This window comes from Lynx rufus, unplaced genomic scaffold (genome assembly GCF_022079265.1).
Source record: "Lynx rufus isolate CCGP_SWC_20201006 ecotype Redwood Valley unplaced genomic scaffold, mLynRuf1.p SCAF_3, whole genome shotgun sequence".
Lineage (NCBI taxonomy): Eukaryota > Metazoa > Chordata > Mammalia > Carnivora > Felidae > Lynx > Lynx rufus.
The window spans coordinates 201,372,327-201,659,901 of NW_025814845.1; the positions used below are offsets into that span (position 1 = coordinate 201,372,327).

General features: G+C 53.1%; 2 protein-coding genes across 6 annotated transcripts in view; both read right to left on the reverse strand.

Moving 5' to 3' along the window:
• CLN8 (CLN8 transmembrane ER and ERGIC protein) overlaps positions 1–8,581 on the reverse strand; it is a 16,215-nt gene extending 7,634 nt beyond the window's left edge. Inside the window, exons 1-2 of one of the 5 annotated variants that reach the window (XM_047091271.1) lie at positions 8,499–8,581; positions 813–1,483 (exon numbers count right to left, since the gene is read on the reverse strand). In XM_047091271.1, the coding sequence (XP_046947227.1) occupies positions 813–1,355 (543 nt within the window). In that variant the 5' untranslated portion in view covers positions 1,356–1,483; positions 8,499–8,581. The other 4 variants (XM_047091273.1, XM_047091275.1, XM_047091274.1 and 1 more) reach the window with 4 other exon arrangements.
• Positions 8,582–35,287: 26,706 nt separating this feature from the next.
• Positions 35,288–213,125, reverse strand: DLGAP2 (DLG associated protein 2). The gene is made up of 12 exons (XM_047091590.1): positions 213,068–213,125; positions 161,796–162,865; positions 151,762–151,973; positions 111,853–112,000; positions 96,144–96,363; positions 68,465–68,814; positions 67,438–67,479; positions 61,387–61,472; positions 58,065–58,480; positions 48,385–48,476; positions 38,843–38,995; positions 35,288–35,506 (listed from the first exon to the last, which is right to left on the reverse strand). The coding sequence occupies exons 2-12, from the start codon at positions 162,795–162,797 to the stop codon at positions 35,288–35,290; spliced, it is 2,940 nt and encodes a 979-aa protein (XP_046947546.1). The 5' UTR covers positions 162,798–162,865; positions 213,068–213,125.
• Between the last annotated feature and the right edge of the window lie 74,450 nt (positions 213,126–287,575).

Below are 287,575 nucleotides of genomic sequence, written 5' to 3' on the forward strand. Positions count from 1 at the left end.
TGGTTAAAAGGGTAGATCTCAAGTGTTAACATAAGATGAGATAAACATTTCAGAAAGATGTGTGTATTCATATATACGCTTTCGGACCTTGTTTCAAAAACATTTGAAAGAAAGAAAAACAAAATCACCTTCTCTGGGGCTTACAGAATACGATCAGCTCAGATCCACTGTTTTGTTACGGAGCCAGAAGCTTAGAACGTTTGTTTAAAATTAGCAGGGGCACCTGGTGACTCAGTCGGTTAAGCATCCGACTTCGGCTTAGATCATGTCAGAGTTCGTGGGTTCAAGCCCCATGTCGGGCTCTGTGCTGACAGCTCGGAGCCCGGAGCCTGCTTGGGATTCTGGATTCTGAGTCTCCCTCTCTCTCTGCCCCTCTCCCACTTGTGCTGTCTCTCTCTCCCTCTCTCAAAAATAAATGGCATTAAAAACATTTTTTTAATAAAATAAAATAAAATTAGTAACACGGAGGGGCGCCCGGTGGCTCGGTCGGTTAAGCGTCTGACTCTTGGTTTCTGCTCAGGTTGTGATCTCACGGTTCGTCGGGCTCTGCTCTGACAGCGCGGAGCCTGCTTGGGATTCTCTCTCCCTCTCTCTCAAAATAAATAAAGGTTAAAAAAATTAGTAACACGGAATTCGACAAAATGAGAGGTTACTGTGGACGCCATGACCCGGTCTGGCGGGGACCCCGAGCGCGGCGCACAGGGAAGCCGTGGCGCGGACGCGAGACGGGAAGGGGGCCCTGCCCGGCTCCCCGGGCCGTGCTGACGAGGGCAGAGAGGGCAGGTGAGCCCCACGCCCGCGGAAGCACTCACCTTCAGGAGCATCCAGGAGACGCAGGTGAAGGGCGTGCTGACCTCCAGGAGCAGCGTGATCATGGCCAGGTAGTGGCCGGCTCTGAGGTTGACCACCGAGCCGAGAAAGCCCAGGAAGGCAAAGAGGTGGTGGACGACCAGAAACCAGTCAAACGTCCGGAAGAGCACGTTGGACACGTGAACCGCGACGTTTTCAAAGAGAAAGAACCCCGTTGCCGTCGCCACGTGAAACCAGCACCAGTTCTGCTGGCCGCGCGCCTTATCGGCCTGAAGCACGGGGTCCGCCAGCAAGGCCCACAGGCCCGCGGCCGTGCTCTGAACGCCAAAGACCGCGCGGGTGGCCGCCAGGTTCCAGAAGACCTTCTCTCTGGCCACCAGGGAGCGGTAGGTGGCATTCAGGGAGGATGACAGCTGGTGGCAGACGACGAAGACGCCCACGTAGAAGACGAAGCCGGCGACCACGAGCGTTGAGCGGATCTTCCAGGACGTGTAGTCCAGGTCGAAAATGCTCCCTGCTGTGCCGCCATCGCTCACATGAGTCATCGTCCTAGGTGCGGAGGATTAAAGGCGTCCCAGGACCAATGCAGGGCTCGGGCGCCCACGCCGCGTCTCGTCCCACGAGGCACCGTCCGTGCAGGTGCGTCTGGGCTCGTCATGTATTCGTCTCCGACCTGAAGAAGGAAGGCAGGCTCACACGTGTGGACGGGATGGGGGCCCCCCCACTTCTCTGCTCCTGCAGGACGCACACAGTGCTGGGAGAGGGAGTGTCACAAGCCCTCTGTCCTCAGGTGCTGGCAGACAGGCAGGCAGGCATGCGCGCGCGCACACACACACACACACACACACACACACACACACACACACACAGCAGGGAAGCGCCACCGGCAGCACCTGAGGAGGAAAGGAGAGGGCATGGGAGCCGGGAGGTGGGACGGCAGCAGTGGTGAGGCTGATGGCACACACCATCCGGGACTCTGCCGCGGGGACGCCCCGCTCACAGGCTGGGTCACACTCCACAGGGTGAGACACTTAGGCAACCACACCGGGATATGCTTTGTGAAAGCTTCTCACACCCCTGAGGGAGAGCCCTGCCCTGCCCTCTACAGGCTGCACACAGTACTGTGCAGGGTACACGCCCCGGCCGGGCTGCGTGCAGACTTCACACTGTCTGCGCTCGCTCCCCACACGCAGAAATCACTGTCGGGAGCACAGGAGCAGGGGCGGCTGTGTAGACGGGCTGCAGTAATGTCTGGCACACAGGAGGTGTTTGCAGGACTCAGCACAAGGATTATTATCACCCGTCACATCAGGGTCCTTATAAACCGGAGGAAAACCCAAGTCCCCAGTTCTAGTCTGTTAACCTGCCTACGGCGTGAAGCCCGTCCACGCTCCCATCTGAAGCCAGTGCAGGGCCTGGATGGGAAAGGGACGAGGCCGCCCGTGTGTGCCTATCCCCGCCCTGGACACCGGGAAGGACAGCGTGTCCCGCCCAGGCAGGGGGCTATGCCGAATCCTTGCCGGAGGAAACCCACCTCCCACCCTGGACCACATCAGCTCTCAAATGCAAGGTGGGAATTCTGATTCCAACCATGAAAAACATCCCCTACGCTCAGTACATAAAGACAAATTAAGTGCTTAACCGGAGGGTGTGGGTATCGCTTACCACTGCCCCGTTTCCAAATCCTTTTCTCCTACACCAGCGGCTGCTACACGCAGAGAAGATATTACAAACATACTTACCCACTCAAACAGTAAGTGCAATTGAAATAACCCAATAGGGGCGCCTGGGTGGCGCAGTCGGTTAAGCGTCCGACTTCAGCCAGGTCACGATCTCGCGGTCCGGGAGTTCGAGCCCCGCGTCAGGCTCTGGGCTGATGGCTCAGAGCCTGGAGCCTGTTTCTGATTCTGTGTCTCCCTCTCTCTCTCTGCCCCTCCCCTGTTCATGCTCTGTCTCTCTCTGTCCCAAAAATAAATAAACGTTGAAAAAAAAAAAAATTTAAAAAAAAAAAGAAATAACCCAATAATTTCTCTGTAACAATGTAAAAACAAAACTTCATTCTTTGCCCAGAAATAAAAAACAAAAAAATAATTTCTTCTTTTCACAACCGGCCCATTTGCTGTTGCTGACCTCAAGTCCGGCAGAGTTTGGAGACTAAGAGGAACTTCTGGCTGGATTTCCAATACATTTAAGGACCTTCCGGCCTCCACGTTAGAAGGCGGCTGTCGTACGTTTTATACTAGTTAGCACAACAGACTGCACTGTGGTGACCGCTAGAGGAAGGTCACCAAAACCCATGCTCCTGCCCTTCACACGCGTCCCTGCAGAGTCTAAGCACCGTGCTCCCAGGACGGGGTCGGGTGGTGGCTCTTGACCTGCCCCCCGCCCCACCCGACGGCCCTCCTGCACAGGCAGCTGTTTGAAAGCCCAGCCCATGTCCCTCACCTCTGGGCTCCTGCTGGCGCTGGGTCCTCTAAGAGTCCTTTCCCCACCCGGCCCCACCTGTCAGCCCTTATCCTTCCGATCTCGGCATCAATGCCTTTTCCTCCAGAAGCCCCCCCCCCCCCCCCGGAAACCCGGCCTCCACGAGACAAGCAGCTCTCTGTGGGCGGGGCCGGGCCACCTGCCCGCCGCTGTGCCCCCACCGCCTGATACGGCGCCTGGCACAGAGGACGTGCCCAGGAAACACTTGTTGAATATACGCTCCCATGGTCACATTTACGTAAGTTTGGACGCGTTGTCTGTGAAGCTGCCAAGGCCAGATTCTCGAGTCCTCAGAACAGGAGGAAGGGACCTCTGAAGCGTTCTGTGTCAGCCTCGCAGCGCGGGACCCCAATGTGCAGGAGGGAACCCCAGGATCAGGTGCTAGCGAAGCGGCCAGAGTGCCCCCTGGGTCCCCTCCTGCCCACACCTTCCACATCCCACAGCCCTACCTCCTCAGGAGCGGAGGGCTCTCCCACCCACATCTGGGCAACAAGGAGCAGGACTGGGCAGGGGCCACGGTGCGTTCCAGCTGTCCATCCTTGCGGAGGTCACCATGTCTAGCTGAACTGCGGGCTGTGAGCCCAGAGCCACAGCTGTCCATTTGTGACTATTCGGCGAAAAGAGCTACTCTGCCCAAACAGTCACGGTGACCCCTGTCGGGACGTAGGAAGTACTAGCTCCTTTAACCCAAACCACAGAGGCACCTTTTCTAACTACTGAACTCGTGGATTTGATAATGGTCCTGTAATCAAAGGCAAAGATCATAGAAGCATTTGTCTTCCTACTTCTGAGTGAACCAAGCTCTATGGCAGGCTGGATCTTTGTGGGTATGAATCGATTCAGGGAGGAAAGACAAAAGCACACACGTACACACACGTCCCCCCGGGAGTCCCGAGTCTGCGCCATCGCCCGTGCCCGTGCCCAGGAGTGCTCTGTATCGGACAGGACTGAGGGCGCCGAGGGGGCTGCGCTGGCCGCTTCACAGACTCGTTCTCTGCTCCTGTGATTCACACGCTCCCAAACACACGTACAAGTGCACGTGCACACAGGTCAGTCTAATAGATGACAGGCTGGCGAGAGCGCCTGGGCGTCTGTGCGCTGGTGTGTCGCGTTTGTTCCCCCGCACACCCCGACATCGTAAAAACCTTCCTGGCTGGGCAGCCCGCCCCTCCCAGGCCAGCCCATCCTTGAGAGAGCAAAGCAGGGACCTAACCCATCAGAGCCCTGCCTCCCCATCCAGCCCCTGCACCTGGAGGCGCTACTGCTCTGCCTTGACCGTCCCAGGGTCCACCAAAGCCCACTGAAATCGTTCAAGCGAGCCAGTCCTCGCGTTCACGCTGACCTGCTTGCCTTTCCCATGGAAACCCCAACAAAGGCTGCAGCCTAAACCTTGCCCTGTCTCCCGACCGGTACTTCCCCATGGGGCCCAGCATGGGGCAGGCAGGGCCTGTCTCCAGGGCCCACGAGTGTGATAACCCTGGTTCTCCTGAGTCTCTGCTCTGTGTCCGCTGGTGCCCACACCTGTCTCATAAAAGCACACAGAACAATCTGGTTCTGGAGAGTCACCTCCTGACCCCACAAGGGTGGGGGAGGCTGAAGTTTACAGGTGCAGGTCAACCTCCTGCAGAGATTTCCAGGGTTGGGTAGAAAGGAAGCCTCACCTCCAAGCACGTGATGGTAACCATTACAAGAGTCACCCTGCACAAAACTGTAAACTCTGCTAAACTATGGACTCCCCCGAAGACTTCTGGTACTCTTCCACGAGCCAGTCACGAGGTCCGGGTGACAGTTCCCATTTTGCCACGATTGCGTGAATATGCTCTTAGCCAAGGCTCCCAGCTTCTGTGGCTCCTCTGCCTGGGCCTCTAAGCCTCAGGCTCGGCCCACTGGTGAGCCAGGACAAGTGCTGTATCAGGAAGTTTGGGCTCAGGATGGAGGGACCCCAGGGTGCCACGGCCAAAGGAATAAGAACGGTGGAATCCGACCGTGGTTCCACTATTTAGGGCCATGCTGGGCCCGTTTCTGACCGTGAGAATAAAAAATCTACATAAATGCGGGCGAGTGGGCATTGGGTACTAACAGGAGGCACCTACCACGTGCCAGGCATGTTCGACTAGGCCGTCTGCAGGAGAGCCCAGGCGTGGTCACCGATTCAGACTGCACTGGCATGTGACCAGACGGCCCTCAGAGCCCCGGCCCGTGGTGCACAATCGATCGCCTGCGGCGTCTCTTCCACGCGTGTGGAAGATGCCTGTGACTGGGCCCACCTCCAGATTCTGCCTTTACGGCCCCGGAGGGACGGCCACGCTTGGGCATCGCCTAAGCACGCCGGTGCCCCGAGGCAGGTGCGGAGCCACTGAACTGGCATGACCTCCGCTCCCCATCTGGTCGTGAAAACCCAGGAAATCTCAGGTGGGGTGGCCCAGTCTCTTCCTTCTTCCAAACAAGGTCAGCGGAACTCAAAGGCAGCACACAGCGGCAGTGGCTTTAAATGTGAGCCACACACAATCAAAGAAAAGCTGATTATCCTGCTGGAAAGAAACGCTCAAAGCAAGCCACTGTGAGTCTCTCTTTTCTACTGCCCCTCCCTTGGCGCTCCTGCCCCCCACCAAGCAGCATAGGGACCAGGGGGTCCTGAGGGCCTGGGAGGGGACGGCCTCGGTGTGCCTCCAGGGTGGAGACGTGCACGGTCCCGGGTAAAGGGAACGGAAAAGCGGAGGTTCTGAGGCAGGGATCCGCTCACCAAACTCACAGTCCTCTGGAGGATGCTAGAACACAGGCCCGTTCCTGGGTCCACATGTTTCAGAAGCACATGCTTGAGTCGCTGACAGTAAGACCACGTGAGGCAAGGAAGGAGGCACAGGGCTCCTGAGGAGGCCCAAGTAAGGCGGCCGGGGGCGGGCCAGCTCTTCACGTGGGTGATGGGAAACTGGCTGCAAGGGCTCAGAAATCCGAGAAAAAACACTGTCCTTTAAGGTACACCACAGAGGGGTGCCTGGGGGGCTCAGTCGGCTAAGCGTCGGACACTTGATTTCGGCTCAGGTCACGATCTCACGGTTCACAGGATCGAGCCCCGCGTCTGGCTCTGTGCTGACAGTGCAGAGCCTGCTTGGGATTCTCTCTCTTTGCCCCTCCTCCCCTCACTCTTTCTCTCAAAATAAATAAACTTAAAAATTATTTTAAAGTATACCATGGAAAACGTAAGGAGCCTTCTAGACCTTTTTGAGGACAGTATCATATATATACATGTAAATGTATATTAAAAAATAAAAACAGCTGAAGACAGTAGTTAAGAGTCAGACATTGAAACAAAACAGGAGAGCGGAGCTGAGTGAGACGGGTGCCAGCAAGGCAGTGCAGACAGGGTGGGGCCGACCTCCAGTTCTCCTGTCTTTTCCTGGCCTGTCACCCTGATCACATCCCTCTGAGATGGCATAGAGGACACTAGGGTCACCACTGTCCCACTGCCACGTGCCCGCCTCCCAGACTGGAGGGCTCCTTTCTGGGGCCTGAAGTCTAGCGGGTGGTCACAGCTGGAAGTCCCTGTTCCCTCTCGGGGACAGCGGAGGCCCAACAGCTCACCTCAGGCTTTGTTTCCATCTGGAAGGCGTCCAAGTCCAGGTGGCTGAGGAGCTGTGGGGGTCGGGGGGGAGGCACTGGTTCCTAGAGAGGGGCCCAGGGTCCCCCACCCAACTCTCTGCAGCTGTTTTCCTTTGGAAAAAAAATCTATCTACAAACCTCATCTTTCTAAGATTTGCTGGTTTCATTGGATGCATTGCGCTGGACCAGCCATTTTTTAAAAATTTAACAAGCATTAGTTTCAGGGCCACAGTGTGACATGTCAGCCCTGTCTCCAGGGATGGGACTCCGTGGCCACCAGGACGCTGAGAACTCCATCTGACGCCCACTGAAGAGTTCACTGGGGGCTAAATTGCTAAACTGCCAAATACTAGCAGTTCTGTATTTGGCTACGATAATTGATCCAAAACTTGGAAATGAGGAAGGGTGTATGCTTTCTACATCATGCTGGATGACTGCTTAACAAACCTCGTGAGGATCACTTGACTTGGGAGGTAACTGTCACCCTTTCCTGGGGACCGGCCATTTCAGTCAGAGAAGTTAGAGGTTAAACCATGACACTGATAAGGGGCTATCCTCCCCTTTAGGCCCCAGGAAGAGATAGTGCGCGGTTGTGGTTTCAGTGGGCCCAGACACTCACCACTGCCCTGCCTCACCCGGCATGCCTCTCCGACCCTTTCATTCACTCGTTTTTGAACCGGCTTTTCATCCTGCTGGGTCCATAGTCAAGGAGACCAAAGTCACCTGACACGTGTTCACTGTCTGTGTGAGACCCGTGTGTGTATCACTTTGAGAATGATGGTTTGGTCGTGTGTAAAAATATTTCTTCCAAAATCAAAAGAAATTCAGACTCCAGGAACAGAACAAAATTCAGAAAATCTGACCAAGCACGTAAATACAAAAATAAAACCCTGTAATCCTCCAAGCCGGCTCCAGGCCGCATTACTATTTTCGATTCAATCGATTCACTAAATATAAGCTCTTACTAATTTTTCCCCTAAAAAAGGACCGGGGATACATACCGCCTGGCGCCTGCTCTTTTCCCGTCCACAATCCTGCCTGCAAAGTTACGTCTCCCCGGCACGGAGACCACCCCGCAGGGTGCACCGGCCCATCCAGCGCCCCATCAGGCTCCCCGTTTCTCACAGCTCCCCACTGCCAGGCAGTGCACGTGGTCCAGGCCACCCGGAGACCCCAGCACAGGCGCAGCTCCAGTGTTTAGGGACAGGAAGCGCTCGGCGAGAACGCACAGCGAGCGGGCCCTGGGAGCTGCCTGAGGAAGGCTCACAGCCGCGCCCTGCTGCTTCCCGAGCTCCGCGGCTCCCCGGCACAGGGCTCCCCTGCACAAGCACAGGGCTGCCCCGCACAGGGCTCCCCCGCACAAACACCGGGCTCCCCTGCACAGGGCTCCCCCGCACAAGCACAGGGCTCACCTGCAAGCGGGGCGGCCGGAGCCCTGTGCAGCGCATCCCCGCCCCCGTCCAAGCCGGGACCTCGCTCCCGGCCACGCCGTAGGGGAAGCGCAGGCCCCGCCCCGACGGAGAGGACGCCCACCCCGTCCACGCGGCCCCCGCCCCTGCCCGTGCGCCCACCCGCCCACCGTCCTCCCTCATCCCGGCACTCACCGCACGGCCGCCGTCACGACCTCGCCGCAAGCACGGCTGCGCATGCGCACGTCCGGTGGGCGGGGCCTATCGCGGGGCCGAACGGAACCACGGGCGCGGGGGCGGGGCCTAGCGCGGACCGGACGGAACCGCGGGGCGGGGGCGGGGCCTAGAGCGGGGCTGAACAGAACCAGGGGCGCGGGGGCGGGGCCTAGCGCGGGACCGAACGGAACCAGGGGCGCGGGACGGGGCCTACCGCGGACCTAACGGAACCTCGGAGGCGGGGCCACGGGGGCGCGGACCTGGCCCCGACTTGCGGCCCCTGCCCTGCCTGCCCTGTACTCTCGGTTGTGCGCAGACCCTCGCCGCCCTCGTCACGCCCCAGGCTGACCCCGGGAGAGCAGCGGCTGTCCGAGGAAAGGGGCCGTCTGACAGACCCCACCGTCACGGGGGTGCTGGGTCCCCGCAACGTCTTTGTGCCCACCGCCCACGGTAGGGCCCCGGGGATCGCGCACTGCAGAGACAAGCCCGCGGAGCGCCCCCCCCCCCCACCGGGACCTCACGGAGACCCCACGGAGCCCCCCCCTGAGAATTCACGGAGACCCCATGGAGCTCCCCCCCACCCCGGGGACCCACCGAGTCCCCTCGGACCCCCCACTGAGTCCCCGCAGAGCCACACCCCCCCCCCCGGGGACTCCACCGCGACCCCAAGGAGCCCCCCCTTGGGATTTCACGGAGACCCCACACAACCCCCACTGGGACTCCTCCCCCGGAGGCCCCCTCCCCTCACCCGGAAGCCCAGGGATGGAGCTCAGAGCTGGGCCGCAGCTGGAGGCCCCAGCTCCACGCCAGCCACACCGGGGTGACTCAGCAATCAGAGGCTTGGAAATGGGGAACATTCAGATAGTTTCACTTCCCAACCGTGGCCTTTGGCGAACAGGGACTTCTCTCGACCCTAGTTTCTGGTCTGCAAAGTCCGTAAGACTGCCCCACTGAGTGGCCTGTCCCGACTGTCACTCCTCTGTGTGAGGTTTGCTGAACCCCTGGAGGCAAAGCTTGGGCACACGGTGTTAATGTCATCCCCTGGGAACTCCTTATCTTCCGGAGAAAGCAGTTGTTTTAGTCTCCCCAGGACCCTGGTTGCTTATGGTGGCTTGTGGTTTCCAGAGCCCCTCTGGGCATGTGATGGATATCCAGCAGTCCCCCTCTCCTGGCGGTGTGCCCCCCACATCACCTCATCACCTGGGCTCCTGGCCCTCAGAATCTGCTTCTGTGAAACGGAAACTAGGACAGCATCCACTCGGAATACTGCCCAGGGAATTAGATGTTATGATGGGAACAGTGGCTGGCATTATATTGGCATTCAGTGCCTGCTACTTAGTCATACAAAGTCATTAACTGTAGGAACTGCCAACTGGGTGTCAAACTCCCTTGTCCTTATCTTCACCATCCAGGTGAGGCAGCCTCCAGAACGAAGACTTCCATGGGAAAGGCAAAGCTTGCCGGCCTTGCCTGTGCCCCTAGTTTCTCCCATAGTTCAAGAACCAGCCCACAGAAGCCCAGGGGCTTAGAATTGGGGGTTTGGTGTTTGAGTGAAGATGGCCAGGCAGCCTGGCCTTGCGTAAACCCCCTGGCTTTGGACCCAGACAGCCCTGGCCTCCGGGACCACCAGCTTCGAGAAGTTGGCGTGCACCCTCTCAACCCCTGAGCTCTGTTGGGAAATGTGGGAACAGCACCTGGTAGGGGGCTCTGAGGTCTCCAGGGGCGCTGACTCATCCGGGCACAGCTCCAGGTCAGCACGCAGTAGGGCCCTTGCCCCTGAATATTCCCCTGAAGCCTTTTCTTCCTTAACCACATCTACCACCGCCGGACACTTTGTTTTTATGTGTTTGTTTCAATAATTTTTTGTTTTCTGTGTCTTTCAACTAAAATGTGCCCTGCATGAAGAGGGACTTGGCCCTGCTCCCTCTTTTTCTTTTTTTTTTTAAACCATTTATTTTGAGAGAGTGAGAGTGGGGGAGGGACAGAGAGAGGGAGAGAGAATCCCAAGCAAGCTTTGTGCTGTCAGCAGGAAGCCAGACGTGGGGCTCAGTCTCATGAACCCTGAGATCATGACCTGAGCCCAAATCAAGAGTCAGACGCTTAACCCACTGAGCCAGGCGCCAGGCGCCACCCCACCCCCCACTCCCTAGAACATCCTCAGTGACCAGTGACTGTCTGCTGACTTGTGAAAAGCCATTTAACCCGCACCCACATGCCTGCACCCATCCAGCCTCCTACATGAGAGGCCCTCAAAAACTTTATTGAACTAAGAATATGACAGATCCTGAGTCACACGCTTTTGTTTTGTTTATTTTCCCTTCCCTGAGATGTGTTGAAGGTAACCACTGCCCATGTACATCTGGGGCCAATGTGGGGATAAAGTAAGGCGTTTTAACTGTGAATGTTCTTTGAAAGTAAGGTATCAGAAAATCAGTCTATACCTTCAGCACATCAGGAAGAAGGTTTCCATTCCCATTCAGGTTTTCAAGTTCAGCGCTTTTTTTCTGGTGTGTGCCACCTTGCTTTAGGTGAAATCCTGGTCCTGAGTGTCACATAAAAATGTAGCTATAGGGGCACCTGGTGGCTCAGTGGGTTGAGCATCTGACTTCGGCTCAGGTCATGATCTCATGGTTCGTGTGGTCCAGCCCCGCATCGGGCCCTGTGCTGACAGCTCGGAGCCTGGAGCTGCTTCGCATTCTGTGTCTCCCTTGCTCTCTGCTCCTCCCCTGCCTGTGCTTTGTCTCTCTCTCCCTCAAAAATAAGTAAAGATTAAAAAACTTGTTTTAAATGTAGTTGTAGTGGTGGCTGTGCGTTGGTGCGGTGTGCGGCCTCTCGGGGCGCCTCCCTTTCCTCGCCCTCAGTGCCACCTTATGAATACAGAGCTGAGGCTCATAGAAACCAAGCGACAACTTGCTCAGTCAGTCTCATAGGCAGAAACCGCCTCAGCTAGAATTTAAATGTTCAAGGACTGTGCCTTTCCACTCTGCCCTCTTTGATGCATCGTGGTAAGATCAGTCATTTGGAAAACAATCCAGGGACAACCAGTAATAACCTGGTGCGACTCAGAAGACAGACGGCACTGCAGCCTTATTTCTGCTCACAGGGGACCCGCGGGACTGTCCTCCCGGTGAGGCCACAGGGATCCACGGACTGTCTTCCTACTGAGGCCCCTGTGGGTTCAAGCGGGTCACCGGCCCCTCCCTCCAGCAGATGCCACAACATATCTGCTGTGTGTGACACAGCCTGGCAGGTGCTTTCCGGAAATGGTTCATTCACAACCATTTGGCTGGCCTGGCACGTCCTGGGACGCACGTAGGCATATTCTCGCACTTCCTAGGTGAGAAAGCCAGGGCTCCGGTGTGGTAAGGTCAAGGAACCTGTCCCCTCCCCTCAGCTGCTGAAAGATGAGGCTGACTTTTGAAATTCAAGGCCATGAGGTGTTTGGAGGCAATTGAAACTGATTTTTTAGAGGCGGTGGGTAGGACAGTTTTAATATTACCTTTCCTTTCTGATCGTGTAAGCAATAAGGCTCATTGCTTGCTTAAGAACAAGACAAATTTTTTAAAGACATTAATTAGCGGGGGTGGGGTGGGTGCAGTGAGATATCTCCTCTTCTTTTTTCTTTCCTTTTTTTTTTTTTTATGCTCACTTCTTTTTGCAACAGAGTGCAAGTGGGGGAGGGGCAGAGAGAGAGGGAGACCCAGAAGCTGAAGATGGCTCCAGGCTCTGAGCTGTCAGCACAGAGCCCGACGAGGGGCTCGAACCCACGAACCGTGAGATCATGGCCTGAACAGAAGTCGGACGCTTAACCTACTGAGCCACCCAGGTGCCCCTCTGGTTATTTCTCGGTAAGAACCAAGAAATAAGTGGACGGGCTGTCATGGGGGGAGGGGGAGCTTTCCCCTTTTAAATCCCTGTATTTGTTACCAGAGAACACAGTTAGCTGAGGAGGAGAGATATTCCAAACATTTTAGGGGTGCCTGGGTGGCTCAGATGGTTGAGTGTCCCACTTCGGCTCAGGTCATGATCTCACGGTTTGTGGGTTCGAGCCCCTCGTCAGGCAGCTCGGAGCCTGCTTCAGATTCTGGGTCTCTGTCTTTCTCTGCCCCTCCCCTGCTCATGGTGTGTCTCTCTCTCTCTCTCTCTCTCTCTCAAAACTAAATAAATATTAAAAAAATTTTTTAATACATTGGACCCCAGTTCACGATCTGCAGACCACAGATCAGAAACGAACACGGGATTCTCTGGACACCTGCATTGCCAGTGAGGAGGTTCTTGGCCCCGCTGTGATGGAGACGCTCCCTGACCTGCTCTCCTGGGGCTCCTCTTACCCTCAAGGCCCCGACCTTGGGGCTCTGCCCTTGCACGCTCCGTCCAGTTGTGGCAAAATCCCTACCCCTGACACATCTCCTCAGCCTGCTTTGGCAAGAATGCTGTTGGGCTGGTCCGGCGGGAATGCCCCAGCATGAGGCCTCCCACCCACCGGCACCCCAACACGCACCGCCTCGGCTATAACCCACTTTTCCTTGTGGTGGACTTGCCCACTACCCCGTCCCCTACTGCAAAGCCCACCGCGGGGACACTGCATCAATGGCGGTAGTTTCCTGAATAATGCCTGTGTCAGCACTCTTCAAGTGTCACGGGGAACATTTCTTCAACAATTATGGCAAAATGAAAGCTTCTTAGAAAGAAAAAAAAAATGCCAGAGAAGAATGCATTCTCTTGGAATCATTCCTGCCTGTATGAGTATTCACTGCATCTGACTCTTTTCTGAAAAGTATGTGTTTGAACCACAAACCATGGTTTTGATGGCTCACGTCCAAGATTTTCAGAGGGCCCTGAACTGGGGTCCCTTTGCTTGGGCTGGTGTTGCGACCTGGGAAGGTGTGAGTGACCTCTCTGAACCACAAACCTACAAGGCTGGAATTCATCTCAAGTGTCTGGGAACATCAAGGCTTCTGCTCCGTGAGTGTCAGCTGAGCCAGGGCGGGGCTCTCTCTGCAGGACAGGATGATCTGGAAGCCGAGGGCTGTGATTATCTTGGCCCAGAAAGAACCATGAGTCTCAGTTGGCCAAACACACAACCAAAACAACCAGCGTTTAAAAAAGTGCCTCGATTAGAGTGTGTTTGTTCAAGGACCAGGAAGCCAGGCTGTTCCAGAGCGGCCCTGCCCAAGCCGAGCCCGGGCTAGCCGACCCCTCCTGGGGGGCACAGGGGGCGCGTGGGACACTTCGGTCTTCGCAGCAGGTGGGGGTGGGGCTGAGGCCCTTCCGGGGCGGAGGCTGCTGCACCCACAGACACAGAACAGCGCCCACAACGAAGGCAGGCAGTAATGCAGAGGCTCAGAAACCCTCACCAACTTCGAACTCACAGGAGCCCAGGCTGCGGTGTGCTAAGCGAGCCTTCCCCCCCCCCCCCGCAGGTCTGCCCGGTTCCATCCCCTGGAAAGGGGGGCAGAAGGGGCTCATCCACTGAAGGAAGTGGTGCGGCCTCGAGGAATGTTTAAGTCAGAGCCGCAGAGACAGGATCCCTGCGATCCCTTGGGATTTTTTTGTTTTACCTCAGGCACTAGTTTGGGAACAGACTTACAGGCTCAAAAGTCACCCTCTCCCCCGCCCTCCCCACCCCAGCACAAAGTATAATGCGACGCACAAATCAAATATCTAGGCACAGAAAAGGAAATGAGAGGCAGTGTGTTTCGACGGTCAGGTCGAACGTGACACGGCAGGCAGATCCCCACAGCAGGTGGGCCCTTCTCGAACCCGCCGCACAGTGAGAACTTACCTGAGTGTTCTTTCTGCTCTACCTCCCAGCAGGTGCACATTTACAGGGAGAGGCAGGTGCCGCCAGAAGCCACCGGCAGGAATCAGGAAACACTCCCCCGGTTCTCGTCTCCCTGTGATAAGTCACAGCCCTCGTGAAGGAGCCGGTCCCTGGCCTCAGGCTCGCCCCTTCCCGTCTGTTTGCAGGCCCCCAGGAACCAGACGACCTTCCGTCTTCTCTGGTGCTGGCTGCTCAGTGGCCCGGCGCACGGCCTCCTCTGACGGTGACAATTACAGGTCTGAGTCACTGAGGGCGGAACACGATGTCTATAGGGCTCCCACCGGCTGGGGCTGTCCACCCTCACCCCTGAGGGAAGCTGGTGTGGGGACCTCGTGCTCACACCCGAGCCTTCGGGCAAACCTGGCCGTCAGGAGCCTACCGGCCAGACCGGCCGCACCAGGGTCTGACCTGAGCCAAAGCGGTGCTCGGCCATGACTCTGGAGTTGGGGGTCACATGTCTCCACCAGGAGTACGGCCGGACCTTCATTTCGGCACACCGGCCAAGAGGGCCATCTGCTCTTTTCTGCCAATAAACATTACCCGTGGAAGTCACTTAGCTCTGACTCCCAGGCGTCCGGGAGCCAAATTCTTGCTATTACACAACCTACTGACAGGAGATAACAAAGCGGTACGTGCTGGAGTTTACAGATAGCAGGAAAACAGAGATTACTCTTGGGGCAGTTACTACCTGTAGAAAGCAATACTACCCACATATATAACGCTTTTGTTCATAATGCGTGCTTTATAAACATTATTTTACTGGAGTATGTGCTCAAAGAAGATTAAAGTAAATAAACAAACATGACTGTTTCTCTCCGCCTTGACACATTTCAAAAGGGGCAGAGGCATTGCTCTAAAATAGAATGTGTTCCCGGGGTGCCCGGGGGGTTCAGTCGGTTAAGCATCTGACTGTTGATTTCCACTCAGGTCACGATGTCACAGTTTATGAGTTTGAGCCCCGTGTCGAGCTCTGTGCTGACAGTGTGGAGCCTGTTTGGGATTCTCTCTCTCTCTTGCTCAAAATAAACAAAAAAAAAAAAACGTGTTCTCAACTGAGAAACTAAATCTCGGTTTAAATCGTTATGTCTGTGTGGTTTGTGTATCAATCCTGTGTTTTGCTTTCTATGTTTTAGGATGCTTTGATACGTGGGGGCCTCCCTGACGTCACGGGGACTGTGTCCCCTAGGGTGGTGATGACACCCCACCCACCCGCCTGCTTGCTTTCTCCGGCTCTCAGCCGTGGGGCTCTGACCCCCGGGGCAGCCCCTGTACCCAGAGGAACTGAAATTACTCAGACCTGCCAGTCCCCGGTATGGTCAGCTGTCCCCTTGCCGGCTCAGTCCTTCCTATGAAAACCACAGTAAGGCTTCCCCCCTCACTTCTTCTGCCCCTGACCGACCCCGGGGCCTCCAGGGGGGTGGCCCCGTGGGACCTGCCCTGCCTCCTGTGTCCAGGAATCTGCGACCTTCAGCTGCTTCCTTCACGACGATCACTTCGTGCCTGCGTGTCTCACGAGGCCTGCGTCCAGCAGATCCCAGGCATACACCCTCCGCTCAGTTGCGTACCTCCATTTTCAGAAGAACCAACAGTTCTTTCAGCCCGGTTGAAAAGTAACAAATAAAAAACCAAAGACCAAAAGTCGCCTAAAAACAGAACGCAGCTGACAGCAGCAGGAACAAAACAGTGAGTTTACAAGGTGTCTGTGTTTAAAATCCTCGTGGGTAAGAAGATGTTGGGAGACCGATGCTGCTTTCTCTACGTGGCGTCCGAGGCTCAGAGCTGAGGGCCGGATGGTTTACGGGGCCCACAGTCTGAGGTGGATAAGAACATCTGACGTCAGCTCTCCAAGGACTTTGCTAAGAGACAGCAGCCCCCCGACAGGAAGGCATGCGGGCCCGTCCCTCGCCTGCCCTGCGCCCTCTTGGTGTTCCCCGACGTGAAGCCATTCGCTGGCCAACCGAGTCTCCGTCGGTGTAGACGGCACCGGAGGCATCTTTGAATTGCGGGGCCCCGCCCGCCTGCCAGAGAGTCGTCGATGTGGCCGGCTTCGGAGGTGGCCGGTGCCCCAGAGTCGGAAGGGACCCGGCGCGGGTCAGCCGGAATGACGGCCGCAAGGCTGCCGGGCTCCCTTTCTCTGGCGCTCAGAAGCTGCGACAGACACCTGACCGCACAGGCCGCCCTGTGACACTGCCCAGTCCTTCCCGCCAGCAATGCCAGACCTGAGGGCGGGCTCTTCCAGGCGGAAACGGGCAAGCTTTGTGTCCGGAACGAGCACTCTCGGGGCATGTAGGTTTGTCTTCTGTGCCGCCGGCACTGTCCACAGGGACCTGGTCCACACGGGACCTCACTGTCAGCAGGGCCACTAACACTGGACTTTCTCGGCTGAGTGTCTTCCGCTCCACGTTTTCGACCGGCATTAAGGCGCGTGGGGTGCAGGCTGGCGGCTCTCTCCTGTGTCATGCGGTCGGTCACACTGTCACCTGTGAGGTGTCCCGGGCACCGAGGCCCTAGATCAACACCCTGTGTTACAAGAGACGCAGGCCCCAGAGGGACAGTCCCCGGGACACGTTGACCGGAGCCACAGAGAAGCGGCTGGGGCCAGTCGGGAACGTGGGACACTGGGCGGGACAAGCCAGCGAGCCGGGAGTGAGGAAAAGGGGTCCGGCGTCCGTGGAGGTCACAACGGCCCAGCGTGCTGCGTGAACCCCGGCCTGCCGTGACCAAGGCAGAGCGCCCGTCTTCCCGGGACTTCCGCTGATCTTCCTGGGCGGTAGGGGGCGTGGTGAGGTACAGGAACGGTCGCTCACGGGAGAAATGGGCGGAGTCGAGTCGAGAGTCCATAGCGCCTGCGCAAAGGCTCAGCGGCCTGGGCGGGGCGCGAGCGTGGGCACGAGCGTGGGCGCGAGGGCTGCTGGGTGACTCGCCGAGGTGACGACGGCCGGTCGTCTGGAACGTGGGTATTCATCTTCTCATTTCAAATCCTGTTCTGTGCACTTAGCCGCCCTCAGTCGGCGGGAAAACGTACTTGACCGCGAAACCGTTCTCGCAACGGCCGCTCGCAGGGTGCCCCTCGCGCTCCCGAGGACGAGCCAGAGCGGAGGTGACGGAGACTGCGCGGCTCCTCTGTGCGCAGGCTCCGGGCCGGCGCGGGACTTGTCTGCCTCGGTTCCTTTTCCTGGACACGGGGCCGGCGACCGTCCTGCCACTACGCTGCAACCAGGCGGCCCACGGTGCGGCCACTTTGGGTTGCTAAATATCTAGATACTTCCGGCCCGCATTGCCAGGTCCACTAGGCGTCCCCACCGTCCGGTAATTACCGTCGCGCTGCCTGGCGGCCGAGTCTTCTGCGTGTGGCCCCCCTCACCTCCCGGCCCCGCCGTGGGATCCGTCAAGCTAGTACTTTCCACGAGCCAAGCCCTTGGGACGGCGCCTGCCTCCGGATGAACACTCGGTAAGCGTTTGCGACTAGTCGTAAGTCTCTCATTTTTCCAGAAGATTCGACGCGCAGTCTCTGTTTTATGTTAAAAGAGTAGGCAGAAGGTCAATGTTGAAGTAATTAAGTTCTTAACTGAAGTGCGTAATTAAATATTAATTGAAAAGAAGAGTAGACAAGGTCTGTGAGACGTTCAGGTCTCTGTGCCTCGCGCTGACACGTTACTTGCAAATTCAGGGGGAGAAAGAAAGTTCTTGGAAAGGGCAGCCTGCGTGCAAATGAGTGTGCAGGTTAATCAGGTGGGCCCGTTGCGGGCCACCTGGGGCTGTCACCGTCTGTTTCAAATCCAGGCACGTAGCTTCTTAATGAGGACTTTGGTGAGAGGCGTTAAATTCTCAAGGGCATTTGCAGGGACCCAGCAGGAGATTTGTGGAGCCCAGGAGGCCGCCCTGGAGGTGGGGTGCAGCGGGAGAGGCGGCTGGGGGGCCTGGGTGGGGGGGTCAGGGAGGGCAGGAGGGGCGCCGCGGGGCCCCAGGACAAGGGTCCTTCCTAGTTGAGGCTCATCACTGTGAACTCAACCCTGTGAGGTAAGCACTGGGGAATTTAAACACTGGATTGTAAACTCTGTGTGAAGACGTCTTGAGGCCTGAGAACTGACATGGTGGCAGTGGGGGGGGGGGTCCCTAAGGCCCCACGTCCCACTGGTGCCTGGGCCCACCTGTATCCATCTAACAGGTACCTAGTTAGGCCGACCCTGGGGTGGAAGTGTGGAATGACCTGGCGTCTTCTTAGCCGCCCGCCCCGCGACAGCTCCCAGTCCAGGAGCAAAAAAGAGGGGTCCCCTCCACCCGTGTTGTCCCAGGGAGGTTTCCAGGGACTGAATGTCTGCATCCTCCCCCAAGGTGACGGGACGGTGCCAGGAGGTGGGGCCCTGGCAGGTGGTCAGGCCTGGAGGCGGGGGCCTCATGAGGGGATGAGCGTCCTTAGCTCTCTCCCCGCGTCTGCCGTGCCACGGCCCCGTGGGCACCGGGAGGAGACTTCTCCCCACACACGGGCTCTGGTGGCACCCGGATGTCCACCTTCCGCCTCCAGAACTGTGAGGAATGCCTGCGGTCTAAGCCTCCGGCTGTGGTTTTCTTTGCTATGGACGCCCGGTCGGACTAAGACACAGGCGTCCTGGTCATATATGTGCATCTGTTTCTGTAACGACACGGGCGCTGTGTGCGTGACGCATATTTATGGGAGCTCCGAGGAATGACGTGTACAGGCCGCTAGCAAGTGTCGGGGCTGGGCTCAGGCTGGCGGTGCTCGGGGCTGGGCTCTGATGCACAACCTGTGCCTTCCCCCCCCCCCCCCCAGGTCTGGAGGACCTGGCCCCTCATAACTGGGATGCTTGGGACAACAGAAATGTGTTTTCTCGAATCCTGGAGGCTGGACGTCCGAGGTGGGGGTGAGGGCAGGGCCGGTTCCCTCTGGAGGTGCTGGAAGGGTCTGCTCCGGTCACTCTCCCCGCTTCTGGTGGTTCCCTTCACGTGCCGGCTCCCCACGTGCGTGCCTGCCCGCTGTGCTGACTCCAGATTCCCCTTCGTACAAGGAGAGCTGGCATCCTCCACTCGGAGCCACACTGATGGCCTTGTGTTACCTTGACTACCTCTGTGAAGACCCTATTTCCATAGAAGGTCATATTCTGAGGTCCTGGGGGTCACGACTCCCAACGTACCTGGCTTGGGGGTTGGGCACCTGAAGGGATCCCCCCCTGAATCCACAAGCCATCTCTTAATGGCTAATTCCACTAACTCGTCACTAGATGATGCTCGAGGGTAGGTTTCTTATCCAGGAGACTAGCTTTACCACTGAATTTTCATAGTTGTAGACATTTGGCAAGTTTTGGAAGCATCATTACTGGGTTTCAGTTGTATGAGTTCACCTCCGAGACATTTAACTAACACCGTGTCCTTGGGATATACAGAATTTATACAAATTTAGGGAAGTTTCTATTCTTGGGATTTGTATTTGATATAAAATACACTTTACAAATGCATTTTGACGCACATTGATACCGGTTGTTGGTACGTATCTGGGCAGTACGTGGTACGTGTCCACAGGGCCCCCCCTGTGCGTGCTTACTCGGGAATATAGCAACAGCCCCAGGAGGGAGCCAGGCGGGAGGGCAGGGAGGGCCAGTGACTCACAGGTCACAAGCCGGGGGGTGGAGCAGAGGAGGAGGGGGGCTGAGCACGCTGTCCTCACAGTCACTGTGCCTGTATTTACTGTGGGGGGAGAGGAGGGACTGGCTGGTAATTCCTACAGATTCAGTCAGAAAGCTTTGTAATAAGTCAGAGAAAACGAGATGCATACCAACTTCAGGGAACACAATGAGGGGCTTGTCCTGTCCCCTGCCCCGCCCCCCCAGTTCGCCTTGGCAACCTGATTCTCTTCTTACTTCTCTTTGTTTGGGGGGGTGGGGAGCAAAAACAAGCAAGTGTAGAAACAGAACCTTCCTGAGAACTCAGGGCGCAGGAGGCAGGGGTCCTGGGGGTCCTTCCCCTCAGGACAGGGGAGGGAACCTCCAGATCCCACATGCTAGGGAGGCCCTGGGGAAACTCAGTGTGGCAAGGGCGCAGCTCAGCATCGTCCAGGCCCAGATTCCGGGGGGCAGGACCCTCCGTCCTGCATAGGCATGCCTCATCCAGCCATCCGGCTCTGGTTGCTGTGACAAATCCCACAGACAGACAGGAAGTCCTTGTGGGGCTCTGCTTAGGACAGCAAGGCACCTGGCGTGGAGAGCAGGGGGTCGTGTACGGGCAGAGAGGACACCCCGGAGTTTGGATGATGACAGGTAGGGTGGCCATGGTCACCCTTGCGAAACGTTGGGACCTGGGGAAATCGGGTGTGGCTGGCTTTGTCTCCGTGCTGCAAAAGCATTCGGTCGGACGGAGTTGTTTGTGACATTCTTGCACTGCAAAATGTGAACGATCTGAACCTTAAGATTTAAACATCCTTAGGCATTCAAAATAAGGACCAGAAGCCACAGACGACACGTGGACTGTCACCTCAGCATTCTGTCGCCCAGCAAACCACCAGAAGTGAACAGACACCAGTTTGAGAACTCAGGGTCTCAGGGTAGAAACTTGCAGCTGTGAGATAAATCAGCCCTCGGGAGGTGGGGGGGGGGGGCCTGAAATCGGGATTCCTCAAGATCCACATGGGAGTGAAAACACGGTATCTGTCTTTCTCTGCCTGACTTATATCACCCTCCAGTTCCATCCACGTTGTGGCAAAGGGCAGGATTTCATCTTTCCCGTTGCCAAATAGTAGTCCCTGTTTATATAAACCACTCATCGGTGATGGACGTTTGAGAAACTCAACAGAAGACCATGGGGGAAGGGGAAAAAGTAGTTCAAACAGAGGGGGGGCGGCTCACCATTTAAGAGAATATTGAATACTGAGAACAGATTGAGGGTCGATGGGGGGTGGGGGTGGGTGGGTGATGGGCACTGAGTAGGCACCTGTGGGGACGAGCACTGGGTGTTGTATGGAAGCGATGAGTCCCGGGAATCTACTCCTGAAGCCAAGAGCACACTGTCTACACTCTATGTTAGCTAACTTGATGATAAATTCTATGTATAAAAATAAAATAAAATGTAAAAATAAATAAATAAAGTGAAACCGGAGGACATGAAAATGCATGTGCCCTCAAAAACACAGAACTTACAGATTGAGACACTGTTTTCCCATAAATGCCTGCTTGACAGGAAACCGAGGTAATAGTAGAATTTTCTCGAGTGACCCTAGTGGGGCTGGTGTCACCAGATAAGCTGAATTGAGCTTTTGTTTGTGTGACTGCGGTGGTTTTGTCGGCTGGGGGAGGTTTCTGGGCTGGTCTTCATTTGTTTAGATTTTAACACTCTGGGTGGACTCTCCCCTCTGGACACTCGCTGCCGCTCACGGCCCCAAGTCCCTGTGGCCTCGCCTGTGGCTGGTGTGCTCATCCAGGTGGCAAGTCCCTGCTGTTCCCAAAGACACTCCTCCTTTTGACAGTTCCGCTCGGTTTGCATCACTTTCAAGGTCAATTGAGTATAGTTAGCAATAGTCTATGGTAGTCTTAACATTCGCTAAGAGGGAAGACAGAATTTCTCGTCACATGTGACACTTTTGTAGTACCGAACTTACGGTGGCCATCCCGTCACAACTGGGCACGTAGCCAGTCCTTCCGCCTGAAATACCCAACCTGCAACGTCACATGTCCACCTCAACTCGATTAAGAAGAGGAATTCGGGAGACGGAAACTCATCCCTCCCATTACTGTCTTCATGATGGCTCACCTCTGTGCTTGGATCTCTACCTGGGCAGCCTCAGATTTAAGTATCAGCATCGATGGTTCAACTTGTCTCCATCACTGCTGCCCATCTCAGGACCTGGGTCTTTACGGGGAAGAGAGTTTTCCATCCTGGAAAGAACCTGCGTGTTTCATTTTGTAGGTCACAGAGCCCTCCTGCAGTGTTTACCAAGCACCTTCTGTGTGCCAGGCTGGTGCCCAGTGACCCTGAGGGGCTCTTCCTGAGGATTTTCCTTCCTGGCCCATTAGGGGGACGTGTTCATGCTTGGGGCTCACTTCCCTGGGCAGGGGAAGAGCTGGGCCCCTGGGGGGGGGAACCTGAGGCCCTGGGTGGGGGTGGGGAGCTGGGCCTCTGGGGGAGGAGATCTGAGTCCATGGGGAGGAGACCTGAGTCCCTGAGTGGGGAGCTGGGCCCCTGGGGAGGAGACCTGAGTCTCTGGTGGGGGGGAGCTGGGCCCCTGGGGGGAGAGACCTGAGTCCCAGGGTGGGAGGAGCTGGGCCCCTGGGGAGGAGACTTGAGTCTCTGGGGGGGTAAGCTGGGCCCCTGGGGGGAGAGACTTGAGTCCCAGGGTGGGGGAGAGCGACCTGAGTCCCAGGGTGGGGGGAGCTGGGCCCCTGGAGAGGAGACCTGAGTCTCAGGGCAGGGGTGGGGGAAGCTGGGCCCCTGGGGAGGAGACCTGAGTCTCCTGGGAGGGGGACACCTGAGTTCCTGGGCCCCTGGGGAGGAGACCTGAGTCACTTGGGGGGGGGGGTGCTGGGCCCCTGGAGAGGAGACCTGAGTCCCTGTGGGGGGTGCTGGGCTCCTGGGGGGAGACCTGAGTCCCTGGGGGGCCAGCTTGGCCCCTGGGGTGAGACCTGAGTCTCTCAGGTGGGGGGAGCTGGGCCCCTGGGAAGGAGACCTGAGTCCCTGAGGGGGGCAGCTGGGCTCCTGGGAAGGGGGGTGGGGGGTAGACCTGAGTTCCTGGGGGGGGTGAGCTGGCCCCCTGGGGAGGAGACCTGAGTCCCTTGTGGGGGGAGCTTGGCCCCTGAGGGGGGGAAGTCCCTGAGTCCCTGAGTGGGGGAAGCCTGGCCCCTTGGGGGGATACCTGAGTCCCTGGGGCGGGGGGAGCTGGGCCCCTGGGGGGGGGAGACCTGAGTCCCTGAAGGGGAGGAGCTGGGCCGTTGGGAGGGAGACCTGAGTCCCTGGCGGGGGACAGCTGGGCTTGCCCTCACTCAGCTTTGGCCAGTTTACTTCGAGGTGCAACACAATTCCCTACGAGGTGTATTGTTCCCCTGTCACAAGAACAAAGCAACCGAATGAAATCTAGGATGCTCCATTGACCTCCTGCTTGAGTCCAACCCCAAGGTGGGGGCCATTGTGAACCAGATGACGTTTACCGTTTCCATCGTGTGCATGCAGGTAACCAGGTAACTGGCTTCTGCCTCCCTCCCGCGCTTCTCTCCCCCTTCCCTTTCTTTCTCTTGTGTGTAGCACGTTTAAAAGGTGTGAAACAGGAAAGTGGACTGGGAATAATGAAATTGTGCGTTGAAACAAGAATTAAATCCGTAATTATATAACCCACGAGAGCTACTATGGAAAACTCCCCACGCTCCCCATTGGTGCCTGATTGATTGATCCTCATGGTCTACACCTCCCGACACAGAGCTTCCTGCCAGGGACGCTCGTCACGTCTTGTTGGGCTCATGGCCGTGGAGGAGCGTCCGTGCAGAGGACCCACGTACAGTGACACGCGTCTGTCCACCCGCCAGCGGCAGTTGGCAAGTATTTTGCAAACACAAAAATACCTGGCCAGAGACAGCAATTATTGGTTGATTTTAACTAGGGATTAAAATAAAGAGTCATCACTTCCCGGTCCATCTGTGATGCCAGTTTTCTTCCTGAGTCGTACCCTGTGGGTGAGTTCAAAGGAGGATTGCTAGTTACAGAACAGAATAATTGCTCTGTGTTCCCAGGGCCACTGTCATTTTGTGACGGCTTGTGTCAAACTGCTCACGGTTTCAAGTACAGTGTTGTCTGGCCGATTCCTTGAACAAAAATCGATGTGCCCAAACAGCATTGACTCTGTGTGTTTGTTAACTTAAAAATCGGTGTTTAGCGATGGTACTTGTAGTTGTCACCGTCGTCGGCCAGAGCCGAGTCTGCGAGGAACCAGCTCCCAAACGCCACCCTCTGTGCCAGGAGCTCAGGGCCCCAGCGGTCTCCACCGCGTGGATTCTGATGAGTCCAGTTTCTTTTGCCTGAAGCCAAAATGTCCCCGGGCAACTACAACAAAAGATGTTTTACTTTGGAAACAAAGTTGTCGCTCAAGTCTGGCGGCCACTTGCGGCTCCTTGTTAATGCCTGAATCTGCACAACACATTTGCCGCGTGTCCATTACTTACTTCAAATGAAGGCTCCCTGTTCAATTTCTTTTATTCTCTTTTCTTTTTTTATACTTTTTTTTTTTTCCAACGTTTTTTATTTATTTTTGGGACAGAGAGAGACAGAGCATGAACGGGGGAGGGGCAGAGAGAGAGGGAGACACAGAATCGGAAACAGGCTCCAGGCTCCGAGCCATCAGCCCAGAGCCCGACGCGGGGCTCGAACTCACGGACCGCGAGATCGTGACCTGGCTGAAGTCGGACGCTTAACCGACTGCGCCACCCAGGCGCCCCTCTTTTTTTATACTTTTTAAAAAATGTTTATTTTTGAGAGAGAGAGAGAGAGAGCATGAGCAGGGGAGGGGCACAGAGAGGGGGAGACACAGAATCTGAAGCAGGCTCCAGGCTCCGAGCTGTCAGCCCAGAGCCCGACACGGGGCTCGAACCCACAGACTGTGAGATCATGACCTGAGCCGAAGTCGATGCTCAACGGATTGAGCCACCCAGGCGCCCCAATTTCTTCCTGGTTATCGTGGTGAGAGCAGGCTGGCACTCTACAACCGGATGTGTCCAGGGAATTGTTGGCCTCAAAAGCCCAATCTGTATCTCACGTCTGGAAGCTTCCAACAGTCATGTTTCAAATGCAGAAGGAGAGTCTTTCTCAGGGACATTGCTCACTGAAGATCAAGGCAAAAGCCTCTAGTATTTCGGTTTGTTTGCACTATGTCATGAAACCAACGTTTTCTTTGAATACAATTGAATACAATTGGCCATTTCGGGATATTTCATAAGTTTTTACCAAATTACAGCCAAATCTCATTAGTGAGTATAAGATCACTGGGAAAGGGCAGGGGAGGATTTAGCAGATGCCTGGGAAGATTCATTAGGATTAGATTCCAATGTTAATGAAGGAAAGTCACCTTGGAGCCTGTCCCCATGGGGGCTCACCAGCTCTGGGCAGGCTGACCTGGGGTGCACCCAGCACCTGGGGTGCCTCCCTCCATGTGGCTGGGGTCACAGCGGCAGGGACGGACCCCGCGCTGGCAGCGAGTGCAGTGAGGAACCACGCAGAGCGCGGGGCTTCGAGGCAGAGACGGGCAGTGTGGAGAGAGGGTGATCTCTCACTGGGTGTGGGCACCTACGGTCTCTGCAGTTTCAGAACAAAATCTCGCAGCTGGCAGGGAAAGACGTCCTCTGGGGACTCTTCCCCCTCTGCCCCTGTCTTTGCCAGGTGTGAGAGCCGTTTCTCAGGCTGACGCTGGCTGTCGGCAACCCTGAGGAGCAGGTCAGGTCTCCCCCTGGACCAAGAGCAGGCGTCCTTCCTGCTGTCTGTACCGGGGGGCCCCCAAGTGCAGGGATCCCCAGCCGTGCTGCAAACACAGAGCGGGCACGGCCTCGGCCCCCACGGCAGCTCACGGGCCCCTGGGAAGTCGACGGTATGAAGGTTTTCTGATCCCAGGTTCCTACCTTTGACCAGCACGAATGCAGCAGTAACAGGCCGGCTCGTCAGCTTATACGTAAAGTAAGAACATCTATGGCCCTTCACAGACCAACGACACTACTGTAGTTGAACATGAGTGTGAAATCACAACTCTCTCAACCGCGGTATCTCCAGCACTGTGCTCCTCCACCACACTCCAGGACCTAAGTGGTGTTCAACAAATACGTAGTGAGTCAGTGAACGGCGGATAGGGACACAGAAGGCTTCGGTCCCTTCGTTCACCCAGATGCTCACCGATAAGTGTGTGTAAGAATACTGTGAGCATGTGGCCACTGTCACATGCTTTTTTGGGAGCGGGAGACAGAGACAGAGGATGTCAGTTTATTTCTTGTGCTCAGAAAGCTCACAGTCTGATCTCGGGCCGGCGAACAGGTGCATTCTGCTTGTGTGGCATATGATGATGGATTAGATGCAAGGGTGAGCGCCGTTTTGGGAAAAGAGAGAAGAAAGTGATCAGCTCGCTTGGGAAGCATGAGGGTGGCCGTCCAAGGAGATGGCTGGAGTCACGTGAAAGCGCGGCAGGAGTCTGTGAAGTCCATGGAGGCGAGGTCCCAGGGCAGAGCTGTGACACTGAATGCTGCAAGAATTTGAAACTGCTGGTGGTTGTCCCAGCGGGAGCCCCGGAGATGGGAAGGCATTCGATGATGGAGAGTCCCACCAACGTGAAGAGGAGTCTTCGGATGTTTCAACCAGGATCCGCCCTTGGGGGATCTGGATCATAGAGACAGCATTTCGGCAGGTGACAGGGAACAGCCCAGTGGGACACAACGGGAGCATGCGGAGAGGGGGTCCTGGGGGACTGTGTGACCGGTCTGACGAGAGCCAGAGGGAGGGACGCCGGCCACCAGCGCTGCAGAGTGGTGTCCCCGGTGCTTCCAGACAGGGGTCTGTGTTGGGAGAGACAGGGGAAGGCTGGTCGGGGAGGCTGGAGGAAGGGGCTGGGGGGCCGCAGGGTCCCGAGAGATCACTGGCGTTTTGCATCCCAGTGGGGTGTCTGTCACAGGGGCTGGGACAGGAAGACCTGCCCATGGAAACACACACGGAGGTGCGTGTTTCGAGCGTGGCCTGCATGGTCACTGAATCTCGGCTTTGCAAAGTGTGTTGTTTGTGGAAAATTGAATTTTTCACACTCTACGTTGTCAGAGCCCATAGCGGTGTAATGAGATCACGTGCAAATGGACTTTCATGGGCACTGGACTCTGATTGTTCAGAGAAAATCCATCTAGTCTGTTTGAAACCACAGCAGTCCCATGGTGCGCTCCCAGGAACTCGAGGTGGCGTCATTTGGCGGGATGCCAAAGTTTGAAGTCGTGTCTTCCGAAATCGTCACTTCTTTCCTGGTACAACATCTGTGCGATGCTCTTTGCCATAATTGGGAGTCAAGTAACAATTCTCTGAACATACTAAGTGATGCTAACTTAAGAGCTCACGAAACAAAAATAAACAAAAATAAAGAGCAGAAATCTTTCCAATGTCCTGATTTTCAAAAGGCAACTTGTTTAAAATCTCACATAACAGAAAGCAAGTCGAAAACATCCAAATGGTTGCCTCTGACTTTTCCAATCGCCGCTTCTTGTTTTGGGGGTGTTGTTGTTTCTAGTCAATGGGCCGTTTGGGGGGCGCGTTGCGACTTCTAGGGAGGCCGAGGGGACCAGCCGAGTTCTCACCATCACCCCACCCGCTTCCCTTCCTTTGTATTGGGCTGACTTCTGGGAAAACAGCGTTAAACCACTGTTTAACTGTTAAACTGTTAAACGATTCGTGTGGATCGAAGTGCAGTTTTCAGTCTAATGCCAAGTAAGTGAAAACTTTCACCGAAGCATTTTGGGACTAAAACGCATGTATATACAGGAAGCCTCCTTTTTGCTCTTGACAAGTGTTATAGAAACAGGGCAAGTGGAGAACTGAAATATTAGGTGTGTGCCTTTCTTTTAGAAATGGCTTCTCTGAACAGAAAACTGCTGTAAATGGTGGCGGTTGCCCAGTGAGTTCCGCGGGAAGGGCCCTGTGTGGAGTCAGCCCCATCTCACCCAGCTCCACGTGCTGCCACAGGGTTCCTCCACTGATTGTCACACGCACGGGGTTGCGGGGTGGGGCGGGGGAGGTTTGACTCAGCGCCATCACCTCACCTACCAACCTCAGCAACCAGAGCAGGGAGAGGGAAGGAAACGGTGCTGAGCATGGTCCCCAGTGACCCCAGGGGCAGGGGTGCCAAGCTGTCCTTCCCCGGGACCTCCGCTGGTGCTTCCTTGGGGCTCGGAGGGGCAGACTCGAGAAGGAAGCCCAGGCACGTCTGACCACGCAGGTAGAGGGGAACTGGTGCCTGACCAGCGTGGGGGACGGCCCGCTCCACCCCAAGAGACAGAGCACACTGCATCTCTGGCACTGGCTGCTTGGTGGCGGCCAAGGTCTCCTCCTCCAGGCAGGCCTCCGCCATTCCAGGCGGGGCCCCCACTCTTCCGGGGTGGGGGGCTGAGTCACTGCAGACACAGCACCCGGCCTCTCTCATGGAAGCCTGGGTCTGAGACTTAGCATCATGACCTAACAACGTGTCTCCTCTCGTTGCAACTCAAGAGAGTCTAAAACAACCATTAACTAAATACCGTAGTATTTATTAATTTTAAACTCATTTCAATCTGTGCCATTTTTGCATACATATGAAATCTGTAGCCTTAATAAGTGTCCATTTCTTCTTAGTAGATAGAGAAATCGAGGCTAGTTCAACAATGAAATATATAATGGGGGAAGGGTGCCCTTGTCTGTGATAAAACTCTTTGGTCTGTATCATTTTTTTCTGAGTTTAAAGTAACACGAGAATTCAATAAAAAGTAAACATTGCTTTTCTCAAAAAATTTAATTGCAGAACTATTTACAAGAGGTGGACATCAGCAATACAGAGATCAAATGAGAGAGGCCTCATCAGAGGGGAGTCGATGGAGAAAACGGTGGGCACGTTTTCCTTATAATCGGCTGAGCGTGGGGAAAAAAAAGTCACGAACAAAGAGAACTCAAATAATGCAACCTGGTGGCGTCTGAAAGAAATGACCAACATTCTGATACGTTATTAACAAGAAGCAAGACGAGGCGGTGACGGACCGCGGGCCGTACGTTCCCGTCGGGTATTCTGCATGCTACTGAACAGAATTTGTCAAAAGAACCATAAAAGCATGAGAGAGAGAAGTACGTAAAAGAGCTGGGTCCCAGTGAGGTGTAACTTTGCACAGAGCTGAATATTTGGCACTCTGCTCATCCTCGTTGATATGGTTTCATATGTATATATATTTATATATATATATGTGTATATATATATATATATATATTTATATACTTCTTTTTAAAACTTGAACTAAACAGTAGTTTCCTGGTTCTAACGTTCCTTGAACTTCTGTAGGAGGCGTTGAATTTAGTCCTTAGGCCACCCCTGGGTATTTTGGCACGTAACATGGAGGTGGGTGTGTGAACTGGTCTCTAGACAGGAAGGACCTGTACAAGAGGAAAGTGGCTTAGCGATCAGAAATCTGAGTTCAAAAGTAGCCTAGGATTGTTTACTACTTGTGGGGGAAACCTTTGAATTCAGCAAACCAGTTATAAGGTGGAGGGAGGGAGACACATGCTGAGCCCTTTTACCGTGATGTGGTCCTAACGCTGGGATGGCAGGGGCGGGGCGTGGGTGTGAGTTGGGGGAAAACCAAAGAATGGTGAGTGGCGTCCATAAAGGACCACAGACAGCCTCTGAGCTCCCTTCACGTGTGTTGGCCGAAGCACAGAGCACACCGTCTACTGGCAAGAGAGAGATTTGTACTTAAATTGGCACAAGAAACCGGGCCGACGTCGTTCGTCATGACCCCTCCCCCACTGAGTACGTGAAAGCTTGGACTCCCAAGCCTTTCAGGTTCGGAATAAGCACCCATGATGAAGAGTCACATAAAATCTAAGAAAGTAGGGCGGTAAGCCTCTGTTACCTTAGTTGGTGTATGTACAAAATCTCTTTAAAAAGTACTGGTGGAGTAGGTAACTAACGTTTCCTCTGCAAAGAAGTCATCTGTCACGTGTTTACACTGAAACTTGAAATAATTTCTTCTCACGCTGGATAGAAATGCGAGGGTTAGGGTTAGCGATTCATAAAGTTACGGACACGTCGCAATGTTGCAGGGATGAAAAGATGGGTGTTTCTTGGAGCGTTCCCGTGGACCACTTCCGCCTTCTCTGAAGCCTGAGCTAGAACAATCACAAAGAGTTGGAATCAGAGGGGCAGACGTCGCAAACCTTCAGCAATTTCGGTCAGTCTGTCTGATTCCATTCTTGATGTGCTCCCAAATTGTGTTCCTTCACCCCTTGAACACTGGGCTTGATAGCCATCCACGCATCTAAGATGCCGCTGACCTTAAGTAACGGCGAAGACATTGCCTAATTCTGGGCGGCATCTGGTTCTCTGAGATATTTATGAACGGACCTGACTTTTGCCAGCGTCCCACACCTGGTGGGGACGACTATTGGCCAGAGGGCCCTGGGCCTCATCTTGAGCGGTAATTCAGGCTTTTGCCACCAGTCCGCAAGGCGCTTGGAGGACTTTGGAGCCCACATGACATTGATTTTCATAATCTGCGAGTGAGACAAGAGACAGGAGGAAACAGACGTGAAATGAAGTCTGGCTGATGTATGACTGGGAGCCAGGTTGTTTGATGGGTCAGCTAGTGATTTTCCAAAACATTGTGCGGCCACTCTGTGCTGACGGGCGTGTTGTCGGGCGCATGGAAGGGCACCTCTCCTCCAACACTCGGTCACCTTCCCTGCCTTACTGCGACCGTCAGCACAGCACAGGGGCCCTGATATAACAGACACGGGAGGGGTTCGGAGTGAAGCAATACGCCCGATGCTCCAGCCAAGCGGTTGAACGTGTTCCCACTCAGCAGCGGACCACATCCCCGATCTCTTCTGCTTGTGGTTTTCTGATCTGTTTTCAAGTTTTGGCATCCTGTATTCAACCCAAACTTTCAAAGGGTAAACAGATACGCAAATGAAAACAAAAGAGAACCCCCGGGAAGTTCCAAGGGCGTGTGGCTTGGAGACCACAGTCTGCAACTACCTGATTAGTGTGTTAAATTTGCAGTAGAAAAAAAAATCAGTGGTCTTGAGAAGAAAGGAGGCGTCTGGGAAAGCAGCAAGGAGTACACAGAAACGTGTCGAATTTGGCTTGAGGCGGGTTTCTGGGGGGACCAGACTCAACACTTGTTGACTTGTTGGCAGGACCGTTCTGGTTTTCAGCAGTGGGGGGTCAGATGCCGCACGCAGGTGCCCTCCCACATGGGCACACTCAAGTGGGACATGCCACGTTCGTACGCTTCCTGCTGACACCACCGAGATGTCGGGGGGCCTCTCTCATGAACAGCAGCCCAGCCACTCTGTGCAGCCTGGGGACGCGCCAGCTCCCAGGCTGACTCCAAACAGCAGCACCCGACCTCCTGCCCAGTGAAGGTTCTGGTAACACGCTGGCTGCCCTTCCCAGCAAAAACCCAACTCGGTGTGGGCTGGTGGTCCTCTAAGAGGCTCCACGGGCCACACGAGGTCCGGTCTGGCTATACCGGCCTTCTGGCAAAGACCATGACCCCTCTCACCCCTTCCTACTCGCCAGCAAGAGGTCTGGCCCAGAGCAGGCAGCGGTTCCGACGGGCGAACACACAGTCACCACGGGAACCTTGGCCAACGGCTGCCGGGTGACGACTTTCCGGAAAGTCCGTCCTGGGTGGGGCTGGGGCGGGGTGTCTGGCAGGGCTGAAAGTACGCAGCCTGGGGTCTTTTGACTGGCGTGCGGGGACCGTGTTGAGAAAGGCAAACATCTAGAAGACACAACCCCAGAGCAACGATCGCGGCCCGTACGTCTGAGTACCCCCTTCGTTGCCTTCCCGCTCTAAGTCTGGCTTCTCCACGGGAGCCGGTGGGGGGGGAGTCCCCCCACTGGGGAGGTCACTGACTTCGTGGCTATGTCTTTGTGTTTGCTTTTTTAAACAGGGAGCCTTAGATGTGATAATTTTCTCTAACGGTACACTTTTCTATTTAATGCTAGAAGTCTTTAGTATTGATCTTGAGGTGAACACATCAACGTTTCCTTTTAAACAAAAGTGTAAATTTTTGGTATCCTACAACAGTTCCATTCTTTATCCACTGTTCTAGGGCAGTCCTACACGTTTGCGGAGAGGAAGTGGTAACAACCGTTACCGGTGACAACGCAGACGGTGCACGCAACGACGACAAACGAGGATGGGGGAGAGGAGTTATGTGCAAAGTGCTCTTGTTCCCAAGCGACATTCACCTGCTCGCGCTTCGTGGAACTTACGGGTCCTGTTTATCATACTTGTGTTTTGATTTTGAAAGTTAAACTATAGCCTTCAGCGTGGCGATGCTGCCGTGAGCGAAATGCTGTGTCAGCTCGTGTCTCAACAGTTACACGGTGCTTCGGGGAAGAACGCTGTCGGATCTGAGCGTCTCCAGCATACGCAAAATCTCTTCCTGAAACTAGCTCCATAAGGTGGTGAGACGGCCACGCTACAGGTCTGTGGTGCGTATCTGCCAGAAATAAGTTGGTTTGATTGACTAACACGAGTATTAGAAACAGTTTTATTTTTCGTTACATGTACAATATGTAAACATGGCTTATCTGCGTTTCACGGTGGGATGTCGCCTGTGTGAGGAGTGAAAATATTGCACTGAGTCATGGTGGCAGGTGACACTGCCTGGGGGCCGGCGGCAGGCCCTGGCTGCGTGTCACACGACCTTCTTTGGGACTCGGTGGACCGGACAGGGGTTCGTACGCACCCCCCACTGCGAATCGGTGGCCACTGTCACGTTTAGCTACAGGTTAATCTGCTCACCTAGGGGTGGTTCAGGCCAAAACTTTTGGGGGATTTTAAGATAAAAATGAGTATACAAAACATAAAAAAAAAAGTCCAAATTCAGTGAACACTTTCATTCAAGTCAGGGTCAGAGAAGCTGGGATCTAGAATAGTTGTTGTCTAATCTTAGAATTTGTCGTTAGACGTTCTGTACAAGCTGCAGGAAATGAGGTAAAATGCATCAGCGGCCAGTAGATTTACATGTGTCAGCAGGTCTGGGCGCATATGTGCATTTTACATTTCCTCTCCCTAAGGGGTCTACACTGACTTTGCTTTTCTGTGGCTATTTCTAAAGAGCAGTTCATCTTAAATAATACATCATTTTTAAAGTCTAAAATGCCAATGCTTGCAAATACATTTGTTTGTAACATAGTATAGTGAGTATAGGAAGAAGTGTCGTTACTGTATACTACTCAGGATTTAAATATTTATTTAGGTAGAAAAAATGCTTTGAATATTCTGGGGAAATAGGATTCATTTATAGAAGAATATTTCAGGGAATTTTTTTTTTTTGCATTTTTCAAGGATATACATTCGTACTGATTTTTGCTTCCAAATATATTTTAAGGCTGTTTGGTAAAATATACCAGATATGAGGCTCAATTTACAGGGTTTTGTTCTTACAGGGAATTCTTAACTACTCAGCTTTAAAAAAGTAAGACTTGGAAGGCCAACATGCTTTAGTATCAACTGTGCTCCAGTGAACCCCATGCTTGGTTGGATGGAGAGTATGAGGAAAAGAAAACACTGCAGGCCGAAGCAGCACCCCCGGGGGATGACCTCACTGGATGTCCTGCTGGTGTCACCAGGCTGCACGGGGACCTGGGGGCATGACAGTGCCCGTCAAGCTGAGGAAACAAAGTGCCAGAGGAGGTAAGCCAGGGCCGCTCCGCCAGCCGAGTACACGGTACCTCTCCGGGCAGCGGGAAGGCCCGTGTTTGGGGAGGAAACACCTGTCCCCAGGTGCCATCCTGTTTTCACCTTGCGTTACAGTGGGGACTCTGAGTTTGGGATCCGAGGGAGAGATTTGACGGGCTCTTCCTCTGCAGACGCGTCTGGACAGGGACACAGGAAAGCGATGCTGGGATGACGGTCACTGCGTCTAAGCGTGATTGTACAAGTGGAAAGCCTTTTCATTCGAATCCTTCCTGTTTTGCTCTGGTGCCAGTCAGAATCCTGAAACCTAATTACTTTTCTCAGAGTCCGCAGCTGGAAATCACCACATGTGACCTTTTTTTTTTTTTTTTTTTGTCAGGTCTAAAACAGGCAAGAAATATATTCTTGACTTTAGCGATACTGCATAGGACAAAAGAATTCTGGAAAAATACAAATGTAAGCTACATTTCTTCTTTACCATTTAAGCTGAGAGATACCACTCACATTCATATTTCTTAAACTTTTTACATCACAACTGTCATTTTAAACAAGCAAACTTTTTTTTTTTTAAGGATACCCTGGAAAGTCAACTGATAGAGCAGTTTGAGAATATATATACATCCATAAAAAAAAATCACAGGTACATAAATGGGGACACTTACAGACAAGACTGTGTGTGGTAGAAGTTATGAAGGAATAAAACATACGATGACTCTTTCATCGGAATAAGGGCGATTATTTTTCTCTTTACACGCCTGCTACAGGCCAGCCAGCCTTCTGTAAGACTCCAACCCTTTTCATGTGTCACTCCCTTGGGTGAATGAACACTCAGCTTATTTTGGGACTGTTAGATGCTGTGCCGGAGATTTCTATCGGGTTCAGACTTGTGAGCCACCCCTCCCTCCCCCCGCCGGGGGTTTCTGGAGAACCGCATGGCAAGGAGTCGGGTGGCTGGAGAGATGGCTTCTCATAAACTCTGCACAAGGACCTGGCGACAGGGGCCGGCTAGACTTGGGGGCAGGGGGAGGCGCCCCCAGGTGACAGGGGGTGGGGGGGGTCTTTCTTGCCTGCACTTCGAGCTGAAGCAGTTTCCACTGGGGTGTCTGGTGAGTGGCAAGATGCACCCGTATCTAGTTATTTGTTAGTCTTGCCTCGAATTGTCACACGCTTTATAAAAATATAAATAACAAAAATGTGAGCTGGGCTCCATCTCAGGAGGTGTTTCCTGTGATCCTCTGAGAACAGAGTGGATCAGGGAGGTGTCCCCACGCCTAGCTGGCACAGCTGACCACGGGTCAGACCATTGGAGGGGAGGAGGAGGGGGAGGAGGAAGAGGAGGGGGATGGGGAAGGAGGAAGGGGGGGAGGAGGGAGGAGGAGCTCTGGCCGGGGCTCGGCGCACAGCAGAAATGAACGCATTCCGGTGTGTCTATGGCACAGAGAACACAACAGGGTGTATTCGGTGGAGAAATGAGACTAAAATTAGCGGGTGGGTGAGAAACTGTACACGCATCTTGTTAAAAAGAAAAGAGGGCAAAGGTGCCCCTAGAGCCGCGTCTGGGCCTCCGGGATGTAGATCTCTATGCTGTCTGCGCGCTCCGAGGCCGAATTCTGGCGGAAGGAGGCGGCCCGCTTGGCAGCCATGAGCCGCCTCCGGGCTTCTTGACGCTGTCTGTCCGGCAGGTCCAGGGACTTTTCTCTCGTGACAGGAAATTTCCCTCTGGGGGGCTTCTTTGGTATTGGAGGGGGGACCTTTCTTTCTTCCTGAAAAGGATCACAGGTCAAAATTGGGGACATCAGAGGGGAACGGCGCCAGTCCATGGGCCTGGTCTGTGCGCAGGGTGACTGAAAACTGCCCGGGACACCACCCCAGTGCTTGACCGGCCTGGCCCCACGCCCCCAACAGTGGCCTTGCCGCCTGCCTGCTGGACACCGTGACTTCCCCCACACCCTCCAGGGCAGGGAGAGGGGCTAGGTGACAGCCTCACACGTAAGGAACCAAGTCCCGCACGGTAACATGGAATGTGTCCTTGGTCTCAGCCTTATTTTCGTGCTGTTGCTAGATTTTTGCCATCTCTGAGCATTGGCAAATATTCACAATTTCAGTTCTTGAGTATCCCAGGTATTTTGGAAGGTGTCACTTGATATCCCTGTCATATGCTACAGACTTTTCAGCAGACTCCGGATTCTAAGGACCTTCATGGAAACCATCTTACATGGGGGAGCTGTTAGCCAAATTTGCTGTTATGGGCCTAAAACCCCTTGACATTGACTAGATAGATGATAGATTAGATAGATAGATAAATAGATACATACATACATACATACATACATACATACATAGATATGCTGGCTGGCTGGATGGATAGATGGGTGGATGGATAGATAGACGGATAGGCAGATAGATATGATGGATGGATGGACAGACTAACAGATTTGGTGGATGGATGCATAGGTAGATGATAGATAATAGATTAGATAGATGATAGATAATATAGATAGATATGATGGATAGATACATAGATATGATGGATGGATGGATACACAGACATGGATGGATGGATGGATAAACAGATATGGATGGACAGATTTGGTGGATGGATGGGTAGATGATAGATAATAGATTAGACAGATAATAGATACATAGATATGGATGGATGGATAGATATGGATGGATGGATAGATGGACAGATATGGATGGATGGATAGATAAACAGATATGATGGATGGACAGATAAATAGATCTGATGGATGGACAGACAGATATGGATGGATGGACGGACAGATTTGGTGGATGGATGGATAGGTAGATGATAATAGATTAGATAGATGATAATAGATATATAGATATGGAGGGACAGTAGGTAATAGATATGATGGATGGATGGGTGGACAGACTGACAGATTTGGTGGATGGATGGATAGGTAGATGATAGATAATAGATGATAGATACATAGATATGATGGATGGACAGTAGATAGATAATAGATATGATGGATGGATGGACGGACAGACAGATTTTTCACCTGCTTGGTAAAAACATGCAAGTAATTACTTCTGACCTTTAGCTCATATTTTTAAATAAGTCACAAAAGTAGTTGTAGGCCTTTTCCAGAAGGCTAAATCACACAGTTCTGCAGCAAATATATAATGTTATGTCGCGTCTTTACTGTTTTGGTGAAAGGTCTGTGTCCCCAACCCTGCCGTGTTATTTAACGTGCATCCTAACCAACAAAGCCGGACCCAACATGGACTGCCCTTCCCAGCGGGTGATGACAGGGCCCTGCATAGCCGACCACCTCCTTCCCAGGGAAGGATGCCTGGCAGAAGGCGCTGGAACCTTTCCTTTCCTGGGCAGGGATCCAGTTGTTGGGGGAAAACCGCACCCCTGTGTCTCCCTTCAGCCTCTGCAAACATGCAAATGGGCCAGACGTGCTAGGACATTGTGGGGAAGGCACAGCTTGGGCAGACACGTGTGGCAGAACCCCACCCACTGGTTTTGGCAGGAAGGTTGTTTTGGTGTCTGACACTTTATTCCCATGGCTTATTTTTAAATGACTTGGCCAGAAGCAACGACTTCTTACTCTTTGGCAGGCATCCACAACAGTAGGGTAATGGGTTTGTTAAAGATTTCATTCAGCTCTTTCAAAAGTTAGTTCCTAAGTTAAGCACATGACTGTATCTACCTCCCTATTCTTTTCTCTTTAATTGGTAGCCCCTGAAGTGTGGGGCTGTGAGAAATACACAGGGGCAATTCTTGTGGGAGTCTCCTGTTTAAAGGGACTCCTGGCCTCCAGGTGTCCTGTGGTAGGAGAGGGTTGACCAGGTGGCCTTGACGATCGACAGGGTAGAGTGGCTCCTAAGCACACGGCCTGGGGCCTCAGTGGTGTGAAAGAGCAGTTCATGTCTGCAGTGGGGTGTATACCCTCGGCAAGTGGATGGATAGATGGATGGATAGATAGTGTATACCCTCAGCAAAAGGCTGTCTTAATTCTGAGGACCATTCTCTCTGCATACCTTAGGTAGAAGGGGTTGTCAATTACTGAAGAATGAAAAATAGGAGGGATCATCGCAGGTCTCTGGGATGGTTAAATGGGTTCTATTTTTAGTATTTTATTAGAATGGCATTTTCATTGGCGATCTTAGGATCTCCTTCACTACAAAACCAGACCATAGATAGAACTTTTTAATGTACCATTTATGGCTTACAGACAGCCTACACCTTCCCACTCCCCTCTGCCCCGTTGTCTAGTAAAGAGGGGGTGTGACAGTCATCTGCAGTGGCATCTATGACATCGAGCCCAGAACTCCACCGACACAGTCAGTGGCACCTTTGGAGGAAGATTGAGGATGGCAGTGATGGCTTTTGTCCTAAATATCTATGTAGACATCCTCCGCTATATAGTAACACCACTGCCCTAAAGTGTGTTGGATTAATTTCATCATTTTATTTGAATCGATAATGTCTACCTAGAAATTCAGATTATGATTACTTAGAGCGTCTTTCAAATGTGTTAGGAAATCAATGTATTTGTTGCTGATTCGGACCTACCTGTTAGCCCTACTATGGATGGTATCTGAAGGGGAGAAAGATCACAGGCTCAAATTTAATGGAACCTTTCAGCCTATTTAAGGGCGAAGGCTGAGCGATCTACAGGAAGTCTAAGTAGAGCCCACAGTGTCTTCATCTTCCACTGGAGATAAACCACCAGAAAGTTAATCTGAATCGGTAGTTACTGTAACCAGACCTCACGCCTTCCTTGTGGAGAATCATTTCTGTATAACCCAGACACAGGTTTGATGAAGGCACAGGGTAGGTCCCTGTAAGGAATGAGACTCTCGTCTCCATGTGATTTTCCGTTCGAGTCCCAGAGATACGGCAGAAGGACCTGTTACCTGTACCCCCGCTGGCGGCGTCCGTCCCACGTCAGCTTATCGCCGGCTCCGCGTGCAAGCATCTGCACACCTGATCGTGCGTTGCCGACTGGAGACCATGAGGCGCGACACAAAGGAGCACCTGCCGCGTTAGGGTTAGGCCCCGGGGGCCTGCAGGGAGCAGCACGGGGGGCGGGGGGGGCGCGCGGCCCGGGCAGGGTTACCTTTCTCTCCGGAGACTCTATTATCTTCCAGTCTTTGAGCTTCAGCTGGTGCAGCTCGTCGAACTTCATGCTGACGTCCTCGACGGAGAGCTGCAGCATGTCCCAGTAGCCCGCCAGGTCCTGGGACGTGGGTCTCGGCATGGCGCTGGGGTCCTGAGAACACACGGGCAGAACTCAGAGCCATGAACACCCCCAGCTGGCCCAGGGCTCGGGGGGGGGGGGTGGGGGCCCCGCTCCTTCCTGCAGATGCTTTTCAAGGAACCAGATTGGGGGAAAGCCTGAAAAATTCATGCTCTGACAAAACATTCCAGAAAGCCCACGAAGGGCCGCCGACAGTTAACGCAAGCATTTGCCGACGGTTAGAGAATGTGCAAAGGCCGCATGATGAGTGACTCCAACTCTGTGACAGTCTGGAAAAGACACTGTGGGGACAGTAAAAAGATCAGTGTGCCAGAGGTCCAGGCGGGGGGATGGATGGACAGAGCATAGGACTCTTAGGGCAGTGAAACCACTCTGCAGAATTCCATGATAGTGGCTACGTGTCACTATACGTGCGCCCAAACCCAGACCACGCACGACAGAGGTGCCCTGATGTGGACCCTGGATGCTGGGTGATGACGTGTGTCGACGCGGGGTCACGGATCGTGTGAAATGCACCTGCTGTTGGGATGTTGATGGTGCGTGTGGTGCCACAGGGTGGGTGGGAACTCTGTACCTTCCCCTCAATTTTGCCACAAGCCTAAAACTCCGAAAACATACAGTCTGTTAAAGAAATACACTTGGTGCATTCACTCACTGTTTTGTTTTGAAGAGGCTTTCTTAGACCTTGAAAACGGTGGCAAATATTACAGTTTTCAAATGCTTGGCCATTCCTAAAAGCAATAGGGCTGCTCTGGTTTCCGTCTCCCTGTGGGCTGTTCTGCAGCCGGGTGCCTGGGACAGGGACAGGGAGGTGGCCATGAGGTTGGGCTTGGAGCCAGGTCTGTTTCTGTTCATTCCAATGCCGTGTATTTTTATTTTTATTTTTTTATTTTTTTATGTTTGTTTATTTCTGAGAGAGAGAGTGAGCAGGGGAGGGGCAGAGAGAGAGGGAGACACAGAATCTGAAACAGGCTCCAGGCTCTGAGCTGTCAGCACAGAGCCCGACCTGGGGATCCAACCCACGAACTGTGAGATCACGACCTGAGCCCAAGTCCGACGCTCAACTGACAGAGCCCCCCAGGCCCCCCCCCCCCCCGTTGTGCATTTATTTTGCTCCCATGTAGAGGGAGGACGACTTTTATGAAGTCAATTTTACGAAGGTACAGAAAGCTCGCCGACTGGTCCCTGAGCTTAGAAGAGCAGACAATGCCACGGAGCCACAAACTGGCAGTCCGTGAGCTGTGTGTGGCCCAGAGACCTGCTCTGCTCCACACACACGGTGCCCCGCACGCACACGGTTTCAGCGTGTTGCCTACGGTTAAAATCAGGTGACTTCCCAAGGTCCGAGGGCACCTGCCCAGCCCCTTCCCGCACCGCCTGTGGCTGGCGAGGGACCGCAGCCCTGGGTCAGACTCTACCTGCCTGGGTCTGCATCCCTGGGGGTGAGCGAATGGGCTTTTCTACGTGTGGTTCCTTTGATGCAGTGTGAGGCCATCTCAGATTAAACAGAGACATTTCTGTGAATTCGCTTAAAACATGCAGCTTTCAGCCCACTCCGTTGCTCACGTTAAGCACAACGTGGACTTGTGTTTGGTTTGTTTCAACTCGCTTTAAACCGCGGCTTAGTCTGCCGGGGCTGCTAGATGAGCCCCAGGGACTGGGCGTTTGCTGCTGGCAGCTCTGGAGGCTGGCCTCACGGCCACGTGCCGGTGGGGGCGCGTTCTGGGCGGCCGCTCCTCCAGCTGGGGGACTCTGGCTGTGTCCTCATGGGGAGGAAGCGGCTGGGGGCTCCCCTGGGTCTCTCTTACAGGGACCCTGACCCCATTTGCCAGGACTCGGCCAGAGGCACCACCTCCTAATGCCATCACGTTGGGGGGTGGGGGGCCGATGTGGTTTTCGGGGGGGGGGACACACACATGCAGTGGTTTGACATCCACCTCAAAACGATCACTTTGGGGCCCAATCCCACCTGCCGCGTGCGACCAGCCGGTGGCCTGTGCTGAGCGAAGGCCGGAGGGAAGAGAGTCGCTGCCCCCAGAGGATCCGTGTCCTCTATTCTGTTTCGGGGAGTGGCTCCATCTGGTCCACTAGGCCGTCGGATCCCGGGATATGTTCGTGAAATTGTTTCTAAACGTCAGCGGTGAGCGCCGCCCCTCCCCCAGCAAAGTGACACAGTGACATCCCTGGTGAATCACTGCCACTGAGAGTTCGCGAGACTTGCTGGCCTGGCCATCGGAGGTCCCCGTGACATGGGCGCTGCTCGTCCCAGGCTCTGGGGCAGTGTCCTGGGAGGGCTCCAAGGGCTGGGGAGCCCTGGGGGGGCACGGGGGTGGTGGGACTGGCTCCGAGTAGGTGTGAGTGGCACTCAGACCTGGCGATGCGGTGCGGTGGGCCCAGGTGGCCCGTGTGCACCCTCAGGTTCACGGGCAGACCCTCCCATTGCTCTTTGCATCCTTGTTACCCCGTGCGGACCCATAGGTCCTTGCCTTGAGTTCGGTCCACCCGAAACATCTGGATAGGACCCAGCAGGTTCTCTAGGGTCTTCCCTTTGACTTTGAACTGGTTGGGCTGCACCTGAACCTCCCAGCAGCTGCCAAAGCTTCTCTGAGCTGCCAGCACACATACCTGCTTCATCCCAGCACCTCCCTCTGGTCTCAGACACCCGGGCCCCCACTCGCTCCAGCACCTCCCTCTGGTCTCAGACACCCGGGCCCCCACTCGCTCCAGCACCTCCCTCTGGTCTCAGACACCCGGGCCCCCACTCGCTCCAGCACCTCCCTCTGGTCTCAGACACCCGGGCCCCCACTTGCTCCAGCACCTCCCTCAAGTCTCAGACACCCCCCCCCCCCAATTCTCTCCAGCACCTCTCTCTGGTCTCAGACACACCCCCCACTCTTCATTCCAGGACCTCCCTCCAGTCTCAGACACTCCCCCTCTTCAGTCCAGCACCTCCCTCTGGGCTCATACACCCCACCCCCCTCATTCCAGCACCTCCCTCCGGTCTCAGACACCCCCCCCAATACTCTCCAGCACCTCTCTCTGGTCTCAGACACCCCCCCCAATACTCTCCAGCACCTCTCTCTGGTCTCAGACACCCCCCCCCAATACTCTCCAGCACCTCTCTCTGGTCTCAGACACCCCCCCCAATACTCTCCAGCACCTCTCTCTGGTCTCAGACACACCCCCCCCCCCCACTCTTCACTCTAGCACCTCCCTCCGGTCTCAGACACTCCCCACCCACTTCACTCCAGCACCTCCCTCTGGTCTCAGACACCCCACCCCTTCCTCCAGTACCTCCCTCCGGACTCAGACACCCCCACACCCCACTGCATTCCAGCACCTCCCTCCAGTCTCAGACACCCTGCCCCCCCACTTCTCTCCAGCACCTCCCTCTGGTCTCAGACATCCCCCTACTCTTCACTCCAGTACCTCCCTCCAGTCTCAGACACCCCCCCTCTTCAGTCCAGCACCTCCCTCTGGGTTCTACACCCCACCGCCATCACTCCAGCACCTCCCTCGGGTCTCAGACACCCCCCCCTCTTCACTCTAGCACCTCCCTCCAGTCTCAGACACTCCCCCCCCCCCCCACTTCACTCCAGCACCTCCCTCTGGTCTCAGACACCCCACCCCTTCCTCCAGTACCTCCCTCGGGTCTCAGACAATGCCCCTCTTCATTCCAGCACCTCCCTGTGGTCTCAACACTCCCCACCACTCTTTACTCCAGCACCTCCCTCCAGTCTCAGACACCCCCCAATTCTCTCCAGCACCTCCCTCTGGTCTCAGACACACCCCCCCACCCTTCACTCCAGCACCTCCCTCCAGTCTCAGACAACCCCCCTCTTCATTCCAGCACCTCCCTCTGGTCTCAGCACTCCTCCCCACTCTTCACTCCAGTACCTCCTTCTGGTTTCAGACACCCCCCCCAACACTTCACTCCAGCACCTCCCTCCGGTCTCAGACACCCCCCCCCATCACTCCAGCACCTCCCTCAGGTCTCAGACACACCCCCCTCCTCACTCCAGCACCTCCCTCCAGTCTCAGACACCCCCCCAATTCTCTCCAGCACCTCCCTCTGGTCTCAGACACCCCCAACCTACTTCTCTCCAGCACCTGCCTCCGGTCTCAGATACCCCCCTCCACTCGCTCTAGCACCTCTCTCTGGTCTCAGACACTCCCCCACCTCTTCACTCTAGCACCTCCCTCCAGTCTCAGACACCCCCCCCATTCTCTCCAGCACCTCCCTCCAGTCTCAGACACCCCCCCCCATTCTCTCCAGCACCTCCCTCCAGTCTCAGACACTCCCCCCCCCCACTTCACCCAGCACCTCCCTCTGGTCTCAGACACTCCCCCCCCCACTTCCCTCCAGCACCTCCTCTGGCCTCAGACACTCCCCTCCCCTTAACTCCAGCACCTCCCTCTGGTCACAGACCCCCCCCCCCCACTTCTCTCCAGCACCTCCCTCCGGTCTCAGACACCCCCCCACTCACTCCAACACCTCCCTATGGTCTCAGACACCCCCCCCCCCAGTTCACTCCAGCACCTCCCTCTGGTCTCAGACACTCCCCCCTTCTTCACTCCAGCACCTCCCTCCGCTTGGTCTCAGACACTCTACCCACTTCTCTCCAGCACCTCCCTCTGGTCTCAGACACTCTCCCCCCCTCTTCACTCCAGCACCTCCCTCCGGTCTCAGACACCCCCGCCTTCACCCAGCACCTCCCTCTGGTCTCAGACACTCCCCCCCCCCCACTTCGCTCCAGCACCTCCCTCCAGTCTCAGACACTCCCCCCCTCACTTCACTCTAGCACCTCCTCTGGTCTCAGACACCCCCAACCTACTTCTCTCTAGCACCTCCCTCTGGTCTCAGACACCCCACCCCCCCAATTCTCTCCAGCACCTCCCTCCAGTCTCAGACACCCCCCCCCATCACTCCAGCACCTCCCTCGGGTCTCAGACACACCCCCCTCCTCACTCCAGCACCTCCCTCCAGTCTCAGACACCCCCCCCCCCAATTCTCTCCAGCACCTCCCTCTGGTCTCAGACACTCCCCCCCTCACTTAACTCCAGCACCTCCCTCTGGTCTCAGACACTCCCCCCCTCACTTCACTCCAGCACCTCCCTCTGGTTTCAGACACGCCCCCCCCCCACTTCGCTCCAGCACCTCGCTCTGGTCTCAGACACCCCCACCACCACTTCACTCCAGCACCTCCCTCTAGTTTCAGACATTCCCCCCACCACTTTGCTCCAGCACCTCCCTCTGGTCTCAGACACCCCACCCCCTTCACTCCAGCACCTCCCTCTGGTCTCAGACACCCCCCCCAATTCTCTCCAGCACCTCCCTCTGGTCTCAGATACCCTGCCCCCTTCACTCCAGCACCTCCCTCTGGTCTCAGACACCCCTCCCCCCCAATTCTCTCCAGCACCTCCCTCCAGTCTCAGACACCCCCCCTTCACTCCAGCACGTCCCTCTGGTCTCAGACACCCCCCCCACTTCTCTGCAGCACCTCCCTTCGGTCTCAGATACCCCCCCACACTCACTCTAGCACCTCCCTCTGGTCTCAGACACCCCGCACCCCCAATTCTCTCCAGCACCTCCTTGTCATCTCAGACACCTCCCCCCCATTCTCTCCAGCACCTCCCTCCGGTCTCAGACACCCCCCCACTCACTCCAACACCTCCCTATGGTCTCAGACACCCCCCCCCCAGTTCACTCCAGCACCTCCCTCTGGTCTCAGACACTCCCCCCTTCTTCACTCCAGCACCTCCCTCCGCTTGGTCTCAGACACTCTACCCACTTCTCTCCAGCACCTCCCTCTGGTCTCAGACACTCTCCCCCCCCCTCTTCACTCCAGCACCTCCCTCCGGTCTCAGACACCCCCGCCTTCACCCAGCACCTTCCTCTGGTCTCAGACACTCCCCCCCCCCCACTTCGCTCCAGCACCTCCCTCCAGTCTCAGACACTCCCCCCCTCACTTCACTCTAGCACCTCCTCTGGTCTCAGACACCCCCAACCTACTTCTCTCTAGCACCTCCCTCTGGTCTCAGACACCCCACCCCCCCAATTCTCTCCAGCACCTCCCTCCAGTCTCAGACACCCCCCCCATCACTCCAGCACCTCCCTCGGGTCTCAGACACACCCCCCTCCTCACTCCAGCACCTCCCTCCAGTCTCAGACACCCCCCCCCAATTCTCTCCAGCACCTCCCTCTGGTCTCAGACACTCCCCCCCTCACTTAACTCCAGCACCTCCCTCTGGTCTCAGACACTCCCCCCCCTCACTTCACTCCAGCACCTCCCTCTGGTTTCAGACACGCCCCCCCCCCCACTTCGCTCCAGCACCTCGCTCTGGTCTCAGACACCCCCACCACCACTTCACTCCAGCACCTCCCTCTAGTTTCAGACATTCCCCCCACCACTTTGCTCCAGCACCTCCCTCTGGTCTCAGACACCCCACCCCCCTTCACTCCAGCACCTCCCTCTGGTCTCAGACACCCCCCCCCAATTCTCTCCAGCACCTCCCTCTGGTCTCAGATACCCTGCCCCCTTCACTCCAGCACCTCCCTCTGGTCTCAGACACCCCTCCCCCCCAATTCTCTCCAGCACCTCCCTCCAGTCTCAGACACCCCCCCTTCACTCCAGCACCTCCCTCTGGTCTCAGACACCCCCCCCCACTTCTCTGCAGCACCTCCCTTCGGTCTCAGATACCCCCCCACACTCACTCTAGCACCTCCCTCTGGTCTCAGACACCCCGCACCCCCAATTCTCTCCAGCACCTCCTTGTCATCTCAGACACCTCCCCCCCATTCACTCCAGCACCTCCCTCTGGTCTCAGACACCCCCAACCTACTTCTCTCCAGCACCTCCCTCCGGTCTCAGATACCCCCCTCCACTCGCTCTAGCACTTCCCTCTGGTCTCAGACACTCCCCCACCTCTTCAGCACCTCCCTCTGGTCTCAGACAACCCCCCACCCCACTTCGCTCCAGTACCTCCCTCTGGTCTCAGACCTGCCCCCCCCCAATTCTCTCCAGCACCTCCTTGTGGTCTCAGACACCCCCCCCACTTCACTCCATCACCTCCCTCTGGTCTCAGACACTCCCCCACCTCTTCAGCACCTCCCTCTGGTCTCAGACACCCCCAACCTACTTCTCTCCAGCACCTCCCTCCGGTCTCAGATACCCCCCTCCACTCGCTCTAGCACTTCCCTCTGGTCTCAGACACTCCCCCACCTCTTCAGCACCTCCCTCTGGTCTCAGACAACCCCCCACCCCACTTTGCTCCAGTACCTCCCTCTGGTCTCAGACCTGCCCCCCCCCAATTCTCTCCAGCACCTCCTTGTGGTCTCAGACACCCCCCCCCCCCACTTCACTCCATCACCTCCCTCTGGTCTCAGACACTCCCCGCCAACTTCACTCTAGCACCTCCCTCTGGTCTCAGACACCCCGTTCCCCCCCCCCCCCACTTTGCCTCAACACCTTCCTCTGGCTGGTCTCAGACTCCCCCGCCCCCCGTTCCCCCCCCCCCCCCGCTGAAACAAAGCCTGCAGATGTTTGTTGTGCTTTTGTCCAGTTCTAGATAGATGCCAAAGAAAAGAAAGCAGCAACACCACATATTTCGAAAGGATTATTCTTACAGTTGGGATAAAGTGCAATCTGACATGTGTAAGAAGCATCAAAAATATTAGGATGGGTCGTTTAAAAATCCAACGTCAGCTGCTTCTGGGAGCGAGGACACGGGCATTGTATAAGCTTGAACAAAATCTGTACGTTTTTACTGCATGTGGCAGGTGCTTTAGATAAGGGGTTCCTAAAGATCGTGACCACAGTGCTTAACCCGACTCAGTGTGACAGAGGGTAGGGAGCCCTGCAGCGGCCTACATCCACTCCTTCAGGGACAGCAGTCAAAGAGATATGACACAGGAGGCAGGAGCACGCTTGCTCAACGTGGTAACTGAGCGTCTCACGGCTCTATGTTCCTTCCAAGCAGCCCTAAACCATTCTGTTCCATTTTTTAAATTAAAAAGTGTTTATTTTTGAGAGACAGAGCACGAGCTGGGGAGGGGCAGAGAGAGAGAGAATGACGCGGGTGCCTCCTTCTGCCAGCACAGAGCCCGACTCAGGACTCAGATTCACAAACCTGGAGATCATGACCCGAGCCGAAATCAAGAGCCCCCAGGCGCCCCTGTGTCCCCCTTTTTAAGTGATGGTTATAATTTCATGTCACAGGTGACATGGTGGTCACTTTACACATTTCGTGCTGAACTTCAATGGGGTTAACTGGAAAATATTAGAGAAAACGTACTTTTTAACGACCCTACTTAAAAGGGATGATTTGGCAGCTCTAGTGCTATGCTTCCTCTGATGTGTAAGAACATTCTGTAAATTCACGTCTTGTTGCAATTAAAAAACAAAACAAAACAAAGTCAAATCACCAAGCACCATGGTTACCACGGGCCTAGGACAGACTTGCATTTTTTTAAGGTTTACTTATTTATTGTGTGTGTGTGTGTATGAGAGGGAGAGAGAGAGAGGGGGGGAGAGAGAGAGAGAGAGAGAGAGAGAGAGAGAGAGAGAGAGAGAGACTGACTGACTGTAAGGGGGAAGGACAGATTGAGAATTGCCAGCAGGCTCCACACCGTTAGGGCAGAGCCCGACAGGGGACTCGAACTCATGAACCGTGAGATCACGACCTGAGCCGAAATCAAGAGTCAGACACTTAACCGCCTGAGCCACCCAGGTGCCCCCAGACCTACTTGTATTTTAAGGAACTGTTTGCTCTGAAAATGAATGCATGCATTTATAAAAGAGCCTATACAGTAATGTGAATACTCTTTAGTTATTTCTAGAAGTGATATTAAGCAGATGCTTCTTCGTTCAGTCACAAAGGAAAGTGTGTGTGTTCTGTTTACACAGAGATGCGGCAAATTTGCACACCTAAGTATTTACAAACATATGCACAGGCTTTCTTTCTCTTTGATTCCCAGGAAGATCAGAGCCAAGTTTTAATGCCAACTGTGTTACCCAGTGCATTCATTTCGCTGCTGCGGAACATGCAGCCCAATTACCCTACACTCCCTGCTGAATCTCTTTAACTGCAGCCGTTTGTGCCTGAGTCAAGCCGCCTCCCACCACGGCCTGCATCGGTGACACCTGGGTGACACCTGCCGTCACACCTGCTCACCTCCCACCTGCCTCGTAAGCCTGGAGGGGGATGGCCCGGAGCTGCGCCAGTGTCCTACAGGTCGGGGGCTATCTTTCCGCAACCCCCTCCCTGGCCCCCGCGCTGTGGCCCCCTCTCTGGGCTGCACCACAGTGACTCCCATTCACTCACTGGGCTGCAAACTCACAGAACGTGAGACGGCCACTGAGCATGCCCTGAGGAACCGGGTTACCTGGGGGTCTGCTCACCATGTTCTGTTGGCACAGCCAATAGAACTGCTGGAATTTCTGGGACATCAGAAGCTGTGCACTCCCCACGGCACTCCGGATCTTCCCGAGAACTGTGAACCAGAAGAAAACCAGCTTGAGACCCGGTCAGTTGAAAAACAGAAGCAGAAGCATTACACGAAGGGAGTAAACTCCAAAAGGTGGGGGCCGCTCCTCCTTTTCCGGAAGATTAAAACCTTGAATTTATTGTGCAGAATATGTCCACTGATGGAAGTTCTTTTCCAATCTGTTCCGTTTCTTTTTTTTCCTTTTTAAAAAATGCTTATTTATTGGGGCACCTGGGTGGCTCAGTTGGTTAAGCACCTGACTCTTGCTTTCGGCTCAGGTCATGATCTCACAGTTCAGGAATTTGAGCCCCGTGTCAGGCTCTGTGCTGGTGTGGAGCCTGCCTAGGATTCTCTCTCCCTCTCTCTCTCTCTGTCCCTCCCCTGCTTGCTCTCTCACTTTGCACAATAAATAAATAGAGTGAGAGAGCAAGCAGGGGAGGGACAGATGGAGAGAGAGAATCCCAAGCAGGCTCTGTGCTGTCAGCACAGAGCCTGACACGGGGCTCGATCCCACAACCCTGGGATCATGACCTGGGGTGAAATCAAGAGTCTGACGCTCACCCGACTGAGCCACCCAGGCGCCCTGGCCTGTTCCTTTTCTGATTTTTGAGGGAAACTCAAGGAATACTACATAGTATCAACGATTAGGAGATGACTCTTCAGTGTTAGGAAGAACTAACTTTGGAAAGGCGGTCTATACTGGAGGAGGTTTTCCTGTTTGTGGCATCAGGACACTTTCATCATGATGCTCACATGAGCTAGAAGATGACGCAGAAGGATGAATACAAAGACATTAAGTACTTATTTTTTACGGATGCCTGAAGATGAAGGTGTTAATTCCCAATTTCTAGAAAATCACAGTGATATCAGTTATCGCATTCAAGTCCTACGAACAGTGTTTCAGGACTGCTGGTGGCCCTGGGGCGGTGCTCTGAGAGCATCTCCCACAGGAACGCAGGGGACGTGACGGTCTCCCTGCCTCGTGCTCGGTCCACGGCTCCCGCCACCGGCCGCCACCTGTCACCACAACAGGCTCACATCACGGACGTCCGTGGTGATGTCCCTCCCACTCCTGCGCTCCCACTGTGATGTGGCCTGAAGTTGACAAATGATTTATAAGTTGTGGGACTTGAATTAATCAAATGGCACTTTGTAAAAAGGTAAGTGATAATGGTTTTGTCAACGGAAAGGACTCCTATTAGCAAAGGGCAGGAGCGACCACTTGGGACGGACAGTCGGCAAACAAAAGACTTGGTGTGTGAAACGTGGGGGCCCTGCCGCAGTCCTGTAACCTCCAGGCGCCTCGCCAGCCCGCCCCCCGCTCTCACACCCAGTCCGTGTAGGTGGCAGCACCATCAAGATTTTGGAGATAATAGCTTGCTAGATCCCGACTCGCAGGCCTCTCAACAGCACTTAGGAGCCCGCTGGAGCACGTTTCCCGCTGCTGGGCCTGGGCCCGGGGACCTCTACGTTTCGTTTGCCTGGGAGACGAAAGAGAAGTTATTCCCTCGGTTTACACGGATCCACCCGTCTGGGCCGGAGCAGATCGTTCCCTCCCTCTGGCTTTTGTCGTCTCTCTGGCTCTCTTGCAGACTCACAGGACACGGGCAGCGAGGGGCCGACCAAGGCATCTCCTCGGGCTTTGAAGGGGAAGACAGTGGTGGGAGCTTATATTCGCTGACAGCAGGTGGCAGGTGGCTAGGGAAGGGGGTGTTTCGCCTTAGCCGGAGATTTGCCCATCAGGGAAGAGGAGGAAAGAACCCCCCCCTCACATGTGTTTATGCGGATTTATCTACATCAGGACATTTCTGTGCTGGAGGTTTGTCTAAAGAGGGGACCAGCGCTCCAGCCCATGGTGGTGTCCCGACTCAGCTCCTCAGGGGCACCCGGGGTCCCTGGGGCACGCTCCACCATCGGGGCCTCGCAAGTGTCCACAGAGGCGGAAACTGAGGTCCGCGTTCCCACACAGTTTCCCAAACGGTAGTGATTGTAACAGGCGCTTCCAAACCAGCGGCTGTGAGACTCACTCAGTGCGTGCTAGAGACAGGCATCAAAGATTCTGACACCCCGACAGCCAGGCCGCACAGGTGCCGTGTCCCCTTCCCTCGGGCTTGCTCTGGAGGAGACAGTCACAGACCAGAGTTGGGAAGGGCCTCAGTGCCCATGTGACGAAATGCCGTGAGGCTATGGACACAGATGTCTCACAAGTAAACCCACGGACGTGCCCGGGACACGTTGCAGTGTGTGGGTCAGTCAGCTTCGGGGCAGTCGGCGAAGCACAGGGTCCATTTGCTGAAGCACGAGGACCTGGGGTCCTGCACAGCGTGTTCCGACAGTGACTTTCTCCGGGGTAACACGATGAGCCGAAACACTAATTAGATTTGTCTGACTTTCTCATCTGTGTACAAGGAACTCAGATTGCCGACTGCTGCTCCCCAGGGTTTTGTTGTTAACGATCTCACACATACAGAAGATCTAAAGAAAAGCATCCGCATCACTTAGAGTCAGCGAGTAACAGTTTGTCACGTGCCTATGTTTGCTTTTCTGAGCCGTCTGACAAGCCATAGCCCGCCTGTCACCTGCCATCGCCCTGGGCAACCACACTCTCCTTATCCTTCCTAAAGAGTAATTCCCTCACACAACTAATTCTGCACTGTTTCCAGAATTTTTTTCTTAAGCAGGCTCCACGTCCAGCATGGAGCCCAACAGGGGGCCTGAACTCACGACCCCGAGATCAAGACCTGAGCTGAGATAAAGAGTCGGACGCCTAACTGGCTGAGCCACCCAGGTGCCCTTGCCTCTAGGATATTAAAGAGGAGTTTAACACATGTGACTTCCCTTAGAAGCGAATACATTGGATAACACTTTGGCCTCCCTTCGGACTTAAAAGTATCGTCATGCATTGTGCTACCTGGGCCCACCCGTCTTCTGCAAATCCATTTCCAAGAGGGGCTTGCCCCCTCCCACACCCACCTCCTTGACCTGATCTGCCGGGCAGCACGGGAGGAGGAAGCTGGCACCAGGGAGGGGAGGGTGCCCGGGTTCAGGACTGAGTGCCCTGGGGACGGGGTGGGGGGGTGGGCAGGTGTGGGACAAGGCAGGACACAGTGTCTCCCGGGAGGGGTGAGAGCATCCATTCGCAGTTGGATCCCCCAGACTGAACACGTCTCTCTGGCTCTGGTCTCACCACCACCGAGTGGAGGAATGATCTTGAAATGTTGAAGTTCCACCTGTGAACCCCTATCACCTGCAGGACCGATGAGAACATTTAAAGAGACTTGTTTTGAGCGAGCTGTGGCTGCAGGAATAGAAAAAAGCGGTGGGTCCGTGTGGTTTCCTACACTCACTGCTCCCTCGGCGGCTAATTACAAGTCAATCCGTTTCACACAATTTCAAGTTTTAATTCCCAGCTTTCACGGTCTTCTTAAAACGTGATTCAACAGAAGTATTAACATAAAGCACTTCACTGTAGAATCTTTAGCACATCGTGGAGAGATGGGGTCATACCTCGGTGCTGGTTTAGTGTAGTGAAGAGATATTATAAAGGGCGTACGTGGATTCTTGCTCGGGAGAGTTGGCGGACGTCAAAGAGCAGCTCGCGACGTGACTGCTAATGTGCTCATGGCAGGAGCGCCGGGCGCTTCAGTGGGCCGATGCTCTATCCAGTGCCTTTAATGCAAATAGCTTCCCATACGGCAATGAAATTGAAGTGAAAAATTCAATTTATTCTCTTCCTCTGTCCTTCCCTGATGTTGTCCTAGTTTGGACACTTTCTTTCAAGAGCTACCGATAAGGGCTAATGCTCATCAGAATGCAAATTTACAAAGAACCTTGTATGACGATTGCCTCTGACGTGCATGGAAATGTGATGAACTCACTTGCTCCCGTTAAGTTACTTTTCACGTGTCTACTACAATTTCCAATTCTTGCAAATTTTGGTATGACATGCCAGCAGAACATTCACATGATCCTTTTCTTTCAAAATTTGAGGTGGGTTTTTGTAGAATTTGCAGGTAGTTTGAAATGATCATTTGAATATTTATTCATCCCTGATCTCTGGGATCTTCCGTGACTGAGGTTGTGGAGTGGGTGTCGGAAAATCACTGCCCCCACAGGTGTGTCCCCCTGTAAGGTCTCAGCGTTATTGTTTTCATATTTATTGAGCACACATTTCTGGTTTTTTTTTTTTTTGAAATCATATACTTAGTATTTAAAAGTTATCTAAAGAACAAATTGATGAATGGAAAAGTATAATCTCCAGATTAACGGTAGATCACAGTCAACTATGAAATCTAGCATCATTCTCTGTGGATTTGAAAACAAGATTTTTCTTTTTCTTTTTTTTAAAATATAATTTATTGTCGGGATGCCTGGGTGGCTCTGTTGGTTCAGTGTCTGACTTCGGCTCAGGTCATGATCTCACAGTTGGTGGGTTCGAGCCCCAGGTCGGGCTCTGTGCTGACAGCTCGGAGCCCAGAGTCTGCTTCAGGTTCTGTCTTTCCCTCTCTCTCTGCCCCTCCCCTGCTTGCAGTCTGCCCCTCTCTCTCTCTCTCTCTCTCTGTCTCTCAAAAATAAGAATTAAAATATATATATACCTTATTGTCAAGTTAGCTAACATGCAGTGTATACAGTGTGTTCTTGGCTTCAGAGGTACATTCCCATGATTCATTGCTTTGGAGCGCACGTTTCGTGTCCATCCAGTTTCACGTGGCTGTGTGGCACCTGGGATGTGTGGGACCTCCCTGTAGGCACCTGCCCTTGGCAGCAAGGACCTGGACACCGGTCAGAAGGCCGGGAGCAGCGGCTGTCCACCGAGCTGTATGGTGGGTAGGTCCCCAAGGTGCGCGTGGCATCTGCCCCCCTCAGGGCCATCTCCCTTATAGCTGATACTTGTCTGTTCTCTGTGGCTGTGCGGTATCCAGGCAAACTGCGGACTGCGGGGCCCATGTCCTCCTCAGCCCCGTGTCATGCTCTCGTAGGGTAGCTCTGAGCAATCTCTCTTCTTCCCTGTGCCCGCCACACAGTCTACGAGCCAGGCGTTGTCCCATCCAGGGATCACGGCCGGAGTCCTGGGGGTTACACCCCCGTCTTCTGGGGTGGAAAGCAGGTCCTCGAGTGAGGAAATCGCTGAAGCCCCACCCGCAGCCCCGGGAGTCTGTGCCTCCACACATCTGACCCAGCGGTGTTTAGATTATCAGCTAATTGGGCAGAGTTGTTTTGGGCAAGAGAACCTGTCAACACCTGTCCGAAGACCCTACCGTTGAGTCCCTCGTGTGGCCCATGTCTCTGTGGACCTACTGAATGAAACTTGGTAGCTTTGGAACAATTGCTTTTATTCATGAAAAACACCTTATTTGCTTTGTTTCACTTTATGCCATTTACCCGTTGGGCTTAATGTAACGGATACAAAAGTCCAAAAACGCTAGCACAGGAATGGTTTACATTCCCTCTGGAACGTATCTTTGAATGATTTAACAACAGGAAGCCTGCCTGAACACGACGTAACTAAACCAGTATTTATTTGGGCTCATGATACTTTTTATTAATCATAGAGGGCTGAACGGATCTAACTTCGCTCAATCGGTTCAGTGAGCTGTGATTATAAAATTACAGTTTTGGGAAGAAATTATTTCGTGTGATGGAAATTTCAATATTTGGAGCTCAGAGTTCTGGCTTAATGAACCACTTAACCTAATCTTTACTTTTTAAAGGGCGCCATCAGCAATAACCCTACACTTGTTCTTAAAATCAGGGCAAGAACCACAGGTTATCTTTCCTGTTTCAAATTATTAGGGAAATATCTAATCGTGATTAACAGGGTGCTAGTTTTAGGTGTACAGAGGAGACACATAATAAATGTGTCCTCTTTGTCCACAAGAAGATCAAGGCGTCTGGGCAACTTCAGTAAAGAAATTAAGAAAACCACAAGAAGCAGATCCAGTGGATCTGTTCTCTGTTCTCTGCATCCAAGTCCCGCAGCAGAGCAGTCCTCTTAAGTCATTACAGAGTCCTGGGAAAACCGCACACAGCCCACATTGGTAGACGGTATCTATAGAACGGGGAGCGCCCAGGGCACTCCCAGCCCCTAAGTGCCACCGAGGACCTGGAACGCTAGAGGATCCAGAACTCAGAGCATTCTAGATGCCATGGTCTTACGAGGTGCGAGGGGGAGCGGGACTGTCCCTGTTTATGAAGACTGCTCCTCTCTTCCCCCGCTCCATCCCCTCTTTCTTTGTCTCCCCTGCAGGGCACATAGGGCTGGGCGCTGCTGGGGGATAATAAACGTATCAGACATGATCACTGCAGCAGGGCGCCGAAGGCCTCCCATGACAGCAGACGGACAGAGCTTTGGGAAAACACAGGGACTGTCCTGTCCTCCAAGAAGAAGCGCTCGTCCCAGGGTGTGGAGGTGACGGAGCAAAGGGGCTCCTTCCCGCAGGCAGGTGCATGGTCCGCGTCGAAGCAAAGGTCTTCTTACAGAGTCTGGGGACAGGGGCTCCTGGGCCACCGCCCTCCCTCTGCCCCCTCTGCTGCTCAGCCAAATCCAACTCCCCCTCGAGGCCCTGCACCATGCCACCTTCTCCACGAAGCATCTTGGAATCTCCCCCCTCAACAGCATCTTCTACCTCTGAGTTTCTAACACACCTGCCTGCCTGTCTCCTACTACACGTGATGTTTCCCACTCGCGATAGTCTTGTCCTGGTCTCACTTCTCCATCCGAGGTAACTGCAGTCTGGGTCTACACTGTACCCTGGTCACTCTCCACTAGCCTACATTCTGTGCGGTGGTGCCTGGCTCACAGCACGTATCCGGTAAATATCCGTAGGATGTTTACGTTAACGACACAGTCCAAGAAGAAGGCCCCAGAGGTTCAAAGCAGGCTTTAAAAAAGGTGTTTAGGAAACGCAATTGAAGGGCAGCAGAAAGTCACCTTCTGCCATAGTTTGCTGGAGAATGTGCTCTCCAACCGAAATTTAAATATTGTGTATCCTGAGATGATGTAATCTTACAGTTGATTCGGGTCATTGCAGGCCATCAAACTGACTTTCGTATATGGTGCCCTTATGGCACTCTTCCCAGAATTTTCTGGAATGTCTCCTATGACAAGACAGTCATGACTTATTGCAATGCTGTTTCGGCGCTGAAGCCTTTAACTGTCGGATCTTTCGTGTTTAGTTTGAGAAAGAACTTGTGCCCTTTTTTCTTTGCTCTCTTAATCTCCAGTGGCTTATTAAGGATACCCCAGGTCTGTATTTTATCAGCTCAGGAGTTCTCTCTGAGGATAAATGGGTGTCCCGGCCAAAATGGACCAGAATGAAGCAAATGGCCAAGGATGGGACTCAGCACTTTATAAGACACAGAAGAAGGTGATCCCCGAGAACACAGATGGGAAGGACGCAATGTAGGGAGGAGGTTTCCAGTAAAAGAATCTCGTGATCTAAGAAATTCAGACAGCACAGCCAGCCCTGAAACGCAGCTCTTGACAGGGGATGCCCTGACTCTGACACTTCATTCCACCTCTTTACTCTGTGGGGCCTGGGGAAAGAGAGTGACCCCGAGCCTTGGTTTACTTTGATAACGGAGACGATGCTCTCTACCCACCACCCACGGTGAGCCCTTGACGAGGTACGTGAAGAACTTAGCGTAAGATTTGGCACAGGATACGTGCTCGTATGTGCTCATACGCCTTCGTATGTGCTGGCTTAGAGATTTCTTCCTTTAAAAAATACCCGTTTTAAAGCTGATTCTTGGAAAATAATGACTGGGTTAAAAGGACACATGAAATATGGGAAATTCGGATAAGGGAGCTCTTGTGCTGGACCACCTTACAAACATCAGTGGCTGGCGACCCTGGTTGCTCTGCACACAGAGGGAAGCCAGAACTTCTAGGATGTGTCCTGAGGGTGCAGATTCGGAAGATGACAGGATAAAATTGGCAGACACTCGGTGGAGCTAAGACTGACAACTGTTACCGCTGCGTCTTCCTCCTGTCTCCTCCTCCGCCGTGCTCCGCTGCGGAGCCACGGGACGGGACGGGGGACGTGCGTCCTGACTGACCACCCGGCAGGTCTGCGCGCCCCAGGCCCTGCAAGAACTCACGCCGAGCACACACACACAGTGGGGACGGCAGCCCGGCCCCGATTTCCCACCAACGCGCACAATTTAGTTTTCCTGTGTCTTTGGGAGATCGATTGTAAGTCCCTGTGACGGGAAAAACAATTTTGCCAAGCCGACGCACATACCGACGAGTGAGAACAACGTGTGGGAAGTAAGTGAGTTTTCAGCACCACAATTGTGAGCAAGCCCTCCACTGAATGTGCCCCAAGCAGACAACAGATTGGGACAACCGCATGGGGATGGTGCGAGACACCAGCGGCCAGAGCCGGCCAGGGAGCAGGTTCAAATGGCTCACCCTGGCAACGCTTCCTCCAAAATACTCAGGGTCTGATGGCGGCCCAGGTAAACAACATGTGGACTTGGATGACTCAGAGAGAAACGTGGGGGAAGGAATTAGTGATTTAAGGGCAATCTCTCTCTTTCCTCATAGGTTAGCACCATAAGTTCTAACAACTAGAGATCCATACACCAATTATTTTCTTGGCTTCTAGGATCCCAGGGCCATTTTACTCTGTACGTTATGTGAAGTCCATATAATTTCATCACTGCATTTCCATTTCTAGATTACTGACGCATTCTATTACGGCAGCCATCTAGACATGTAACGCCAGGGCACAATTCCCAAGGACGTCAGCAATCTTTTTGAACTTGAGAATTTGTAGCGACCTAGCAAATGTACCAAGGAATTCATGGAAAGTGAACAACCACTTTAAAGACAGCATGATTTGTCGAGTCAAGACACTCAGAAATGCCTTTGAGAAACTGTACTGTGCTAAAGACCAGGGGTTAGTTCTAAGTAAGTTGCAATTATTCTCATGGTAATCTTGTTCTAAAAACAAAGATGGCGGGTACTTGCTTGGAAGTCACATGCAGTGATTTGTGAAGGAGGCCGCTCTGACAATCCTCAAGATAGGGTTCTTCAGGGAAATGGGGAGGAGGTGGGCAAAAAGGGACGCTGTCCCTTCCTGCACAGAGAGGCAGAGACCCATCTGAGCCATTAAGGGTTGGAGCAGATCTGCTCTGCGGACCCTCATTCAGGAAGGTCAGATCTGCGCGCGGCACTGCGATGGGAACGCACCGTCATGGGGCCGGTTCAATCTCCTATTCGTCTCCAACTTCTCTTTGGCATAAAGCCAACTCCACTCCATGTAAACACGGGGCAGGAAGGACTCTAGAAAACACTCAGAGTGCTCCACGTGGAGAGAGCTAGCACGTGGAACACGAGATTAAGGATGCTAACGACACCACAATCAGCACCACCGGGCTCACGATCTAACAAAACCCAGGAGGAGCCCCTGGAACATCTTAACGGTTGCTTTTCTGTTCGTTCTCTTGTCTGTTCTCTTGGAATTGAGTGGGATGCAGTTTCAATTTGCCCAAGTATCAAAGGACATTCCCGCATTAATACTGGCACCTGCCCGTTCATGCTACTGCCCAGGGATGGGGTTAAGAAGCCACTGGAGGCTGTGCTCTTACTTTCCTCCGAGAGGTCATTCTCCTCTGCCTCTCTCTCCATGTCCTTACACCAGCCTTCCATCCTCTTGGTCTCCGTGTGTAGCAGCTTCACAAACCACGAGCCGTCCCTGCGGCACGGAGACATCCTCCCGGTGTCTGCCGTCTCGACGCACGGCTCCAGCCAGGGCTCGGGAGGGGGCAGGGTGGCAGTGTCCACGGGCGCCCTGTAGTCCTCTCTGTAACTAAAGACCCCCTGGGTCCGGACAGTCCTGACCGCCCCGTACTGGGTGGGCGTGCTGGGCTCCGAGTGCCGCTGGAAGGCGGGACCAAACTGCAGGCCCTTGTCCTCCATGGTGACGCGTCCCGGGAAGCCCTCCAGCTCCAAGTCTGCTTGGACGGCGGCTGTCACGCTGTTCGAGCGCTTAAAACGTCCATGTCTGCGGAGGCGGGAAGGAAGAAAAACGAAAGGCTTTCTGAGATGACTTTCTGCGGCACGCCTACGGCAAGCTCGCACACAGCACTCCTGCGAGGCAGCGAGCCAGCGGCTCAAGGGAAGGTGAGCGTTTTCACCTCTACTGCCGCTGCTCTGGGGTCCCAGCTATGAAAGCACATTGGGTTTCGCTCATAAGCAACCTCTGACATGCACCTACGTCTCAGTGCCTACATAATGCCCACTTAAGACGTAAGTGTACTGGAGGGCACCGTGAGGAGAGCGGCCCGTGAGACCCCCCTGCCTTGGAACAGTGACCTCCCTTTGCAAATCCGCCACAAGTTTACGAACTCCCGTGTGTGGCATGCAGGTAAAAGTAAGGCCGCGTTGCTTCTTTGATATAAATAACTTCTGTACCCTCTGCTTTCTGGGGACACATTTCAGGACGTGAGTTTCTCCTCCTTTCTGAATATCTTAATATCGTCTCCATTAAGTCTTTTATGCAAAATAATGAATCTGAGCTCTGACTTTAGCAGGTGTTTGAAAAACATTTTCATCGTATGTATTTCGAGGCCACCCATGCCTGCACAGCCAATTACTGAAATGATGGGTAGGAAAGGGCTTGTAATTGGAGTCCAGACATTTCTGGGTGAGAACTCTGTGTGTGTGTGTGTGGGGGGGTACATCCACACTGTACCCTAACTAAACATTCTGGCTTCTCCCCATTTGAACCTGCAGATGGCAATAGCTGTGAGAGCAGCTGGTTAATGAATGTGCCACTTACTTTCTTTGCTGGAGGCAAACAAGAGAGCAAGCCAGGGATGGGACGGAAGGCAGCAAGCCCAGATTCCCCAGTGCAGAAGCCGTCCAGCCTCTGAGAGGTCTATTGGGAGCCTGGAAGCCATTAGTTTGTGGTCTGAATATCTCCGCAATCAAAACCTTTATGGGTTGGGTCCTAAAACCCTCCAATGAGAATGTCACCCAGGACCTTACCAGCTAGATGTGAACAGAAGTTGCAGATGTAATGATGCTCTCATTAAAATTCATTTTTATGAAATTTATACGTTATTTTAAATACAAAAGAATAGGGGCGCCTGGGTGGCGCAGTCGGTTAAGCGTCCGACTTCAGCCAGGTCACGATCTCGCGGTCCGTGAGTTCGAGCCCCGCGTCAGGCTCTGGGCTGATGGCTCAGAGCCTGGAGCCTGTTTCCGATTCTGTGTCTCCCTCTCTCTCTGCCCCTCCCCCGTTCATGCTCTGTCTCTGTCCCAAAAATAAATAAACGTTGAAAAAAAAAAAATAAATAAATACAAAAGAATCATCCTGTTCTTGTTGCAAAATAACACTATCCTAATAGACATCTCTTACTCTGTAGTTGAAGTCATGGTGGCTAAGGTCTTAAACATCTTTCCTTATTTCTCTTTCTTTTCCTTTTGACATTATTAGGTGAGAAGGCATGCATCTGGTCGACCCTCAGGCTGATGTGCTCTTCCTTTGGGTGAAGAACTTGGCTTTCAGAGCCATCAGATTTCATAGGCAGTAAATTACTTTAGAAATAATTATTCCCTTGCCTCTTGCAAATACAAGACACAGGCGGATGCTAATTCATACTTGAACGACATATTGAAAAGTACAAATATATGACCCTATTTCCACGAGAGGCATGAATTATTGATGGTCAGCATGATCTAGGTGTTTGCAGTCAGGTTTCTAACAGATGGTTCCTGCTGGGGAACCTCATACCCCTAACAGATCCTTCCTGCTGGGAACCTCGTATCCCTAAAAGACCGTTCCTGCTGGGGACACCGTATCCCTAACAGATCGTTCCTGCTGGAGACCTCATATCCCTAACAGGTTGTTCCTGCTGGGGACCTCGTATGCCTAATACATCGTTCCTGCTGGGGACCTCGCATCGCTAACAGAGCACTCCTTCCTGCTGGGGAACCTCGTATCCCTAACAGGTTGTTCCTGCTGGGGACCGTGCATCCCTAACAGATGGTCCCTGCTGGGGACCTTGCAACCCTAACAGATGGTCCCTGCTGGGGACCTCGCATCCCTAACAGATGGTTCCTGCTGGGGACCTCGCATCCCTAACAGATCACTCCTTCCTGCTGGGGAACCTCGTATCCCTAACAGGTCGTTCCTGCTGGGGACCTTGCATCCATAACAGATGGTTCCTGCTGGGAACCTTGCGTCCCTAACAGATGGTTCCTGCTGGGGACCTCACATCCCTGACAGATCGTTCCTGCTGGGGACCTCACATCCCTGACAGATCGTTCCTGCTGGGGACCTCGTATTCCTAACAGATCACTGCTTCCTGCTGGGGAACCTCGTATCCCTAACAGATGGTTCCTGCTGGGAACCTCGCATCCCTAACAGATCATTCCTGCTGGGGACCTTGCAACCCTAACAGATGGTTCCTGCTGGGGACCTCACATCCCTGACAGATCGTTCCTGCTGGGGACCTCGTATTCCTAACAGATCACTGCTTCCTGCTGGGGAACCTCGTATCCCTAACAGATGGTTCCTGCTGGGAACCTCGCATCCCCAACAGATCGTTCCTGCTGGGGACCTTGCAACCCTAACAGATGGTTCCTGCTGGGGACCTCGTATCCCTAACAGATTGTTCCTGCTGGGGACCTCGTATTCCTAACAGATCACTCCTTCCTGCTGGGGAACCTCGTATCCCTAACAGGTCGTTCCTGCTGGGGACCTTGCATCTGTAACAGATGGTTCCTGCTGGGAACCTCGCTTCCCTAACAGATGGTTCCTGCTGGGGACCTCACATCCCTGACAGATTGTTCCTGCTGGGGACCTCGTATTCCTAACAGATCACTCCTTCCTGCTGGGGAACCTCGTATCCCTAACAGGTCGTTCCTGCTGAGGACCTTGTATATTTCAAAGGGGCTGATTACCTCTTCTCATCTTCCACCTGGACACCGACAGAGTGGTATTCCCGCAGGCCTCGGCTCTCTGTGTCCGAATCTGTGGCTGTTTCCACCTAGTATAACACAGAACATCTTATTTTAGAACCATGACAGGGGACCTGGGTGAGGGACTGTTTTTTTGTGTGTGTTCATTTGCTGTAATTAATTGCACATGTAATTAATACAGAGTTGCACTTGACCCAGTAAAAATCACAGAGAGAGGGAAATGCATTGTAGTGGTGTAATTACATTGCTACTGCGTTTCATCAAAGTTTACATAACTCCTTGAACTCAGCGTTGTGCTCTGATCTCTTAAACCTATGCAAATACAACTGCTTAGCTCAGCTAAGGCAAGAAAGAGGCTTTGTTGGGTTGCATTATTATAGGGCTGAAAAGCTCCTATCACACCCTACAGTGGAGAAAGTAAGTACAGCACGAACCAGAGAGAGCTTGCAACAACATAAGCAATTTAATGGAAGTATACTGGTGGCGGTATCCACATACAAAAACACACGGCAAGGACTTTCAGTGTGTACCGGGGACACTGAGGCAACGTCTCCGACTGTTCCCACCTGCAGGTGTCTCCTGTTTGCTACCAGGACTGTGTGCAGCAAGGCCATGTCAGAACACAGCAGAGACTGCATTTCCCATGGAGTCCTGATCGTGGTTCTCCTTGCCAAAATCTCTCCCAAACCCAGAAAGCATTTCAGGACCACGAGCAGGGACACACGAGGGAACTCTGAGACACTCCATTTTGTGGAAAACAACAACAACAACAACAACAACAACCTCTCGGTGCGAAAAGTCTGTGAAACCAAAGGTTAGTTTAATCGTAAATATTATCCTGGCTACTCAAACATCCCTTTCCTTTTTCCCAGAAAAGATTACTTACTATATCAGTAGGATTTTGACCCCAATCTAAAATGCCACAGCTAAGTTGTAAAACACATTTTTTTTCTTAAAAGTATTAATGATTGCCACAAGGGTAAGATATAACCCATTAAACAAACAGTTGTGACATTCTCTTCTGTGATGATGAGAGACTGTCGTTGTAATTTGTGGCTGTCCTATGGCTGAGCTCATACCATCGAGGGCCAACTAAATTTGTGGCAAAGAGAAATGATCTTGATAGCTGATATTTGTTTTAGGCTTACCCCGCACCAGGCACTGTGCTAAGAGCATAGGAAGCATTATTGCATGGAGTGCCCACGATACTCCTGCTGTTACTTCCTGCCACACTGGACAGCTGAGAATCAGAGAAGGTGAGAAACTTGCCCAGGGGTGCACAGCTCACTAGGGCAGAAGGAGGGTTTACACCTGAGTCTCTCTGACTGTAGCACCAGGCTCTTCCTAATTGTTTGCAGCCGGAATAAATCCGGCCGCGTGAAGACTCTGGCACCCCCAAGAATCACTGAGAACACCCCCTCTTACTGCTGGAGTCCCGAACATGTGCACACAGGTCGCACCTCCTTTGTGTCGCGTGGTTTGACATGGGGTGACCCCTGGGGGAGGGACACTGTTGAATCAAAATCCTATCCCCGCTGCCGTCTCTCCTTCCCTCTCCAGTTTTAAGGGGGTCATGTCTTTGATGAAGTTCACCTTCCTGGTCGTGGAGACTGTTACCACTATTATCTTACACAAAGGATCACAATAAAAATTAAAGTATTTGGAACGTCGTCCCCGTCAGAGCAAACAGAGCTGCCTTGTGTCTTATCTGCTTGCTATTCCGTTTTATGAACACGACCTAATTTATCTGTAATCAGTCTTCGCTGGAGGGGTAATGTGCTTATTTCTAGTTTTCTGCCATTATTTATGCTGCTGCTATAGATATGGGTGTGCACGTGTGTGTGTGCTTTTGTGACTGTTTTCACAGCACAGGTGATTTCTGGGTCAAAGGTATTACTGTGCTTGACGATTTTGGTCGATGTCGTCGAATGTGATAGACTCATAATATGGGGGAGATCACTGCGTACATATGCTTTTAGAAAGACTTTTGTAATGGAAAGAGCACAGGGTTTTATCACCAAGATGTTCAGAATATTTGCTTCACTTCTACTTTAGGATTTTGGTCTACCAAATTACCTTACTCTGGCAAACGTGTGAGGCGTTCATCGTAGTGGTATGTAGAAGGTGAAACACAGCGGGTAGTCATGGAGGAGAACGGTGACATGGGGTCGGGTATGATTTGCTCAAGACACGGAACGCTATGCAGTTGCGACACAGAAGATGCTTATGGTCCAAGGCACACTAGCAAGTGGCGTGGACGGTACAGTCGGGAGCTGTGTGCGTACACACGAAACACGCACATATTCACGGGCATGTGAACACGTTGCATAAGTGACTGACGCATACAAGCAGACAATAAGACATTTTCTCCCCTTGTCCCATCTGCACATCCCCTCCGCTGGACCCCTCTTACGTTCCTAGCAAATGAGGAGAGTACAGCTTCTGGAGTCAGGTTCTGCTACTGCCTGGCCCTGTGACCCTCCGGTGAGTCTCTTAGATTTGGTTGAATCTCTTCTTCCTCGTCTCAAAAATGAGGGGACATCGGACACTTCATTTAATTGTAAAACGCCACAGGAAGCCAGAGTCACGTGTGTCTGTCCACAGCAAGTGTTAACGCTCTGTCTTTGCACCCCAACTGTTAACAGTCAGGTGTGTATGATATGGACATTAAATTTGAGGAATTTCACAGATTTACAGTGGTTGTCACGTGTAACTTTCTTGAGGGAAAAACGTAGTTATCCCTATTTTCAGAAGGTAAGGGCTGAGGGGGATGGTAAAATCATGTATCGCCTGGATGAGCTAAATATTTATCCATTTTGGAAATCCTGGGACCAGAGACCCTTGTATAGATGGAAAAAAAAGCAAATTTAGGACACAGGAAAGGAATTACTACTTTACACAGTGGGAAGGAAATGAAAGGAATGTCTTCCCAAGAGGAGACTCTGGCTAGAAGGGTCGAGTGATCTTAAAAGGTTTGAGAACTATAGACCGATGTTCATTTTCACAAGACGGGCCACAGACTAGGCTTCGAGAGGAAAGCTGTATTTTAAGCGAACTCTTTCTGAAGGGCTCCCTGATGCACGGGGACAGACGCCTCCCCAGTCACCGCAGTAGGTGGCGAGTGCCGTCACGGAAGACCGTCCTGGCTCTGCGCACCCCGCAGTGGCTCTCCCAGCATAAGGCCGGAGCACTGGAAGCGGAGCCGTGTGCCGTGGGGAGAGGCAGGGAGGGGGGCTTCTAAATACGGTCCATGCTGTTGCGTGCGTGTGTGCGTGACTGTGTCCGTGTGTGTGTGACTGCGCGAGTGTAGTGTGTACGTGCAAGCGTGCGCGTGCATGTGTCTGCGTGTGCATCCACATGCCTGGCTGCACATGGGAGCACACGTGTGTGTACGTGTGACCATGTGTGCTCCAGCAGGTGCACAGTGAGTCTATGCACACAGCACATGCACGAGCATGCTTGCACATGTGTGTGGGTATGAACACGTGAGTGTGCGTGTGTGAGGTGTGAGCCCACGGGTGCGTGCGTGTGTTGCGTGTGCATGTAGGTGTGTGCAGACACGTAAGCACAAGTGTACACAGGGGTGTGTGTGTGTGTGTGTGAGCGTCCAGGCACACATGTGTGAGCATGTGTATGTCAGGGAGTGTGAGCTGGACGGGAGGCGGCCCCCGTGCGCCCTGGCCCCCGTCTCCTGCACGTAGGGGTTTGTGGGAAGTCAGCTGACGAGCTGCTGTCTGAGCCTCGCTTCCCCGGGACCCAAGAGAAGGGTCCAGGCAGGCAGCCGGAACCGCCGTGGGCCGCGGCTCCAAAGGCGCGTCTTTGGCGGCTAAACGCAGATCGCTTCCGCTCTGCCTTCAAGACCTGGCGTGCGGCTGGGCAGGCGCTCGGTGGCTGTGTCTCCCTCGGGGACCTGTTCCACGTCCAAGAGAGAAACGTGATCTGCCGGTCTGCCTGCTGGGAGAGGCTCAGCGCAGCTCTGAGAGCAGGTGGCGGTGGCGGGGGGGGGGGGGCTTGCGGGGACGTGCGGCGGCTCAGGCTGGCGAGGGAGAAGTCCACGCCGGCGGGCAGACCCACGCTCGCTCAGCCGGACGTTTGAGTGGAGTAACGAGGGGCCTGCATCGATGCCTCCGTCCAGTCCCACAACCCAGGGCTGCAACAGACCGTCACCGCTCGCGCGTCCGGCCGGGACAGCTGAGGCGGGGGGCCTGCGCGTAGAGCCCAGCCGTGGCGTCCGGGGACAGGAGACACCTTGCGAGGACTCACAGACACAGACGCAGACGCACAAGCAAAGAAACCCCGTGGTGACGGACCGATCACAGACACGAACAGAAGGGGAACACGAAGGAGAGAGGCACGCGTCACCGTCGAGTGAGGGAAAGGGGGGTGGGGCGTCACGGTACTGCCTCTCACGCGGCTAACGCTGAGGAAGGCCTGGGGTCCTTTCCCCAAACCCGCAGAAACGGCGGGAAGATGTCGTGCGGTGTGCGTCATCTGGTGTCCTCGTGCAGACGAGAGCCCGCCGTGGTTGTGGGAGCGTGGTCGGCGGTCAGGCGGGCCTCCCCCCGGGAGCCGGGCCGAGCGTGGGCGACGCTAGCCACCTTCCTCTACAGGCGACGGGACAGACCGGGGCGGACTGTGCTCGTCCACGCGAGTCGCAGGAACCGAGCCCGGTCAGGCTCGCAGAGGGCACCGTGCGGCCCTTCCCTCGTTTCTCCCGCAACGCCCCCCTCCGTCCTTTGACGCTCACGGCCGTGTACCCGGAGGCAGGTCCCGGACCCCCGAGCCTCAGTCTCCCCGTCGGTAACTTGGATGTGGTAACGACAGCTCCTGGGGGTGTGAGGTGACAACGGGCACGTACTGGGGAGCCAGGGGCACGGCGGTGTCCCGAGCTGCGCCTTCACAGCGCGGCCGGCCGGCCGCTCCTCCGTGCCCTCGGGGGTCTGTGGGGTCTTGCCCTCCGCTGAAGTGGCCCCTCACCCCGTTTCCTCGTGCTTTCCTCTTTGAGTGAGCTGCCTGCACTCCCACCTGTCACTTCTTTGACTTATTTACGCTAAGACGGGTTTCTGTGACGACGTGTCCTCTTGGCTCCTCCGTTCTTTGGTCTGACAACTGCCAGGTTACAGGCTCACAGGATATTGTGCGTTTTTTCTGCCACAAAACAGAGCTGAGTCCAGCACACGCGCGCACTCACACTGGTTCTCACGGACCACTCGGCCACCGTCACCCGCGCGCCACTTATCCGACATTTACCGAGCACTTGCTATGTGCCAGGCGCTGTGCTAGGCGCTGGGGTGTGAAGAGGGGGAGGGGCAGCCCTCCCAGACACGCGCTCCGGGGGCAGCTCCAGGAAGGGCTTCTGGGGAGGGGTTTACGCGGGAACCGCGGGAAGCAGTGAGTGGTGGCAGCGGGAGGAAGGACGTTCCCGCAGAGGAAAGGCGTGCTTGCGAGAAGCACAAAGGGCCACGGGGCAAGTAAAAGTGTGGGGGCTTCTGGGGGGGGGGGGTGAGGCGGAGGCAGGAGGGGGCACTGCCGAGCGGCCGGGTAACGAACGCGACACGTGTTCCTGCTCTTAGCAGACAGTGTCAGAGGCCGACATGCCCCTCCTTGTCCACGGCTGGCGTGGGCAGCCAGTTGGAAGCCGGTGGCAGGGGAGAAGGCCAGAGGGTGCAGGGGCGCCCGGGGGTGTGGAGCCAGCCTCCTTAACTCAGGGACCGCACACGTCTTCCCTGGAGACGTGACTTCAGAGCCAGGACGGCCAGGGACCCTGGAGCCCCACGTCCCACTGCTGTGGCCCCGGCAAGCCCGTCGACTGCGGCGTTACCGGCCTGGTTTGAGCCTCGTCTTTGCCCTCATCAAAGTGGCGTTAATTGCACATCACTGGGGAGGCGGTCAGTGGGGAGCACCTAGCATAGCGCCTGGCATATAGAATCAGGACAGAGAGAGGTGACAGAGCGTTTGTATGAATAATCCAAAACAGGGAGAGAAAATAAAAATTCATGCGTACTTGGCTTCGGAGTATAACTTGGTACTTACATCTGACCTTGGGTATGGCTGATGTTCTGGGAATTCAGAATCCTAAACAAAACAATGAAGCCACAGTGTGGAGACCTGGTTCAGACGACCTAGTCGAGCGGGCGGTCTCCCCAGCCTGCTCTCCCGTGTCCCCGGGATGCCCGACACGTCGTGCCCCCTCATGTCAGTGCCTGGCACGCGCGGCCCCCGGTCGGGGCTCCGTTCACCCTCTCCCTGGCGGCCAGGAAGTCCTGATTTTACAACTTCCGGCTGCACACAGGCTGAATGGAGGCGAACCGTGCTTGGAGAGCCTCGCCGTGCGGCAGAATCTTGTGGGGAGAGTCGCCGAGGCAAGACAGGGTCGGCGTGAGGGTGACCTGTGCCCCTGACTGAAAGGGGGCTCCTGGGTCCTCACCACGTGCCTCCCGCCCCCTGCCCGGAGACCGCGGCACCCTGTGCAGGCAGCGCGTCGGGATCTCGGGTGGGAATTGGGGCCTCGGGGTGCCGTGATCCCTCGGTGGTCTGAAACTACGGGCCTGGCTTTGCCTCCCCCACTACAGGCCCAGAGCGCCCCACGGCCGGCGCACGAGCGCCTTCTGGGGGCCGTGACCTGAGCAGCTGTGGGCTCGCCTCAGTCTTTCTTCCTTTTACCGTTTTATTCCCAATGCTCTTTCCCCCCACTTAAGTGTTTGGCCAAAAGACTGAAAGGCTTTCAAAATACCAGGGTCCACCAAAAATACCATCCTTCCGCAGCATCAAAATGAGCTGTCTGCACACTCTCTAAGCGGCCGGTGGCCCCTAGAAATTGCCCTGGGGGGTGGGGGGCCCAGGGTGGCAGGGGCGGGTGTGAGGCGGGGGCCCCAGCTGCCCCCCGGGGGGGGGGGGCGCCTGGCTGCAGACTTGCAGGCTGCGGACAAGCTGGGCCCGGCTCTCGCGTCGGCGGCCCTCAGAGGCCGCGCTCCCCGCCAGGGCCCCAGGGCGGCCGGGCGCCATGTGTTAGCCTACGCTATTCGCAGAGCCCGCTGAGCAGGCGGCAGAGAGAGTCTACCTGGATCCCGATGGAGGAGCGCCGGCTCTTGAGGAAGTCCTCCGCCTTGGACACCAGGACGGCCTTGTCGCTGGTCCGCGTGGAGCCGCTCTGGCCCTCGGCAGCGAGGCGCTGGGCCGCGGCCGTCTCCAGGGCGAGGCTCATGGCCTTGTTGCTGTCCAGACTGTCCGTGGAGTTGTAGAGGCCGCGGCCATCCTGGGGCCACGGGGACGCCCTCTGGGCGCGGCTGTCCTGGTAGGCGTCCTGGGTGGACTCCGTGCTACTCTGCGCCGTCACCGAGATCAGGGGCTTGGACGTGGTGCGCGGGGGCACAGGCGGCGGGGTCTTCTTGTAATTCGCGTACGACACGGCTGCGAGGGAAATCAGAGTCCCATCAGCAGAAGCACCTTCCCCTCCCCCGCCCGGAAACCGGGTCCCCCGTCCGCCCCCCTACGACCCGCCGGGCCTTTCGGAACCCGGGGCCTAAGAAGTAGCGCAGACCGTGGCGGGAACCGCGTGCTCACCGAGTCCGCACAGATACACTCGTAACAGAGGAAAAGGGTGAAGCCCCCCAAAATGCAACAATGGCGACCGGACTAAGGGAGTTCTGACTCAGCAGGACAGACGGCGAGCATCGTGGGCAATGCTCGTGTCTTCGCGCCCTGCTAAGAAGCACGACACGCTAAATTATGTCCAGATGAAGGAGGAATGTACTTCAAAGAAAACCTGTGTACGGAAAAAAGGTTAGAAGCACAGAAAACCTTCGCCAGGTCATCACCGAGGGAAAGCGTGGCTGACTGTTCTCTCCTCCGCTTCTGTGTTTGAGGAATGTTTGTGATGAGCAAGTTCTATTCTTCCAACGGACACGAATGTGATCTGAGAAGCTTGCTCCCTGTAAGGACATGCTCACTGGGAGTAAGCATAGGCGTCGGTGGAGAAGGGACACCGGGATCCCAGATCAACCCCCGGCCCAAGCCTCGCTCGCATGTGTGCCCCTCACCAGCCGCCCGTCTCCCCCTGTCCTTCACATCGGGCTTCTCCACCCCCAGCCACAGTCAATCCACTGAAGAATACAGACGCATCTGGACGTGGAGTTAAATTAAATGTCTCTGAACTCATTAGACACCTTTGCCAGTCTCAGCATGTTACTTATTTTTCAAGTGACGACGAACTAGTCCTTTTTCACATGAATGTGTTTTCCATTACAGCTGATGATTTTCCTTTTTTAATTAAAAAAGAAGTTTAATTTTTGAGAGACAGAGACAGAGTATGAGCAGGGGAGGGGCAGGGAGAGCTGGAGGCACAGAATCTGAAGCAGGATCCAGGCTCTGAGCTGTCAGCACGGAGCCTGACGTGGGGCTCGAACTCACGAACCGTGAGACCATGACCTGAGCCGAAGTCAGACGCTCAACCGACTGAGCCACCCAGGCGCCCTGATGATTCTTCTTTATGTGGAAAGAGAGCCCACAGAAGTGCTTCTGAAACAGACTCCTTCACCACGGTGCAGTGCAAAAACGCACGCACGCGGTCCATAGGCAGGTGAGGGCTGCTGTGTGCCCGGCCGCATGTGCATGGGAGCATCTCCTGGGGAGCACTTGGCATCCCCCCCAGCGGGGAGAAGACTGGGCAAGTTTCACCTACGATCTTCAGAAGCTGTCCCGAGTCACCGTCCTGCTGCGGCACTTGGGAGCACAGGATTTGCCCCGTTCTGTTCCTGAGGATTTCAATGCCCTTCCCTGTTCCCCATCCTCTCCCCCAATTACTGCTTAATCTGTGTTAATGGGTTTTCCTAATAAATAAAACCTCAGATGTCATTCCAAATAAAAGTCGGCAAATGACAAAATAAAGCGAGTTTGTCACGTCAGGATGATTTGAGTTTACAGGCATCAAAACTGCACGTGAAAATTTATGAAACGGACACAGTTTTAAACGAATGCATCAAAAGAGACTCTGGAAGGTGGGGAACAGATGGAGGGAGACAGTTTTTGGAAACACAGGCTTTGAACTCTGTCTACACAGAGGAGCATCTAAAATCACCTTTCTTATTTTAAAGATTTCCCCCCTAATGTGGATCAAGCTCTAAAGGAAGATTATTGAACACGGACCATACTCGAGCCGTTATTCTAGGAGATTCAGACACGCACGCGGTATGGTTCCTGAGCTCAACCACAAACTGCTTGACGTGTTGAATGTAAGGGTGCGGGCCTCGGGGGTGGAGGCTGTTGGTGCCTTCTCCGTGCCGCTGGGCACCGTGCCCTGTCCCGGGACATCCCTCTCATCTCGTGTCCTGGGGTCACCTCTGCCGAACCCCTGCCTTCCCCGGAGGGCTTGGACATCCTCCTCCGGGAGCGTCCCGCCCTTGCTGTCAAAGTGGCTAGGTTGGCGGCAGAGGGCTCGGTCTCCGTCGGATCTCAGGGAATCACAAGGGCACTCGCCCCTGCACCTACCCACTGAAGTGTGGTGGGTCTGCTTGGGCCTCTGCCTGTGAGACGCTCACTGCAGCCGCCTGCCCTCTCCCGCCCTCCCCGTTCCTTCTCTTCCTCTCCGGCTCCCACAGCTTCCCTGTCACTAAACTTCAGAGGCCACCAAGCCCTTGCTCTGCTGGACTCTACCTCCTTCCCCGCTCGCCAGCCGCCTCCCAGCCCCACGCTCCTGAACCCTGTGCGGCTCCCTCTCGGGCCTGTAGGGATCCACAGGAGGGTCTCTGTGGGACTCACCGCAGGTCAGCGGGCAGGTATCTGCCGAGGGCACCGTGGGCCACGGTGGGGCTGCTGCCGGGGAAATCCACAGAAGTGGGCCCGCTGGCCCCACGGGCTGCGGTGTTCAACCTCAGAGCTGCTAGGAAGCCCCTTCCCCCCCCCCACCCCCGCCCCCAGCTCTGGCCCCGCCCTGCAGTCTCAGCGGAACCCTCTGTGTGCGGGTACCCCCGCCTTGGCTGGCCCTCCCCCCGCTTCCTGGCCACCCTCTTTAGAGGCTTCTGCAACAGGTGGTCGGCGACAGATGCCTGGGTTCGGACCCCAGTGCAGCCTGCTAGCGGCCGGTGGGACATTCGGCAACAGCAATTTCAACAAAATCTGCGCATCTGCCAAGTGGGGATAAAGCAGCCCCCGCGCTATGATTTGTTTCGAGGGTAAAATGTGTGAGCACACTGATGGCACCTGGACCGGCCTGCGCCCATGTGCGCGGTCCTTTGCTGTGTCCCGTCCCTCCTCTGTCGCACAGTGTCTGCCTCCTCCCAGAGCCAGCCCGTGCCCCGCCCTTCTCCGTCCTGACCTTCCGCGACCTAAACTTTTGTTCTTGATCCTTAAACAGCCCACTTGAAAGGGTCCATCTCCCCTTGGGAGATCACATCCAGCCTTTGTCTTTACCGTGTCCTCCTGTGTCGCTGCACCTCCCCGCCCCCTCACCTGCACCTTCCCCACCCACCGCCCCCCTCACCTGTACCTTCCCCGCGCCCTCACCTGTACCTTCCCCACCCCCCTCACTGCTTCAAGGGCCTCCAAGGACAGCATGCAAAGGCCCACTTTCAAGTCCCCAAGCCTGTGACTGTGTTGAGCCCCATTTCCCCTCTCACATTTACTGTTGGATCACTTCATCCTATTTCTCCAGCACGGCGACACATTCCCTTCCGGGCTTCAACTGTTGCCCCCGAGTGGCCCCAAAGTCACACCCTCCTGAGCTGCAGCTCCCATTATGGACGGGGACAGCTTCTGGTCTGCGGCCCAGTTCTCTCAGACTCAGCACTCAACTCTCTCTGTGGCTCATCTTGCGCAAGGGCACCCCTTGGGTTTGTCCTCCAGACGGGACAGTGATCCTCCCTGGCCCCAAGCCAGTCTTGTGCAAGCTTCCTCACTGACGTCTGTGAATGGACTCTGGTCTGCTCCCCTGGCTTCGCTCCCATGCTCCTGAGTCCTGAGCGCCCCACCCTTCCTCCTCGTGGCTGTTGTTGGCCTCAGTGATCACCGCCCTCTCCAGCCCATCAGTCCTCTGGACCACACACGTTCATGCTCCACAGACATCACTGCGGGTGCCCCTCGTGGCGCCTGTCTCTCTTGGGCTCTCGCCTCCTTCCTTTTATTTCCATCTTGTGTCTCATACGGGAGGCCTTCCCTGGGCCTCTCCTGACTCTCAGGCCCAGGAAATCTCCGTCTCGGCCATCCTGGCCCCAGGCCTACATCCATGGCAGCATTTCTTTGGGCGAATGGTAGATACCAGACTCTGAACTTGTTCGCTCCGGGGAGACGTGTGGTACCTGTGATGCCTGGGGCCATGCCTGGCACATAACTGGGCCTGGATGAGCTTATGGAAGAATCCCGTAGCTTTAGGACATGGCCATGGTCGCTGGGGAGAAGACATGGCTGAGGTCCCGGGAACTGTGGGGTCCCTCCCCCATCACCAGGGGCTACGTGGTTTCAGAACAGGTGAACTGCAACAAGTGAAACGAAAACTGCAGAAGACCCACCTTCTTCACGAAGCTTATTTTTGGCGATGGAAAAACAAGCTACGGACATGTTTGTGCTTCTCAAACATCAACACAGAGGAAAAGAACTTCTGCCGTCGATAAACTTAATTTACACGTACCGTACAGGTGCACGGAGGGGAAACACCAGTGGGTTCTGAGAGGAGCAAGGCCCCAGGGCACAGAGAGGCTTGGCCGGAAATCACTTTGAACATCTGGAGGGAGTTAAGCTGTGAGATGCAGAATCCCCAAAGCTGTGTCGGGTCGGAAATCCCCGCTGACCCCGCTGACCCAGGAGGAGGCATGAGGGGGCCTGAGAGTCAGGGGCGTGAGGGAGGGAGGAGCAGGCAGGACTCCTCCCGCCCAAGGAGCACGGGGTATGAGGACTGCCCGCGCTCACAGGGCAATCAGCGGGCAGCATTTGGGAGAAGGGCTCCAGGAAGCGGTCCTGGGGCAGGTTCTTAGCACAAGGGCAAAAGGGCGGAGGTCTGAGTGGGCAGGAAAGGAAGACACTAGTGAATACACTGGCATTCGGGGCGGGACCCCAGGCCCGGGGGGAAACGGAGAGTCAGAGCAGCTGGACAGCACCCTCAGCAGACGTCTCCGTGGGGCTGAGTCCATTTTCTACCCGATGCTGTTGGTGGACGCAGGGCTCAGATGGGACCCGGTCAGATCTGCTAACGGCCAAGGCCCCTGCAGGGAGACCCTGGGGGAGCCCGGCCACCAGGCCTCGGCAGCTGACGCTTGCTCCGGTCTCTGACGGATCACAGCTCGCTCTGGAGGCCGGCGGCACCCACTCTCCTCGGGAGAGCGTGCCGTCCTATGTCAGCGAGCCGCTCCACTCTGGCAGCCACAGGGCCCTGGACCAGGGGTACGGATGCATCGGCCCAGGGGAGGCTGGAGAGGGGCCAGGCTGTGCCTGTCTATCCGTCTGAGCGGAACCGAGGTGCAGCGGAAATGTGCAGAGGCGGGCGCCCCGCCCTGTTCTCGGTTCCGTCCATCACCGCGTGTTCAGCCGCAGCCGCCTGGCAGTGCTCCGCACGGACCACAGGTGCATGGTGAGCAAGGGCCGTGCCCTGAGGATTCAGATTTGGGGACTCTCGGGTCCCCATGTTAGACACTTCCGTGTGTTAGCCAGGGCGCTCCGCTGGGGCGGCCTGGCCTCCGCTCTCTGCCAGGGACGTGCTTGATGGTGTCACAACTGGGTGGGCATGGGAGGCCTGCTGGCATGTAGCAGGCAGAGGCCAGAAGAGCCCCCCCCGCCCCCCAGCTGGGAATGCCATGGTGCTGGGGCTGCAAGTCATCTCCTGCTTCCCAGCGGGTCTCGTGTGCTCGTCCGTGAGATGGAGGGACGCGCGGGTGGGTGGCTCATCAGGCAAGAGCTCGTCATTTCCTTCTACTTGGTTACCCGTGGTGGCAATCCCGCTTCTTCCCAACCCGGATGAGGATTCAGAGTGCACTCCTTGTCCTTGAGGAATTGAGGCGGCCCAGTTAAACATCGGTTTCTCACGAAGCTTCTCTTACTACTACTTCATAATGTTGATGTTTCAGGGTACTAAGTGCGGCATATACACACGAGTAAGAGAACTGAGCGGGTGAGAGCGTGAGGAAGGCTCGCTGACGGACCATTTCGTGTGACAACACAGACACTGGGTCCTTGCTTCCACGCTGACCCGCCCGGCATCGTCCACCTTCTGCAAGGACAGTCTGTCTGTAATGCCCTGTCCCCAGACTGCACTGGGCCGGCAGAAGGTAAGCACGGCCCCCGGGGCTCTGCGTGACACTCAAAGCACACAGGTGGCTGTGCTGTGGCTCCCGGGTGCAAATGCTGACTGAAGAATTGTCCTGACCTGGCGGTAGTGGGGGTGACGATGAAGGACAACAGAGAAACACAGGACTGCGGTTAACAGGCGACGTCGGCTGTGACACGGGCACACCTGTCCTCGCCACGCTGGCAGGAGCTGGAAGGTGCTCAAGAAATCCCCAAACTGGCCACGTTCTGCTGCCGTGTCCATCTCGTGGCACTCAAGGACCGTGACACCCCAGGGCCACGTTCTGCTGCCGTGTCCATCTCGTGGAGCTCAAGGACCGTGACACCCTGGGGTCAGGCACAGCGGAAAGATCCACCCAGGACGTGGGAGCACAGCCACTCCTGGAACCCACTTCCAGCCTGGCCGCTAAATGGTCACAGTCATCCTCAGACATGTCCCTAACCCTACCCCCAGGCACTCCCAAACGTATTGAGTGCCATTTGGCAAACCAACTGGACCTCCCGTGTGGGTGGCCTGTAAATAAAAACGAAGTTCCGGAGTGTTTTAACGTATGTCCACGACCACAGGAAAACCTCACGTCGCACCTTCCCACCTCATGATGCTACAGGGGGTGATACGAATTCTCGAACGGGTTTCTGTGTAAAGGTGCGCAGGGGAGCAACACGCTCCGTTGAGACGCTGGCTAAGGCTGGGCAGTTCTTCCCAGCCTGCATAAGGACCGTGGGCTGCACGCAAGAGCGACTTTCTCTGGGTGGCCAGAGAGAGTTTACGCCGTCTTCGCGCTGTGTCGTGTGCCCGCACGCGGTCTGAACGGCCGCTGCGGCGGAGGCGTGGTTCGGCGCCATCAGCGCGGTGTGTGTGCAGCAGCGGACCGCGGAGCCAGCTCGCTGGCCGCCGGAGAGGCTCTGGATCAGCTTCGGCGAGTCACATTCTGAGCGCGTCTGGGAGACTCACGTTCCTCCGCTCGTCAGCACAGCTGACTACCGGGGTGTTCGTTAGGGCTGCTCTCGTCTCCTAGTAAACACTGCAGGAAGTATGTCCAATCTGACGCTTTTCCTGTTGCTTAAAAAAAATCAACTGCTTCCAAGATAATCACGCATTTTCCCTGTCAGACCACCGAGTTAATTGTGTAACAACAGAGTCAGCTTGGGGTGTTCTATGGATGCTGGGCCCAAGGACACCCCGAAAGCTGGGCCGGGGCAGGGGGTGCAGAGACCTTGCAGCTCCTTCTGTGTGGGCACCGAGGTCACATGCATTCCAGGCATCGTTTGAGCGGCCGTACCGTCAGATTCAAGGTTCCCGTGAACACTGAGCTTGAGCCTAAGACTCTGGCGCCTCCGTGCTCACCATCAAATTGAAGGGAAGGGCAAAAAGACACAGTCGGCACCAGAGCCTCGCGGAAGCCTGAGGACAGACTGGCCCCGGGGGGACAGGGAGGGCTTTCCGGAGGAGATGGGCTTGGGTGGGGTCTTGGCGGAAGGACAGAGCGGGCCACGTGGGAAAGGCACAGCAGGTGCGCCCCGAGGGTGCGCGTTCCCCCGCGTGGACTCTCAGTGCTCGATACTGGAAGCCGTGTGGAGTGGAATCAGAATCAGTGGGTCAGGAATTACCGATAACACTGCTCTCATTTAAAAGGTACTCTACGGGGGTGGGGTGGGGAAAATGGGTGATGGGCACTGAGGAGGGCACTTGTTGGGACGAGCACTGGGTGTCGTATGTAAGCGACGAGTCCCGGGAATCTACACTGTCTACGCTGTATGTTAGCCAACTTGACAATAAATTATACTAAAAAATAAATAAATAAAAGGTACTCCACGGTTTACTGTGGCTCTCCCCAGTGGTCTGGAGGCTCTCACTCAGGGGACAAATTGACTAATTACATTAGTTTTCTAGGGATACTATCTTGTTCCTTTTTAAGTGTCAGAGTTTTCTTCGAATTATTTATTTCCAGGGGAAAATAGCAAATGGCCTTTCTACTGTTCTTTCTTCCCCCAAATGGAAAAAAAAATGTGCTTTAACGTTCATACACTTGCCTTGATACACTTTAGTATTTTAGTATCTTGACGTAGTAATGCGGTCCTGGCCGGTGATGCTCATAGCTGGGTACCCTAAACTCGCGGTGGCCGAGCAGTTACAGAATCTTGGGACTCATAGACGAGGACACACCGGCATCTCTCCCACCAAGATTTCTGCAAAGGGAAATTCCGTTTCTAGCTTCCGTTCCGGTCCACTAGAGCTGAACTAACTCTTCCTTGCTTCCGACATACAGTTGGGTAACTGTGTGATCTTGGACAAGTTAAATTCTCTCGGCCTCAGCCTGCTCATCTGTGAAAGGGACTACTCAGGATGTCTCCTTTTGTGCTGTTGTGGGGATGGAAACACACAGAAGGCACGTGCAGACGAAAGCGGCCAGCAAGGGCAGCCGTTGTTGCGTCCGTGCTCAGAGGACAGAAACAAGTGCTGACAGCCACCGTGAACTGGGTGCCATCCCTGCTTTCTCTGCAGATTGTTACCAAGTGTCCATACGGATATTCAGGAGATCTGACCGGGGGTGTGCGCCCGCGACCAGCCACAGCTGGGGGAGGGGGCTGCAGCAACACCACGCTGAGCACTTCACTTCTCATGCAGGCTTCCGGAAACCTCGCCAGGTAGGCAGCATTTGTATTCCCATCTCCCAGATGAGAACACAGAGGTAGGTTCCAATGGGTTGAATCACTTCCCCGAGGTGAGCCAGGAAGCCGGTGGCAGAACTGGGAGAGAAGTCCCCCTCCCGTTACTGGCGGTAATGAGCCTTTTTTCTTTCTCGGACCACGTACAGAGCTGTCTGATTTCTCACGGCTTGATCTGATTTTATTCCTCCACAGTGCATGGAAGCCCACTGGTGTCCTTGCCCGTCGCAAAGGGGACTGGGAGAATCATTCGTTGTTTCAGCGAGAATTTCCTCTTAATTTAGTCAGTTCCAAATTTTCAAAAAAAAAAATACATTTGGCATCGGAAGACATTGTAGATTGTCTTCCCACTCTCTGATGCAGATTGTTTGGAGGGACTGTTAACTAATGGGATTAAGACCCAGACAGAGGAAATTAATTGTAATTATCTCTCAATTCTTCAAGTGATGGGAACCAGTGAAAACTATTTTGGGGAAGAAGGCCTCTTGTATTTCCTTCATCGCCTAATGAGAGATTTCCGTGGTTCACGGGAAGTTCGGAGGGGACGCCGAGAACGTTAGAGCGTCCACATCACGGTAGCGTGGGAGCACAGCCACGCGCAGTTGTTTCTGCCCTCCGGCCAGTCACCCTTCTGGCAGAGCACGAAGGTGTGGCCTCCTACTCAGAACTGAGCACGGGGAAGTTTCGCTCCCTGGTCTAGCTGAGTAACAGTGGTGTTCAATGACTGTCCCGTCTCAGCACCGACCGGCCATCTGGATAGAGGGAGACGATGCCGTCACTCTGCTGGCACGTGACTTGCGGTCACAGGGCTGGGACAGCAGGTGCCACTGCCGGCCCAGAGACCCAAGCCCAGCCAGCTCAGACCACAGCGTTCTTTGCTGCTTGCATGTGAATAGGAAAAAAAAAAATCCTTGAACGCATATGAAAAGATTTCTGTTTGTACAAAGGTTTTGTGGAAATAGCTCACATTTGATAAACTTTTACTAAGCCTACACAGTATTATTATTTTTGATGTGGATCACTGTGTTTAATCTCCCTGAAGTCCTAGAAGTGGGAACGGGTTGGCAGCTCTCAGCCCCACAGATAGTCAGTGGGTCCCCGCGGCCTCGCTGCTGGAGTTTGTGAGCAGCCATAGTGAGGGGGGCGTCTGCCATCCTCTGGGACCTGCTCCGCGAAAGCGCCCATGGTGACCGCCCACCAGAACATCACTTCCCTCAGGACATCTAGGATGGTTACCGGAGGGCCCGGGGAAGGTTCTGGGGGAATAATTCAGGATCTGAGGAACCCACACCCCCACGCAGAAGAGACACGTGCGCTGGTGGGACATTGTTAAGCCCCTGAAAATACTTATACTTGTCCACGTGACTCCTTTCTAAGGGCGCCATGAGAAACCCAACACAGACTTAATAGAAGTAAATGGTACTTAATGTTTTGAGAATAACAAATACCGTATAAATTAATATCATATGAGGAAACAGATTTAGAAATACACATAAAAACTTGCAGGCACCCAGATATCAGACTTATTACCACGTTAGTACGGAAGTCAATGAGATTTGCATTTTAAGGCATAAGATAGGCCTTTCGTGTGCATTTTCAAAGTCCCTACAGCCTCTCCCAGTGGTTCTATACCCATATGCGTGTTCCCCCAGAGGGTCCTGAATGGGAAGTTTAGTATTCAGAACAATAAGTTGCTTTTATATTCCTGGTTAATTGAATGCTTTTTAATTTTAAAAGTTAAAAATTACCTATGAGTCGTGAGCTTTTGGTAAATAAAACTGCAGTACATACAATATGTTAGGTAAAGTAATATTGAGACAGAATTTTTTAAAAACGGAAGTAAATCAGTGTTTTCATTGCTACATCGATCTGCTGTAATGACAAAGATTTGTTGGTACCTACGATCTTGTGGGCTAGAACCGTGTGTCCTAAATGGTGTGTCGCAGTGAGAATTAGAAGCTTGGAAATATCGTCGAAGATTTAAAATGATCATCGGATCATGTTACTTTACCGTCAAGAATTACAATAAATAATTAAAGAAACAATCTTAGCCACTCAAGAAAAACATTCAATTATTCAGCTGGATAGTCTGGGGATAATAATTGACTCTGTTCCGTGTGCGGGAATACACAATTAGAATATATTCACCGGAGCTAATAATTATTAATTATGGGCATTGTTACCTACCATTTTCTATATGTATGTCAGGCAAACCTTAAATACAACTGAAAACTGAAAATTTAATTTAGCAATACAATTCTGCTGAATTCTCTGCCAACAGAGAAAGGTTTCCAAACAACCGCAGAAGATTTATTTAAATATAAGTGACCAAGTAAGAATTTTGAAATAAAAATGAAATGATTACTTAACTTAGTATCTTAAGGTATCTGAAGACCTGACTACTCTATTCTTTTAAAAAATTGAGTTCAGGCATGATGTCCTTTTGTGTTTAAAAGCCTGTCATGGATTTCTTTCACCATGTGCACAACACTCTGAAAATCTGTGGTTGTTGTTCAAGTGGCTTCCTAAGTATAGGGAGAGAGGTCACTATATATGTTTTCTAATCCAATCACCCGGTTAGTTGGGTTTTGCTCATGTCCCAGAGATCAGGTGAGTTGGTGAGAGTCACCCCCAGACGCAGGGGGCCGGGGAAGGAGGCTGCCCTGAAGTGCCTCCCCTCCCGAGTGCACCGTGCCAACACAGGCCTCTGTGCCACGCAGAAGAGGCTAACCACCTGATTTAATATGGAAGGAGCCATGCACATAATTTCGGTAAAATTCCATTAAATGCAAGTAGTGAGGCCTGATGGAGATTGCCTCGGGTGGACGTGTTCTTCCTGCTTAGAGGTGAATAAACGAGGCGTGTAAAAATGTACTTTCCCAGATACATTTGGGGTTGAGTTCACCTCATTTGGAAACCCTTTCAAAAGGGACTGCCCAGAGCCCTGGGTGTAAACGGCGGTTAGCAGGGAGGAGAGGGCAGCGGCTGCGGTGCTGACCCTGGCAGGTGGGGGGGGGGCGTGCCCACCACACCTGTGTCCGCAGACTCCTGGCTTCCCTCTCGGGCGGCCACATGAGAAAGGCTGCGTGCCAGCCTGCTGTGTCCAACAGCACAGCCACTAGCCACTTTTAAGTGACCTAACTTCTTAGGGCGCCTGAGTGCCTCAGTCGGTTAAGCATCTGACTTCGGCTCAGGTCATGATCTCAAGGTGCCTGAGTTCAAGCCCCTTGTTGGGCTCTGTGCTGTCGGCTCGATTACCGGACCCTACCCCAGACAGCACAGCTTTGGGACATGTACACTGGGCTAGAAGATTTTTGCCCCGCAAAGTCACGTGAGTACATGTGCAGCCATCTGTTCAACAGATGACTTGAAGCAAACGAAATCAGTCATCAAGATGTGCCCTCAGGTCTTCAAAGTGTTGACCTAGCAAATCTCTGGAAGGAGAATCTGGGGAAAACACCTTCCCGTTGAGGTCCGCTCACGAAGGAGATGCCCTACGCTGTGGTGTGGCTGCTGAGTCATCTCAAATGTGGATACATCGTGACTCCAAACACATGCCTACTGACCCACCCACACCTGGCGTCCCCCACACCGTTTCCGAATGCAAGCCAGGCAGGCCATTTGCAAGCCAAAAAGGAAACTTAGAAATTAGCTTTCTATCGTGTAAAGCACAAATACGTAATCAAGATGAAGTATATCCCACACGGCAAGCAGCACCGGTCTATCCGAACGTAATAGCCACACTTAAACTCACCGCCCTCCGTTAATTAGAGCTTCAAAGATAACAGCATAAAAAGAATCACAGCAATCAAGTCCATGAATGTCTAAATGAGAGTCTGGATGTTGGAGAAACTAAACTTTGAAGGCGAAAGATTCAACATAAAAGATGAAAGCTATTTTGACACTTTAATTAACGTCAGTCTCCAAACATAAGTGTAAATCCAACAGGACGCAGAAGCCATATCCACACCCACAGGCAGCGGTTTCCCTGAAGTTACCAAAATGATGTGGGCCGCCCAAGTTCTGGGGCAACGTTGATGGGCTGGCAGCGAAGACATCTATTTCAAAAGTGTTAATTGGCAAGAAATTATAGTCTAACCAGCACTTAACGTCTCGTAGACAGGAACATAGTGATGACAGCCGTGTCACTGTCCAAGGCAATTCCTGTGTTCGTTTTAAATATTTAAAATTCACATTACATAATGAGAACTTGGATTTTCCGCAGAAAATGTGTGTGTATTCATTTCCACTTGGGACGTTTAATTGTGAAAGCCGTCTACATTAAAGTCGCACCGGCATGACATTTTTACTGTCAAAATTTGGAGAGCGGGGAGAGATTCTCAGACGGCGTTTTGTTTGACGGTGAAATTGTGGGTTTTCTCACCTGCACGTGGAAACAACGGTGTGTGGCTGACGGCCTATCTCAGTTAATATACCCAGAGGCGCTGCTGTTTCTGTTCAAGGAAAAGAAAACGACCTTCCATGAAAAAGTTACTAAACCGATAAGGCAAATGCCATCTGCAAGAGTAAAAATAATACCTGACTTGTGACTTGCTCACACTTGTGGGTGCTCAGTGAACACGTGCTAAACACTGCCCGCTTCCCCCCAGAACGGTTCGGTAAGAAAGTCGGAAGGCCCCCACTGCACAGGTAGGGGTGACATACTCACAACCTCAAGGTGACTGTAAGGAAATACGGTCATCCATCCTGAAACACGGGCCAGGCATCGACAAGTGCCTTCTGTGCGCGTCTCGTTGACAGTGAACGGTCAGATGGCCCATGTCGGCCGTGCCAATAAACCAGAGCTCCCCGGCCAGGGAGCTTCTTCGTGAGCTTCCCAGCTGCTGAAATCCATCGGCAGCATTGGTGTGAGCTAGCCGAGCACGCACGGCGCGTGCGGCCAGAGAGCTGGCGGGGCACAGGGCACTGAGGGGGATTGTGAGCTCTGTCGCCTGAGCCGGACCTCTGTCTGGCGGCTCTGTCCGGGGGCACAGAGTCCGGCGGCTCTGTTGTGGCACCACCGTCAGGAGCCCAGGGGCTTCAGGGCGTCCCAGTCGCCCGACAGACTCACAGACCCGGTGCAAGGAACACGGACGGTGCAAACACGAGGTTGTGTGCAAGCCGGTCAATGAAATGCCTGCTCCAAATCGGCCCTGGTAATGGTGCCCTGGGGAGCACAACGGAGGGGCGCCTGGCACAGCCATCTGGCGTCTGCAGGACAGCGCGTCCTCCACGGCCCCGCAGCGAAGGCACATGGAGAGAAAGGCCAGCATGGAAACTGCCGGAGGAGTCGTCAGGGAGCACGGCCTCCAGACGAGGGCACGGAAGGGAAGGTGTGCAAGGGGCCCGAGTGGCGAGGTGCTGAGCTTTCCGGAAACTGCTCCTAACACTTCCTCTGTTTGCCGGCTGACTCCCGTCCCTGTGTCCCCCTCGTGTGTTATCCTTCACTAAGGAGAATAACCTGACCTTGCCTTCTGGAACTGGAGAAGCAGTGATGCGATTCTGGGGTGAACCCCAGAGACGTCCTCCAGGGGAACCCAGGCAGGGGGCTTCCGTCACGACTGTCCCTGACGTGGACGCGTCACCTGCAACACGCCAGCTGTCAGGACACTACAGAACAGACTGTGTCCCCCCGTCCCTGCTCTCCTGGTGGCTGCGCTCTCCCAGGGGCGGGGGTGATACGCCGAACCAAAGCAACATTACAAATATACATTAGATTCTAAGGTCACAGACATGACGTCTCCAGACGGGCTCCAAGTGCAACTTCATTAAAATGTTGGAAAACACCACACTGTGTATAAAACCTGGCCTAGTTTTCTGCCTAAACTTAGCGTGCAGTTTAATAGTCCATTACCACCAGGTGAGTGCAATCATTAAAAAAAAAAAGAGAAGCACAAACGTCTCTAAATTCCACACCTGCCTGTTAATGAACGCAAGGCTAGAAACAAGACCACCTTAATTCTCGAAGGAGGAGGGGAGATGAGCGGGCTAATGGGGCCGGACAAAACACAGCCACCCGGCCCCGGAGGAGGCCTTTTCGGGGAGGCCAGGCTCCCCAAGCGGCCTGTCAACGCTGTCTTGCACCAGGTGAGGGGCTGATTGAGCGTGAAGCCCAAGCTCTCCCGCAGCCTGACAGCCCCCCAGAGAAGCAGACACCCCCCATACTCTCCCCCTGGGGGCCGTGCACCTGTTCGCAGTGAAGAGGGACAGCAGGGCCACCTGTGGAGCCCCCGGAGGCCGGGGCCCCGGGCTGGAGAGGGACAGCTGTGCAGACCACGTTCACGAGGAACTGTGTCCCGCCTGCTACGTGCTGTGGTTCCTGCTGCTTCCACCTTCTGGGCGAGCGTCCCAGCTGGGGCTTCCTGGTCTACACCGTCCCCAGGGCTCTGCCTCTCGGGGAGGCACTGGAGTCCTGACTGGTGGCCCGGGGGAGCTGGGTTCCCTGACCCAGGGCTTGAGCCGGGCTGAAACTGCCGTTCACACGACACCGAGGGTTCTGGCTCCACTGATGTGGCCACAGTCCTCTCTTTTGGGCCAGGGGATGCCCACGAAGACGTGCCACACGAGGCTGACGGGCTCCAAGAGTCTCAGCCGCACGCTGGTGCCCTAGGCTCCGGGCCCTTCCGAGAGGGCAGAGGTTGGGGATTCGAGTGTGTGCAGAGTCTGATGACCTTCGTAACCCAGAACGTGGACCTCGGGCTGTACACTGGAGATCGTGAATGCCCTTCCACGTTAGCACCGTTCCCCCAAACACCGGCCACGTGATCCCGAAGTCATGCTGAGTGCGGATTTTCCTGCTGGGCATGCGCGTCTGAAGCAGCAGTATCAGTCCCCACATCTGTATGTCCGCCTGCACCTCTGCAGACGGAGACTCCCTGAGGATCTCTCGAAAGCACACAGTGTCTGCCCCTTGCGCAGCCCCAAATGCCAAAGTACCTCATCTTTTTTTAGTGCCATTTGCCAGAAGGTAGGTCTTTTAGGAGTACCCTTCCAGAGACAACCAAATCTGAGGGTGCAAGAAGGAGCAGGAGGTAGCAGGTTCCTGCGTCCTCACAGTTAGGGTCTAAGATCCAGGCTCGTGCTGCAAATCTTCAGAGAAGCATTCGACTCTTCCATGAATCATAGAGCCTTTTGAGATCACTTAATATTTATCACGAGCAAGGACTGAATGCTGTGCAGCCAGTGTTGGTGGCAAAGTTCCGAACACGATCATTATCCTTCCGTCTGCCCACGAGTCTGGACTGTCTCGCTCTGCTTCACCTTCTGTCTCCTTGCACCGCACGAAGCGCCTCTCCGGTATGTTGCACAAGTTAGACACGAGGTAAATCCTTGTGGGTTTGATTCGGCTGCTGGTGTGACTGATCTGACGGAAGCCAGCGAATGGCCTCGTGGAACCGGTACACTGGCCAAGAAAGCACCAGGTCTCCAGTATAGACGGAGACAGTTTCCAGACGACCTGAACACCAGAAATGGAACCCTCTGGGTCTTCTCCGCGTGCGGTTGCTGCTGGGGCCGTCCGCGGCCCTGTAGGTGCCCACGCCAGCACGGGGCTTCCCCTTGATCCGCTGATGAGTCTTTTCCTTCTAGGTGTCTTCCTTACACTCCTGAGAGCACCTGATCCGATCGATCACTTCAAACCTCCTATCTCTTTCCTCCGCAGCATCCAAAACACCACAATGGAGCAACAGAGGCATAAATATTCCCCGGGATCAATCCTGGGCCTTTCCAGCCCTTCTGTTCATCACTGATGTTTAAGAAGTGCAGCCTGGTCCTAGGTCCTCATGGCTGTGTCAGGAGGAAATACGGCAATGTGATGAAACATTGTAAAGGGGAATGCTTTACGCACGGGGGCATGTTTCCTGTCTTCCGTTCGATGACTTCCTCACCACGTGTATCCACAGAGGCACAAATCTCACGATCCAAGTCCTTACGCCTGAACCCAGTTCCCCGTGTGTGTGTGTCTGTGTGTGTGCAGCACTCTACATTTTCAGCGTCTGAACAACAGGTCACAGAGTAAGCTCAAAAATAATCCACCTCATTCAACCTTTTCCTCCAAACTGGGGACCATTAAGAAGAGCAAACATACCCTGTGTGGCCTGATCCCACTGCTAGAAATAGGTGATAGGCAGCCAACACTCGCAGAGTTTTCAATGGCTCTGGAATCTTCCTGAAGGCAAAAGGAAGTTAGTGATGGAATTTTTTCTTCACTTAGAAAAATTTTTTGACATATGTGTGTTTCCCTTTTGGCCATCTGGAACTTTAGAGAAAGGTGGTTCCCTCAAATTCGGTTTACATGCCTGAGTAATTCTTACTGTGCAGGGTCACAGGCAGCGTTCTGTAGTTAGGGGGCCATGGAGGGCCCGTTCTCAGAGGCGTCAGATGTCGTCTGAGGAAGGAGTCACCAGCACGGCTGCCCATCCTGGGGAGGCCTCTGCTTAGGCCTGCTCTGCACAGTAATCTTTAGGGTACAACTTGCTTGTCTCTCTCCTACAGTCCTTCCCACCACAAACCAGCTCCGGGGTTCCACTTCTTGGGGGTTTTGCTGGGGGAAGCCAGCTCCAGGGTAACCTTGGCCTGATTTCTGTGACAGCCTCGATTCAACAGGGAGAGTGCCTGGGGGTCTGGGTGGCGAGGCGCGAGAGCAGAGGCTCGGAGGAGGGCAGTGGAAGCCGGGGAGAGGCCCCCGTGCGCCTCTGGGCAGCCGCAGTCCTGACGAGGCCCTGTGAAATCCACGAGACTCGAGGGGCTCCCTCTGCAGGGACACGGGGATCTTGGTCAGCTGTCACCAGGCTCCCGAGGGCCTTGCTGCCTTGTGGGAGCCGTGCCACTCTTTCGGCCCCGGGCTCACCCCAAAATGACGGAGGCTGTGTTTCTTGGTGTGTCAGGCACGAGGGTGAGGTGGTCAGAACTGGGGTTGGATTCATTTAAGAAAATAAATGACCGTATTACTCCTTGCACGTCTGTGTCGTAGATGGTCGAATCATATGTCACACAGACCATCTAGAGGATGTGTGGGTGCCTCTCAACTGGGGCTGCCCACAGAAGCAGATCTAAAAGAAAAAGACCCATCTAGATGTTGGAGATAATAGCCAAGTACATGGGGGGAGGGCTTAAATATTGAATTTAAAATATTAAGTCAGTGCAAACTGTTCATCTAAATGGATTTAAATATTTTATAAGCTGTAGATTCTTAAGTCCATTATTTATGCATTCAGCAAATATCCATGGAGTCCTGTGCCGCATGGGGGTAGGTGAGGAGATTGGGGGGCCCTAAATTCACCCGGACAGTCTCCCCAAGGGCCTCCAGCACAGGCGTGGCCTTCTGTCAGTCCTGGGAAGTACATTAACTAAAGATAAATGATGGCCTGTAACGGAGTTTGTGACTGCTTCGGGCAGGATGTCCCAGCTCGTCAGTACCAGTGCTGTTGGAAATAATAATGGGATTTGTGGTTGCCAGCTGGTGTCATTGGAGCTGCTGGGTTGAGCCGGAGATGCCTCCGTGACCAGCTCACCGTGACACAGCCCCGCCACAAGCAAAGCGTGGGCTTCCCATGCCACGGTGCTTTGCTGCCACACTGGGGGTGATATGACACCTGGGACGAGGCATGTCCTGTGGGACCAGCAGTGTCGGGGGGAAGAAACCCACCCCTGGGACTCCTTCGGGTCCATGTTGTTACCCTGGTGTTGGGTGTGACACAGCCGAGGGAGGAGCTATCCCGCGAGGATAATCTGTGTGAGTCCGACAAATCCCTCCAGCCATGGAAGATGCGGGATGATTCTCATGTGACGCATGCAAGCCCTTCTACGTGTGGACCCTGTTCTGGATGTTTCTGACAGCATGTCTGACCACTCCTAACAGGTGCCTGCTCTCATAGCCCCTACGTTTTAGTAGCGGAAGACAACACACAAACAAAAAGCTCTGATAGCAATTATCTACAAGAAAACCAACGACTACAAATATGGAAAACTGAGCATGTCTGGCCTCACTGCTGTGGGGAGAGACACCCCACCGTGACGCGTGGTGGCCAGAGCAGGGCGCCCGACCTTCCCGCGAGCTCTGAGCCCTCGGCAGCGCAGTGCCCACGGACTCCTTCTCAAGATAATGTTTTAACCCCAGAACATAAAATGCAGAGGATTAAAAAGCTTACGCGGAAATACAGTCGTCAGAGTTACCGAACCTTTGAGGTAACGTGCGCACCGGTGCAGTAACGAGACTGGTGTCAGGACTGACAACTGCTGGGATTTCAAAGCCTGATGAACGCAAACGATGTGTTGAGACAGCGCCAAGAACTGAGGGTTGTCGCCGTCTGAGTCCTGTGCTGACCAAGTCACGGGGAGGTGGGTATGTTGGTGCGTAACTGAGGGGACTCCTCCAGTCAGAGGTTAGTAAAGATAGAGACCCGCTATTTAACCCACCTACGTTCACGCAGCCTCGAGTCTTGAATGTATTAGGGACGCTTTGGGCCCTGGCCTCCACGTGGGACATCAGCTCCGGAGCAAGTGGCCGCCGACAGAGCGACAGGGTGCGGCCGCCTTCCTCCTCCCAGTGTGGACGCATCCGGGAGAGCACAACGGATGCTGTGTCCCTGGGACCACACACCTTTAACCCCGCAGACCTCTGCAGCCCCGACCGTCCGCACCGGGCGAGCCCCACAAACCGAGGCTGTGTGCCCTCTGAGCTTCGGGCCACTTCTGAAGCTTGACCTCTCTCTCCCTTCCCTGTGGGCTCATCCAGCACTCACCCCTACTTCTCCTTTTTAAACTGGAGTTTCGTGTGCCTTCTGGCTCCCTCTGCTCCTGACAGGCGTGGCTGACTAGCCCCCTGGCGTGGCACACAGTCCTGGTGGCTGGCGGAACCCGATCTCAGGCCCCAGTGTGCACAGCCAGGCGGGATTTCCTTGGCTGGTTGGTGCCCACGGCCGCGGGGAGAGTGTGGGCTCTGGAAGGTAGCAAACATTCACGCCCCGTCCGAGCCTCGGCCAGACTTTCCCACGGGGAGCCCGTCGTCCTGGAGGCCAGCTCCCTGCAGCCGCGTAACACCTGTCACCTGGATATTTCTGAAATTAATGGGGTTTTTAACACTTTTGGATACCTGTTTATGTCACAAATGTAGCTTCTGGACATCCGTGACACCTTTCACTTTATTATTTTATTTTTTACAGTCTATTTATTTATTTTGAGAGAGAGTGAGAGGGAGAGAGACAATCCCTGTGCTGTCAGCACAGAGCCCCACTTGGGGCTCGATCCCATGAACCAAGATCACGACCTGAGCCAATATCAAGGGTCGGACACTTAACTGACTAGCTACCCGGGCTCCCTGACACCTTTCATTTTAACGAACCCTCCCCTGTCCCCAGCCATGAGGACAACAGTTTCTGATTTAGCTTTTTAACATCTAAGTCGTGTGCCAGGGTGAAGGGCTGTTGGTAAAAACCCTCTGAGCTACTAGTCTGACCATTTTAACTAGGGAGCCACAGAAGTACGCTGGGAGCACACTGTATGGGCTGGGGCTGTGTGAGAAAAAGAACCGCAAAGGGAGGTCCATGTACGTTCGCCCAGAGATTTGGCATAAGGAGCCGGCTCACGCAGTATGGGGGCTGACCAGACCCAGGGTGTGCAGGGAGAGTCAGCACGCTGGCGCCCCGGGAGAGTGGGTGCTACAGTGGCCCGAAGCTGGAGGGCCAGAGACTCAGCAACAGTCCACGTATCAGTTCAAGTTTCCAGGGAGCAAAAAGCTGATTCCCCAATTTGAAGACAGTCAGGCAGGAGGAATTCTCTCCTACTCATGGGTGGGTCAGCTTTTCGTTCTAGACAGGCCTTCAACTGATTGGATGTGGCCCACCCGGAGGGCCCTCTGCTTTCTCTGTCTACCGATTCAAATGTTCACTCAGCAGAAAACAAAAAACAAAAAACAAAAAACACACCCTCACAGAAGCACCTAGAATAGCGTTTGACTAAATGTCTGGCTCAGTCAAGGTGACACAGAAGGTTAACCGTCAGGTGTCACACTCGTAATTTTCCGACATTCCTCAGAACAACCACGCTTTCGTCCTCAACCAGCAGCGCAGAGCAAAACTCCCCCGGGTGTGCACGACACAGCGGGAGGGCCGGAGTGGCCCGGACGGGCTGGAAGCCAGAAGCCCGATTCCCTTCATACACGGATGATGCTTCAAAGGGTGATTTTTTGAACTACGTTTTATTTTCAACCTAATAGTTAATACAAAGTGCATGTCAAATTCGTAATAATTAGGGGTAAGAAACTTCCATTTAAATTCATTTTTACAAATGGGGCACCTGGGTGGCTCAGTCAGTTAAAAGCGTCTGACTTCGGCTCAGGTCACGATCTCGCGGTCCGTGAGTTCGAGCCCCGCGTCGGGCTCTGTGCTGACAGCTCAGAGCCTGGAGCCTGCTTCGGATTCTGTGTCTCCCTCTCTCTCTGCCCCTCCCCCGTTCTCTCTCTATCTCAAAAATAATTAAAAAAAAATAAAGTGAGCAGTTCTAACTAACGTTGACATCAGTATTGTGATTCAGTTCATCCTTTGCTTGGGTATTTTTTTTTTCAAATTTTAATTTAAATTGCAGTTAGTTAACATATAGTTAACTAACCAAAGGATAATTTTTTTTAAAAAAGGCTCATTCTCCAGAATCTAGGAACTCCTAATCAGAAACCATACCATTTTTGAGTAAGTCCAAAATTGTCACATTAAGTTGTCTTAAGTGTCTCTTGGAACCCATAAGCAATGAAAGGAATCTGAAGTTACAAAAGTAACAAATGAATCATAATTTTTAAAGTGCGTTTTAAAGATAGCATATGTGACATTATTAGGTCTGGATAATCATAAACTCAAAGGTATACATAGGACTTTCTGATCAGATTCTTCTCATTTCTAACATTAATTTATATCCTACATCATCGCACAGAAAGAAAACTAAATACTGACTTTTGGAGATGTGATTTAAAAGCATTGCATTGCTACAGTATTTTCTTTCCTGAGAGAGGAAAAGTATTTTCTTTTCAACCTTCTCAGGATGTTTTATGAATTTTATGAATTTTTATAACTTGTCTCAATATAATGCTTTTAAAACTAACATAAGGAATAAAAGCCATAATATCAATGTTTTTCAAATATATTTATGAGATGTTGTAAGTATATGAAATAGTGAATATAACCATAGCCTCAAGTTTTGGGCATCTAATATCTCTACATCTTTAAAAGGAAGTTCATTTTAAAAATAAATGAACGCTGGGATTTCTTGGTTTTAATAAATACTTTTTTGTTGGAACTTGTCTGATCAGGGAGTGGGGAGGAAGGAGTTTATGTGGCACCTAAACTGATCAGGAGAATGAATCACGGAAGGCCTCCTGGAAGCAAGGATTTCACAGTTGCATCTTAAGGCATAGCTAGGAATTACATACAGAAAGCCAGGGGAGCGAGTTCTGGGCTGGGCAGAGCGTGTGCAAAGCTCGGCAGTGAGAGGGTCTCAGGTGAGTGGGTACCAGCCGAGGTGACGGGGAGCTGTGGGGCGAGCCTGGGTCAGGTCACCCAGGGTCAGACGGCCCCACAGGGAATGGCCCTTCACTCGCTGCTAACAGGAAGCCGAGAGAGAGGGTGCCAGGCGGGTATGTTTGCGTCGGGCTATGGTTTATATTGTATTTAACTCTGTTCTATTAATTTTGGGGGGCCGTATTTTTAGAAAGAAGATCGTAGGAGTGTGGAGCGTGGGGTGGGCAGCGATGAGAAGTCCAAGAGGGGGGCCAGTTAGAAGGCCATGCAGAGGCCCAGGGAGCACGCCACGGGTGTGCAGCACAGAGGGGTCACGCGGTGGAGCATGTGGCTATTTGCAGGGCACGCGAGGCAGCTTCCGTGGCCCCCACCGTGTGGTTGAATGACTCCCTGGCCCAGCTGTCGGCTTACGCACGCAGGCACTTGCTTCCTTGTTCACCCCCGGGTACTCATTTTACGGGGTGTGAAGGGACCAGTTTGGCTGGCTTCCTTCCAAGAAGTTAAACAACTCTTAGAGTAACTAAGGTCGTCGTTGCTGTCGTGATGGCGGCACAGAATTTCCCGCGTGGATCTCTGACTGAACCGCCACGCACCTGTACCCTCCAACCTCCCCCCTCCCCGTTTTAGGCAAGGGATGAAGTGAATTGCAGACAGTCGTAAAGAAGAATCCCGGACCGTGAGTCTGGGGTCTGTGGGTCTAGTGTCAGTCCCACCACGACTCATCCCCTTGACAAGTTTGGACCGCATGACGGGGTCGCTCACACCGCTCTCCTTTGTGGGTGAGTGGATGGGTGCATGTGTCTAAGAGGCGAAAAACACTCGAATCGCGGTGCTTTTGGAGGGAAGAGCACATTGCGTTCTTGGGACTTGCCCGCCACCAGCCAGGTAAACTGAGGGCCCCCTCCTCTGTGTCCAGGTAACTGTCTGCACAGTTTCGCTCACTGGTCCTGAGGGTGGAGGCTGTCTTTCGCTCGTTGACCCGGAGGTTATGTAGTCCAAGGAATCACAGGCAATTAGAATCGCACAGACCATGTCCCAACGTATCCTGACTTCTTCTGACGTGCAAGTCCACAGGCCAGGGGGAGCCGCCACGTAAGAGCTCTGCAGACACAACTGCTAACCTCCACGGATCTCAGCACCACGGCCAGACCCACAAAGGATGCGGACGTCCCAGTCTTCATCCCTCGTCCCCGAACCTCAGACGCCACACGTGGCAATGAGGTCAGAGACGTGGCTGTGGCAGGACGTCCGCTTCCAGGAGAGCATGGAGGAGAGCCCTCCACGTCACCTTTCCACAGGTCAGGGGATTCGCGACACTCCTGGCCGGGAGCAGGAGGAGCTTGGATTTAGTACACGCCCAGCAGAGCAGTGGGCACCCCATGCTTCTGTGTGACCGGGAGGAAGATCTCCTGGCGTGGTTCCAGAGAAGACCCCCTCCGTCCATCCGTCCATCCGTCCACGCGTGCGCCCAGCCAATATTTACTATAATGATGTGGTAGTCCTGTTACGGTGGTCTGGATGCCCACGCCCCCAGATGTCCACATCTGATCTCTGGGACTGTAACTACGTCACCTTACACGCCGCCCTTGGGTCGCGTGGGGCCCGATGGCATCACAGGCCCTTACGTGAGGGAGGCGAGGGTGCCAGAGTCCGAGAAGGAGACGCGGTGGGTGACGGAAATGGGCCATGTGGCTGGGGGCGTATTGGGAAGGCGGTCAGACCCTAGAAGCCAGGACATCTTGGAAGCAGATTCTTACATGCCCCCCTGAGGGACAGGTTATTATTGGAACATAAACAACAGGATAAAAATAAATTTATGGCTGTTTCCTCTGTTCATGCTTTGTATGGATTTTCCCTTTGTTTTAATGACTTCTAGAATCAGCTGTGACACTTGTTGAAAGAACTTTTGACCCAGAGAAAAATCATTATAATCTAATGTCATAGCATTTTCCTCCATAATATCAATGACACGCTCTCCCTAGAAAAGTTGGGTGAAATGCATATTTAGACAAGTAGATCTTTCTGATAAATCATTTCACCGACGAGAAAGAAACCAAGTGTGAAATGAAAGTTAGATGTTTTGAAAACCGCTCCGTTTAAGGACAGGACACTAATCGATAGGTGTATTCCTTATAATGAAAGACAGTGCAGGAGAAACGTGGTCCACGCCTCTCGGGGGTCCCTGGACAGCACAGGAACAGACTCTGTTTCGGCTGAATCTCCACGTGCCTTTAAGGGCCGAGGGAGAAAACAGGTGACATCCAGTCACTCCTAGCCAGCACCCATTCCTGGTGGCACCCACCTGTCAGTGTTTAAAATAGAATGTCTGACACATATTTTCACATTCTTAATAAACCTTTCATGCACATATTTGATACTTAATGGCTACTAGATGCATATTAAAATCACACGTTCATCCTCGTTCAAGGGGACATAGCCTCATGACAGCAGCTTCCGCTTTTCAAGCCGCAAAAAGAAACATATTTAAATACATATTTAAATACATCTGAGACTTCCAAATAATCACTGTGAATGATTTTGAAAATAGCTTGTTTTGGAATTATTTTCAAGAGAGTTTTAGAACCATAAAAGAAAATCAATTTGCCAAAATAATCTCTCTCTCTCCACACACACACACACACACACACCTACCCATGTAACTATGAAATGTCAACGTTGCTCTACGATCTTCTATTTTAATATAAAACGACTGAGATCACATTTTGCCTCGAAGATTCAGACACGAAGCTCTGAATCAGATCGGAAGCTTAGCGGGCATTTACATCCTGTGTCGTTGGATGGTTTTCCCCCAAACTTTTGTATTTCTATGAAGTTGCAGGTAGTGGTTTTTCATTCATCTTATTAACCAGACAACTGCTGCACCCTCCCAATTCTATCTGGGAAGTGAGATTATCAATATACACAGTGTGGGGCACCTGGGTGGTTCAGTTGGTTGAGTGACCGACTTTGGCTCAGGTCATGATCTCACGGTCTGTGAGTTCGAGCCCCGCGTCAGGCTCTGTGCTGACAGCCCAGAGCCTGGAGCCGGCTTCGGATTCTGTGTCTCCTTCTAGCTCTCTGCCCCTCCCCCACTCATGCTCTGTCTCTCTCTGTCTCAGAAATAAATAAACATAAAAAAAAATGAAAAAAATATATGCAGTGCTTAGGGTAAAACCGGAAATGGGTGGAATAATGACCCCTTTTCCGTGTCTGCAGAATGAGATTCCCAGCAGGTCACCTGTTTCTCAGACCCTTCCCCAAGTCTGCACCCTGTCCCCTCTGGCCTGGAGGAGATCTTGGCTCAGTAACTAGGCCAAGGTCTGGTAGAAACTCTGGAGGGGGGCGCCTGGGTGGCGCAGTCGGTTAAGCGTCCGACTTCAGCCAGGTCACGATCTCACGGTCCGTGAGTTCGAGCCCCGCGTCAGGCTCTGGGCTGATGGCTCAGAGCCTGGAGCCTGTTTCTGATTCTGTGTCTCCCTCTCTCTCTGCCCCTCCCCCGTTCATGCTCTGTCTCTCTCTGTCCCAAAAATAAATAAACGTTGAAAAAAAAAATTTAAAAAAAAAAAAAAAAGAAAAAAAAAAGAAACTCTGGAGGGAAGTATGTTTTGGGACTTATTTGGTGCGTACATTTTGGGAACTCAACAACATATTCGGGAAAATGACACAAATCAGAATTTTAGTGTGAGTTCTGCACGGGTTCTTGCGTGATCTCTATGAAAACTGTCTTATTTTTATTCTCCCATAACGACAAACACGATAAAGTCATTTTCTGCCAGGTAATTATCGTTTCAAAGCATTTCTGAAGACCGTGAAAGAGACTGTCACTTGCTTATACGAGACACTCAACAAATATTGGCGAGTAGATCAGTAAAGATTTCCAAAAGTGTACTTTTTAAAAGGCAGTGCTTGTGAAGTTCATTACCTCCCTAAGTTCCTAATGTGGCCATTTCCCACAAAGGCCACAGTGTGGGGGGTGGTCCATGACCTCGCTGCAGGGTGTCACGGACTTCCTAAGATACAGGGCACCTAGGAGGAGGCCCGGAGGCTCAGCCCCACCACCCACAGGCCCCATCACAGTGGCACATCTGTGACAGATGTCACACGGGGCATGCCCCCGGCACTGCCCTATCATCTCCACAGAGTTGTGCTTTGGGGACGCAGCACCCCACGGTCCTGTGCGCCTCTTCCGAACACCCCAAGGCTTCACGGTCAAGAAGTGTCACCAACCCTCCACTTGGGTGCCCCCGGCCACACAAGAAGATCACTGAGGACCCACACACACATGCCCTTTGATGAATTATTCACAGCTACTTCTGAAATCTGAGAGTCAGCAAGTCGACAAGCCTGAGGTGCTCGAGGGCCAGCATCCTGAAACAAGGCTGGCGTCCAGGGTGTCCTTTCCCGTCTGCTGCTAGCCAACCACGTGCCGTCCTCTCCCGAAGTGGCAGGACGGTGGGGATGCCCCTCCCTGAGCTGCCGCAGCCCTCCCTCCTCCTCACCCTGCTCCTCGTCACCACCACGCCCCCATAGCTCTCTTCTCAGACTGTCCCCTCCCTGCTCCGACAGTGTTCAGATGACCTCGCTCCCCAACTCTGCCCGTTTCTGACTTTCTCCGCTTGGCCTTTATGTGGGGCTCAGCGAACGTTTATGGCTTGCTGTGTTTTATGGTTTCTCCAGGCCATGTATATTCATTATGTTACAGAAACAGTAACAGCGCAGGGAAATACTGGGCGCTGATATTTCGTGTAGGTGGTAAATTTTCAAAGGGGTGGATATGGTTTTCCATAAGAATGGAAGCAAACTGTGACACTGAAGGGGATGATTAGTGAATTTACATGAAGGAAGGATCTGCTCCAAGTGGTGAATCATGTTTATGGATCTGCCCACCAGGCGGCACTCAGACGGGAGGAGAAGGTGAGGGAGCCCCGGAGTCACTGCACGTCTGCTCGAGTTTTACTGCAATCTATTAAACCTTGGTATTTAAAGCACAGTCACTTTCTAAATGTCAGCCCTTAAACTTTTTTTCCTGCAGAAAACTTTACAGAAGTTATACCTGATTATTTGCAAGAACTTTGATACCTAAGAGATTGCATTCTGAGAAAAAGAAAGGTTATCGACAAAAGAAGTGTTTCAAAAGACCGTTGCAAATAGGAAAATGGGACAAATGCAATTTGGGAAAGTTACCAAACGTTCGGAGAGTGTATCGCGTGTGCGGCGAAGGTGCGCCTGCTCCTCTCGGATGGAGACCGCACCCCTGCATGGTTCTCACCAGGAAGGCGGAAAGGGCGGCTTTACCTGCTGTGGACCTGACAGTTGGGGTGGTGTTGGAGGGCGTCATCACGGGAATACATTCGTCGTCCTGGGAGTAACCAGCTTGGATGGCTCGGAGGTAACTGTGGCTGCGCGTCCGGAAGCATCCGGGAAGGTCCAGGGCGTCCATGGCCTGGGACTCGACTTCACTGAAGACAGATTCACACACCGACTCGAACTGCCCGTTCATCTCTGCCTCGCTCATCTGGAACAAGAATGCACAGGTGATGGCGAGATGTGGCCAGGTCACGGGAGAAAAAGAAAGAACAAAACTCACCCTGACCTTGAGGTACTGTCTCTTCAGCAGAGTTAATTGGAAATTGGCCTTGGGGCTCCATTAAGCTGAGGGAAGGGCTTTTACTGGGTTATTTCTCACAAACACTAAGAAAAATGTCACTTCTGAGATGTTACTGAAATTCTGAGGGCCCCTGAGGGTGGCTGAAAGGGTGGCCTGCTGGAACCGCCCAGGACAGAAGACAGGACGCGGGTGGAGCTTGGCATCTGGGCGGTCAGTGAGCACACACCGCTGGTCCCCACTCCGTCCCGACCCCGGCGCCTCTGTCACCATTCCAGGCTGTCCATGGCCCAGCAACTCTAGGAGCTGAGCCTGCCTCTATGCATCGTCGTGGAAACCAAGCACACATCTGGCAGGAAGCTCATCTCCTTCTCCCCAGGGGAGCAGCAGGACCGCGGGTCCAGGAGAGAAAGACACGGCCAGCGGGGTGTCCATCGCTTCGTCACCAGCCTGTGCCATGTGCGTCCTGCCCGTGCTGCTACTCGGCCTGGGATGTTAGGAGACTCGCTTCCTTTGACAATTTAGCAGGTGAAGTAATAGTTTTCACGCCTGCAATTTAATTTCCAGGTATAGAGTCACCCTGGGAACCTAAAAGGTCCAAATGTGTTAAGAAAACATCGAGGCTTTGGACAGGCGCGGGATTGCAGGTGCCGGGCACACAGGGGCACGCCCATCGGGTTGGCTAGAGGGACTTTGCATGGGGTCAGTGAGCACTAGCAGGGGACACACTTTTCCTGCCATTCCTGTATAGTGATCCTTGTGCGTTTCCCAAGAGCCAAACCTACAGGCTTCATCTGGGTGCCCAGTGAAGGGAGGTGTGCAGGAGAGCCAGGATGAAGAGAACGGGGTGCAGAGCAGGTGAGATGTTAGGGAAGAAAAGCTTAACGGCTTAGCCACTCGTCGGTGAGGACGGGAGGCTCACGGGTCCGCGGGCAGGGCTCTCGGGGTGGGTCACGTGTTAGGCTGAAAGGGACGTTGATAAATGAGCCCTCCCCGGCTACTCCTGTGTTGGGTACACCCCTCGGGGGAATCACGCGTGGGTTAGCACGTGTGCACGGGCGGGATGCTTGCTGGTGAAGTCCCCGTGCACCGGCCGGGGCTGGGAGGGGAGGCTCAGTGCACAGGGAGGCGGCAAGGGCTGAGGGGGCACCCCGTGGCCTCTGCTGTCCCTCCAGATCGGTCCCCGGCCCGTCCCTCCTGCCCTGGGTGTTGGGAGGGGCCCAGCCGCCCGGGACATCTGCCCTGCTTCTCAGGTGGCTTCTCCATGCCCAGCACCCCCTGCTGTCATCGTCCTGCCTCCGTCCTGCGCCTGCTGTGTCCGCCTCTCACACCCCGATGTCCCAATGTGCTATCCCACTGCCGGGAAGGCCACCCACGACTTCCAGAACACCCTGTGTGATGCTCACAGATAAAGACACCAGCTCAGTACCTGTGCTCTGCCTGTTTGCAGGGTGAAAGCGGGCGAGAGAAGCTGATCTCCCCTCCAACAGGAAGGAAAACCTGCTTTCTTCCAGAATCTCTAACTGCAGACCTGGACGTGGCCCTGCCTGGCACCACGTGGGGCTCCTGACATGCTGGGAAATGGCCCCCTTCACAGAGCGAGCACAACCCTCTCTCGTTCTGGAGATGGCGGAGGAAAGTGTGTGTGTGTGTGTGTGTGTGTGTGTGTGTATGTGTGTGTCGGGGGGGAGGAAGGCAGGCCGGCTGCCTGGCCCCCAGTGTGAGGAGGAGAATCTCTGGGTCGCATCGACAGAAAAGACCAGAGGAAGGTTTCTGAAGTTGGAGAGGGGCAGACAAATCAGGGTCAGGACAAAGCACGACACTCCCATCGTGACAGCCTCACGTTCCCAGTGACGAAGCTTGTGGGACACACACCTGCTGGGTTGAAACATGACATTTCCTGACTACACATTTCTTACACTCTGTTTTCCCTTATGGGGAATTATATCAAGAAGCCTCAGATCGTTTCATGCCATATATGTCAAAGACCCACATCAGACAGCCTGAAAAGGCCAAACTCTGAGTGATGGCGCCAGCGTCCCCAGCACCCTGGCCGCGGGGTTTCACGGACCCCCTCCTGCAAACCCACCGCGGGCCAGGAGCTCTGTCCTTGAGGCAGGACACCATCACACCTGCTCATGCATCTTAAAGGCTAAAATCTCAGCGAGGACCACTTGGCTAGTACTCACAGCTACAGAAACACATCCGTGAGGTTCTAGAAATGAAGGTGACTCATTTCTCCCAGACAAATAGAAGTAGTTGAGAAGGATCTCAAGACTTGGTCCAGAGAGGACCTGAAATGCTCTGTCCTCTGAGAGCTGATGCGCTCACCCAGCCTGAGGGGGACTGGGAAAAGTGGGTGTCGTTTTACGTTGGGACTCAAACCACGGCTTGGTCCCCGGGAATCCCAGGAGGGTGCCAAGCCAGTGGGGTAAAAGCTATGGAAAACAATCAGTGTGGCCTGAGGCTTCCTCTGTCTCCCTTCGTGAACCATGAACTCAGAACACAACCGGGCCTGCTTCTGGAAAATGTGGGCACGGAACAGCCAAAGCGGGGCAAGCTGGGGAAGTGGGGGTGACAGGGTGACTGTCCAGTCTGTGGCAGAGCCGGGGGTGGGCTCTGCAGAGGTCGTGACAGATGGCGAGCAGACACGGCCCCGCACGTGGCCACCGTGGAAAACAGGGTGGCGGTTCTTCCAGAGATTAAACGTAGAACCGCTGTGGTCCGGTGAGGCCACTTTGGGATATTTACCCACAGGAACTGAAAGCAGGGACTGGGGAGGACATATACTTGTAAACCCACACGTGCATGGTGGACTGTCACTGCGATGTGGACGGACCGTGAGGGCACTTGCCGGGGGAAAGAAGCCAGTCGTACAAGGAAAGACGCCGGGTGAGTCCACTGGCTGGAGGCCCAGGGGACTCACGTCCACAGAGACACGGAGGTGGTGGCACCGGGGACACCGGCCAGTGTTTGGTAGGGACAGAGTCTGCATTCTGCCAGACGGAAGAGGTCTGGAGATGGACGGTGAGGGGCACTGAACGAGCATGTGACACCGCTGACCTGCACACTGAAACACGGTCAAGATGGAAAGTTCTGTTACAGATATTTTACCACAATTTTTAAGAATTTCCTTTAAGAAGGAAGCCATCATAGTGCCAGAGGTTTTTAAAGAGGAAGAGAGAAAAGGGGGCCACAAGACAGGGGCGTGGCTGGAAGATGTGGGGAAGGCAAGTGTGCCTCCTCAGCCGGGATGCAGAGGTCCCAGCGATCCCACCACACCGGACCCCAGCACCACCTGCCAGCTCTAGGACACGCCGGACCCCAGCACCACCTGCCAGCTCTAGGACACGCCGGACCCCAGCACCACCTGCAAGTTCTAGGACAGGCCGGACCCCAGCACCACCTGCAAGTTCTAGGACAGGCCGGACCCCCAGCACCACCTGCAAGTTCTAGGACAGGCCGGACCCCAGCACCACCTGCCAGCTCTAGGACACGCCGGACCCCCAGCACCACCTGCAAGTTCTAGGACAGGCCGGACCCCAGCACCACCTGCAAGTTCTAGGACACGCCGGACCCCAGCACCACCTGCAAGTTCTAGGACAGGCCGGACCCCAGCACCACCTGCCAGCTCTAGGACAGGCCGGACCCCCAGCACCACCTGCAAGTTCTAGGACAGGCCGGACCCCAGCACCACCTGCCAGCTCTAGGACACGCCGGACCCCCAGCACCACCTGCCAGCTCTAGGACAGGCCGGACCCCCAGCACCACCTGCAAGTTCTAGGACACGCCGGACCCCCACCACCACCTGCAAGTTCTAGGGCAGGCCGGACCCCAGCACCACCTGCAAGTTCTAGGGCAGGCCGGACCCCAGCACCACCTGCAAGTTCTAGGACACGCCGGACCCCCACCACCACCTGCAAGTTCTAGGACACGCCGGACCCCAGCACCACCTGCCAGCTCTAGGACACGCCGGACCCCCACCACCACCTGCCAGCTCTAGGACACGCCGGACCCCCAGCACCACCTGCAAGTTCTAGGACAGGCCGGACCCCAGCACCACCTGCCAGCTCTAGGACACGCCGGACCCCAGCACCACCTGCAAGCTCTAGGACACGCCGGACCCCCAGCACCACCTGCCAGCTCTAGGACAGGCCGGACCCCAGCACCACCTGCCAGCTCTAGGACACGCCGGACCCCCAGCACCACCTGCCAGCTCTAGGACACGCCGGACCCCCACCACCACCTGCCAGCTCTAGGACACGCCGGACCCCCAGCACCACCTGCAAGTTCTAGGACAGGCCGGACCCCAGCACCACCTGCCAGCTCTAGGACAGGCCGGACCCCAGCACCACCTGCAAGTTCTAGGACAGGCCGGACCCCAGCACCACCTGCCAGCTCTAGGACACGCCGGACCCCAGCACCACCTGCAAGCTCTAGGACACGCCGGACCCCCAGCACCACCTGCCAGCTCTAGGACAGGCCGGACCCCAGCACCACCTGCAAGTTCTAGGACAGGCCGGACCCCAGCACCACCTGCCAGCTCTAGGACACGCCGGACCCCAGCACCACCTGCAAGTTCTAGGACACGCCGGACCCCAGCACCACCTGCCAGCTCTAGGACACGCCGGACCCCAGCACCACCTGCAAGTTCTAGGACACGCCGGACCCCAGCACCACCTGCAAGTTCTAGGACAGGCCGGACTCCAGCACCACCTGCAAGTTCTAGGGCAGGCCGGACCCCAGCACCACCTGCCAGCTCTAGGACACGCCGGACCCCCAGCACCACCTGCAAGTTCTAGGACACGCCGGACCCCAGCACCACCTGCAAGTTCTAGGACAGGCCGGACCCCAACACCACCTGCCAGCTCTAGGACACGCCGGACCCCCAGCACCACCTGCAAGTTCTAGGACACGCCGGACCCCCAGCACCACCTGCAAGTTCTAGGACAGGCCGGACCCCAGCACCACCTGCCAGCTCTAGGACAGGCCGGACCCCAGCACCACCTGCCAGCTCTAGGACACGCCGGACCCCCAGCACCACCTGCAAGTTCTAGGACAGGCCGGACCCCAGCACCACCTGCCAGCTCTAGGACACGCCGGACCCCCAGCACCACCTGCAAGTTCTAGGACAGGCCGGACCCCAGCACCACCTGCCAGCTCTAGGACACGCCGGACCCCAGCACCACCTGCAAGTTCTAGGACAGGCCGGACCCCAGCACCACCTGCAAGTTCTAGGACAGGCCGGACCCCCAGCACCACCTGCAAGTTCTAGGACAGGCCGGACCCCAGCACCACCTGCCAGCTCTAGGACACGCCGGACCCCCAGCACCACCTGCAAGTTCTAGGACACGCCGGACCCCAGCACCACCTGCAAGTTCTAGGACAGGCCGGACCCCCAGCACCACCTGCAAGTTCTAGGACACGCCGGACCCCAGCACCACCTGCCAGCTCTAGGACACGCCGGACCCCCAGCACCACCTGCAAGTTCTAGGACAGGCCGGACCCCAGCACCACCTGCAAGTTCTAGGACACGCCGGACCCCAGCACCACCTGCAAGTTCTAGGACACGCCGGACCCCAGCACCACCTGCAAGTTCTAGGACACGCCGGACCCCAGCACCACCTGCCAGCTCTAGGACACGCCGGACCCCCACCACCACCTGCAAGTTCTAGGGCAGGCCGGACCCCAGCACCACCTGCAAGTTCTAGGACAGGCCGGACCCCAGCACCACCTGCCAGCTCTAGGACAGGCCGGACCCCAGCACCACCTGCCAGCTCTAGGACACGCCGGACCCCCAGCACCACCTGCCAGCTCTAGGACACGCCGGACCCCAGCACCACCTGCCAGCTCTCAGATATGCCGGACCTCCAGCACCACCTGCAAGTTCTAGGACAGGCCAGACTCCAGCACCACCTGCCAGCTCTAGGACAGGCCGGACCCCAGCACCACCTGCCAGCTCTAGGACACGCCGGACCCCCAGCACCACCTGCAAGTTCTAGGACAGGCCGGACCCCACCACCAGCTGCCAGCTCTAGGACACGCCGGACCTCCAGCACCACCTGCAAGTTCTAGGACAGGCCGGACCCCAGCACCACCTGCCAGCTCTAGGACACGCCGGACCCCCAGCACCACCTGCAAGTTCTAGGGCAGGCCGGACCCCAGCACCACCTGCCAGCTCTAGGACACGCCGGACCCCAGCACCACCTGCCAGCTCTAGGACAGGCCGGACCCCCAGCACCACCTGCCAGCTCTAGGACACGCCGGACCTCCAGCACCACCTGCCAGCTCTCGGATACACCGGACCCCAGCACCACCTGCAAGTTCTAGGACAGGCCGGACCCCAGCACCACCTGCAAGTTCTAGGACAGGCCGGACCCCAGCACCACCTGCAAGTTCTAGGACAGGCCGGACCCCAGCACCACCTGCAAGTTCTAGGACACGCCGGACCCCAGCACCACCTGCAAGTTCTAGGACAGGCCGGACTCCAGCACCACCTGCAAGTTCTAGGACACGCCGGACCCCCAGCACCACCTGCAAGTTCTAGGACAGGCCGGACCCCAGCACCACCTGCAAGTTCTAGGACACGCCGGACCCCAGCACCACCTGCAAGTTCTAGGACACGCCGGACCCCAGCACCACCTGCAAGTTCTAGGACAGGCCGGACTCCAGCACCACCTGCAAGTTCTAGGACACGCCGGACCCCCAGCACCACCTGCAAGTTCTAGGACACGCCGGACCCCAGCACCACCTGCAAGTTCTAGGACAGGCCGGACCCCCAGCACCACCTGCAAGTTCTAGGACAGGCCGGACCCCAGCACCACCTGCCAGCTCTAGGACACGCCGGACCCCAGCACCACCTGCAAGTTCTAGGACACGCCGGACCCCAGCACCACCTGCCAGCTCTAGGACAGGCCGGACTCCAGCACCACCTGCCAGCTCTAGGACACGCCGGACCCCAGCACCACCTGCAAGTTCTAGGACACGCCGGACCCCAGCACCACCTGCCAGCTCTAGGACACGCCGGACCCCAGCACCACCTGCAAGTTCTAGGACACGCCGGACCCCAGCACCACCTGCAAGTTCTAGGACAGGCCGGACTCCAGCACCACCTGCAAGTTCTAGGACACGCCGGACCCCCAGCACCACCTGCAAGTTCTAGGACAGGCCGGACCCCAGCACCACCTGCAAGTTCTAGGACACGCCGGACCCCAGCACCACCTGCAAGTTCTAGGACACGCCGGACCCCAGCACCACCTGCAAGTTCTAGGACAGGCCGGACTCCAGCACCACCTGCAAGTTCTAGGACACGCCGGACCCCCAGCACCACCTGCAAGTTCTAGGACACGCCGGACCCCAGCACCACCTGCAAGTTCTAGGACAGGCCGGACCCCCAGCACCACCTGCAAGTTCTAGGACAGGCCGGACCCCAGCACCACCTGCCAGCTCTAGGACACGCCGGACCCCCAGCACCACCTGCAAGTTCTAGGACAGGCCGGACCCCAGCACCACCTGCCAGCTCTAGGACAGGCCGGACTCCAGCACCACCTGCCAGCTCTAGGACACGCCGGACCCCCAGCACCACCTGCAAGTTCTAGGGCAGGCCGGACCCCAGCACCACCTGCAAGTTCTAGGACACGCCGGACCCCCAGCACCACCTGCAAGTTCTAGGACAGGCCAGACCCCCAGCACCACCTGCAAGTTCTAGGACAGGCCGGACCCCAGCACCACCTGCCAGCTCTCGGATACACCGGACCCCAGCACCACCTGCAAGTTCTAGGACACGCCGGACCCCAACACCACCTGCCAGCTCTAGGACAGGCCGGACTCCAGCACCACCTGCCAGCTCTAGGACACGCCGGACCCCAGCACCACCTGCAAGTTCTAGGACAGGCCGGACTCCAGCACCACCTGCAAGTTCTAGGACACGCCGGACCCCCAGCACCACCTGCAAGTTCTAGGACAGGCCGGACCCCAGCACCACCTGCAAGTTCTAGGACACGCCGGACCCCAGCACCACCTGCAAGTTCTAGGACACGCCGGACCCCAGCACCACCTGCAAGTTCTAGGACAGGCCGGACTCCAGCACCACCTGCAAGTTCTAGGACACGCCGGACCCCCAGCACCACCTGCAAGTTCTAGGACACGCCGGACCCCAGCACCACCTGCAAGTTCTAGGACAGGCCGGACCCCCAGCACCACCTGCAAGTTCTAGGACAGGCAGGACCCCAGCACCACCTGCCAGCTCTAGGACACGCCGGACCCCAGCACCACCTGCAAGTTCTAGGACACGCCGGACCCCAGCACCACCTGCCAGCTCTAGGACAGGCCGGACTCCAGCACCACCTGCCAGCTCTAGGACACGCCGGACCCCCAGCACCACCTGCAAGTTCTAGGACACGCCGGACCCCAGCACCACCTGCAAGTTCTAGGACACGCCGGACCCCAGCACCACCTGCAAGTTCTAGGACAGGCCGGACTCCAGCACCACCTGCAAGTTCTAGGACACGCCGGACCCCCAGCACCACCTGCAAGTTCTAGGACAGGCCGGACCCCAGCACCACCTGCAAGTTCTAGGACACGCCGGACCCCAGCACCACCTGCAAGTTCTAGGACACGCCGGACCCCAGCACCACCTGCAAGTTCTAGGACAGGCCGGACTCCAGCACCACCTGCAAGTTCTAGGACACGCCGGACCCCCAGCACCACCTGCAAGTTCTAGGACACGCCGGACCCCAGCACCACCTGCAAGTTCTAGGACAGGCCGGACCCCCAGCACCACCTGCAAGTTCTAGGACAGGCCGGACCCCAGCACCACCTGCAAGTTCTAGGACAGGCCGGACCCCAGCACCACCTGCAAGTTCTAGGACACGCCGGACCCCCAGCACCACCTGCAAGTTCTAGGACAGGCCGGACCCCAGCACCACCTGCCAGCTCTAGGACAGGCCGGACCCCCAGCACCACCTGCAAGTTCTAGGGCAGGCCGGACCCCAGCACCACCTGCAAGTTCTAGGACAGGCCGGACCCCCAGCACCACCTGCAAGTTCTAGGGCAGGCCGGACCCCAGCACCACCTGCCAGCTCTGGGACCCTTCTTCGGCCAGGATGCAGAGGTCCCAGCGTCCCCGCCACGCCGGACCCCCAGCACCACCTGCAAGTTCTAGGACAGGCTGGACCCCCAGCACCACCTGCCAGCTCCGGGACCCTTCTTCGGCCAGGATGCAGAGGTCCCAGCGTCCCCGCCACGCCAGACCCCCAGCACCACCTGCAAGTTCTAGGACACACCAGACCCCCAGCACCACCTGCCAGTTCCGAGAAACAGAATTACCCTGATGGTGGACGCACTGAAACAAAGCAAATGTGCAGCCTGAGCAGTGATGAGCTCAGGAGGCTGGGAGGGCATCAGAGCCGCCCCGAAGGTGAGAACAGCCGGGGGTGGGGGGAGAGTGTGGCAGGTCCCCGCTGGCTGGAGGCTGTGATTTCACTCCCGCTGAGGTGCCCTTCCTGCACCACAGCTCGGCTGTGCCTCCCCACGTGTGCCTTCCGTCTGCAGTGAGGGGCCAGGGGGAGGTCTGGGGACCCACTTCACAGCCTGAGGATGAGTAGGGATGTGCCCTTGCAGCTTGCTTGGAGGGGGCTGGGACTCATAAGGAGCGCCCGACCCCAGGAGTGCCAGCATGTGTGGGCAGTGGGCATCTGCATGGCTTTGTGACCCCTCCAGGTGGGACACAGGCCTTCCACATGGGGTGTGGGAAGATGACAAGGTGACACAGGAAAGGAGGCTGCTCGGTGTGGTGGGGATGGAGGGGATGGGAGGGTGGCACAGAGCACGGGGCTGGGGTGCCGTCTGCTCGTCTCCATGGGTGGCCGTGGGACATGCCAGGTGTAGACACGAACCCCTGGTCTGCCCTGGCTGTCAGACAGGTGACTGCTGCGAGACCCAGGGCCTCCCTCACTGCTGTGTGTCCCCAAGTCTCTGTGCAGCCGGGAAGCAGCTCAGTTCATGTGGCTGGGGACTGCGTCTGCCAGGAAACCACAAGGTCGTGCCCTGCTGGGTGGCCCTGGGTGACAGTCACTGGCAGAGCTCATCACACTGATGGGGACCACACCGCCAGCACACTATCATTTACCAGATGGTGGAGGACTAGATGGTCTTCAAGCCTATCGCTCCCCGTGCATTTCTGGGAAATGGAGAACGTGGTCATTCTTCCGGGTAAGGTCTAGACCCAGCCGGACAGACATTATATGTGGTGGGGTACAACCAACAAGCCCACTGTGTTCTCTGAAACCACAGGGATGTCGTGCTGAGAATAAGAACAGTGCTGGGGTCCCCTGTCCGATGGGCTGACAAACTGGTGAACCCCAGGGAGATAAGGAAAGGCCAGGGAAGGGTCGGCGCCGAAGCGACGGCCCAGACGGCTCAGGCACACAGCGCGTCTGCACCCAGGCGGCCTGTGTCATGCCAACGCCTCCCGAAACGCAACATGTCAATGTGCGTTTCTAGCGTTTTCAGTGAGATTCCTCCAGGAAAGAACTCTCATGGTTAAAAACAAATTCCATCCCTCAAGCTGGTCACTGGGCAGGTGTAACCGCACGTGTACTATTACCGTCCTGGACGCTCTCCGCCGGCAACCCCAGGGCATCATCCCAGACCCTCCAAACGCCTACGCGGACTCTTCCCCGGTTCGTGAGCTCAGAGAAGCCGGACCTGAGCTCAAAGACTCAAGCTCAACTCACAGCATGGCTCAGAGATAAGCAAGTCTCACAGGGGCTCAGTTAGACTTTTAATTTCATGTTTGCTGCTCGAGAGACGTTGAGTATTAAAGACGATGGGTGAACTTCTGCAGCTTGGCAACCAAGCCAAGTGTCTCAGGGACACGAGGGGTCCACCAGAGGCAGCACCCCAAAGGCATCGTCCTCGGTTACTGGGAACTGCCTCTTCCTCCCTGACTTGGAGTGCACTGCCAGGGTCGGACACACAATGACTATAGATCGGTTCCCACGTGTGAAACGGCCCCACCCACCACCAGGGTGCCGGGAATATCTTAGGGAACTATATGCTTTTTTCAGAATTAAAACTGGAGCGCAATTTAAAGTCCTATCCTAGAACTCAGCAATCGGAATCAAAGTCCTCAGAGTCTGTAAAACAACCAACTGGTCTACTGTTGCTATTATTTACAACGACGAATCTTTTCAGATACAGAAAGGTGTGAGAGTGTGTTTTTTTTTTACCGACGTATTTTTGGAAATCCCAGCTTGGGTTCCCCAAAAACACACATACTTGAGGGTAGCACATGGCTTATGTGTCTGGAAAATAATGATGAGGAGCCCCAGGGAAACTGTTTCATAGGAATGTCTGAAGAGGTATGGTGTGCGTTCAACTGGAATCTGTTTGTTGAGAGCAAGTGAAAACAGAGAGAAAGCGGAATCAGACCCATAAACAGGGAGAACAAACATGGTTGCTGGGGATGGGGGATGGGGAGGGGGGCTGGGCCAAATGGGTGAAGGGGGCGGCAGGTGCAGGCTTCTGATGGAGCATATGAGTCACAGGAATAACAGGCATGGTGGGGGGGAGGTCATTACATTGTGCCAGCAACGTAACAGGACAGATGGTGAGCTCCGCACAGTGTGTGAGAGTCAAATCACTATGTGTAGCCTGAATCTAAGGTAACATCCTGTTGACTGCACTCCAGAAAGAAAGAAAGAAAGAAAGGAAGGAAGGAAGGAAGGAAGGAAAGAAGGAAGGAAGGAAGGAAGGAAGGAAGGAAGGAAGGAAGGAAGGGGAAGGAAGGAAGGAAGGAAGGAAGGAAGGAAGGAAGGAAGGAAGGAAAAGGAAGGAAGGAAGGAAGAGAAAGGAAGGAAGGAAGGAAGGAAGGAAGGAAGGAGGAAGGAGGGAAGGAAGGAAGGAAGGAAGGAAGGAAGGAAGGAAGGAAGGAAGGAGGAAGGAGGGAAGGAGGAAGGAAGGAGGAAGGAAGAGAAGGAAGGAAGGAAGGAAGGAAGGAAGGAAGGAAGGAAAAGGAAGGAAGGAAGGAAGGAAGGAAGGAAGGAGGGAAGGAGGAAGGAAGGAAGGAGGGAGGAAGGAAGAAGGAAGGAAGGAAGAAAGGAAGGAGGAAGGAAGGAGGAAGGAAGGAGGAAGGAAGGAAGGAAGGAAGGAAGAAAAAGGAAGGAAGGAAGGAAGGAAGGAAGGAAGGAAGGAAGGAAGGAAGGAGGAAGGAAGGAAGGAGGAGAGGGAAGGAGGAAGGAAGGAAGGAGGGAGGAAGGAAGAAGGAAGGAAGGAAGGAAGGAAGGAAGGAAGGAAGGAAGGAGGAAGGAAGGAAGGAAGAAAAAGGAAGGAAGGAAGGAAGGAGGAAGGAAGGAAGGAAGGAAGGAAGAAGGAAGAAGGAAGGAAGGAAAGGAAGGAAGGAAGGAAGGAAGGAAGGAAGGAAGGAAGGGGGAAGGAAGGAAGGAAGGAAGGAAGGAAGGAAGGAAGGAAGGGAAAGGAAGGAAGGAAGGAAGGAAGGAAGGAAGGAAGGGAGAGAAAGGAAGGAAGGAAGGAAAAGAAAGGAAGGAAGGAAGGAAAAGAAAGGAAGGAAGAAGGAAGGAAGGAAGAAGGAAGGAATAAAGGGAGAGAAAGGAAGGAAGGAAAGGAAGGAAGGAAGGAAGGAAGGAGGAAGGAAGGAAGGAAGGAAGAAAGGAAGGAGGAAGGAAGGAGGAAGGAAGGAAGAAAAAGGAAGGAAGGAAGGGAGGAGGAAGGAAGGAAGGAAGGAAGGAAGAAGGAAGGAAGGAAGGAAGGAGGAAGAAGGAAGGAAGGAAGGAAGGAAGGAAGGAAGGAAGGGAAAGGAAGGAAGGAAGGAAGGAAGGAAGGAAGGAAGGAAGGAAGTGAAAAGGAAGGAAGGAAGGAAAAGAAAGGAAGGAAGGAAGGAATAAAGGGAGAGAAAGGAAGGAAGGAGGAAGGAAGGAAGGAAGGAAGGAAAAGGAAGGAAGGAAGGAAGGAAGGAAGGAAGGAAGGAAGGAAGGAAGGAGAAGGAAGGAAAAGAAAGGAAGGAAGGAAGGAAGGAAGGAAGGAAGGAAGGAAGGAAGGGGACGGACGGATGGGAGGGAGGGAGGGAGGGAGGAAGGAAGGAAGGAAGGAAAAGGAAGGAAGGAAGGAAGGAAGGAAGGAAGGAAGGAGAAGGAAGGAAGGAAGGAAAAGGAAGGAAGGAAGGAAGGAAGGAAGGAAGGAAGGAAGGAAGGAAGAAGAAGGAAGGAAAAGGAAGGAAGGAAGGAAGGAAGGAAGGAAGGAAGGAAGGAAGGAAGGAAGAGGACGGACGGGAGGGAGGGAGGGAGGGAGGAAGGAAGGAAGGAAGGAAGGAAGGAAGGAAGGAAGGGGACGGACGGATGGGAGGGAGGGAGGGAGGGAGGAAGGAAGGAAGGAAGGAAAAGGAAGGAAGGAAGGAAGGAAGGAGAAGGAAGGAAGGAAGGAAAAGGAAGGAAGGAAGGAAGGAAGGAAGGAAGGAAGGAAGGAAGAAGAAGGAAGGAAAAGGAAGGAAGGAAGGAAGGAAGGAAGGAAGGAAGGAAGGAAGGAAGAGGACGAAGGGAGGAAGGAAGGAAGGAAGGAAGGAAGGAAGGAAGGAAGAGGACGGACGGGAGGGAGGGAGGAAGGAAGGAAGGAAGGAAGGAAGGAAGGAAGGAAGGAAGAGGACGGACGGGAGGGAGGGAGGAAGGAAGGAAGGAAGGAAGGAAGGAAGGAGGGAGGGAGGAGGAAAGAGAAAGACAAAGCGTCTGCAGTGCAAACCTGGCCCTGCTGCAAAGCTCGTGGGTCGCGTGTGACTCTGAGGCCCTACTTTGGCGACGCGGCTGCTGGAGGCGGAAAGGCTGCTGGCCTCTGAGGACAGGTGTGCGGGCGTGGGGAAGGGTGCCTCAGGGCACAGCCGCTCTCTTTAGCTGCCACCTCCTGCCGTCACCTTGGGCTTTACTCTGAAACGGGGTGTGTCCCCGATCAGGTCGATAATTACAGTAGTCTAGTTGCTGTCCGTCTGCTGTCGTTACTGCTGTTCTCATTATTATTAGCAGGGGCATTTGAGTTGGGACCATGGCGTGACCCTCTGTCCCGGTTCGCCCAGGGTCGGGGTCCGGGGCTAAGGCCGGCACGGCCCCGGTGTGCAGACTCAGGAACGGTCCTTTCCTTGTCATGGGGGGACAGAGGGTCACTGGAATTCTCTCTGCGGCGGATGGAGACCTCATCCTGTGTTTGAGGAGGAATCGCGTCTGAGCTGATTAACGAGTAAGGTCTTTCTTCCTTCGGTTGCGGGACAGGAAAAACCCGGACAGGGTAGGAGAAGAGGTCCGGAGCACGGCTTTCTGACGAGACAACAAACGGCAAGATGAGCAGGCTCTTGCTTTGCGAGGCAGCGACAGCCTGGGCAAGGGAGTCTTCGGCTCGCTCGAGCCCCCGGCGAGCTGCCGGAAGCCCGCGGCACGATCCGTGAGCAGGAGGGACCGCGTGCTCACTGCCACCGCTACCATGATCCTGCGGTGGCGCTGAGGGCGCCACTTACCGAGGACTCAGCACGCGCCCCCGTCTGCGCAGCGATGCCCAGCACCCTGCAGCCACCGCCCCGCGCGCCGTGCGAGCCGGACTGCCTCTCCCTACCACCCTGGGTGGCCGCCTTACTCTCCCCACCGACGGGAAGGAAGTTGGCGACGGTGAAGGGACTGCGCGGGCTACGGGGGTCCGAGGCAGCGGCGCCCACCCTGCAGTGGGCGGAAGGAGGCACGCGGTGGAGCCCTCAAAAACTCCGGCACCGCTTCTAACGGCAGCTGAAACCGCAAGCAACCTGTTTAGTCAAAACTTAGAGATGCAGTTCCTGGCGATTCTCCAGCACACGGCTCGGCTTGGCTCCGGCGCGTTCTTCGCACAGCTCAAAGCAGGGCGGGAACGCCTGTGGGGTCCCTGACTCGCCGGCGGCCACACCCGCCGTTCACCCGGGGCCACGGATCCCACCGGGGCCGCGTGTGAAGCCGGGCACGGTCCTCTGAGCCCGACAGACACGACTCTGGGGGCACCAAGCACCCCCCACCACTCTCACCTCTTCTTACCGGACCCCCAGCGTCCGCGGTGGAGGCCAGCACGGACAGCCTGACTGTCACGGCCCTGCCCCACCCGTGTCAGCGGGGAAGCCGCCTGGGGAGAGGACAGTCTGAGCTGAGGCGGCCGAGGCGCCACCCCTTACCCAGAGGAGGCCGGCGTAGGGGGCGTGGAGAACCGAGTCTCACAGGGTCCCTGCGTCTGCAGCCAGACGATGCCAGGCAGGAACGTCACCTGCGCTCGCTGCCTTCCTCTGACACGGGCGGGGCCGCCGTCCCCCGAGCAGGCGACTGCCGTGAGGACGTGGCCTCAGAGACCGGACCCGAGGGAGAGGGGACGGAGAGGGTTCCCAACCTGGCTCACACAGCTGGCCTGACTCAGGGTGCTGACGGCTCTCATGTAGCTCTGGTTCCGGGAGCGGAATTTCGGGGAGTTGTACTTGGCAGAGGGGTCCAGGCTGTGGGCAGCAGACACGTCCCTTGCGGCTTGCAGGTAGCTCTGGCTAAAAGAGAAAAAGAAATGAAGAGAAAGGCGTTCCGTGAGCATGCACCGAAGGGGGGAGAGCAGGTGAGGGGCGTTCCAGCCACCGCCGAGCGGCTGTTAGAAAATTTCCAGCCACGTGTTTGTCTTTTCACGGACAGCTTGGTCTTAGGCGAATACCCGCAGGTTCAGCTACAGAAGTAATGGCGGGGAGGGGGTGGTGCTATTTACAAAGCTTCTTGGAAAGCTGGCTTTTTATGGCCAGGTAGGGAAGTCCGGATCGTTCCACACAAACGAAACAGGGCGCTGGAAAGCACTGGAACCGTTCACACAGCGCAACGGCGGACCTGGCTCCCGAATTTAAGCCCAAACCCTGAGAGTCTCATAAAAATCATGTTAGCTTCTGGCAACTTTACGCATTCGGAAAAATAAAGTTAAAAAAGAGGCCAGCCTTCCGTTTTCGCTTGTGCAACGTCGTCCAGACTCTGGGATGGGAGGACAGAAAGGGCAGACTAAGAAGTCAACTGCGTCGCATTATCCTAACGGTCATCTTCCTCCAAATGCTCCTAAAAATCAGTGTTCTCTGATCCCCTTTCTTGCTATTTTCTAAAATGTTAAAAGTATGGGAAGACCGTCAGGGCGTCTGGCAGGTGGAAAGGTCGGCTTAGCTTAAACTCCTGGCCGACTGAATTCCCTTTCTTTCAAGTTCTGTCGACAATCTTTCCATAATAAAAACTCAATTTATCTGAGCAAACACTGGAGTAGTAAGAAGGGAATTAGCCGTTCTTCTTTGCTGTGCTGGGTCACACCGGGACACTCGACAGGGCCAGCACACCTGTCTGCGTGTAAACATGTACCCAAATACTGGATTGCCAGAGTCTCGCTCCGTGGCCGGTGAAAGTAAGCGCCTTGACATTCAGAGCAAATTCCAGACGCAATTTGTTTTCTCTCTGATTTACTTCTTTCTTTGAAAATGGGACAGCAGACAAGGGCTTGGGCTCTGTGACACGTGCAGATTAAACAAAGCCCATTTATTATAGATTTGAAGTCGTTATTTCTGCTAAAATCAATAACGCTCATTTATATATAAATAGAATACAATTTATATTACGAATTATTATTATGGTGATTTTTGCTTCAAAACCAGGCGTGTAACATTCCAGCTCCCTTCGCTCAAAACAAAACAAAGACAGAGAAGGAAACTGGCATAAGGCAGGTCTGGTGTGGGCACACGACGGGGACAGCGGCTCCGCCTGGACGCCTCGTGTGACCCCCCCTGCTTCAGCCTGGGGATCCACACCCACACCAGGGCGGGCGCCGGGCCCGACCACCAGGAAGACGGGTGAGCAAACCCCCACGTGTGGCCACCCGCTGTGGATGTGGCAGGGAAGTGGCCAGAGTCCGTGGGAGCGGCAAAAAGCCAACAGACGGCAGCCAGGACCGTGTGGGGGCGAGAGGGCCGGGCCCCCTCATCAGTGTTTGTGTGTGTGTGCTGGCCCGCGTCCTGTGTGCGCGTGTGGGCACAGCCTCTGCGCAAACCCCTGACTTAGGCTCCTGGCCTCACTTCTGACTCTGCAAAAACGCAAGCGTCCTGCATTTCTCCCTCCTTCTGTTTCCTTGACATGGCTCATTTCACACCTTGCATTTCTGCCGGTTGGTGCTGATTTCTCACTTTCTTCCTATAGACTAGCTCTCCCCTGTGACTGACACGACCACCTCATGTGGTGACATCCTCGGGTCTCAGAGCCCCTAAAGAAGGATTGGTGTCTGTCTCTGAATCGGCGCTTTTAGCCCATGCCGGGCGCCGTGAGTGAACACGTGTCCTCGGAATGAGAGCAGATGACCCTTTTGGTGGCTTTTGGATGGCACTCACACATGATTTGGTACATGTTGCGATTCTATGTTTCTTTTCTTTTTTATTTTTTTTATTTTTTTTATTTATTTTTGGGACAGAGAGAGACAGAGCATGAACGGGGGAGGGGCAGAGAGAGAGGGAGACACAGAATCGGAAACAGGCTCCAGGCTCCGAGCCATCAGCCCACAGCCCGACGCGGGGCTCGAACTCACGGACCGCGAGATCGTGACCTGGCTGAAGTCGGACGCTCAACCGACCACGCCACCCAGGCGCCCCGCGATTCTATGTTTCAAACACGTTTTCTAACTCCCGTGACCTCTCTCTTCCCAAACCGGGCATGCCACTTAGAGAAAAGCTGCCATTGTGGAATGCTGAACACATTCTTTTTTTTCTTTTGAACAGTGACTCACAATAGTTACCACTGGCTGCATGCTCTTGTGCTGTGATCGTTCCACATTGTAAAAACGGGACACGGTGTGGCTGCGGTAGGCTCACACGGAGCGCATGGCCCAGCCAGACTCTGTGCATGCTTCAGCCCCAAGGTCACAGCTACGGAGTCATAGAAGCAGAGAGCCCCAAAAGCATGGTCCTCATTACTGGAGGACCAACTTCAGCCTCATTAGGCTTAATAGAATATTTTTATTTTTTTTTAAATTTTTTTAATGTTTACTTATTTTTGAGACAGAGAGACACAGAGCATGAATGGGGGAGGGGCAGAGAGAGAGGGAGACACAGAATCTGAAGCAGGCTCCAGGCTCTGAGCTGTCATCACAGAGCCCGACGCGGGGCTCGAACTCACAGACAGTGAGATCGTGACCTGAGCCGAAGTTGGACGCTTAACCAACTGAGCCACCCAGGCGCCCCAATAGAATATTTTTGATTTTTTTCATGTTTATTTATTTTTGACAGAGAGAGAGAGAGAGAGAGGGGCAGAGACAGAGCGTGAGTGGGGGAGGGGCAGAGGGAGACACAGAATCCGAAGCAGGCTCCAGGCTCCGGGCTGTCGGCACAGAGCCTGACGTGAGGCTCGAACCCACGAACCGTGAGGTCATGACCTGAACTGAAGTCGGACGCTTAACCGACTGAGCCACCGAGGCGCCCCTTGAATTTTGTTTTTATTGTAATGGTTTAGCATTTTATGATACAGTGTCCCGAGGACCAGCTGTCTTTGTAAATCCCAGACCTGGAGGCTGAAAAGCAGGAGTCAAGACGAAGAGGCACAGTTGGGGTTAGAAGCCAGCATCACGTGTCTTCTGCACAGGACACACCAAGATCCCCAGGAACCCTGACTCCAGGACGTTCCCGTTCCTCCCTAGAAACCATCCTCGGGAATCCTACAGCATTTTGAAACCCCCTCGAAGCCCCTTGGTTACTTCCTCAAATGGACAGTTTCCACCTTGGGACGCTCGTTGTCAGGGGTAGAGGTTATTTTCACGCACAGGTTGGCAGCAGCTGAGGAAATGTTAAAAGGAAACCATAAAAAGTGTTCCAGAATAACACGAAGGTATTTGTTCCAGTTCTTTCCCTTCCAAACTACACCCACACTGCACAGTCTTGTGTGCACAGGCACCAGGGAGGCCCGTGTTGGAAGGCTGCGAGAGGGACGGTGACCACACGGCGGGGAGGAGGCTTCTAGAATTCCCACGTCTCCCTTCCTGCCCGCGGCCATTCTGGGCCCATGGGCCGCATCCCAGGCTGAGAAGCCTCTTCCGCGACCTCAGATGCTTGTAACACAGGCTCACAGAACGAAATACGTGCTAACCGGGCCTCTGCTTTCAGCTGCGTAGATCCATATAAACAGACTCGAAAATGTAGCCAAAATAAACCACCCCTTTATGTTGGTCTCCTTAGGAAAGCGGTGAAGACTGATTCAGATCGCGTGAGGGAGAAATAGAAGGAAGCCATTTTATCCGTCCTGAACGTGTCCGCTCCACACGCAGAGGGCATCGCTCCACGCTATGAAGAGCTGCGTGGTGCTTCTGTGGTCGTGGATTCATTCTCCTGCTTGGGGCACAGTGTCCGCTGATTATTCGTCTGAGGGGCAGAAAGGTGGAACAGGCGTGAGCCCCAAGGCCGGAGGGTGACGCGGAGCAAGGTCACCGGTCACCACAGGGGAGCAGGGATGGAGAGGAAGGGCCACCTGGGCGTCAGGGAGCCAGCGAGGCCGAGGCGAGGAGACCAGGCTCTGGGGGCGGCTCTCAGCGCAATCAGGGGTCACAGAGGCCACCGGGGAAATGACTTCGGTGGATTTGGGGCAGAAACTGACCGCAGCAAAGACAAGAAAGTGATAGCGTAAGTGGCCATTTCAAACAGTTTGTTGGATTTGTCCATACGGAGGACAGCGCCGGGGTCATCTGAGAAAAGTCGTGAGTTCTGGGGGGACGAGTCCATGTGTTTTGGGGAGGTGAGAAGATGCTGTGGGAAGGACACTCGGGCGGGGGGAGGCAAGAGAGGCCCCCCCGTGTGAACACAGCTCTGCCTGGGAGCTGGGTCCGGGGCGGGGGGCGGGGGTTGGGGGCGGAAGCTGGCCTGCGTTCCCTTTGCTCAACCCCTGCTCCTGCGTCCCCAGAGACGGGCTCCTGCGTCCCCTCAGACGGGCTTCCGTCCGAGTCCTGTCCCCAAGGAGGACAGGCCCCCGTGTCCCTGCGGACGGTCCCTGCTCAGGGAGCGTCTACAAGGTGAGGATGAGGACTTAACGCACAGCGTTCACTCAACAGTGAGGATGTTCTCCACGGTAGGCTGAGAGTGGGGCCCTCACCTGGCGAGCGCTTGGTTAACAGGCGTCGCATTGAATCTGTCCCTCAGGAGGCCTGGAGGCGGCCAGGGGGGCCCAGAGTGGCGGCTCTCCATTGTCTTCCAGGGAGTCTGGTGAGGGTGTCTCCTGGGGGCGGGGGCAGCTGACAGGGGAGGGGCTGCCCGGATGGGACCCCATTTTTCCATGTGAGATTTTGCCTCAAGCGAACATTTCAACTGTTTGAACAGTTCCGACAAGAAGAAAAAGATGTTTTTCCCTCTAAAACGGAAATCGTAGAACAGGAGTAGAAGTGCCCACTACGTTTTTATTAGTGGAAGCAGAGTCGATAGGCAGCAAGACGCACGGGTCTCAAGTACAACCTGGGCAAGTCCTGCCTGCCCCCCGTAAGCCACACCCTCACTGGGGTCTTGTGTCCTCACCCTTCCTCGTTTGAGTCCCCGTAGCGGCACTGAAGCGCTATCTCACCAAAGCTGCACTTCTCATTCCCGCGGTGACCATTTGTGTATCTTCTCTTGCGACGGGACTTTTCAGCATTCCTATTTTAAAAATTGGGTTGCTTGGTTCACGTTTTTGTTTTGTGGGGGCTCTTCCTACATCGGGCATTCAGCGCCCTTGTCAGATACGAACGCCAGACGTTTTCCTTCACTCTGGGGCTGGCCGTGTCCAGTTTCTCACCGGTGTCTTCGGATGAGCACAGGTCTCACACGTGCCGGTGAGATCCACTCTCCGGCCACACCGATGTAATCTCTTTGAGTGGTTCTTAACCGAGGGAGTTTCCCCCTCCCGTGGGACAATGTCTGGGGAAAGTTTGGGTCACCACCACTCGGGCGAGGGGCACGTAATGGCAGCAGCCAGAGATGAGGCTGCACGTCCAGCAGGTGCACAGAAGCTCCCGAGGAAAGAGTCATCTGGCCCCAAATATCAGTAGTGCTGTGGCCGAGAAACCCTGTTCTACTCTTGCTCCAAATCACACTGTCTTCCAACCAACAACAGCCTCAGCCGCACGTCCCTCAAGTGCACACTGCACAGTCACCACAGTAGACTATACTTGGGGCCACGAAACAACATGAATTCACGCTTAGCCCAATGGAGACGCCAAAATAATTTTGGACATGTGTGTGGTAGCCCTGCCTGCTAAGAGGGACCAGCAATGAGCCCAGGGAGCGCCTGCCTCTTGGCTTCCAAACACCATTCCCTACAAGGGGAGGGGGTCCTTGAAGAGGTGCTGTGTTCTGCGTCTGGACTGGGACAAAAAGCCAAGAACATGAGTTGCCCAGCTTTGTTCTTTGTCAACATTGTTTGGCTCTTCCAACCTTGTTTGCATTTTGATGTATATTTGAGAGTTTTCCTGTCAGTTTGTCCAGGAGCAGTGTTTGTGGTTTCTGGGGTAGAGATTCGATGACGCTGTTGAGATATTTAAAACCCTTTTACAAATAACAAGTGTTGGCGAGGATGTAGAAAAAAGGAAGACCTTACACATTGCTGGTGGGGACATAAGCTGGTGTGGCTGCTCTGGAAAACAGCATGGAGGCTCCTCAGAAAACCAAAATGCAACTACCATAAGATCCCATAATTCCACTACTGGGTATTTACCCAAAGAAACTGAAAACACAAATTTCAGGAATACATGCACCTCTGTGTTTACTGCAGTATTATTTACAATAGCCAAGACAAGGAAGCGACCTAAGTGTCCGTCAATAGATGACCAGATAAAGAAGATCTCTCCCTCTCTCTCTCTCTCTCTCTCTCTCTCTCTCTCTCACACACACACACACAGCCATGAAAAAGTATGAAATCTTGCCACTTAGACAACAGGAGTAGGATATTACGTTAAATGAAATAAGGCAGATAGAGAAAGACAACTAGCACATGATTTCCTGCATATGTGGAATCTCAATAAAAAACAAATAAACAAACAAAAAACAGAAATAGACTCTTACGCACAGAGAACAGCTGCTTGTTGCCAGAGAGGAGGGTGGCAGGTGAATGAGCAAAATAGGTGAAGAAGATTGCCAAGTACAAACTCTCCAAAACCCCACAAATTTTACATTTCCAATTGTTCATTGAGAAATACGGTTGATTTTTACATTATTTGGCTACTGACCTGGCCTTGGTAAATGCCAATATTTGTTGTAGTATTTGTTTTGTATTTTCCTTAGGTTTTTTTGTGTGAACGGTCTTGTCATCTGAGAATACACAGAATGAAGTTCTTTTTTAGTCTCGATTTTCTTTGTCTTGCTTGCCTTATTACTGGCTATCCTCCGCTCTAATGTTAAGGACGAATGGTGAGGGTTGATGCCCTATCTTTTACCCAATCTTAGATCATTTTAATATGTATATTGGCTCTCCACCCAACTGGAGAAGTTTCCCTTTTATTCCGGAGTTGCTGAGATTTTTATTTTTTTCCTCATGTCTTGGTTTCTTCTTTATTTCTTCTTTAAAAGGTTTCTTCTTTATTTACTAATATGGTAGATCCCTTCATTGATTTTTAGAGAGAGATTAAGCTAACCATGCATTCCTGGAATAAACCCTATTTGGTCATGAAGAAACTGTACTTGGTTCTCTTTATATATTATTGGATTTGGAATGTTAATATTTTGTTATTTTAAAACAATACAATGCTCAGTAAGTGCCTTTTTTGGGTAACACTTTTGGTATCAGTGTTAAGCAGCCTTCATAAAATAAGTTGAGAAGTATCATATTCCTTCACTCTCCAGTTAATAAGTTTTTACATGATTTGTGTTATTATTTCCTTTAGGATTTAATGGAAATTTACCAGTGAAACTATTGTGGCCAAAAATTTTCTTTGTGGGGATGTTTTTAATAGTGGATTACATCTTTGAAATACATTGTAGAACTATATGGATTTTCTATTTCTTCTTCCGTGGATTTTTCTATTTATATTTCTTTCTATGAAAAAGTATGTTTTTGAAGGAATTAGTCCAATTCATATAAGCTGTAGAATTTATTGGCATAAATTTGTTCACAGTTTCCCCTTATTTCCTTTTTTTTTTAATGTTTATTTATTTTGAGAGAGAGAGAGAGAGAGAGAGCATGAGTGAGGGAGGGGCAGAGAGAAAGAGAGGGAGACACAGAATTTGAAGCAGGCTCCAGGCTCTGAGCTGTCAGCACAGAGCTCAACGTGGGGCTTGAACCCACTAATCATGAGATCATGACCCGAGCCAAAGTCAGACGCTTAACCGACTTAGCCATCCAGGCACCTCTGCCCCTTATTTTCCTTTTCGTCTCTGTTGGATCTACAATAATTCCCTTTTATGTTCCTAATATTTATAATATGTGTTTTCTTCCTCTCCCCGTGCCCCCTTTTTTAGGTGGTCAGTCTTGCTAGGGGTTTATCAACTTTTCAAATTACCAAAATTTTTTCCTTCTGCATTCTCAATCTGCCCTTGAGCAGTGAACTTCTCACTCTTCTGTTCCTGAAATGTCAGTTGGTTCTTTCCACAATCTGCTCACTCATCAAGACCATCTTTTCCTTTAAGACCTAGAACCTTATAATAGCTGTGTTTATATTACATAGAAAACCTTATCATAGCTGCTTTAAAGTTCTTCTTGGCTAAGCCCAACATCTGGGTCATCTCAGGTGTTCATTTTTTTTCTTGTTAGCGAGTATCACTTTGCTACAACTTTGCATGTTTTTTTTTTTTTCCTCTTCTTTTTTCTTAGGTATAATGGACATTGTTGATAGAGACTCTAGATCCTGTTATCTTCCTCTGAAGAGTATGGATTTTTGTTCTGGTGGACCCTGCTGAGCTGGTGGGTGTGTGGGTAGACACATTCACAGGATGCGTCTGCAGAAAGCTCAAGTGTTCGCTGAGTTCAGTGTCCACCGTGTTTAGGTCTGTTGCTACTTTTGAGACACCGTGATCTGCTGGGCTTCGGTCCCTAACTTTTAATCACCTTCAGTGCCAGCAGCTGAAAACTAAACTCAGTTTAGGGGTTACCAGTGTTTACGCAGATTTGGGGGTTCCCTCACTACGGCTCCTTTGCTTCTGTGCTGTCCCTTCGCATCCCCCAACCCGTACCTCCTTCCACTCTGGAAGTTCCAAATCCTGTTCCTCAACATCCAAGGTCATGACTGAAGCCCTTTGCTTAAATCCTTACCACCTCATGCCATGAGGACTAGATTCATCTATGTCTGGACTTCACTGAACGTGCTCCTTTGGGAGTGTTTGAGTATTATCCACTTCCTGCCCGCTGTTGTTTGCTGTCCTGTCCTGTTGCTTTTAGTATACATGTTTATATATACTGCATATAAAACAGATAGATACGGCTGATCCTTGAACAATGCAGGTTCAGGGAACCTAATTGAGAATCCATGTTTTGACCCACCCCAGCCTCTACTAATAACTTAATGTTGACCGGAAGAAAGACTTACCGATAACATGAACAGTTGATCAACACATATGTTATATATTAGATGTATTATATACCATATTCTTACAATAAGATAAGCTGGAGAAGAGAAAATGCTGTTTTGAAATTCGCAAAGAAGAGAAAATACATTCTTTACAGTACTGTATTTACTTAAAAAAAATCTGTGTATAGGGGCGCCTGGGTGGCTCAGTCAGTTAAAAGCGTCCGACTTCGGCTCAGGTCATGATCTCGCTGTCTGTGAGTTCGAGCCCCGCGTCGGGCTCTGTGCTGACAGCTCAGAGCCTGGAGCCTGTTTCAGATTCTGTGTCTCCCTCTCTCTGATCCTCCCCTGTTCATGCTCTGTCTCTCTCTGTCTCAAAAATAAATAAACATTAAAAAAATTTTAAAAAATAAAAAAATAAAAAAATCTGTGTATAGGGGCGCCTGGGTGGCTCAGTCAGTTAAGCGTCTGACTTCGGCTCAGGTCATGATCTCACGGTTCGTGAGTTCGAGCCCCACGTCGGGCTCTGTGCTGACGGCTCGGAGCCTGGAGCCCGCTTCAGATTCTGTGTCTCCCACTGTCTGTGCCCCTCCCCTGCTCACACTCTGTCTCTCTCTCTCTCTCAAAAGTAAAATAAATTAAAAAAAAATCTGTGTACAAGGGGATCTGCATGGTTCAAACCCATGTTGTTTCAGGGTCAGCTGTATATATTTGCAGCAGATATACAACATATTCCAGAATTTAGGACTGCTTTCTGTAGGAGAGCCAGTTCTCGAGAACTCTTACTCATTACGTCTTGTTTTTGAAAATCATGTGGTCGTGGTGGCATTTGTCCTTTGTCTGGCTCACCAACATCCCAATTATTTCGTTGTTACTCGTTGAGGGAACTCACGACTGAGAGAGGCAGTCTGGCTCCTGTCACGGGACCAAACAGACCCCCTCAGGCCGCGGTGTGGACACATGGCCCACGTTCCTTCAGTGAGATGCGTCTTCCAGAGACTCGAGTTGACGGCTAGAGGGAGCCCATGCTGTTGATGGCGCACGAGTTTACCGAGCAGCTGTGGCAGCGGTTCACGTCACTGTCCTCGTCCTGCCCAGCGGTGTCAGCTGTGAGGTCCCGCACAAGGGGTTGGAAATGACCATCTTCACGAAACTACTTGGCGAGGCTCATTCCCCTGGTGCAGAGCCTTGGAGCTGGGCCGCTTGCCCTCTGGAGATTTACAGAGATGTCCCATGCTCTCTTCTGAAACTTCCTTTCTGCTTAGAGCCCACTTTTGGCGTATGTAGGGGGTCCTGCGAGAGTGTGCACACGGTCCTACGAGCACCCCGTGCGACACTGGAGCCTTGCAGCCTGGGCGGTAAGTGCTCAGAGTGACCCCTGAGGCCACACCCACATTTATAGGGAGCGGTGTCTCTAAGGTCTTCTGGGTCTGCCACAAGTCTCCCTCAGGTTCATTTTTACTGAATGATGCTTTAAGTCTTTTCTTTTTTAATTTTTTTTGAACGTTTATTTATTTTTGAGACAGAGAGAGACAGAGCATGAACAGGGGAGGGTCAGAGAGAGAGGGAGACACAGAATCTGAAAGAGGCTCCAGGCTCCGAGCTCTCAGCACAGAGCCCGACGCGGGGCTCGAACTCACGGACCGCGAGATCGTGACCTGAGCCGAAGTCGGACGCTCAACCGACGGAGCCACCCAGGCGCCCCCTTTTTGTTTTAATTTTTTTTTAACGTTTATTTATTTTTGAGACAGAGTTTAAGTCTTTAAACTGGTCTTACTGCCAATATTTGTAATAGAAATTGTGGAGTATAGCCAGAATAAAAGGTATCAACTTAATTCCTGGACATTTAACATTTCTGAGGTTATTTTTTAAATTCAATCTGCTGGCGTCCTTCCCTATAATTCACTTTTCTAAAGAGACACAAAATTGAGGCCAGTATCAGTGAACTTCTATAAAGAGTTGACATCAACAGAGAGGAACCCAGAGGCACGGAAGTCAACATCACGGAATGAAGTAAACCCTCTAAAAAGCTTTTCTCCGGCATTAAAATGCTTTCCCCAAATATGTTCATCCATCAAAATGAGTCACTCATCTAACAAACATTCACCGGGCGCCTGTGACAGAAACAAGGTGACTGAATCATTTCCCCCCTGTCCTCAAGGAGCCCAGATGCCACACATAAATCTTAATGGAGTTCGATTTTCTGAAGGATGTATTTAAAGAGACCCGATGTCCTCCTGAAAATCTTGCCTTTCTCCTACTTAAATTGCTTTAGAGTTCAACTTCTGAAATGTATTTTTAAAAAATGTTTGTTTATTTTTGAGAGAGACAGAGCAGGGGAGGAGCAGAGAGAGAGGGAGACACAGAATCCAAAGCAGGCTCCAGGCTCAGAGCTGTCAGCCCAGAGCCTGACGTGGGGCCCGAATTTGTGAACTGTGAGGTCACGACCTGAGCCGAAGTTGGACGCTTAACCGACTGAGCGACCGAGGCGCCCCTGAAATGTATTTTAAAGAAAAAGTGGCGATGTTGTGCAGAGAGCTACAAATTAGGTTGCACTCTAAGAAAAGCAGAGAGGTCAAAGAATCAGAGAATGACCAGTCTGAAGGAAAAGCTCCATTAGTCACTTATCTCCCATGTTATGATTATCAATATCTCAATATCGACAGATGTGAATGTGTCAAGATAAACGAAAAAAAATCTGCTCTTATCACAAAATTATCTGTCTGTAAACTTTCAGAGATTAAAGCAATGAATATAAATAAGAAAAGTTCTTAAATAAGGGCTCATTTTTACATAACTATGTGAATGATTTATAAGTCTAGTGTAATACGTATGGAATACATTGAAACTTTGTATCCTGAAATACTGAATGAGGTGCAGCCACTTTAAAAAATGGTCTGGAGGGGCGCCTGGGTGGCTCAATCGGTTAAGCGCCCGACTTCGGCTCAGGTCATGATCTCACAGTCCGTGAGTTCGAGCCCCGCGTTGAGCTCTGTGCTGACCGCTCAGAGCCTGGAGCCTGTTTCAGATTCTGTGTCTCCCTCTCTCTCTGACCCTCCTCATTCGTGCTCTGTCTTTCTCTGTCTCAAAAATAAATAAACATTTAAAAAAAAAATGGTCTGGAAGTTCCTCAACAGGTTAAATGCGATTCCACGTGTTTCAGCAATTTTAGTTCCAGGCACGTGTCTAAAAGAAGTGAGAACGTGTCCACCCAAAAGCTTGTCCGAGGATTCATAGCAGAATCACTCATAACATCCCTGAGTGGAAGGGAAGCCGACCCAAACGTCCATGATCGACGGACGGGTGCTCACGGCGTATCTGCACCACGGGCATCACTCAGCCATAAAAGGAGACGAGACACGGACAGACTCTACCTGTTCCTGTGCATGAACCTTAAAAACATGATGCTTAGTGCAGGGAGCCAGACACGAAAGGCCACATATCACATGATCACATTTATAGGAAACTCCCAGGCGGGGCAAACCCAGAGGCAGAAAGCCGACGGGCAGTTGTTCGGGGCCGGGCGAGTGACCGCCAGTGGGTACGGGGTTTCCATTTGGTGTGAAGAAACGTTCTAGAATTGATCGGAAGACACACAACTCTGAATATACTGAAAGCTATTGAACTGTGTGCTTTGAACGGAGGAACTGTGAAGTGTATAAATGGTATCTTCATAAAGCTGCTAGAAATCAGATATGAAAAGTACTGTATTAAGTTTCACATAATTTGTAAGTTGAAGTGAAACGTGTGTCCATCGTGAGGATGTGGAAGGAATTTGCAAAAACCAACTGAGATCCCACGGGGGCCTTTGGGTCGGAGGCTCTCAGCAGCGCTCAGAGGAGACGCGGTGCAGTTAGCAGTGAAAAGGAACCTTCCACAAACGCCTCTGCTGTCCTTGATGCTGGATAGGACTCTCCGAGGAAGGTGTGACAACCCACCTTGTTTCATAAAGGGATCTCGATGGAGGGGTGACAGGCTGTCTACAGGTCGCAGAGCTGTGATTCAGCGAGATTCAGGGACAAAGATCTCAACACCCCCCAAGTGTACATATGTTACTTTGTATCATATATAAGCATTTCAAACAGTTGCAAAGGATTGTTACAACCACTTGATAAGTTAACAGCCGAGATGCACAAAAAAGCTGTGGGCGGTCTGTTTCCAGAACAGAGAGCTGCCTCTGTGGGGCTGTCACTGGCTTTGGGGCCTCGTGCACCATCTCCCCGTTAGAAATCGGAACGTGAAGTCATCCGGGGCCCTGGGTTTGCAGGGGGAGGGGATGGCCGCTGATACGCGCAGGGCATAAAAGCCTTAAATTGCTAAATAAAAAGTCCTGTACCGAAGGGACATTTTAGGCAGGCAAAGATGGGGAGAGTTTGCAGAGCTAGTGTAAAAAGTATGGGCTGGTCTCAATAGATGGTCAAATTCGGGCATTCGGGAGAAATTCTCGCCGCCGTCCACTTTCGGTCGTGAACAAGGAAAACTCAGGGGAATGTGGCGACAGTCTCGCTTCTCAGGGGTGTCCTAAATCCTACCCTCTGAAAGGAACAGTAGTTCACCATCCACAGGAGGGGGGGACAGAAATGCCAATTAAGTGTTTCTCCCAGCTTCCCCTTAAGTTATTCAGCTCCCTTAAAGAGGGAGGGGATAGATGTTGAGAAGAGCAGACTTGAAGCCGCAAGACCTGGGTCTCAAGTCTGAATTCCATTCGTGTGCGTCCGTGCAGTGGGGGGGCCGGGCAGGCCACGAGTGTCCTCCACATAGAATGTCTTCCTTTGGCAATGAGGCCAAGGGTTGCGCCTTACTTCAGGGGCTCGCTGCGAGGGTCCTGTGAATTCGGGCAGGGCAGGTGCCTTCCCCGGGGGAGAGCAGGGAGGCTCGCTGCTGTGTGACACTCCCCTGCCCGCTGCTGTTACTGGGGCTTCTGAAGACACATGTGGCCCTGCGATGCTCGTCCTAACCAAGTCACAAGGCCCCCACGGCAGTGCTGGGCGAATGCTGAGCTCAGGGCCTAAACAGACAACTACTCTGTGCCCAGGTCCTTTCATTGGTGTTCCTTCTTCTTGACCTTCTTCTATGTTTGGGCTTTTCTTTAAAAAAAATTTTTTTTAAATGTTTTTATTTATTTTTGAGACAGAGAGAGACAGAGCATGAGCAGGGGAGGGGCAGAGAGAGGGGGAGACACAGAATCCGAAGCGGGCTCCAGGTTCTGAGCTGTTGGCACAGAGCCCGACGCGGGGCTCGAACTCATGACCCACGAGATCATGACGTGAGCCGAAGTCGGACGCTTAACTGACTGAGCCCCCCAGGCGCCCCATGAGATTCTCTTTTTAAACCAAGGAAGTAGGATTTCTTTCTATAAAAATTTCCGACAGTTACTGGTTGATATTTAAAGGCTGGTGTCAAGGCAACGAGAGCACATCCATTCGGTGGTTTTGCAAATGTTAACCTACACCAAAATCCCCTGGGTGCTTGTGATAATGCACATTCCTAGATCCCGTTCCCGGAGACGGGTTTAGAATGCCTAATAAACCAACTAGGTGGTTCTGTCGCAGGTGGTCTGTGGACCAGACCACAGCTGAGAAACACACATCTGCTTGGATAGAGGGATAGGGGACCCCACCGAAGCACCTTTTGAAGAATCTGGCAATAAACCCACTCATGAGGCATCTTTCCTGTGGTGTTAGGAGACAGGGTTCGTGTGTGCACCAAGAGCTATGATGCATTTGCAGCAGGTTATAGACCGCGTTTCCTGGAAAAGAAGCCTCCAGACGTAGGCACTGGCCACGGGAGAGTAGAGTCAACAGCGTCTGGAAAAGCACGACGCAAGCTTTAGTTACTCGTCCGCAGGCACGTGTTCCGTGCCCCCTTCGCCGCGGGCACTGAGAACCGGCCGCGCAGCTACGGGGTGGCCGACATCAGTCATGCCGGAGACGTGGATCGGGGGCCGCCCCCGGACGTCCCGAGTCGGGATGGAGAGGCAGGATCGGGAACACTTCTCTCCGGGGGGACCTGCCTCGAGTGGTTTGCACCGGACCTCACCAAACATTAAACGGCCGCATACCGAGCACGAGAATCCTGCCCGGAGAACACTGGGACGCTACAGAGGCTGGCTCAGCAGTGCCCTAAGCCTCCCGCAGGCCGGGTCCCTCCGACAGACAGTCACCAAGACCGGAAACACCGATGCTGGGCTCTGCACCGGGCACGGCGCCCCGTCCGAGCGTGGGCACCACCCCCCCCCCGACGTCACTGGGCGCCCCAGGCAGACCTCACTCCGCACAGGCCAGGATGTCAGGGCGAGCCACTCAGAGAGGCCCCTCCCACTCGGGTACCGAACGGGCCGTGCTTTCCAGACACGAGATTTCTGAGTCCCCGCAAGATAACGCAAACGTTCGGAAGAAGCCTGACGGGGAGGACGAAAGGAACGGTGCCGGCCAGGCCGACCGGCCGATGTGGCTTATAAGCAATAATGGCTACACTAGTGATTCACTGCAGGAAAACACATCAGTTAATACATTTAATGGACGCATCACCATCAGTTAGCTCGTTGCCCGTTTATTTAACTACTACTTACAGAGCAACTACAGTATGCGTGTCAGTGACCCAGGCACCTGGGAGACGGAGGACGCAGGGCCGGCGCGCGTGGGGTTCACGTGACCCAGGCACCTGGGAGACAGAGGACGCAGGGCCGGCGCGCGTGGGGCTCACACTCCTGCGGTCAAAGTCAGCTGACCAACAACAAAAGCTAACTGGTTCGGATGTGATGACCACAGGAAAGTCAGAGCCTCAGGCAAGCAGGCCTCCATGATGCAGTGGACAGAAGGAAGTAGGATACGGCCACCCGGAGGATAACGGAAAATCGGAAGCTCCCTGGTGACGAAAGCACAGCGGCCCGCGGCCTGGGAACCCGGGTCCTTCAGGTTCAGGGTCCCTCTCCGGACACCGGGTTCTGGAATACACAGGGCAGCTCCGGAGAGAGAGCATGGTCACCAGGGCCACGGAGGCCAACAGGCCAGGTGAAGGGAACACATCAGGCCCCGCCGGGACTCGGCTCAGGTTCACGAGCAGGAGCCCCGGGTCCCTAAAAGGTCCCTGTCGTGCCTGGCCAGTCCACCGTCCCTCCTTCCCCGGCCTGTGTCCTTAACCCTCATCTCAGCCTCTCCCCGCTCTGAGTGCCCCGGGCATTTCCCATCGCCCGACCTGAACTCCCACCCTCCCAGTGAGACCCCGGGTCCTCGTCTGGCCAATCCACGAGCGACTGAGCCCACACCTGCCCCTTGGAAGACGTGGGGACCGGATGCTCTCCTGGGTCTCCCCGCCCACCGCTCCCGCCACCAGGCTCCCCTCTCCATCGGAATCCCCTCGCCTCTCCACCCACCGCCACCCGCTCCCCTCTCTCCTTCCACCAATCACCTCCCGCCCGGTCTCCACTCCCACCCTCCTCGTGGCTGCAAATGACCACTTTTTCTGTTGTCTTGAGAGGTCAGCCCGACCCTCCCTCACAGCAGCACCTATCCCCCGGCCCACACACCTTCTCTGACGGTCCTCAGCAAAGGCTTCCTCACCGTGGGACACGCATCCCGAGTAATCATCCCTCAAACGCTGTTGAAATGGACCCAGATTACGTTGCCCTTCTGCTCGAAGCTTCGGGCCTCCCCGTCCCCCTAAGTCATACGCACCAGCGCTAGAACGATGTGGCTTTGGGGCTCGCCCTGCTCTCCCTCCCCAGTCTCCTTACCTCCCGGATCCCCTCCCCCTCCGGCTGCTGCTTCTCCGGATGCTGAGGTTTGTTGCTGCCCCAGGCCATTGGTTCCCTTTCCCTCTGCCAGGACCTCCCTCCCCCGCGATACGCACGGCTGGCTCCCTTGTCAGACGCCCCCAGGCTTCACGCGGGATCTCCCGACCGTGCTGTTTTCTGCCGCACCCCCCCCCACCTCCGCACACCCTAACCCTAACCCCACGCCGTTCGCGGGCCACCTGATCCCCACCTCGGCTCGTGCTTGCCCCGCGGCCCACGGCGCCTTCTAATGCACCGCCCACTCCCCTCTCTCATCGCTGGTTTGCTGTCACGCCTGCCGCCTGTCTGCCTGGGCTAGAGCCAGAACCAGCAGGGCCGGGGCTCCTGCCCGTTGTGTTCGTGACATTGGAAAGGTGGCTGACACATAACGGGCGTGCACGAGTCATCTGCTCACTGAATGTGCGAATCAACACGTTGCTGCCATCAACGGAGAAACGACGTCTCTCTCTACCGCGGTCACCAAGCTGGACGGCGTGAGCCTGGACTGGCTGGGTGCCGTCCCGCCACAGCCCGGGGACGGTCTGAACGAAGCAACACCGAGCACAGCAGAGAGGACACGCTGAGCTGACAGTGACATTGTCCGAGCCTCCGTGGACTCGGGCTTGCCTCCACACCCAGCCCCGGACCTCTGGTCTCTCACCCGCCAGTCAATTCCCTACGTTCCTTGAGGCCTTCGCATTGAAAACCAAGGACTCTGGATAACGTACGACCTCTAAGCAGTGGTTTGCAAACGGATGGCCGAAGTTTTGCAGAAGAGCCCAATTTCAGTGACTTGTGTCAGCCACGCTGTGTCGCTAATCCTAAGTGTCAACACGATCTGATGCTTTTTCTAACAAACGGCATTTTGCTCCTTACGCTGCAAAGGGTCACTCGACAGGCACTTACTGAGCATCTAATACACGTTAGGAACGGCGCTGGGCATTCAAATTGTGTCTATTCACCGGCTCACTTCCTGGTTTATTCACCAAGTATTTATCAAATGCGTCTATGTGGCCCGCGTTGTCCCGGGACTGAGGGAAGTGGCAGGACGACCCAGAAGGGCTGGTCAGGGACAGACAGACCATCATCAAACGAGGAAGTAGCAAACAGTGCTAATGACCGAAAAGGCAAGTAAGGTTTCATGCAAAGTGATGGATTTGGGGACGAAGAAAAGTCTCACCGGATACATGCCAGTAAGCGGATAGCTCAGTACAAATCAGCTACACGGACAGGAGAGGAGCCGTTTCAGCGAAGGAAACAGCAGGTAGCAGGTCCACAGACTCTACCTGGGCGTAAGGGTTGCACGTTCGAAGGAATTAGGGACCAGAGTGGCCAGGAGGCAGGGCTTGATAATACGCACATTCGGGTCAAGTCAAAGGCTCTATTTCACCCCGAATGTGGTGAGCCTGGGTTACAGGGCTTTCGGCAGAGCGGTGGTGTGGTCTGACGTGTGTTTAAAAAGACCACTCGCTGCGGTGTGGAGACGGGCTGCAGCTGATCAAGGTCGGAAGCAGGGAGGCCAGGCAGCTGAGAGGTGCTGCCACGGTCCAGCTCAAAAGCGGGGCTGGGGGAGTGCGCTCTGGGTGGGGGGGAGCGGGTGCTCAGGACCCAGCCCTGGCTGGACGCAGCGGGCAGGGACAGAGCAGCGTCCAGAAGCACTCGGAGGACCATTCCAAGACTTAAACTGTATTCGTTGCTCTATTGGGGGCATTTATTCTTTAGTTTTATTACACTGCAGTCAGAGAATGTGACCCGTATGTTTCTATTTCTTGCAAAGGATTGAGCTAAAAAATAAAAATGTAAGTTTTCTAGCTCCTTATTTTGCAACAGTTTAGACCACAAAAAAGCACCACAAACGTTGCAGTGTTACCTTATACTCTTTACCAGCTTTCCTTAACGTCAGCATCTTAAGTAATCACAGTACAATGACACATACAGACCGGACTAATTAAAGTTAGTGCAACACGCTTAGCTACACAGCAGACTTGTCAGAACTTTAGATTTTCCCACTGATCTTTCTATGGTCCACGGTCCGGTCCAGGATTCCATGTTGCATTTGGTTGTCCTGGCCTCTTACCACCTCCCACCTGTGACAACTCCCCCGGATTTCATCACCCAGATGCTCTGGAAAACTACTCGTCACTTATTTTCTCAAATGCCCCTTTGCCGGGCTGTGTGCTGTCTCCCGTGGCCACCTGGAGGTAATGCCTTTGGGGCAAGAATTCCACACGGCGATGTGCAGCTTTCTCACATACGCGGGGTCCACGGCATCACCGAGTCTTAGAGGGTGGATGGGAGCCTGCCTAGGTCCAGGAGGGGCCGCCGGGTTTCTCCCCAGCGGCATGTCTACTGCTCCCTTTGCGATGAGCACGCACACAGGATACAGACGCTCTGAGACTACGCGAACACGCTACTTTTCAGCTCGCTGCGGCTCGTGTGTTGGGAGCTCGCGCTGCGCCAGTTAAACGCACGGTGCGGGCCTAGTGGTGATTTTCGGTCCCCGTTCCTTCTGCCCTAAGTAGTGGGCTTCCAGGAAGAGATGCCCAGCTTCCCCAGTTGATCAGTCAATAATTCGTTAATGTCAGCATGGACTCGATGAGCTGTGGATCACAACTCAGTATCATTAACCCTTGTCTTGCTGCTTAAATTGCCCCAGGCGTGGCCACTGGTGGCTCCCTCTTTCTGACCTGCCCCCATCCTGCATTGAGTGCTCCTTCGCTCTCTGAATTCACTTGATACCCCACCCGATTTTGCATCTTCTCTGTCCAGGACCGGGGTCAAACGTTTCTCCAAAGAACACAGGTTCCTGTTACTGGAGACTGGTTGTTAGACATCAGGACCTGGGTGCTGGGTGCTGGGTACTCCCCTCTCCAGGCACGTGGCTGCTTCCAGACCCTCAGCTGATGGAACGCGGACGGGGAGGGCGTGCACTGAGCCACGGGCAGACACACATGAGCACATACTTCCGTATCTCCCTGGCTGTGTACGTGCAGGAATTACAAAGTTCATACCACTGTCTCTGATTCCGGTGAAACGCCCCACGCCCGTTTCAAATATTCACCTTTGCTCATTTGTAACCCGGTTCTCTGGCAACGGCACACGTACATCTCATCATCCGTCACGTGCTTAGTTATCTGTTCGACCCTAGCACTCACCCACCGTGGCCGGAACCGCTAACCCACGTGCCTGTGGGGAACAAAGGCTCTAAGTGGGTCCGGAATCCGTAGGCTCCTCTGTCTCTAGCCTCACAGCAGGCAGTCAGTCTCTGGCTGGTTCCTGCGTCTCCCCCCGAGCCATCGGCTTTGTCACTCTTCCGCTTCTCATAACCTCATCTGCTTCTGTTTGCATTCCATTCTGGGTCCTTGTGGATTTCGGCGAAGTGTTTATTGCTTGGGGTACGTGAGTCATCAGCACGGCTCTACAAATCGGGGCTACTGACAGGTGTGTCCCTGGAGGAGTGGGGGTCCCCCATCATCCCCACTGCCCGTTTCTGTTCCTCCTTCTCTCCACTACCTCCGGGGGAGGGGGGTAATCGTTATCCCAGGAGCAGGGTGGATTACTGTGTCCTGTGCTACGATAGGGGACCGTGAACATGGCAGATTGGGGATAATGGTAGGGAACCCAGAGTTATTTTAGGGCCAAGCGGAATTGAGATGCTTATCCGGCATCTCCATGGAACCATCCCCAGGCAATTTCATTTCAAGTCTGGAATCCAGATAGAAGCGGGAGGTCATTAGGAAAATGTGGGAGAAGCAGCCCAAGATGGTAACTGTGGCCATGCACGTGCATATGGTCATGCAGAAGACTACAGACAGACATGGGAGCGAGGGGCGCTGACGGAGCCCCCGGGCGCTCGGTACTTACGGGTCCAGCAAGACAAACGGGTGGAAAGCAGATCAACATCGTTCAAGCTGGAGGCTTCATTTGTGCAGAAGAGGGGCGGTTATGTAACACCGAGCCGTGGGAGAAATCCTCCGGTTCAAGCAGGGGGACAGAAGTAGAGGCACACGGAGACCCGCAGGGGCCGTGGGCAGCCGCCTGTGCGGGGAGGGGCCAGGGAGCAGGACCCCCAGAGGAGGAGCCCCCGGGGGGAGCCGGCGGAGCCCAAACGGCTCGGCACCCCGGCTTGTGCGCTGCGAGCGACGGGGGGGAGTGAGGCTGCTCTCTTCACGTGGGAAGAAACGCACCCATGTCAACACGTGTCCTGTCTCCACTCCCCTGCCCCTGCCACCCGACAGACGCGTCCCTTCCGTGGGCGTCCGGACGGGCTGACCGCACTCCAGCCTCTCCCGCCTGCCGTCCCCACGGCCACGCCGGCCGCCTCCTGCTGGCTCCGCGCTCCTCCCAGCCTCGTGGGTGACTCCTTCCCGGAAAGCCCATCCTGGCCCAGTCTGCCCCTGGTCCATCTCCGTGCTGCCTCAGCACCGTCCGGCACGCTCCCCCGGGGACCTTCTCCTCCCGCGGCTGCAGGGGCCCCGTGGCTCCCGGCTCCGGGGCGCTCTCCGCACGCCTCAGCCACGGTCTCCTCTTCATGTCTCCGGACGGTCCCTGGCAGGCGGTGTTCTCGCTGCCTCCCGCCTCTGCTCCTCGTGTTCCTGCTGGGCCCGTGCACCACCCGCGTGAATTCAGCCCGTAGCTCTTTTCGTGATTTCCCGGTGCACATCTCCGGCCACGTCTACCGGGACAGGCTACGTGATGTTGCAGCAACCGCTCCAAATAAAAACGGCTTATTCTCACTCACTCCCACATGCCCACCGCAAGCCATCTGGGGACTCTGCTCTACGCCGTCCTTTCTCTGGGACGCGGGCTCATGGAATTGCCACTACCCAGAAATTGCCGGTCACTGGGGCAGAGGGGAAGACGGTTCTGGGCGTGGGGGGCTGCCAGGTTCATCGAGATGTGACTTGCATCACTTCCACTCAGACTCACTGGCCGTAACTCGATCACATGGCCCTTTAGCCGGAAAGGCAAACGGAGCGCGTCCTCCCCCGCCCGGACCCAGAGGGTGGCAGGCGTTCGGTCGGCAGCGCTGGGCCTGGTGGGTCTGGGCCAGGATGACCCATCTGCGACCTCTCTCCTCCCTGGTCAGCAGGACCGTGGACGCCGCTCGTCTCGGGCGTTTCATTTTCATTCACTTATTTTTAATTTTTGAAACTACTCTTACTAACTTACGTTTTGAGAGAGAGGGAGCAAGTTGGAGAGAGGCAGAGAGGGAGAGAGAACCCCAGGCGGGCTCCGTGCAGCCCGCACAGAGCCCGACTCGGCTCCCGAACCCACGAACCGTGAGATCGCGACCTGAGCCGAAACCAAGAGTCAGACGCTCGCCCGACTGAGCCCCCAGGCGCCCCTCAGCCACTTGAAACTCGATGTGCCCGAAGCAGGACGCTGTCCCTCCCGTCCCACCCACTAGGGGCACCTCCGGTCCTGCCCAGGTCACGGTCCTCGGGGCCTCCTTTGCTGGCTCCTTTGGGGGACTGTGCGCTCACCATGTCTGGGCCGGTCCCACCCCCCAAATGTCTGCCGCATCCCACCCGTGGTCTCTATCTCTACCGCTGCGGCTGCCACAGCCCCCTTTCGTGACCGACGCTTCCTCGTACCCATGAAGTCAAAGAGCTCTTTCCAGAAGAGAACTCTCCTGGTCTACTTGAGAGTTTTCAGGGGCTCTGTATGACCTTCAGGGAAAAAAAATTAAGAAAATTATCAGTCTAACACACAAGAGTTCTGCAACACAAAGTTATGGGAAACACAGCACTCTACCAAGTGCTCCCCGGTACTAACAGCAATAACCCCACGTGACCGGCCCCAGGTAAGATTTCCTTAGAAGCAATTCAGGCCCTCAGATATCATATGAAGCACTACTCTGTGCACTCTGAAGCACTACTACTAAGACCCCTTCTCTGCCCTCGAGGGTGAAGTCTGCCGAGCGAGGCAAGCGGACGGCCAGGCGGTTCCCCGCGATGCTCCCTGTGGCGGATCACGTCCCGTCCTTTCGGCAACAGCCACCTGCTTCGGCATTCACCGGGTACCCCTGAGATTCCGCAGTGCTTCAGCAGAGAAACGGTGTTTCCATGCTTTCCCCCTCCATCTTATTTTTTGACTGTTGGTTTTATAGGCTGAATACCTGATTACCTACCACTCTATAAAGAGGTATATGCTACTTAACTGCGAGATGGGAGTCCGTCCGAAACGAGAGTAACTGTGTAACAGTTACGAGAGTGTAACTGTGCCGTGTGAGGTGTGACAGGTGCTGTGGCGGGCGGTTACGGGGGACAGCACAAAGCAATGAGAGCACAACGCCCTCCCGCTTGGGGAGGGGGTTGTAATTTAATCAGGAAGCAGACAAGAGCACAAATGAAAGTGAGAACCCCGGGGCGCCTGGGGGCTCCGTCGGCCGAGCGTCTGCCTCTTGATCTCGGCTCAGGCTGGTGGGTTCAAGCCCCGTGTCGGGCTCTGCACTGACACCGGGAAGCCTGCTTGGGATTCTCTCTCTCCCCCTCTCTCTGCCCCTCCCCCATGTGTGCGCACGCGCGTGGTCTCTCTCTCTCTCTTTCAAAACAAATAAATAAACTTAATAAAAGCATCCCAACGTTAAATGTGCAGGAAGATGGCCTGTGGACAACCCTTACTGTGGGGACTTTCCAGTCCTTAGAAGTCACCCCACGATGGAATGGGGCCCCGGGGGCATCTGTGGTGGAAAAGCTGGCTTTCCACAGCTCCCCTGACGGACACCCGGACGGGACTCTGAGACCCGGGGGCAGGTCTGTATGAGGCGCAGCAGTGTGAGCAAAATCCTAGAGCAGCGAGGACTTCCTTGAGCGGACAGACGGGGGGAGATCGGAGGACGCGGTGTGTTCCAGGGAAGCAAGTGCATTTCAGGCCGTCACTGACGCACGGAGATTCGAGAAGGTGGTGGGAGCAGCACGGGAGGATTCTTCAGGGTCTTCGTGATCCGGGTGGAGATTACTGAACGCAGGGCAGCGGGAAGCAGCAGAGAGGTCTGGCCCGGAAGCAGCTGCCAGCGTGCCCCTGACCCTGCAGCCACCGGAGCTGGGCGCCCGCCACACCTGGGCGCGGCAAGAGCTGGGGCTCAGAAGAAGGGTCCCAAGCGAACACAGGGTTTGCTTTGTAAATATTTGCAGTGTTCACAGCAAAACCGGGTGTCCGGTGGGAGAAAGCTGGAGAACGGTCCAGGAGGAGACGTGCTGGACTTCCCGGCCTATTCAAACACTGCCTCCCATCCTCCCACCACCCGGCTAGCTGGTGGGGCTGGGGGGTGGGGGTCACCACGAGAGCCTGTCGCTTTTGACCGTGTCCTTTTGTGGATACGTTTGCCTCATGCTGCAACCTTCTAGTCTGCGTCAGAATTACTTATGTAGAGGCAAAAAGCGTGAACTCCAGAATCGCAACAAGTATTCACACAGTCAGATAAATGGTCCCCCCTCTGCTGGGGACTGGGGGGTGTCCCTCCTCTTCCTGAGGAGCCAGGACGCTTCGGGGGCATGATGCGGGGCCAGAGAGGGGTGGCGGCTGAAGCACTGGTCTCACCCTCCGCTTCGGTACAGTGATCACGTGCAGGTCAAGCGGGCACTCGGGGTGTCTGGCTCTGAGCCATTTTATCCTTACTGTCCCCCCATGGGGCAGGATCTGAGGACACTGTGGGAGGCGGTGCCGGGCAGGAAGAGGGGAAAGCGGGTTGCGTCTCCCGTGCCGGACGAGGAAGGAAGGAGACAGGCTCGGGATCCTCCAAGGAGTGACAGGTGCACCAGCCAGCAGGCCAGCTGTAAGGGAAGTGACAACCAGCAGATGGGGTCCTTCCATCTTGATGGGGCAGGTAAGGGACCTCTCCCCCTTCCTCCTTCCTTCCACCCCAGGGCCAGGGGGCCAGTTTTGGAAGAGCCAAGTGGGGGGCAGCATGTGCAGGGAGGCCCCCCTGCTCTCTGCCCTGTCCCTGCAGGCTCCTAGCCTGCCCAGGGTGAGGGGAAGAAAAGAGCCCCAAACCGAGAATAGGTGGAAATTTCAAAAGAAGGAAGACCGTTGGTGTCCAATGCCCGTGTGTGTAGGGACCACGCTCAGGCAGCCTCAGCCTGCCCGCTGCTGGGAATAGGGGGCAGGGTGGGTCTCACGCACAGCGGGGCCAGAAGCTATGAAACATCCCACGATTACAGCCCAGTGTTTTGAGGACCCTTTGACGCCCCCCCAAGACTAGAGTCATGTCTCTTTTGCTTGAGGAGCGGTGGGAAGGGACAGGTCCTGGAGCCCCGAGTGGTGCGAGTGGAGGGGGGGCTCAGGGATGAGCAGGGCAGAGCGAGTCACTGAGGCGGGACGGAGAAGGACCAGGGTCCATCAGCAGGACGCTCATTACATGGGTGGGATCTCAGCGGAGCCAAGGGGCAGAGGAGAATTTGGGCAGCTGGTCTCTTCAAGAAGGATGATAAAGTCAGTTAAATATCAAACTCACTTCTGTGTGCAATGTGAATTTCTCCTTGTTTTAGGCACAGTTATTGTGTTCGAAACGAGTCACAGCCAAGGCCTGCGGAAGTTGATTTACACACAAATCGCCGAGGGAGAGAGAGGAGACCCAGCCGAGCGGTTCGGACCTCGGTGCTGGAAGGCACAATCGCAGCGCTCACCCAGAGAGAGAAAAACCGCTCCGCGTTTGGCCAAAGACGCCAGCATGGAAAAGTAACGGGGGACGGAAATAACTTTCAGAAACAGCGTGTGGCAGTCTTCAATCCAGTCAGCGCTATTTTACGCGTATTTCCTCATCTTGGCTACGTGAGGGTGGCCTCTGTCATGAGTGCGACCGCGTCCCCCCCCCAGAGATGGACTGAAGTCCATACCCCCCGTCCCGCAGGGCACGCGACCACATTTGAAAATAGGGTCGTCCTGGATGTAGTCAGCGAGGACGGGATCGTGGGGCAGACCCCCCTCCAGCATGAACGGTGTCCTTTAAGAAGAGGAGAGACCACGCAAGAGGGAGGCGGCGGCTGGAGTGATGTGGCCCCAAGCCAAGGAGCATCTGGGCCACCGGGAGCAGACGCGGGAGACGCAAACCCTAGATGCTCTGGGGGGGGCCCGGCCCCGCCCACACCTCGAGTTGGGCCTTCCAGCCTTGGGACCCGCGAGAGGATGAAGCTCTCCTGCGTTAAGCGGCTGAGGGTGTGGTGCTGTGTGAAGGCCGGGGGCGTATCAACAACTCGACACTGGCTTCTGACCCTTTGGAGAATGAGAAGTCTGAGGTCAAGTCCAAGTCCGAACGTGCAGACATGGCGTCTGGCGAGGGACCGGCTCATACGTGACCGTCTTGCCGTGCCCCCACGTGGAAGGGGCGAGGGGCCTCGGCAGCGTTCCTTGAGAAGGACGCTAATCCATTCCAGAGGGCTCGATCCTCGTGACCTCGTCACCTCCTCGAGGCCCCACCTCCTGACACCATCACCTTGGGGTTAGGATTCAACCGATGGACTTGGGGCACACAGACACGCAGTCCGTTGCAGATAGCCCCTCGAGAAGTAAAACAGAGGGGGTGCACCCCACATGTAAACAACGAGGCTGGAATCAGCAGGGATTTTCGAGAGCCTCGGTTCAGAAATGCTTGAAGTGCAGCTCGCTGGTGTCCCTCCATCAGAGACAGAGGGGCCCCGGCGACACCGACCAGCCCCAACCACTCCCAACGGCCAGCACATCACAGGCATTCTTGTTCCCCAAGCCTCTTAAAACTGCAGACACGCAACATGTGGGAATACCGCTGGGAATAATTTCATTTCTGTGGCTTCAACACACGCACAGTTACATTTCCACTCATAGCTGAACGTCTAATAAAGCTGTTGAGCATGGATTTATTACTATGGTAACTTTACAACGCAAGTAGAATTTGCTTTTAAATGCAGTATTATTATGGGAAAAACAACACTGAGAGATTATGAGGGCCTTAAACACAATGAAATAGTTTTCAGGATCTTTTCTTATGTCAACACTAACATATACTTTTGCAAATCATTTAAAAGGTATTTAAATGAAAATAAAATTCAGCCACAAAACCACCACCCAGGGATGATCATTACTAATATTTTGGTGGCTTTCTGTATTCGATTTCTATTGCTTGCCTGTGATGGTTACTTGGCTAGGCTGTGGTGCCCGGATATTTGGTGAAATAGTAGTCGGGGCACCTGGGTGGCTCAGGTCATGATCTCACGGTCTGTGAGTTCAAGCCCTGCGTCGGGCTCTGTGCCGACAGGAAGCCTGTTTCAGATTCTGCGTCTCCCTCTCTCTCTGTGACCCTCCCCTGTTCACGCCCTGTCTCTCTCTTTCAAAAAAATAAATAAACGTTAAAAAAATAAATAAATAAAAAGAAATACTAGTCTACGGGGTGAAGTGAAGGCATTTTTTAGATGTGATTAAATTTAAGTCAGTAGACTTTGAGTAAAGCGGATTGCTCTCCATAATGGGGGTGGGCCTCAGCCAATCAGCTGAAGGTCTTAGGAGAAAAGACTGACCTCCTCAAGGAAGAGAGATTCTGCCTCTGCACTGTCTTCTCAGTTGGGCTGAAGTACCAGCTCTTCCCTCGACCTCCAGCCTGCCAGTTTGCTCTGCAGAATTCAGACTTGCTCACCTCCCAATTCACGTGAGCTAATTCCATAAAATCGGTCTCTCTCACTACACATGCACACGCACACGCCCTGTTGGTTCTGTTTCTCTGGACGATCCTGGCTAATAACTGCATAACACGTTCTCACAAACTTAGTGGCTTCAGGCAACCCTCACGTGTTAGCGCACGTTACAATTGTAGGTCGAGTCTGGCACACGCGACGGGTTCTCCGCTCACGGTATCACAGTCTGGCATCAAGGAGCCAGACGCCCTGAGCTCTCATCCGGATGCTCCGGAAAGAACCCAGGTCCGCGCTTACTCAGGTTGCTGGCAGAAGGCCGCTCCTTGTGGTTGCAGGAAGGGGGTCCGCTCTCTTTTCTGGCTGTTGGCCAAGGACTGTCCTCTCCGAGAGGCTGCCTCGGGTTCTTTCCGGGCGGACCCCTCTGAGCCACGAATGGCCCGTCCACTCTTTCTCCTGTATCAGATCTCTGGCTTCCCTTCCTGCCGCCAGCCAGAGAAGACTGCTACGAGGTCCGGCCTCGGGGATCAGGTCCGTTTGCCACATAAAGTCACGTGGCCGAGAGAGGGCTACGTCACGGTACGCGCTGGCCACCCACACTCACAGGGAAAGGACGATACACAGAAGAGGGTCAGCTTGGACTTTTGCACACCACATAACCTTTGCAGGATTTGCTATGACTTTTCCAATGTCGGAGTCTCAGAAATTTTATAAACATAATACCAAAACCATTTTGTTATACAATGAAAAATTCTTTGTCAACATTTATAATTGGTGACAAATAAGTATCATTTTGCACGTTAATGGATATTTACTGCTTCTAATTAATTCTTCACTACAAATAATAGCAAACAATTGGAATTTCTCCTAGGATTTCCTTTTGTTTTGATTAAACCTTTTATTGAAATTTGACTATTTCTTTAGGGTTCCATTAAGTGGAATTGATATAAATGTTTTTGATATACATTGCCAAATTTCTCAGCTTCAAACATTTTTATTCTAATGTAAAGTTATTTCAAAAGCAATTCAGTTCCTCAAAATCTCACTTTCTTCGCTCTGTGAAAATTATGTCTGTAATTATTAATTATTTAGTTTCAGGTGCCTCATTAACGTCCTGGTGATACATCTATTTATTCATTTACTTGATAATTATCATATTTACATACTCAGTCTTCAGCACATACCAATTTATTATATGAATAAATGAACGAATTCATATGTTATGTATCATGCACCAAAGAAGGCAATGAATTCCAAAGAAGAAATTCTCTTTACCACATTGGGGCAGTTATACAGAGTGAGACTTCCTGCGGCTTCAAGTTTAGTATTGGGTCTCATGTTGTTTAATGTTGCCCCCACACCTTACAGATTTGCCTCTGCTCTTTTCTCCTTATTCAGCATGTTCTCTGGAAACAGCCCTTCAGCAGCTGATCGATTCTGAGTTATTAACAGAAATGCTCTCTGACTTGTCACAGGAGCACGACGGATGCTTCTGTGCTGCTAGACATTTTGAAGTCTACAAAAGTGAAGAGAGTTACTCGTGTTCAGAGAACAATGCTTTCAACACCCTTCGCTGATCGAAGGGGAACAATTCTCTGTCCATTATGCTGTCAGAGCTCTGTCACAAGCCGAGAGATGAACTGAGAGAATGTTTGAGTTCCTGAGCAGGAAGGCACACACGAAAGCTAGACGAACAGCAGAAAAGTGCACGAAAATAGCTCATGAGTAGACTGGAGAGTGCATAAGTGCATTTTGCAGCTTTGAGAGTTAGTGGGAATGAGTTGACTTATTGGAAAGTTGAGAGCTCATATAATCAGAAATGGGAAAAATGGCGGAAAAAGGAAAAACGATAACATTTTATCTCTAGCTCTAAATCTAGTTTCCTGCCAAAAGGGCTAAGAAGGAAAAGTGACTAAAATTAAAGAACACCCTAAATTATAAAAGTTTGAAAAAGTAATTAAAAGGAAGAAAAAGACTTAATAGTGGCTCTCTTTATCTAGTAAGCGTATCTTTCTTTCAGTTAATTCACTCGGTCCTGATCAAAGTGGGGATCAGAACAAAGCTGCAGAATATCTATAAAGTAGTGAAAATGAAAGAGTCACATATCAAGGTATACGAGATGCAGCAAAAGACACGCTGTTAGGAATATTCGTAGTCTTATTAAACACTTATTACTAAATAGGCATTCAGCTGAAAAATGAGAGAAATAATGAAACGGATCTAAGGAGACAAAAAGGAAAAAAATCAACAAAAGCATAAATTAATGAATCAGAAAACAGGAGAGCTACAGAAAATTGATAAACCAAAGCAAGAGCTGATTGGACAACCCGGCCCTTACAACATTCTCCAGCTGCATCCCAGATGCCCACCTTCTGTTCTCAAGATGACCCCTAATATTGACACTGCAGCCTAAATTATTTTCCCAATAAGCCAATCCATAAGAATACTCTAAGACCCTTACTTCCTGATGTTTCTAGAGATGCATGGATTGGCAATGGACTTCCACAAAGGCGCCAGTATTTGACATAAGGCGACGGTCTAAATTGGGAGATTCTCAAGGTATTCTTCAGAAGTCTGATCTTTTAATGTGCTGTTGAATTCTCTTTGTTAGCATTTTGTTGAGGATTTTACATTAATATTCATCAGCGATTTCGGCCTGTAGTTTTTTTGTTTTGTTTTTAGTTTCTTTGTCTGGCTTTGGTATCAGGGTAGGGTTGCCCACAGACAATGAGCTTATAAGTATCTCTCAGTATTCTGGTTTTTGGATTGGTATTTCAGGTGTTTCTGAGATAGTGTCCTGATGCGGTTTTAGAGAAACGCAATAGGGCAGTGTCAGCACAATGACTACCCCTCAGGACTGTACAGACGTAGATATTTAAACTAGTCAGAGACTAAGGGCACCAGTAAACGTAAAAGCTAATTTGGAGTTACTGCCATTCTAGTCAGATTCTCCGTAGCCATACTGTGAGGATGCAGGTTCAGAGGCACACAGGTCCCAGGGGATCCCCCCGTGGTGCCATCCCGGCAGCAAGCAGGTGACACCCTCACTCACAGTTACCTTTTCTCTGCACACTACATGCAGGAATGAAAACCCAGAGGCAGTTCCCCATGTATATATATATACATTATACATTATATGTATACATTATATGTGCATATATACATTTATGTGCACACAAGAATGTCCGGACAGGGTGTGATTGTCAGAAATGGCTACTCCCTAAGGCACGGGAATGTGAGAGAGAGATTGACGTTCTACTTCATATAATTCTGTCTTGGGGTAGCTTGTAAAAGGAGTACAAATAATTTTGCAATTCAAAAAATCAATTTAGTAACTTAATTAATGGATTGATGGTGTATTCTGAGGCTGGCCCCCGGACCACACAGACACCACTCTGGTCTGGGTCGTGAAGCTTCAGTGTCCCCGGCTTCTCGAGACACAGGCCACTATGAGGGTTTCTCGCTGCAGAGGACCACCCAGACCCGCCTTCCTTGTCTGCATCTGCAGTGGAATAAGCAAAAGTTGGTTAAGCAGAATTCTGTGTTCTGTAGATTATGGGTTTAAATGTGTGGTTCCCCATAAAAGGCTGGACAAGCCCTGTGTTGCAGCCCACTGGGCTGATGGTCCTCACGGGTTTTCATGAGCAAAAGGAGGCGGGGTCGTGGGAACAGTACTAGTTGGTGTAGGCTGCAAACCAGCTCTCGGAGTCAAACACTAGAAAGACGGGAGGAGTAGACGGAATAAACAAAACATGAAATTTTAAGGAGGAACTTTTCACTTGCCTTTCCTTTTACTTAGTTCTTGATTTGACTTTAAAAACATCAAAACAACAGGAAGAGAATCAGAAGGAGACCAGAGTCAGTGCGTGTGCTGAAAACCTGAGATGAAATCAGATAAAGCTGGGAACGTACTAGACAAACATAAAATAGGTGAGGATGTGTGAGGCCGGGTCCTTGTTCTGCACGTGAAATGGAGAACTAGAAGCGAGCAGCGAAGCTGAGTGCACCCCCTCCCCCCCCCGACAGTGGGGTCACTCCCCTCCTGGGTGGGGACCTGGGGGCACGGTGCCCCCTGGCGAGAGAGGCTGTAGGCTGCCTGGGAGCCAGGAGGCGGGACTCAGGAGAGCAGCGCCCCAGAGACGCAGAGCTCCGGGGTTCCTCCAGCTGAAGGAAAGAAACGGAGCCACCAGCCCATAGGTGGCAGTGGAAACCGCGACAGAGGGTGCTTTCTCCGTGGGAGCACATGGTGTCCTGTTAACGGAAGCAGCGCAGCTTTAAGGTGTGCGATATTCTCCAGGAGGCTAGCATCTGGTCCCTTCCTGGACTAATGGAAGAGTGTAAGGATCTGGGTGGGTGTGAATCAGCTTTGCACACATCTTGCCAACTGAGGATCTTTGTTTTTAGAATCTGGACGAACGATTCCTTTGACGGTGTCCTGAGAGCCGCTCTGTAATTAAGCTGATGAGCGAGGATTCCTCAGAAGTGGCTCCTGAGGTGTTGGCTTAGCTCACTCACTCTGTGCACGGCGCAAGGGCAATGAGACCTAACGCTTCTCTTGCCCTCACGAGCACACGAGTGACGGGGGCAGCACGCAAGCGTGTGGTAGCGGTAAGCACGGGGCACCAAGGGAGCACACCCTGCAGGGGCACCTAACCCGGGGAGACTCCCCAGAGGAGGTGATCCTGAGCTGGGCTCTGAAGCATGAGCAAGAGCCCAGGACTGCTGGGGCCCGTGGTGCATCCGGGAACTCTGAGTGGTTCCGGAGGGCCGGAATGTAGACCCGGGAGTTCGGGCCCAGTGGGAAGCGAGGCCTCACAGGCTGTCCCGGGGCTGGACCATGAAGCATCTGCCACGGGACTCGGCTACGTTAACCGGGTGCACGCAGCATCCGAGCTAGAAAGCGGAGGGGGAGGACGGCATGGGGAATGGGAAGCGGGCTTCCGGGCTGCTGTTTGAGACGTGCCGGGAGCTGAGCGGTCTGAAGGAGACCTGGAGCCCAAATCCGAAACGGGGTCCCAGGATCAGGAAACAGAAAACGCCAAGACTCACGGTGCTGGTGGGAATGAGGGAAGCGCTTTGAGAGACCCCCAGTCACTCTCTCTAGATGGGCTCTGAATATTCCGAACACCCCGTGACTTTTTTTTTCTTTTTAATTTTTTTTTAACGTTTTATTTATTTTTGGGACAGAGAGAGACAGAGCATGAGCGGGGGAGGGGCAGAGAGAGAGGGAGACACAGAATCGGAAACAGGCTCCAGGCTCTGAGCCGTCAGCCCAGAGCCCGACGCGGGGCTCGAACTCACGGACCGTGAGATCGTGACCTGGCTGAAGTCGGACGCTTAACCGACTGCACCACCCAGGCGCCCCCTCAACATTTCTTGTGCTACTTGTCTGTTGGCAACGATTTTCCAGCTTTGGTTCTTATAACATAGCCCTTATTTCACTTCCACTCATGAAAGCCATTGTTCTTTTCTTTTTCTTCTTATTTTGAGAGAGAGAGAGAGCATGAGTAGGGAGGGGCAAAGAGAGAGAGAGAGAGAGAGAGAGGGAGAGAGAGAATCCCAAGCAGGCTCTGCGCCATCAGGACAGAGCCCAATGTGAGGCTTGAACTCCCGAAACCGTGAGATCGTGACCCGAGCCGAAATCAAGAGTCAGACACTTGGCTGACTGAACCAGCTGGGTGCCCCATGAAAGACGTTTCTCAGTCTAGAATTCTGGCTGACGGTGTTTTTGTTTGTTTGTTTTGTTTTGTTTTTTTCCCGTGCTTTAAAGATGTCACTTCCTTGTTTCCCGGCTCCAGTAACTTATGGTGAAAAGTCTGCCCCAAGTTTTTTTTCCTCTGTATGTAGCGGCTTTTATTTTTCTGTAGCTTTCCTCAAGCTTTTCTCTGTCTCCTTGGTTTCTGCTAGTTTGAGTACGACGTCTGTATACACGTGTGGAGTTTGGTTTCTTGTATTTCTCTTTCTCGAGATTTTCTGAGATTCTCCAATCTGGGATTTGTGTCACTATTTGTGGGCACTCTTGGGACGTGCTGGCCTTCCTCGGTTGCTCCCGGGGTTCCCATCCTGCGTGTGCGAGAGTGTCAGGTATTTTCCCGCAGGCTCCGGAATGTTCTTTTCTGCTTTTTCACCCACTCTTTTCCCCTCTGAGCTTCTGTTCGGTAAATTCTGGGGACCTGTCTTCAAACTCCCGGATTGGTTACTCAGTTACGTTACGTCCACTGATGAGTTCATCGGCAAGACGCCTTCTTTCTGACGCGATTTTTATTTGCAGTATTTGTCTGCCTCTTCCTAGCACTTTTCATCCCTCACCCTCTTCCCCTGGGTCTTTTGTTATGTTAACCAAGCATTTTGAGGTTCTGATAGCTTCACTGTCTCTAAATTCTCTGGGTGGCTCTGCGTCTTGAGAGTGGGTTTTGTTGTACTACGTCTAAATTCTGGGGGATGCTGGCCACCATGCGCGCGATGGCAGAAACAGAGGTAAGTAGGGTTCGTGTTTGGGAGCGGACATACCTCGTATTCTGCCAGGTGAGATCCGGCCACCACTGCCTTTGTCTCAGGGTGAGGGCTGGATGTCCCCACCGCCACGTGCCTGGGCCACCGACAGGGCTTCTATCCAGCTGTCCTCCCTCCCACTGTTTGCTATCCTGTGATGATGGCAGGGGGATGTTCGCTGTGTGGAACAGGCGGCCACTAGAAGCCCTGCGTGTCTGACGCAGGGAGGGGGAGTGCTTTCCAGGGCCCCCGCCACCCCTGCGGCAGCTGCACCCTGCCCCGGTCTTGTTTGGGGAGCCTTTCCCGGCCCTCCTGGTGGAAGGACAGCTATTCCGCTCTCGGATGAGGATGGGAGCCAGGACTGTGGGTGGGGGGTTTTTCCGCTACCTTTCCCCCGCGTGTCTGCCCACACCCCCTCTGGCAGCTTACGGCCTTGTGCCACAGGGAGCTGCGGTCCAGCCAGGGGCCCCAGGGTTCTACGTGTTCCCCGAAGGTGGGGAACCGCACAGCTGCCCCAGCGGGTGGGGTGGGGGGCTCTCCCATTTCCAGCCCTGTTCCCGACGGCGGAGGGCTGTTGAGAAGAGCGGGGGGCTGTGCACTCCCGTGGGCCGGGGGTCCCCACGGATCTACACTAGCAGCTGTGAGCAGCTGCTGACACTCAGGCCGACCCTGCCTCACGAGACACAGCTTGCCAATCCGGTCCCTGCCGGAGGGGTCTGAACCCCCCCAGCTCTGTGGATGGTGGTCTTGCAGGGGTCCCGGCTTCCCTCTAGATGTCAGGGTGGCACGGATGGACTTTCCCTCGGGCCTACATCCGAATCCGAGGCAGGACTGGGACTCCGTTCACCTGCCACCTCCCCACGCTGCTTTTCCCAATGAAGGATTAAATGGACCTCCCTCTAGGCGAATTGGTAGAGACACCTCGCTATACAGACTGGCTGCCTACCTAGTATCCTGCCATACGGATGAGACAGTTCAGTTCACCTTCTCCTTTTATTTAAGATGCATCTCATACACCGTTGAGTAGAGCGCACACTTGCATGAGTGATGGCGTTAACGCCAAGCAGGGAAGATGGACACCAGGCTGTTCTCCTGCCCCCACGGCGCCTACTTCCTTCCCTCCGTCCTTAGACATAAACTGTTTTCATTAGTTTCTTATGTATTCTTTCATTGTTTCCTTATGTAATATAAACCTATAGGAATTTCATTCTTATCTCTCCGTCTTTATTATACAGGAAGTGCGTGTTTCATAACGTGCTACACTTTGCTTTCTAAAATTTATACAACCTGTATCTTGCCACATCAGTACGTGCAAGTCTGACTCATGTTTATCGCTGCATAATGTTCTAGTATATTCTATAAACGGCATTCTAGTGTTGGTATATCTATTAGTCAGTCCGATAGCAATGGACTGTGGGTTAAACTTTTATGCCCTAACAGCGTTATAAGGAATAGTTTTGCACACATCACTCCCTGCAGGAGCGGGTGAGTCAGGGGACAAGTTCTCCAAAGTGGGACCCAATCCCCACTGATGGGTGTTTAGGTGATTTATAGTTTCTTACAACGACCTATGATGAAACAGTGAACATCACTGTATTTTTGTACATCTTTGTGTGTTTTTCAGGAATTTCTTTAGAATGTGTCTTTAGATTTCTAGTTTCAAATGGTATGCTAAAATACGCTCTGGAAAGTTTTAGTGATTTCTAAGGTACGTGAATAATCTTTTCCTGGCTTTACCCATATTTACATCATGGTGTTTATTTTTTCTCATTAATTTGTAAGGCGTCTCTATGTATTAAGAACACAAGTGTGACACTTAAATGGCAAAACATTTCCCCAGTTAATAATAAAACATTGTTAATTAAAATTAATAATTTTAATTATTGTTTTACCTTCATGATGATACTTTTAATTTGTTGGTAGGTTTGTTCACTTTGACTATGAGTCAGTTGTTAATACTATGAATTCAAATCTGTCATTTTCTTGTGGTTTCTCACTGTGGAATAATGTTTGGATATGTCTTCTCCATCTGAAAGTCATAAAACATTCACACACACATACACGCATACGTGTGTAAGTGTGCACACACATGATACACACCCACATACACTGATAAGATTCTTATGCTTATACCTCATATCCACCTGTGCTTATCTTTATATATAAAGTAGTTCTTGAAATAAGTCCTTTCTCCATAAATTTAAAATGCTACTCTCCTGAGAGAGGACTCAGAGATGTTCAAAATTATAAGAGCTTTGACTTCTCAATTCAACTAACCAGAAAAGAAAAAAGAAACAACTTAAATACAACTTAAGAACTATCAATGTTGGGGCGCCTGGGTGGCGCAGTCGGTTAAGCGTCCGACTTCAGCCAGGTCACGATCTCGCGGTCCGTGAGTTCGAGCCCCGCGTCAGGCTCTGGGCTGATGGCTCGGAGCCTGGAGCCTGTTTCCCATTCTGTGTTTCCTTCTCTCTCTGCCCCTCCCCCGTTCATGCTCTGTCTCTCTCTGTCCCAAAAATAAATAAACGTTGGAAAAAAAAAAATTAAAAAAAAAAAAAAAAAGAACTATCAATGTTGCTTCACAGTCTGGGTGTAGAATAGACCAGAATAGGGACGCTCTATTTGTGGTAAGGGACCGCATATCAGATTAAGTGGACGCAAACGATCCTCGCGGGACCGGGGGCATCCCCAGTGCTCAGGGAAGGTCCCCAGGAACCATAGGCAGTGGTCACAGGGGTGAGGTGAGGGGCAGGTTAATGTGCTCCAGGACGCGGGTCCGCTAATCTGGGGGTCCCCGGCCACCGCTGCTCTTAGGATTCCACACGTTCCTTTGTCCACTTTCCCGTGACACCTGCTGGTCTCTGGGCGCGTGATCCTGCCATCCACAGGCAGACACTCTCTGGGTGTGGGGTCAAAGCCGCTACTTTCATTTTAAACCTGTGGGGGGCACTTCTGTGACAGTCGTCACCTCACTTGTCGAGTTGGGGGTTCTGAGTAAATAGTTGAGCTTTTGTGACGCCGCTTAAAATGGCAAGAAATGAAATCACGCTAAAATCTATAAAATTCTAAACAAATGCAACATGGGCGAAGATGCTGCCAGGCAGTAACAGCAATCACTTAATGGATGTGCGTCCCAGTAGCACAACTTCTGCAGAAGACGGACTCACGGGGCCTCCACAGACGTGGCGAATCCACAGAGGGCTCCTATCGGGCACGGCACCCCGGGGTCACCTCGCCACACCGCCCTCCTTGCCTTGTCTGCTCCAGGGCCGTGCCAGGTGAGGGGAGAGAATCATCTGCACGCTTATGCACGGAAGTCAGCTCGGTGCCCCAGCGCTTACTGGAAGCCTGGATGGGGGGACGGAGTGTGGGCGAGTGCAGCCCAACAGCCAGGTTATCTCTGTGGCAGTGTGGGTGGCGCCGTGGGGGCCGAGGGCGGAGGTCGGGCTGAGTCTGAAGAGGGTCAGCGGCTAGGCACCACTGAGGACTCATTCCCCAACTTCTACCGGGGCGGACGTGGCTCAGGCACTCAGGAACCAGCCGTGCGCGACCGCCCAGCCTGACTTCCGCCTGTGGACGGTCCACACCTGGATTGTGACGTCAGGCGGCCTCGGCCCCTTCATGGCTCTTGGGTTTTGGAGGGAATTTTGACAGTTTTGGGTCATGGTGCGGGTTTTACAAATGTAAACTCCTAACGCTGTCTGGTGGGCACCCAGTACCAGACCCCGGGCGGTCTCCACCCGCGGGAGAATGAGGTGGTCTCAGGTCCCGAGGACAAATCCACGGTAGACACGCAGAAGGTCAGGGGAGGGCTAGTCCCCGGGGGCCGGCAGGGCAAAGGGGAGGAAAGTCATTAACACGAAAATAAAGTTCGTAATTCTGAACACGACCTGATCCCCGCCCACCATTAAAACACAGCCTGCCTTTCTTTTTCTTTCCTGTGGTTTGCTTTAAATGTATGCAATCGTGGCATGAATCACAAACTTTCCAAATGCCAGCCCACGCCAGTGGCCACGTGCCCAGTGGTTCAGAGCCCCCAGACCGTGTGTGACTGTCCCCAGCTTGAGTCCCCAGACCTGCTCGGCACAGCGGCTGCCTGTGTGAGTCCTGATGCTTCACGATCGTCAAACGTGACCCGAAGCAGCCCAGGGAAACAGCCGGTCGGCCCCCTGCCCTGCTGCGGTGGCCGGCCAGGTTTGCGCCTGGCTCCACGGCGTCTTAAGTCCTGAGGACAGCTTTCCACTAATGGCGCTGCCCGACTGTGTCTTTGCTCATGCACGCCTCCCTTCCCCGGCGTCCCTCCAGCACATCAGTGCTCGCCCCAAGCTTGTCCCCGACAAACCCGACGGTCTTCTCTGTGTGAGGCAGAGCGGAGACCCGCGTGGAGTGAGACAGGCCACGGTGTCTGCCTCTACCCCACGTCCCGTCCGGCATTCCCAACACGGTCACTGACTTTAACCGAGCCAGGTCGCAAAGACGTGGTTTGCGCTGGTGAAGTGTGAGATGCGGCTGCAGCTTACAGTTTGATTGTGCACCCTGCACGCTAATGTTAGTGACGAGCTGCAGGGGCTGGGAGGAGTCACAACGCTGTTTTGCTGGTCACCGCGTGCACCAAGCACGGGCAGGAACGACACAGAGATCACACCTCAGTCTGGGGCTTCGTCCCCATGCTCACGGGTTATGGTGAACGACTCCGCGACACCAGCAAGACACAAAGAAGCGGGTCCCCGGGTGCCGAACCTTCACGTGGGAAACCTACAGCTTGCAGGGGGAGGAGCCAGACAGCTGAGCCTTGAGTAGCACGGGTCTGAACTGCGTGGGTCCCCTTCTGCGTGGATTTTTTCCAATAGATACAGTGCAGCACAGTAAATGTATTTTCTCTTGCTTAGGGTTTTCTTTTTTTAAATTCGTTAATTTTTTTAACATTTACTTATTTTTGAGAAAGAGACAGAATGCAAGCGGGGGTGAGGCAGAGAGAGAGGGAGACACAGAATCCGAAGCAGGCTCCAGGCTCCGAGCTGTCAGCACAGAGCCCGACAGGGGGCTCGAACCCACCAACTGTGAGATCATGACCTGAGCTGAAGTCAGACGCTCAACCTACTGAGCCACCCAGGTGCCCCGCTTAGGATTTTCTTAATAACATTTTCCTCTAGCTTATTTTATTATAGGAACACGGTATATTGTACATACATCATATAAACTATGTGTTAATTGACTACTTATGTTATTGGTAAGGCTTCCAGCCAACAGTAGGCTATTAGTAGTCAAGCTTTTGGGGGAGTCAAAAGTCGTACGCAGACTTTCGACGGCCAAGGGGTCAGCGAATCCAGAAGCCCGTGTTGCCCAAGGGTCAAATGTGCATCCAAACTTAGCTGCTGGGACTGGACAGACAGAGCAAGGCGAGTGGTAAGGGCCATGTTTTTTTGCACAGTTCATATGAATACCTCTTTCCCACATAGTTTCCCCTGCTTATATTTTGAAAATCAGTTAAATTTATCAGCCATCTATGTTTGGACAGTATCATAAAGCATATGCTATTGTACTTGTGAAAGTCATACAGGTTCTGTCCCCTCCCCCGCAAACAGAAAGGTTGCCTACAAACGCACTTACAAAGTTTCAGCCGACAGCACAGCCCCTATCGTGATTTTCACACACGGACACACACGTGCGCACACAAATACGCTCCTGGAAAACCAACCCTCCATCACCTGAGAACACAGGATGGATCACAGTGGCTACGACAGTGGCTTCAGGATTAACTGACACAGAAATCACCCAGGTAACGTGTGGCTTTTAAAAGAACTAAACAAAACATTTTTTGAAGGTCTCGAGACTGGTGGCCATCCATCTAATATCCGCAACTCAGAAATGTGAAGGTGGCCACGACGGGCCTACGGCCGGACAGGGAAGGGGGGGAGGAGGGCTTACGTTTGGAGATCTGCCAGTGGCCTCGGTCCGATGGGCTTGAGCAGGGGCTCTGGCCGCATGGCCGCCGTGGGCGACGTCTTGGGGCTGGAGTCGGACTCCGCGCTCTCCTCGTCGCCCATGGCTTTGATGTAGCTCCCACTCCTCATTCTCCGGCAGGGGATCTCCTCGTCCTTGCCGCCCGTGGGGCACCCGCCCCACTCGTCCTGAGGCACCTAGGGGGGAACAGACACACGCGTGCGTCAGGGGCTCTTCGCGGGGGACAGATGCTCTGCGAATTCTGGAAGACACGCCTCGTATGGCCGCCTGTCACTGAGAGCGGGGCGCGTGAAGACACGTGCTTCCTGGAGCTGAGCCCTAAGGACATTAATGGACAATTGTTGCCTTTCCCCATTAAAAGGCTGATACACAGACACGGAAAAAGTGAGGGCACATGAGGAACGGCGGAGGAGAGGAAACCACTTGGAATCTCAGCACCCAGAAAACAACACCGCTCACATTTCAGATTTGCTTCCTTTTGGCACAAAAGGAAATCGAAATCGTGTTGAGCAGACTGGGGGGCACAGAGGTCTCCGGGATATGGAGGACAAGGAAGACTAGAGGGCGGGACAGGGCGGCGTCCCTGGGGTTCGCCCCGGGTGCGGGTACAGGAGCCGGTGAGGCTGGAGGCCGAGGGGCGTCGGCGTGTGGGATCCTCGCGCTCGCTCACAGACCCGACAGGCCCCACATGCACCGCCAGCTCCCAGGCTCCGGGCCCGGCCCTGAGATGGGAGAGCAGGCGGGCACCTTGGGACCCACCTGCCACACCTGGGACCCGAGCACCTCCCTCCGTAAGCAGCGAAGTCCCAGCACCACGGGCGCATCTGCTCCGTGCCGCCAGGGTCGGGCGCTCCTCACCGTTCACCCCGCTTGGTCAAGCACCCTGCCGGCTCCCGCGCACCAGCTCGGAACAGCAGCGCGTTCGGGGGAAAGCGCCTTATTCAGTTCCTCCAAACGCCTGACCGTGGCATCGCTCCGGCACATGACGTCTGGCACAGATAGCCCAGGACAGTGGCCAGGACCACAGCTCCCCCACGGTCCCTGTAAACTCTGCAGGCGCGGGCATCTGGACAGCCCCGGGGGCGATGGCATACGTGGGTCCCGTCTGCACGTTTTTCTAAAACAGCACGTTCCCGAACCGGCTCAGGTACACGGGAAGCTTGTGGAACCGCGGCAGGAGTACACAGTGGAGCAGACCCAGACGCCGTGATGAGGGGCGGCTCCAGCAGAAGCTTCCAGGTCGTCAGGTCCTCACTCAGCTCTGACCGCACGGCGCTCTGTGGCTGGGGGACTCACACGGGCCAGTCCCTGGGGCTGCAGAACGGCAGTTGGCCGGGTGGCCTCGACAGCCTTTCCAGGGAGCGTCACTAAGCTCCTGCGTGCGGGTCCCCACACGGTGCAGACGGGCACGAGACCATGTCCACAGACCAAGACAGCCGAAGATCTCGGCCTGTTCATGCTCTCTGGCCCGGCAAGTGGCTTCTGTGGAGGTGTCCGCAGACTGTCAGATTCGGTGCCAGGGGTTGGTGACTTAGCCACTATGGGAAGGGAGGAAACACGGAAGCATCCCATAGGAAGCAGCTTCGGTACTTACCACAGTCACACAATGCCTACTTCAGCCCCCAAGATAACTGTGCCGAGGAACATGTATTCAGCCATGGAAAGAGGTTCACGGGGGAGAAAGAGAGCAGGTTTTAAAATACAGTCTGCGCTCAATTTTTTTTATACTTTAAAAATAGATACGCCTGGGGGCGCCTGGGTGGCTCAGTCGGTTGAGCTGCCGACTTCGGCTCAGGTCATGATCTCACGGTCCGTGGGTTCGAGCCCCGCGTCGGGCTCTGTGCCGGCAGCTCGGAGCCTGGAGCCTGTTTCGGATTCTGTGTCTCCTCTCTCTGACCCTCCCCCGTTCATGCTCTGTCTCTCTCTGTCTCAAAAATAAATAAATGTTAAAAAAAATTAAAAAAAAAAATAGATACGCCTGCATTATGCATGAAGACACAGCTGGCAGAATGTGGAGTGGGGGTCATCCCTGGGAGAGTGATTACGGGCTCCTCAGTTCTCTTCATTCTGGTATTTTCCAGATTGACCACTTGGAACATATACTGCAGTTACAACAGAAAATAAACTTATTTTTAATTCAAGAAAAAAATCGGTCCTCACGGCCCCTGGGTGGCTCAGTCGTTAAGCATCCAACTTCAGCTCAGGTCGTGATCTTGCGGTTTGTGAGTTCAGGCCCCACGTCGGGGTCACTGCTGACAGCTCGGAGCCTAGAGCCTACTTCGGATTCTGTGTCTCCCTCTCTCTGCCTCTCCCCCGCTTACGTTCTCCCTCCCTCTCTCAAAAAACATTTACAAAAATCTTTCTGGTGCGTTACAGCATCAAACACCTGCAGCAGGTGCACACGAGTGGCCAAATGTCCAGCCACAAACATCACACACTCTGTGGTTTCCAGCGAGTGAATGCACAGATGGCTGTCTCCTGACAACAGCCACCAGCCTCTGCAAATCCGAAGGTCACTTGCTGCGTCTAGTGACCATCGTCCACCCGCATATGACGAGGAGCAAGGTTGATCATTTCTGAGTAGGTGTTTTCCTGTGGCTGACCTTAGGAGCCTCCTGTTTTCGCTGCAAGGATACTTCAGCTCCGCGTATTAAAATACATCCTCCCTTCCTTCCAAGCAGTAAGACACCGGTGAAAGGGCCCAGGGCTCTGAACAATGTTCCCTTTCAGGTGTTGAAATCAAGGAAGAAAAATAGCATCGAATGCTGTTTGTCCTGCAGGGAATGTCTTCTTCACTCAGTCAACAAGTTTTTTGTTTTAAATGTGTACCAAGGACTTTAGCCAATGGGGATATCGTTGAGAGAAGACAGCTGGGCTTCCGAACCCCGGATTTCCACTGAACAGGACTACAGCTCTACGTGGGGGTGGCCTCCAGGGGCCATCATGGAAACATGGGACAGTTGTGACACTCACACACTTGGAGAGCAGCACAGCATCCCAGGGCCAGAGATGCTGGTTTTGGGGAAGCACGAAGCAATCTCACCCAGTGAAGACCGGGCTCACGTCCTGTATGACTCTGAATGTCTCTTCCCATCTAGTTACTTAAGCCTTGAATCTAACCCTGTGTGGTATATAAATCAAAGGGATTTTGTGCGTGTGTGTGCGTGTGTTTGCAATTTTAATGAACAATGAATTCTTCAGGACTGCAAGTAACCAGGTAAATCAAGGGAAGGGAGAGCTTTGGTTTGATGTTTCACCAAGAATTTTTTACCATTTCCAAAAACCCCACCAGGTGGGCGAATCCGGTGTCTTTATAAGCGCTCCCACCGGTCTAACCGGTAGCCCTCGATTCCGGTGAATCTGCAGCCAGGAAGTAACACGCTTCCCGGCACTCCAGTCTGAACAGCGCTTGCCATTAGAACTCACGCTTTCTGTTGAAAGTGATCCTCCCTTTATTTCTGTCACGTTAGCGTCTGGGCACTTAAAGACACGCGTGTCTCGAGTAGTGTGTGTAGATCACAGCGTGTAAGTTCAGTTTACAACAGTCGAGGGGACATTATGAAACTTGTTACAAACGGGACACTTGTTTTGCTGAGTTCATGAGCCATCGTTACGGCCAGGAAAGCTGTTTGAACGATTACACGGATGCGTCATCAGTGCAAGGAGTGTGCAGAGAAGGTGGGGAGGTCATCACGACGGGTGCAGGGAGTGGTGCATGCGGACCCCCTGCTTGGTCACCAGCCCAGGGGAGAGAGCGGGCAGCTGAGCATCCCAGGTCCCTCTGCCTCATGCCATCTGGTCACACGGATGCTTCTCAGCTGGAGGTCCCTCTGGGACATTCGGCAACAGCTGGAGACAGGCTTCTGTCTCCAAAATGGCGGCACTGCTGGCGGCCAGTGGGCAGAGGCCAGGGATGCTGCTCAACGTCCAGGTGCACGGGCCACCCCCACGAGAGAGACAGCTGTGCAGCCCGGCATCGGCCCACCGTCGGCCGCGGAGAAAATCCGGAGGCCAGGGTGCCGCCTGCGCTGGGCCACGTGCATCCCACCAGGCGAGGCAGGGGCGAGGCAGCCTGGATCAGCCCCGGGACCCAGGTGTCCTTAGCGTGGCTGGGGACTGCCTTTTCGTTGGCTCACTCCTGTATGTCCATTTACCCCGTGCGCCACCGTTCAGTCGCCGAGTTCATTTTCTTCAGGCCACCGCGGTTTCCGTCTCCTTTGCCGAGACCAGGACAGACGACGGACAGAAGCCAGACACGGCCGGGAGTCCTGGGCCGCTGGCCAGACTCTGGCCCGCCTGTGCTCATGCTGCCCCGAGGGCTGGGCTCAGCGCCCCCTCGCTCACTCGGTGAATTCCCTGCTGCCGCCTGCAGGCCACGCATCTGGACGCCCTCTCCCGGGAAACACGCGGGCCGGGCCGGGGGAGGCCCGTGCCCGCGGGTAGGGAAGCAGAACAGAGAGGGACCTCACCGCACGGAGGTGCCCGATGGCGCCGCACGAACAGTCTCGCCTCTGAACCCAAGGAGCCTGAGACCCCGGGGCCCTCCCACTCAGGCATGACTGCTCTTTGACTTCCTCCTGCTGGAGACGCCACAGTGGCCACGTGTCACGTGGGTGACGTCACTCCTAGCTGTAAACCTGGATGAAACAGAACGTTCGCTCGGGCCGCGGCGTCGGCTAACGACCCACGATCTTCAAGGGGCTCGTGCTCTACTGTCGAATCTAACCGCAAACTCTGACCCACGCAAAATCAGCCTCAGGGCTGGCAAACACTCGAAACCCCAACTTCCTCCCATGAAGAATTCACCTCAACAGACATGTCCTGAAAGCCTGTCGCTGTGGGATGGGACAACTCCAGGTACGAAGGCTGATGTCCTGCCGTGGGACCCAGTGCTGGTGGCCGTTCTGTGGGCCTGTTACTCATTATTCCTGCCCCGAGGGTGGCTGGGGGATGTGCTGCTTGGCTCTTTCCGGCTTGGGCTCTGTGGTCCTCAGGACTCTGCCTCCTAGAGGTCCCGCCTCCAGGTTCCGTCTCCCCAGACCTGCCCGGGGTGGGGTCTCCTGTCACGCGGCAGGCGGCACCCCTACAGCCCCGTGAAGAAGCCCTCCAGGTGAACCCTTCGCAGGAGATGCTGTTGCTCCCAGACTCGCCAGCCTGGTCATGGGGACACTGCACGGGACAGGAGTGACAGGCTGCCTGGAAACTGCCACATGCGTGAGGAGATGCGACCTCTTGGGGGAGTGGGCCAGGAAGCTCACAGAAACCCTGTAAGAGGCAGGGGATGGGGAGGGGCTGGGAGAAGGACCAGCCGTTTCCACCAGGACGAGGGGGCAACAGATACGAGCACAGGGCGCACGTCACCAGGGACACAGCAGCTCAGCAGTTGCAAAAGTGGCCCGAACAACCGAAATTCCTGTGTGGCTGCAATGCCAAGCCGTTTCCTGTGGTGACGGGTCGCTGGGGACAGCCTTGGGGGGGGACCGGTTGTAGGGGCAGTCACGTGACCCCAGCGGCTCTACAGTCCCTGAAGCTCCTGTGGACGGTCCCAGGCAGATCATGTGCTGCCCGTGTGTGGACAACACCCAGGAGCCACTCTAAGTGAGCCCATTGATGGGGGGGCCGCAGGTAGATCCACAACCGAAAGGCATGACCTCTCTGGCCCTTTCAAGACTGTGTGTTTGTGTCCAAAGTGGCTTCGGACACGCCTCCCGGCCTGGTATTTCATTCCGGCCTTGGCAATGAGACTGCTGCCTTGGAGTGACCATGACCTAAGGTCTTGAGCAGGTCCCTGGCCAGGTTCCCAGACTGGAACCTGCCTCCGGCACCGTGGTGTGCACGCACGGAGGGCAGAGTAGCTGAGCGCGGGCTCCTCCCGCCGGCCACACCAGCTGTGCTCCTACTAGAACCGAAGGGCCTTCCGCTTCGGAAGGGAATAGCCGCTTTCATGAGGAGGCAGGAGTCCAGCGAGAACATGGGGCCGGGGGCTCGCCCACCCTCCGGTGCTGGGATCAGCCTCCTCTTGCTCAGGGGACACCGGGCAGCTTCCTTTCATGGTTTCCAAGTGTCCTCCGCGACGTCACGGGACAGGTGCACCTCTTGCCCAGGCGCGAGGTCTCTGTGCCGCATCAGGGCCGCAGGGGGAGGGCGGTCTGCCGACTCCAAGCCTGCAGCCTGTTGGGCACCCGGGTCACAGACAGCCAAGCCGACGAGCACAGACCGAGGGGCAGAGCGGCACGGGGTGTGGGAGTCAGGCAGGAAGGAGACGCACACACGGTCGGCAGCCGCTGGGGAAGGGGGTCCGGGGCGGGCAAGTCCTGAAGGAGCGTGCACGGCCCCCGGCCCTGAGTTACAACAGACCCTTCGCCTCCGATCGCGTGGAAGCCGATGGCTGGTACTGAGACTCCTTTCAGATGCTTGATGAAGAAACAATAAACAGGCTCTCTTTGGAAAAAGACGGGTGGTTTCTCTAGACCACGTAACAGGACCCGGAAACAAATGCAATTGGGAAACGTGGCATTAAAATTTTTTTTTAATGTTTATTTATTTTTGAGAGACAGAGAGAGACAGAGTGTGAGCAGGGAAGGGGCAGAGAGAGAGGGAGACAGAATCTGAAGCAGGCTCCAGGCTCCGAGCCTTCAGCACAGAGCCTGACGCGGGGCTCGAACCCATGAACTGTGAGATCACGACCTGAGCCAAAGTCAGACACTCAACCGACTGAGCCACCCGGGCGCCCCATGGGAAACATAGCATTTTTAAGAAGCACTTTTGTGTGCATGCTTGATCTTCCCGCTGAACTTTTGCTTGGAGGCCAGACCCCCAGAGCCCGGGGAAGGGAGTCTGAGGTGCTCCCCAGCCGTGTGCAGACGACTGCACTTCATTCGGCTGCTACTTTTCTCTGATTGCTTCCCAACACGTCAATATGGAAGTGCTTCCTGTGTAGACGCCAGACACCGTGGCCACCAGATCTCCAAGGCCACCGATTCACCAGGAGGGACCCAGGGGCCGGGTGAAGACACCCAAGAGGGGAGACAGGGGGCGGGAGAGGGAGCCTGGGAGGGGAGGGGCAGTGGGGACGCTGCAGCCATGGGTCAGGGGCCACGGAGCCACGGGCAGGCCAGGCCCACATTCCTGCCGGGGAAGGCAGGTGCGCCTGCCGTGACTGCCCTCCCGCAGGCACCTCCCCCTTCGCGCATGGAGAACTCCCTGAGCTCAGGGCTGCTGTCAGCCCCCAGTCAGCGTGACATTCATTAGAAGTTTGACCTTAGGTGCTTTGTCTGCAGAGGTAGAAAAGACGAAAACATCTGTTTCAGAGCATAAAATGCATCCTAATTTTCTTTCAATCCTGTCTATCGTCCGCTTCGACCGACTTAGAAACCGACTTAGAAACGCAAAGAGCCTTCCTCTGGCATGAACTCGGCGTCCGTAGGGACCGAAGGTGGAGGAAAACGCAGCTCCCTCTCTTAGCTCCATGTCTGCCTAGTTTTCGGGGGAACGAATGTGAGCAGAACTTATAAGTGCTTATTCCTCCCTTCTTGTCTCCTAAGTTTTATTCTGTAGGGTCTGCAGACACGTTCCTCCTCCTCCCCAGCTGTGGCTGGGAACGAAACCTGGGCTCACGAGGGTCCGCAGATTCACATGTCCACAGGAAAGGTAGTACAGTCGGCAGGGGGAGACCTGTGTGAGGGCTGGACGTGGGTCCGTGACGTCCCGGGACAGCAGGACAGACAGCCTGGGGAGACAGGGGCATCGCTTGTGAGGTCACCGCCATATTCGCCAGAGTGACCCACAGTGACGGAGCAGATGATGGCGGGGCAGGAAGGAAGTGCTGAGCTGCGTCCTCCAGAGGGCACTGTCCCCGCCCTGGGCTCACCTCTGCTGTAGCACAGGTGTGGGTCTGTGCACTGAGACGCAACTTCTTGAGGTCCTGGTCCTCCTCACCACCCGCCACACATCTGTGTCAGGACCGCGTATCCCAGGGGTCTAGAACTTGGCCAGGGCAGCCCCCGCTCACCTTCACCCCTGAGGCACCGGCTGCACTGGGGAAGCTCTGGGAGGGAAGGGGGAGGACGGCTGAGGAGTGGGTTGCATGAGCACATGAGCAGAGGGACCACAGGAGCCCGAGGGGGGGACAGACGGGCACCTGCACCGACACCGTGAAGCTGGCGCAGACGGGACCAGATCGAGGGACGCCGCTCCTCCAGAGCTGGTTCCTCAACAACACGCACGCACGCACACACACGCACGCACACACACATACATGCACTTTAAGGGAAGAGAGAGAAAATGGAGAAGGAAACAATGGGCTTTAAAGAGACAGATGAACCGGTTTCCACGTAGCCCCTTACCCAGATCCAGATCCAAACCGTTAAAAAGAAATCGGGAGCAACGGGGACAGTTGAGTACCGAGCACACGTGTGAGGCTAGCACACGATCGTTATTTCCTGATGTCTGAGGACGGTATTGCGGTGATGCTTCCAAAGACACAGCCCGTGGGTCCTTTACAGGTGAGTGCAGGAACGGGTCCTTGGGACGCGGGCATTTCCTTCCATCCGCGCGGGCGGGCGAGGGGTGTGGACGGGACAAGACCCTCTGGGAACCCACCTCCCTGAAGCGAGGTAGTGAGCATACAGGGGTCACTCTATTACACTCCTGCCTTTACAGGGGCTTCGTATTTTCCATGATGAAAGCAAGTTAAAACCAGCAGCTGGCGGACAGAGAAAGGATGTTTGGTCAAGGGCAGGAAGAGCCCAGGGTGTGAGGCACCACAGAGGACGTGTGGCAGGAGGCGTGTCCTGGAAAGGGGCAGTTTTCGGAGGCAGACACCCGGGGGCCCACACACCGGAGACACAGCTTCACGGTGAAGTGTCCAGGAAGCCGCACAGAGAAGAGCGGGAGACTCTGCATTTCCAGCAGGGGCCGGCACGAACCCTGAGTCTGTTTGTCACGTTCCTTTAGACGGGCAGGTAAGACTCGTACGTCATACAGGACCGGGGCTTGCTAACCACAAGCAAAGCTGAAGCCCCTCCCACGGCTCTACAAACAACATCTCACCCCGCTCCCAACTCGTGTCTTCGAGTCGATCTGCCTGTGAAAGTGACTTGTTAGCGCACTTCCTTTCAGAACAGAACCGCTGGCTTTTAGGCCGTGGGCCAGGGTGGCATCTTTGCAGCAACCTGCATCCTGGAAAGACCCACAGTCGTCCACCTGCCCCGTGAGTCTACTGCCCGGTGACTCAGCTAGGGTCCACCAGCGTCCCTCATTCTAGGGGTCGGGTCTCTCCAGGCGCACAAGGGACTGGGAGGGGAACACCGTCCCGTCCCTACCCAAGACAACCCTCCCCGTTCTGAGCTCTGCTAAGGGCACCGGCAGCCGGTAAGAGGGACTGGGAGGCATCTGTAGAGGAAGCAGGCGCCTCCTAATTGTAAGGGCGCTCAGGGATGGTGTCAGGGGGAGGCAGACACTCAGGGACGTCACAGAAGCATCCCGCCGTGAGCGGCTCTCGCCCTTCGCCCCGTTCACTTGTGTGTGTGTCTTTGCCCGCCCCGGACAGAGGCCCAGAGGCCGCCCCGGAGGAGCAGATACGTGTTCCAGGCACGCCCAGTGGTGCTTTAAGGCTCAGACACACTCCAGTCGGGAGAGGTCGGGGGGCCCTGCTGGCTGCAGGCCACCTTCCAGGGAGGGAACAGACCAGGGGCTGATGTGCTTTGTCGTTGGGGCCACATCCTCCAGCCCTGGAGGCACCAAAGGAGTGGCTCACCGCGCTTGGGGCTGAGGACTGACGGGGGATGGCATTGAGAGGGCCCCAGAGGCCGGCCCACAGCACTTGGGGCCGAGGACTGACGGGGGCAGGGGCATTGGGAGGGCCTCAGAGGCCAGCCCACCGCGCTTGGGGCTGAGGACTGATGGGGGAGGCGCATTGGGAGGCCCTCAGAGGCCAGCCCACCGCCCACGACTGCCTGTCAGCGAGACCGTGCCGGGAGGTGGCCCGGACCCCTTACCTGCAGGTAGTGGCACGGCCTCAGGGCGGGCTTGGCGTCCTGGGGGAGCAGAGGCTTGTCCAGGTTCAGCGAGCTCTTGCGGTAGGCCTCCTTGGCCTGGCTCACGGTGAGCGTGGACCAGGAGCTCCGCTTCATGTACTTGGTGTCGGGCGTCATGGTCAGGCCCTCGCAGGCTGAGCACTTGACGTCGCTGTTGCTCTTGGACGTCTTCAGGGACAGGTCCCCGAAGGGGCCCGGGAGCACCTCGGGGTAGCAGTGGGAGACGTGGTCCACGTGGTGCCTGTTGACCACGCTGGACGTGCGGCAGGTGCTGTCGCTGTCCAGGTTGTCGTCGGAGCTCCACCAGCTGCTGGCGCCCGACCGCGGCTTGCCGTCGGGCTTCCGCTCCTTGCTTTTACTCCTCTTGCCGTGCTTGGGGTGGTGGGTGTGGTGGTGGTCCTCCGCCCGGCCGTCGCCCTTGGTCCCGTTGACGTGGCCCTTGGAGGGGCCCTCGAGCGAGTGCGACTTGGTGAAGAGTTTCTGCACGGAGTGCACGAGGTGCCGTATCCTGCCCGGGCTCTCGCCGCGCTGCCCCGCGGCCGCGGACGTCCTCTGGTACTGCAGCGTGTGGAACCCGTCCCTGTGCAGAGGCCCCTGCTTCTCGAACTGGTCCAGGAGGTTGGCGGGGATGCGGTTGGCCCTGGCGCCGGCGTGCGGCACGGCGCAGTCGTCTCTCGTGTCGTAGTGGGAGCTGTAGTGCATCCTGGGGAAGGTGCTGCTGGACACGTGGTCGCCCAGCACCACGGGCATCATCACGCACTCCGAGTGCACGGAGCTGCCGGGGGAGCAGCGGTGGTGGTCCAGGGGGCAGCCGTCCACCGGGCTGAGCAGGTAGGGCTGCCTGGCCTCCTGCACATGGTGCAGGTGGTCGTGCGCGCGCTCGCAGTCCTCGGGGCCCGCGAGGCCGCAGGTGTGGGCGGAGCACAGCGGGGCTGGGGCCCGGCCCCCCGGAAGCCCCTTCATGTTCCTGGGAGCCGGCGAGTACCTTCCCTCATTGAAGTGCTGCGTCGGGGACCATGAGTACTGCTGGTCTGTTGAGAGAACACACAGAGCCGTTTCAGCCGCCACCCTCATTGACGTGCTGGAAGAGTCAATTAATGGGCACCCCACGCGGGCACTGTTTTATCCGGTCCTCAGGGGTCAGTTTTGGGCACTGGAGAGGGGAATCATTTTTCCCTATACGCTGACTGCTCCAAAGTAGGAGACTATTAAGGAGCATGAACTCTCAGGGTGCCCAGTGGCTCAGTCGGTTAAGCATCCAACTTTGGCTCAGGTCATGATCTCGCGGTTCATGGGTTCAAGCCCCATATCGGACCCTGTGCTGACAGCTCAGAGCCTGGAGCCTGCTTCGGATTCTGTGTTTCCCTCTCTCTCTGCCCCTCCCCTGCTCACACTCTGTCTCTCTCTCTCTCTCTCTCTCTCTCAAAAATAAATGAACATTAAAAAAAAAATAGAAGCATAAACTCTGGTTATCCCTAAATATAGTTCTACAACCACAAGTATGTATTGTCTGCGAGATTCATCGGGTCTCGGGACAGCAAGACTTTGTGCTATTAAACAAATCAACAATTTGGGGGCAAAATGAGTTACATTTCAATTAGATTTGAGTATTGTGGTTCAGTTTCAGAAGTTTAAAAAGTAACATTTGCTATTTAATTAGCAATATCGCTCAGTCAGCTCATGTGATACACACTCATGCATTAATCCTGAAGGGTCTAAAGCCACGTCCTTGCGGCTCAGGGGGAGAAGAGGTGGCTTTCTCGAGGCCATCTGTCTGTGTCAAAGCAGGACTAACACAGGATGTCCTAACTTTCATTTCAGATACTTGCCTTTCAACTGTAAGATTCTACCCAGGGCAGAAAAACATGGTTTGCTTACGTGAGATGCAATATTGTGCACAGATAAGTCCTAAGGAGTCGTCCCTCAGAGGGGGCTGGCTTTGTTTTCAGGCAGGCGGCTACGCGCTGTGGACACGAGTCCGGACACTGAACCGTTCAGGTTCAGGCCCCAGCTCTGCCACCACGTGGCGTGTGACTCCACGGGCCGGTCAGGCGGGCCAGCCACACTCCCTGTGCTTCTGTTTGCTCCGTGTGACGGGAGACAAGACATTGGCCAAGCAACAGGCACGGCCTCAGGAGGAGGGCACTCTCTGGTGCCATCCGTTGTCGGTGTTGTAACTATCGTCCTTTTACACGCTCTTGGGTCAGCATCTACAAAGTTCTGGGTTTATTAAATCTAAGTGATTGGATTCCAGGATTCCTCAGAGAAGCCTCTCCTTCACCCCTGCTTCCTACTGACTCAGTGTTTCTGCTTCAGACTCAGTTCAGAGCTTGCTTCCAGAGGTCTCCAAACAGATGCAACAATAGACTCTGTTACAGTATATGACATATATACATGCGTATCTGGTATACAATATGCATGTTATAGATGGGAAATAAAGACTATTATAGTAATATCCATACATTATGTATAGTTCATGTATACATATATAACATGCATATGTGGTATAAATATGCATATAACCTAAGAATGAAATACAAACTCTATTACAATATATAATATGCATATATAGTATGCATATACAATGAACCTATCTATACATAATATATGTATATAATGTAGACATATCACACATACAAGAAATATAGACTCTATTACAATATACAACATGCATATACAGTATGTATATATAATGCATATATCCATATAGAATATATACATATTGCATGTAACATCCATATGCAGGAAAGAGAGTCTAGTATATTATATGCATATATGGTATGTATATATAATACATATATCTATACGATATGCACATATACTAATATGCATATGATATATGCACGAAAACAGACTAGCATATAATATGCATATACAGTATGTATAATGTCCATGTATATGTATATCAATGTATACGTAATATATGGAGGAAATACACTGTTACAGGATATAATAGCGTATATGTCAAGTATCTCTAATACATATATCCATATATGATATATGGCATATAATATTCATACAATATATGCAGGAAATAGTCTAGTATATCACATGCATGTATGGTATGCATATATAATACATGTATCTATATGTGGCATATACAAATAATATTTAATACGCGTATAATTTATGCAGGAAATAGATCCTACTATAAAATATGCACATACAGTGTACATAACGTATCCATCCATTTATATGTATATAACGTGTATGTAATACATGCAGGAAACACAGACTATCACAGTGCATGATGTGCATATACAGTATGTCTACGTAAAACATGTATCCACATGCGCACATACGCTACGTAATATGCATATAATAGAAGCAGGAGACACAGATGGAAGCTGTCTGTCACCGGAACAGGTGGGAAGGGCGTGAGAATGAGCACCGAGGAGAGAGACACTATGGGATAAGCCCAGACAGGATCTGAGGGCCCCGGCCTCCTCGTCCCACTGGGGGTGCCCAGGCAGCTCTCTGTCCTGGGAAAACGGAGACCAGCTGGCTCCCTGAATGGGCCTGGGCTGTGTCCCTCTCCACAGCCCCTGCCACCTTCCCCACAAGGACATGAGGGTGCAGGGACCGCTCGGGCTGCCGCGTCACGACACTCGACCCCGGGGTGGCCGGGCGCCTTCTGCTGGCCGTCCCGGAAAGGCTGTCGGCGGCTGGGAAGCCCCGGAGGCACACCTGCTGGCTCTCTCCCGGCCGTGCCCTCCGGGGCTGGCACTTGCTCCCACCTCCTCCCTGCCCTGGCTCAGACCCTGAGTGCCCGTCGCCAGCCAGGGCCACAGCAGCGGCCTCCTGCCTGCCTCCCCCCCCTTGTCCTCGTTCCCTCCCTCGCGTGCCCGTGCACACGCCAGCCTGCTCCTCCCTGCTCAGCGGCTCCCGGCTTACTGCTGAGTCCTCACTCGTCAGCCTGTATCCAAGCGGCCCCGGGGACGGCCTGCTCGGGGGACGGCCGTGTGCCAGCCCGGAGCGCGTGCCGGAGGCCAATGCTGACCGGGTGGGCTGGCCGGGCCCTCCCTCCCGCCCCTCGTTGTCGGTGAGGCATGCTGCTTTAACCAAATGCAACAACCCCTATTTCTGGCCATTGTTCTGTGGGCTCCTTCCCAGGCAGCACGCACTCTGCAAGAGCCCCGCAGCCCAGGCAACCCCGGGGGAGGCGGTCCCGCTGTGTGTCGTCCTGGAGGCAGGGCAAGACTCGGGCTTCCGCGAGGCCCCTCTGTCTGCTGTCCCCTTGCTCCCGCGCTGGCCCAGCCTCAGGCCAGACCAGTCAGCCCGCCCCGCCCACCCGTCCCGTCCCGTCCCGTCCCTGTCCTTGTCCTGGCAGCGCCTCACCTGGGAGGTGCCACCTGCAGCCTGGGGTCAGGGACACCCGACAGCAGACGCCAAACAGACATTCGGGGCAATTGTGGGAAATAGGAAAGAAACCTGAGAGATGCAAGTCGTCTCCTACATCATTTCTGACCAACTCTTCTGGCGACTGATGTAAGGAAGCATCATCCCCTGCGACCATCTGCCAAGTGCCTGGTCCCAGACGTGGATTCAAAATGTCCCCTCTGCAGGCTCTGGACCGCCACCTGTCCAGGCTAGCTAGACGCGGACATATCCTACAAGGCAGAGGCACAATCTCGCAGATCCTGAAGGAGTCGGGGCACGACTTACCCTACTCGGGAGCGACGGACAGCGGCCGGGACCGGACGCTGAGCAGGGGCGGGGCTGCCTCCCAGGAAGGGCGGCACAGGGGCCTCTCCTGCACGTCCTCCGGAGCAGGGACCCCTTGTCTCCAAAGAGAGCCCGGCCTCACTGGTGTGAGGGGCGCCACCGCCTCGTGGGAGGGTCTGCCCTGGAAGAGCTCCTGGGCGCCTGCCTTTCTCAACAGCCAAATTATAACCGGAGCACTTTAATATATCAGGAGAGGACAGTGTAGATTATATTGTGTTTTAATATAATTAAAAGCAAGTTTTCAAAGGAAATTCAATATCCAAGTTGTCATCCTATTATCTTTTGCTTTATTTTTCCATTAACATGTAATTTAATACGATTCTGATCTTCCTCTATATTAACAAGCACAACCGTTATGGCTCCACTCACGTATCCTATTTCTGCCTCACGTTCGGCCCAGAAGCTACATTACGGATGCGGCCACATGGAAGAACAGTACAAAAGATAAAAGTTTAGCCGTAATGAATGGGATTTGATCACGTAACACATCGGGACACATTCTCATCTCTGCTCTTCGGGACTCAGTGCCTTGACGTAGGCACGGAAACTGACGCACTGCCGGGTAAAAATAATATCACTCCCAACGACAAACAACAAAACGATGTTCTGTAAACAGTGGCGATTCCAAAACGTGCATTAGAGACCTGTATTACAGGTTGTTGTTGTCCTAAGTCTCTGGAACACGGAATAGACACTCGGGGGCGGGCAGTCTCTCTGTGTTAAGTGAGGTAACAGACACAGAATGCGGGGGCACCTTAGCTCCCTCATTGCCCGCTACTCACCGCACCGTATTTCGTTCTGAGGCAAGAGAAAACGGCGGTCTAATCCTCCTTATCCATTAGCTGTCTCCCCAAATTCAAACTACGGGGTAAAGGCACATTTTACTGTGGGATTTCACAAGACTGTTGGTGTTCTAATCTGAAAAAGTATGTTTTGAGTGTAGGGATAAAAACTTTAAAACATACGCACGCTCTCTCTGGGTGCGGGCACCATGTGCAGGGAGCCAGCGCTCTTCACACGCAGCTGAGGAAGCCCAGGCTGGAAGGACAGGTGGGGAAGGTCACCGAGGTCGTACAGGCACGCAGACCTGCACGTACACGCAGCGTGCGCACGGCTCCAGGCGGCCTGCTGCCAGCACCAGCTGCCACCAGGTGGGGGAAGGCACTGGGTGAGGGCCCCATGGGCCCTTTCTCACTAAACCGGCTGCCGGTTGCACGCCAAGCCCAGGCGTGAGCCAGCCAGGCTGGGCACACATTGCGGCGACGGGCTCGGGCCCGAGCCTTGGAGAACGCGTGGAACCGCCCCTGCACCCCAGCCCTGGAGGCAGGCACCCCTCCCCGAGGTCCCGCCGCACTGAGGACACCAGCTGTGTCTCCCGGGGGCCTGAAGCTCACCGAGTCAGGTGAGGTGCCTGCCCGCCTTTCGTCTGATTTTATTCCATGTGCCCACCGGGCAGACGTGTTTCCCCGTCATCGTCACTGCACTTGCCGTGCGCCCTAAAAGGAACATCCTCACTAAAGGTAGAAGCCAAGAGCAAAGAGCAGCCCGCACAAGATGACACCAAACGACACGGACTCGGTGAGTGGGCTGTGGAGCCGCTTGCCGAAAAGCGAAATATTCTGCTGTCGTGTATTTTTCCCACACCAGTTCCACTTACCATCGTGTCTTCTGCCCCCGTGCAGAGCTGTGAGGTGCCCCCACTCCGTCCCTGGGGTCGCCCTGGCTCCCTTTTCTTCTCTGCTGCCTTCACCCTTTACACACCCACCCATCCTTCCTGCTGAGGCACCTGCCTCAGCCTCCTTCTCTCGTAAGTCTTCAGGCCCACGGTCCCATCTGCGTCCGTCGGGACCTCACAACATACGCATGAGCTGCGGGGTGTGATAAGAAACAGCCATGTGAACCTACTCCTGTATCTACCACGCGAAGGTAGGAAAGATGTCTCCCGCCATATGTTAAGAGGACCCTACCTGAACCCCCACCAACAAAGGGTTTCCTCAAAAATTTAACGAGTACAAGGTGAGTATGTGGACCACCGCAAAACACGGCAGGAGGAGTCTGTGATGCTCTGGACCAATGGACAGGTGTCCCTTATTCGAGGACTGACTTAGCACAGTGAAGGTGGAGACACTTCCCGAACTGATGTGCAGACTCCACACAACCCCTATCAAAATCACAGTTGGCTTCTTTATAGAAATTCAAAAGCCGACCCTAAAATTCATACAGATGGAAAAAGAAAACTAAGTGTGAAGCTAGAGGTAGGAAGGAGATAGTAAAGCTTAGAGCAGAGATGAATGAAATGATGGAGGGAATCAACGAAACCAGAAGTTGGTTCTTTGAAGAGACCGATAAACTGACAAGCCTTTGGCTGGAATGGAAGAGAGACCGCTCAAATGACTAAAATCAGAAATGAAACTGGGGAGTTACCTCTGATGACATAAATAAAAAGGATTATGATACTATGACAACTTACACTAAAAAACAGACAACCTAGATGAAATGGGTGAATTCATGGAAATACACAAATTATTTCCAGAAGAAACAGAAAATCCGATCAGACCAATAACAATAAGGAGACTCAATCAGGAATCAAAACCTCCCAACAAAGAAAAAGCCCAGGACCCGATGGCTTCACTGGTGAATTCTGCCAAACATTTAAAGAAAAATTAATGCCAATTCTTCCCAAACTCTTCCAAAAAGTTGAAGAGGTGGGAACACTTTCTAGCTCGTTCTATGAGGCCAGCATAACCTGATATGGAAGCCAGATCAACGCATCATGAGGACAGAAAATTACAGACCAGTATCTTTTATAAACACAGATGCAAGCATCCTCAACAAAATACTAGCAAACCTACCCAGCAGTGTATCCCAAGTATCATACACCATGACCAAGTGGGATTTATCCCGGGAATGCAAAAGAGGTTCAACATAGAAAAATCAACATATTGGGGCGCCTGGGTGGCTCAGTCGGTTGGGTGTCCGACTTCGGCTCAGGTCATGATCTCACAGTCCGTGAGGTCGAGCCCCGCGTCGGGCTCTGTGCTGACCGCTCAGAGCCTGGAGCCTGTTTCCGATTCTGTGTCTCCCTCTCTCTCTGCCCCTCCCCCGTTCATGCTCTGTCTCTCTCTGTCTCAAAAATAAATAAACGTTAAAAAAAATTAAAAAAAAAAAGAAAAATCAACATATTACAAGAGAGTAATAGGACCAAAGCAAAAACACGTGACCAACTCAACTCAAATGCAGAAAAGGCATTTGGGAAAATCAAACAACCTCTCACGGTAAGAACACTCAGAAAACTAGGAACATAAGGGAATTTACTCAACGTGATAAAAGCATTTATGAAAAACTCACAGTTAACATACTCAGTGGTGTAAGACTGAAAGCTTTTGCCCTAAGATCAGCACAAGACAAGGGCTTCTGCTCTTGGTGTTGCTATTCAACCCTGAACAGGAAGTTCTAACCAGGGCAATTAGATAAGAAAAAGAAATAAGAGACATCCTAATAAGAAAAGGAGATGTATCTATCTCTATTTGCAGATGACATATCCCTAGAGAGAGAAAATCCCAGAGAATCCGTAAGAAAGCTATTTGAGCTAATAAACAAATTCACCGAAGTTGCAGGTTACATGATGAAAGCGTGCAAGTCAGTTATGTGTCTACATCTCAGCCACGAACAAACCAACAATGAAATTAGTAGAGCAATTCCATTGACAGTAATGTCTTCGAGAATCAAATGGTCAGGACTACATTTAACTGAGGAGGTGAGACATTTGTATCTCGAAAACTAGAAAACATCTCTGAAAGAAATTAAAGATTTAGATAAATGGTGGGGCAACCGGGTGGCTCAGTCAGTTGAACGTCTGACTTCGGCTCAGGTCATGATCTCACGGTCTGTGAGTTCGAGCCCCGCGTCGGGCTCTGTGCTGACAGCTCGGAACCTGGAGCCTGCTTCCGATTCTGTGTCTCCCTCTCTCCCTGCCCCTCCCCTACTCATGCTCTGTCTCTCTCTCTCTCTCTCTCAAAAATAAATAAACATTAAAAAAAAAAGACAGATAAATGGAAAGACATCCTGTGTTCATGGATGAGATGACTTTCAATACTACCCAAAGTCACCTACAGACTCAACATGATGCCTATCAAAATTCCTGCTGGCTTTTTTGCAGAAGTGGAAAAAAATCAGTCCTCAAATTCATGTGGAGACGCAGTGGGTCCCAAACATCCAAAACAATTTGCAAAGCAAGAAGGAAGTCGGAGGGCTCAAAGGTCCTGTTCCAAAACTTACTACAAAGCTATGGTAACAAAAACAGTGTGGCACTATCCCAGGGATATACATATAGGCCCATGGAATAGCGTTGAGCGTCCAGACCTGAAACCACACATCTGTGGCCAGTTCAGTTCTGATAAGAGTGCTAACACTGTTAAAAGAATAGCCTCTTTTATAAATGGTTCTGGGATAACCCAGTGGCCACGTGCAAAAGAACAAAGCTGCACCCCTTATACTATATGCAAAAATGAACTCAGAATGGATCAGAGAACTAAAAGTAAGGAATAAAAGCATACAACTCTTTAAAGAGAAAATGCACATCTCTCCTTGGTCATGTGAATCAGAAGAGGTTTCCAGACATGCCATCCAAAGTCCAGGAAACAAAGAAAAAGACAAAATGGATTTCCTAAAATTAAAAACTTCTTGCTTTAAAGCAAACTACCAGGAGAGTGAAGAAACAACCCACAGAATGGGGAGGATTCTTGCAAATATGCATCTGATAAGGAAATTATATGTAGAGTATATGGAGAACACTTACATCTCAGTTATAAAAAAGGCAAATAATATCCAAATAAAGATGGGCAACGTTGCTGAACAGATATTTCCCTGAAGAAGATACATAAATGGGGGGCTCAATTGGTTAAGCAACCAGCTTTGGCTCAGGTCATGATTTCATGATTCGTGGGTTGGGCCCCGCATCGGGCTCTGTGCTGACAGCTCGGAGTCTGCAGCTGCTTCAGATCCTGTGTCTCCTTCCCTCTCAGTTCATCCCCCTGCTTGTGCTTTGTCTCTCTCTCAAAAATAAAGAAGATACCTAAGTGGCCAATAAGTATGTGAAAAGATGCTCAACATCATTAACCATCAGGGAAACGGAGCTGAAACCACAGTGAGATCCCTTAACACACCAGGATGTCTGTAACAGATGGACGGGAACAAGAGTTTCGAAGCACACAGGGAGGTAAAACCGGACACACCGCTGGAGAGGGGAGAACGTGAAATGGTGCAGCTGCTGTGGAAAAGTCTGGCAGTTCCTTCCATGACCCAGGGATCCAACCTGCAGGCACACGCCCAACAGAGATGTAAGCCTGTGTCCCCAAAGCTTGTGGACGTCTGTTCTCAGCAGCACCGTCCACGACACAGCCCCAAAGTGGAAACAACCCCACTGTCTATCACCTGATGAATACACAAAGGGCCGTATCCATTCAGTGGAATGTTAGGAGGCAACAGAAACCAAGGACTGAAACATGAGCCCACTTCTGTGCAGCGTCCAGGACAGGCAGGTCCTCAGGGACAGACAGCAGCTTGTTGCTGGTCAGGAGCTGGGGCAGGGAGGATGGGGAGTCGCTGCTAAGGGTATGGGCACTAAAAATGCTCTCAGCGGATGGCACTGATGGTTGCACACGTCTGTAAGTACGCCGAAAACCGCACGTGGATGGGCAAAGTGTACAATGTGTGTACGTCCCCACAAAGCACGTCATGAATAAACACCTATAACGGAAGGAGACATAAACAAAAACATGAAGTTGAACACATTCAAACTTTAATTTACAAAATTTTCCCCATGTGTGTCACAACCCAGCAAAAAAAACCTGCTTAGTAAAATTTAGGGAAGCAGTAAGCTTGTTGGTTTGCTCCTTAATGGCTTCTGTCTAGGGCACAACACGTGTGGTCGAAACCGTCAGGCTCAGAGGCAAACTTGGGGCTCAGTGCAAAGGTCCTGAGCATGTTCACACGCATCCTCCTTTGTCCCCCGTCTTTGCCTTCCCGGATCACGTGTCATGATCAGATTTCTGTTCCGTCAGGATATTTTATGTGGTTTGGTTATTCACTGTTCTGCCTTCTTACAAAATCAGACAAATCTGATGACAATGGTTCAAGTTGTGCAGTGAATGGTAGCTTTTTGGTGCATCGGGAGCCCCCTGCTTGGGGACCATAGGGGGCACATCGGGGCAGCCCATCTGGGGACCGTGGGGGTCACATCAGGGCAGCCTGTCTGGGGACCGTGGGGGGTGCATTGGGGCCCCCTGCCTGGGGACCGTGGGGGGAGGCGCATCGGGGCAGCCTGGCCGGGACTCCGTAGGCTTCACTGAGTCACCTGCGGGGACAGCAGCCAGCACCTGTCCTGGGACACTCACGTTCCTCACATAGCGAGGCTCTGCCTTTATCCACCCAAGATTCAAAGGTCTGGAGACCAAGGCTTCACACCAGAGTCACTTGGGAAGCATTTCGAGGGCAAATTCCCAGGCGCAGTCCCAGGCGTGGTGAGACTTCATCTCAGGATGTGGGTCATCAACCTGCAAATACCTCCGTGGCCCTCGGGTCCGTGCCCCTCACGGCTGATTTGTCACGCGCAGCATCGTGTTGCCCAGCTGGCCTCCCGTCTCTCCAAGTCGCTCCCCGTAGTTAGTAGAGTCCCCGTGGCCACCGTGGTGCATCCTCCTTGGTGTCAGGCCAGCCGGTGACTGTAGAAGTGAGCGACACTTGACCACAGGCTGTGAGCACTCGTGTCCTCCCAGGGGTGGGGGCGGCTTGCGCGTCTCTCCGGATGCCAGGCACACTCGTGTCCTCCCGCACGTTCCCAGCCTGCCGTCGCTCAGGAGAACTCCTCATCTTCAAGCGCTCTGAGCCCCTTTGAAGGAAAGGTTCTGCAGGAAAGGCCTTGCGTCCTGACTGTGAGGCCCCGGGCTGAGTTCAGTGGAAAGCATCCGGCTGAAGCACTTCTCTTCACTTCCTGTGCTTTCCTTCTTTAGATGTCCTTTTAAAAAGATCCTAGTGTTGTAACATCAGGGCTCCCGGTGGAAGAAACCCTCCACGTTTGTGCGGTTTCACACCATTTTCAAAAGCATGAGTGTGTTACCCACAAACGGTTCCAGTGTGGCGGTATCTCTCAGTTCCACAAGCGAGCACAGAGGGAGGCCCTGGGAGGAGGCGCGTGGCCGTAGCGTGTGGCCGCCGCCTGACCGGGCTCTGCAGCTTCTGACACGAGGCCGCCCAAGTGCGTAGAGTCAGTCAGAGGCTGTTCTTGCCACCGCACGGCGTGGCCTGCCGGACCGCCACGGGGTCCCCACCGCCCCCTCTGCAGATGAGAGGCTCGGGGACAGCACCCAGTCAGTGTGTGCAGAGGCCGCTGAAGGGTTTGCACACCCCACCTCGTTCTCGCACTGCTGGTGGGGTTCTGCCCGTCGGCACATGGCGCGAAGCACCTGCTGGGAAGCACGTGCTATGGTGTGGTGGACAAGGCCGTGGGGACAAGGGAACAGGCCCCATGCGCGTCGGTGGTGACAGGTACTGGGAAAGTCAGGTGGGCTTGCTGGGAGGCCCCGTGGGGCAGAGCCTGGGTGAGGCGTGTGCAGGCCAGCCAGCGTGGGGTTCCCCGGGGACTTGCTCCACTTCCGATAGATCGGGAGGTCTCGGGGGCAGGAAGTGGCAGGAGAGCCGTAGGTTGAAGGGATCTCTGTACTGTGAGCGTGGACAGGGCGTCTGGGGCCAAGGCGGGGAATCAGGAGGGGACTTCGCGGGGATTCCGGCGGTGGTGCCAGTGGCTTCCACCACGTCTCCCCGATGGGATAGTGACAAGCAGTGCTGTGCACTGAGTGTCCCCCAGACCCACAGGGCAGGGCCCCAGCCCCCGTGGGACTGTGTGGACACAGGGCCTGGAGGAGGAGACGGAGGCTCAGTGCGGTCCCGGGCGGGCGGGCTCACAGGAAGGGACCCAGCGCGGGCTCTCCGCCCGTGAGGACACAGCCGGACGAGGATGCGAGTCTGCCAGCACCTGGACCATGGATGTCCAGCCTCCAGTGTGTGAGGGACGAGCCTGTGGTTTGAGCCGGTGTGTGTGGTGTTCCGTCTCAACAGTCCGAGGGACAGAGACGAGCAGTAAGTATGGACATGAGTGCAGCGCGTCCTGTGTGGACAATGCTTCTTCCGTGACACAGTCTGACCCGCAGAGCAGCCCTCGTGTGGTAGCCGTCAGCACCAGCTCTTCCAAACAAGGAAAACGGGGTCAGGGGGCAAATGGCTTGCCCAGGGTCAAACAGCCCCAAAGCAGGACCCCAGCAGGACTCAAAAGACTGTCGTGTCCCCTCTGAGCTTTGCTTGGGTTCTAGGTACAACCACATTATGACCCCTGGGGCTCTAGGTATAACTATGTTATGATCACTGTGATTCTAGGTACTACTACATTGTGGCCCCTGGGGTTCTAGATATGACTATACAGCAGCCCCCCTGGGGTTCTAGGTATGACTACATTGTGGCCCCTGGGGTTCTAGGTATGACTACATTGTGGCCCCTGGGGTTCTAGATATGTCTATGCTGCAGCCCCCTGGGGTTCTAGGTATGATGACACTGTGGCCCCTGGGGTTCTAGGTACGACTGCACTGTGGCCCCTGTCGATGGGATGGTTCTCAGTCCACAAACTGTGCGGTCTGCGATCCGAGCAACGCCCCCTGTTTCAAGTGTGCGGTCCCTCCAGTCACCACATGGTCGGGTCTCCTTCTCTCACCAGCCCCTCCCTAGACAGCTTGAACGATCATCTGCAGGGCTGTGACAGGCTAAGAGGCCCACTCCCACCCCCTTTACATGGAGTTCACCAAGGGCCCTGGAGAAGGTCACTGTTTTAAGTTCCAGAGGGTCTCTTTGGACACATGCTGCTTGTTGCTGAACAAACACACAGTGAGGGTCGGCTCCTATCCTGGGGCTGAAAGATGAGTGACCCCTTCCACAACAGGGGCTGCACAGTGGGGAGGCTGTCGTGCTGCACACCAAAGCGGCCACCGGAGCCTGAAGCTTCGTCCCTCTGACAGCTAGCTGTAGGTGACTGTCATCCTCGTCCCCCGGGGGACACATCCAGGGCCTTCCTCTCACCGGGAAGTAGGCTGAATTATGACGGCAAACCCCATTCCTAGAAAAGCAGGTCACAGAGCTCAGAAAGATAAGACGTGGGGCCCCCTGGCCCCCAAGGAGGAAGAAGGGCGACCACACCACCCCCCCAGTTCAGGACGCGCACCTGCACAGCACGAGTGTGTCAGCCTTCGGCTCCTCTCGGATGTTTTATCTTACCCGGCCGAGGGGCCGAGTCTCACAGAAACCAGCCCAGGGACCTAAAAGGAATTGAACATGCTTTTCTTTCCCCTGCACTCAGATCTGGTCGGGTTTCAGGGACTTCCGTGTTTGTGAGATGTGTTGGGAGGTTAGATCGGGCCGAGTGTTGCTGAGGCGTGACGGGGGGATACACCGATCACAGCAAGGAGTTTGGGGTGCGTCACAGAGATGTGAGTTGGTTAGGGTGCGTCTTGGGGTGGATCTTGAAGGAGATAAAAGCAAGAGAGACTTGAGGGTGAACAGCAGGCAGACGGGCAGGAAGGGAAGAAGGGACGAGAGAGGGGAGCGGCCACTGGAGGCGGCCAAGTGCGTTGCTGGCAATAGCGATGCTCCTGGCTCCCCGGGAGCGGCCGCAGGCCTGGCGTCCCACCGCCCAACCTCCACCCCTCTGAGCTGCGGCTGTTGAGGCCACGGTGCCTGAGTCCCAGCCGCAGCGAACCCCTCTCTTTCCTCCACTGCCCCTGTGCCCACTGCGCGGTTTCTCAGAGCTTAGCCGCCTGGCCTGCCAAGACCCTACCCTCTACAAGGTCCTCTGCTCCCCCAACCCCCGGGTGCCCTGAACTCTCCCACAAAAACTCAGTCTGTGCCTTCTCCACACAGGAAAGAATGCTCTAGCTGTGCCTTTCTACCCACTCACTCGTGCCCCACCCACCGGTCCTCACACGCACATGCCGTGCATTCAGTGTCTGCAGTGCACCATGCTGGTGTCAGGGGTCAGGTGTCGGGAAGGAAGCAGATGAGACGGTCCCTGTTCTGAAGAGGCAAGGTCTGAAACTCATGGTCTAGTGGGAGAAACAAGCATGGGGACCAATCACTGGGGCAGAGCGCATTCTGTGCACAGAGAGGCATGTGCGGTACAGGCAAGCGTCAGGGGCAAGAGGGCCGGGGGGCGGGCTGGGAGGTGATGCTGGGGTGAGGGAGACGGGGACGGGCCGGGAGGTGATGCTGGGGTGAGGGAGACGGGGACGGGCCGGGAGGTGATGCTGGGGTGAGGGAGACGGGGGCGGGCTGGGAGGTGATGCTGGGGCGAGGGGGACGGGGGCGGGCCGGGGGGTGATGCTGGGGGAGGGAGATGGGGGTGGGCCGGGAGGTGATTCTGAGGTGAGGGAGATGGGGGCGGGCCGGGAGGTGATGCTGGGGCAAGGGAGATGGGGGTGGGCTGGGAGGTGATGTTGGGGTGAGGGAGACGGGGACGGGCCGGGAGGTGATGCTGGGGTGAGGGAGACGGGGGTGGGCTGGGATGTGATGCTGGGGTGGGAGGGCCGGGGGGCGGGCCGGGAGGTGATGCTGGGGTGAGGGAGACGGGGGCGGGCCAGGAGGTGATGCTGGGGTGAGGGAGACGGGGACAGGCCGGGAGGTGATGTTGGGGTGAGGGAGATGGGGGCGGGCTAGGAAGTGATGCTGGGGTGGGAGGGTCGGGGGGCGGGCCGGGAGGTGATGCTGGGGTGAGGGAGACGGGGGCGGGCCGGGAGGTGATGCTGGGGCGAGGGGGACGGGGGCGGGCCGGGGGTGATGCTGGGGCGAGGGAGACGGGGGCGGGCCGGGAGGTGATGCTGGGGCGAGGGGGACGGGGGCGGGCCGGGGGTGATGCTGGGGCGGGAGGGATGGGGGCAGGACGGGAGGGAGGTGATGCTGGGGTGAGCGAGACGGGGGTGGGCTGGGAGGTGATGCTGGGGCGAGGGAGACGGGGGCGGGCCGGGAGGTGATGCTGGGGCGAGGGGGACGGGGGCGGGCCGGGGGTGATGCTGGGGCGGGAGGGATGGGGGCAGGACGGGAGGGAGGTGATGCTGGGCAGGAGGGATAGGGGCAGCTGGGAGGTGATGCTGGGGCGGGAGGGACAGGATCCTCGCCTGTGGCCCTCGCAGTCCTGTCCTGCCCGCCCACCTCCTGGGTGAATCCGTCATTTCCCAGTCAAGTGCCAACAGTGGTCTGACTTGGAACCCCATGGGAACACGGACAGGCTCAGCCACCTGCCACCTCGGTGTGTGGAGTGGAGGTGATGAGCATTTTCAGGACTCAGCTCCTCTCCGACACTGTGACTGTCTTGTTGAGGTGATAAAACAACGGTTTTGTACAATCGCATCAAGGAATAGCGTCGGAAGCATACCTTAAAAATAACCCCAAATTTGCTACAGTAAAACCGAATCTCTGACGTATTCTCCGAATCACACATATTTGGATGAGAGCTTGAGACAACGTGTGTGTCCAGCAGACACGCCTACCTGACCCTGGTGACCTATGCACATGCCAGTATCCTGCACCACAAACCCCGTATCCCGGTGGTCCTTCAGAGGAGGGGGGTTAAGGACGGCTCCTGGTCCATCACGGGACCATGTGCATTGGCGACGGAGGGAGAAAGTGCATCCTCTTCCTTGGGGAATTTGAAATCCAGACACTCAGGGACAGTGGTGCAGGAACAGCAGAGAGGGGAACGCCTCAGCTGTCACGTGGGACGACCAGGGCCCAGGGCACGATGACCAGAGTCACAGGGGCCCCACCTGCAGCTGGTTGTGGAGGCTCCCACTCTGCCTGAATGTTCTGGTCACAAGCAGCAGTCAGGCTGATGCTGGCAGGTCGCCATGCACCTGTCCACCAAACCGCCCCTGCAGGCGGCCCACGGCACCTGTCCCCTGCAACCAGAGAGGGCTGAGAGCGGGACCACGTGGGGACAGAAGCGCACACTTCACCGGACGGAGCCACGTGGCCAATTTGGAAATGGAATTGATGGAAGGAGGACTGAATCCACTCAAATCACAGTCTCGCTGTTGACTCTTGTCACTGGTTCCACAGCATAGCACGCACACTGTTGAGTACACACAAAAACAAACCAGACGCTAGGGATTTAACTTGGCTCCTTGACCAGCAGTAACAGTAGCATGATCAATACTCCGTAAGACGCGCAAGTAGCTTTTTCGTTGTTGTTCTGACTCCCACTGATTCCACGCAGCGTATGTAGGTTCTAGTTTAAAAGGAAGGCTGCACACAGACGCCTCTGATGTGTCATGTGGATGTGAGCTCTGGGATCCAGGCTCAGTGCTCCCGTCTTTAGCTCTTTCACAGACTTTCATCATATTTTCGATGAAGCATTTACGGTGAAGACATTTGCAGCTTGATTGCACTTAATTACCAAGTGACTTCTTATTTATGGGCCAAATAAATAGCTTTTAAACCCATCTTGAGTCTATCATTCACAAACAACGGCTTCTAAAGCACCTAAGAAGATCTCTATTAGTTGTAAACCTAATCCCGTTATTCAAGGAGCCAAGTCATTTCTGGCACTTTCTGTCCTACAACATCTGCCTTGTGAAATACATGGTTAGCCTCACAAAGGAGTTATAATTTTTTCCCAAATCTCTTTCTTCTAAATTTCCTTTGGTACAAACCAGAGAGACTCCTTGATAAATAAATCTTTCTTACCTTCTCTATAGGTGATTATCTCATAGGTTTGCTTTGACAGAAATTTATAACCTGTCACAAGCGTCTGTTGCCAATTCCCAAACGCAAACCTCAGAGTCTTGTAGAAGAATGATTGTTCTATGATTTTTGAGAATAGTTTCATGAGCAAACATAATTTTCAAATAGGAACTCACAGTAATTTTTAAAGTAGTATCAATGATGACTTTCTCATTTTATAAACTTGAAGTTTAATGAAAGTTAAGTTAATTTTAATACTTTAGGTGATGGAAACTCATATTTCATCATTTTATAAACATTTTAATCTATATATTTTTTATATATTTATTTTTTATTTATATACATATTTATATATTTATTTAAGGGGGAGAGAGAGACAGAGAGACAGAGAACAAGTAGGGGAGAGAGATAGAGAACAAGTAGGGGAGACAGAGAGAACAAGTAGGGGAGAGAGACAGAGAGAGAGAACAAGTAGGGGAGAGAGACAGAGAGAGAGAACAAGTAGGGGAGAGAGACAGAGAGAGAGAACAAGTAGGGGAGAGAGACAGAGAGAAAGTAGGGGAGAGAGACAGAGAGAGAGCAAGTAGGGGAGAGAGACAGAGAGAGAACAAGTAGGGGAGAGAGACAGAGAGAGAGAACAAGTAGGGGAGAGAGACAGAGAGAAAGTAGGGGAGAGAGACAGAGAGAGAGCAAGTAGGGGAGAGAGACAGAGAGAGAACAAGTAGGGGAGAGAGACAAAGAGAGAGAATCCCAAGCAGGCACCATGCTCCGCGTGGAGCCTGACGCGGGGCTCGATCCCATGAACCATGAGATCATGACCTGAGCCAGAGTTGGATGCTCAACTAACTGAGCCACCCAGATGCCCCAACATTTTAATTTAAAATCCATGCTACCTGGGCACCTGGGTGGCTCAGTCGGTTGAGCATCTGACTTCGGCTCAGGTCATGATCTCACGGTTCGTGAGTTTGACCTCCGTGTCGGGCACTGTGCTGACACTTAGAGCCTGGAGTCTGCTTCGGATTCTGTGTCGCCCTCTCTCTCTGCCCCTCCCCTGCTTGCTCTCTGTCTCTCTGTCTCAAAAATAAACTTAAAAAAAGCAAACTTAAAGTCAACATATTTCTGCGCATTTCTTTGAATCAAACAGGTCTGTCAAGAATCAACATAAGCTGTTATAGTTAAGACGTGGTAACACGTGAGTCCCTTACTACTTGAGGGCGCTTATAAATGAGCATGACCTCCTGAGAAATAAGTGAGCCAAGTCTCAGAAGGCACAGAAGTCTTTATCCCTGTAGCCAGGTACTTAGAGTTTCGGTGTTCAATGTACAGAACAGTCTGGAATGCAGAAGCCACTTTTGCGTGAGGATGTCTCTGGTAGTATTAGAAAACCGATCTCTTCTTTGTTTATTTATATGCTGACATGTTCCAATAAGGACTTGGCTTGATTTATAAATACAAATGAGAAAGGTAAATAAAAATTAAATATAAAGTGTAGGGACAAAGCGCAGACTGCCCCCAAGATGGGCCACTTTGGCACGATCGTGATGGTGAGTTAAAGGCGATGAAACCCCAGCACGTTCAGGAAAAGCTCTTCCCCTCGGAGTCCACTGCCTAGACTTACACTAGAAAGCCTGCCCCCGGAGGAGAGCTGTTACTAACAGACTCCTCTTTACCTAAGAAACCTCTCTGCACAACAGGGCCACCTTCGTTCTCCAAACCCCTCCTCTTACCTTCCTGCTCATGGCCTTCCTCCCCTTTGTAGCCCCACAGGATGTCACAGAAGCGTCACGTTGTCTGAGGAATTTGGAATTTTGGCTGTCTTTGGAATGTCCATGTCTGCGTGGATTCCCCACCCGTGGCTCTCACACCTGATTTTCTCCTGTTCGTCTGTGTCATGTCCACATGACTCTTGGTCAGCTGGAAGGACCCAGGTAGGGACAGGACATTTTTGCTTCATGACAGAAGCGAGAGAAAGAGGCGTGGAATGGTATGAAGCCGGAAGGGAGGCTCATGACTCCCGTGAATTAGCTCCAGGCGGTTCTCACACCCACGCAAGGGGAGGGACAAACCTGAAGCGTCCATAGGCTCAAGATGCACTGGTCACAAAAGTGCAATTTCAAAATCAAAAGAGAATTTCCCTCTCTGTGCCTCCTTAGAGAATATTTTCTAGCTGTATTGAGAAACAACTGACATATCACCTTGCGTAAGTTTAGGGTATCCCACACGATCTGGTAAAATGAAAACAATTTCATGGACACAAAAATACAAATCACTAACAAAAGGTTTTAACCTCACAAGCAACTTTAACCACCAAACTGTATGAATAAAATAGATCCAGGAACAAAACAAATGAGCCAAGGGAAAAAAGAGAGCGCGGCAAACCGCTAAACAGACTCCTAACTCCAGAGAACGCTGGTGGTCACCAGAGGGGAGGTGGGTGGGGGACGGGGGTTATTACCCAGCATGCTAACTAACTGAAATGTAAATAAAAACCTAACTAAAAAAGGAAGCACAGATGTTTCACCAAGAAATTTACCCAAAAAGGAGGATGGGCTCTTCTCAACATCACCAGGTCAAGAGTATGAGAACATATGCACACACACCTGCACACGCGGGCACACACACCCGCACCCTACCCACACACTCCCATACCGTAGACCACACACACACACACACACACTCTCTCTCTCTCTCTCTCTCTCTCTCTCTCAAAACCAAAAATAATAATTGGAATAAACTTCCAAGTGAAACGCGTCGGAAAACAAATGCTGGTCCCTAACCAGCTATACTGGAATGCAACGATGTCCTTCCGAGTGGGCACATTTCTACCTCCCGGATGGCCGGCCCTGCGGGTGTGCGGTGAGGAAAGGCCCCCCGCCCTGAGTGCTCACCGCTGCCGTCCGGGGAGGGACACCTGTGCTCGCAGGACACCATCGTTAACAAGTGCCACAGCGGTTTTTACACTGGCCAGGCAATTCTTGGACATGCTTCCTGTCTGCTCAAGGCACAAGTATTTGCGGCTTTTCCATGCAAGCTCGTCTGGATGCATTTAAATGCTCGGCAAGCCCGCGCGGCTGGAATGTGCCTGGGCCCCCACCGTACTTGTGAGAACGCTTGGGGACTCGCATAGCACATTCTGGGTAAGAAATGTTGGATTTAGTACTTCTTGTCAATGCAAATTTATCTCGGCATTAGATGAACACCTTGGGCTCTACCCTGTCATGTTTCTTCCAAAGCCTGGGGTCCATTTCATTGCCCACCACTGAGAAAGCCGACAGAGTGGAGGACATAACAGAAATGATTTTCTGCCATCAAACTTTTACGAAAGCCGGAAAAGTTAAGTCGCATGAACACCGGAGGGCATGGTGGGATCGAGAGTGTGTGAAGACTCTTTATGAGCCTGGAAGTGACCTAAGAAATTCAAGCTTCTGTTTGTCTGCTTTTTTTAAACATTTATTATTTTTGAGAGACAAAGAGACAGAGCATGAGTGGGGGAGGGGCAGGGAGAGAGGGAGGCACAGCATCCGAAGCGGGCTCCCGGCTCCGAGCTGTCGGCACGGAGCCCGACGCGGGACTCGAACCCACACACTGTGAGATCACGACCTGAGCTGAAGTCAGACACTTACCTGACTGACTGAGCCACCCAGGCACCCCAGCCTACTTTCTTAAATGGAGACCACAGGCCACTCCCCTCCTGGTTTTCTGCCCCTCTTCTCTGCCTCCTCCCCTTCCGTCTGACGGGAAGCCTTGCTCGTATCCCTTGCTCTCAGACCCTGTGGGGCTCCCTGCTGCCCAGAGGACGAAGGAGCACCTGCCCCACAACGGAATCTGTGCATGCTCCCCCATCTTCTGGAAGATTCTTTCCTGCCCTCCTGGCTCAGTTGGCTCCCACTGCCCTTTCCATCTCTGATGGCTGCCTCCCGGCTGACCTCTGCTGAGCTGCACAACTCACCCTCCTCAGAAAGCCTGCGGGTCTCTACATGCCTCCCGCTCTGGTGGCTTAGAGCAGATTTCTCTCACTGCAGACTTCTGAGAGAGAAGCAAAGCATCAAGGATGCAGGTGCCCCATCTAGGACCACTTGGCCATTGCAATTTTGCTTTGATGGAGGTAGTGATTCAATTCATACTGGTCACTCCTGTTAGACTGTGAGCCCCATCAGGACGAGGGTACCTGTGACAAATTCTCTCCTTTCCAGACCCCGCCAGGCCAGCCCGCACCTCTGCCCATGAGGCATTGCCCCCCCGACTGTAAAGATGTGAACAAGCAGGGACAGAGGCTCCAATAGCCCAAGGCCACACACCCCCAGCACCCAAAGTGCCTGCCTGAGAAAGTCCAGTTTCAAAAAACTGCCCATGTGTCCAGTAGCACCTGGGGACGCCCATTTCCTAGCCTTGGTGGCAGGAGCCTGATTGCTAGGAGCCCCATCAGCAAACCCACCAGGGAGCCCCTACACCTGCCCTCCTTGAACCCACCCTCCCTGTACCCGCCTACCAACACCTGTCCTCAGGCACTGCCCTCCCTGCGCCTGTCCTCTGGCACCTGTTCTCCCTGCACCTGCCGTCCCAGCACCTGCCGTCCCAGCGCCTGCCCTCCCTGCGCCTGCCCTCCCTGCGCCTGCCCTCCTTGCACCTGCCCTCCCAGTACCTGCCCTTCTCACACCTGCCCTCCCAGCACCTGCCCTTTCCCTGCTCTGTCTGCATCCCCAACTACCATTCCCGAATGCCTTCAGGAAGGAGACGGTGCTCCATCATCTGCCCACAGGCTCTTTGGTGACAGAAGTTTTCACTTAAAAAATTGGCTGTTGCGTTGAGTAGTGCTCTGAAAGTGCAGCAGAGAGGAAGGTATTACAGAGAAGGAGTGGCGCTAGGTCATGGCCGCGACTCAGGCAGGGTCAGGTTTCCCGTTCCCTGGGGAGGGCATGGGAAGGGACTAAGCACAGAGGGGGTCCGGGGAGGGGATGCTCTGAGGCCACAGCCCTGAGTGGGCCTGCTAAAGGAGCCTCATGGAGGGGGGGATGTGTGCAAAAGAACACAGGGTTCTCTTCCAGCTCCCTCAGTACAGACCCAACTGTGTCCCCCAGTCCGCATACAGGAACCCTGATTTCTAGCATGTCCCAATGTGGCTCTATCTGGAGACAAGGCCTCCACACAGGGGATTACGTTCAGACGAGGCGGCGGGGGTGACACTATTCCCTTAGGAGTGGTGTCCTCATAAGAGATTAGGACACAGACACGCACAGCAGGGCCCCCACCTGAGGACACGGGGAGAGACATGTCTACAGGGCAAGGAGAGAGGACTTGGGAGAACTGGCCCTGCCCACACCTGGGTCTCAGACTTCCCGCCTCCAGGACTGGGAGAAACTAAGCTGCTGGTCCCTGGTCTGGTTACGGTGGTTCCGGCAGGAGCCACTCTCCGGCAGGCGGCAGGCATGCAGGTGTGGGGAGGGCAGGTGCCAGAGGACAGGTGCAGCGAAGGCAGGTGACAGGAGTGCAGGTGCGGGAAGGGCAGGTGCAGGGAGGGCAGGTGCGGGGAGGGCAGGTGCGGGGAGGGCAGGTGCGGGGAGGGCAGGTGCCAGAGGACAGGTGCAGGGAAGGGAGGTGACAGGAGGGCAGGTGCGGGGAGGGCAGGTGCGGGGAGGGCAGGTGCGGGGAGGGCAGGTGCAGGGAGGGCAGGTGGGAGAAGGGCAGGTGCAGGGAGGGCAGAAGCTGGAAGGGCAGGTGCGGGAAGGGCAGGTGCAGGGAGGGGAGGTGCCATTCAGTTCTTGAACTATCACAGGCATCTGACGACACTCGGAACCACTTTCTCGCCCTTGTACCCGTGGCGTGAACCCAGCGGTGCCTGATGCCTCCACTGCCCGGTGAAGAGTCTGCCAGCAAGAAGCCACTGTGGGTCACCCTCCTCATGCCAGGCTCAGACAGGCCTGGGATGCGAGGCTGAGAACAACCCTATCCTTCAGCGGTTTCCCCGTTACAACTCACTCTGACTCCTCTGCATGGGTTCTGGGATCCGGAACACAGATGCCACCACACTCTGAAATTGACAAATCGTTCCTACAGATAAGAAACAACTTCCGGAAGCACACACTGTGGGACGTGGTTGTTCCATCCTGAGTGTTTGCGGGCTCTCAGACCACAGCGTTCCCGGGGATGGAGGCCGGCTCTCAGCCTCGAGCGTGTGTTCATTCTCCTGACGGCGCCACGGTGTGGACTCCCGTGAGCCCTGATCTAGGGGCCATTCGCCCTGATTCACAAGCGAAATTCAGGTCAGTTCCTGATTTCAGTCAGTGCACTCCCCAGATTTGTCTCACATCCCTATTATGTGTAAGAACTGCTGGGAGGTGGGGGTGGGCCCCCGGGGGGCTTATCTTTCCAGCGCAGATGTGGGCAGGGGGAGGGGGTGTGCGGGAACACTCTGATCCAAGGGTGTTAGGCCAAATCCAATAAAAAGACCAAGGGCCCACCAGAACTCAGACCACCCGGGTCCTGCCCTGCACACCCGCACGCCTCCAGGGTTTGGAGCAGAGTCTGAACAAAATCGAGGCTTCTGCCTCAGGCTTGTGCGGATGGGCTGGCACTGAGGAGTCCTCCCCATTTTCTGACGGCGGCTGTCTGCCGTGCAATTTGCGGGACGGCCCCAAGACCGCCTGGGACTGTGGGGGGGCATACACCCCCATCTGTGTTGTGAGGCAAGGAAAGGGCGTGGAGGCAGGTGGAGGGTGGAAAGCGGCTACGGGCCGGTGATGGCCACGAGTGGGGCACCTGCAGTCCATCCCTGCACGGGCTCCCGGCTCCCTCCACGCATGGAAAGCAGGAGAAGAAGCACTGCTTCAGATGCTTGCTGCAGGGCTACGTCTCGCGGCATGGTCCCCTGGCAGCACCACAGACTCTGGGCACCGACCGGGACAGGCGACCTTGGACGCACAGCCCCTCCCCCAACTTATTTTACAGAAGGAAGCTCCGAGGTCTGGGAAGGTCGTCTTCAAGGCCGTCCTGCTGGAGTCTGGCCTGGCCGGACTGGACACCAATACTGGCCACTCTTTGGCCAGAGGTTGTTGCACCCCACCCATCTGGATTCTGGTGGTCGCGGTGAATACTGGACGCAAGAAGGCGAAGGCGTCCCCTCTGTAGTGCACACGACTATCCCCTAGTCTTTGTCCCAGGATTTGGGACATCGCATTTTCTCACACAAGACAATCAGGAAGAAGAAAAGGGCACTGTTGGCTAGCCAACCTCATTTATCTGCTCGGGAAGCACTCGGTGCCATAGAATTTGGAAGTGTTTTGAATTATAGTCCAAAAAAGTAATTTCCAACTCCTACTTTTGCTCGCTCACTTTTTTTTTTCCTTTCTGCTAAAACAGCAGCTTCTGCGTTAAGCCTCTGTGTTTCACTGGCTACAAACCAAACACTACCTGTAATCTTAATGGTAGCCATGCTGGGAAGGCACTGGTGTCCCCACTGCCCTGATGACAAAGCTAGGGGATAAAAGGGATAGATAAGAGACTCACTGATGGCCGCATGGCCATAAAGTCACAGGCACAAATCTTAACTCAAGATCCGTGACCACGGTTTTGATAGGGGTTCTTGGCAGCCGGCACGAGACCCACAAATATTTCCCAGCTGAACAAATGGTAGGTCCCCAAGCCATAACTGCCGTGATACCCGATCTGCTCCCCACCTGCCTCCGAGCCCACCAACCCAATGCGGTCAGCTGTCCCGTGTGTGCAGGGGATCCGGCTCACTCTGGGGGGAACTGGGCACACTGAGGAGGACGGTAGAACGCAGTCTCCTGGAAGAGGAGACCGGCCCGTCCCCGGAGATCCCATGCCGTGGAAGCACGGTGAGTGCACGGCAGATGGCGCGCAGCCCGGCCAGCATTAGCATCCCACGGCTGTGAGCGGCGCTCTGTGAAATGCTCTGTGTTCACCCCACTTGGTAAATTCCACCTGAGCTATCGCCATGCAACTTAGAGCATATCGATGGTTCCGGGAGTCTTGTGATGTCCCTGTAGTGTGTCTGCACTGTCCCATCGTCCTGCCTCTGCCGTGGACCTCCTGCAGACCCTGCTGGGGTCCCCACTGCCAGCGGCCACCGCGCCCCGGCCATGGTGAGCATCACGGCCGGCGTCCTCTCCCCAAAGCACAGCTCCGATATTACCATTCCTTCAAAGGAGGGACAAACCAACTCCAAGGTCTCTGAATTGTTTCAGTGTAAAACCCAGACTCTCCGGGCAGACAAAGCCCTTTGGAATCTGTCCTCAAGGACTTTCTTCCACATTTCTGGGGCTTCCTTCGGTTCAACCTTCCCCCTGCTCCTCCTCAGGCAGGGCCCTGGAGTCCTGACCGCTGGCGGTGCTTTCTCTCTTCCTTGTGTTCCAGAGCCTTCTCTATGCCTGGTCCCCACCGCCCCCACGTCTGAATGTCCAAGTCCCTCTGCCGGTCTCCTGTGGACACTGGGGCAAATTATGGCAGACGCAGGTGCTTATTAAAACAGCATTAGACTTCTGGTTCCTGGCCCGGCCGGCGAGAGCCTGGAGGTACACACTCCACCTTCACAACAAGCAACGAGCTGAGTGAACTCAAAGTCCACAGCTCCCCAGATGCAGCAGAGGACCGGGGGCACAGGGCAAACCACGGCTCCCCAAACTGCAGATGCACACAGGAGGAGACAGAGAATCAGCCTCACTGGGCAGAAACCAGTGCCCAATGGGAGATCCTAACCTGTCGGTGGGAAATTACTGGAGGCTCAGTGGGAAGGAGTCTGAGAATTAAGAACTCTGGGGGAGCCACTGTCAGGGCCCCACACACTTCGGTGGGCTACACTGTAGGAGCCCCACCAGGCTCTCACGGCGAAGCCTGGAGAAAGGTCCCGTGTGATTCCAGAGGGGGGAGAGGAAAAATGGGCATTCCGAGATATTCCAGAGCACTCTTCCTCTTAACAAGGCCTCCCGCAGGGGAAACTAGTGAGCCAGAGCTAACTTACTTCGGTTTTATCAGAGCCTAACTGACCTAGGAGAAGGGAAACACCGACCGCAGCCCCTGCTGGCAGTTTTGTTCCACCCGAGCGTGGAAACAGAAGCAGTGTGAGGTCACAGCCAGGGGCAGAGGCTCACTGGAAGCCTGAGACCTATTCACAGGCCCACAGGATGCCTCCCCTCCCCACACCAAGGGGCTCCTGCATATCAGGGACGAAACCAGTCACCAGAGGACATTATAATCTCTGACGCCCACAGCTTCAGCAAACAGTAAACACAGCCCAGCTGCCGGTGAAAAAAATACGAAAACTCACACTGAAGACTTTTACTAAGTACATCATGTCCAGCTTCCAGGGAAAAACTGCAAGGCATCCTTAGAGACCACACAGTCTGAAAAGACTCAGAACATCAGGACCAGGGTCAGACATGGCAGGAAGGTTGGGATGATCACACTGGGAATTTAAACAACTAGATTAATATGCTAAGGGCTCCGATGGACGAAGTGGACAGCATGCGAGAGCAGATGGGTAATATCAGCAGGGGACAGAAGTTTTCAGACAGAATCTAAAAGAAGCACCAGAAAAAAAAAAAAAAACCCAAAAACGCTGTAACAGAAATTAGGAATGTCTTTGATCGGCCCGTCAAGGAACTAGATGCAGCCGAAGACAGAATCAGTACACTTGAAGAAGCGTTGATAGAAACTTCCAAAATTGAGATGTAGAAATGAAAAAAAAAAAATTTAAGAGGCAGAGCAGAATACCCAAGAACAGAGAGACAATTACAAAAGGTGTAAAATGCTCATCACGGGAATACCAGAGAAGGAGAAAGAAAGGAACTGAAGAAATATTTGAAGCAATAACGGCTGAGAATTTCCCCAAATTAATGATGTACAGCCAGAACAACAAGGAGGATAAATGCCAAAAATCTACTAATAGACACATCGTATTCCAACACTGGAAATCAAAGAGTGTGAATATTTTAAATAAGCAGTAGGGAAAAACCCTTCCATAGAGAAGCACGGGTAAGAATTGCATTGGACTATTCTTGAGAAATCACGCGTGCAACTAGAGAGTGGAGTGAGATATTTAAAGGGTTAGAAGAAAAACAAAGAACCCCATTCACATACAATTCTATGATCAGTAAAATGAGAAGATAAGGGCTTTCTCAGACAAAAATTGAGGGGACTGGTTGCCAATAGACCTGTGTTGCAGGAAATTTTAAAAGAAATCCTTCAGAAAGAAGGAAAACGACATGGATGAGAAACTCATTCTAACAAAGGAAACGTCATTTGAAGATGAGTAAATAAAGGCATAATAAAATCAGTTTTGAATTCATGAGAAACTCATTCTAACAAAGGAAACGTCATTTGAAGATGAGTAAATAAAGGCATAATAAAATCAGTTTTGAATTCATAAGTGATCTAGCAGACAACAGTTTGCTCGGAATAATAATAGCAACAAAGTACTCAGCGCTCACCGCTTACGAGTACGTGAAAGGCAGGACATGAGGGTAAGACAGGCACTGGGAACACTCTTGTGAGGCATGTGTCTTGCATGTGAAGCAGCACGGTGCTCCCTGAAAGGAGACTTGGATTTCTTGTAAATCCAAGAATATCCAATGGATATTGCGAACTTTTTAACAAAGTAAGAAAGGAAGCACAGTTGATATGCTAAAGAAGGAGAGACAATGGAATCATAAAATATTGAGTTAAAACCAGAAAAGGCAGAAAAACAGGGGAAGACCAAAAGAAAGAAAAAAGGCAAAATAGATAACGGTAACAAATATAGTAGAGAGCAATCCAGCTATGCCAGTAATCACTGTAAATATCAATGGTACATGTGGCACTGGGTGGCTCAGTCGGTTAAGCATTCTACTTTTAATTTTGTTTCAGGTTATGATCTCTCTAGCTCTCGCTCTCAAAAACAAACAAACAAATAAATAAATAAATAAATAAATGGTATAAATATGCTAATTAAAAGACAGAGATTGTCGGAATGGATAGAAAACAAACCCCAACTGGTATATTGTCTACAAAAAACTCACTTTATATTAAACGTAAATATAAACAGGTTAGAAATAAAGGGATGGAGAAAGAAATACCATGCTAATACTGATAAGAAAGAAAGCTGTCCTAGGGGCACCTGGGTAGTTCAGCCAGTTGAGCATCTGACTCTTGATTTCGGCTCAGGTCATGATCTCATGGTCCATGGGATGGAATCCTGAATTGGGCTCTGCACTGACAGTGTACAGCCTGCTTGGGATTCTCTCTTTCCCCCTCTCTCTGCCCCTCCCCTGCTCGCACCTGTGCTCTCTCTCTCTCTCTCTCTCTCTCTCTCTCAAAATAAATAAACTTTGAAAAAAAGAGAAAGCTGTATTAACTGTGTTAATTTCAGACAAAGTAAATTTTCAGAGATAATGAGGGCCATTACATAATAAAAAAGGAGTCAATCCTCCAAGAAGACATAACAATTCTTTACATGTATGCGCTTAACAACAGAACATTCAAAACACACAAGACAGAAACAGATAAATTCACTATTACAGTTGGAAACTGCAACACCTCTCTGTGAGAAATGAACAGATCTAACAGGCAAAAAATCATAAGGGCATGGTTGAATTGAACAACTCTCTCACTCAGTCTTCTGGATCTAATAAGCATCTGTAGACTAATTCATTTAACAACAGCAGAATACACACTCTTCTCTAGCTCAAAGAGAACATTCATCAAGACAGATCATATTCTGAGCCATAAACTAAACTTAATAGAAATCATACAAAATATTATCTGAAACAATGGGTTCTAACTAGAAATCAATCAGTCAACCGATCAATAATTACTTACCTGGAGATTATACAACATACTTCTAAATAACACAGATCAAAAAAAACCCCTCAAAACAATTTTATAAGTATTTTGAAACAAATGAAAATACAAATCAACATTTACAGACCATAGCAAAAACAGTGCTCAGAGGAATGGTCATAGCATTGCATATATTAGAAAAGATATGAGATCTAAAGTCAGTAATCCAAGCTTCCACTTTTGGCAACTGGATAAAGAAAGGAAATTTAAGTATAATGTAAGATCAAAGAAATTATAAAAATTAGAGCAGAGAAATGAAAGGGAAAGTGGGAAATAAGATAAAATCAATGAAACCAAAAGATGACTCTTTGAAAAATCCATAAAATCAATAAACTTCTAGTCTTTTTAACTAAGAAAAAAAGAATACACAATGTGATACCATCAGAAGTGAAAAATGGGCCCATCATTACCATGGATATTGAAAAGATAGAAAAAGAAAATTACAACTTTAAACCCACAATTCAATAACCTGGATAAAAATGGACTAATTCCTTGAAACATATAGTCTACTAAAACTCACACAAAGAGAAATAGATAATCTCAACAAACCTTTATTTATTAAAGAAATTGAATCAATAATTAATAACCTTTTAAACAGAAAGCACCAAGCTCAGGTGAGTTCACTGGAGAATCCTACCAAACACGTGAGGAACAAATTATACCAATTCTGTACAATCTCCTCCAAATCAATATAATCAGTGAATATACTCCCTTAGACCTTCTATGAGGTTAGTGTTACGTAATATCAAAACCAAAGACATTACGAAAAAAGGAAAACTACAGATCAATCTCTCTCATAAATCTAGATCAACAAAATATTAGCAACTTGCACCCAATAATGTATAAAAAGGTTCGTACACCATGACCAAGTGGCATTGATTCCAAATAAGCAAAATGGATTCAAAATTTTAAAATCAATGAATGTACTCTATCACGTGAAAAGGCTAGTGAAGAAAAGTCATATGATTGTATCAACAGATGCAGAAAAAGCGTTTGACAGAATCCAACATCCATTTATGGAAAAAGGAAACTTCCACCTCACGGTAGAAAGCACTGGATGATCACCTGCAGCTGTCATCATACTTACTGGTGAAGAACAAGTTGTTTCCCAGCTAAGACCAGAAACAAGGCAAGGGTGTTCCCTCTCAGCACCCCTGCTTACCACTGCACTGGACGTCCTGGCTAATGCAATAAGACAAGAAAAGGAAGTAGAACGCATACAAACTTGGAGGAAAGAAACAAAATTCTCATCGTTTACAGATGGCATGACTATTTATATGGACAATCCAATAGAATCAATAAAAGATTCTTGGAACTAATAATTAATCGTAGCAACATTGCAGAGTTCAAGGTCAACATACAAAAGTTAACTGCTCTATTACTTTTTTAAACATTTTTTTAAAGTTTATTTATTTATTTTGAGAGAGAGAGAGAGAAAGTGCATGAAAGCACACACATGAGCGGGAGGGGGGCAGAGAGAGAGGAAGAGAGAGAATCCCAAGCAGGCTCTGCACTGTCAGCATGGAGCCTGATGCAGGACTCAAACTCATGAACTGTGAGATCATGACCTGAACCAAAATCAAGAGTTGGGATGCTCAACCAACTGAACCACCCAGGTGCCCCTTAACTGCTTTCTCATTGGCCAGCAGTGAGTGATTAAATTTGAAATTAAAAACACAAAGCCATTTACATTGGTGCCAAAACCTGAAAGAAGTATACATTTGACAGAATCTGTGCAAGTTCTGTATCAGCAGAACTATAAAATTCTGATGAAAGAAGTCAAAGAAGATGTGAAAAATGAAGAGATATTCCATGTATATGGATTTGAAGACTCAATATGGTCAAGACATCAGTCTCTCCCAACTTGATCTATAGATTCAAAGCAATCCTAATTATGCTCCTGGCAGGTTATTTCATGGATATTGACAAACGGATTCTAAAGTTCATATGGAGAGACAAAAGACTGGTACAGCCAATACAGTACTAAAGAAAGGCAATGGAGAGTGACATTACATGCCATCACTCCCCACTACAAAGCCACAGTCATCAGGACGCTGAGGTCTAGCACTCCAGCTGCTCTGAAGGGTTAACTTGCTTCAAGTGAACACACTCCTCCCTCGCAGTAACAACTCATTTACTCTCTGTGAGGTTATCAGACCAGTGGCCTTGAGGCAGAGAAAGACCAGAATGTTCCCAGGCTGCAGAAGCCAGCAGGACCGTTTGAAGCCACCTCCGCCTGATTAGCCCAGAAAGTTTTTAGCAAAATGTTTTTCTTTTTGTAGGTCACACAAATGACTTGACTAACCTCTCTTTGTTCATCTGTAGACGTGGCCCTCCTTTGCAGAGAGAACAGAGTCCTCCTGTCCATCATGAACCAGGAACCACACCCCCCCACACACAACCCTCTCGCACCAAGAAAACGTTTGCAGCTGGCAACCGTGGAATCTGCATGAAATGGAGGAAAGTTGTAGACCCTGCATTCCCTTTGCTGATTAACTGCCCTAAACCCCTTTACAAACCCCTGGGCCAGGCAGAGACCTCGGGGTTGGCTTTTGGACAAGAGTCTGTCTTCTCCCCAGGTGGCTGGCCTCCTGAAGAAAGCTCATATTCCTTTCCAACCAAAACTCGCCTCTTGAGTACTGGCGTTTTGAGTGACGGGCAGTTGAACTGGGGTTCGGTGACAGTATTGATGAAAGAAGAGACAAATAGACCAATGGAACGGAATAGAGAGCCCAGAAATAGACCCAAATAAACAGTCGTTTAACCTTGACAAAGAAGAACAGGCAATTCAATGGAGAAAGGACAGGTTTTTTGTTTTCTGTTTTTGTTTTTGAAATGGTGTCAGAATAACCAGATATCCATATGTTAAAAAAAAAAAAAAAGGTGAATCTGGATGTAGACCTTACATGTCTCACCAAAATTAACTGAAACTAGATTAGATCACAGACCTAAATGTAAAGCATCAAACTGTAAAGTCCTTAGATGATAACAGAAGACAAGGTAGGTGAGCCTGTGTTTGACAATGAGTGTTTAGACGCAACACCAAAAAGCATGATCCATGAAAGAAGAAAAAATGGATTGGGTAGATTTAATTAATATTAAAACCTTATTCATTATTCTTAAAACTTGGAGGCAACCAAGGTGAATGGATCAACATCTGGGCAGTGGAATATTATCATTAAGTGACAAAAGACACGCGCCCTGGAGCCACACAAGGACACAAAGGACAGGTGGGAACATCAGATGCATATCACTAAGTTGAAGAAGCCAGTATAATAAGGCTGTGCTACAGGATTGCAATTATATGACATTCCAGAAAAAGGAAAACTATAGCAACGGCCCCACGATCGGGGTTGCCACGCTTGGTGGGGGAGGGAGGACTTCCAGGGCAGTGAGAACGCACATGTGATGGTGGGCAGATGACACCAGACGTCTGCCGAGATGCACAGAATACACACCACCAAGAGTGGGCATGAGCTCAAACCACGGGCTTCAGCCAAGGATACAGGGTCCACACCGGCTCATCAACTGTAACACGTTCCACACTAACGCAAGATGGAGTGATGGGGGAAACTGCGGTGGGGGACTCTATACTTTGTCTGACTTTTAAATCCACCTAAAATTGCTCAACATGATAAAACTTACTAACTGAAAACAAGCCCCTCTCCCCCAAACCAACACACACATTCATCTCAGCAGTGGAGCCCAGAAGTCTGACAGATTTCGGGGGTAAAACAAGATGTCGGCAGCACTGGGCTCCTTGGGGACAATGGTTTTCCAGCATCAAAGGCTAGCTGCATTCCGGGCTCCCAGACACAACTCCGTCTTCAAGGCTGGCAGTGGCTGGCTATGTTCCTCATATCACTTCTCTCTATTTGGACCCTTCTGTCCCCCAGGGACCTTTATGACCACACTGGGCCCACCTCATGGTCCAGGACAATCGCCTAACTTTAAAGTCTGCTGATGAGCAACCTTAAAACCCCTATCCGCGTAACCTGACGTGTTTGCAGGTTCTGGGGACAGGACAGGGATGTCTCTGCAGCTGTCATGCTGCTGGCCATGTCACTGTCACATCAATGTCTCCACTTATTTGCAAACACTTTCTATGTCCCTCTATCCCTGCATGACCTCCTCATGCCACAATTCTTCACTGACACGTTTATGTCCCTCCCTCCACCCTGAGCCTCAAGGGCAGGGTCTGGCCCTTGTTTGGCCACAGTATATGACTAATCGGCACATGATGAATTGCCAACGCATCCAGACGTGGCCAAAGGCTTTCCCTGCATAAATCCCATACACGTTCATAAGATTTGCAGCGTCTTGCTGCGTGTCCGAGAAAATCCAGGACAGAAGACACCAGATCGTTTCCCTGAGTGTTTGCCTGGTGCTCAGGTGTCACAGAGGCACAGCATGATGGGCATGGTCCAAACCCAACCCGAAGCACTGGACTCGAGTCTGGGATCTTGGTGCCAGCCCAGCTCAGCCCCCGCCCCCGATCTGCGTAAGAACGACCCGTCATGCCGGCCGAGGGAGTAAGCAGGCATCCCGGCAGCTCCCAGGACCTGCTCCCCCAGCCTGAGAGGCAGGCACGGCATCCCACAAGCCACAGGCAGAGAGTCTGCTCGAGGTGAGGCTGGCATGTGAAACGCGGGGAGTGAGGCAGGGACTCAGCAAAGGCAGAGTGAGGACCCAGTGGCACCCCTGGCACAGAGGACTCAGGGCGGGCCTCTCTGGCCCAGACTCCACTTAAACATGACATTAAAATATCGAGCCAGGGGGCGCCTGGGTGGCGCAGTCGGTTGAGCGTCCGACTTCAGCCGGGTCACGATCTCGCGGTCCGTGGGTTCGAGCCCCGCGTCGGGCTCTGGGCTGATGGCTCGGAGCCTGGAGCCAGTTTCCGATTCTGTGTCTCCCTCTCTCTCTGCCCCTCCCCCGTTCGTGCTCTGTCTCTCTCTGTCCCAAAAATAAATAAACGTTGAAAAAAAAATTTAAAACGCAGAAAGAGGGGCGCCTGGGTGGCGCAGTCGGTTAAGCGTCCGACTTCAGCCAGGTCACGATCTCGCGGTCCGTGAGTTCGAGCCCCGCGTCGGGCTCTGGGCCGATGGCTCGGAGCCTGGAGCCTGTTTCCGATTCTGTGTCTCCCTCTCTCTCTGCCCCTCCCCCGTTCATGCTCTGTCTCTCTCTGTCCCAAAAATAAATAAACGTTGAAAAAAAAAAAAATTTAAAAAAAAAAATTTAAAAAAAAAAATAAATAAATAAATGCTTCTCAGGGCGCCTGGGTGGCTCAGTCGGTTGAGCGTCCGACTTCGGCTCAGGTCATGATCTCATAGTCTGTGAGTTGGAGCCCCGCATCGGGCTCCGTGCTGACCGCTCAGAGCCTGGAGCCTGTTTCCGACTCTGTGTCTCCCTCTCTCTCTGCCCCTCCCCCGTTCATGCTCTGTCTCTCTCTGTCCCAAAAATAAACAAACGTTGAAAAAAAAAAAATATCGAGCCAGAAAGAGACTTCAGCAACCGTTCCAACTTCAAAACTCAGGGTCCCTGAATCCCGAGCCTGCCTCGCCCACTCCAGAAACCGGGTTCATGAACCTCGTCACGCACAACACCAGAAGTGAGCCACCAAGTCCACCTGGAGCCATTGTTCGGCTGGCCAAGCGTAGGTCTTGAGATTTGAAACAAAGATTTCTATGTAGACAAGGATTCTGTTTTTGACAGTTTGGTTTTTGGGCGCAGGATGGAAACAAGCAGCCGAAAGCTCAGTTAACTTCCGCGTTCTTTAGTTTACTGGAAGTCCCGTCCGCTGTCCACACGTCACAGGGGACGTGCTCTGGACCTGGGACAGCTGATAGACGGATCTTACCATTTAAACGTCCACATCTCTTCCCCAGACGGTGGACCTCATCACAGCAGGAACACGTGCTGTTTGTCTTGGCTGCTGTCACCCGAGCGCCTGGCAGCTGGTACAGAACTGAATGGCTTTCAGACGCAGGCGACCTTCCAGCCACGGTTGGTCTTGAGTGATTCTAAGTACATGGTGATCGTCCAGCACCGGAAGTGTGTACATGCACACACACACGTGCACACACACACACATACAATAACTAAAAATTATCTTTCGTAGTCAAAAGAGGTGACTAGAATAAATACGGCTCACTTTGGCCTAATTTGGTCCTCAGGGCTGCTGCAGAATTCACATGTGATTGTGACAATATTTGGAAATTAAGAAAAGGAAGGCTCAGAGATTCAATAACTTACTTAAATCCATGATAAACAGCAGGGAGGGATCAAATGTCTATTATCTGACCCCAGATCCACTGGAAACCCTAATGCTTCCAAGAGCCCTGGGTCCACACCATGGCTCGGTCATTTATTAGCTGATCCGTTCGTTGACAATTCACTCGACTGTTTGAGACCCAGTTTCTGTAGTAGAAAACGGAAGACTACCCACAGCTGTCATGAGTCTCCAGGGTAGTGACAGAGCCCGTCAGCTCTATTCCACGTACCTTGTGTGTTTATAGCACCAAAACGCGCGTCGCGTGATAATTTACACTTTCCTTTTACAACGCGTAGTTTAAAAGTCCATTTTAAGCACGTACTTGTCTGCCACACCAAAGAACACGCAATCTGAAGACAAAAGCAAACCCCAAACCCCCCAGAGCTAATATCCTCTATCCCAGTAAATACGAATGAAGCAGACAGATCTCATTACGAGCAGAACGCGATCTGGGACAGTGGCCCACATCCTGCTCAGGCCGAGCGTCAGCAAACTTGATTTCCTGCCCCAAAGGAAGACTAAGGGCTGAGGACAAGTCACATGAGGACGTAACACTCAATATTGCAGACACGTCCACGGGACCGCCCCGCGTCAGCACCGTCTGAGATACAGCAGCCTCTACTCTGGCAGCCGCGGTCGGCAGTCATCACTTCTAAATTTCTCCACAGATGTCATTTCGACAAAACAGTCCACAAATCCGCCTGGAGTGGAATTCAGTTAGTGTGTTGTTACCAACGACAGGCATTCATTCTGGCAATTTCCACGCCACGGCACGGTCATTTCATGTAGCGCTCCCCGAGTCCACGTCTGGGCTCCACCCCTGCCGCAGGGACACATCAGAAGGCCAAGGCTTATTTTTGAAAACGAAACACATACGCGCATCTGTGGCTCCCAGAGCAACAGGTGGACGGGCCCGGACTGCTTGCCGCGTCTGCGCTCCTGACGACGCGCGTGTGAGCGCACTGGCTGCAGGTTGGCACGGCCCCGCCCCGGGACCCACAGCTCCCACCCCGGGCCGGGTCGCTTCAGCAGGTGCATGTGCTCATGACGACAGGGATAAGATCTCAGCGTCTCTGCAAGAGCAGCAGGGATTTCACCTTACATTTGGTTGAGAGGGCACAGGCCAGGCGGGAGGGGCTCCCTGCCCGGGGTGGGGGGGCAGCCTGTGTGCTCTGGGGAGGGGCTCCCTGCCCGGGGTGGGGGGGCAGCCTGTGTGCTCTGGGGAGGGGCTGCCTGCCCGGGGTGGGGGGGGCAGCTTGTGTGCTCTGGGGAGGGGCTCCCTGCCTGGGGGGGGCAGCTTGTGTGCTCTGGGGAGGGGCTCCCTGCCCGGGGGGGGGGGGAAGCAGCTTGTGTGCTCTGGGGAGGGGCTCCCTGCCTGGGGGGGGGGCAGCTTGTGTGTTCTGGGGAGGGGCTCCCTGCCTTGGTGGGGTCAGCTTGTGTGCTCCCGGGAGGGGCTCCCTGCCTGGTGGGGGGGCAGCTTGTGTGTTCTGGGGAGGGGCTCCCTGCCTTGGCAGGGTCAGCTTGTGTGTTCTGGGGAGGGGCTCCCTGCCTGGGGGTGGGGGGAGGTCAGCTTCTGCGCTCCAGGGAGGGGCTCCCTGCCTTGGCGGGGTCAGCTTGTGCGCTCCAGGGAGGGGCTCCCTGCCTGGGGGTGGGGGGAGGTCAGCTTGTGCGCTCCCGGGAGGGGCTTCCTGCCTTGGCGGGGTCAGCTTGTGTGCTCCCGGGAGGGGCTCCCTGCCTGGGGGGGGCAGCTTGTGTGCTCTGGGGAGGGGCTCCCTGCCCGGGGGGGGGGCAGCTTGTGTGTTCTGGGGAGGGGCTCCCTGCATGGGGGTGGGGGGAGGTCAGCTTGTGTGCTCCGGGGAGGGGCTCCCTGCATGGGGGTGGGGGGAGGTCAGCTTGTGCGCTCCAGGGAGGGGCTCCCTGCCTTGGCGGGGTCAGCTTGTGTGCTCCTGGGAGGGGCTTCCTGCCCGGGGTGGGGGGGGGAGCAGCTTGTGTGCTCCTGGGAGGGGCTCCCTGCCTGGGGGGGGCAGCTTGTGTGCTCTGGGGAGGGGCTCCCTGCCCGGGGTGGGGGGGGGAAGCAGCTTGTGTGCTCCTGGGAGGGGCTCCCTGCCTGGGGGGGGGCAGCTTGTGTGTTCTGGGGAGGGGCTCCCTGCCTTGGCAGGGTCAGCTTGTGTGCTCCGGGGAGGGGCTCCCTGCCTGGGGGTGGGGGTAGGTCAGCTTGTGTGCTCCAGGGAGGGGCTCCCTGCCTTGGCGGGGTCGGCTTGTGTGCTCCCGGGAGGGGCTTCCTGCCTGGGGGAGGGGGCAGCTTGTATGGTCCAGGGAGGGACTCCCTCGCCCATTGCTGCAGCCGTGACTCCACTCTGGGTGTCCTCCCTGGCTTTCTGCCCTCACGGCCAAGGTTGGGACCTCCTAACACGCCGTCCTGTTCTCTTTCCTAACCTCCAGCTCCCACAGAGCCTTCTCCCTGGCCGCCTACCGCTACAGACTGGGTGTGTGTCCCGAGTCACATGTTAAATCCTCACCCCCAGGGGCGCCTGGGTGGCTCGGTCGGTTAAGCGTCCGACTTCGGCTCAGGTCATGATCTCACGGTCCGTGAGTTCGAGCCCCGCGTCGGGCTCTGTGCTGACAGCTCAGAGCCTGGAGCCTGTTTCCCATTCTGTGTCTCCCTCTCTCTCTGCCCCTCCCCCGTTCATGCTCTGTCTCTCTCTGTCCCAAAAATAAATAAAAACGTTGAAAAAAAAAATTTTAAAAATCCTCACCCCCAGTGAGAGTGCTGACCTCCGGCGTGTCTACCTGGAGAGGAATGTGGTCTGTCCCTGCTCCTCACAAGAAACCACCCGCACCACGTGCTCTCAGCAGGGTCTCTCTCGCAGTAAATGGAGGGAAGGCACCGTGCAGCACCGACTTCCGTGCCTCTGGTGAGTCATTAGTCACCCACACAGGTACATGGCCCAGGCCCTTCCCCACCTTTGAAACCCCGGCTGACAGAGGGCTGCGGAGAAGACAAGTCACACGCTCCCAACAGGGCCTGGAACGCAGATGTGCCCGGGAAGTGGGCACACAGATTCCGTGCACACTCCCACCCGAACCACGTTTTCAGTAGTCACTCAAATATCAACGCTTCGTACGCTGTCCTGTTAGACTCTTCCATACAGCACAAGCTACTTCCCCTGTCCTCTTGGTCTGGTTACAACCCAACTACATTTTCCATAATTTCATGGAGTCTTAAAAATGGAGTTTCAGCTGCACTTGCAGATTCTTTACCAGGAGTAAGAGAAGGCAGAAAGCTCATAAATGCTATTTAAAAATACCTAGGCTGCTCAGAATTCACTTCATTCTGTAGGCTGGAGGTGGCCTCCTGGGAAGGCTGGCGAGCGAAGAAAACATACGAGGGATGAATGTAAAATCCGGGGAGGAGAGGACATTTTATGCTGCACGGAGCATCTCATCTGAGACTCGCGGCGGGCACTGTATCCCTTCCAATGCCTCCCACCTCCCTGCTGGCTGCCTCATTAGGTGCTGGGTCTCATGCCTCCCTGACGCCGTGCACACGGCAGTGTGTGCTCTCAGCAGACGCCCGCCCGGCTCTGCTCTGCACGGAGGCGCTCCGATGCCTGTTAGTTAAGGCAAACCTGAATGCTCTGCGTGGCCTAAAACAAGCATTCTGAAAGGAGTTGGAAAGAATACACAGAGTTCTTTGCATCTTTCGGCTCAAAATCTACATAGCGTTTTGTGGAGGCGCCTGGGTGGCTCAGTCGGTTAAGCGGCCAACTTCAGCTCAGGTCGTGATCTTGGGGTTCATGGGTGAGCCCCGCATCGGGCCCTGTGCTGACGGCTCAGAGCCTGGAGCCTGCTTTGGACTCTGTGTCTCCCTCTCTCTCTGCCCCTCCCCCACTCACGCTCTGTCTCTCTTTCTCTCAAAAATAAAAAACATTAAAAAAATTGTGTTTTGTGCATAGCAGGGCTTTAATAAATACTTGAATGAGCAAATGCATGGCTGGGTGGCTGGATGAATGAACGAAGGAACGAATGAGTGAACAATGGATCCTTGAGCCTTCCGGTCACGTTTGTAGCGTGAGACATCCTGCCGGGTTTATTTCCATGTCGTCTTGGGAGTGGGATCCTTTCTACGACTTCCTATGGCTCTGTGACGGTTTATTGATAACTGAGGAGCGGGGTATACTTGGGGATCTCTACGTGAGGAGGGCTGTCGCACCTGGGAGGGGAGGGGTGGCTCCCACGGCTCCCTGGAGGCCTGCATGTGCCAGGGGCTAGGGTGCACACAGACGGCCCCTGTGACAACGCTCCCTCCTGCACTGCTGTAGTCTGGGAACACACAGGCTTGCATTTCCACCGTGACTCTACACAGGCCAGGCCCAGCCCACGGGGACCCCTGAGACGCCCCACATTCTCAGCAAGGAGGGCGTGGCACACGCCAGGTCCCAGGCCAGAATCCCCAGCACGGGAAGCACCGGAGACATGTGGATGTCACCTTTCTCCAGGAACGTGGGCGATGTTCACACGGTTTGTCCGACTAGACTTCAGATCAGTGAGGAAGAGGTGTGAGGGCTGGGGACCCGTGCCGGGCGGGTGCTCCCAGGCGTCCGTCATCGGCGGGTTTCCAGAACCCTCTCCCAGGAGGACTGCTCCACTGGACAGACAGCCCTGTGCTCTGTTGTTCGTTGTTCCTGGCCTGCAGTGTGGACGTTTTGTGACCATCTTTGCTTTGCTGCCAGATGTTGCCTGCGCTCAAGAGTATGTCCCGGGCTTCGGGACTCTGATTTCCTCATACCAGACGTGAAAGTATCAAGGTGCCAAGGCTTAAGAGAGGATCACCACACACTCATGGCTGAAGCAGAGACGCTTTCACCTCCGTCCCTAATACCTCTCGTAATTTATATCACAATTTGTGGGAACAGCGACATTTAATTTCATTGGTGACATCCTGCTTAGGAAACGACGTCAAATAAATAACTTTGATTACATTGTCGGGGTGAGTATAATACGATTCCTGGGTTACTTTTGAGTTTGGAGGGTGTTATTTTGTTAAGACATTCTGTGTATAAGCGCATAGTCCTCTCCTATAATGTAACCATGTGTTTGGCGTCTGTTTGCGAGCAGCTGGCCGTCCGCTACACGTGTAACCAGTTTTTCTGCGGTGTCTGGACCCAGTGCTCTTCCCACTGGGAGCCTGGGGACCACCGGGTGCGTGCGTGAGTCTGGGGCCTCTGCCCTGCCTGCGTGGGCTGGCACCAAACAGGTCTGAGGGGCCCTGATGCAAGGGAGCTGCCTACAATGTCATTAGCTAAACATTTAATGCAAATTATAGCCAGTACTCATTTTATATCAAATTTATGATTTGAAACATTCATGTTTTTTATTCTACCCCAATAAGACTTGGGCCACATCGCTTCTGTTTTTATTACTAAACAGATTTCGAGGTCCTGTTCTGCCTGTGGACACACTGCCGTGACCACGGCCATCCTCTCCATGGAAGGTCTGTGTCCACATGGACATGTATGTTTCAGTTCCACATCGCAGTGAAGAGGGCACACTTGTACGTGAGGAAGGCTGGGCCCTGAATTAACTGGTGGCCTGGGTAACAGGTGCAGAGAGGACGAATAAGTGTGGAGGAGGCTTCTACAGATTAAAGGGGAGAACTCCTCTTGCTGACATCAGAAAGGTGTGCAGGTCTCCAGAGAAGACGTCCAGATGGCCAACGCACAGATGAAAAGATGTTTAACATCACTCACCATCAGGGAAATGCAAATCAAAACCACAACGAGACATCACCTCACACATGTCAGAACGGCTAAAATCAACAACACAACTGGTGAGGATGTGGAGAAAGGGGAACCCTCTTACACCGTTGGTGGGAATGCAGACTGGTGCAGCCACTCTGGAAACAGTGTGGAGGTTCCTCAAAAAGTTAAAGATAGAGCTAACCTATGACCCAGCAATTGCACTACTAGGGATTTATCCAAAGACTACAAAATACTGATTCAAAGGCATGCATGCACCCTGATGTTTATAGCAGCATTATCTGCAGTAGCCAATGGAAAGAACCCAAGTGTCCACTGACTGACGAATGGCTAAAGAAAATGTGGTGCACATACAACGGAATACTACTCAGCCATCCAAAAGAATGAAGTCTTGCCATTTGCAAGGACATCTAGAGAGTATTATGCTAAGTGAAGTAAGTCAGAAAAGACAAATACCACAGGATTTCACTCACGTGAGAAATTTAAGAAAAAACCAGCAAAGGGGAAAAAGGAGAAGAGAGGCAAACCAAGAAACAGACTCTTAGCTACAGAGAACACACTGATGTTGTATCACCAGAGGGAGGTTGGTGGGGGGGATGGGGGATATAGGTGATGGGGATTAAGGAGTGCAGTTGAGGGGAGCCCGGTGGCCCAGGCAGCTGAGCGTCCGACTTCGGCTCAGGTCATGATCTCACGGTTCGTGGGTTCGAGCCCCGCGTCGGGCTCTGTGCCGACGGCTCGGAGCCCGGAGCCTGCTTCGGATCCTGTGTCTCCCTCCCTCTCTGCCCCTCCCCTGCTCACGCTCTGTCTCTCTCAAAAATAAATAAACATTAAAAAAATAGGAGTGCACTTGCTCTGATGAGCACTGGCTGACCTACGGAAGGGACGAATCACTGTATGTACACCCGACTCAAATACAATACCGTAGTGGCATTAACATAAAAACGTAATAAAACGGAGTGCAGGCCGGTTAAGCAAATGGACACACACTCACGTGCATGCTAGCGCGTGCTTATTCGAAGTGCAATTTGTTACTATTTGCCCAACACTGAATCCCATCCCAGGTGTCAAATGCACAGCATGCCTTTTGCTCGAGCGCTCGGTATACGGGGCCAGACATGAGGTCTGTGACACATGGGGTCCTCCTCAGGGAAGCGGGACCCAAGCTGCGGGACGACCTCACCAGGCTCGGCTCCGTTCGGACAGAGGGGCTGCTCCTCACCTGCACAGAGACTGACAATCAGGCAGCTTGGCCAGAAGACCGACCCTGTCGCCCGAGGGGCAGGGAGCGTGGGCAGCAGGTGCTTGGAGGCAGTCCCTTCCTGTCCCACGTCTCCCGCGCTTCTCTGTCCTCTGAGCTGCCAAGCGGCTGGCACCCCCTCACGCTTGAAGCCACCACCACAACCATCCGGAGTTGGTAAAATGCCCTGAACCTCGTGCATCCTCTACTTCTCCTCTTTCTCACACTGCCAGGTTCCCCAGCTGCCTAACATTTGGTCAGGCGACCCCCGACAGCGGACCTTTCATACACTGGGTCCCGGAAGCCGTGCTTCACCACCGCAGGCTAACCTCCACGGGAACCAGGGAGATTCTGCCGTTCTCCAGACCAGCCCGCCCCACTGCCACCGGGTTCTCCCACCCAAGGACTCACCCCTCCTGGAAGCTCCTTCCCCTCGGTCCCAAGCACGTTTCCAGCACGCAAGCACTCCTAGGCGTCACGTGCACTCGAAGAGGCAAACCCTTCCCCCCGAAGAAAGCCTTCAGAATCTAAAAACAATCCCAGAAGTCCACGTCTCGGTTACTGAAACTTGCAAATGAATTTAGTACTCGTGGAAATCCTGTTCTGAAATGGCAGGAAGGAAAGCCCGGGGCCTGCCTGGAGCGTCTCGCCCGTCCTCCCTGTGTGTGATCCCTGCGTCCCCCGGATTCCCCAAAATCATTCTTTAATACCCGGGTTTGGTTTAATAGCAATGAACATTGCAATAATAAGAATTATGGTAGAAGCTAACATTCATCAAACACTTACTGTGATAAATCTTGCTAAGGTCATCAGATTGAATCTTTACCATCTTTTAATCTGTTATGAGGTAGGAAATAGTCTTGCTAGCTGCCCCTTTTCTTTAAAAAATAAACAAGTATTTAAGGGATCAAAGTCACAGGGAAATGAGGCGAATTGCCTGGGCACTGGGGTCGGCCCTCAGAGCCTGCCTCGGTATCCCTGCCCCACACGGCCTCTCGTTCCCAAACACTACATGTGGCACAAACGTAACTTGCTCTCTTTCTACCACCCTGGTTTTATGCAAGACAGTCTTTCGGTGGCTGAACTTTTTGTAAAAAAAGTTTTGTAAAAACAAGATGTTTTCTACTGGAACCTAATACATACATACACACACACACACACACACACACACACACACACACACACACACACACAGTTTCCTTAAGTGATAGTTGCCCTTATTGTGTGTGATGTGCGTTGATTCTGTTCATTCTACACGTTCCTTACATTCCTGTTCCTTTTTCTTTTTCAGTTAAAAATTACCGACAAGGGGCGCCTGGGGGGCTTAGTCGGTTGAGCGTCCGACTTCGGCTCAGGTCACGATCTCACTGTCCGTAAGTTCGAGCCCCACGTCGGGCTCTGCTGACAGCTCGGAGCCTGGAGCCTGCTTCGGATTCTATGTCTCCCCCTCTCTCTGTCCCATCCCCACTCATGCTCTGTCTCTCAAAAATAAATAAACATTAAAAAAAAATTAAAAATTGCCAGTGCACTTGAATTCATGGCCTATCAGCGCATTGCAAGCCACCGTTTAAAAACCAGTGTCGTGTCAATATAGATGAGGAGACACAGGAAATGAAGCGAAAATCTCTCACTGAATTAGGAAAAGGTCAGATGAGCCACACCTTCCTTCATTAAACAACACGTCTGCCACCTTATCTCTGCCCTCCTGATCTATTTCCACCCACGACCACTTCACTTGGTGTGAGGCCATCACACATGGATTTTAGACGTGGCTGGCCCGAGGTGCTATTACGGAGAAAGTGGTGTCTCGGAAGGCACAGCTCTGAAAGGTGAGCTGAAGGCTTCTGCGTGTTGTTGCTTCCATTCGCAAGTGTGTGCACACGTGTGAGCATGTGTGTGTGTGTGTGCAAATACACGTATGCAAGTAGCTCGCTTCCTTACGGATTCTCTGCGGGAGGGACCTGCTGGGCAGGCTGTGGCAGAGCCTCAGGGAGGGAGGTGGGGGGCTGGCCCCCCATGAGTCTGGAGGTCCAGACGGGGGTGGAGGGGACCGCCACGAGTCCAGCCGGGTGTCCGGAAGCGAGGTCCCTGTGGGGGGCGTGGGCGGGGCTGCTGTCCACCCTGGCTGTCTCTGCACCTCCGGCTGGGCGCCAGCCCCCTCTCCTCCCTCACATCCCCGGTCCCTGGTGCCCACCACACGTGCTTCTGGGGATCATGAGGCCAGAGCCCAACATGATTCTGCTTTTGCCATTAGCCTCATGTTTGGATGCTTATTTTATTTAGGAGTTCATCTAGCTACTTTTTGATTAGTACTTTGTGGGATTTTTTTTTAAATGACTTCAAAGCTAAAATAGAATCTTGCGAGTGAAGTGTGTTCTTGTTTTCTAATAGAAACCCCCGGTTTCAGGGCAGTGCAGGGGCAGGACAGCGGTTCCCAGGGAGGGAGGCTGGGCCCCCAGGCGGCATCTGGCGATGGCTGCAGAGAGCATCTTGGATGGCCACACACGGGCCTGGGCGTGTGTGGGGCGTCTCGTGTGCACGGATGCAGATGCTGGGACACAGCGGCCTCCCCGCGGGGGACAGCGTCTTCCTGGTCTGGGTGACATCGTCTCAACGGCCGTGGGCACGTCGCGACCCTCAGGCCCTCTGAGGCCGTAAGGCCGGGGACAGCGTCTTCCTGGTGTGTGTGAGCACTTACACACCGTGCGCCCTGCTGAGTGCAGTGCATCTCTGCGGGATGGACACCCGACCTCACAGCTGTGCTTCACTGACTCTCGCCTTCCAGAAGGAGCCCCACCCGCACAGGCCGGCGCTGGGATCCTAATCAGGGCACACTTTTTCTACACGGGTTCTTTAACTACCCGTTCACACGCTGATGTGTTTTATGCCCCAAGGGCGGCTGTCGGATTTCCAAGTCAGGGTCGACAGTGGGCTCATGCTTTGCTCCGGACCAGGAGGGCTGAGTGGCAGGTGCGCGCACGGCCTGTCCTCCGGTGGCCCTGCCCCACACGGCTGCTGAGCTCAGGCCTGGCTGCGTGGCTTCTCTCTCACCTTCTTCACCCTCCTGTCTGGTTCTTCGCTCTGCACTAGTTTGACACCTGTTGCATTTTTAGGGAACGTTGTCAGTGCCTCTCTAGCTGTACTGAACTCACTTTCTTTAGCCTATACACCAGCCTGGTTTGTTTTTTTCTAACTCCTCCACCGGGTGGAACTAAGTCAGGGAGCTTGGTGGTCGTCTGCGTGGACGTGGGAGCACCCTACGGAGCAGAAAACACTGAACTTTGTCACTTGAATGGATGGATGAATGAATGAATGAATGAATGAATGAAGGCTGCTACAGTCTGAATGTCTGCATCCCCCAAAATGTATACATTGATGGCATTGGGAGGGGGGTCCTTGAGGCGGTGGTTAGCTCATGAGAGATTAATGCCCTTCTATAAGAGACCCCAGAAAGCCCCCTCACCCCCCCCGGGTGGGGACTCACAGGAAGACAGAGTCTATGAGCCAGGAAGGACCCTCACCAGACCCCAAATCCCCAGCACCTTGATCTGGGACTTCAGCCTCCAGAGCAGGGAGATATAAATGCTGCTGTTTACAAGCCACACAGTCCGCGGTCATTTGTGACCGTGGCCTGAACAAGCTAGGACAAAGGCATGTGTGCACGGAAGCATGAATGAGTCAATAAAGATTTACTGCTTGAGGAAGGGGGCTGGCCCGGGGAAAAGATACTGTAATTCACTTGGTAACAACCAGGCTCGGAAAGTCTGCAAGTTAAAAATTGATATTTAGGGGAAAAGCTAGGGAATGCAGTTCAGAAATTTAGATGTAAATTCCTAACATCCTAATTTCCACAAATAATAAATATTAGCAATTTTAAAACTAATTTTGATTTCTTTGTATAGAAATAAAGTTTTAACATGAAATGGTTATATAGTCTTTTGGAATGCTCCCTTGACTGATGTTTAACCTTTCCCCCTGTCCTGCCGCATGTGATGGTAACTGTGGATGTCACACCCTGGGGAGGATTCTTGCCCCTGTGGCCTCTGGGCTCCCACGGGTACTGGTGCGTGGGGGTGAAGGACAAGGGGAGGACAGGGAAGGATGGAAAGAGGGCTTCACAGCGCTTAGGGTGCAGCAAATGAACACACTGTCACTGCACAGAAACATGGCACCATTTCCACTATTTCTAGAAACTTCTAGGAACTTCCCTTAAGGAAATAAGTGTGGCTGTCCATCCAGTTACAAAGCTACATGTCTACAAGATGACCAGGGGTGTTTATAAAAGGACACAAAATATAAATCTCTAAAAAGGGAGTTTTTTTTTTTAAAAAAAAAAAAACATTTTCCTTTAGAAAGAGAGAGCAAGCACGTAAGTGGGGGAGGGGCAGAGAGCGAGAGAGGGAGAGAGAGAATCCCTAGCAGTCTCTGTGATGTCACTGTAGAGCCCGACCCAGGGCTCCCTCCCATGACCCTGACATCATGACCGGAGCCAAAATCCAGAGTAGGACGCTCAACCAACTGAGCCACCCGGGCGCCCCATCTAAAAAGGGAGTTCCTTGAAAATAAGTTTTGTGTAATTAAATACTGTGTGACGTGCATGTGGTTAAATGGTGTGCAGACCAGAAATGATAACGGGGGTGTGGCACTAGACAAGAATATATGCCCACATATGCACCTGCCCCATAGAAGGCTGTGTCGGTAATTACTGCTTCAACATTCAAGTACTTTTTTAAATTGCGGAGTCCACCCCTTTTCCTTGTGTTGTGTCTCATATAATATGTACCTACTCTTCTTTGATCATTTAATCTCGCCTTTTAAAAAAAATTTCACTTTGCAGCTGACTTGCCAGCGTAAAATCTAGGCCAATATTGCAGTCCTCATAAATGCTTATAAACTGGCAACTCTCCACATCTGATTTAAATATAACGTTCAAGAGAACGGTGTCACAAAAATGACCGGCAGAGAGAGCAAGCTGATCTCAGTGTGTCTGAAGGTCTTCCCTCAAACCCTTTCCCTGGGAGAAGTGGGCTCTTCTCTTGTAGTCATTGAGAAGGTGCTAAATCAATTCACTTTTACCGCTGACTTCAGATTAATTCTAAAGCAACCTGCTTTATCTTCCTACTTCCATACGCTGCATTATGTGAGTTCTGCAGCACGCATGCACCCTTAATGGGGCTCAGGAGGAGCCGGAGCCCATTCTCCTATTTCTTTACCGAATTGTCTGTCACGAAGGACAATTTTGGGATTTGCAATGAGTACTGCTCACCCCTCCTGTAACCTCACCGCTGTACGGATGTAGCCCGAGCTGCCCTGAGGAGCGGCCACACATTTCGGAAACGATACGTCCTCCTTCCACAGCCACGGCCGTTAACGTGGATGTGGGGCAGGAGGATGGGAGAGCCGTGCATTCAAGACAGAAGACCTGTAAAGACCCATCCGCTTCAGGGGCTACAGGCAGAGGGGATTTGAAAAAAAGAAAAAGTCTACGAGTTGGCATTTGTTCCTGACTAGCGACTCTAGCAGCAGTGGGAACGTGACTCAGCCCTTCCCCCCTTCCTCCCACTGAGCCGCCCTAGCTGCCTTCCTTGCTGTCGAGTAGAGTATCGTTTGTGCCCTTGACACCAGCGTTCCCTGCCCCGGGCCACACTCGAGTCACGCAGGGAACCCTCAGAGGCAACCACGCATCGGAACGTCCCGGCGTGGGACCGGGTCTCCATATTTCTAAATACTCCCCAGGTGGCTCCGTCTAGTGAGAACCACGGTGGACACCCAGTGTTTCGGTGAATGGGCTGAGAAGGATGGCCGGACCCACTGGTGCATGTCCCCGACCGGGGCCACCTCCGCGTGCGTCCAAGTCACGCCACGCCTGCTCGTTCAGCACCACGCGTGGGAAAACTGGATGTGTGTCTGCGAGCTCCTTGTGGCCGACGCTCCCCAGATCCTCATCTTTCTTTCCGCCTCTAAAATCCAACTGTCTTGACATGCTTGTAATCGTCATCCCCTCACGGCCAGACCACACAAGCAGCTCACCAAACACTTTTTGTTCCTAAACAGTACGGACGTTCCTCAGAACAAACTTAGGATCCAGCAATTCTAAAAGACAAAGGCAAGGTCCTGAAGAGAGTCTGTGCGTCTGACAGCATTACGCATCGTGGCCTAGAGGTGGAGGTAACACACGTGTCCATTAAGGGATGAAGGGGCAGACTGTATGTGGTCGATTCATACGACGGAGTATTACGCAGCCTTAACAAGGAGGGAAGTTCCGTCACGTGCTACGATATGGCCGAATCCTGAGGGCATTCTACAGAGTGAAAGAAGTCAGTCACAGAGCAACAGATACTGCATGACCCCGCTCAGACCGGGAATCTAAAATAGTCAAACTCACAGAAGCAGAGAGGAGGATGGGGTGGGGGGGGGGGGCGGGAAGTACCTGCTCCTGGGTGCGGAGTTGGGTTTGGGAAGATGGAAAGAGATCTGGGGACGGGTGACAATCACCCTGTTGGGTGACTGTGAATGTATTCCACGTCCCCGAACACACACACTGAAAAGGGTCAAAATGATGAATTTTACGCTGTGCATATTTTACCAACACGACAAAATACCTTGTGTCTGTACAATGCGGCCCATGTCATGCTGCCAGTGAGACGCTCTGACCCCTTCAATCCCTGTACTTACCTCTCCACACTCCGTTCGCGTGACCAGGAACATATTTAAACTCCCCGTCTGGGACTCGGCAGTAAGAACACGGTGGGACCTGTGCTTCCAATGTGATCCCCACAAGCTTTTGGCTTTGTGCCGCTGCTTGGTCATCTACGCCCCTCCGGGACGCTGTCCCGTGTTACACAAGGCCCAGCGTGCCGTGATTTAGCCGAGAAAAGGCGTCTCCCCCAAGGTGGACCAGCTCTCAGGGATGCGCCCTGGCTCTCCCCTGAGTTCCTCCTGGCTGCTGACTGTCGGCACCAAATCCCTGCCGGCCACAAAATGTGGCTTAAAGACGCACACCCCTCCTCTGTTCTGGCCCATGTCCCCTGTTCTGAGGCGGTCACAGAAAGGAACCGGCACCACAGGCACATGGTGATCTAAAGACGTCCAGACACAGCACGAGTGCAGGTGAACCGCCAAAGTCCCAGGGACACAAAAGTTGACGGAATCGTACATTCACCGGACGCCTCTTTAGACCTGCTTCCTGGTGATTGCTCGGGGTGACGGAGAGCGCCACCGAGTGGAACAAAAAATAACGCACGCCCATCCACATGAGCCAGTTCGCTCTCTAGTAAGAAGTAAAGATAACCTGGTTTGCATATTTCTGAGTAAAGAAAGGCTTGTTTAGAACGGCAAGTTAGAAGTAAATTTTGGACTTGATCACAGTGGAAAATAGTTACTCTTCTACAACTAAATCTGTACTTATAATCTCATTGAAAAGAAAATTTTTTTTTGCTTCTGATTTTCTTTACAATTTTCTTTTAATACTTATTATTGAGAGAGAGAGACAGAGTGTGACCAGGGAAGGGGCACGGAGAGAGGGAGACGCAGAACCGGGAGCAGGCTCCAGGCTCTGAGCTGTTGGCACAGAGCCCGACGCGGGGCTCGAACGCACAAACCACGAGATCGTGACTTGAGCCACAGTCGGACATTTAACCGACTGAGCCACCCAGGTGCCCCTAATTTTCTTTAAAAGAAATCACAGCTTTATACAAATGGCCTCTTTGACTTTCCAATATTATTCTTTAAGCCAATCAAATGGGCAATAGATTCACTGGCTAAAGGTCTGAAATAAATTAGGAAAAATTCAAATTCAAGCATAAACCATCCTTATGTTCCATAATTCAGCCCCGAGGGCTGTGACAGCCCAGGACCATCGGTGACCTGGGAGAACAGCTTGGCATCTTTTAGGCCATCGCACAGCGTGGGGCAGACAGCATGGAGCCACGGGTAGGGCGTATTTTCTCAGTTGCTGTTGGATGTTGAATTTATTCAACACTCCACATGTCTTACAGAAATACTGGCCCCTTTTCACGTAAGCATGATCCACGTCAAGTGAAGATGGCCAAAAAGAGCACTGGCTCGATTGTGTCTGTGATGTGGCATAAAAAGAAAATCTCCACAGGAAAAACGCTGTGACGGTAATTTGGAGCTTACGGGCAAGAGGGCACGTGCCACGCTCAGCATCCACACCCCGGTGCGCGCTGGGCTGGCCCGCAGTAATCTGCTGTCTCAAGTCGGGTGAAAGAGCTCGTAAGAACCATAAATGAGGAGCTCTTCCCTTCCTCAGATCCACTGAGAGCAAGTTTTAGTCACAAGGGAGCAAAGGCGAGAGGTGCCATCTCACACACGTATCAATGATGCCAACAGCTCGATGATTATTAATAATAGTTAGCTGCCTCAGCGATTCATCTGTGGTGATTTGGAGCCAACGTGTTCTCACCTACAGCTTCTATAATGTTTACAAACTATTCAAAATGTTCACCACATCTTACTCCGTTCTTGAAATTAGGACGCGCAAAGTCACACGCTTGCTTAACCCGTTTTTGCGGTGGGGATCCCGTCTGTGAGGTGCAGAGCGCCACCCGGCCCGGGGCGTGCCCGCCGTGTCTGATCTGTGCAGTCACCGGGGCCGAGCTGTGTACTCTACCTAGATCCTCCTCTGCCGGCCCCGGAAAGCTGATGCCCGGCTGGACCAGGTCCCCGCCCTCTTCCTCTGCAAGAGAGAGAGAGAGTCACTCTTTAATACATTTCAGGAGTGGATGGCAGTTAGCTCAGCGCGTCCCCAACACGCCGCACCCCCAATGCCCAAACACGAGAGATTCGCGCCTCTTTGCTCCAAGGGCACTGCTCAGAGGTCCCTGCCAAGCTGTAACCTTGGCACGGGCGCCCCCTCTATGAACACAGCACTGGAACGTGGTGCATGGCTGTCCCGTGCAGGTGTCCACCCGGGCAGGGCGTCCGTGAGTCTCCGCTATACCTTGGGTTTAATAAATAACAGATAAGAAGTCTGAGCTCTTCTGCAGATTTATTAGACTTCGTCTGCAGAGTCGGCCACACTCTGCTTCCATCCCCCCCGCCCCCGCCACCTCCAGCCCCTTGAATCCTGGGTGAGCGTTGCACTGCCCAGGATGACACTACCTCTCTTGTCCATAAAGTTCTACACTGAGGCTCCTTCAGCAATATTCAAAGCCTGCAGTTACCGTGTTCACGCCTAACATTAGTTAATCTTAAGGTCGACATCCCAAACATGAAATCTGTCTCCTTCTGTTGGGAGAACACGTCAGGTCACCGGCACTGATGTTCAGTTGCTCAGTGGCATATACTGCAAAAGCAGACAGCATGTGCCTGCAGTGACATCATCACGTGGGGGTAAAAGGTCTTGGGGGTCATCTAGCACTGCCCTTCCTGCCCAGATGGGATGGCAGGGCCAGGGAGATGCAGGGACCTGGGTTCTTTACCCAGCTGGCCCCTGGGGCACCGGATTAGAGCAGTCTGCTGCCCTAGCCTCCGCCTGGGTTGCCCTAGCCTCCACCCGGACCCCCACACCCAGTCAGAGGTGAGAGGCATAGCTGGCTAATCTCCATACGGAGACAGGCAGCTTCAGGCAAGGGCTCTTCTGGGCATACGTTACGTATGTAGTAAATACATACTTTGGCATATATCCCATAAATATAATTTTCCCACGTGCACTTATGCAGGCTTCCGGTGTTCATAAGTTTTAAGGCAAATAAATATCCCACGCTTAGATCCTGCTAGCAATATTAAATATGGTTAACCATGCTGTCGCCTGCAGAAGGGTTCATTCGGGTACATTGTGATCGAACCCACATGGGCTGTCACCATCTTCGGTTCAGCAAATCAGCATTTTCCGTACGTTTACGGGACGTTAAGAAAGGCAGATGCAAGGCTGGCAATGAGAGATGGTCCCGAGGCGACGGGCACTTCTCACGCAAGCCTGCGGTGGAATTTCATGTTATGGGATCTTCCGGCCGTTGCTTTAAAAGTGACATGTGTTATACTTTTGTACACGAGTGGTGTGTGAACTGGGTCAATCAAGTATTTACAAGACAGCTCACTAAAGTCACTTAACGTGATTTGACCACGCCCCATTTTCCCACAGCAGCAGCGACTTTGTGCACTTTGCAGCTGTGTCTTCCTGCTCGTGACCGGTCTGCTCCAGAGCTGGCCCGTCAGATGAGCACGTTAGGTATAACATTAGACCAGACACGGCTGTGCTTTCGTCTCTTTAGAGCTAGAATGCAACGGAATGCACACTTCTAATTAAATACAGTTGCCATGGCGACCGTGGTCACGCAGCCCGGGCGGCCAACTTGGAAGCAGTCTGCATTAGTTGGGGAGGAATGGAATTAGGAGAATAAACCAAAACAGCCAGCCTCCGCCTGCAGACCTCGTTCGCCTTAGCTCAGACACACACGTACACAGCAGAAAGCAACACAGGGCAAGCTTCCGCAGAACGGACTGGAAGGGTGAGTGGACGCTGAGCCGGCTGTGGAAATCAAACGCACGAGAGGCCGGCCTGCAAACACACCAAGCACACGCAGGCCGCCGACAGAAAGCTCACACGGCACTCACAAAGCTTTAGCCGCAGCTGAACACGGGGCTGTCGCATTATTTCGAGAACATTCCCCAGGTGACGGTGAGTGGGTTTGAAGGTCGGTCCTGACTTTTTTTTTTTAATATTTATTTATTTTTAACAGAGTGAGAGCATGAGCAGGGGAGGAACAGAGAGAGAGGGAGACACAGAATCTGAAGCGGGCTCCAGGCTCTGAGCTGTCGGCACAGAGACCGACTCGGGGCTCGAACTCACAGACCCCGAGATCACGACCTGAGCCGAAGTTGGACGCTTAACCGACTGAGCCACCCAGCGCCCCAGTCGGTCCTGACTTTTAAAGGTGGGAATGATTAACTGCCGATTTTGCCTCTGCTCTTGTCCTTTATCAGACCAAAACTGAACAAGGCCTAGAAGCAGGTTAACCAGGCGAACCCTCCACAGTTAGAAAACTAGGATATGGGTTGGGGGTAAATGCATTCAAGCTTTCTGGCTCTGGTTTGCCTCCTAGCTGATAAGGCTTCGCTTCAAGTGTGTGTGGGCACAAGCAGTGGCTCCGTCCCGCCTCGCCCAACCAGGCCTTGTCTTTCAGCTTAAATGTGTTTTCACCGTATCTGCACCATCTCCCAGCCGGAACCTGACCCAGACGGCAGTGCCGCGGAGATGCACGGGCAGTGCCTGTGTGCCCGCCGCCCTGCCGTCCCCGGCATCTACCCTGGGCGCCATCGGATGTGCGACGGACGAGCTAAGGGGGGCGGGCCACACCGTCCTGCTCGGACACCCGCTTTCACAGGCCTTGGCTTCGATCCCTGGGCCCGATCCAGGGACACCTGCATGCACATCCTCTCGGGGATCTTTCTTCTGGCCCCGTCCGTGCTCGGGAAGGGAACCCTCTGCCTCACCAATGTCACTAAGGCAAATGTCACCTGGGAAAGAAGCGTGGGCAGTGTGTTGGGCCAGCGGCTCTGCTTGCTCTGCACCGACCTTCCGAACCTGGTGGCCGTGGGCCGCCTTGGCCCAGCGTCCTGGCTTTGTGCCTCCCACGGCCAGGAGGGGCTGGAGCGGCACAGGCTGCGAGAGTGAGAGTGGTACTCAGTGCTAGAAACGAAATGCCCATCTGACATCAAGTGAAAACGTCCGTCGCGGTTTCTTAGCAAAAACAGAAATGTGCCACAGACTGAAAAGTTTTAGAAGCCCTCCACCGACATATTTACACGCACGTAATGAAGTCGGTCTTCACTGCCATGACCCCTGAAGGGACACCCCTAACTTGGGGCTGTGAGCCTACAACCTCTCTGACTAGACTCACCTCACAACTTATTTTTCTGTCATCCTGAAAATGACACCCAGATCAGTGCCATCTGACACGGGACCCAGTTTCTGCTGCGACCTTGGGGCGAATCGTAATCAGGCCTTTGTGTGACCCTGTGTCAGTCATGCTTCTCCAGAGCCAACACTTAATTCTACGTGCACGAGGCGTGTGTCTAAGATGAGCACCCGACGCACTTGGGTGCGGCCACTGACGCGACGCGACACGGGCACGTTCCCTCACGTCTCTGGAATCACCTGCGGACAAGGGAGGGGTCTGAGATCATTGGGGGCGACACTCAGTAAAACACAGGGCATCATGGCCATTCCATCAGGCATCATGGCTTCTACCCCCCCAGTCACCGCAGGAGTGGTGTCAGCACCATAAGACTCGCTGGAAGGGAAACTGAGGCAGCACAGCATGTGCCCACAGCCAGTCCTCACAAGCAGGGTCAACTGGTCGCAGCATGGACATTTTCCAGTGAGGAACATGAGGCCCAGAGAGGCTGAGTACGTGACCTGAGGACACACAGCCCCTGGCAGCCCCAAGTGGTTCTGCTCCCTCTGTCATGTCTCTGGGTCCCTTCATGCCTCCGCCATGACCTGTGTCTGATTCAGAGGGGCTTCTGCGCTGACCTTCCTCAAGAGGAAGCCCGCTGTCTTGAACTGGTATTGAAATGAGGTAACCCCCCTGAACAAAGGGGCTGAAGAGGTGAGAGAGATGATTCTGGGCGGGTGAGGGACACTTAGGCTCAAGGGTGCCCAGGGAGACAAACTTCAAGAAGTCCAACATTCACGGAAGTCGGTGGACACCTGCTCATTTCTGCTATGATGGATGCAGAAATCGGGGTCTGAGGAGGGTGGGTGATGTCCCTGGAGAGTCCCGTTGAGCCCAGCCTCTGGCTCTGCAGTTCAGGGATCTCTCAGGCCGCGGCGTGGGGGCAGCTGGCTGGAGGCGTGAGCCATGAGTGACCCTTCGTTTCATAAAGACCCCACCTGTGAATTCTTACTGCGAGGCTCAGAAAAGACACATGTGTTCAACCTCTGGGTTTTAAACCTGTGTAAGCACAGGTACAAATTACACCTTTGGGGAAGGGAATAGTTGTCTCTGAATCATGCTAACTCGGAATCTACAATAAGGAACAGGAAAGGCTTCAAAACAGTAGGTAGAAGGGAAAACAATGTTTGTATATGAAAAGGGAAATTGCTCATAAGAAAATATTGGATTTCTCCGCATAAAGGAATCCAATACTGCATTACCTCATAAACAACAAGGAAACAAAATGCCACGTTTTTATCCACTGTGCTTGGCACTCTGCCCCATCTCCCACTCCGTGCAGTGTGTGTGTGTGTGTGTGTGTGTGTGTGTGCGTGTGTGTGTGAGCCCTGCAGCTCCCCAGTGGCGGCGGGAGGGCAGACGTGTGTCCTGACCAAGCTGACAAAGGCCCAGAGCAGCGAAGCGACCCTCCTGTCCTCACCAGAACCGTGACTCCACGCTGCATGTTGGAGCACAGCCCTTTAGTGGGACAGCCCCGTTCCCAAGCGTGACCCATGCAGAACCCCAAACTACAGAGCAGAACTGGGGTGGGAAGCACGTGAGGAGGGCTGTCCGCTTCTGAGCCCTCTGCGCTGACGCCCACGAGGCTCCTCTGCACAACCACAGGGTTGAAGGGCGCATGTGGCAGCCCAAGAGCAACCAGACGTTGGAAGCTGACTTCATCTAAGCGTCTGAAGAAGACATGCACTTTCTTTTACTGCAGGGGCAGGAGGCTCTGCTCTGATGGGAGTGGAATTGGAAGATGTGCTGTTGTGTCTAGGTTTCAAACTCTGGCTCATGTCCCCAAAGGCCATGCACTGCCCCCACACTGTGCTCAGCTGACCCCAGGTCTTCCCTTGGGGTCAGCCCCACTACCGGGCTGTTCTGTTCCTTCTGCAGCCCAGGGGCCCATCCCAGCTCACAGAGGCCTCGTCCAAGTCATGGGGCGCCTTGCCCTCGGGCACTGCTGCCTCTGTCCATCCAGAGCCTGCAAACTTGTGCTCTCTCACTGTCTGGCCCCCCCCCCCCGCCTTCTCCACCCCACCAGTGTCAGCCTCCCTCCGGAACGCCACCCGCGCACTGATTAAGGGATGGGGACAGGCGAGGAGGCCGGCGGTCAAGTCAATGAGTCTCCCTGTGAAGCTGAGTTTCCTGGCCATGTGGCTGCGGTCAGGAAACTCCTCATAGACAGAAAGGGCACAGCACAGGGCCTCGCAGAGTCACTGGTGTTACTGGCACGGGCGCAGTGACACCCCAGAGTGCGAGGCGGCCCCAGGCTTCAGGCATGACAATTGGCAGCTGCTTCTAGGACCCCGTGAGCTCCACTGAGAAAGTGAAGTAACCACAAAGTTCAGCAATCCAACAGTCCGCCCAGTTTCTAGAGTCTTCCAGTCTTTAAAAGTTTACTTTAAAAAAAGCATACTCAAGCCTACATTTTAGCCGTTTCCCTAATGACAGGATTTGAAGGCTGCTTAAATTAAGAATTCATTTCTGCTCTGTTAGGACAAAGACACTGATTAGCCTGAATGCTCGCTTCCCCTTCTTCCATTCACAGCTGTGCCATCAGCCGCTACCACAGTGATTACTAATGGCTTTTCTTTGAAAGCCATAGAAATGCTCACGATTTTATTTTGGACCAAGGATCAAGTCTCAGCAGAAGCTGCCCCTAAAGTCTGCAGAATTTTCACTAATAGTTACATGTCACCTGAGTCAGGCTAAGAGAACAACTCAAAGTCACTAACAAGGCAACCCCAACTCTGCCCAGGATAGTAACGGCTCTCAAAGCAGGAGACAGCTGAGCAGACCTTGTGTGGGTATTGGCACTCACAGCCCTGGCTCTCAGACCTGGCGGCTTATCAAGTTAAGTTCACCACAACCCCACCACCGTGCACTCACATAAATCACAAGACCGTCTTCCAAGGAGTTCAGTTACGACCAACTACAACATCCACTTAACGTCTGCATTTCTCTGGACTTGGGGGGAAAGATTTAAAAATGCTGAAGTGAAAAGCAGACTGTTTCTGGTTTAAATATCTGAAGGCTTTGAGATGAAACTATACCTGTCTGCTGTGAAAGTTGAACATTACTCACTTCAAAAGTGGCGTCAATTATGTTTTATATAATATGTTTGAAGTCTACATTCCAAATGCACGCGGAGTTAAATCTTTTGCACCACCTTCTGTATTTAATAAGGTTTTATGCCAAAGTCTGCATGAAGATTTGTCCATCATGTTTAAACTGGAAATATTGTTTTACAGACAGAGTGAGGGGCATTTTTATAAAGCCTAGAAAAACCTGGCCTTCCTCCCTCAGGTTATTACTGCCCACACCTACATTACATGAAAGTCTCAGAGACCAGCATGAACACTGTGGGGACCAAAACTTGTTCTTTGTCTCTGACGGGCAGCTCATTCTGACGCTGGCTCATGAGGAGTCCCTAGCCAGGGCCGCCGCGTAACATACAGGACCCCCCATTACACTTGAGTCTCAGATAATCAAAGAGTAATTTTTTTGTTGTTCTGTCCCATGCAGTATCTGTTGTCTATCTGACACTCAACTTTACCAGGGCACTCTGTGCTTGCATCTGCTAAATCTTGGCTTGATTCCCCCGAGGGGCTTGTGGGAGATGCTCAGCTAATTCCTATACTTGTAACTATTGAGACGGTCAGCCTCTTTATCCAACCAGTAGCCCTGGCTGTGGGACTCACAGCTAACTTACCGAGGGCCACTTATTAACCCACTGAGCCGGCGGGGCCACCCTAGCTCCAATGAACATCAGTACCGCTGTCGCCCTCATTATCTTCGCCACCTCGTTTTACCAACAACCCTGGCATTTGCCGTGGCCTGAATTCCAACCTATGTCCTCACCCTGTTAGTAAGTCCACACTACATAACAGCACGTAATGACCCACCAAACCCACGCACACCACAGAGTTAACCCAAGTCCATGACCGCTCACAGGAGCCCTTTCAGCTGCTCTAATGACTTCAGGACTGGCAGGATGATTTCACCTCAACTCAACGTCACCATTGAGTCTGGGATTAACAAGCAATCTATTAACCCTAAATCAACAATGACGAGATATCATCTGAGAAAGTACATTCCGAGGCCCGGGCGGGTTCATTTCGTGGCACCAGGGGCCAGTCTGGTGGGCAGGCAGGGTTCAGAACCACTAACTTAGTGGAATGAACAAAAGTAATTCATCCAAGGCTCTGATCCCACCCTTTCCTTCTCCAACTAAAGCCAACAGAGCTGGCATCCAACCCCCCACAGGTCAGCCGTGGCCAGCGTTCCTGGGCTGCAGGGACACCCAGCCCAGCCCCACAGTGTGCAGGTGCTCCCGGAATTATTGGCTTCGTGTGAAGCTGGGGAAGGGGATCCTCTGCCTGTTACCACCTCCTCTCCCTCTCTTTGTTACACCACCAGCTGTCTGGAGAGGAGTTTTCTAGGCATTTTAACATTAAAAGAAGCCATGATATTAACTTTCAAATACTCTTAGATTGTGTATTTGGCATGTGGTCTTAATCTTCGATACCGGGTGACTATCTGGTGTCTCGCTTTGCCTGTTCACCCCCCGTAGGATGACTTCCACGCCAGCTGGAATGTGCTGTGATGTGCAGGAGGGGTGAGCAAGGAGTCTTTGCCCTGGGTTTTGCACGAGGGACCGCAGGGAAGCAGTGACGCTCGTTTCTTCTCTAAAAACCTCGGCAGCCTTGGCTTTTGGGTATCTGACTGCAGCAGAATGGTTCACTATGGCACAAAGTGTAGACCGTTAGAGACCTTGCAAGTACCTGAGAGATTCCTGATGTAACGCTTGCGGGAGAAGCATTGCGCAAACCCTGTGTCCTTCGAGGTCCCCGCTTTGCTCAGAGGGCAGACTGGAGGCAATTTACCATGATGCTGATTGGGACCGTCGCTGACTGGAGGGATGACAATAGCGACATTTTGTCGTCCTCTAAACCTCCTGGGCTTTCCAGATCTGGTCCACCAGCCCGCAGTCTTTTATACGTATGAAAGAAATGATAAAGATAGTTGCTGTTCCACAGTCTCTGGTAAAGCCTACGTCTGAATTTCTCCTTGTTCACTGGAACGAGATGGTCTGGACTGAAGACGGCAGGGCAACAATACACAGCTTCTGTCCTCCTCCGTCAAACACCGGCGTCTACTCAGTGCCGTCCTTCGTGCGCACGGTGGGAGAATCAGTGCTCAGGAAGACGCCCACGGAGAGCGAGCCACTGGTCCGCTCGGCCGGCCGGTCTGTCTCTGAGCGTCTGCCACGTGTGGCCGTGAAGCCGGCAGCTCTTGTGGCTCCTGTCGCCACAGTCCTCTGAGGTGCCGGCCCACGGTTCGGCACAGAAAACCGCTTTCCAGATATTTAGTCTGTAGGTAACGTGAAAAAGGAGTAGTTTTGTGTGTTTTCTTACCTTCTGTCTGCAACACACACGTAGGGCATCCTGGCATCTAAAGCGGCAGCTTTTGAGCATAACTCTGAGAATGGGTGCGCCCGGGCTCCCTGCAGACCCTGAACACGGTGGGGGGGGGGGGGGAGAGCAGAGACGCCTCACACTGCGCATCGGCTCAGCCTGGGGCACCTGCCCCTCGAGCTCCTTTCCAAGGAAGGGGTGAGGTGGTAGTTGCACGGATGGCATGCCCGTGGTCCCTCACCCACCCCAGAATGGAAACCCAGGCCCCCAGCCCCTGGCGCCCCTTTCGCCCGTTATCTCAGACAGTCAGCCTGCTGTCTCACTCACTCCCTGCCTGCAGTTACCTCGCCTTGGAGGAGGGTGCTTGTTACCTGAACACGGAAATGAGGAGGGTGATCTTCCGGGGTTTTCGGTAACTAACCTAAAACCCTGTAAGGCACGGCTGACATTTAACGTTGTATTAGCTTCAGACCCACAACGTAGTGAGTCAATATTTGCACGCGTGGCCACGCGGTGGCCACGGTAAGCCCCGTTAGCAGTCGTCACCGCACGCCGTTGCAGAAGTCTTTTCGTGAGATGAGCACTCGTACGAGGTGCTCTCTTAGCGACTTTCAGACACGCGACACGGTGTGACTGCCCACGGTCACAGTGCCGTGCCCGCGATACCTCAGCTAGAACAATCTCACGACCACTCTGTGTGGGTGCGGAGACCAGACAGGCCCCACCTTTCTCTCTGGCTCTGAGTCCCCCCTCCCTGTGCTGCATGCCAGCATCAGCCACCTGTCTGTCAGCCTGAAGCCGTGCAGACACTCGGGAAAATACTGGGGAGACAAGTGGGTACTGGCACTACCTCTCCCTGGCTTCTGTGCTGTTCTTAGGCGTTCATGTGCCCACAGTCTTCAGTATCATCCTCAGGAAATTCCTTTCTGGAATTGAAATCCGGGCTCAGAAAAGAGCTATGCCCAACTCGTTCATACTAACATGTAAATGGATGCCAGGAAGCCTTCCCTGAATGCTTGCTCTGCATCCAGTTCTGCCTGTGAGTAGCACCAGGAATTGTGTCCTGCCCCAGAGCCACCGGGCGTCGATTGTAGCCTGTGATGCAGTGGCCTCGAGTCTTCAGCCACTTCCACCCCACCCCACCCTGCACAACAGCCACGTGAGGCCTGGGCCCGTCGGGAACGGGCCAGAGGACCAAATACCTCTAACCGCATCATGTGCTAGTCCTACATTATTAAAATTCCCCCAAAGCATCATTGAAGAGATGATATTTTCATGCGTACTATTTGACTGAACCGAGTATTTTCCGTCAGCATTGCTGCCTCCTTGTTATGTACGAACGCAACACCTGTGGACCTTCGGGGCTGGAGATTCCCACCCAGCAGACACCTGCTGACTGACACTGAGAGCTCGGGGCCACGGTCTGGAGGAAACTCACACAAAAGCATGACTTCCCTACAGTGAAGGGAGTTCAGGACCCGCTGATGCACCACCAGCGGGCGTCCTTCACGTGGGCACGGGACGGTCGGACTTCACCGGGAGAATCACCGTAAAAAATGCATCGTCAACTCCAGTAACGGTTCATGACTTATTATGTTTCGTTGTTACAAAGACTTGAGTAAACCCATAATTGCATGTAAAATTTATTATATAAACCTATACATTAAAATATTTCATAGCCAAAATGTCATATTTATTTTTATTTTCTGAAAGAAAGCAATTTCAAAGGTTTGATTTGTGGGTGGTTGTTTCGGACCCTGAATCTTTGTAAATACCCACTTTCAGGACTACTTAGCCATAAAACTGAACTTTGATCTACAGCCCCAGGCCTAGCCGTTGTTCACTATTCCTCTGGGTATTAATAAAAGTGAACACCGTTTGTGAAAACATGAAGATGAGACTGGTCACCTATCACTCGCTGACAAACCGTGCCGAGGGCATCGTCCCTCCTGTCCGAATACATCCCGCGTCACGGAGACTAGCAGGCGGCCTCTACCGCACCACCGAGGTGGCAATTCGTTGTCGAAGCCTCGGCTTCCGGATCGGTTCCGGTTTAGCAAACTCTGTGGCCCCTGACCTGGGACTAGGCACAGAAGGACGGGGTCACGCTGTGGCGGCCTGGTCACCCAGTGTCACTCAATCACCCAAAGGGCCGGTCCTATGGGCTCCGCGGCGACACCAGGCAAGTGGGGCAGCGCCGACAGCCACCGGGTCCGTCTGCCCCCTGGTAGCGCATCCCAGATCAGCTGCCACAAATGCGCGTGTTCTGACACCGTGCCGTGGAGGGACGGTGCTCACACGGCGGGCTCACGGGCAGCGTGTCTGCCCCAGCAGTTTATGTCCTCTAATGGGAATCCGGAACATGACAGGCTTCCTCCCCCGAGGCACGGAAACCTCAGGAGCTCAAAGGCTGAGCAGTCACCAGACCTGAGGTTTCTGTCTCCCACCTCGGGGACTTGAAGCTCCACCTGCCGGGGTCCAGGTGTGCAGTCCGCACTCCCACTGGGGGCACGGCTTCCGGCCCCTGTGGGGTGAGCGCAAACCTGCCCAATCAGGAGGGAGCACGTCCCAGCCTCCATGACTGGGGTGAGTAAGCTGAGCCTCGGTCCCCCGTCTGTAAGATGGGGGCAACATGAATGTCAAAGGGGTGTGTGATTTTTATTATTTTTTTTTTTAGTTTATTTATTTTAGAAAGAGAAAGAGAGAGGCAGAGTATGAGCCGGGGGGCGGGGGCGCAGAGAGAGAGGGGGACATAGAATCGGAAGCAGGCCCCAGGCTCCGCCGAGCTGTCAGCACAGAGCCCGATGCGGGGCTTGAACCCACTAACTGTGAGATCATGACCTGAGCCGAAGTCGGGCGCTTAATAACGGCGGACTGAGGCACCTCAAAGAGATGAAGTGAGAAAAACCTACGTAACATCCCCGAGCAGACTATGCGACACTAACACACCCTCAACGTCCTGCCTTCTCCTTGAAAATCCAAACGGCTCCCGGGAGAGGCTATGCCCGCGTCCCTTCCCTTCCAGCATGACAGCTGAGCCACCGAGGGAGGTCTCGGGCCACAGCACGGGGTCTGGGTAGTGAGGACCAGGGGACACTGGAGGAGCAAACGGGGAGCGGAGATCCTGAAGATAAAGACTGTGTATTTGCTGATTTTCTACAAGACACTCGAGCCTTTAAAGGCTCACTCTGTCCCTTCATCTGCGAAATGGGCCAGTGTTTCAGACCATACCCGTCCATCAGGAGTTGAACGTGGGTGCTTTCAAGAAGGACCAGGGAAGTCCCAGCCCCTCTGCCCTTGGGACACGGGGCCGCGGCCAGGTTTCATTAGCTGTCTCCACCAAAAAAGCGTTTACTCGTACAATCTCGCACTCAGCTACATGCTGTCCTTCTCTTCTCCTCTGAGGTGGCGTGGTCCTCGTATCTCTCCGCCGCTTTCCCGCAAACTCTCGAGAGGTGTGACCGCTCTACGACACGGGCTCTGCGCTTGAGGAACAGCCGCGTCCTGACTGTGCTTTAAGGTGCAAGACCTCAGCAAAAGTCTGTGATTCATTAGCTGTGTTTATACTGCAGAGCAGGTCTGGCTAATCAACCTAAATTATACTAAAAAGGCTTATGATTAACTGCCCAGACGAGAGAAAAGGAGGAGAAAAATAAGCTTTTACTTATTTTACAAAAATAAGGATAACGGGGCCACTGCATTATAATCATCCCAATTTCAAGCTCCTTTCTAAAGCGCCCCGTCAAGGCGTAGTCTTCAGTGTCCACATGACCCCTACGGCTCCAGACAGGAGACTGTGGGAGTGTCTGGGGTTAAAGTATAATGTCTGCCCCAACTTACTCTGTGTCACCAACACTCGGCATACCATTTCCTTAAGGACACGGCAGCCGTGGCGGCAAAATACAGTTGCGACGGGGCAGACGTCATCCAGGGCGCACGGTGAATCGTGAAGGGGACACACCTGCTTTCTGGTGCAGGGAGAGTCTGGGTGCAGTCTGCAGACCTGGGGCGAGTGCCAGAGTCTCGGAAACCACACCACCCTCCGTTACTGCCCCACTCCTCAGATGTATGGCCAGGTGGGGCTGGGCTCACTTGCCATCGATCTCCTGGGAGAGATTATGAACCAACACCATGAATGTTTTTGCATCAAACCGATGGTCCCTTGAGAACGAAGTCCCATCAGCACACAGCTCATGTCCGCATCTGTGTTACCAGCTGGGGTGTGCACGAGGACCCAAAGACCCCCAAACACCTCACATGTGCATGGAGGGCTCCATGACCCCCAGTCATTTCACGTCTGCACGGAAGGCCCTATGGCCCCCAAGCACCTTGTATCTGCACAGAGGGCCCCATGACCCCTGATCACCTCGCGTCTGCACGGAGGGCCCGACGACCCCCAAACACCTCACGTCTGCACGGAGGGCCCCATGACCCCCAAATACCTCATATGTGCATGGAGGGCCCCATGACCCCAACCACTGAAAGTCCTCTGAGTTTCTGGACTGGGCTCTCCACTACCACCAAATGGTCTGCCCTCAGGTAAGAAATTCATGTTCCACGAAATACGGCCAAAGTCCTCTGGCTTAGGGACACAGCCTACCGTGTGTAGGGCTAAGCCACCAGACTTTGAGTTTCTTCCAAGCGTCTCTGGGCAGTGAAGATCTACACAACTCGTTTTGGAGCCTTCCAGTAATCCCACTGGACTTTCCGTTTCAGACCTGCGAGTGCTGAATTCGGGAGCTCGTGAGGGCTGGCTGGGCCGGGCCAGGGCGAGGCTGCAGGTGTAATGCTGGGGCATGGAGACACTGTAAGAGCTGTAACGGTGGTAAACGCTGCCAGGCAGCTGGTTCCGAGGCCCACGGTGTCCGTCAGGGGCCCCTGTGCCTGCTCTCCGTGCGGCCTCCACGCTGCCTAGGCCCAGACGCTCCAGGGACCGGGCCTCCCCCTCCTCCTCTCCTTCCGGTGCCCTCCTCACCATGCCAGCCGCCGAACTGGGCACAGCCTCTGCTCCCCATGTGGCGCCGGCTCCGTACGCGAGCATGTGGACGCCGACCTTTCCTTTAAAGGAAGGATCTTAGTTCTTATCGCTGTTAACAATTGCTACTTTTGAATCTAACAGGCACTAGTCGGTGAACGATCTTGAGCTAATGATGTTTTCTAGACCCACAGACACGTCCTGCTCCGTGACAGTGCGTGGGAACTCTCTGGCCTCTCTGTGTCCGCCCTCTGGAGAAGCCCCTGCACGCCCGCCCCCCGGCCTCCCGGAGGAAAGGGGGCGCCCGGCGCACACGGCCTCCCCACGGGCGTGCGGAACTCTGAAAATGTGCAGGCGGCCCATCCACGTGTGGCTGGAGTTCTGCCCGTGGTGGCCCCTCCCCCACTCGGGTGGCGCAGGTCCAATGTGATTCGTTTTCAAGTTCTGGTGCGTCGTTTCCTCCTGAAAGCCCTCTGAGATTCCCACAAACGTGCCAATCCCCAGGTCATCACACATGAAGCTTGACCCCTACTGATGCCTTGGAAACGCCCCAGGGAAGGAGCCACCCTCCTCGCTGGTCCCTGTGCCCCAGGCTCTGCAGGCTGGATGGGAGGCTGGCTGTCCCTGCAGGTGCCGGGGGCCTACTGCAGCCAGAGCCAGGAGGGAGGGGGGTGTGGATGCAGGAACCCAGGCCAGCTGCTGGGGGACAGATGGTCCCAAAGGTGCCTCACTCCTCTCCTGGGTGACCATCCCCGGTTTCGTCCACACACTGGAGGGTGTGTGGCCGTGTGGTGGCTTCCAGGAGCCATGGGGCTGGGAGGAAGCCGGGACAAGGCAGGCAGACCCCAGGTGACTTGGCCGTCGGAGTTAAGTACGGAAGCGTTAATCTCGTGGAGCCTTCCTTATTAACTACAAGATGCTTTATGGGGCTACTGTGAGCTTTTGTGAGAATCATAAAAAATGATATAAATCGCTTAACAGAGCAGACATTCCACAGATTCTACCATTATATCTATAAATTCTTTAAACAGTAACGCAATGAGTTTCAGCACGTGCCAAACTACCTTTTAGATCTAAAAACTTCATAAATGAAGCACCAAAACCAGGGTTGAGAACCACAAACATCATGCAGGTTCCTAACAGATACTAATAACTGACGGTAACGAGTCTCAGTTCGGGCGTGTCTAGTATCAGCACGCAGATCGCACGGCTCTTCACGTTTCTCTAAGAGGAAAACTGTGATCTGGAAAACCAAGTGCTCTGGATTTAAAAGTGTCTTTAAAACCCACGTATTCTCAGGCACATACCTTGTAATACAACTCGCTTCCCCCAAACTGTCAAGGTGGCAGGGGACAGATACCACACAGCCACAGGGGCCTCTCTGTTTTATTTTTATTTCTTTTTTTTTTTTTTAATTTTTTTTTTCAACGTTTATTTATTTTTGGGACAGAGAGAGACAGAGCACGAACGGGGGAGGGGCAGAGAGAGAGGGAGACACAGAATCGGAAACAGGCTCCAGGCTCTGAGCCATCAGCCCAGAGCCTGACGCGGGGCTCGAACTCCCGGACCGCGAGATCGTGACCTGGCTGAAGTCGGACGCTTAACCGACTGCGCCACCCAGGCGCCCCAAATTTCTTAATATTTTAAAGTTTATTTGTTTTGAGAGCACGAGTGGGGTAGGGGCAGAGAGAGAGGGAGAGAGACAATCCCAAGCAGGCTCCGTACCGTCAGCACGGAGCCTGATGTGGGGCTCGAACCCACGAACCCTGAGATCATGACCTGAGTTGAGATCAAGAGGTGGACGCTTAACCGACAGAGCCACCCAGGTGCCCCATCGTCCCTGTTTTCTGAAGGCTCGGTTACTTGGAGTCCCGTCTCGAAGACGTCAGCAGCTTCCTCCTGAGAAGACAGACCTGATCCCAGCAGGTGTGCAGACGCTGTGGGAGGGGGCAGAGCTTCAGGACCAGCCCCAGGCATCTCCTCCTGGCCATTCTCCACACTGCTGGTGACATTCTACAGCCAGGCGATGGAGACAGAGCAGCCCGGGGTGACAGGTGGTGACGTCCCATGGCCAGGGGACAGGGACAGAGCAGCCCAGGGTGATGGGTGGTGACATCCCGCGGCCAGGGGACGGGGACAGAGCAGCCCAGGGCGACGGGTGGTGACGTCCCGCAGCCGGGGGATGGGGACAGAGCAGTCCAGGGAGAGGGGAAGCTGGAGCCCAGCTGATGCTTGGCACACGGAGGCGCCCTAAGATGAGTGTAATTCTCTGGGCCAGCTGAAGAGTTGAAGCCTTTAAAATTCATCTTCTAAGAGTTTAGTGCCTTACAAATAAAATCCTGTAAAACGTAATCTAGTTTTGACTTTTCTTCCTAAGATTTTTCTGGAAGAAGTCTTTGCCAGTGGAAAGAAAAGGATATTTCCCGTCAGGCCTGATGCGGGAAGGGCCTCGCCACCCAGTCACTCAGCTGCTCGTGTGCTCACGCGCCTGTGCACGGACGGTGCGGGAACGCAAGGACACTAGACCCCGGGCAGGTTGGAACACACTGCTCAGCTTTTTAACAAGAACTCTCTTATTTGGCAAACTGTTTACAAATGATGCTACGGGCAGCCACAGCACCAGCTGACCTGGGTATTCACTTCAACAACTATCTTCTCTCCTGGTTTAAGTCGTTTCAGAGCAAGGGGTAAGAACGCGTTTGCCCCGTCCCTGTTTGTGCATAGTTACTGCTCCATAGTAACGTAGCTGAACACAACAGAGGGATGACATCCGTCTCCTGGTCTCTGTCCAGGAAGCACGGGGCAAATTCACGTAAGTCACGTGCCGGCTCGAGAGCCAGAAAGCCCTCCATTTTGAAGACTTGGAAACCCCCGCCCCACGTCACGGGGCTTGTCCCATGATCAAACGGTCAGCAGGGAGACGCGGGCTTAGCACAGTTTTGCTAAATGTGCAAGTTAAGTGTCTGCTCACCGCAGAGTGTCCTTGGGAAATTACCGTCCCCACACCAGCACAACCCAGTTTAGACAGGCACCTGAGATACTTCCACGATAAATCCCAAGCAAATAATTACAGCTTCCAAGCCTTCCTTCCAACCAAAGTTCTGCTGTCTGCACCACCCGACTGCAAAGCACCACGGAGTGCAGACACCCATCAGCGTGGGCCGTAGGAGCTGTGGATGAGGCCCCAGGAAGAGACTCTCGCAGAACCAGGGACTGTCTCCATCTCAGGGCTGGCCAACCCGGCACATGATTGGAAAGATGAGGGGGACAGAAATCAATGATTTACCAAAACGATGATACTGTTCATTGCTTTCAAGAATCAATACGCAGTGGAAGGCGCAGCTTTCACTTTTGCTTCATGAAGCACGTCCCCATGGAGTCAACTCTGTCCCCACCCCTTTAACGATGGGTCTGCTTTTCGGTCACCCGTTTACAGTTCCTTAATGGCTCGCGGTGCCTCAGAGTTCTTGCATGCGGGTGGCAAATCCTATCAGCTACTCAGGGCAAAGCTTCCTCCTGCAAAAATGTGTTTTCGTCCAGAAAACAGCTGGGGCACAGGTGATCTGAGCAGGGGCTAATTATCACTAGGACCAGCTTCTTATTAGAAGTGCCCCTTACAACTCCCATTTGTGGTTTTTGGTGACTGAGCAAAGCTTAGGAAGTCCCTTCGGTCTGTGAAACGGAACCTCATTTTAGACTCATTGACTCTGACACCCGCGGTCACCCAGGTCACCGGGAAGAACCCTCCCGCTTACGGGCGCCCACCTCACCGGGAGCATCACTAGTCTGGCCGCCCCTTGGGTTCTTGGGGCCATGACTTGGTACTACAGGTCCTGGGAGGTCATGGAATTCATCGCCCCAGCGTCATTTGTGGATGCGGGTCAGTACGTATCGTCTGGAGGGTCTGCTCTGTGAGTCCTATTTGGGCTACAGTGCGTCTGATGCGTGTGACGCTCGATTTCGCACCGTGCCGAAGCTGTCCTTCCTTCATCTGTACCTGGCTAGCAACTCATCTGTGCTGAGGAAGATGGAGGGAGGAGGGATCTGGCCTTCCTGGTCAGCCACGTAACCGAGCGGGACGCATGTACACGGACAGAGAAACAGAGTGAGCAGTCTTGAGGCGGAAGAGTGGCCAGGGATGTGGGCAGCTGAGGGCTCACCCAGGCAAGCTAGGAGTCAAAGCCGTGGTCTCAATGTCTTGAAGAACCTTTGAAAATCTTCTAGAAACCACTCGCTGAGAAAACAGGCTCCGCCTGCACACGTCACATCTCACGTGAGCTGAGGAGGGTCTCACAGCTTGCTAACTCCTGCTTGTATCCTCCGGGATGCAAATCCCCAGGGGAGGGAGGCCTGGAAACCGCTCCCAGGATGCCACCTGGAGCCCCCCGCAGAACAGGAAATACACACTGTCGGCCCTGAGTCTGTGAACCCATCATAATCCACATACGTAAACGTGAGAAAGGAAACGTCAGGGTCGTAAACGAGCCAGCTGTTTGGGGTCCACGGCCCCCTGTGCACATCGGTACACGGGTAAAGTGTGAGACACCGGACACCAGGTCAGACGGGTGCTTGGGACAGACTGCTGTGGCCCCTGGCGCTCCAGCTTTCAAGCCGTGTGTCTGAGTCAGAACTTCAACACAAGAGCCCCACTCCTCAGTTTAAGAGTAAGTGGAGTGGGGGATCTCACAGGGGATGTTTACAGACGGGGGCGGGGTTAGAACAGTGTGTGGGTGCACGTGCAGCAGGAATGTGGGGGGCAGCCAGCGTCCCCCAGGATACCCGCCATCCACACATTTACCACAAAGTGGTCAGGGGAGCGGCATTTCTGCTACATCTGTCTGGTATTTCATGCTGTGTTTGTACCTGTCGCTCGGTCCAAATACCCAATCTAAGCAGATAGGCTGGGTCTCCGGTCATGCCTCCTGTGGGCAGATACGCATGCGTCCTGCCCCTCAGGCATGAAGATCTGGGAACCCCTTTCTCCACCCCACACCTCCTCCAAGGAACCCGCCCAGTGGAACGAACCAAATCCTCCTAGAGGCAAAAGGCTATCAGGCTAGCACATGCAGGAGGAAAAAGGCAAACTGCATACAGTAGGTGCTCTATTCTGCATGAATTACCTAAGACTAAGCCAGTGTTTATGTATATTGGCTTCCTGAGCACCACCAGAAGCAAGCACATTGTGGTGCATAGTGTCACTTAGCAAACATGGGCAAATAAGTTGGGTGAGAACACACAGCCTTACGAATAGGGTCCTCCTCAAAGGCACGTCAGTGGGAGGCAGACTGACTTCTCTGGAGTGTCACTCGGAGAGTAACGAGACCAAATCTGCACCAGGGGAGGGATCAGGAGGAAGCGTGTGATCAAAACACCAAGGCTGGTCTCCGTGGAAATTAGCTGGACTCAGCCAAACACACGTGCTGGCTCAGCTAAACTATACAAAATTAAGGAGGCCATAAGGGAGTAGATCAGGGGACATTCTGAAAGCACAGAGGACAGAAGGCCAATTATCCACATTATAAGAGGAGATTTGTCTCTCAATATGGGGTTTATTTCTATTTCAAATTTTTTTAACATTTGTTTATTTTTGAGAGAGAAAGAGACAGAGCATGAAAAGGGGAGGGGCAGAGAGAGAGAGAGGGAGAGAGAGACAGAGCATGAGTGGGGGAGAGTCAGAGAGAGAGAGGGAGACACAGAATCTGAAGCAGGTTCCAGGCTCCAAGCTGTCAGCACAGAGCCCCACACGGGGCTCGATCCCATGAACCGTGAGATCGTGACCTGAGCCGAAGTCGGACGCTCAACCGACTGAGCCACCCAGGCGCCCCTCTCGATACGGGTTTAAATGTGTGAGGGGATATTATTAGGATTGCACTGTTTTTCTCACATGGGTGTGTTTGTAAGTAAGGCTTCAGGATGAATTTTAACAAGCACCTGAATGTCTCCTCAAAACCTCACTATAACGAACCAGAAGCATCATATCCCAAGACACAAAGGCACAGCGTGCATTCACGGGAGCGTCTCCTGTCGCGAAGGTCGCGAGAATGGCTGTGGCACAGAATGGATGATGCTGCAGTGTGTTCTTTAGATGCTGCCCGCGCTGCCCCCGCCCGTCACAGCTGGAACCGAGCGGCGACACCCCCTTTTGAAGAATGCTTTGGGCCCCTAGTGCTTCCATTATTCCAAAGGAAGATCGACCAGCTCTGTTGACTGCGAGATCAGACTTTGGAAGAGTAACTACAGACAATATTTTTCTTTTTAATGAAGAAAAGGGACTGCTGAGATTTTCTGCAGAAAAACAAAAGGAACCTGCAAATTGAATCTTTCCACTTGGTTAGCAAAAGTAAAAGTTCTATAAATCACACTCTAGAAATATCATCAAATAGTGGATGAAAGTAATTCATTTCGGGAAACTTTCCCTTGACTTCCTGGTGCCAGAGGAAGGCCACCCCCGTTCTTCCATCGGACAAGAGGGTGCTCTGGACGTAGCCTTGCCTGGCTTGCTGGGGTGGATCGGAGATGGCCGGGAGCCCGGCAGAGACTCGGGACAGGCAGAGACTGTTCAGGACTCGGGCGTGGGGGTCCCCCAGCGGAGTGGATGGGAACTAACCCCTGCCCTCTGTCGATCCACCTAGAATATCCAGCAATCCATCGGTGGTGCTCCTTTCAAACAGAAGGCTGGGGCAACAAGGACTCCCGTCACTGTGACTCACCTTCGATACGCTCTACTTTGCACAGACAGGATATTTACTTGTCGGGAATAAAGCAGCATCAGGCTAACCTATATGATTTCTCGGAGATGCCACTGAGTTCGCTGAAACCGACTTTCTGAGTTAAATGCATTCGGCCACAGGAAGCCACTGTTTATTGACAACTAAGGGGGGTGCGTGTAGTAGACAGACAGGCCAATTTGTACTCAGTGAGTTTATACTCTGGTAGCAGGATGAGGCCAGGACGGCGGCATCCGACACAGAGCTTCACTGTGTTACCAGGGCACAGATACGGTGTGACAACACACGTCTCCAAGTAAGTAAGTATGACGGGCTTCGTGCTGCTAAGGGAATTTCTGAGTCACAAAAAAGATTATTCAGACTTTGTGTGGATCTGGGTAAGTGGAGAGCAGGCGCCCAAGGGCCCCTCTCCGAGGGCTCACTCGCAGCCTCGGTCCTGAAATGCTCTCTAATGGGCTGTTTTTAAAACTGCGGCCAGTGACCCCCTAGTGCACATTCAATTCTGTGGCCCTGTGGCCAGAACTGTGTTTAGAAGCAGAGCACAGAGCAGGGCAGGGAGGAACAGAAGGCCCCTCGTGTAGTGAAGGCGACTGTTGTTTGCGGAACTATTCTCCTCTATTCTGGGGACACAGGTGTCCTGTGAGCTGGCCCCTGCTGCTGTTTGGGTCCTCAGGGAACAGGCATCTCTTAGCATGCGCTGCAGACCAAAAAGCTTAAAGGCTGGGGCAGCTCCGAGAACACGGGTTAGGTGCCCATCACGCAGGGTGGCCTCCAGCCTGGTTCGGGGGGCCCTGAGGTGCACGTGCTGACGCTGCACCCAGTTCTGCACCCAGAATAAAAGCGGCTCCTATTTCAAAGACATCCGTGAATCAAGTCCATTATACTCAACACGTGGCTGTGACCCCACTTAACACGGGAAGAAACCTGCGGTCTGGAGAGTGCGGTGACGCAGACAATTGTCAGGGGCAACCTGGCCCCAAGTGTGGCCCTCCTCCTGCGCCACAGGCCGAACCCTGAGCAGTCTCTGCCCGTTCCCGGGGCCTCTGTTGGCTTCTCTGGGCCCCGACCATGAGGCGAACCACTTCTCTGCTTCCCTGGCCAAGAATACAGTGCATATGCGTTCCCTTATTTTTGAGGAAATTATCGGGAGGAATAACACGGTTTCTTGAGCATAAGATCGTCAAGGCGTAATCCGCACAGAGAGCAGCGCACGCAGCAAAGTCACCGAAAGCACTGTGATCGGGACAGGGTGCCCTCGATCACCCCAAGAAGTCCCTGGGCCCCCGCACCGACCTGCAGCCCCCGGCCAGCACGGATCTGGTTTCACCTTTTAAAGATTGCAACATAGATGGGACTGCACGGCGTGCGCCTTTGAGTCTGGCTTCTTCTACCACGTGCGTGAGGCCATGGCCACGCGTGTGAGGCTCACGCTGCTGTTGTGTGTGTCCCACGCTCCCTCCTCTCTGTGGCCGCACAGGATTCTGCCGTGTGGACAGACCCCAGCCACTTGCCCAGTGAGGGACACATGGGTGTTTCCAGATTTTAGCTGTTACGAATAAAGCTGTTATAAGCTTGTGTATCACGGATGTCACATGGACCCAGTTTTCACTGGGTCAGGGAGGCACCCAGGAGAGAAAATGCTGGGCCGTGTGCAACATGTGTGCTTGGCTTTTACCGGACCGACTCCAGACGTGGCTGCCGCACGATGTGCTCCACGAACGGTCAAGCTGCCCCCACTTGGTGGCAACGCATCCTAACAGGCTGGGACGAGCGTTCCTTTTCAAGGAGAATCTTAAACCGTTGGGCGCCTTTCAGATGGCTTTCGAGACGTGGTCACTAGTCCCACATTTGCCTGATGCCATGGGAGCCCCTGGCTTGTGTCTGGAACGGCCTCACAGACACGCATGAAGCTGAGAACCCGTGAGCCGGCCTGACCCAAACCTGGGGGTGGCCGGGCGCTAACACCGCTGTGAAGGACGCGGCTCGAGGCAGCAGCGGAGTATTCGTGCTTCCCCTCTCGTCAAATCCGCACTGCGTGCTGTGTGCTTCTCAGGTGTGTGCGTGTCGGGTGTATGAGTCAGGTGCTGCTCTGCCCTCAAGGATGAAAAGCAGTGAGCACAGACACGGTCTCCGTACTGCTGGTGGCCTCTGCCGTGGCTGGCGATCCCAGCGTGAGAAAGCAGGGTGGCTCCTGGGGGTGGCCTCCAGCCACATGCTGGCTGTCCTGCTCTACCTTCTGTTCCATTGTTCTTGGAAGCAGGGGCAGCCTGGCCGGGGCCCTGGGGAAGCTGAGAGCCTGTGCGTGGCTTTTTGCAGAGTCTGCAGAGTCTTCAGCTGGACCCTGACCCATCTCTGCCCCCTGCAGACAACACGTGTTGGGCCTCACAACTCCGACACCTCGCACGACGGAGACAACTGTTTCGATTATGCGTCCTGCCATTCTGCGTGATGGGATCACTTCTTAGCCCTCTAGGACGCCATCCCCAAGACGGCGTCCTTTCTGCCTCAGCAGCTGGGTCTGACCTTATTCTCCCTATTTTTGCCGCATCTGCTCTAAAAAACAAAGTTGCAGAGGTTCTAATAACGTGTAAGTCAGGCGACGCCGTTCCTTGCTGAAGACAAATACCAGATATCCCAAGTGAAGTCCAGCGATCGCGGGGCTGACCTCCCCCATCTGCACCTGCTACCCCCTCCCACCTCACCCCCTAACCCACCACCAGGCTGGCGCCCTCTCGGGGCACAGCTCCGCCCCAGGTCCCCACGCGGCTGCTTGTGGGGTCTTCTGCCCACCAGCTGCCCGTGGCCGGGTCACCCGCCTACAACCGCGCTCAGCTCTGTGCTTCTGTGGTCCTCTCCGTGCACCCCACTGCACAGACCGGCTGTGGGTTTGCTCCTCCCATCCCTCGTATGGCTCCTGCCCTAAACTATAACTTGCCATGAGAGCAGGGCGTTTTTAAAGTCTTTTGTTCCCTGTGTGACGTTCGGGTTCTGGCACAGAGCGGCTCGCAAGTACATGCTTGTGAAATGAAGCTTTAATGAAGGAGTAAACGTGGGTAAAGTGGCAAATCTCCAGAGAAGCTCATTCAACCGTCACAACTGGCGAGGCAGAGGAAGAAGGGGAGGCCTGGACAGTTGGATTCGCCCACGTTCACTGAGCTGTAAACCACAGAGGCTGAATTTGGACCCGGAGGTGACAGGCACACGGGGGTCACCTGAAGCCCCCGGCTTTCCCCTGAGCATGTCACCTGTCACATCTTGCACATCTTGCCGCTCTGAATGAATCCCTTCCTGTCCAGAGGAAGAGGCTTCTTGGTCTTCGTAGAAGGGACGGGGAGGACTTAAGGCTGGGGTGGGGCTGCGGGCTCACCTCGTCATAGGGGGCAGGGGTCGGCCGCGGTGTCCGTGCGGGGGGGAATGCAGCCTCCAGCGAGGTCCTCCGACCAGGCGCTCTACGCCCTCTGGGGACACGCGCTGGGGACACGGGTCAGGGAGCGGCAGAGGCCTCGCAGAAGGAGGGGATGGCCGCCAGCTGCTTTTGTCACAGGACACGAGGACACTAGAGTGGAGCTGAAGCTAGTGAAAATGGCAGATGGTGCTGGAAGGTTAGTCACTTCTGCTTTGATTCTGCCAAGCTTTTTATTCCACCTCTGGAGGATTTGTCAGGCATCAAATATTTAAGAGAAAGCAGAAGGAGCTACCGACCGATACATGCGCCTCCGTTCGCTACCAATCCACTGCTTTGGTCACCTCTGAGCTACTCTTCAGAGATAGGAAGGAGGGGACACACGACAAAATATTACGTTTCAGCAGAGGTGATATTAAAAGTATTTGTCAAGTGTTATGTCACAGCCTCGGCCGCTTAGAACGAACTCCAAGTCCCGCGGGGGTGGATGTGGGTGGGAGGAACCAATGAGGTCACCTTGGGGAAGCGCAGGGGACGGAGTGGACTTGGGACAACATCGCCGCAGAGAGACCCGGCCCACCGCAGGAGCTGAACAGCACACGCAGCCATGAGCTCTGCCTTTCAGTAACCAGCTACGACGCAGTTTCTTAGGATTCCTTACTGGGGCGATGCCTAGGGAAATAATCGCGGGCCGTCCCTTACGGAGCAGGGTCACAGATGATGTCTCTGGCTCGTTCCTCATGCACAGCAGACATGCCTCGATGAGGCCTATTGTGGGTTAGTCTTATTCAGGGCAACAAATCTTAAGTGTAGTTCAGTCCAGAACTCCCGAGTAGATGCCTCGGACCCTGAGCCCAGCCCGGGGGGCGGAGCGGAGCCTGAGAGCATGCGATCCTGTAGCGAGGGAACCTTGCTGCTGACCCTGCAGTGACAGAAGTCAGAGGTCTTCTGAGGGCAGTCAACCTGGACGACAAAAAGATGAGGCGAAAGCCCCAGTAGCAGGCATGAGCCCCGGGTGCTGTCCATTAGTCCTGAATAGAAACGGTTTGCTGTATGTGGGCGGCCGTGCTCCTGTCTCCTGACGGGGGAGGCGGGCTCTGCAGCCATGCTGGTGGGAACCCCGTGATGCAGCCTTCGTTCGTGGACGGTTTTTCCACCCGGGCACCGGGCTGTGTGTCTGGAGCCGGCGAAGCTGTCGGGGGCACGGCTCTCCCGTCCTGTGCAGGGCTGCTCACGACGGCAGGGCTGTGTGCCTCGTCCTCACATCCCGGAGTCTGACGTGCAGGACGTGCTCTCTCCCTCGGAGGATGTCACAGCGGCCGCCGTGCCCCCCGGGCACGTCTGGGACCCTCACGTCTGACCTCGGTCTTTGCAGATGGGGTGAAGTTCAGATAAGGGAGGGGCCCCAAGTGCAGTGACTGGTGTCCTGACACGGAGAGAGATTTGCACAGAGACACAGGGAAAGGCCGCGTGAGCAGCAGGGGGGGACCAGGGGACCGGAGGACACGTCTACGAGCCAAGTGGCGCCGAGGACCCTGTAGCCACCAAGAGCCGGATTCTCCCTAGAGACATCAGAGGGGGCCAGCTCTGCTAACACCCAAGTTTGCGGCTTGTAGCTTCTGGAGTGTGGGAGAACAAAGTCCCTGTTCAGGGCACCTCTTCAGTCACTTGTCACGACGGTCCCAGGAAGCAGATCCCGCCATGAGGGCGCTGGTCCTGGAACACCGGTCTTCCTGGGGTCCCTTTGCAGGACCGAGACCACACTAGGGTCGTGACCTGTTGGGATGAGGCATCTAAGGCTCATCTAAGGTTCAAAAGATCCACATCGCTTGAACGGATGTGGTGATTCTCAGAACCTACCGAGAGTCCTAGAGAAACACGGGACCAGCCCGCATTTATCTGCCATTCTGACCCTGGGTTGACTCCTCGGGCCAATTATCTCTGAAGGCTGCTCTGCAAGGGGCCGAGCGGTGAGCCAAAGGAGCCACCACTCAGCACCTCAAAGAAGCATGTGGGCAGTACGTTCTCTCTTGGGGGGGGGGGGCGGGGCGCGCAGGTGCCGGAAAGATTAGCGTTCCTCCAGCTGGGTAATGATTTCCAATAATTTTTAACAGCAGGATTCTGATTGTGGTGGCTCTGAGGCCTCAGCACCACATTAGGTCTACACTACCGAACGGAACACACTTTGAGAACCACGGCAGTCTCCCCTCTCTGCCTCTTGACGGTGAGCTACACAGAGCAGCCCCCCCGCCCCCCCCACCCAAGCCCATTCTGTCAGGAATTCAGAGAACATCAGGGCATGTGCATACGCAGGCCACATGTGGTGCCAGGCCTAGGACCGAATCCCTGGGCCCGGGCTTGTCTGTGAGCGGGAGCGATGGTGAACAGGTGAATAGAAGGCCAGCACCCACGCCTATCTGGGGCTCCAGAAGCATCCCGAGCAAGATGCGGTGACGTGGGTGGCTGGGGCGGGGAGGGGGGGAGGTGAGGAGTGTGGACAGTGGCAGGTGGGGCCACAGAAAGGAGGTGTGGGGGTCTCAGGAGCAGGTGCGTGGGTTGGGGGTCGGCTTGCGGAGCTGGGTGGAGCTTCGGCTGTGTAGACCAGGCTGCAGAGGGGCCTGGGGTCTGTTAAGTGGGGGAAGCGCTGAGGTCACGCCTGGCTGAGGAGGCCAAGTTCAAGGTAAGGAGAAATCCAGGAGCCCATCACAAGGTCCCCACACAGCCCTCCTCCTCAGCCGGACGGTATCTCTGCTCTTCCCTTTGGACCCAGAGCCCATCTCTCACTTGTTGCTGCTGAGTGTTAGACCAGCCCAGGGTACCCCCAGTTTACGTAAGCTTCAAAATGTCTAGACTTCTCGTCACCCTTTAGAAATCAGTGGGAACGTGAGCAGGTGCAGCCGCTACGGAAAGCAGCACGGAGCTTCCTCAGAGATCTGAAAGCAGGAGGACCGTGTGACCCAGGACTCCACTTCTGAGTATTCGGCCGAAGGAAACAAAATCAGCATTTAGGCGAGACATCTGCCCCCCATGTCCACAGCATGTTAGTCACGAGAGCCAAGACACCAGGCCCACCTAGGCATCCGTCAACGGAGGGACTGGAATGGGATGGGATGGGACTCGGCCATAAGAAGAAGGAAATCCCGCTATTCCAACAACATGGACGGACCTTCAGGGCGTGAAGCTGAGTGAAGTAAGGCAGACAAACACAAGTTCTTTGTGACCTTACTAATACGTGGGATCTAAATTAGCAGAATTCAGGGCGCCTGGGGGCTCAGTCAGTTAAGTATCTGACTCTTGATTTCGGCTCCGGTTATGATCTCACAGTTCATCGACTCAAGATACATACACACACACACGTATGTTTCTGACTGGTTTTCCATAGAACTCAAAAAGTGTGCTCCAGCTTAAATCGAAACGCGATAAAACACGGGTGGCTGATTACCAGAAAAGCAACTTAAGCCAGACGGTGTAAGGAAACTCTACCTTTTCTTTTTTTCTTTTCTTTTCTTTTCTTTTCTTTTCTTTTCTTTTCTTTTTTCTTTTCTTTTCTCCTTTCTTTTCTTTTCTCTCTTCTCCTTTCTTTCCTTCCTTCCTTCTTCCTTTCTTTCTTGTTGTAAAGCATCCTCTAACATCTTCCCCTGAAACTCGTGCTTAAAAGCCATCAATTGTTTTATACTATAATTGTCATCTCTCTGCTATTTCTGCCACTAGGCTTGGACGTCTCCCTTAAAGGCCTGGAAAGTACGAGCTCTGGTAGCACGCTGTTGCAGGTTCCAAAGCTTGAGTCGTGGTGTGCACGTGTTTGGGGTGAAGAAAACAGGGGTGCTGGGAGTGTTCCAGGAAGCCCACTAGCCCCTTCCTGGAACCCCCTCCCCCACCGGCCCCAGCCCCATCCCCTTCCTCAGTCTCTGGGCACAGGGACACCACAGAATTATTCAATTGCTAAATAACTGCTCAATTACTGTTCTGAGAAGGTGGCTCTCACTGACACTCAGCGGCATCTATACTGACTCACTGTTTTCCTGTATGACACTGGGGTGTCTCTAATTATCACGCAGCCTGGAAGATTTTTTACTATTTCCTCACAACAGCCACCAGAAGTACCCCTGTGTCCCTGGGATGCTAACAGCCCCTCTGGAATTCCGAGGTCACAAAATGGAAAGAAAAAAATCGCAAGAACTTGGTGAAACAGCCCCAATCGTGGCATCAGACCCATCACTGAGGACGTGTCTCTTGCTTCTGCCTGCTTTCCCCTCCTCGTCCTGGGTGTTCCAGACGTCCCCGTGAGGGGCTGTCTCAGCAGGGTAGGTGCTCACAGCAGGCTGGTAGGTGCTCAGAGCAGGCTGGCTGCTGCCACACTCACTGGAATGCCAGCAACACTTGCTGGGAAACACAAGCGGACTTGGGCATCCGATGGGACATGACGCCTCGTGGGTCCAGGTCCTGGACTGGGGCTAAGACTCCTGCACCCACCCAGGTGGTGCCCAGACCGCCCCCCCCCCAGATGGTCACTGGGGGCAGGAGCATCAGCAGGGCTGGCCGGGACCTGTGTGACCCGGCACGGGACGGAGGAGCAGCATGGTGGGCTCCCAGAGGGTCCCGGGGACCACAGCCATCTTTTGGATGTGGAAGAATGACGCTGGCACTTGTCTTCACGCGTGGCTTTTACAGAGCACACAACGTAGCAGTTCCTACTGCGTGTCGCCGTTAAGGAATAAAACCAAGTGGGGCCTCACATTGAGTCTGTGGTCCGCTGGACTGTTACTGTCGCTTAGAATTTCTCGTGTGACGGGATGAGGTGCAACACTGGTTTGAGTCATTGGCCGGGAAGTACCATTTTCTTCTTGGATCGGTCCTTTGACAATAAAATGGATCTTATAAATCCTATGCCGCTGGGCCCGCGGGGCAGGGGGCCTGGCGTGTGTCACGGAGATAAGGTTTCTCCGGAAAGTGGCCCAGCCTCTCGCCCGCCGGCCATGGCTCAGTCCTGCTGCCTCCAGTTCCCTGGGCACCTGTTGCCAAGCAACCCATCCTGCTGGAGCCAGTCCTAGGGGCTGGACCATGGCAGAGGAGGAATTAAGTTAATTTATATCTGCCTGATACAACAACAGCAGGTGAAAACTGTTTTCTTTCCAACATGGACTCGGCCGGCTCCCTTCCTCCTCCTTCACCAAGTTCACCCAGCGGGTCACTATTCTAGTTCATGGAGACAGAAAGCAAGAGTGGGTTTCCAATTTCGATTCTTTCCCAAATCTTACCTTGCCTTTTATGTTCTACAGAGTGTGTTTTCTGTGTCCCTGCGAGCTCGAAGACTCGTGTGGAAAGTCCAGTGAATGAGAAAACACACTGGCTGTCCAGTTCCCGGGGAGGGGGGCTCGCTGCAGCCCCCGCCAGAAAGCGGATTCTCCGATTTAAAAAACCGATGCTTTACTCTTCACTGCACCTCACATTCGCCAGGAGACGCTACCCCACAAGGGTTTCATCGCTTTACAGTTGGGAAAAGGCCGCCCTAACCCAACGTGTTAAAAGAGGGAGAGGAATTATGTACAGACTCTAGAGAAAGGAGTAAGACTCATCATTCCCCTAAATTAAGAACCCAACATTGAGTCCCCTCTTGTACAGTGCAGAGCCGGGGCGGGGCGGGGGGAGGGGTGCTCCAAATTTCGGGACCCTGCTCGCCTTGTCGGCGAAACTCTATCATCTCAGTCCTTAGGGGCTGCTGTGAGGAGAATGTAAAACAAGACAGAGCCCTCACAAGGGTGCAGGTCAATATTTGTTTGAATCCTTTTTTTCAATTGAAAAATTAAAAAGCCCATTCATATCTGTTTAAAAAATCAGAACTAGAAGTGTGGTTTCTTCGCAGCTAATGCAAACAATCAGTTATGAGACACGAATTCAGTTAGAAGCCACCTGGCTACTGGGAGATAGGTGTGGTGTGTTTGGGTAAGTGTCCTCAAATAGAAAGTAACTGTAAATGGATGGACTCTGTTCTTACACGCACGGCACCGGGTTTCCAGGGAGCAACGACAGGGAAAGACGCCCAGACCGTGGGAACCGCCTCAGGTTGGGGTTAGAAGGTTCTGGAGGGTCTGCACCACTCCTGCCACCCCCTGGTCGCCTGGGACCCGCACCACTCCCCCACCGTCTGGTTCCCTATCAGACCCCCCCCCGCCCGCAAAGAACCAGGGGGTGACAGTGCTTACTGACTTCAGGCCACGAACGCCAGCAAGTGTCGAGATACTAAACCTCTCTCGGCACTTTCTGCCCCCCCCCCTTAAGGAAACAAAAGAATTCAAAATGCCAACAGAGAGGCACTAACTGAAGCAGGCAGATTCTGTCAGGGTGATAGGCTTGTCTAGATGCGATTAATCAACTTTACAAATAATACACGCTTGGTATTAACAGCTAATTGCTAATGGGAGGCAGAAATGAGCCCAAGTCCAATGAGGCTCTCCTGACAATGACAAACAAGTGTTCTCAGAACAGAACATCTTTCAGGGATACCTGGGTTGCAATATGAATTACGGACAACGAGGATCATGCCTTCAAAAGAGGAACGAGATCTGGTGACAAGCGACACTCTCTCAACACTTACAACATGGAGTCTTAGCAGAGCACGGTGACCTGGCCCACGTGTGCCTGAGGCAGTGGGGTCTCTCTGGTGCACAGTCTGCTGGGAGGGGGCCGCCCGTGTCACAGGGCCCGGGTGCACTGCAGACCTGAAGACGGCTCTCTCCCTCCCCTCTGCCTGGGAGTCCCTTCCAAGCGCCCGCCCCTCTCTCCTCCCTCTTCGTGCCTGGGGCTCCAGAAGCCAGCCAGGTGCCCTTGCTAGCCTGCACACCAGCATCATGTCTGTGGGGCTGAGTGAAAACCCTGCCTTCCCATGAAACACACCCATGACCTGGAGCCCTGACACGCAGCGTCCGGGCCCGTCCGGGTACGTTGTGCGGGAGAGTCTGAGCTTGCTTAGAGACTGACGGGAAGTCACAGGCTGGCACACCACTTTGCAGAAAGGGCTCCACCGGTGCCCAGATGCCCAACCGCTGCCTGCACTGCCACCTGACAGACCTCGTCGGAACGTTCTGGGTTGAGCCACGGGACGCAGCTGCTGCACAAGGTTAGAAACAGCGGATATTGGCTATCTCATCGGGCTCAACACAATGAAAATAAAGTATAATACACATTGGAGTGACTCTCCCCTAAAGCCACAGAACAGATTTTCCAAACTCTGGGAAAACACTCTGTCACTTAGGACAGTAAGCTAACCTGAATGACAAGGTTACTAAAAATTCAAAAATTCTCTACCTTTCAAAGCCATTCTAGGAAGAGAGCCCAGGACTTATTAAGACCGGAGAACAGAGCAAGTGTCCAGCACTGCCCAGCTGTGCCACTGAGTTTAGAGCCATTGCCTGAGCGAGAGAATCGCGCCTGCGCTCGAGAACGGGACTCAGGAAGCAGTGACAGACGGGGAGGCCGGCCAGGCTGCAGATGTCAGCCGTGTATCGCCGTCACCGGGACAGACGGAGGAAGAGTCCTCAGGACGGAGACATGGGGTGCTGAGGGACTGCGAAGTCGGCTGCTCGCTAAGGCAGCTAAACTTCACGTTAGCAGCGAAGACAAAACGGGCAAGTAAGCTCGGAGTGGAGCACCTGTACGGAAGATGCCATTTTTAGTAAATATCCGATATCAGTTTACTGCAAAGCGAGGCTGCTCGAAGCTCTGTTTGCAGGGGACCATCTGTCCTGTCAGAACGGAGGCTTTGAGTTGCTGCCATTGGCTTTGCCTATTAGTATTCAGAATGGTTCTCGCAGCTACTAATTAAGGATCCAAACCTATGTTTCTAGGAGACAGGGCACACGGAATCACGGGCGGGACCACATCTCTCGTTCCGATTTCTCTCTTCGTGGCAGAGGCAGCCCGCACGAGACGCAGAGTACCACTTCAGAACCAGAACCGCGAGCTCGAAGCTCTGGTTTTCTCGCTGAAACTATTCTCAGGGCTCCCGGCCCGTGACCGTTTTTATGGGCTGGAACTATAACTTGAGGGCAAGCTTTTGGATTTAGATTAAAAAAAAAAAAAAGTAAATAAGCAAAACGAATAAAACGGGGCATAAAAGAACGCAGGAAAAGTGCCTGATGGAACATATTTAACCTGCTTGTACACAGGACACCCCTAAGAATCTTGCAACTCCACCGACATGAGAATTTCTACATGTTCCCGGGGCTCAAGAAACAAAGACCACAGTTTACATAGAGCTGGGGATCCAAGGCCTCTGAGCAGAAGGAAGTGGGGGCTGAGCGTAGACACCTGTCAACATACCCTGCCCGGCATCCGGACTCCTCCAGCCTAACCCACAAATTCCTGGCGTTCACGTTCAGACACACCGTATTGGGCAACTTTTAGGCCCATACCCCCTCTGGATCATCGCATGATCTGTCTCATTTTTATTTTGAAACAATGTGATTTATGTTTCTTTGATGGCACTATTTTTTTTTTAATTAAAAAGCATACTTTGCTGAAAAACAGTGATGCTTCTGGCAATAATTTTGAAAGTAGTTTTGACCATTAAATCAGCCATTTCCAAGATCATACCGTAACAATCCCAATCAAGAGACCCTCATTTACAAGCAACAAAGTAGACACTGAAGTCAGCCCGAACAGTCACATGACCCCGGAAGACACTTTGCTGTACCACCCGCCAGACGCTTTTCCTTTAGAAAGACTGACAGAACTTCAGTCACGTTGAAAAGGGCAAAACGAGCATCAGCCGCTCGGCAGCTGGGAGGAAGCCTGCATATGGAAATGTTTCTCTCTAACCTGCAACACTGTCTCCGATAGAAAGACACACCCTTCGGGGTAGCGGAGTGGCTGCTGGCACATGGTGTTTCTACGAGATGAGAAAGCTTCCTATTTGCAAAATACTGCGGAGTCTACAGCTTTCTTGGGAAGGGCCTGTTCCAAAAGCCATCAGGTTGTTTCCAAATGAAATGCAAGCTTCATCCCTGGAAAACTGCTAGGAAAAACTACTTCGGTCAACAGCAGCCTCCTCACAATAAAGCCGAAGAGTTACAGTCAATACAGAGCGTTGTTCCTGTTTTACAGTCGGGGACCAGTAACAGATCTGAAGGCCTCTGGTCTCTAAGGGAGCCTTCGAGCTGGCACCCAGGGGGGGCCGTGAACCAGACAGACCTGCCACCTGCCTTCCTGGCACTGACTGTTCACCTGGGACACTCAGACCCAACAGGAAGTAGTGAGGGGGCGCCCGGCGGGCTCAGTCCGTAGAACACTCGACTCTTGGTGTCAGGGTCCTGCGTTCAAGACCTGCCCACGGGGCGTGGAGCCTATTTCAAATAAAAGATACTAAGGTGGGTTTTACTAGGAGGATATTTTGCACACTCACTCAACAACTCTCCAGGTGAGTCTGCTTAGGCTAGGGGTGCAGAAATGCTTCCTTGGGGAAGTGACATTTAATGAGACAAGAAATGGGTTCTGTACCTGTGGGGGGAGGGATGGCCCAGGGAGCGCACAGGTCAGGGGGAGTGGGACACAAGGACTCCATGCATCCCAAGACTGCCGGTGAGAAGGGAGACAGGTTGCAGGGAGGGGTCTCTCTTGGGAGGAAGACGTGAGTGGCCATATTCTAGCATCTAACTCCTCTGTGCACCTGTAATCAGGCCTCAGTATGACTGTCCATAGACTCACATCTTGTTTTTAGCTCTTTTCCCCAAATCTGGGATCACAGCAGGCAAAGAGGGGTCTGGGTGTGGGGTTACCTTGGCTCTTTGCCCGCCACCCTCCCCTGTCACTTGTGGGGTTGGACGCGCACGGGCCGTGGAAACCGGCTCTCCGCACGCCGAGCCTCCACAGGCAGCCCTGCCCCTGCCAGTGTCCTCACCCCTGTGCCCTCCGCCTCTCACCGCTGCCCACTGTCCCGACCAGGCTGGCAGCCAGGAGCTGAGCACGGCACAGTGCCTGGGGGCTCACCCTGCGGCAGTGTCCCTCCTGCATCCGAGGACCCGAGCTTCTGCACATACACACCTTCAGGCTGCACCTGGAGACACGTCTCTGCGTCCAGTTCAGAACCCTCCTTCCCCAGACTCGGACTACGCGAGCGTAGTCACTGAGGACTGTGCTTGCTTTTTCCTTTAAGTTTGTTTGCTCATTTTGAGAGAGAGAGAGAGAGAGAGAGAGAGAGAGAGAATATCCCCAGCAGGCTCCGCACTGTCAGCACAGAACCCAACAAGGGGCTCAATCCCAGGAACTGTGAGATCGTGATCTGAGCTGAGATCAAGAGTCGGAGGCTCACCCGACTGAGCCCCCCATGCACCCCGTGATGGCTGTGCTTTCTGAACACCTAGCGGCTCCAGAGAGGGGCAGCCCCCGGTGGTCCTGGTGCAGCTTCTGTGACCAGGAACACCCAGTGTCCCCGGGACCGGGGGATCAGGGCCAGGACGGGTCCACAGTGGACCGCTGGCTTCTGACCGTGTTCCGCTCACTCTTCTCACTGTGTTCCCGTGACCGCGGGCCTGCTCCTTGCTGCGCGTCCCAGAACGGGGCCAGCCTGCCAAACCCACGGCAAACACCGTGGAGACAAGGTGCAGTGAAAGCTGCCCGCCCGCGTTTGGACAGGATTCACCTCCTGGAGCCCAGACACGTGTAGGCGCTTCATCTGAGAAAGATCCGGTGTCCGTGAAGTGGATGCTCCCCCGGGCACATCCCCACGCCCCCGGCGCAAAGCCAGCAACGCTCTGCCGCTGCGCCTGACGCTCCTGGTGCTGGTTTGGGTTCACTTCACAACTGGTACTGAAAGCCAGCAGGACTGTCCCCGGGTGCGAACAGCCAGCCTCCGTCCTCCTGAGACGAAGGAAGTGATGTTTTGAAGGCAAAGAAAATCTTTGCCTTCAGCGCACTTAGGAAAAGGAGGTTTTGTTCTAGTCTAAAAAGAAACGAAGGCAGCAAATCCCCTCTGAAGACCACCCTGTCTTCCATTACGTGGCTCAGGACACGGGCCCCAGGTCCTCGTGGCGGAGATGCTGCTGACGACCCTGAACAAGGTGTCCCGCTCACGCCTCTTTGGCGATGTGTTTTTCACACACACACACACACACACACACACACACACACGTTTGCAATGCGCACACACGCATGCACACACATGCACGTGCGCACGCACATATGCACACACACACACGTGTCAACACTTGGTTTATAAAGAAGACTCCAATCCTCTCCCCAGCCGGGAATGTCAGACCCGCCCGTTTTCAGGAAGTTTCCACGCTTTTGTCACTCTGCAGGTTCAACTCTGAATCTGCCACTCAACAGTGGCAATTTCTGCTTCTGTTTCTCACACGCGGCTCACTGCCCAGCGTGACACGTCTCCAGACCATGTCTCAGACACTGGATGAGGCATCTGGCTTTTTGTTTCCACACATGCCCAAATTCCAAGACATATAAACACTCCCAAAGACAAAAATATCTTAACGCATCTGAATATCCCGTCTCTATGGAGACTGGAATCAAAGTGAGCTGTCTAATGAGAGGGTTTTTTGGTTTGTTTTTGTTTTTTTTAATAATTTGGGCCTGGTGCTTTACAGTTTTGGAGCGGACTGAAATGTCTGCAAGCCGCTTATGGTTACGAACACATACTGCTAATATGGAATCGCATATTGTAATGAGAGTGGCTGCTGACAGCTAATCTCCATTGCTGTGCCCTCACTGACCCTCCCAAATGCTCTGATTACATAGTCAGGTGGTGGTTTCAAACCTGTGCGCTCTGAGAAAGTTTCGTTCCTTCTCAGGCCTGGACATGATGCTAAGGTAGGTCAGGTGGGGGCCACAGACACAGATGAGATTACGCTTGCTCCTTCCCAGGGGGACCCAAGAGATGTTCTATGAAGTGTCACTAAGTTCAGGCTGCAAATGGTGGTCCTCTGGAATAATCCACCTAATTTCTGGGTCTTTCATTCAGAACACATAGCCATTTTCAAAGCAATCACACACGCAGGCTGGTGTACATTCAATTTTGTCACTCATGTTACAGGCAATTAGACTGACCTGATGAGAACCCCGTTAGAAGAGTGGGTTTCCTTACGGCCCGTGCTCTCTCGGGGCTGAGTGTGGGGGGCACGCAGGGAGGGCCGTCCTCACGGTGGAAGGTACCACAGTCTCTGTCACACACGGTCGGTACTCACACAACGCCTGCATGTGTTTGTCTCCGGGTCTCCGGTCTCGCGGACCTGGAGCCGCCCCGCGCAGTCCCACGTCTGAGCTCAGCCACAGACGACTCACGACTGCCCTCAGTTCCCCGAGTTAGCGGGGCGCTGCCCATCCATGCCCTGGAACGGCCTCGCTGCAGACGCCTGCACACATCGGTCCGTCCTCAGCGGCTCAGCCCCAGGCTCGTCCCAGACAGGACCTCCGACTTGTGGCTGGCCTGCCTCCATCTGGCAGCTTCCAACACTGTACGACGTGCGACTGTGTCTTTTCTCCGAACGGCGGACGCCCATGCCTCCCTCACCTTTGAAAGCCGTGCCCAAGCACGCTGCCTGGCAGGTTTGGAATCTCTACAATCTGTGGCACACACAGACATGGGCACCCACTGAAAATACGTCCAGCCACCTCCTCCTTGTACCAAAACTGGTTCTCAAACCTGAATGGGTCCCCTCATCAGGGAGTCTGACTCAGAGGGTTGGGAGATGGCCCGTGAACCTGTATTTCCAAGACGCTCACAGGTGATACTACAGTTGCTGGTCTAATGGCCTAAGGGAAACACCTTGAGAACCACTGACTCTAAACCAGGGCTCAGACCTGCTGCCGTGACCACAGCTCGACCTCCAGCTCAGAATCGGCAGCTTAGAATCAGCATTGCCTTTGCTGGGACCGTCCCTTGTCTCCTGCGTTCTAGTTTGTCTCAACGCGCCAGATGCAGGGGCCACTGGGGCAAAATTAGTTCCAGATTCTGCATGCTGCTGGGTGAGTCATAATGGGATGGTATAATAAACCCAGCTCCCCCTACAGAGGCCTCACGTGACTCCCTGTACAGAGGGCCCGTCCAACCCGCATGCCATGCGGAACTGGCCTCCCTCCTCCAGCTCAGCCATTTTGGGGGTGCTGGGGGACAGATGTGGAAACGGAGGTGCAGGTGCGGGATTGAGCTCCCGTACTCCCTGGCCCTGGTGGAGGCTGCCTCGGGTTTGGTCCGGGGGAGCCTACGTGGTAAGACTTTCAGACCTGAGGGGCTCCCCGCTGACAGGGGCACGCGAGCGCGCCTGTGGCTCCTTCCGTCAGGAGGCCGGAGCCTTTGCAGAAAACAGGACACGGTGAGCGCGTGACTCGGGTGTTTCGTCACCACTAGGGTCAGCCTGCAGCGAGTGGGTTTCGGCGGTCTGTCATGCTTGTTTACACCGCCAAGAAATACATAATCCTGGACGGCAGACGGTGTGGGCTGGAGCCCCTCCGTGTCCCCAAACCAGGGCTCTCAGGCCAGGGTGGTGGGGAAGATAAATTCAGGGAGGCCTGGGCTACTGTCACAGAGTGGCCCGGAGGTAGGTGACGGGTCCCCGCGGTCAGGTGTCCCTGGAGGTCAGTCATGGACTTGGCCGGGGGTAGGGGCAGTTTTGGAGCCGATGTCAGACTCCGGATGTTCTCCACGACGGGGATTAAGGAAGCCTCAGTATTACTGACGCAGAAAATCTAATCTCGAAAGGGCTCCAACTTGTATATAAAATCATGTTTCAATAACTTCACCTCAGATGATAAGGACCCAGGACTCAAAACAACAAACGGATTACTTCGCAGACACTGCGCTAAGCACATACTGTTTATCCCACTTGATCCTCAAGGCAGCCATGAGTGCGCTTCTGTTCTTGTTCTGGTTTTGTTGAATTTAGGACTAAAAAGATTATGAAACGTCGGTCCCTTCCCCCAGGTGGAAAGTGACGGAGGGGGACACCCTGAGGCCCTCCCGGATGCACTGTGACACGCAGGGGGGCGGGGAGCAGCACGGGTTCGGAGCCAGCCCTCCCGGGTGTGGCTCGGGGTGGGGGGGGGCACGCAGGCGGTCAGCGCCCCCATGCTGAGTCCAGGCAGGACCAACTTTGCTCAGTTACGCCTGAGGTCAGGTGAAGAAAAGGCAAACGGTGATCTGCTTGTTCTTGGCCCTTCAGAGGAGTAATTTCGATTCTGAGGTTAAGTCCTTCTTACTTACGGGAAGGATTCAAAAGGAGTCGAACAACACAGTCTGAGGAGAACAGGCACATCGACCGGCTGTGTTTATCTAAACCCGAGTAAACAATGCTCTCAGAGTGACAAGCTTCCCTTCCTCTGGGTCAGCGCATGTTCTCTAACCTCCACGGGGATTCAGCAAATCTCACGAGAAAAAGCCCCAGGGCCTCTCTTTCGCTCCACGTGATGTGTGGGGCGCCGTGAGGCTGGGGTGGTGAGGTTGACGGCAACCTGGAGACGCTGGTCCGTACCTTCCTCGTACCGTGACTGCCCCTCGGCTGCGTGCGACAGAAGAGCCTGCCAGCGGGCAGCGTGCCCCTCGCCATGAAGCCCACCAGCCACAGGAAAAATGTACGACAGAAGGGGAACCAGTGTCTGTGGGCCGGTCTCACCTGGATGGCCTTACAAGTGCGAGGAGGAAAGAAGTGATGTGAGGTCAGCTCCACAGGAGCTCCACAGGAAGAATGGCCTATGAACTCAGAAACACCAGCTGCTCAGACATCTCAACAACCAGGCCTGCTCAGTCTTTCTGTCAGCCAATTCCCAGCACACACAACTGAGCGCAGCGTCCTAGGACCAAACAGCGGGTGGAGTAGAGACAGCCCGGAAAGCGCAGCGATTAAGGGCTTTGAGTCAGATGTGACTTGAAAGGATAGCTCCTCCGTTCATCAGCCACCTAAACTTGCAGCTCTGTCTCTGAGCTCTACCTTCGCTGGATGTAGAATATTGACCATCACTAAACTTACTTTGATGGGTGATCAAAAAAATTAAAAGAAATAATGCACATAAAGTACTGTGTATGAACTGTTAAATGAGTGTTGGGTATTAAGATCATCAGTGATTTAGAAAGGTTATCTTTTTAAAAAAATTTTTTAACATTTATTTATTTCTTTGAGACAGAGAGAGACAGAGCATGAGTGGGGGAGGGTCAGAGAGAGAGAGGGAGACACAGAATCCGAAGCAGGCTCCAGGCTCCGAGCTGTCGGCACAGAGCTCGATGCGGGGCTCGAACTCACAGACCGTGAGATCGTGACCGGAGCCGAAGTCCGACGCTCAACCAACTGAGCTACCCAGGAGCCCCAGAAAGGTTATCTTTTGTAACCAATGTCCACTTCCTGGCATAAATGACAACCAGTGCCAAGCCTTTATATATATGAATATACAAAGGCTAAGATAAAGATTTAGCAAAATATTAACAGTGGTTATCTCTGGGATGTGGGAATTTGAGCAAACTTTTTGCTTTTTTTTTTTCAAATTTAAAAAAAGTTCCACAGAGACAATGGGAAGTAGCCTGTAATTCAAAGACACTGGATCTTTCACATCAAGTTCACAACGTGAAGGTATGATGAGCTTTCAAATAGAGAAGGAAATTACACAAACATAAATCAGCACTTTAGCTTAAAAATCATGAGAACATGTTTTACTAAGCAATTTTTAAAGGACTGGTTATTACAGTGTTTCTTTTAAAATAAAAATTATTTTTTTACTTTACTAGTTCCAACACTCTTTCTTCTATTTTCTTAAATAGCATTTTTTTTCTGTCTCTCAAGCTTTTGAACATGTGAGCATAAAGACACAAACATCAGAGGAGGGAAAATTTTTCTTTGCTGTTCAGCTGCAGTGACAGCTGGCATCCTCATACAGCTTCATTTTGTAGCATTTTCCTCATCCCAGAAACTTGGTACATCCATTATTTAGAACTGCAGTGTCAGATAATTTTAGCGAGAGAGAACCATCAGTAGGAAAGACAAAGTGTAGAAGGGAAAACAGGCACCAAGATATGGATGGACATGAGGAAGTGCTCCCTAATGACTCTGAGGAAGATGGACATGAGGACGTGCTCCCCAATGGCCCTGATGAGGACGGGAATGAGGAAGTGCTCCCGAATGACCCTATGAGGATGGGCATGAGGAAGTGCTCCCTGTGGCCCCGATGGAGGTGGAGATGAGGAAGTGCTCCTAGATGACCCTATGAGGATGGACATGATGAAGAGGTCCTGGAAGTCCCCGTGAGGATGGACATGAGGAGATGCTCCCGAATGGTCCTGATGAGGATGGGCATGAGGAAGTGCTCCCTAATGACTCTATGAGGATGGGCATGAGCAAGTGCTCCTAGATGACCCAATGAGGATGGACATGAGGAGGTGCTCCCTAATGACTCTATGAAGATGGGCATGAGGAAGTGCTCCCTGATGGCCCTGATGAGGATGGGCATGAGGAGTTGCTCCCTAATGGCCCTATGAGGATGGACATGAGGAGGCGCTCCCTAATGACTCTATGAGGATGGGCATGAGGAAGTGCTCCCTGATGGCCCTGATGAGGATGGGCATGAGGAGGTGCTCCCTAATGGCCCTATGAGGATGGACATGAGGAGGCGCTCCCTAATGACTCTATGAGGATGGGCATGAGGAAGTGCTCCCTGATGGCCCTGATGAGGATGGGCATGAGGAGGTGCTCCCTAATGGCCCTATGAGGATGGACATGAGGAGGCGCTCCCTAATGACTCTATGAGGATGGGCATGAGGAAGTGCTCCCTGATGGCCCTGATGAGGATGGGCATGAGGAGTTGCTCCCAAATGGCCCTATGAGGATGGACATGAGGAGGCGCTCCCTAATGACTCTATGAGGATGGGCATGAGGAAGTGCTCCCTAATGGCCCTATGAGGATGGACATGAGGAAGTGCTCCTAGATGACCCAATGAGGATGGACATGAGGAGGCGCTCCCTAATGACCCTATGAGGATGGGCAAGAAGTGCTCCCTGATGGCCCTGATGAGGATGGGCATGAGGAGGTGCTCCCTAATGACTCTATGAGGATAGGCATGAGGAAGCGCTCCTAGATGACCCTATGAGGATGGGCATGAGGAAGTGCTCCCTGATGGCCCTATGAGGATGGACATGATGAAGAGGTCCTGGAAGTCCCCGTGAGGATGGACATGAGGAGATGCTCCTGAATGGTCCTGATGAGGATGGGCATGAGGAAGTGCTCCCTAATGACTCTATGAGGATGGACATGAGGAAATGCTCCCTAATGACTCTGAGGAAGATGGACATGAGGAGGTGCTCCTGAATGGCCCTGATGAGGATAGGCATGAGGAAATGCTCCCTAATGACTCTATGAGGATGGGCATGAGGAAGTGCTCCTAGATGACCCAATGAGGATGGACATGAGGAGGTGCTCCTGAATGACCCTATGAGGATGGGCAAGAAGTGCTCCCTGATGGCCCTGATGAGGATGGGCATGAGGAATTGCTCCCAGATAGCCTCTGTTGACCCAAAGGGCGAGTACAATAGCCTCAACCACCCCTACTTCGGTGGGTCTTTCCAGCCCAGCATGCCTGCATCGTGCCATTAGATCTTCATGACGACTTTGTAGATGAGGTGTTATGTCTGAGCAGCTTTCACATGAGAGCTGGCTGGGCTCGGGGCTTCTCACAGTAGGAGCCTTCACAGTGAGGCCCGAGCAGGGTTGCTGAGTGCGTATCCATGCGAGTGTTCCCTGTTTCCACCGTAGGCTGGAAACCTTTCCCTTTCAAAGTGTTGTTCCAGGACCTCACAAGCACTGCCTGGGGGCTTGTTACAAGCGCAGAGTGTGACTCAGCCCCAAGGGCTCAGGGCCCAGACTCTGCCTCGACAAGAGCAAAACACGAGGAGTGCTGCTACAAGCGTGGGGCCCGCCCCAGATCCATGCACGGGCCGTGCTTTTCCTTTGCCGCCTTTCCTGGTCAGTCTTCCTGAAATGCTGAACTCCACACGGGCTTTGTCAGTTTCAGTCACCCTGGAAGCCTGGCCCGAGTCTGTTCTGCGAAACCCTCTTTGATCATTCAGGCTGAGCCATCCGACCCACCTCAGCGCCCTGACGCACCGCGCTCACGGCACCGCTCGTCACACTGCTTATTATGCTGGCTCGCAGCCCTGGCTGCACCTGAGAACCATCTGGGAGCTTCGAAAACCGTCTGGGCCTGACCCCATCTCAGACCTACCCGCTGGAATCTGGGCTGAGGGCAGACACCCACCCGCATGAAAACCTCCCGGTGCTTCCCAGGCTCAGCCTGGGCTCTGAGCATCCCTCTCCACTTCAGGGCTGGGATGACTCACTTACCTTCCCTGTAGGGCAGTCGGGAGAGGGGAGGGGCAGGAATGATTACCACCCCAGGACAAAGGCAGAGCCAGACCACCCTGGGAGTGGGGGCCCTGTCTGTGCTGAGACCCACAAGATCTCTGCTCCATTTTCAGTCCACATATCGGCTTGTGAACAGGAGTGGGCGCTCTCTGAGGGCACACACCCTGTTCTGTTCCCACCTTTGATGCCCAGCACCTACCATGATGTTTGAGGTTAGTGGACACTCCAAAGATATCCGAGCGGTTTACACAAGGCAGCACACTTGTAAGTCAGGTGCACAGAATCCCAGCTTGCCCTGTGCCCCTCCCCCCATCTTTCCCTTACTATCTCAGGGTCATCAACGCAATGCACTCAGCCTGAAAGCTAGCGATTGGGATTAGTAACGGAGAAAGTTGCACCTCTAAAAACAGATTTAAAAAGAACAGCAAAGAAATGTCCAGGTTTTCAAGACAGTTGCCCAGAAGTTTATTATTTAAATGTACTTCCTTTGAGCCACAGTGTTTATTTGAGCTTGTGAGTATTAGCGGTCTGGAGGGTGACGGTGAGGGGAGTCCACAGGGCATGGGGTAAACACACAGGAAAGGAGACTGTCATTCAAATCACGGTGTCATGGGCCTGAAACGTGAGAAGGAACACCCACGTAAGGGTGACGGCAGAGACAGGACGGAGGGCTTCTCAACACGCTGATGACGGGGCTCTTTGAACTCAAGAGGGAAGGCGCAGTGCCAACATAGAAATGATGCCAGATGAAGGATGTCAAGCAAAACACGACGAGGGAAGGCATTAAATATGGAAACGGTTGAGACACCAATCTCCGAAGATAGGAAACCCCACAATTTCCCTTTTAATAACGTAAGAATTTAATAGTGTTGTGGCTCACGGCTGAACCCTCGAATATGGCCTGAGCGTCCACTGACACGGGCCTGGCTGAGCCTGCTGTGTCCCGGCCCCACTGCCGGAGAGGATGGGGATCCCGCAGATGACACGGGGTGGGGGGGTGCGAGGGGCCGTGCCCTCCCCAGCCCCCCACACGCTGCGTGGGCACAACCATCACAGGCACGGGGAAAGTCACAGGACTGTCAGAAGTCCGTCAGCCATGCAACTGGCCCACACCTCCATTTGATTGAAAATGATCAAGATAGGCTTTTGCATTGAATTAGTGCCACTCCTCCCTGATCTGACCTCAACACTTTAGTCGGGCTCCCCGTGTTGCAGAAAGAGATGCAGTGATATGAAAAGAAATTCGTAACACAGTGAGCAGTTACAGTAGGAGCAGAGAAGAATGTTGGATGCTTACATATGTGTGTGGGAGGGAGTGGGGGCGGGAAGAAGGACACCCAGTGTCCACCACGGTCATCTCTCGGAGGCGGCACTATGTTTTAGTATCTTGCCTATAATGACCGTGAATTGCTGTTGTGACACGAGAAAAGCTCTAAGTTACTTTGTAAAGTTTAGAGCTACCCGTATATCTGCAGTATTAAGATGATAATATCATTCATGGTTGTCTAGCAGAGAGAAATGCACTAAGTACTAAATAAATGGTCAAGAGGTTAATTGAAATCACAGAAGAGTAACTTCCACCAATGCAAGTGTTGCTTTTCAAACACTACCCGCCCCCGCCTTCATTTTAATGGAAAGAGCCTTAAGCATATCCCTCTGCTAAAAGTGACCAGACGCAGGATGGTCTGGGTTAGTGGTATCATAACAATCACTGGACCAATCAATAGCACACAGATCAATGTGTTGATAAATCACCTCTTTGAGGAAGCTGAGAAAAAGCCACATGTCCATCCACAGCCCCGGTAACAAAGTTCCCACGTGTGGACAGCTCCCCACAGAAACCGGCCAGTTAGTGAAAGCCCGCTGTCGCCATACGTTATCAACTCGGGAAGCAAACTTCAGCTACGACAGTGACCGCGGATGGGAGTTTCACTTTGCACGAGGTCTTAAGTAAATCAGCGTCTGAAAGAGCAGACACTTGATGGGAACGGAGGCACGAGGACATTTATGTTATTTAATCAGCGCAGATGTTCAGAAAGGTGGTAATTTTATGCAATTTTATAATACAATGGTAAATAGCATATCCATAATTAAATCTCTAGAACTTATGAACATTCAGAATGCATTTTAATGAAGAGATTAGCACTAAATAAATACTACACATCAATTATATTAATGCATCTTTTCATCCAAGCTTTACTTCCTCAAAACTTTGTTTTTTGGAGCTTGATTTTTATTCTCAGATTACATTCTAATATAGAATTTTCTGTTCTTTTCACATGCTTAAACTGTAACCATGGAATATTTCATTTTTCTGCATAAGCCCCAACCATTTGGCTACAAAATCACAGTGCTGGGAAGCTTGTAGTGTAGACTTAGTGCTTTTACATTCGGTTCCTTTTATATGAGGTATTTCAGAAGGTACTCCCCCAACCCGGGCACAACCATAGCCATTCATTTATTTATTTAAAAATATTTTTTTAATGTTTACTTATGTCTGAGAGAGAGAGAAAGAGAGAGAGAAAGAGACAGAGACAGAGAGACAGAGAGAGACAGCATGAGTGGAGGAGGGCAGAGAGAGAGGAAGACACAGAATCTGAGGCAGGCTCCAGGCTCTGAGCTGTCAGCACAGAGCCCAACACAGGTCTCAAACTCACAAACCACAAGATCATGACTTGAGCCAAAGTCAACACTTAACCTACTGAGCCACCCAGGCGTCCCTGTAGCCATTTAAAACGTCTAGTTATGTGAACGGTTATCAACATCTGTGCTATAAAAGAGTACTAAGCACTTCGATGAATTCTTCAGTTAGAAGCATATTGAAAGAACTACCCATCACTATAAATCGATGACTGCCTAATACCAAATCTACAGAAATGGGTTTGTCGGTTGTACAAACGAGACGAGATCTCGCACAACCGTGGGAAGTGTCCAGCCCCCCCCCCCAGGACCACAGAGGGAGCAGCCCCTCTCCCCGGTCTAGTCAATGTCGACGGGTTCAGCCACCTGTTTATTAGGAATGGCTCATGAGCCTCTCCGTTTCTGCTGTTTCCCCCACTTTGGTCCTACATTATTCTCGTGGGAAATTCACACAGTGTCACATTGGTATAGCTACCAAGTTTCTTTCCCCCTGTTCTCCTTTCCTTCCTGCTGAGGGGCTTCTAGTACTTTCTGCCTGGAGGCCAGCCCCACACACAGTTAAGCAAGGCTGTGTGCCATGTAGCTGGTTTCTACGCATACTTTGGAAAAGCTGAATGCAAATTCAGGGCAGAGTATATTTATAGAGAGAGTATATTTGGTCGGGTAAGCCCCCCTTACCCTCAGTTAAGCCCCCCAATCTAAAGTTAGATTAAATGGGCCTCAAGCACAGAATTTAAAAGTGTGCTAAAAGGGAAACTCAACTCAAAATAGGAACCCACTTTATACCACAATTTGGGATGCTGTTTTTAATCTATATGGTGGGGGGAGTTGTCCCAGGGTTTTTCCCCCTTACTCTAACAGACTTTTCCTTCTTCACTTGAAGAGAGGGAAAATCCAATTTGCCACTTCCGAGAACAATGACGGGAGAGACAGCTTTGCTCGGGGTTGAGAACCAGCTCTGAGCCACGTGCTGGTCTCCATCCCAGCCCCACCGACCAGGTGTTCCATCCACAGTCACGTGACCAACCTCAGTTTCCCCACCTGGTCCAAACAAGAAGTCTGTGCAGCTTACGCTTTCTTTAAAAAACTGTTTCAGGGGCACCTGGGTGGCTCAGTCGGTTAACCATCCGACTTTGGCTCAGGTCATGATCTCGTAGTTTGTGGATTTGAGCCCTGTGTTGGGCTCTGTGCCGACGGCTCAGAGCCTGGAGCCTGCTTTGGATTCTGTGTCTCCCTCTCTCCCTGCTCCTCCCTTGCTCGTGCTCTGTCTCTGTCTCTCTCTCTTTCAAAAATAAATAAACATTAGAAACAGGCACAAGGAGGGGCGCCTGGGTGGCTCATTCTGTTACATGTCCAACTCTCGGTTTCAGCTCTGGTCACGATCACATGGTTCGTGACTTTGAGCGCCACGTCAGACTGCACTGACAGCGCGGAGCCTCCTTCGGATTCTCTCTCTCTCTCTCTCTCTCTCTGCCTCTCCCTTGCTCATGCTGTCTCTCTCTTTCTCTCAAAATAAATAATAAAAATGAAACAAAGAAAATTAAAAAAGTAAAAAACTGTTTTAGTACCTGAACCTGGCCCACATGTCAATAAATTATCGGAGATGATGCTGTGAAGTTTCCCGACTGGCTCAGGTAACCATTACCTACTCAACCCTCTTGCTGTCTCCACCTAAACCGGCCCTTCCTTTAGAACCAGGGATGATTAAAAAAATTTTTTTAACGTTTATTTATTATTGAGAGACAGAGAGAGACAGAGCATGAGCATGGGAGGGGCAGACAGAGGAGGAGACACAGAATCTGAAGCAGGTTCCAGGCTCTGAGCTGTCAGCACAGAGCGCAACACAGGGTTTGAACTCATGAACCGTGAGACCATGACCTGAGCCAAAGCCTGACGCTTAACTGACTGAGATACCCAGGGGCCCCTAACCAGTGGTGGCTTTTAAGTGGCTGACTGTGCTGGAACAAAGCATCCCTATTTTCATGTTTGTATTTAACAATTGTGAAAATGATGCTGTTTCTGAAAAGGAAAATTAATATTAGGGTATCAGTATCAGACCCCGCTCAAATCCTGGCTAGACTGGGCTCATGAAACACTCGTGAGCCATGGTTCCCATGGCAACAAGCAACATATTTTTAGCGAAAGTGGCTCCTTCCCATTCTCTGAAAGAATCTCCGGACAGCGCTGCCCCGTTAACGCTCATCCACACAGAACACTTCTCATTTCCTCCTTCGTTGCTAGTTTCACTAAAATATTTTCTACATAATTAGTTCTTTTTAAAAGGACAAATTATTCGGCTGAAAGTGAGTGGTGAGTCACCACCTACATGTATGCATAGTGAGTTTGCTTCACAAACCACCGCTCGATGGGCCTTGAAACCGACGGTTAGGGTAGGATGACGATGTCATGTTTTTAGGAGAGCTCTCTCGGCGGTCCATGAAAATGGCCTCCCGACTACAGCAGGGGATCCAGGAGGGTGACACAAAAATGCCAGCTGTAACTGGTCTTATGGTTTTAATTCTCAGAGACAGAAAGACTAACATTCTTCCTTGCGCTAACGAAAGGGCTGGGCCGCAGAGCCCAAGCTGCGGGGGGGGGGGGGGGGGGGACAGAGACAAACATGCATGAAAATACGTATCAACCCCGTCAGCCAGGGCTTCTCCCCCTGCACGCGGGGCTCAGACGGGCCCCTTCCTCCCAGGGCCTGGTGGGAGGGGCATAGTGGTGTCCAAGGACAAAACAAGTATTTTCAGAGGGGAAACACTTAGCTCATAGTTTGGTGGATAGTCTGCACAAAATAAGTATTTTAACCCAAGCTTCTTTCCCCACATCCAGCAAAAATGCCCCTTTTCCATGTACGAGTGGGGTGTACCCACTGTGGGCTCGAGCCCCACCTCTCAGGAACTCGATGAGCTCACACAGCGAATGGGCAGAACCTGGGGCCTGGACTCAAATGTCCTGACCCTGCGTCACGCCTGTGTCTAGATAAGAGACTTGAAGGGCAGTGGGTCGCTAAGTCAGAAACGGCCTGAACGCCTCGTAACGGGCAGGAAGACGGGGGGCGGACGTGGTCCTTCCATGTTGGCAGCGCTGACGTCTTAGAGGAAGAGGAAAGGCTACTTCCCGCCTGTGTGTCTGGACACAGCACATCAGGACGCCCCTGGTGGCGGCTGAAGTGGGCATGGGCGGCCCCTCTCCCCGCCGCTGGAGCCTCTTGGTGATGGGGATGCCCGTGGGACGATCCATGATCCACACAACTCACGTTTACAGAACATTTTCTATTTGTCATATGCCTTCCCTTGAATTTACCGAGCAGTGCTTTCTGCGGCCCCGGGTCGGACGTGGGCCAGAGCCCTGAGCCCTCTGCCGCGCACGGAGATGGACGCTGGGGTAGGTTCCGAGCTCCCGCCTGACGTGGAGCCCTCCCCACATCTAGTCTACTTTCTCTGACCACCCATCCTGGCAACTCTCTGGAGACTGATAATTTTCTAGGGAAGCTAAATGCACACTGTGCTCAGAGACACCCTAGAATGTTCCATGTTCACCAAGAGAAAACATGCCCAAAGAGCAGTACCAGTGAGCTGCTGAGGTCTGACTAATCCCCCAGAGCCAGCAGAGATGGGCACATCCCACGCTCCCCACGGGGTGGCCCCTCCCCCAGAGCAGACTCCCCACAGGTGTTGGCTCTCCAACGGTCTGCAAAAAATGTTTATTAGGGGGGAATGGATGGGCCCCATTTCCTTTTCTTCTCTCAGATAATATTTACATAAAGGATCTTGGTTTGTGGTTTTCAGAGAGGTATTATTCTCTCTGTTTTTGAATACTTTAAGTCCCCTGGGGATGGAAGGAACATTTGTTAAACCAGATTCCATATGCGTGGAGAAGTTACAACAAATAAACAGACATTTGCGTAGTTTAATAAAACCCGGATTCCTACAACTCCGACCTTCTACCATGCAGGACCCCAGCATTCCGGTGCCTGTGTTCCCGGATCTAAGAAGCCGGGCTTCATGCATCTATGTCTTTACTGTAGCGTCTAGGACCTAACGGGGATCAGTGGGTTGCCGAAAGCATGTTTGTGGACACAGGAAAATTGCCAGATCAGATGGTCTGCAGGTCTCGCTGCCCAGCGTTCAGTAATTTTGCCATATTGATTATGACTGAGCTTCAAACATGCCATCTAACGGATACTCCTGGGCTGGCTCACCAAACGGTGCAATTCGTCCACTCCAACCAACAAGCCAGCAAGAGCCAAAGCAACCCTACAAGCTCAGCGACAAGTCCCTTTGCAAAGGTTTATTTCCAAAACATGTTGTTATTCAAGCACTCAGCCGTCTGTGCGTAAGGAGGTCACCAATTGTTCGTGCCCTGCCACGGATCACGTGCATTCTGAGACCCACCGTGTTTCACCCCAAGTGGTGGCTGGGCTAGTCTGGGAGCAGATCATTTGGAGAGGACTCCCAGATGGGCTCTGTCACCAAAATCACAGGAGGTGTCTTCAGTGATTTGTTTTCAAGGCAAACTCCCTGGAGAGCTCATGGAATGCAGCAAGCCCAACAAATTTTCCAGAGGAGATGTGAGCTCGCTATTACAGCCCTCCTTTATCTGCTGGGTTCCGACACATCACAAGTGGAACACGTGGTCAGTCAAGGTAGTCCCAAGGCGTGCTGTCAGTCATCTTCCCACTGCCCCTTGACTGAACGCAGAACAGAGAAAGGGCCGTCGGGGTCCCAGATGTGGGAGTCCAGAGGTCTGGCTTGGTGCCGCCTCCTATGGGGCCACGATCCCTCTAGGTGGAAATGCTGGGACTGAGGCCGTGGCCCTCCGGATCTTCCACGAGGTTCTGCACCTGCGCTCGCCGTTCCCACGAACACACGTCTGCCTTCACCTGTCTTCCCCACATGCCCGGCCTCAGCCTGAGCAGGGGGTCTAAGCTTCGGGACCTGATGGCTCAGGGTCCCAACACGGAACGGGACCAGTCAGCTCCCTCTGAACCCAGCTTAACCAAAACACACTTGGAGGGGAATTATGTGTGCTCCCTGGGCTGACAGTCCAGGTGTTTGTTTCCAGAAGTTCATAGCATGCAAGTACAACAGACGTAGAAATGAACAGCCTTGTATAAGTGCTTCCAATGTGAACTTTTCAAATGCATTTTTACTATTAATAAAAAAAAATCCTGACTTCCTAGAAACAAAAATAAAGAGATAGTTCCCTAAATTCAATACCCAACGCACTTTAGACCATACCCCATCTTGTCCCCCTACCCCCTAACCCCAGCAACAATTTTGGTGGCCGTTGGATGAGAATATGCCCCATGAATCTTTACGGGACAATTATAAATAAACATTTAGACAAAACTGCACTTTCCTTGGCTGGACCAATGTCCTGACTCTTCACCCCTCTGACTCAAGTTGGTGTCTCCTCGTCTCTACCTCTTTGTTAAGGCACGCAGCATTTCTGGAACGCAAACACAGTCTCTCAGATTAAATTTGGCAGCTGCTTTTGCAGAGAAAGGGAAGCGAATCAATGCAGAATTTTAAATGCTATGATCTTGATCTTGGCAACTGGCCTTCGCAAATTGTCGACTCCAGTGGAATATGGAGGGGAAAAAAAAAAAGCAGAAACACCTGTTCCCATAATGAGTATGTGGTGAAACAGCACCAGATGGTCCAAACGTCGTGTCCCGGCCCCCATGATGACTGTGCTGGTGACTAGCCAGCGCGAGGCCACTGCCACTGGCCGCCGACTCGGGGCTGGATGCTGCCTCAACGCAGCCTTCGGAAGACGTTATCTCCATTCGCACCAGCTCCAAGGACGGCAGATTAGGCGAGCGCCTGATGTCCCCGGGAATGTGGACAGGGACCAGAAACCCACCGTGCGCCAGGCAGGAGTCAGACCCAGCTGCCAGCCCCGTCCCGTGAGCGGCGTGGTGGCCCAGAGGTACCTTCGGGGGGGGAGCCTGACCAGCTCTGCCTTCAGAGGGACAGCCTGTATGTGATGGGCTGGAAACACCTTTCTTCTGCCTCTGTTTCCACCCCTCTTCGTACTAATGTCACCATGGGCTCATGGGCGGAGCCACTTGCCTAGCAGATGGGGCTCACACCCAGCAGGGGGGTCCCACCTATGAGGCATGCAGTCAAGGAATAACGAAATCAAACTCTTACTCTACTCATTACTAAAAAGTTAAATTTAGTGATTGTTCAGCCTTTAAAAAATTTTTAAAAATGTTTTAGAGCTTAAACACCATGATTCTAATCCTGTGTGAGACTGACACGAGACGTATTTTTATTCCCGGCCTGTAACACCTCCAGGGCAGCTCCCTTCAGTGATCTACACACTGAGAGCAAGCATTTCCTGGAGCTTTGGGAACAGAGACCTTTGCGTGGCATTCTGTGATTTACAGGTTCACCTCTAGATTTGTCTAGAATATCTCCCTTGCCCCTCGTGGTGAGCGGGGCGGCCACACTGGCTTCAGGCTACAGAGGCAACAGCTGGGGTGAGCGGCCAACACAGGCTTCTGAGCCCCAAAGGTGGCAATCCGCGGAGGCAGGATGGGAAGCTGGCACTTGTCAGAATCATCCATTAATCCTCAGCCTGAATATGTAAGAAGTTGCTGTTCATTTCTTGGCTGACTGTTGTCTTTTATTTTAAAAACTAATAGCTTTTTTTGAATGTTATTTTTTGTAATTCTTTATTTTTATTTCGGAGGGAGGGAGGGAGGGAGGGAGGGAGAGAGAGAGGGAGAGAGAGAGAGAACGAGAACAAGCAGAGGAGGGGCAGGGAGAGAGGGAGACACACATTCTGAAGCAGGCTTCAGGCTCCGAGCTGTCAGCACAGAGCACGACACGGGGCTCGAACTCACGAACCCTGAGATCGTGACCTGAGCTGAAGTCGGACGCTTAACCAACTGAGCCACCCAGGTGCCCCTAAACAGCTTTTTAATAACCATTAAGTTTTTTTTTTTTTGATATGACAGTTTAAAGCTGTTTCTGAGTAGAAACAAATCATGATAAGAAAAATACATCAAATGATTAACTTTAGTTTTTCTTCAGCACATTATGGGAGGCAGGCTGCCCTCTTTTCTTGATCTTATAGATGATCATGTACTGAGAGTCACAGTCCAATGCTCACATTAAGCACTGACATTCTGAGGCCGGGAGGTGCTCTGGGCTGGTGGGAGGCACCAGCCATGAAACACGTGGGACACCAGCAGCCCCAGGCTCCTTCCACCAGGAGACTTCCCACTTCCCACAAAGGGGAGCCTGGGTGGCTCAGTGGGTTAAGTGTCAGACTTCGGCTCAGGTCATGATCTCATTGTCTGTGACTTCGAGCCCCGTGTTGGGCTGTGTGCTGACAGTTCAGAGCCTGGAGCCTGCTTCGGATTCTGTGTCTCCCTCTCTCTCTGCCCCACCCCCGCTCATGCTCTGTCTCTCTCTCTCTCTCTCTCTCCCAGAAATTAAAAACAAAACAAAACAAAACAAAACAAAAAACAAGTTCAGAGTCCTCTGCCTCTTACGGTTCCATCCAAACTAGCCACACAAGAAATGTCTGCCTGGGCTCCTTGTGTTCGAGAAAGCACACGTATGTTCACATACATGGCATAAACATGCTATATCCCTCCAGTAAAAGTAATGAAAGCTCTTAATATTTAAAATGTATTGTGATTTTATTAGTTGTAGCAAGAATGATTTCTAATGCTTATTTCCAATCCAATTAAAATCTAAGCAAAGGAATCTCAGGCCACTGATGACACAGAGGGATTAAACTCTCTTTGCAGAGAACGCCCTCTTCAAAGTGTGCACTAGAACCCGTTAAGGAGTCATGAGATGATCCCACCAGGCAGGTCCTACCGCCGTCCCTCAGTCTGCCTTACTGTAACGTGATTGTGCTCGCTAAGTACGGGTTGTATCTTCCCACGTACGTTGTCCGTCCACCCATTTGTTCTCATTCCACAGTGCAGTGTGCCGCACAGCTGAGAATCATCTAGGAGGGCGTAAAGAATACATCTGAAATGTGTTCTGATGCAGTGAGCAGGAAGCGGTGTACAGTACGGAGACGTAGACAGCACTCCGTCATCACAGTCATGCTTGCCGACAGACCAGAGCTTAGTGATTCTGGCCACTGAAAAGAGGATAATTACGTAATGCGATAGAGGTGCTAATTATCGCCACGATGTCCATCGCCACGATTAACAAGGGCACCAAATTAACGTGTCCGATACCACAAATGTGCACAATGTTCCATGTCAAACGTATCTCAGTAAAAATAAATAAACAGATAAAATGGACTCTGAGCATATACTTTTGACTCCATAAGTAACAGGCGGGGGGGAGGGGTCACTGAGGCTGAGTTATGGGAGTATTGCTTGAATCTTTTTTTTTTTTTTTTTTTTTTTTTAGTGAACATGAAAACGCTGCTGTTCTGCCTTAGAGGGAGTGTCCCAGGGAGGAGGCATTGCCTACTTTCCCTTTATGGAGGGAACACATGACAGACTGAACCGGTTGGGAGAAAACTCAGGAGGAGGACTCCGCTCTGCGTTGACGCCTGCTGTGTGCGGCTGCACACCCGTGTGACCTGTGCCAACAGCCTGGTTTTAACCACATCCATCTACTACACACTGGGGCATTTTTCTCTAGTCATCTCTGTGGCTGCAGACGATTGCCTTCAGGAAGTATTTTCTAGTAAGCTGTTATTGTAGAAGCATTTCACAAAAGGGCAGTGTTCAGCATCACGGACTCATGTGCTTGCACGTTATCAATAAATCAATGCAGCCCTTCATTCTATCCACACTCCCCATACACTCAGTACCTCACTTCCCCAGTATCTTGCCAAGTCCTGAAATCACAGAAACGAATAAGACTCCGTCCAGGACCCCGTGAGTGCACGGTGGGGACCATCAGGGGCGTGCCTGGGTCTCAGTTAAATAAGAGGAGGGTCAGGCTGGGCAGGTGCTGCCCCTGGAGAGGGAGTGACAGCCCCCAGGGAGCTTCTGGATGGCAGCCCTCAGCACCTGGCGTTGGGGCAGGTAATACACCTGTAGCACAGGCACCCACTCGTCTCCTGTTTATAAACCTTTGCTCTGATGCATTTTCTGTGCCCAGCCATCTTTCCCTTCCTGAGATAACCCCCCTGCAGTCAAGAGTGATCACCATGAGAAAACTAAGACTACTCCTATGTATTGCATAGACACCCTTATTTTATCCTATACCACGGTTTTCTAACATCTGGCTATTTCCCATCTGTGATCACAGATAAAACGAATTGGTAATCTTCTTCCCTTGTATTGTCCTTGGCTTGTTTTGGTGCCAAGAAAATACTACTCATAACATTGGCTAGCTTTTCCTTTTTTTTTAGTATTTTCTAAAATATTTGCCTTCAGCTTTCCTTCCTTTTCTATTTATATTTTTCGCCTCCCTCCCCACCTTTCTCTGCCCCCCTTAGTCTCTCTAAGAAGATGGGAGTTGGGGTGCCTGGGAGGCTCAGTCAGTTGTGCGTCCAACTTTGGCTCAGGTCATGATCTCATGGTTCATGGGTTCGAGTCCCGCTTCAGGCTCTGTGCTGACAGCTCGGAGCCTGGAGCCTGCTTTGGATTCTGTGTCTCTCTCTCTCTCTCTCTCTGCCCCTCTCTTGCTCGCACTCTGTCTATCTGTCTCTCTCTCAACAATAAATAAACATTAAAAAAAAAGAAGTGGGAGATGCAATTTTTAAATGATGGATCCACTTACAGATAACTGGTTTATTTGGTTTCTCAATTTATTCTTGAGCCAGTTTTATTTTTTTAATTGTCCTTTTTATCTAGATTTTAAAATTTATTATCATGAAATTACTCGTGTTATATTAGGATTTTTAAAAAAACTGGATTTTTAAATTTTCCTGATTTATCCTGATCAATTCTGATAGAGATTTTTCTATTTTCAAGCAACCAGCCGTTTCTGCTTTCCACTTTGATTTCGTTTTTCTTTGATCTTGATCATTTTCTATTTAGTGCAGCACTGTGACCCTTTTCCTAGCTCATTTCACTCTTTATATAACTCATTTACTTTTCATTATCCTTGTCATTTTTCAATAAATGCATCTACGGAGTTTTAAAATTACAATCTAAGTACCATTTTTAGTTCTGTCCCCACAAATGCTGATATTAGTGTGATGTTATTTACTCCAAGTATTTCATAATATTCATTGTGGTGTCATCAAGTCATGAATTACAGAGATATTTCCTTCTGGCATCTGATTGTTCCTAAATGTACAGATGTTTGTTCGTGTTATGGTTTCTAATTTAATCGCATTATATTTAAAGCAAGTAGCTTCATCATATTCATTCTTTAAAATGTTTGTGGTTGACTTCTGTAAATGCTGCACGTGTGCTTGAAAATATTTATTCTCTATCTGTTGAGACACAGTTATGTTACCTCTGTCACTGCATTCTTCAGATAATTTATATCCTCATTACTTTTATTTTGGTCAGCTGGAGCTACTTGTTTCTAGAAAATATATTAAAATCTATGAATGTAGACTTGTCAATTTCTTTTTTCTTGCTTTTTTCTTGATTTTTTGTGATATTTCAAGTATAATGAAAGGTTGAGTTTTTGTATAGCTGACACTATTATTATTTCACAATAAGTGATTTTCTACGTAGACATGAAAGTTTAGATGGGGGGTGCCTGGCTGGCTCAGTCAGATGAGCGTCCGACTCTTGGTTTTGGCTCAGGTCACAATCTTACGGTTTGTGAGTTTGAGCCCCACATCGGGCTCTGTGCTGACAGCATGGGAGCCTACTTGGGATTCTCAATCTCTCTCTGCCCCGCCCCCCCAAAAACAAATAAACTTTAAAAAAAGGGAAGTTTGATGGGAAGTAATTTCTCTTCAATACTGGGAGCTCTGACCTCAACCATTCTTGCAGGACTCCATCGTGGGTCTGAGCCTTATGCCTGGGGAGACTGAATTTCCAGCCGACGGTAAGAGTTGCTCTTGGTGTTGGACAGCCTTGAGCTTAACTACAGGCTGTTCAGGTTGGCATTCTGGTCCTTGCTGGTCGTAGCTGCAGGTTCCGTCTAGTGACAGAGGATGTCTCCTGGTTACTTCCCGGCCACCACTCTCTGGCCACTGCTTCCTTGTCATTTCCAGGTATCTTTTCTTCTGGGATTCCTGCTCTACATACGGATGAGTCTCTAAATGTCTCCTCCTTATTTCTTGGTCTCTGTCCGTGCTTTCCACTATATTCTGGTCAACAACTCAGAATTTCCTCCCCACACAGATCGAGGGTCCAGAGTTTACCCTGCCTAGTGCATTATTTTTAAGTTTCAGTGACTTTATTTTAAAAGTATTTGCTTCCTCATTTTTCATGAACATTTGCTCTCGATTCCTATCTTTTCCCTTGTCATTTGGATGGATAGGTATCTTTCTTTTCTTTTCTTTGTTTTACTTCCATGTGGCTTTCAGCCGATGTATTCCAAAACCATCCTGTGATTGTCCTGTGACTTGAGGGCACCTGCAGGGCATTTCTCTTCCGTTGGTGAGTCTGCCCGCTCACCACCCCCCCCCCCCCCACCTCCCTGTCCTATGGCCCCACGGTGCTTCCTCCTGGGACCTTCATCTGACAGGCTGCCCCTCGCCAAGGTGGCCTCAAGCTGTTGGAATGAGGCCATCGACGCCTGGCGTTCAGCTCAGAGGCCAGGCATTTGCTGATCCTGTCTGGAGGAACCTGCCTTAGCTGTGTCTGCTATGTTCCGTTTCTCGGTCTGTGTTCTCTCCAGGTTTTGGACATGGGTCTAGGTTGGCGCCTTGGCTCGCATCCATGTTCCTTCCCATGCCCTGAACTTCTGGCTAAGTTCCCGTGCCTTGGGTCTGCACTGCAGGAGTCTCCTGGCCTTGTCCCCTGCAGTTAGTGCACTAGGGGGTTATCTTCCATGTGTTCATGGAGACTCTTATCCCCATTCAATAGTCCACAAAGGCCACTTTCCAACACGGGGCAGGAACCCCGGCTTGCCATCTACACAGCCCCTTGTGTTCAGGTGATGCTTCAGGTGTAGAGACATCCCCCTCGGGTGCCCTCAGGGTCTGCCAACATCTCATGGTAACACTGCACATCTACAGCTTCCTGGGTCCTGGCAGGGGCACGCCCGCTGACCAGTGTCACCACACTCAGGAAAGAGCCACACGTGCTGTCCCCAGTAGATGTTTCTCCCTCCCTCAGTTTGCCAGCCAGGCTCACTGGTTCCGATACTGCCTAAAAACCCAGGTAATGTTCTGACACTTATGAAGTTTCCAGGGGATGACAGCCAGACAGTTAATGCAAGGCCACATTCCCACCTACCAGAGAACAGGGATTTGCTCGTCCTCTATGGACAGGGGGCACGGCTGAGCCATCACATTCTTTAATACACACACATGTACAAGTTTTCACTGACATCGGTTCAAAGGCTGAATTCACAACGTCGTCACATCCGAAGCTACGCGGTTATATATAATTTATATTACCTTGTTCAGTGCCAAAATACAATTAAAAAATTAAGTACCTTATTTTTCAAAGTGCTGTAAAGACTGTGGAAAACAGTAGAGACATTCCTCAAATTATTAAACAGAACCGCCATGGGATCCCCCAATCCCACTTCTGGGCATACGTTCGAAGGAAATGGAAACACGAACCCCTGTGTTGACGGCAGTGTATTCACAGCAGTTGGTATGGGGACACAGCCTCAGTGTCTGCCGATGGATGCGTGCACAGATAAGAGGACACTTACATGTGGCTATTACGCAGGTTTAAAGAAGGACTCTATCCGTGACAACATGGATGGACCTTGATGGCCTTATGCTGAGTGAAGGAAGACAGACAGACAAAGACTGCACAGCCTCACTTATATGGGGAATCTACGAAGGTCAACCTGATACAAACAGGGAGTAACGTGGTTGCCAGGGGCTGGGGAAGGGGACTGGGCAGGTGTTGACCGCTAAGAGCTCGCAGCTGGAGATAAGTGAGTCCTGAGAATGAGTGCACAGCATGATTACGGTCAACAACACTGTCTGATGAACGTCATCGTTGCCAAGGGACTGGGTCTCCATTGTTCCCAGCACAAGAGAGAACTGATGATTATAGGATGTGATGGAGGTGTTAGCTAACTCCGTGTTGGTGATCATACCGTAACATAAACTTGCCAAATCAGCACGCTGGACACCTTAAACTGACATAATGTTATATGTCAATGCATCTCATTAAAAATAAACAAATAAGTGCTTTAGTTTGCAAAGTGCTACACAAGTTTACTAAGAACTGAACATTTAAATATTATTTTAAAGTTTACTTATTTTTGAGACAGAGAGAGACAGCGTGAGCAGAGGAGGGCCAGAGGGAGGGAGACACAGAATCTGAAGCAGGCCCCAGGCTCCGAGCTGTCAGCAGGCCCTGATGGGCTCAAACTCACAAACGCTGAGATCGTGACCTGAGCCGAAGTCGGACGCTTAGCCGACTGGCCTTTACATGTGGTAAACTACCCGTCACATTCCAGTTACCATCTCGCCCATTTTTAAGCGTCCAGTTCAGCGGCATTAAGTCAGAGTCATGCTGTGAGACCATCACCACCGTCTGCCTCTGGGACCTTCCCATCTTCCCAAACTGAAGCGCTGTCCCCACTGGACACTCCCCCACCCCTACGCCTAGCCCAGTGCCCACTATCCCCGTCCTGTCTCCGTGGATGTGGCTGCTCCGGGGACCACCCGTAAGTAGAAACACACAGTGCTTGTCTCTGTGTGTCTGGCTTCTTTTCCTCAGCCTTGAGTTGTCCAGTCCATCCCTGCTGTAGTAGGTGTTAGAATTTCCTTCCTTTTTGAGGCTGGCTAATATTCTCCCGTGTGGATATAAAGAACTGACCATTTTAATTTTCATTATTTCCCTTGGGAATCACAAGCACCCTCTATCTCACAGTGTCAGTATGTTCTGGCTGAAGGAAAACGATGTAGGGGTCTAATACGGCCCCAAGCACTAAAAGGTACCCAGTACGTACGTGTTAGCAAAATTTATGGTCTCCTTTAACTTAGGAATTAGAACACAGAGAAAAGAAAAGGCCTCCCTAGGCTTTAACATACTTCTTACCTGTGTCAGACAATCAGCCTAAGAATAGCTAAATGCCCCCAATTCTCTACATTTGGTCAAAGAGAGAAATACTTAAAAGCTACACTACATTTCCTCTCCAGGGGCTTCTGGGCACCTGTCACCCTCCTGGACATGCACGTGGGGTGGTTGCCGCCATAAAGTAGATCGTTAAACAGGAAAAGCTCTGTCCAGTTGGCTACTTAATGTGTTTTTTAATTGTCTGGCTATTATTTTTGTTGAACTCATTGAAATCATGGTGTTTACAGTAAGAGCATGTCTATTTTCCAATACTTCTTGGTCATTTCAGGTGAGTTTGGATGCGTTAGATTCTTGTCTTCCTAACCCTCACTCTGGGGAGCATCACATACATGCAGGTCTAACTTTTGCAGAGATTAATTTAGGATCAACGATAATCGCTCAACAACCAGAAATAGCTCAAACGGCGTGGCTCCTTGCTCCTGCCGCCAGCTCTGCCCATCCTCCCTGCCCCGACTCCGTCCTCCAGAGCATCTCGCACACTCAGTGCCTGTGAATGCTGTCTACAAGAGACCAACGGGGAGAAGCAGGTGCCACCCACCTCCACTACGTGAATTCATGGTCAGTCGGCTTGGGGTTAGCACTCCGAGCGAGACTGTTTCAGAGCCGAGACGTGGACGCTGACATGTCCCGGGGCAGGGAAGCCGATAAAGGAAGGAAGGAGCGGTCAGCCGTCAGCGCCATGGTTATCAGTCGTGTATGGGCACAGGGGTGGCCAAAAAAGCAGGTCCCATCCCTCACCCACCCCAAGGTGGGGGTCCCCAGGGACGGGCACCCCCAGGAGCTCCATCTCATGTACAGACACCCTGGGGAAAGGAAGTGACAGAATGCACCTGTTTACATGAAAACATTAAATCTCTGTCGATCAAACTCAAAAATACATGTTAAACCACCAACTTGCCACCTTGGCATTAGCTGTTGACATTTATGGACTCGTTCACTGTCCCCAAAACAGATCTCCCTCTCCCCCAAAAGATACAATGAATCTATGTTGTTAGGGTCACCCGTCCCAAACATTTCATCTTTTTTTTGTGTCTCAAACTCTTGCCAGGAGGGTCACTGCTTTCGGTGTGCTATGATGTTGCTGTAGTTATCCACATGCTTAGGCAATTTCCAGCTCTCCCTAGAGATGGCCATCTGCTCATCCTTCACCCACAGGGGGCACGGCATAGCCATCCACATTCTCTAACACGTACACATGTACAAGCTTTCACTGACATCTGTTCAAGGACCGCGTGCCCTCTGGGGTTCTCTGTAACTGTACCCCTCATATTACAACAAGCTCTCTCAATTTCTTGTCTTATAAAATATATAATAGTACTTTCAGCTGGCATTATCTGGAAATGAGATCTTCCTCAAAAGGGACCTTACCACATGAATAAAGCAAATACTATAAATCAAGGAATCAAAAATTCAGAATTCAAAATCTTTGTCTCTACAAAAAAAGGAAAGGTTCTTCTTAACAGTCAGAAGCTAGCTAATAAATCTAGAGGAAATGGCCCAAGTAGAACAATCACCATTTTCCAAAACAAGTGTAATAACCGAATCAGGCAAGGACCTGCATGGAAATGCACATGGAGGTAAACCATCACCCCATGTGTTATTTACTGACTGAAGATGGGGAGACACCCCTTTGCGATGGAGAGATCAGTCACTCACACTCTGATGAGAAAGTTTATCATCACCTGTAGTGAAACCATGTGCCACATGTGCCTCGAAATGGGATGTGATATGAGGGACGCTGTATCCCCCAAAGAAGACTTCTTGCCAAGTGGCCTAACGTGAATCTACCCCAGACATACTCTCTCCATTCATGGGCCTCTCTCGTTCCTTTTCCTTCCCATCGGCCTTCCCGTCCAAGGGTGATAGCGGTTTCGATGCAGATCCCTCAGATGCTGTGGCCTCACCCGGTCCTCCCCGGCCTCCGTGTGGCCCTGGTGGCCCGGCAGGTCTACACTCTGCTCCAGGACCTCTCCGGCTCCCTAGCAGCCCCATGTCTCTGTCCCCATGGCAGTCACCACTAACCTCCATCATGCTCCTCGGTGGTGGGCCGTGCCCCGATCCTCTACAGGTGACCTTGCCCCACAAACTTACAAGTTACCTCCTCCAGGAGGCCCCAGCTTCACAAGATCTGGGGGCCTGGCCCTGTCCATGGTCCTGAGCTCTGTGTACGTCCAGGGCCAGGGCTGGTTCCCTTCGGGGCGCAGCGGAGTCCCTGCCTGGCGCCTGGAGGGTCATCGGTCCATATGTTTGGGAGCGAGGGGAGCCAGCTGCCCTACCTCCTGCAATGTCATTCCAGTTCCTGGAAGGGTGTGCTGTCATGGATGGAACAGCCCCAGCGCAGCATTTCACAAACCTAGTTGGGCTCACTCCGCCTTCCAGCCGCTCATTGCATCACATGTCTGCTGACTCGACACTGTCACTCACCTGACTCCCAGACAGCGGAGTGTGCGTGTAATCCCTTGGCATTTCTCATGTTTGAGCACATTTCTGGGCTGAACTATTTCTTCAGCTTTCCCCCAATTGCACATTTCCTGAGTTCCCTGGAAACTTAACGAGCACTTACTGTATACTCCACAACGTGGGGCAGTGAGCACACACCAGCCCACACCCTTCCAGCCACAGGTGATTCAGGCCCTCAAAGCCCCCCTAATACCTGGGGACCCTTCCACCACCCGCCCCTCTCCTCCCAGAGGAAGTCTTTTTCAAACACTTCTCTGTCTTCGTGGAATCAAGACACAGATTTGTGTTATGTCTATAAAGACAGAATTGGAGTTTCTCTGAAATTATTTGATCCATACTCAGTCACAGACGTCACTGTTTTTCTTTCTAAACACTCATCACCTGTGTCCTTGAAAGTCTGGTTGTAGAATTCTGCTTGCAATAAACAAGGATTGCACCAGAACATAATGGATTGTTGGAATCCATTTCTTTCCTATGTTGAAAACCAGAATGGTATTTCCTACCCTAGGTCTTCTAGCATCTTTTCTATTTTCCAAAACTTCTCAAGAATTACTGCCAGCGTGTTAGCGATCATATATGCAAGTGCCTTCGCTTCCCTGAGACGGAGTTCATCTGGGACTGCAAATTTAAACTAATTTAGTGCAATTATGTTCTCACCCATCTCAGACTTCATTTCTCTCCTCAAATATGCGTGCTACCCTTTTTGTCAGAAGATCACTCTTCTTGACAGAGAAAATGGATTTAAATAGATTTGAATAGATGTGCTTTCTCTTTGCCATGCCTCAGCAAGAGCAGCAGACCCAAACGTCTCTGTCCCCTTGTGTCAGATTTCCAGAAGTCAGCAGAGGGACACAAAGCCTCATCTTTGTGCACCGCTCTGATTCCAGCCTCTCTGGTCTCAATGTCAGGTGTGCGGGTGGGTCTGCCCAAAGTTCATCTCCAGGAAAGTCCCAGCTGCTGTCACGGTGCTGATGTCGAGCACTGAGCAGGTGGTCTCTGATGGAGCCTGTGTGTGGGGTGGGCAGTGGACTGAAGGAGACCGTGGCCGCAGGACTGTGGGTATCAGTGAAACCACCCCTCAGCTATAGCCACCCACAATTCTGCCCTTGAATCCTGGGAAAGAAAGGGCACAGGAAAAGCAAAAAGAGCCACATTCCAACACTTGGTGGGGAAAGGTACTGGGACATGCCAGGAAAGCGCCGCGTGGCTCAGTGCACGGGGCCTCCACTGGGCCCCCCTGAGGGTAGGGGAGCAGCCCCCACCACAGCCTCAGCAGACGCTGTGCTGGTGGCTTTGGAGAACCCTGTAGTTTGTTGTTGGAGCCACAGGAAGCCCGCTTCCTATAGATGGGAAGTCTCTCCTTCCAGGTGGCCTTGCAACCTCTGGAAACTCCATCAAACCTCAGCTCTGCCACCTGAAAACCGCGGGGGGCAGGGGGGTTCCTACTTACCCTATCGGGGTGTTCTGAGGATTACATGGAATAATGAACGCAACCTTACCGTCAGCTCCTGGTGCATATTAGGGGTTCGGTAAATGTCAGCCATCATAACTGCTAATATTTTTATATGCCACGTTTATTGTATGTACTAAATCTATATGCTTGCCTCTTGGTCACCATTAATCTCTATTCTGCCTTTTTAGTGAACTCAGTCTACGGAAATACAATTTTCATAATATTCTCAGCTCTAACAGGTGAAGTTTTACCCACCTTCAGTGGAGTACTGTGACATCACAGTAAGACTGAGAGTATAGCATGAAACTGATCCTCTCTTTCAAGCCTTGTTGGCCTCTGTATTAATGCTGTGTAGACTGCTCAGGTGTTCTTATTCTGGAAGTCGTAAGATTTGATGTTGATTGATGAACTGTAGTCAAAACTATATTCTAAACACAGCTGCCAGATGCTAATACATGCACGACATAGACACGTATTTTTCTGTTTAAAAAGCACTGGATAAAAGCTCCAAGATGAGTGAATGGCAGGCCGTGTCCCCAGATTATCACAGACCGTATCAAACGGCACGAACTAGCTCTCTCCCAGGGAGAAGGAACCAGGTTCCTTGCTCATGAGCCACGGCGTTCAGACGTCTGAAATGCACGCTTTGTTATTTTGCCATTTTTGTGTTGCCACTTTTTGGAGGGGCCTCCATTTTCTCTCGGGTACTCTCCTGAGCTGGACAGGGTATGAGACAGCACACATCCTTCTCAGGGGAGTGATCGCCCATAAGAAAAGAATCTTTCCCTTTGGAAGCTGACATCCAGGCTGGCCTTAAGGCAGCCACTCAACTCACTAAAACCAAGATGGCAAAGTTCTCTGCTGGTGACAAAGAGAGCACACAGCATGGAGCTGTGGGAACAGTACTGGCAGCTCTAGACCCAGATGTGTGGGAGGCTTCAATCAAGGTAGACGCGGGGAGGGCCCTGTTAACCAGATTAACAAAGAACCAGAGCAAGCAAGTGATATTTGGGAAACAGCAAGCGGTATAATTTGGTTAGAATAAAGGGTGTTTTGGTAGAAAGGAATGCAGTTGGAAGGACAGATTGAACCCAGAAAGTTTTGGGTTCAAGGCGAAGGTACCTAGCTAAATATAGAACTTAATGATTTTTATATATTCAGGATACACTACTGATAACTTACATGGTTCTGAATCGGGAAGTGATGTGCATGAAATTGTAGTTCAGGATATTTTACATAGAATGAATTGGGATGGAAAGAAATTCAAAATATTGACATGGATTGGGATGCTTACACATGATGGGGGGGGAAATGATCTTAAAAAGGTTAACAGAAATAGATTTATTTTTTTCAAGTTCATTTACTTAAAACACTGTGAAAGAAGACTTAACTCACGGGATTTGGAGCTTGACAGGAAGAGGGAAGTCAACAGGACCATCCATCAAGCTACGTGACTGGAAAAATAATTTCCACAAAATCCTAGGATAAAATCCATTCACTATATTTCTAAAAATGACCCAAGAATGTTCTAGAACTTAATAGTTTTCAGGTGTCACACCATTTAAAGGGAGTTTATATAACTTTTTAACACCACATAACCTAACAAATGACTTAGCTCTACCTACTGGATATCCATTCCTTCAATATCCAGCAGTAGAGACCTCACACAATAATTGGCCAACCAAGATCACCATTTCTGAAGATGGATTTCAGGAAGAATATGGTGCACGTGGCTGCATGACCGGAGAGGCTTCAGTTACCGGTGGCGCAGACTTCGGATTGTCCCTGCTAATGAGGTCGCAGTATTCTTGGGGGCATCTGATGCTGCACTGCCCACACCTGGACTCAACTGAACACATTCTCCCCACCCCCTGAACACACGATGATCTCAGACACTGTATTCTTCACTTCACGACAGATGAGTGTGAGTGGTAGCTACGCTTGAAAATGTAATATTTGGTGAGAACACAGGCTCCTGGTGTTCAAACTTATGGGCTGTGAACCTCTGAATTCTTGCCAGGAAGGATGAGGCAGTAATTGAATCCTTCAAATGCATTAGCTGCACGTGGGTGGACCTTGATCGATTTCTCTGAAACTGTTCCAGGACGCCCAGGGGTCTGTTCAAAGGCCTCCTTGGGTTCCTCTGCACAGACCCTTGCCAAGTGCATGTGGTGGGCGGCTGCCCCACCGAGCAAGGGGAGGTGGGCCGCCAAGCCAACATCATTTCTGCTCTGTTTCATCCACCCTACATTTCTTTCCTCTTCTCCTGCTGTCTCCCTTTTTCCGCTTTCCCTCCTCCCTTCTGATTACGTCCATGCATTTACACCTATAGTTTATCTACCGCACTGGCCCTGGCCAAGGGACCGTGTTCTAAGCCTTCACAGCAGAAGGACAGAAGGACGTGAAGCCAGAGACAACTTTTGCTCAACTACCTCCACCCCAGATTTCTGTACCAGCACTAAGGCAGCGATAATAATGCTTGATGCAGGGTTTTGTAGGAAAGAAGGGAGGAAAGGTGTGCAGAGCATTTGCACCGAGCAGATGACAGGTATGAAGTGCATGTGTCTCTCCCCTGCTCCCCCCGGGGGTTCCTTGGTTGAGCTAGCATCATGGACGTGAGAGGGGGATGGGGACGTGATCTTCTGTGGCATAAACTGCATGGAGCCCTCCAATGGCAGCCCCAACAATGGCAGTCCCTGGAGTCCTGCATGGCATCAGAGCCGGGCGGCTCTCTAACCAAGCAAACCTATTACTTGGAACAAAAGCACATGCTTTATAACTCCACGAGCATTTGCACTAACAGGCTTTGTGCAGGGATGGATTCATGTTCACACTTCGGAATAAATACCTGAAGAGAGACAGGACGTGCAGAAAGCGAGCCTAGGGCTGCCTGTTTGCAGAACAAAACCCAGCCGCTAGAAATGTTCGTTGTATGCACACGTCTGACCGGGACGCTGCCAAGTTTTTAATTCCTTTTTCACTTATTAAGCTGCCTGACAGGTGCTTGACTTAACTGCAGTGCTGTTTGTCTCTCTGTCCACATTTTCACAGAACGGGGCGGGTGGGGGGATGGAGAGGATCTTCTTGACCTTGGGGGGAGCATTCGGTGTTGCTGGAGCTCCGTCTCCTCATCCACAGGACACCAGTGACAGAACCCGACTCTGTGACCTCATGGGAGGATCACAGGTAGCAGAGAGTGCACTACACCACACAAGCGCGGTATCCGGTACGGTGTCGCTGCCCTCGAAGACGCCTGAGACCACATGGGCACAGAGAAGAAATCATTAAGCACAAACTCATCAGTTTCCATGGAGGTCATGATGAGAACCTAGGAAATGCCATGCCTGGCCAAGTGGGTAACCATCGTGCATCTGGCATGGGCATGGGAGGGTCATTTGGGTACAATACGGCTGATGTTCAAAGGGAGCATTTGAAATAATTTGAAAAGAACCAATAGTCCATCTGGCTTCCATTATGCAATGTCCATGCTATATCTACCACGTAAAAAACATCTCAAACTCCTTTGAAGTTATTTTTACTTTGAACCTTTACCACATTTGTGGGACATCATTTCAATCCCGCTGAAAGATCACACAGCACCCCATCCACACTACTTCCCCTTTTTGCTCAGCCCATCTTCCCAATGTAAGCCCATTCCTCTTAGCTGCTTCTCAACAGACAACTCCTTCCAACACTGAATATTTTGATTTTCTTTCTCTGACCGGCGTTAACTGGCTTTACAGAACCTTGCAAGAACATCTGTTCCCAACAGAGGATATGACAATGTTTTCAGATACGTCACCAAGTTTTCTTCATGGTGCCCATATTTGGTGGAGCCTTTTGATTATCTGCTTTAAATCATAGCATCCTATCGGTTGGTGCCTTCGGGGAATGGCTTATTGTGATTTAAGGTTCTTTTTGGAAAAAAGTGACAAACACAAACTCGTCGTTAGTAACCATGTAGTTGCTGTTACATACCTGCAGGCGTGTCCTGCCCCAGCCTTCCCGAGTCCTCTGGACGCACTCACACAGCCTCATGAGAACCTCATGTGATCTACCTCTACTGTCTCCATGGCACCAGACAAGAACTCCAGCGTTGGAGACTTTGTGGTGCCTTCCTAATTCAAGATGATTTATAAAAGATAGTGAATCCAGTCACTGATTACTGGGGATTTGAGTCCCTGTTTTATCATTTCTCCATCCAGAGAAGGGCCTTGAAACATTTCATAGTTCCTGACTTCAAGACAATATTTTCGTGTGATAAACATTTTTTTCCATTTCCACTATAACTGTACTTGACAGATTTAGTGGGAAATAGTCAACAGCTCCTTTGAGAATCTAAATAAAATATGCATAATGATTTTTGTTGGCCCTTAAATTTACCTGAGTCATCTTGGAAAAATCTTATTTCCATGTTATTTCCCTCCTTCTGATAGGTTAACCTCATTTATATCACAATGAAAAGGCATTCCTACCTACGTCTTTCTCCTTTACACCCATCCATTTATTCATTCTTTTTATGGTTCTTCTCTTATTTGCTTTATTTATTTCAAAATGCTATTCACAAGTAGGCAACAGCAGAGGTACTGAACACAGCAAAGGGCGGCAAAGATAAAGAAGACTTGCCATTAATTTGAAGAAGCCACAGTCTAGGGAAGAAGACAGATGGGTGAATGGGACCCAATGTCATAGACGCTCCATCGAGATTTGCAAGGAGACCGATGGGGGGCCAAGCACAGGACCAAGCAACCACACAGGAAGGGCAAGGACCTTCCCGGAAGCGCAGCTTTGAGGTAGCTGTTGGAATTTCCCCAGTTGGGGAGAGGGAATTCATGGGATGGAAACAGCATGAAGTCCTGTGCATTTGAGACACATGGGTCGTATAGGGGGTGTTGGGACGTGGGAAGGGGGTATTAGAGCCTGAAACTTAGAGTTTTCTCCCATGTGCCCAAGAATTGTACCAAGGATTCAGTAGTTACCTGTGTGAACTCACTTGGTCTTCACCAGGAACCCTGAGGAAGGATCACTTATCAGCATTTCCCAGATTAGGACACTGAGGCAGAGAGAGGTGGGGGGACTTCACCCGGAAACTCACAGCTGGTCAGAGATTGCCCGGGATGTGCAACACCAACCGAGGAAATGTCTTGTCCACTTGACAGGTCAAGAGCAGCACACCAGCACAACAGAGAGCTGAGATGTGGGCGAGGTTCCCAGAACCCTCCAGAACCTCCAGGTCTACCGAAGATGGACAGGAAGAGCTGACGACGGAGGGAGGGTTAAAAGAGACGGTGGTGGATGGGGCCAGGGAGGATGTGGCCTAACGGGGAGTTCACAGCAGAGTCTAGGCCGGCTCCCTGGGAAGCAGGTCAGGACACAGGCGAGATCGGGGGCAAGGAGCACGGCCTCCCCGAGGATGTGTGCGGGAACACAGCAGGTGGCTTCACAGAGAGGGCAAGGTCTCACCAGGACACAGGCCCCGGATGTGCCGCAGGCAAGCCCGGCCCCCGCACGTGGCCTGCGAGAGCGTGGACATGACAAGAAGCAGGTAGCACTGAGGTGGCCACGCACACAGCACACTTCGGTGCCTGAGGATATGGTCTGGCAGGACACAAACACATCTCACGGGTTAGGAGGGCAGAGCCTCCTGTGAAATTCAAGTTCCAGAAAGTTGATGAAAATAATTCTGGAAGCTGCTTAAACGGAAGCAGGTGCAGCCCCCTAAGGTGTGCTACGGGCACCGTTGGAGGTGTAGCGCATGGTTCAAAGCAGGAAGGAGGTCAGAGGCGTGGTGCCCCGGCCAAGGTGAGGGCCTTGCCAGCCTTCCACAGCCCTGGGGTCTGGTACTGGTCACCTTGTGTGACCCTCCAAGGCTGGTGGAGGGGAAATAACTAGGCCAAAGTTCCAGAGTCATTAAGTGCTGGCTCCAGGGGTCAGCCTATTGTCACCTGGCCTCCGGTCACCTTAAGGGTCACTGTTTTCTTTTTTTGTTGTTTCAAGTAGAAAGCCTGTATTCACGAACACTAAAATTCACTGCCTTTGAAACCATGTAAACGCTCTGATTTTTAGATTATACCTGTTTTCTGAAAGCTATAATATTATATACTTTGGCTATTGTGCACGGTTATTGTACGTGGTTGAAACACATGATGGGCACTGATTTTTCAATCAAATGCTGGAAATTGGCCGAGATGCTTCTCATGGACCGGCACTGGGTGGCAGGCCTTCAGTACATGTTTCTCACGGCTCGGGTCACGCTTGGCACACGTCTGCCATGCTGAAGGTCGGCAAACAAGAGCTTCATGTAGCTGCTGAACCAGATTAATTCATAATAGCATAGAATTATAACAAGATAATTATTAAAACACCTTAAAATAATTATTTCTACGTCTCTGCTAGCACTGACTGTTCCTTCCAGGAAAACACTGCTTAGGACAAGAAATAAAGAAACCGGCTGGAGAACGCGTGCCCAGAGGCATGGGAGGAGTGGGGGCATCTTGGCAAAGCCCTGAATAAAATACAGGTGGGCTGCAAATGAGCAGCTCTTGGTCTGTGTTCCTGCAGGCAGGTGGTCAATGCTGATGCTATGTGTACCGCGGGGTGTGACCTCTTCTTGTTTACGAGATATGCAGGGCGTTTACAAAGGCGACTTGGCGAAATTCATCCCAGCGAGAGAGCTGACTCAACACCTGACTTACAGCACGTCCGGAGCCGACCGGCTCGGGAAATGCGGCATTCTGCGGAGACGCGCCCCCAGGAAGGCATCCTTCAGCCATCCCGTAAACTGCAGGACGTTAAAGTAAGTCATTTCCACAGAGATAGTTGGCGGGGGCGGGGAGAAAATGAAGAGGATGCCCCTGTTCTGTGTCTCCCTCTCTCTCTGCCCTCCCCTGCTCACACTGTCTCTGTCTCCCAAGAATAATAAAACATTAAAAAATTTAAAAAAAGAAGATGCATCTAAATAAATATTGTAAAGGTATAAAAGTTGAGCAACCCCTGAAACACACTGTATTTGCTTCGCCGTGACCTCTTTCACCAAGAGGCTGGCCGGACCGCAACACAGCGCTCTCGTGGTTTGTTTTCTGTGTCCCTCCTATTGGTACCCTCATGGCCACCTCCCTCCATGGGCAAGGACTCTGTGCCGCCCTGATGCAAGCAAGATTCTGACAAACCCCCAAGGACAGGCACTGGGTGAGGCTCCTGGTCTCCACAGGACGGCGTGTCCTCTGTGTGTCGCAGTCTGAGTCATCCAGACCGAGCGATGTCTGGCTCACAGAAAAGGCAGATTTCTTAGCTGGCCACGGTCTGCACGCTGGGTGACAGGCACACAGAAAGAGGTCCCTGCACACCTGACTTGTGCCTCTCCCTTCTGGAGCCAGCGCCGCCGAGTTTCTGAAATGGGTCTTTATTCTGGATCTCAAGCTATCCCAGACAAACAGGTGCGCGTGATAATGGCTCTTCAATGGGAAAAATGCTCCCCGTGGTAGGGAGGTGCTGGATAGCATTCCAGGGGTGGGCTGAGTTCTGGAAATGAGACCATGTGGCCCCCTTTCTCACACGTGGATTTAGTTTTCAGACAACTGGCTGATGCTTTGCCAATAGACACAAATAAAATGTCCACCTTCGCACACCAGTGACCCCGAGAGACCAGGAGGCCGTCAGGGTCAGCACTGGGACCCATGGCTGCCACTCACTGCACTCAGAGCCTTTACAATCTTAGCATGAAGACGGCCAATCCGGCCGTCTAGTTAACACAGCAAAGTGGCCACAGCGCACAGATGAATGGCTGTTCCCTGCTAGCACTCCCGGGATAGGCTGACCAGCATTTCCTGGCTTTGGTTTCACTGGAAAGTGAAATCACACGGATGTTTGGAAGGTCGTCCCATGTCTGAGATGCACTTGCAAACTCGTAAATGGAAAATGTCGACTCTTCTAGACAACAGGTTTAAGACTTTAAGATGCTGAAAGCTCAAAAGTGTTCACGTCTCTGCCTGAAAACGCTGACATCACAATGGAAAGCAGCAGCCTTGTCACCAGGACCCTACGACTAGAGGAGAAGCCACCAATGCCCTCAGTATGTCATACCTGGTGCCAGGATAGTGGGGAGGACAGATGGGGAGATCACAGTCCTGGAGACCGGAGAGAAGCCTAGAGTGTGGGACAGGCTTGTCAGCCAAAGAGATCGTGGGTATGTTCCCAAGCGCAAGTGGAAGCCATCAGGAGCTCTTAAGAGGGAAGGAACCTATCCTGGTTACCAGGAGGGAGCGCTGACTTTGAAAATGGCATCAAGGAAAACTGCATCTGGGCTGGATGGTCAGGCAGATTCTGTATGAGCACAAGGGTTCCTGGATGAAAACTTCATCGGCTCAGGAAAGAAAGGGTGAATTGGAGAATTGTCTGGATTGTAATAAAGACCAGCCATTCTACGGGGGCATGACTTGCTCCCCCGGGGACACCTGGCTGTACTGGAGACAGTCTGGACTGTCATTTAGTGGGTGGGGTCCAGGCCCTCTGTCAAACAGCCAACACACCAGGCAGGACGGCCCTTCCCTCACCAACACAGAACTAGCCGGTCCAAATGTTAGTGAAGCCACTGTTAAGAAGCCCTGAAACAGACCACTCAGTACCCAGCAAGCCCGCTGCCAATCATTTCGAATGACAACAGTAATAGTACCAGGAGATTCTGACAAGCCCAAATGCCTTACTCTTCCATATTTGCAACAAGACCGGTCTGTCTGCATTTTGGAGAAATTATTGTGCAAAAGGGGCTTATTTAACGAATATGCAAGCCCCATTCCGATGCACACGTATGTCCACTTTGACCACGTCACCTCAGGGACGCCCAGTGGCACCAACCGCATTCGTCCACAGTGCAGAGCAGGATGCACGCGGCTCGCTTCTGTGCAATTACGGGGCCCGAGTGCAGCCTATCTCCTCAAATGGAAAGTGCTGACCAAGTCACTTGCTGAGTCCCCAGAGCCGCAGAGAAAACCTACCAGTTCATTAGCCGGGCTGTGTGACTCTCAACTCTCAATGCCACATAAGATGACAATTAAAATGCAAAGATATTATGAAAACAATCAGTCGATTTTAGGCAATCTGGGACAAGGACTATTTGCTTTCACTGCACTGCCCCCTTACATGTGGCAACAAAGCACAGGGGGATAACGCTGCTGAAGAGAAGGGCCAGACGCGGTAGGGTCAGCAGGGGGAGTCTGGATTCCCGCTACCCAACAGCAGATGGGAGCCAGCGGGGGCTCCTAGTGCCGTGAGCTGTCGCCTCCTGAGAACACAGAGGAAAAGCAGAGCCCGCAGACCTATGTCTCTACAAATCCAGTCCCAGATCTGACCGATGATGGCACGATTTGTCTCCCTGCCCCCCCCCCCAAAGGCCACGGGGTCAGCGAGCCAGGTGTCCCACCGGTGGGTGCGGGCAGCCTGGCCTGGGGTCAGGAGCCTGCCTTCCAGACCCTTCCACACTACTGGTTTTAGTGCCTGTCCTGTGGAGACGCAGAGGCCTCAATAAGACTGCAAGCATCACTTTTCATGCTCCCAGACCCACTGTCCGCGTTTTCCCGAAGACCTCAGTGTTGGTGCAATCTGTGAGCCGTTTTCCTCACAAATACCCAGGGCTGCACTGGCCCCTCACGGCCCTCCGAGGTGGACGTGTGACGGGCGTGGAAGAGTGGGTAATGCGGCCACTGCATCTGCTGGTAGAAAGGTTACTTCCAAACTAGACCAGCTGGCTTGAGAAGGGTCTTCGGGTCAATCCAGGAAAAGAAATTCCTCTACTACGTGAGCTCCTTAAATAATGCAGTGAAAGAAAGAGCAGAAAACACGCCAGCAGAACCACCCCCAGATGCCATTTCTGACTTCATCACCTTCCCTCCTACGGGGCGTGGCGTCTGGACCTGTGGACGGCAGCGGCTCCGCGAGACTGGGCGCAGACCGTGTGCAGGGCAAGTTCTGACCGCCGGCAACGCGGGCACTGCTCTCGTGCGGGGTCAGGACCCGCACTACCACTGTCCTTGGTGCCCTTCCTTCTCCGTGCCTCTGTGACTTGTTACTCATGGTGCCTGCACTTGTATTCCACCCTGGAATCCCGGATGAAATACACATCTCTGCTCACAGGGAAACTGGCCGCCTACGTCTACACTCGCACTACCTCCAACCCTTTGTGCATTTGATGCCACGCCTAAACGTCTCTCGTTCCCTCTGCTCCAAACCTTTAATATGGTCCCACCGCCCAACCTTGAAACTCAGAGCAGACAGCCTTGGGTTCATAGTCCCAGACAACCGGTCCCCTGGACACCTCGGAGTTCGGTCCCGGACAACCGGGTCCCCCGGACACCTCAGGAGTTCGGTCCCGGACAACCGGGCCCCCCGGACACCTCTGATTTTCTCTCTCCCAGTTTCCCAACGTGAACATTCCAATCTAGTCGGTGGAAATTCTCATTGTCCCCAGACGTTCCTGCCCTAAACGTTCTTCCTGCTCTTGGAAGGTGTTCCCTTTTATCCTGATTATGCCTAATGCAGCTGTTTTTCAAGGTCTAGTGTAAGTTGATCTGTGGGTGCTGCTCCGCATACTCCCAGCTGCAGCAACCGGGGCCCTTTGGTGTCCTCTTAAACATTTGCTGCCAGTCCAGCCACCACAAAGCTCCTACTATCTGCCACCTGCCTTCCTAGTTGTGTTTAAATCTGTCCCCTAGGTCCTGGCTACATTGGCCATTTATGAGGACAGGGATGTTGTCGTAGATTTCTATCTCTCTTACATAGAACAGTATGTTTACATTCACTGTGGGCTCAGTCTGTTGCTGATAGCTTTGGATAATAGGTTTGTAAAAGGGGTTAGGGTTTAACCCTGCCTCTTGACTTCTAAGGCAGACCCTCGGCCAAGTGTCAACATCCCTGATCACCACATCCAGACAAGAGCCCCCGGGCGTGGAGGGTGGTCACGGAGAGGAGGTGAAAAGGTGGGCAAGAATGCAATTAAAGGGCAGAAACCCAGTTCCCTCGGCCAGCGAGGGGCGGAGTGAGTCCGATGCCCGCGCAGAGGAAGGAGCACAGCTCAGACAAATCATAATCTTGTAATTGCAGTGCAGAACGCAGAGGTCCCAGGACGAACAGCAGGGTCTGAGGTGGGCTCGCAAATAACAGTTTAAGTTCATGGCCAGCTGCTTCGTGGTAAGCCTCCACACAAATACATTTATTTTGTCCGGTGGATAGGATCAGAACAAATAAAACCACAATTATTCTAATAGATAAAAGGAGATTACGTGTAGGGTTTGATAAAGGAAGTGAGACGCCATCACAGCACGCAGGTGATGGCACGTCATTTGCACCTGCTGCAGGAGCGGGGGGGGGGGGGGCAGGGGGGTTGCCTGTGTCTGGTTTGTCACCCACGTGACTACTTGAAGCACAGAGTGTTCCAGATTAAATTGGCTTACATCTCCGTAGCCCACTTACTGATTCTGGAATAGCTTTTCCTTTAAACTACATACTCCACAAAGGGCACCCTGAGCCCCGACGCAAGTGGCTGCTTGTTCGTTCCTGCTTTGAAACATTTTTAGGCAAAGTCAGTCTGGGTTTGCTCTGTGCTTAGTCTCAAACGCTGTGGCTTTGTTGCCAATGCCTCAGGGCTGTCCCTGCCTTCCATGACTTAGTGCCCAATTCTGTGTGCTCCCTCACTCT

Bases quoted from the DNA above. Each gene is read 5' to 3' on its own strand.
- DLGAP2 (XM_047091590.1), bottom strand. From the start codon at position 162,797: ATGAAGGGGCTTCCGGGGGGCCGGGCCCCAGCCCCGCTGTGCTCCGCC. The intron at 67,480-68,464 runs GTAGACTCTCTC...TGTTTTGTTTAG, and splicing joins GCTCCTCCATCGGGATCCAG to GATTCTGAATTCCCAGAACA. The intron at 35,507-38,842 runs GTAACCCTGCCC...GATCCTTTTCAG, and splicing joins TAGAGTCTCCGGAGAGAAAG to GAAGAAAGAAAGGTCCCCCC.